General features: G+C 47.5%; 8 protein-coding genes, 2 long non-coding RNA genes, 1 other non-coding gene and 1 pseudogene across 23 annotated transcripts; 7 read left to right on the top strand and 5 right to left on the bottom strand.

Moving 5' to 3' along the window:
• Positions 1-7,090: 7,090 nt before the first annotated feature.
• On the top strand, positions 7,091-7,401 carry LOC132348987 (ATP synthase subunit g, mitochondrial-like; annotated as a pseudogene).
• Positions 7,402-61,979: 54,578 nt separating this feature from the next.
• CSF3R (colony stimulating factor 3 receptor) lies at positions 61,980-74,333 on the top strand. Its single transcript, XM_059897038.1, has 16 exons — positions 61,980-62,062; positions 63,987-64,070; positions 66,308-66,604; positions 67,531-67,654; positions 67,810-67,997; positions 68,820-68,989; positions 69,105-69,258; positions 69,351-69,430; positions 69,825-70,038; positions 70,920-71,108; positions 71,509-71,610; positions 72,223-72,369; positions 72,480-72,620; positions 72,827-72,920; positions 73,170-73,248; positions 73,632-74,333. The coding sequence occupies exons 2-16, from the start codon at positions 64,007-64,009 to the stop codon at positions 74,109-74,111; spliced, it is 2,523 nt and encodes an 840-aa protein (XP_059753021.1). The 5' UTR covers positions 61,980-62,062; positions 63,987-64,006; the 3' UTR covers positions 74,112-74,333.
• A 1,902-nt stretch (positions 74,334-76,235) lies between these two features.
• MRPS15 (mitochondrial ribosomal protein S15) lies at positions 76,236-82,750 on the top strand. Its single transcript, XM_059919205.1, has 8 exons — positions 76,236-76,463; positions 76,766-76,810; positions 77,706-77,781; positions 78,610-78,658; positions 79,140-79,224; positions 80,834-80,892; positions 82,157-82,348; positions 82,601-82,750. The coding sequence occupies exons 1-8, from the start codon at positions 76,328-76,330 to the stop codon at positions 82,736-82,738; spliced, it is 780 nt and encodes a 259-aa protein (XP_059775188.1). The 5' UTR covers positions 76,236-76,327; the 3' UTR covers positions 82,739-82,750.
• Positions 82,751-87,451: 4,701 nt separating this feature from the next.
• Positions 87,452-115,632, top strand: OSCP1 (organic solute carrier partner 1). 2 transcript variants are annotated; one of them, XM_059919135.1, is made up of 10 exons: positions 87,452-87,660; positions 96,728-96,882; positions 101,545-101,712; positions 102,224-102,304; positions 109,722-109,825; positions 110,291-110,419; positions 110,956-111,025; positions 112,876-113,015; positions 113,937-114,000; positions 114,241-115,632. In XM_059919135.1, the coding sequence occupies exons 1-10, from the start codon at positions 87,549-87,551 to the stop codon at positions 114,355-114,357; spliced, it is 1,140 nt and encodes a 379-aa protein (XP_059775118.1). In that variant the 5' UTR covers positions 87,452-87,548; the 3' UTR covers positions 114,358-115,632. The 2 variants fall into 2 exon arrangements, with proteins under 2 accessions (XP_059775118.1, XP_059775112.1); XM_059919129.1 differs by having other exon boundaries at positions 87,459-87,660; positions 101,605-101,712.
• On the bottom strand, positions 89,898-98,209 carry LOC132363442 (uncharacterized). The gene is made up of 5 exons (XR_009502583.1): positions 98,137-98,209; positions 97,778-97,887; positions 96,695-96,972; positions 93,491-93,596; positions 89,898-90,124 (listed from the first exon to the last, which is right to left on the bottom strand). It is a non-coding gene; the product is annotated as an uncharacterized LOC132363442 (long non-coding RNA).
• On the bottom strand, positions 101,100-116,941 carry LOC132363450 (uncharacterized). Its single transcript, XR_009502584.1, has 4 exons — positions 116,798-116,941; positions 109,535-109,674; positions 102,230-102,346; positions 101,100-101,786 (listed from the first exon to the last, which is right to left on the bottom strand). It is a non-coding gene; the product is annotated as an uncharacterized LOC132363450 (long non-coding RNA).
• Positions 116,942-124,332: 7,391 nt separating this feature from the next.
• On the top strand, positions 124,333-126,859 carry LSM10 (LSM10, U7 small nuclear RNA associated). 2 transcript variants are annotated; one of them, XM_059897028.1, is made up of 3 exons: positions 124,333-124,628; positions 125,759-125,894; positions 126,112-126,859. In XM_059897028.1, the coding sequence occupies exon 3, from the start codon at positions 126,136-126,138 to the stop codon at positions 126,505-126,507; it is 372 nt and encodes a 123-aa protein (XP_059753011.1). In that variant the 5' UTR covers positions 124,333-124,628; positions 125,759-125,894; positions 126,112-126,135; the 3' UTR covers positions 126,508-126,859. The 2 variants fall into 2 exon arrangements, with proteins under 2 accessions (XP_059753011.1, XP_059753001.1); XM_059897018.1 differs by lacking the exon at positions 125,759-125,894.
• A 6,617-nt stretch (positions 126,860-133,476) lies between these two features.
• STK40 (serine/threonine kinase 40) lies at positions 133,477-171,136 on the top strand. 5 transcript variants are annotated; one of them, XR_009502582.1, is made up of 12 exons: positions 133,477-133,658; positions 152,119-152,238; positions 154,138-154,223; positions 154,537-154,680; positions 156,775-157,002; positions 157,792-157,844; positions 163,471-163,586; positions 166,264-166,408; positions 166,546-166,665; positions 167,233-167,317; positions 168,746-169,127; positions 169,560-171,136. XR_009502582.1 is itself a non-coding variant. In XM_059919110.1 (12 exons), the coding sequence occupies exons 3-12, from the start codon at positions 152,127-152,129 to the stop codon at positions 168,962-168,964; spliced, it is 1,308 nt and encodes a 435-aa protein (XP_059775093.1). In that variant the 5' UTR covers positions 133,477-133,658; positions 142,890-143,020; positions 152,119-152,126; the 3' UTR covers positions 168,965-171,136. The 5 variants fall into 5 exon arrangements, 4 of the variants coding, with proteins under 4 accessions (XP_059775093.1, XP_059775087.1, XP_059775103.1 ...); XM_059919110.1 differs by adding an exon at positions 142,890-143,020 and having other exon boundaries at positions 168,746-171,136; XM_059919104.1 differs by having other exon boundaries at positions 168,746-171,136.
• A 6,910-nt stretch (positions 171,137-178,046) lies between these two features.
• EVA1B (eva-1 homolog B) lies at positions 178,047-179,721 on the top strand. The gene is made up of 3 exons (XM_059897006.1): positions 178,047-178,231; positions 178,640-178,737; positions 179,020-179,721. The coding sequence occupies exons 2-3, from the start codon at positions 178,671-178,673 to the stop codon at positions 179,457-179,459; spliced, it is 507 nt and encodes a 168-aa protein (XP_059752989.1). The 5' UTR covers positions 178,047-178,231; positions 178,640-178,670; the 3' UTR covers positions 179,460-179,721.
• An 807-nt stretch (positions 179,722-180,528) lies between these two features.
• SH3D21 (SH3 domain containing 21) lies at positions 180,529-201,859 on the bottom strand. 5 transcript variants are annotated; one of them, XM_059896958.1, is made up of 18 exons: positions 201,673-201,859; positions 201,258-201,325; positions 200,923-201,080; positions 200,759-200,822; positions 200,388-200,506; positions 200,048-200,138; positions 199,816-199,871; positions 199,670-199,715; positions 199,422-199,522; positions 199,217-199,303; positions 199,009-199,051; positions 183,232-183,300; positions 182,388-182,481; positions 182,241-182,293; positions 182,027-182,121; positions 180,955-181,877; positions 180,800-180,863; positions 180,529-180,710 (listed from the first exon to the last, which is right to left on the bottom strand). In XM_059896958.1, exons 1-18 carry the CDS (start codon positions 201,852-201,854, stop codon positions 180,645-180,647), a joined length of 2,379 nt encoding a protein of 792 aa, XP_059752941.1. In that variant the 5' UTR covers positions 201,855-201,859; the 3' UTR covers positions 180,529-180,644. The 5 variants fall into 5 exon arrangements, with proteins under 5 accessions (XP_059752941.1, XP_059752949.1, XP_059752960.1 ...); XM_059896966.1 differs by having other exon boundaries at positions 200,759-200,819; XM_059896977.1 differs by lacking the exon at positions 183,232-183,300 and having other exon boundaries at positions 201,673-201,858.
• On the bottom strand, positions 192,232-192,304 carry TRNAE-CUC (transfer RNA glutamic acid (anticodon CUC)). Its single transcript has one exon. It is a non-coding gene; the product is annotated as a tRNA-Glu (tRNA).
• A 684-nt stretch (positions 201,860-202,543) lies between the features above and the next one.
• Positions 202,544-274,586, bottom strand: THRAP3 (thyroid hormone receptor associated protein 3). 3 transcript variants are annotated; one of them, XM_059919089.1, is made up of 12 exons: positions 274,478-274,586; positions 247,150-247,258; positions 222,796-222,963; positions 217,536-218,441; positions 215,287-216,000; positions 214,171-214,343; positions 213,322-213,433; positions 211,825-211,909; positions 209,511-209,698; positions 206,533-206,728; positions 205,919-206,062; positions 202,544-204,132 (listed from the first exon to the last, which is right to left on the bottom strand). In XM_059919089.1, exons 3-12 carry the CDS (start codon positions 222,930-222,932, stop codon positions 203,911-203,913), a joined length of 2,877 nt encoding a protein of 958 aa, XP_059775072.1. In that variant the 5' UTR covers positions 222,933-222,963; positions 247,150-247,258; positions 274,478-274,586; the 3' UTR covers positions 202,544-203,910. The 3 variants fall into 3 exon arrangements, with proteins under 3 accessions (XP_059775072.1, XP_059775074.1, XP_059775077.1); XM_059919091.1 differs by lacking the exon at positions 247,150-247,258 and having other exon boundaries at positions 274,478-274,568; XM_059919094.1 differs by lacking the exons at positions 247,150-247,258; positions 274,478-274,586 and adding an exon at positions 238,980-239,139.
• Between the last annotated feature and the right edge of the window lie 9,868 nt (positions 274,587-284,454).

The following is a 284,454-nucleotide window of genomic DNA, read 5'->3' as shown; positions in this document are numbered from 1 at the left end:
GGCCTGGGTTGGAATCCCAGCTTTGCCCCGTGGTGTACTGAAGCTGGCTCATCCCCGCTCACAAGAGCCAGTTGTGAACATCTCTTCCCAACCTCATGTTCAGTGATGCATATTGGTAGCTTGAAATTCCGTGGGTGTGTCTACACCATAGAAATCGACAAATACAACAGACTGAGGCTTTTTTTTTGTTTGGAGAGCATATTGACCAGCACACCACCAGCTTTGCCACTTGTGTGCCGTGTGACTTCAAGCAAGTCACTTTACCTCTCTGAGCCTGTTTGTTCATGTCTAAAATGGGTAAGAAATAGTTATCATATCTGTGGTGTGCTTGTCCCGACGCTGGGCATGAGGGATCCAGAAATGAATCAAGTCCCAGGCCTGCCCACAGGGGGCTCTGGTCTAATGGGAAGGGGACAGAGATCTATACGGACAATGCCATCACGCTATAGAAATAGGCAGAACAGGGTGACTCCAGGACAAGAAGAACCTGAGTCCCCAGGTGGGGGTGGGGTGGCTTCGCAGAAGAGGTACCCTTTTAGGCTGGGCGTTGAAAGATGGCCAGATATACGTATACAGTGGAATATTACTCAGCCATAAAAAAGAATGAAATAATGCCATTTGCAGCAACATGGATGCACCTAGAGAATGTCATACTAAAAAAAGTCAGACAGAGGAAGACAAGTATTATATGATATCACTTATATGTGGAATCTAAAAAATAATACAAATGAATCTATATACAAAACAGAAACAGACTTACAGACATAGAAAACAAACTTATGGTTACCAAAGGGGGAAGGGATGGAGAAAGGGATAAATTAGGAGTATGAGATCAACAGATACACACTACTATACATAAAATAGATAAGCAACAAGGATTTACTGTATAGCACAGGGAAAAATATTCGATACCTTGTATTAAACTATAATGGGAAATAGCCTGAAGAAAAATATATATATGTACAACTGAATCACTTTACTGTACACCTGAAACTAACACAATATTGTAAATCAACTAAAATTCAATTAAAAAAAAGAAAGAAAGAAAGAAAGATAGATGGCCAGGAAACCCAGACACAAAAGCCTGGGCCTGGATGGTAGAGTTCCAGAGCCAGTCCCAGAAAGCAGCCTTCATTTCTTCCTAGCTCAGAGAGAGGAAGTTGCTTACCCAAGGTCGCACAGCATGGAAGTGACTGATCCAGAACTCTAATTCAGATCTTCTTGGCCCAAAGCATGACGCGATCTCCAGCTGCATCGTCTTCTCTCCACCCAGTCACCAAGCCATCTTGCAAGACAGCTCACGGCACTGGGAGGGCTCTCAGGGGCACCTCAGACTCGCACAGTAAAGGAGGTGCCCTCTGCAGCCTCCTGACAGAGAACACACACTGTGACACAGGGCAGTCAGCATGGTCGGAAACCTATCCACACACTTAGCCTGAGTTTGGAAAAGCAAAGGTATCCAGCATCTCTGTCATTCCTGGGTTCCCCTCCCCAGAACACCAGGGGCTGGACCCCACTAGGGGTCCACTGCTCCCTTCCTTCCTCCTGCCCTTTCTTGGCTTTGATTCTTAAATCAAACACTATATTACTTCCTGTCTGAGGAGCATGCTCACTCAAGGAGGAGCAGATGGGGAAGTAAGACGCCCAGAGAAGAATGGGCACATCAGCCCCAGAGTGTCGCAGAGCCTGGGACCTCCAGGGAGGGGTCAGCGTGACTCTGCACTATTGTCTGGAGACCTGTGTGACTGACAGGCAACTCTCCACCCTCCTTGTTCACTCATTCAGTAATGCCGATAGGGCACCTCCTGCTGTGTGCCATGTGAGAGACGGGGCCCATCAGGGAACAAGTCAGGCAAGGTCCCTGCTCTGGTGGCACTTTCATTCTGACAGGGGAGACGGAGTGCAAACCATAAACCAGGAAATTGTCTAATTTCAGAAGGTCATAAGTGCTCTAGGAGAAACAAAACAAGCGGGTGAGATAGAGAGGGACCAGGTGTGGTCCGGGAAGTCCTCTCTGAGGATGTGACATCTGGCCTGTCACCTGAATGACAGGAAGGAACCAGCCCCATGAAAATCTGAGGGTAAGACATGCCAGGCAGAGGGAACAGCAAGTGCAAAGGCTCGGAGGCTGTGTTTGAGCTGGAGGAGAGAACTCTTGGGAAAGGGAATGGCCCGAGGCGGCATTGGGCGCACCCAAAAAAGAGGGTGCAGTATAACCAAGCATACCACATGCTGATGTGTGACTTCAAACTGTCTTTCCTACTCTCTGAGCCTCAGGAGTCTGAGGGACAATCTGGAGTCCAGGGCGGGGCCTTCCCCAACCTGAGGAGGGGCAGCAAAGGGCTCAGCCCTGGAGGAGGCCAAGGGCTAAGACAGGTTTGCCAGGTTTCTGACTCCTTGGAGTGACCCCAAGAATAATAGGGTCACCCTGCTCAGTGATGCCAAAGGGTTGACTTGTCCAAAGCCACAGGGTGATTTGGGGTCCAGGATATGTGAGAAGCCACTGAACGCCCCCACCCAGTTTCCATCCTAGTGAGCCCACTTCTTTCTTTCCTTCCCAGGAAGACACAGGTGAATCATTTCCTGGGGTCTGTCTCTATCTAGGTGGGAGCCATGAGAGGGTGAGCAGCACGAGTTGACTGCATACCCTGAGCCCCCGGAGTCAGGGCTCCTAGAAGTACCTTCCCACTCCCCACACACACTTACCCCACCTACATACAAGGGTCATAAATGATGGTCAATCACAATGACTTCTGCCGACCCAAACAGGAGCTACAGAGCCCCTGGTCCACAATCTCAGCATCGAGCGCCCCCTGGTGGTGATCATGGCAATCCAAAGCTTGGAGCCATCAAACTCGGATGGAGAACACCTGGCCCAGCCCCCTCCAGTCGGGTGCGGAATTGAAGGGCAAAGCCCAGGACTCATCTGGCATAGTGCACAGTGAGGGGCTGGGTGGCTGACTTTCAGTCAGTGGGCCCGTGCCAACTAGAAAAGGACATGCCCTGAGATGGTAAAGGCTTGTCCACAGTCACACAGCAAGTAGGTTGTACCTAGTGGCCAAGAAGAGCACTCATTCATTCAATCTGCTTCATTGAGCATCTACCATATTCCAGGCACTCTTCTAGGCATAGATAACCCAAGAGTGACCAGGATATAGTTCCTGCCCTTGTGAAGCCTGCATTCTACTGAGGGAAAAGGATGATAAGCACATGAACAAATAAATATGCAGGGTGTCAGGTGGGAATAAGTTCTATGATGGAAAATAAAGCAGAATAAGAGAAGAAGCAGCAGGGGTGCTGTCTTAGATCAGATAGTTGTGAAAGGGCTCTATGAGGAGGTGATATTTGAGCTGAGACCCATGAAGAGATTGACAGGGAACTATCCAGGGGAAAGCATTCCAGGCAAAGGAAAAAGGAAGTATTCTCTAAAGGAGGGGGGGTCCTTGGCATGTTCCAGTAACAGTGAGAAGATGGGTGGCCAAAGTGGACTGAGCAAGGAAGAGAGGGGAGATGAGTTGGGAGAGGTGGTGGAGGTCATATCCTAGAGGGTCCTGTGCACCGTGATTAGGACTTTGGGCTTTATCCTAAGTAGTGTTAGGAAGACACTGGAGAGTTTTGAACGATCATGATGGGGCTAGCATCTTTAAGGGCTCACTGGCTGCTGAAGGAAAAATAGACTGTAAGAAGTTAAGAAATGAAAGCAGCTAGTTTGGAGTTGGGAGCCTAATGCAAGATTCTAGATGAGTAATGACAGTGGCTTTAATCAGTAGTAGGGGTAATGAAAGGGTCTCAGATTTGAGATACATTTTGGAGGTCAAGGCTAAATGAGTTTCTGAGGTACTGATATAGGATGTGAGGGAAAGAGAAGAAAAGAGGACGAGACCAAGGTTTTTTGCCTGAACATCTGGGTGAATATTTCCTGGGATGAGGAAGACAGAAAGGAGAGATTTGTGAGAGGAGAATCAAGAGTTCCATTTTGGACATGGTGAGTTTGAGGTGCTAGCCGTGACTATTCCAAGTTGGATATAAGACTCTGAAGTTCAGGGGTGAATGTGGGAGACATTAGCATATAGATGGTGTTGAAAGGCATGGAGACACTTCTGCTTCCATCCAAGATGAGGAAATAGAGACCAGTTTACCCTTCCACCTGAAACAGCAAAAATAAATGTTACAAAACAGATGGAACAATAGTTTTCAAGACACTGGACATCAGAAAACACAGTATCCCTAAAAGACAGGAAGCAAACAAGGTGAGCCTTAAAATCATCTTAGCTTACTGCCTTGAGAAAGTTTCCAGGCTGCAGCAGAAAAAAAAGGGGACTGGAGGTGATGCCTGGAAAGCCCTGTGAATTGAGGAGGCGGAGCGAGAGACCAGGGAGACGAAGATAACCAGAATTTGCAGGACAGAGTACTCAAGAGGAGAGACACACATAGAGAGAGAACCCTGGAGATCTGGAGAGGGCCCCCTTAAGTCTTCATCAGAGTACTGATCAGCAGGTGTGTGTAAGGAAAATACCTAGGGTCAGGCCAATAACAGTCCAAAGGTATTAGAGGGAATGGCATCCAGGACTCCTACAGGACCTGGAATAACATCTATGCTCACCAAAACCAGAAAACCTCAAAATTCATGCAGCACTGGGTAGAATACTCAAAAGAACCTTGCCTCAGCAGTGAGGAATAATTATCCCTAGACTAAATGCTACTCTGTTCCCACCTGACAAATATTAAAAGCAAAATCCAAAAGGATCAAACTCTTCCTGCAAATAAATTGCATTCCAGAACAGAGTTCAGAACACTTATAAGAATACAAAAATAACCAGGAATACAAAAACACCTAATGTGTGTGTAATTGGAGTACCCAAAGGGATGTGAAAATACCCAAAAAGGTAAAAATCACAATGTCTGGCACCTAATCAAAGATTACCAAACATGCAAAGGAGCAGGAAAATATGATCCATAATGAAGAGAAAAATTGATCAATTGAAACTGACCCAGAACTCACACAGATGTTACAATTAGCAGACAATGACATTAAAACCATTATTATAGCTGTAGTCTATATATTTAAATTGTTAAGTGGCAGCATTTAAGATATTAAAAAGACCCAAATCAAACTTATAAAGATGAAAACCACAATCTGAAGTGAAAAATACACTGAGTGGGATTAATGGCAGATTAGACATTGCAGAAGAAAAAAATGAAAGAACTTGAAGACATAACAATAGAAACTACCCAAAATGAAACACAGAAAGAAAAACAAAAAGAATTTAAAGGGGGTATCGATGACCTGTGAAACAACTTTAAGCAGCCTAATATATGTGTAATTGGAGTGTCCAAAAGAAGAGAGTGGGGTTAATCTGTAATTCTAAACCAAGCAAAAATATCTTTCAAAACAAAGACAAAATAAAGACTATTTCAGACATACAAGAGCTTAAAGATTTCATTAATAATAGTCTTTCATTATAAGAAATATTAAAAGAAGTCCTTCAGTCAGAAGAAAATGATACCAGATAGAAATATGGATTCAATGAATGAAAAACACCAGAAGTAGTAACTACACAGGGAAATATATGAGTTTTAACATTATTTAAACCACTTTTTAAAATAATTGATTATTTAAACAAAAACAACAACAATGTACATTGTGGGGTTTATTATATATATATATATTGAATAAGTTAAATGTATGACAACAATAAGATAATGGCTGAGAGATAGGAAATGGAAGCACACTCTTGTAAGAGTCTTACACTCTACATAAGTGGTACTTTGAAAGTCGACTGTTATAAATTAAAGATATATATTATAAACCCTAAAATAATGACTAAAATAACAAAACTAAAAATTTTAGCTAACAATAGAGATAAATTAGAATCATAAAAAAAATCCAAAAGAAGAAAGAAAAATATTTAAAAAGAAACAAAGAACTGGTGGGACAAATATAAAACAAATAACAAGATGACAGACTTAAGCTTAACAACATAAATAATCACATTAAATGTAAGTGACCCAGACACTCCAATTAAAAGGCAGAGACTGTCAGATTGGATAAAAAAGCAAGAGCCAACTAAAGGCTGTCTCAAAAAAGACACGTTCAATATAAAGACGTGAAAAAGTTGAAAGTAAAAGGATATAAAAAGTATGCCATGCTGACACTTAAAAAAAAGAAAGCTGGCATAGCTGTGTTAATATCAGACAAAGTAGATTATCAGATCAAAAATAGTACCAGAGATAAAGTTCATTCCATAACAATAAAGGGGTCAATTCATACAGAGGACATAAAAATCTAAAATGTTTATGCACCTAATAACAGAGCTTCAAAATACATGATGCAAAAAGGGATAGAACTGCAAGGAGAAACAGACAAATCCACAATTATAGTTGGAGATTTCAACATTCTTCTCTCAACATTTGCTAGAACAAGTAGAGAGAAAATCACTAAGGATATAGAAGACTTGAATAACACTATAAACAACTTTGACCTAATTGACATTTATAGAAAACTCCACTCAGCAACATCAGATTGTGCATTAGTTTCAAGTACCCATGGAAATTTTAAAAGATGGAGTCATAAAACAAGTCTGTATAAATTTAAAAGGATTCAAGTCATACAAAGAATGTTCTCTGACCACAATGGAATTAAATTAGAAATCAATAACAGAAAGATATGAGAAAAATCACCAAATACTTGGAAACTAAATAGCACACTTTTAATAACCCATGAGTCAAAGAAGAAATCAAAAGGGAAATTATGAAGTATTTTGAACCAAATGAAAATGAAAACACAACACAAAAGAAAAACACAAAATTAGTGGTATGCCACTATAACAGTACTTAGGAGGAACTTTATAGCATTAAATGCTGATACTAGAAAAGAAGAAAGGTCTCAGATCATTGACTTTCTACCTTAAGAAACTGAGGGGTAGAGGGGGAAATGGGTGAAGAGAATGAAAAAGGACAAATTTCCAGCCATAAAATAAATAAGTCCTGGGGATGTAATGTACAGCATGGTGACTATAATTAATAATACTGTGTTATGGGGTGACATTCAGCCAGCCAGTGAGGGCAATGGACTTTCTGTCCTAGAACCATGGCCCAGTTTGTCCGTAACTTCACAGAGAAGGCCCTAGCACTGGTCAACGCTGCTGTGACTTACTTGAAGCTCGAGTGGCCACATTTTGGCACTATGTCAAAGTTGAGCTGGTTCCTCCAATCCCTGCTGAGATCCCTACAGCTACTCAGAGCTTGAAAAAATTTGTCAGTAGTGCTCCAACCAGTAGCTTCAAACAGCTCACAGTTAAGGAAGCTCTACTGAATGGTTTGGCGGCCACTGAGGTGTGGATATGGGTTTATGTTGGTGAGATCATAGGCAAGCGTGGCATCGTTGGCTATGATGTTTGAAGACCAATCTTTAACATGTGATTATATTTGCTTTATTATTTGGGTGTTCTTGGACCATGTATGAGCATGCTGGTATTTGAATAAAATAAGACAATGTGTCAAAAATCAGTGTTTTCTCTATCAAACACTACATGGAAGGTCACAACTTCTCTTGATATTAAGTTGGGTTGTCATTTGCTTTAATACATTAATACACCTCTAAATGCATGTCTTTGCTTAGCCTGCAATTGGATAGGATATATATGAATATACCAACCTGGTACATGTATATATGAGGATAACATTTTATTTTGAAGGCTTGAAATAAATGATATTTAAGCTTTATTTCTAGAAAAGTTGGGGGAAAGGCTTTGAGAAAGCAGGATCTTACTCCAGTAGGAGAATAATAATACCACATGCCAAACAAGATGTAGTTAAGCACACAGTATAAAGAATACAATTTGGACTGTTTTTCTTTGCTAAAGTCAGAGAAAGACCCCTTTGACAACACCTGTGTCTGTAAATGTAGGGGTACTTTTTGTCAACTTGAATATAGCTTCCCCAAAAGAGAACAGCAAGGCCATATTCTGTGTATCTTTGTAACATCTTTAACACTAGGACAGAGTGAATGAGAGCAATGACCTATATTTTTAATCTAATTTTGATATGTGTTATATTATTATGATGTCAGGTATTTTTTAAGGACCTGTCTTTGCAAAAATAAAATATCCTATAGATGTTTAACAGGGTTATAATTTAGTATCATCCTGAAATAAATACTAGTGATTGGTATCAAAATAATAATAATAATAATAATAATAATACTGTGTTGCATATTTGAAAATAAGAGAGTAAATCTTAAAAGTTCTTATCACAAAAAAATTTGTAACTATATAAGGTGACAGACGTTAACTAGACTTATTGTGGTGATCATTTTGGAATATATACAAAAATCTAATCATTATGCTGCACCCCTGAAACTAATATAATGTTATATGTCAATTATACCTCAATTTTTACAAAGAAATAGGGGGGAGCAAATTAAACCCAAAGTAAGCATTAGAAAGGAAATAATAAAGATTAGAGCAGAAATCAACAAAAAAGAAAGCAAAAAAAAAAAAGAGAGAGAGAATATCAATAAAGCCCAAAAGAGATTCTTTAGAGAAATTAATAAAGTTGATAAAATCTCTAGCTAGACTGACAAGGAAAAAAGAGAAAAGACACAAAATACCAATATCAGGAATGAGAGAAATGACATCACTACAGATTCTACCAATATTAAAAGGAATAAGGGAATATTATGAACAGTTTTCTGCAAATAAACTTGACAACTTAGATGAAATGGACAAATTCCTTGAAACACAAGCTACCAAAGCTCACTCGAAAAGAAACAGATAACCTGAAGAGCCCTATATCTGTTAAATAAATAGAATTTATGGTTAAAAACCCTCCAACAAAAAGACTACAGGATCAAATGATTTCAGTGGAGAATTCTAGCAAGTATTTAAGGAAGCCATAATATCAATTCAACAAAAACTCTTCCAGAAAATTAAAGGAAAAAATACTTTCCAACTCATTCTAAGTGGCCAGCATTACTCTGATTGATAACAAAGCCAAAGACATTATAAGAAAGAAAACTACAAAACAACAACCCTCATGAGCATAGATATGAAATTCTAAACAAAATTTTAGCAAATCCAACCTGACAATATTTTAAATGGCTAATATATCATGACCAAATGAGGTTTAGCCCAGGAATACAAGTTGGTTTAACATTAAAAAATAAACAAATGTGGGACTTCCCTGGTGGTCCAGTGGGTAAGACTCTGTGCTCCCAATGCAGGGGGCCTGGGTTCGATCCCTGGTCGGGGAACTAGATCCTGCATTCATGCCACAACAAAGATCCCACATGCTGCAACTAAGACCCAGCGCAGCCTAAATTTTTTTAATCCAGTATCGGTGGGAAATAACTTATAAAAAAATAAAAATAAACAAATGTATGGCATCATATTAACCGAAAGTATTAATGTCCTATTGCTGCTATAACAAATCACCACAACCTTAGTGACTTAAAACAACACAAACTTACTATCTTACAGTTCTGAAGGTCAGAAGTCCAAAGCTGTTTCACTAGACTAAAATCAAGATGACAGCAGGATTGCATTATTCTGGAGGCTCTAGGAAGAAAACATTTCCTTGCCTTCGATGGCTTCTGGAGGCTGCCTGCATTCCTCGCCCCCTTCTTCCTCCATCTTCAAAGTCAAAGGCAACATCTCTCTCCCTCCCTCCCTCTCTCTCTCTCTTCCCCTTCCTCCCTCCCTCCCTCCCTCTCTCTCTCTCTCTCTCTCTCCTGTTTCTGTCATCACATCTCTGACTCTTCCACCTTTTAAGGACCCTGATGATTACATTGGGCTCACCTAGATAATCTAGGATAATCTTATCCTTGTCTGTGAAGTCCTTTTTTTCATGCAAGGCAACGTTCACAAGTTTCAAGTAGTAATGCAGCTTTGAGGGTGAGCTCGCTGCCCCAGGAAAACCCTGGTGGAAGGTCAGACCAGCAGATCTCAGAAACCAGCACAAAGCCCCTGCTTCTGGAGGCTCAAACTATTGGGAGTCATAGGAGTGTTAAGTGTTTCCCTGCCCCAGAAGAGACCCGGTCACCCAACCACCACTCAGGGGCTACTGTCCCCCACCCAGCCTCATCCACACTTACTCTCTGGTGGAGCAGTAGATTCCCCTTTAGAACTTGTCCACCAGGGACAGTGGGCTCCCAGAGTGGAGGCAGCTGGTGCAGAGAGAACTCCAGCTTCAGAGTCAACAGGCCTGGGCTCAAGTATCAGCTCCATTCTCACAGTAGCACCCTGGGTAAGTCCCATTAGCTACCCTCAGCCTCCATTTCCTCTTCTGTAAAGTGGGGGGACTAACTCCATCCCCCCAGCATGGTGGTGAGGCTGGCAGGAGATAACACACGTGCAGCTCCAGGCACAGAGCGGGGCCCAAGTCACGGGCGGTGGGTGATGGAGCATTAGTCCTTTTCCCTCCAGCCTGCTCTCCGCTGTTCTCCTCCCCTAGCTTACTCCCATCTTGGGTCCCCATTTGACCCCAGGGATCTCCAGGCCATCCCCTGCCGCTGCCCTGATATGAAAGTGTCCCGTGGCTGGGCCCAGCAAACCCAAACAGCAACCCCTGCCTAGGGTGGGCCTGAGAGAGGAAGTCTTCCACCTCCCCAATGTCTCCAGGACCCCTGTGAGGACAGGTGGGAGATGCAGGAGCCCCACCCCAGGGGACATTTAGCAGAGTGGTTAAGACTCTCGCTCAGGACCTTTGTTTAGATCTAGGCTTCCCACTTACTTGGCCCTGGCCCTCACCACCCCCAGAGCCTCAATTTCCTGTTTTGTAAAACAGTATCCATTTCAGAACTATCATGAGGATTAAGTGAGATCATGCATGAACGTGCTTCACCCAATGCCTGGCCCACAGTGAGCACAGTACCTACGGGCCATCACTGTGGTTATTTGCTCCCACCCAGCTCACCAGGAAGGCTGGTGTCCCCCACCCACCTGCAGTCTGAGTTTCCTGTGAGCCTGAGTTCAAAGAGCCAGGCGGGGCACCAGGGTCCAGTGATGTCCCCTCCCCTAACACAGTCACACTTCCATCCCTCCGCTCACCCAGGAGCTTCACAATAATAGAAATCCTCTCATCCTGCTTGTCATCTCTCTAGTGTCTAGATTAGTTCTGAGATCTCTGGCCCGGGGCTGCTCCTCTCCCAGCAGGGACCCTCCCTCCTTGGCCCCGATGTGCCCGCCTTGAGAGCAAAGTGGGACTGAGCAGAGGAGTGGTGAAGTCTAGGGGCTGAGTGTGGACTCTGGAGCCCGACTGCCTGGCTCTGTGTCCTCCCAACTTGGTGACTTTAGATAGGTCACTTGACCTCTCTGTGCCTTATAAAACAGAGCTAAGAATGGTACCCTCTCATAGGGTTATGGTGTAGATTAAATGCTTGCAGTGGTGCCTGGCCCCACTAAGTGCCATGTAAGTATTTGCTATTCTTATCATCACTGTTATCTTTTTCCAGCACGTCGCCACACGCACAGTGGGTTTCAGGTCATGCTTACTGAATGAATGGATAGATGGATGGATTAATTAATGAACCAACCCACCTCTACGGGTCCTTAGCTCAGGGATAACTGGTAACAGTGGTTATGGGTTTTGAGGGCCTGGCAGGTGCCAGGTGCTTCATAACATGTGATCTAACTGAATCCTCACAACAACCCAAGGAAGTGGGTACCCTCCTGCCTGTTTCACAGATAAGGAAATCATGACCCTTAGAGGTTAATGTGTCCAAGATCACACAGTCACTTTTTTCTCGCCTTTAGTTTTTAATTATACATGATACAAAATCACTGAGGAAAACATTTAAATAGAGAGGCAAAATAAACACAATAAAGGTTAAATCACCTGAGATTCCATACCCAGAAATTTCCATTGCTAAGTGCTTGCAGACTATCACATAGACTTTCTTCATGCAAGTATACATAACTTTTTTAACAAAGATGGGCTCACATTATGCATCCCCTGCACTACAGCAGAACGTAGCTCTCTTTCTATGTCAATAAATCCGTGCCACTGGCAGCAGATAGCGCTCTATTGTAGAGCCGAATCACAATTTATTTAACCAATTTGCTGTTGTGGGATATTTAGGCTGATCCAATTTCTCACCATTTTATGTGATGAATATCCTCTTTATCCATACAACTTTCTGAACTTGTCCAATTATTTCCTTAGGATAAATTTCTAGAAGTGAAATTTCTGAGTCAAAGACAATACACTTATTTAGGGCTTTTCATATATACACACTGCCAAATTGTCTCCCAGAAAAGTTGTATTAATTTACGCTCCCACTAGTGGCAAATGAGATATCGGCCACAATACTGAAGATATACAAAACAGATCAGAAATGGTGCATTAGTCAGGAAAGGCTAGGCCAAGCTGTAGTAACAAGTTAACCCCAAATCTCAGTGGTATAACACAACAAAGATTTATTGGTGACCAGCACTGCAGGCTCAGTCTGGGTCAGCAGAAGGAGGGTCTCTGCTTGCACAGTGAAATTCAGGGCCCCAGGCTGATGGAGAGAGGACCCTCTCCCCCACACCATCTTGTAGCTGTACCGTTTGCAACACAAGACCTCCACGGTTGCCCCAGAATTGGAAGAGTGATTAGCCAGGTTCTTAAATGCCTTGGCTCAGAAGTGATACACATCATCTCCACTCATAGAACTGTCACGCGGCCCTGTGCAACTGCACAGAGGCTGGAAAGGATGGTCTTCCATGGGTCCAGGAAAGAGAGGTAAACCTGATCCGCATAAACACTAGTAACGTCTGCTACAGATCAGAGGGGTAAAAGTCATGGAAGGTGTCCTCTGGCAAGAGGAATCTGAATTGAATCCTATTGTGGTTTGCCATAGGTCCAATTTCACCGCTCTGGTGTGGCTTTTCTTAAGAAAGAAATGTTTTGTCCCACCATAATGAAGAGAGGGGGAAGGGCCCAGCTAGGGAGCTGGACGGTGGGCTGGTGACAATTCCCCTCATACCTGCAAGGCAGTCCACCTCCAGCTTGTCCTGGGGTCCTCGCCCAGAGCCGTGTGGACCCCAAGAAGGCTGGGGTCAGGTTCCCTCCTTGTGCAAAGTCTATGGGAGTCGGGTCCATGGGAAATTCTGCCCTCTGTAACCCACTCAGCCACTCCCTGACTTGTCAGCAAGAGCAAGCAGCATGGGGTCAGCCCACCCCCATAAGTCAGACGCAAACAGGAAATCAGGGGACAAAGGCAGTAAAAATGAGTTTTCTGGAGTGAGACTGCCTGGGTTTGTAAACCAGCTGAGCCACTTACCATTTCTGTGACCTTAAGTAAGTTACTTAACTTCTCTGTGCCTCTGTTTCCCTAACTCTAAATGGGGATAATAAACTATGCAAGAAGGAGGGGTTATGGGGATATACGTATGCATATAGCTGATTCACTTTGTTATACAGCAGAAACTAACACAACATTGCAAAGCAATTATACTCCAATAAAGATGTTAAAAAAAAAAAAAGACAAAATCATTTAAAAAAAAAAAAACAGTAACTACCTCCTAGGGCTTAAAGAAGCCAATATTCATTCCTTCATTTAACAAGCACACAACAGACACCCTTATAGACCCTGGGGATACAGAGGTGAACAAAGCAAAGCCCCTTCCTTCAAGGAGTTTATATTCTCTTAAGGAGACAGGAAACAAATACACCAACAACAAATAACATTGTTTTTCAGGTGGTAGTAAGTGCTGTGAAGAAAACTTAAGCAGGGTAGGGGGAGAGACAGTGATGGGGAATGCTGTTTTATCCAGAGTACGTACCTCCGTAAAGCGACATCTGAGCAGAGATCTAAATGGAGTAAAAGAGGGAGCCGTGTGGATATCAAGGGAGAAATGTTCAGACGACAGGAAAGGCAAGAGCAAAGGCCCTGAGGTGGGAGCATGCCAGCGAAAAGGCGAGTATGGCTGGAGCAAGTGAGCAAGAGGCCAGGAGATTAAACCAGAGAGGTGCGCATGGCCATGATAAGGACTTCTGATGACCATGATGATGTTAATGATGGTGACCAAGGGCATGTGGGGTTGAGGGCAGAGAGTGAGTCCATACATGCTGTAGAGATAGAGCCAGGGATCTGGGAAAATATAAATATATAAATGTTTCCATGAAATCAGTCTCTCTCCTTTTCATCCTACCCCCACCCCCATACTGTCCCCCCTCCTAATCTCACTCCCCAAAAGTAAGCCTCAGGACGGAAGGAAAATAAAACTATCTTCCAGCTACTAAAAGCTATTTGCAGTAGTGGGAGTAGAGGCAGCCTCGGTCAACCCGGACTTCAGGCAAGATGGAAGTTGCTGGCAGCTCCAGATGCCAGTTTCCCTTTGCCTTATTTGGGGATTTGAGGTGGGGGAGAAAGGAGAAGAGGTAGAGGAGTGGGAGGCTGTAGAGGCAGAGAGGGAGGGTGGAGGTGAGCAGCGGTCCGCGGGGGGACCCCAAGGGCCCAGGCGGCTGGCATTCTCCAGTCACCTAGACAGCACCCAGGGCCAGTGGGGCCAAGGCTGCGTGACCTTGTCCAAGGTCATCCCAGTGATCTGGGCAGTCTCCTCCCCACCCCCACCCCAGTTGTAGATATGTCTTGGGCGAGGGAGGGGGAGGGCCGTTTCCTTCCATCTGCTCCTCCCCAACACCTGGATGGAGAGCAGACCTTGGGGGACTGGGACTGGGGTAGGGGTGTCTGTTCCCTAATAAGTGTTCCTGCCCCTCCCCTCTACCAGCTTCCTTTGAGCTGCACGGGCGCGTGTGCAAGCGTGAGGCGCACACAGACACGCTTCCACCTAAGAGACAATGGAGTCTGCTAGTGAAAAGCAAAGCTTCTGAAGCCAGACTGCCTGGGTTCAAATCCCAGCTCTGCCTCTCCCTGCTGTGTGAGCCTGGGCTAGTGACTTCTCCTCGCTGAGCATCAGTTCCCTTGTCCTGGGTTGTTGGGAGGATTAAATGAGTTCATCTGTATAGCAGCACCTAGAACTGTACCCAGCACATCATAAGCAGCGTGAGCTGCTAGTATCACACGTATTTATGCGGGCTTGCAGAGGGGAGCAAAAATCCCACCCCTTCGCTCTCACAGGTCTGCAGACGTGCCCATGACACACAGATGCAGTGCACCTGCACACTCCAAAGCAAGAAGGCAGAGGGAGGCGCTCCTCCTGGGCCCAGCAGCAATTTGCCTACCCAGGTTCCCTTCCACTGGCAGAATGGCTCCCACACACAGGTGAAGCAGCAAGGGTGAGTTTCCTCTCAGCCAACCCCCGGGACCTCTATTCCAACCTTGAGACCCTAGATCAAACTCTCCTCCAGTCCACCTCCATCCTTCCCAAAGCACAGATCTGGCTTCTTTGATCTCACTGCAACCCCATCACCTGTCTGCTCAAATGCCTGCAGGGTCTCCCCATCAAGTGGGGCATACAGCCAAAATCTTTAACCTGGTATTGAAGGCCCTTCAGATCTGATCCCAACCCACCTCGCCAGCATCGGTGTCTTGGTGTGCATCATCACGGCTGAAGAAGTCCAACACCCACCACCGCTCCCCTCCTGTTCTGTCTGCCTGGAGTCACCTGTCATGTCTCCTCCCACCTTGACCTAGCCAATCTCTTAAGCTCAGGTTCAAAATCTGCTTACTCTGTGGAGTTCTCTGTAAACACCGCAGGCAGAAGTCACCTTCCAATTCTCCACCCCTTAGGCACCTGCCTCTGTGCTCTGACCACACAGCACAGCACTTATTCCTCCCCAGCCCACCGTCTGTCGTGGGTTTGTGATTCTGTGAGGACAGGGACCTGGTTCCCTTCATCCCAGGACGTCCAGCTGGCAACAGAGAAAAGGTCCAGAATCATCACTATTGTATGAGGAAGGGAAGAAGGAAAAAACAGGAGGAAAGAAGACAGTCTGGACATGGTCAGACCCGTGCCTGAGCCTCGGGATTGATAACTGACGCTTACTGAGAACTTACCTGCCAGGCACTCTTCAAACTGCCAGTCCTACAAAGTGGGTGCTGTTATTCTCCCCACTATACAGAGGAGGAAACTGAGACGCAGAGAGGTTGACTTGTCTGAAATCACACAGCTGGGAAGAGACAGGGCAGGATTCAAACGGGAAATCTGGCGGGAGCCTGGGCTTTTATCATTGCTCTTGACTGCCTCTGGAAAGGCAGATTTCTTTTAAAAAGTTAGAGAACTGAGATCTCCCCGCCCCTCAGGCAACAGGTCAGTTCACTGGGGAGCCGCTCTGGGCTGAGCTCGTCTCCCAGAGGGCTGCATGGATGAATGAGGGGCCTGATCACAGAGGTGGAGACTACGGCCTCCCACCAGGCCCAGGAACATGGCTGTGCTCTGGGCTGGACCTGTCCCTTCTCCCCCACAGAGTAAAAGCCACTCGGTCTCTGTCTGGCTCGCAGCTGTCCGATCTACAAGTGGGCAGACAGGGCAGAACCAACGTGGCCAGGAGGGAGGGGAGATGGGAGCACAGACAGGAGGTGCAGCTGGAGATGAGTGGTTGTCCCCGGGGCCAGACCCATGCAGCCCCAGGGTGTATGCACGCTCGTGTGTGTGTGTGTGTGTGTGTGTGTGTGTGTGTGTGTGTGCTGTCAGCAACGGGAGGCCTCGAGCCTGAAACAGGCAGTGGCGTCCATGTGTGGGGCAGCGAGTGCAGCTCCCCCTGTCCCAAAAGGACATGGATTCTAGAAACCACAGGCCAGGGGCTCGCAGCCCTCAGCCCCATAGCCACTACCAAGCCCCCTGCACATTTGCCACCTGGCGTAGACCCAGACCTTGCCTAGACCCACAGAGCGTGCTGGGGGCTTCAGGAGAGGAGAGCCCACGTGTGTGATAGGGACCTAGAGGCAGTGCTGATGGCCCTGGGGACCGTCAACCAGGACAAACCAAATCCAAACAAGGATATAGCCAAGGCTGTAGACCAGGCCTGGTGGGGAAACTACAGAATGAGAGCTTGCCTTTAGAAGCTTTCAAGATAGTGAGCTGGGCTGGTGAACGGGTCACCTCTGCCATCTGGCTGGGAGTAGGGAGGGTCTCTCCCAATATGTAGGTACTCAGCTAAAGAATCCCTAGCTGCAGCGAGCCAGCAGCCATCATCTCGTCCTCCCAGCTCCAGGCCGGGGGTGGACTTCAGAGTTGATGGAAAAAGAGCAGAGAATAAAATAAGCAGTAATAGATGTTCCCCCGGAGCCCTGTGGGGGCCTGGAAGAGAGAGAAGTTAATCCTGCAAAGCCCTAGCAGACTCCAGGGTGGATTATCAAAGCGCTAGACTGTGAGGACTCAGAGAAATTGTGATCACATCTCAATCGGCGACCCCCATTCGCTATTTTGGAGTGACCCAACCAGTAGAGAAGGCTACAATCTCCAAGTGTGTGGATTGCAGAGAGCTTTTTACACGAAACCTCGTGCTCTCCTATGGGAAGTGGATACACAAAGCAGAGGTGATGGGGAAAGGGGACCTTTGGTGACTGTCTGTCTAGTGAAGTGCCCTGTGCTTGGGTCAGGCCGTATGGGTCAGCACATGTGGCTGTGGCTTGGATACAGCCAAAGGAGGTACCCTGATTCTATCTCCAGTGGAGAGAAAAAAGATGCAGAGAACAATGCAGACTGGCAGTGGTCTGAGAATCACTGTTGGCTACGATCGCCATGTCCCAGGTGGGACCGCCAGCATAGGACTCACAGAAGTCCCAGTGGGCCACGTTATCCAGTACAGTAGGTTGAATTGTGGCCCCCAAAGGGTATGTCCACCTAGGTCCTCAAGATGTGACCCTACTTGAAATAAGGGTCTTTGCAGATATAATTAAAGTAAGGATCTCAAGATGAGATCATCCTGGATTAGTGGGCCCTAAATTCAATGACAAATATCCTCAGAAGAGGATGACAGTCCTAAGAAATGAATATATTTGGTGACTGTGCCAGTTATCTACTGTTGCATAACAAACTACCCCCAAACCTAGTGGTTTAAAACAACAACAATTTACTATTGCTGTAATTCTGTGGGCGGGAATTGGGACAGGAGTCAGCTGCATGGTTTTTCTGCTCTGTATGGGTTCAGCTGGGGTCCTGTACTGGCTGCGTTCAGCTGGCAAGTGGATCCGGCTGGAAAGTCCAAGATCTCACTCCCATGTCTGGTGCCTAAACACTGCTCCACATGGCCTCTCTCCTCCACCCCCGGACACCTGCCCCCTGTGGCTAGCTTGGGCTTCCTCACAGTATGGTGGTCTCAGGGTAGTCAGCCTTTACATGGCAGCCTGCTTCCAAGAGGGAGTATTATAAGCAACAGAAGTGGAAGTTGCAGGTCTCTTTAACATTTGGCCTTGGAAGTTAGTCTCGCTTTTGATGTTGGTAAAAGCTGTCAGGGGCCAGCATAAATTCAAGGGGAGAGAAAACATACACCAACTCTCAGTGGGAGGAGTAGCAAAGAATGTGTGGCGTGGCCATGTTTAACCGCCATAGAGACCAAGACACTTGATGGGGCCACATTCTAAGCCCCGAGTGGTTATTCAAAACCTCAGTCAGGGGCTTCCCTGGTGGCGCAGTGGTTAAGAATCTGCCTGCTAATGCAAGGGACACGGGTTCGAGCCCTGGTCCGGGAAGATCCCACATGCCATGGAGCAACTGGGCCCATGAGCCACAAGTAATGAGCCTTCACTCTGGAGCCTGAGAGCCAAAACTACTGAGCCCACGTGCCACAACTACTGAAGCCCACGCGCCTAGAGCCCCTGCTCCACAACAAGAGAAGCCACCGCAATGAGAAGCCCGTGCACCGCAACGAAGAGTAGCCCCCGCTCGCTGCAACTAGAGAAAGCCCACGCACAGCAATGAAGACCCAACGCAGTCAAAAATAAAATAAATAAAATAAATAAATTTTAAAAAAAACCTCAGTCAGGGCTCTGGCAGGAGAGACACTGCTCGTTCAAAGGGCTCCAAGAGAAGGTTTAATGACTGGACTGTGTGCAGGGGTGGGTGCAGGGTCAAAGGGACCAACAGGCTGCCACCCGACAGAATTCTCCCATTGGCCAGACCCACCGGAAGCCAGAGGGGGCGGGCAGGTGATGCCCTCCGTAGAGGTTCTGCCTCCTGGCGGACTGAGGAAGGTGGAGGGGGTTGGAGGCAGGGTGGGGGTGGGCAAACACCAGGAGGATCTAGAGGACCTCTGTTTACAGAGCCCTCCTACACTCACCCTGCTCTGTGCACTTTTTGTATGTTGCGGCCTCCTCCTGCGCTTTCCTGGACGAGAGACTGAGGCGGGGCAGGGGTGGGCAGGCCTGGGCTGGGCCAGGCTGGGGGCTGCGGGGTGAAGGAGTGCAGGAGTCTGCCCAGGCTGAAGGGGGCCGTCAAGCACTGAGGCTGGGGAGGCTCCAGACCCTGATGCCTGGAGGAGCAGGTGGGATCCCTGCAGGCCTGTGCCCCTGCCCCCACTCCTCTGATGGGGCCCCTGGTCCTAGGACTCAGGGCAGGGCACCCCAAGCCCGGCATCCCTCCCCCGGCCATGCCCCACCCTCCCCGCCTTAATGAAGTTCCCTGCCTGACACCTCCTAATTCCCCAGTGATTAACTTCCAGCAGATTAGAACCAGGACAGCTATTTAATTAACACGCATGTCTGAGATTACTCAAGACTCATTAAGACTCCATGATTGACTTGTTAACATGCAGGAATTCAATTACTTGCCTGGCACTGAACTCCTGGCCAGGCGGTGAGGGCGGGCAGCAGCAGAGGCTACAGTGCCCAGCCCAAGTGCCCTAGTCTGAGGGAAGAGTCAGGCCCGTCCCAGAAGAGCCCCAGCTTGAGGGGAAGAGACACAACTTGACCCCAGGGGAGCCCCAATCTGAGCAAGAAATCACAACCCTTGTCCCCGGAGAGCCCCAGACTGAGAGGGAAGAGACAGGCTCTATCTCTGAGCATCTCCCAGGTGAGGGGAGACATACATTTCTGACCCCCAGGGAGCTTCCTGAGGCGGAAGACCCAACTCATGTTCCCAGAGGACCCTGGTCTGGAGAGGCACAACCTCTCTCTTTGGGTACCCCTATTCTGAGAGGGACAAGGCAGCAATCAGAGCAGGGCAGCCTCGCCCCTGTTCTGGGGGCCTCAGCAGAAGAGAAGGACACACACCCATCATTGGAGGCCCCAGGCTGAAGGGAGAGATGTAGCCAAGGCCATGGGGAGCCTGGTCTGAGGGACGACAAGTGGTCCCTTCCCAGGAAAGCCCCTGATCCACGCAGGGAGACAGGGCACAAGGCCAGTGTCTCCATAGGAGTGCGTCTATGAACCACCCTCCCTCAGGAGGGACCAGGGAACTGGTATTTCCTCGGAGGCCGATGGAAAGGAGTGGGCAGAGTGGCAGAGAGGACACAGAGCCAGTCCCACGTTCCCTCTGCCCGGTCCTGGCTGCCCCATTGCACCCCACACTGGGAGCCTCAAGGATGGGGACCAAGACTGTTGATCTCTACAGCCGAGGCACCACCCTGCCCAGCCTAGGACTTAAACTGCTCCATTGGAGGAGAACTAATGGAGGAAACTGAGGAGAGAGAGGAGGGCCTGGGGAACCGAAGTCTGACAATGAGGTTAGAATGGCCACGATAATGAGGATGGTAAATTTCCTGAGCACCTCCTGGACACTGAGCATTCCACACATTGTCTCATTTATTCTTCCCACTTTACAGGTGTGAAGACTGAGGTCCAGAGAGGTTAAGTAACTTGTCCAAGGCAACACAGCAGGAAGAGGTGGAACCTGGCTGAAATTCGAGTGGTCTCACCCCTAAACCTCTGCCCTTAATCATTACCCTTTACTACACTCCACCCAAGTCCTCATAAGCCCTGGTGGTCCTGTGGGATGGCCAGCTCACACCTGCTGCTGCAGTTCCTGTGAATTCACACTCCACAAAGCTGCATTAAGGAAATTCACAAGGGCAGAGAAGCGTGGGTCACCTCTGGAGTCCCCTCTGGAGCCGGTGAAGAAGAGGCCCCACGAAGGAGCCTGGACCACTGTGCCAAGCGGGCTCAACAGGATGGCGGCAATACAGGGACAGAAGCTTGGTGCCAGTCCCCAGTGAAATTCCTCAGCACATCATTCAGCGGACACAATAGCACTGGCAGCAGAGTGGGAAGCCGAGAGGGGGGCCCTGGAAGCCAGCAGACCTGGGGTCCAGGCAGGGGCTCTGCCCCCTATAAGCTGTGTGGCCTCAGGCAAGTTACTTCACCTCTCAGAGACTGCTTCCTTACCTGTAAGTCGGAGGTGGTTAATAGTACCTTCCTTATAAGGTTATTTGGGGGAGTAAACGTCATCATGTATATATAGAGTCCATAACCATACCTGGCAGGTAAAGAGGGCTCACCGTGGTTTGTGGTCACAGGCATTTGTGAACGTTTCGGGAAGAAAAGAGAAGGGCCCAGGAGCCAACAATGGTTCCCTTAAAAAAATTGCATCCTGCAAACCTCCCCTTTGAACAGCAGTCCTGGGATGAGGAGTGCAAGAGAGAACACTTTAGATATTTCAGAAACGCGTGTGATGCTCTCCTGGGAGAGCCACATTGATTTCTGTAAAATGTGGACTGGGTAAAATACTGTCATATGTTGATTGAAGCTTGCTGAGTGTTGATTAAATGGTTCGGAGGCCATGTCATTGGAGAGGGTCATTTCAAATACATCTGAAGATGACAAGATGTCATAAAGCTAGAAGGGCCAACAGAAGAATGTCGAATGACTCCTAAAGTCCAAAACAGTGTATTCGGGCCAAGAAGACGAAGTGTAACAGGAAAAGGTAAAAGATCTGCTCTTTGAAAACAGATAGGAAAAGAGTTCCACTGTGTGCTGTTTAGCAAGCAAAGCAGTAAACAGAAATGAGGGTGAGGAGGAAAAAGTGTGTGTGTGTGTGTGTGTGTATCCTTATAGAGCTTAAAATATCCTTTAAAATAGCCTGATAATACCTTAAAACATCTTAAAATAGCCTTATATACCTTAAAACATCTCTAGAAACATACATAAGAAATTAATAACTATTTTTTAGTCTGTGGGGAGGAGGACTAAGGCTAGAGGACAGGGGTGTGGGAGGGAAATTTTTCCCTGAAGAATACCCTTTTATAATTTTTTAAATTTTGAACCCTGTGAATGTATTGCCTATTCAAAATTAAGGTAAAGAATGTTAACACTGGTTATATCTCTGGTTGCTGGGGTGATGGATGGTTTTACTTTCTTCTTCATATTTTTCTGTATTGTCTGAATTTTTCTAATGACCGTGTTTTACATTTTTAAATCAAGAAAAATAATAGAGCTATTAACATATTCTTTAAAAGTCTGCCTCAGTTGCATAGGCTGAGGACATGGCTGGGCCACAACTTAGGTAACAAAAGAAATATTGCAGGCTTGCTGTTCCAGAGAAACCATTTAGAAATGGGTGTAGGCTTGCCAAGTGGCCACAGAGGGCAGAAGGAGGAAGCATGGGCAGAATGACACACTGCTACTCAGGGCAGCAGTCAGAAAGAACTTCCTATCCAGGTTGCTCTGGTAGGAAATGAGCTCCCCATCACCAGAGGTATGCAAACAAAACCTGCCAAGTGTAGGCACACTCTTTCAAGCCATTGGTACTAAGCAGGGAACCCACCTCAGAGGTCTGGGCCTGGATCACAGCCTCTGGCTGCCTGGACCTACTATTCATTACACGTATAGCATCACCTATAATGCAGCAAATGTAAAACTCGATAATATATACTAAGAAATGATCACAAAACAGCTAATACCTATTGAGCACTTACTGTGTGCCAGGAACCACCCTAAGCACTTCTGTAGATTAACTGATTAATTTTCACAACAACTCTATATGGTAGGCACGGTTATTATCCCCATTTTACAGATGAGGAAATGGAAGCAGGATTGGTTCAAGGGGTTTTCTAGAGAGAACACCATGCTGGAGGGTTTCTCTCTCCCAGTGTTATGGGCTGAACTGTGTCCCCCGAAATTTCTAAATTGAAATTCTAATTCCCAGTACCTCAGAATGTGACTGTCTTTGAGAGTCTTTAAAGAAGTAATGAAGGTAAAATGAGGTCTTTAGGGTAGGCCCTAATCCGATATGACTGGTGTCCTCGAAAGAATAGGCGATTAGGACACAGACACACACAGAGACAAGAGCATGTGAGGACACAGGGAGATGAGCCTACAAGCCAAGGAGAGAGGCCGCAGACGAAACCAAACCTGCCAACACCTTGATCTCAGACTTCTAGCCCCCAGAATTGTGAGAAAATTACTTTCTGTTAAGCCACCCAGTGTGTGGTACTTTGTTATAGCAGCAGCCCTAGCAAACTAACACATCAGTTAGTTATGAACAGGCACCCAGGGATAGGACGTGGCTTAGCCCCTGCCAATTATGGGGGCGGGGAGTGCCTGGGCTAGTGCGCAGGTGTGAGTGAGTGTGTGGATGGGGCAGGGCCAGTGTGGGGGGGTGTGGGTAAGTGTGCACTGACTTGGGTGTGTGTGTGTGAAACCACATTTGTGGCCATGCCGGTGGTGTGTGTGTACAGGCGCGTGGAGTTGTCTGTACACAGGTGTGTGTTCATTCAGCCTGGCCTGGAAACAGATTCAGAGAGAGACATTGCTGCGCACACACACTCACTCACGCATGTACATCCCCAAGGACCTCCGCTCCCGAGTGCCCCGGACACCTTGGTTGGGAAAGCACTTCGGTACCACCCTTGAGGCTAATGCCAGCACTGGGAGGTGGCCGGGCCCAGGTTCATTATCCCAGCACACAGTGAGCACTCGTTAAACATTGACCATGATTACCATTATCATTTTAGCACAATTTTACAGATGAGGAAACAGGTAAAATGGCCTGCTCAAGGTCACCCATAATAAGCATATGGTAGAAACAGCAATCAAACTCACAGAACCCAATTCCCAGCCAAGTGTTTGTTTCCTCCAATTGGCTCTTTCATACACAGACCTCAACATGCCCGGGGGCCATCACACACAGACACGCATACAGGTGCCCATCACATACACACCCATGCACAGGTGTCCATCACAACACACACACACACACAGTGTCTGTCACGCGCACACACACACACACACACACACACACACAGGTGTCCATCACATACACACATACAGGGGTGTTGGTCACACACATAAATGCATGCAGACACCTGAGTATAACAAGAAAATAATAGCTAATATTTAGCTCCACAACAGACTTAGCACTTTGTGTGCATAATCCCATTTCATACTCACAAAATCCCTGCAACGTAAGTGTCATCTGATCTTACAGACAAAGAAACTGAGGCACAGAGTGGCTCAGGAACTTATGCGAGGTCACCTCACTGTCAGCAAAGAAGCCAAACCCAGCGCTTTCAACCCTCTGAGCTCTGCCTCCCCACGTGCACCTCCCATCTCTTGAGAGCTCTGCAGAGGGATGTAATTATTCATCATACAATGGCCTAATATTAAAATGAAATTAGCAGCGACCTAGGCGTGAGCAGACAGGGCTCCTTCCCTGTGCTCCTCCCAGGGAAAGGCAGAGTGGTGTTAAATGATCATACATCTGCATAATGGCTTCCTTTGTTCTTTTTCTTCCCGACTAAATTGGCCAGAATTCACACCTCTGTTAAACCCAGAGGCCTCCCCACCAGGGTCTAATTACTGCCACCCATAAACAGGGGCGTGATCCGGAAAGGCAGAGCGTCCCTTTCCCTGTGTCTGGGCTGCACAGTCTAGAATTTGGGAATTTTCAAGTTTGGCTGAGGGCACCAAGGGGTCGACTGATGGCCCATTTGGAAGATTAAAGGTTGGGCTAAGAGCCTGCAGGATGAAGAGCAAAAGTCATGGGGGCCAGGTTGCCTGGTTGAGATGGAGATGAAATTGGTAGAAGGAGATATGGAAGTTATGGTCCCTTCGGGGCTTATAAAGCCTGTACGAAACCCTTCTCTCTGGGTCAGGCTGGACCCAGGTCTTTGCTACCCCTCACCCTGTGGAACACGCTACCTGTCACTAAAACCCCCAGAACGTTCTGCCAGCCAAGCAGTCTTGGTCTTAACTTTTGTCACACCATCCGCAGCGCTGAAGCCACAGCTATGGGAGGGTGGGTCCTGGTGTCCAAACACACTCATGAAACGAATACTGAGCAGCTATTTATGTGCCAGGAGCTGAGGATGTCTCGGGGAAGAAGCCACGATCCAGGCCCTCGTGGGGTTTGTGGTCTTGCCACGTGGTCTTGCCTCTGAGCAGGAGGAGCCCCACTCCCCAGGGACAGGGCAGGAGCAGAGAGGGCCCTCCCCGGCCACAGCCCCTCCTAGGACTCGCTCTGGGAGAGGCAGGACGGAGGGCAAGAGTCTCCCCCTGTGCGCGGCCTGGACTCACAACTCACGGCCTGGAATCCCTTGTGCACAGAGAGAGATGCAGGCACGTTCCCAGAAAGGGCAGTGGAAACCCCAGCGATGTCCGTGCAGGGGATGGAGAGGACCCAGCATGAGGGAAAGGGAAGCGTCTCCCTCTCACGCCCCTGTCTACTTTTCCCAGCGCTTCCTCTCTCTGTCTCTCTGTCTCTCTCTCACCTACACACACACACACACACACACACACACACACACATACGACCTCTGGCTCTAAAGACAGATGGTCACCCCAAAATAAAGAAAAACAAAGAAACCAAAGTGTCCCCCATGCAGCTTTCAAACCGACACACCCTGTCCCTCACTGCCAACCATCCGAGGTGATGTTGGTGCCCATGGGTGCTCCCACGGGCCAGGCAATGAGCAAGTGCTTCACACGCCTGTCTCACTGGTTCTCCCTGTACCCAGGTACCCATGGCCACTGCAGCCTGTGCTGGTGTTGGGGGGTGAATTTTAACCAGGTGCCCCCTTGGGCTAAGGGATTAGAACAAAGGTGCTGCCTGGGACGGCACAGGGCATAGTGAACAGAGGCATCTTTGTGACTTAAAAAAGGCATCTCATCCAGCCCACTGGCCAGAGCCTTAAGCAACGGCCTGGCTTTGTGGAAGCTGTTACTCCCTCCGCCTTCCCAGAGGGATGAGGTGGAAGGGGGACCCTTGCTGAGGTCACAGCTAGTCACTTACCAGATGTGGGATTTGAACCAAGGTCTCCAAAGACAAGGCCCAACAAACTTTGCTCTTCAGCTTGCAAACGTGCACGCACGCCTGTGTGCATACAACCAGATGTGCATTTACAGTGTGCGAGCTGGACGGTGCCTGGGGCATGCTGAGGGACACTTGACACTCTCTTGAGGGGTCTCCCCATCTCAGAAGAAACGTCTCTACCTTCAAGGGAGCCCCTGTCAGAGACGGAGGCAGAGCTGTGCCCTCTGGCCCTCCGGCCTGAGGAGGGAGATATAGCCCACCACAGGGAGCCCAGTCTGAGGGGGGAGACATGGCCTGTCCTCAGGGAGTCCAGTCTGAGGGGAGAGACACGGCCTGTCCTCAGGGAGTCCAGTCTGAGGGGGCGACATGGCCTGTCCTCAGGGAGTCCAGTCTGAGGGGGAGACATGGCCTGTCTTCAGGGAGTCCAGTCTGAGGGGGGAGACACGGCCTGTCCTCAGGGGTCCAGTCTGAGAGGGAGACATGGCCTGTCCTCAGGGAGTCCAGTCTGAGGGGGCGACATGGTCTGTCCTCAGAGAGTCCAGTCTGAGGGGGGAGACGTGGCCTGTCCTCAGGGAGTCCAGTCTGAGGGGGGAGACGTGGCCTGTCCTCAAGGAGTCCAGTTTGAGGGGGAAGACACGGCCTGTCCTCAGGGGTCCAGTCTGAGGGGGGAGACATGGCCTGTCCTCAGGGAGCCCAGTCTGAGGCGGGAGACACGGCCTGTCCTCAGGGAGCCCAGTCTGGGGGGGGAGACGTGGCCTGTCCTCAGGGAGCCCAGTCTGAGGGGGGAGACGTGGCCTGTCCTCAGGGAGTCCAGTCTGAGGCGGGAGACACGGCCTGTCCTCAGGGAGTCCGGTCTGAGTGGGGAGACACGGCCTGTCTTCAGGGAGTCCGGTCTGAGGGGGGAGACATGGCCTGTCCTCAGGGAGTCCGGTCTGAGGGGGGAGACATGGCCTGTCCTCAGGGAGTCCAGTCTGAGGGGGGAGACACGGCCTGTCCTCAGGGAGTCCAGTCTGAGGGCGCAGCTTGGGGGACTGGACATACTCTGGACACATTCAACAGGGACATGGAGCCCTTTTCTGGGGCTCTCCGTTCTGAAGAGGGTGACAAGACAAACCGAGCGAAGAAGCTCTGGCAGATCAATTCTGCCCTTCTCCCTCCAATCAGGCCCTGGACATGGGGCCCCCGGTCCTCCTGCCTGTGGGCCAGGATGAGCCCTGGCGCCACACGGGGACCGGGCGGGCAGGGAGGTGGGAGCAGGGACAGGCTTTCACTCGGCCACCGCAGCTCCCCGGGGAACATTTTACCACTTCGCCTATTCCGAGCCGCCTGCTTGATAGAGCATCCACAGCAATTCCAGGACTATATTTCATTGTCACATTTATTTGCCAGGGGCGTCAGTCAGGCGGGGAAGGGGGCTGTCCTGCTGCTCCTCGCTCTTTGTTACACACACAGAGGCACACACCTCCTGAGCACAAACTCACACTCAGGTACCCCTCAAGACACACAGAAGACACCCAGAAACACACCATCAGGCACATGTCATGGTCACATAAACTTGGGGTCCACGAATCAGGGCTACACTGCACAATCCCAGGACACACCGTTCATGTCATTGTTGCTCATATACGGTCATTTATACGCACACAGCAAGGCACACGGGTTAGTGTCCTTGGTGTACACAGGCCCATGCGCGCACACACACACACACACACACAAGCACACCCTCAGTCACACACAGACACCCAGAGAGCCAAAGAACTCAGGCCAAGGGTACCACAACCAGGCCCTTCCTAGGCAGGTGGACGGGAGACACACCACACTCCCAGCCTTCTGGAGCCCCCAGATCAGGAGACATGGAGGGTGAGAAGAGCAGGGAGCTCCAAAGCCCGCCTCCTTTCCCCATGAGCTGTGAGAGCTGAGAAGGCCCTGCTACACACACACCACACCCCACCACCACACACATGCACACACACACGCACACGCACACAGCGGGAACCTCTTCAGCTGCCGAGTTGAAGCCCCACCATTAGCACTAATTACCACACTTGTTGGGAAAGGGATTTAATTAACTCTTCCCTGGGGCTCAAAGGGGAGCCAGGGCCCAGGGCAGGCTTGCTGAGGCTAGGCCTCTCTCTCCTCTCCCTCACGTGGCTTTTCAGGTGTGGGGAAGGGTCTCCGGTGAGGGAGTGGAGGGGGTCACATGTCTGGACACCTGAATGTATACTGACATCTATCAGACACATTCAGATGTGCACATGTCTGGTATACACAGACATACTTGGAAGTATCCCGACATACATGTGACCCCACACTTAAAAAGAGATGACAGATAGATAGGTAGATAATGAATGGATGGATGGCAGGATAGATAGTAGATGAAGAGAGAGACAATAGGTGGATGGATGGTGGATGGATAGATAATAGATGGGTGGGTGGGGGAGGGGAAGGAGGAGGGAAAGAGATGAGTGGGTAGGTGGGTGGTGGAGGGATGGATGAATGAACAGGTACACTTACACACAATCAGGTACACAAGGAACACACAGAGCCATGTCTAGACACTGTCCTACACTGGGACCTACATTATCATCACTCACATACTCACCAGGTACACGGTCTCTCTCCCTCTCCCTTCTTCCCTCTTTCCAATGAAAGAAGGCTTTATAGCTTAGGGTTGAGAAGTGGATTTGGGTGGCTCTGCCATTTTCTAGGTACATGCACATGAACAAGTTTCTTAAGCTCTCTGGGTCTATTCTTCCTCATCTATCAGATGTGTCGGTGTGAGGAATAAAGAAGATGAAAAGTCCTTAGAATACATGAAAAGTGCTTGGAAGAGTACCTAGTACGTAGGAAAGGCTCAATACACCCTAGTTATTAGCGCTCAAGTGGGTATTTCTCCCACAGGGAACAATCTTAGGGTCCCAGAAATATCCAGAAGAGGTCCATGTCCCCAGGGAAAGAAGTTGAGCGCCTGTGGCTTCTCCCTTCCCCAGGAGGGCTCCCCAAATACACACCCAGGAGACCAAGTCTTGGACGGAGTCCCAGGGGCAGGAGGGAGACCCCCCCTGGGGGTCCCATGGGGCGGCCATCAGGCAGAGAATCCGCATGTGCCCATATGGGCTGAGCCAGGCCCGAGCGATCAGCCAAGGAGAACCAGGTTCCAGGGCCTCAGAGCCCCTGGCCCCAAACAATGATATATATTTTCAATTTTCTCAAAGATTATATTTTTCTTCCTCCAGATGTTCATCTTGTGCTTTTTGACCAGGATAAACTGAAAAATAATAGAATCCAGATGGGAAAGTGGTAGTCATTCATCCTGCCTGCACAGATTGTGATGCCAACATCAGCCCCCCACCCCATCACTGGGGGCCGCTAGGGACCAAGAGGTCAGGCCAGAGCAAGATGGGGGATCGGCTGGGGGCGGCTTGCAGGCCCAGGGACATCGCGGCCACAGGTGGCCTCCTCACAGCCTGGGGCATGAAAGAGCCAGGGTGTGGAACTGGGACACTAGGGTGTGACCTTAACTAACTCACTCACCTCTTAGAGACTCATTTTCCTCATCTGCAAAATGAGGACAATAATTCCTCATTTGCTACCCAAAGAGAGGCTGGGAAATTTAAATGAGTTGCACATGGAAGGGTTTCATGCTACCCCCACCCACATAGGTAGCATCTGCAACCTGAAGGGCCCTGGCTTCTCCCACCCACACTCCCAGGCCTCTGTGCCCCAGGGCTGGGTCTAACAAATGGGCCTCCTTATCTCTTCTGCAATTTGCCCTGTCAAGTCTCCCAGACGCTGGCACATCCCACCCCCGGGACCCTCAACCTCCACTGGACAGATTTCCATAACTCCAGCACCTTGTCTAGCTTAGAAAGACTGCCAAGATGGTCCCTCTTGTTCTGAAAGAACATCAAGGAAGGCAAAACCACAGACTTGAGAGTCTCTGTTAGTGCCCGCTCCTTTGGGAAGTCCTTCCCAGTGTGTAACTCGAATCCACTTTGCTGCAATATAATTGCTTACTCTTATCATGGTGTCAATAGGATCAAAGCCTGGTTGACCAAGGTCTGTCATTTTCCGCCAAACAAAATCTTTCTTTTCCAAAGTTCCATTCATGGTAACGAGGTTGACTAATGAATAAAAAAGACATTGGAGTTGGGAGTTCAAGTACTAACTCTGCCACTTACTGGCTGTGTGACCTTAGACAAGTTACCTAACTTCTCTGAGCCCTGATCTCCATAGGGCTCAGAATCGTGCCTTGCCTGCCTCCAAGGCCGCTGTAAGGAGATGTGGAAGCCCTGGGTAAACGGAAATAATCCCCGTAGATGTGAGGGATGCTGGCTCCCGGGGACTTGGTCCTTCCTCCCCCACACGCCAGCTCCATCCTCCCTGCCAAGGGTGAGACTTTATCTCCCCAGAGCAGGAGGGAGGTGATTTGAAGGAGAGAAGCAGAGCTGCTCCCTCTCCGCCCAGAGTAATTGGTGGTAATCCCGCAGCCAGCCTATCGCCTCACTTCCAGCTGCAGGGAAGCTGTGGCCTCATCATCCGTCATTAACCGGGGCGCTTCTGGCGGCTCAATTGTAGAACATGATTTTAATAACCCTGGCAGGAGGGGATCATTTTTTTCTTGTCACTTAACTCCAATTCTGTTGGAGAGAGACAGAGACACGAAAAGAGAGAAAGACAAGCTAACTGAGCAGCAGAGACAGAGTAAAAGGAAGAACTAAGAGCAGAAAGTCGGGAGGGAGAGGCATCCAGAGAGCTGAGAACAGGAACGCAGTCGGGGAGAGGGAGAGGGGCGGGCAGGGAGAAGCAGGTGAGGGAGCAGCAGACTGGGAGAGCACCCTTTCTGCCCTGCGGTTCCCATGGCTGCTCCCTGGCCTGACCCCCACCCTTTGCACCCACAGCAGTCATGGGGTGGTCAGGATAGGACACCCCCAACCAGGCAGGCCCGGACTGCTCTCTTGGGATCTCCCTTCTCACTCAGCTTAGGGCTTCACATGGATGGGCAAAGCGCCCCAGGGTTGGGGTGGAGGAGGATGTGAGGAGTGTCCTAGATTTGGGTCCCTTTGCCTAAGATCAGTAATTCCTCCAGGACATGGCTACAGTCCAGTGCAAGAACACAGGAGTGGGTCAGACAGATGCCAGGCTGCAGGCCCAGCTCTGCCACTTGCTAGTTGAGTACTCTTTCCTGACCTTGATGTTCTCATCTATACAGTGGGTACATACTTCACACAGTTGTGTGATGAATACATGAGCTGATGTGTGTGCTGCATCCCATGTAGTGCACAGCACATAGAAATAGGTGGGAAATGAAGCCCAAGCCACAGAGAACAGACAGCTTGGGCAACCAAGAGGCCTCTCAGGATAGCAAGGAGCTGGAGCAAGGGGCATGCCATGAACTCGTGTTCAGACTGACTCTGCCAGCCCTGGGAGACGTTCCACTCCACCAGAAACCACCAGCAGAGGCAGGAAGAGAGCCACAAAGGGGCCTTGGCAGGATTCATGGGACCCTCCTGGGCTGCAGCCCTGCCCCCAGCATAGAGGAGAATTACAAAGCCACATGAGGTGGGCAAAGCTGGGGTTATGGTGTCACCTGCTGGCCATTATGGGAAAGACACAAGAGATGTGCTGGAGAGAGGAGAGGGGCTTCTGCAGCCCTCTTGGGCACCAGCTTTGGAGAACTGACCCAGACTGGGTCCCTGGGTTCTTCTTCCTGCCTCAGGGCCCACCCAGATCTCCTGGCAGGCTGAGAAGAAGGTGGTGACCAGGGCACAGCTCTCCAAGTTGGGCGTTACAGCAGAGACAGCTCCAACGTCTAAATGGCACATTTCCCTCCAAGCCCCAGCAGCTGGGCCCAGCCCTGGGAAAGGAATATTCTTCAAGTTTGCAAGGCTTTGCTGTGGACTTGGGTCTCAGGGAAGAGGGAATCCAGTTCCCGCCTTGGGGGAGCCACAGTCTCATTGGTGTGAAGTGGCTGAAAGCAGAATCTGCAGTGGGGTGGGCTTGGGAGGCAGGCTAGACAGGGACGCACAAGCCAAGGTCTGCAGGTGAGAAAGAGCCTGGGGAGCTTGGGGTGCAGCTGGGGGCTCTGGAAGTGAGGGGAACCCCATCATGACTCTCATTAACCTGGTGAGACTCATTTCCTCCAAGGACCAGGCAAGTAGACAGGCTTATTCCCAGCTCTGCCCAGTGACTGTAAATGTCATCCCCTCTCTGGGCCTCTGTGTTTCCCAGTCTGTGAAATGGGATGAGGAGGGGGCACCCAGGTCTGTATCCTGAGCTTAGGGCTCACAGCCCAACGGTGCCACTTCTGATTTCTGCTTTCTCATGTCCAGGAGGAAGCCGTGCTGTTTTGAGACCTGCTGGTAATTCCTCTTTCCCAGGAATGGCAGGCAAGCCCAGCAGTGAACTCCGAAGCTGGGCAGGAAGAGGGGGCACCGATGCCCATCAGACCAGGGTTTGAGCGAGGGCAGGAGTAAGTGACCAGCATATCCTCCGGCCAGGAAGCAGAGGCTCACAGCTGTCAGACCAGCAGGTCTGGTCTCTGTGACCGAGGAGCCTGGGTCAGGGTGTCCCAGGACCCTGGAGAGCTTCCAGGACTGGCCTGATGGACAGGCCTGTGGCCTGCTGAAGCCTCTGTCCTTAGGCTAGGACTTGAGTGGGAGACCTTGCCCTTAGCAGACTGGGGCCCCAGAGCTCCCAGGACTCCCTCACACCCTCCCACCTGGTGTGGGGCTCCTCTGGGCACCCCAACATGCCCCCTGACTCCAGGGATCTGGCAGCCTGAAAGAGGGCAGGGGGCAGCCTCCACGGCCCCACTGACCTCCAGCAGAGCCTGTTCATTCCTTGCCTCTCCCTGGATGCCTTCTCTGAACCAAGGCATGGTCTGCAGTGTGGGGACTTGCCCTCAGAAAGCCCCCATAGGGTGTGGCCGCTCGCGTCACGCTTGGGATCATCGTTATTTCCTCCTCCCATTGGAAAGAAAATGTGTCCTGTGTCACATGTCCCTGGTCACATCCAATCAGTGTCCAAGTCCTCTTAATTCTCCCTCCTTGAAATCTCTCAAGTCCATGCTTTTCTCTTATCCCAATGGCCTGGGCCACCTGTGACAGCCTCTGCACGCCCCCGGGTCCTCAACTGTGTGGAAAGATGCCAGTTCCCTCATTTTCCCCAAGCCCCTCGGTGAGTAATTCTCAAAGAGGGCCAGAATCAGATGCCCCGCCTGAGAAGTCACCACCCCCAAAGCACACCTGACTCTTGCTGGCCTGTCCTCACCTCTCGCTCCCTAGGGGCTTGGGGTCACGGTCCTCAGATTTAATCTATGGGTTCCCCCGTTGTCTGCCGTGATGGTCCTCACCCACCTTGAGCTGCACAGGGGAACTTTCTCATCCTCGGGGCAGTCTGTCGCTTTTTCTGTGGCTCGCCCCGACCTGCCCCTTGAACAATGGCAAAATCTGGCCTCCCCGCCGTGGGATTAGAGGCAGCTTCCAGCGCTGGGCTGATTTATGCTTCCAGCCCCAGGTTTGAGCTGAGGCAATGCTGAGTGCTGAGGAGGGCCCGGCATCACCCAGGGCTTGTCCTGTTTAGGATGCAGCAAACAGTACCTGCAGCCAGCTTGCTCCAACCTTTAACTTACCCCTGAGGCTGGTGGCCCTGCTAAGCCACCCCACCCCCAAGTGAAGGGCAGCAGGAGGGGAATCCCATGGCAGCAGCCCCATGCCGGTGACAGACAGAATAGCACAGGAGCTGAGAGCACGAACTTTAAAGCTAGGCTGCCTGGGTTCTCATCCTGGCTCAGCCACTTTCTGGGTAACCCCAAGCTGGTTACTTAACCTCTGTTGTTCATCTATAAAACAAGGATATTGCTAGTAGCTGCCTCATCAATTCTCGTAAAGACTAAACGAGTTAGTACGTGTAAAACAGTTAGAATAGTGACTGGAACATAGCAAGCCATATATGAACATGACATGAATCAAAAATACTATCAATTGGTTCCACTGTCCTTTTTCTCAAGTTGAGATGTCTCCACATACGTATACAGGTTCCATTAACCACCACCTCCGGTTGACACATGTCCCTTCCCCCGCAAAATAAAACCCACATGTCCCAGCCTCCCTTGCAGGTAGGTCTGGCGTGTCACTATGCCCATGCTCTGAAGTGTGGTGTGGCAGCTTCTGGGACTTTCCTTGAAAGAAAGCTGGAGCTTGCCCTTTGCAGCCCATCACCCCATCCTCCAATCTGTTTCCTAAAACATGGATCTGCCATCTTGGACCATGAGGGAAAGAGCCGCTCCCTGGGGATGGGGAGCAATAAGGTGTAAGACTCGTGTTCCATGAACACCCCAGAGCCCCTCACCAGCCCTGCACCTCTACATGACAGAGAAAGTTCTCTCGTGTTTAAGCCCCCAAAACAAACAAATACGCTTTCCCAGTTGCCATGTAGATGGAAATAGGGGCCCTGGACTTCGGTATTCCAGCTGGAAAAGCATTTCTCACAGTCAGCAGCCTTCAAAAATCTCCCAGTTCAAGTCAGTTCCAGCAGGGAACCCACATGCTGACGGATGCCTCGCTCACACCCCTGAGGCCACTGGGGTGCCTTCTGATCCCCACCCAGAAGGACAAGCCCAGGTGTTGTAGGAAATTGATCAGTCCCAGCCGAGAGGTTTTAACTCTCACAGGCAAGAAATGTAAGTACATTAACTTCTGAGGTTCAGCTCCTGGAAGGATCTCTGATGAGCTTCTCATGCAGGCTTCCTCCAGCAGAAGTCAGGTTTCCCGTTGGTCCTTGACATCCTCTGCCTTCTTGGACCGGAAAAACCAAGCCCTACTAACTAAAGTTCTGTCCCTCTTCAGGTGGTCAAAACCATCCTGCGGGACTCAGAAGGGCAAACGGCAGTATTTGCAGGCAACCAGGTCTTTCTGATGGTTCCCACTGCCCGTGGCAGTTTCTCATTAGTGAGTCTGCCTACCCCAGGCCCCACTACAACACAGAGGAGCCTTGGGGAGGGCCCTGCTCCATCCAGCCAGGCCCCCTGTTCTTCCCTTTGACCCTCACTCTCAGCCAGGGGCCTGATCAGCCCACTGTTCCTTCCTCCCCCTAGAAGGAAGGTGCAGACAAGGGCCTGGGCACCACGTGGTGAAAAGCTGCTGTTCCTCACCACCTCTGAAACTCCCACTCTTTCAAGGGTCCCATTCACCCTGGGGCTCACTTCTGTGGCCTGTAAACAAGTCCCTCAGGACAAAGCATCCTCATTCCTGAACCTGTTTCAACATGTTTGAAAGCCCAGAACTTGCTGGACATAGAACTGACCTCGGTCTCAGGCTGCCCATCACGTGAGTGGGCCCATCACCCTTCCATGTTTTGAGACCTCACCCACCCATCGCTCTAGACCTCACCTGAGTGGAATCCACGGTTGTCACATCTCTGCTTCTTAAGCTCTTTGGCCTCCCTAGAGGACACCCTGTGGTACTCCTCGGGCGCTCATAACCTTAAGGGTATCAGCGGCCACTTGGCAGGATGGTTATGGGGGAGGTTCCCCTGGATCCATCACTGGCCCCAGACTTCAGCTGTTAGTACACCTGAGCCAGGTGAGAGGCTGGATGCCTCTGGTACCTGGACCCATGCAAATTACCATGAACATGAAGATCTTGCTGCAAACCCTTATCCTGCCCATTAGCATCCCCAGCAGAGACCCAGTCGCAGCTCTCCCGTCCTCCTTGCCTCCTGCAAGCTAGGAGACTGGGGCAGGAAATGGGGGTGGCGCCATTCATGTTCTGCTGGTGGTGGGGAACCGACTGGTTAGGATCAGGGCTGGGGGAGGAGACAGACAGCTCAAAACCTCAACTAGAACTAGGGAAGCTTGTGTGGTTCGTGGCATGGGGCCTCATGTGAGGTGTGTCAGGCTACTGGCCCACCCACGAATCTATTTAATGGGCCGTGAAAATGAACTACAAACTCTTCCCTTTCGATGCAGTCCTCTTAGAAAGGGTGATCTCATCTCTGGCTGATAAAATTTTGTCAGAGTCAAGCCCACTGGGTAGACACCAGCACCAAGACCCAGCCTCAGAGAAATCATTCCTCCTGCCTTCCCTCCTAATACTGAGATGTTTGGAGGGAATGTTGAGACTATTTTCTTTTTTCCCCTTCAACTCTCAGTCTGTTGCTTATCTTTTAATTTTGTTGATGATGTCATTTGTTTTATAGGAGATTTTTACTTTTATGAGGTAAAAACCTCACGGTGTTTTCCTTTACAGCTTCTGAGCTGTGTGCCTTGCTTAGGAAGGCCTTCTCTGTGCCAAGGAGACACTTTTCAAGATCCAGGTCCAGAGGAGGGACTTGAACCCCGTCTGGGGCAGACAGGCTACCAAGATACTACAGGGGAGTTGCCCCCAGGACACTCTGGAGGCTGATGGAAGGTCTCGGGGCCCAGCAATAACACCTTAGTGATTGTAGCCAAATGACTGTGCACTTCTTCTTTCCAAAAAGCTTTATATTATGGAAAATTCCAACCAGAAGGGTAACAGCTCTTATGGTATCCCTGCCCCCATATTTCTCTGGGCAAGTCCCAGGGCTGAAGTTCCCCTCTTGTTCTACCCCCTTTCCCAGATTCCGCCTCATACCCTTTGTGCAGGGTAGTGGCTCACAGTGGCCTTCCTGCTCAGCTCCACTCTGACACCAGCTCGTTTCCTTCTCCCCTTTTGGCCAGCCCTGGAGCATCCAATCTCTGCCCCAGGCAATGACCTCTATGATTGTTTCGTTCCCCACGTCACCTGTTGGAAAAATTCTGCGTCTTAAGTACCGGGGTTGGGCCCAAAGGGACTCCTGATCCTAAGCTGGATTTCTCAGGCCCCATACTACCAGTCACAGCAGTGGCTGGTGCTGGATTTCCTGGACCCCATCTGGCCATCAGACCACAGGAGCCATGGGAAAGTTTGGGGCCTAGTAGTGAACACCTCTAGCTGTCCCAGTGCTGCAGGGACATCAGCAGTATGGTGGAGCTGGGGACTAATGAAGCACAAGCAGAAAGGCAGGGGTCCGACCCTCTCTATCAGCCTTCAGCTCCCCCTCCTCACTGCCAGCGATCCTTCTAATAAACCAGCTCCTGGGGGTCCCCATCCTCCATCTCAGCACTCAGCCAGGTTTGCCGGGGGCCTACTCTGGGCCACACACATAGGGGGGAGCGGGGAGCCCTGTACTGGGGCCACATCCCAAACTGCCCTTGAAACAAGTCAGCTGTCCCCATCACCCACAGCTTCTCTGTCCCCTCTGAGCCTGGCATGGACCACTCGTCTTCATCCTACTCTCCCATGTCCTTTCCCACCTCTGAAATCACCTCCACTGGAAGGCTTCCTGGAGAAAACCAGCTCTGCCCAGCTGCTTCCTCTCCCCCAAACCCCCTGGACACTTAGGGACTCAGCCTATGGCACCTGAGGCTTGCTCCTCCTGTGACTGCGTGTCTGGCCCAGTAAGATCGCCCAGTAGTTGCCCTCAAGGGCAATGACTATCTTTCCACCTTTCTACATACCTGCTCTCCCAGATCCATCCCCTTCACCCTCACCTCCACATATCTCGGAAACACTGCTGAACAAGCTGTTGGTGCCGCCACCGGAAGACCAGACCCAGGACAAGACGAGGGGTGTGACTCTGGTGGAGCCTCCATCAATAGGACTCCCCCACAGAGAGAGAGAGAGAGAGAGACCCAGCCACAAAGTGCAGTTCATTCCCAGGACCCACCCTCCCCTCTGCCCCACCCAGCAGGAGTTCTGGACTTTTCTCTTCCCCCTCCTCTCCCCTTCCTCCCACACCCCGGAGGTCAGCCCGGTGACCTAGGATTCCTCTTCTCTTCCATGCCTGGAAACAGCCCTTGTCTTTATTCTCCTATGCTTGTCTTCAGAATTCTATGCACTTATTTTACAGATGTAATAGCTGAGGCCCAGAGAGAGCTACAACTAGTCGTGGACCCCCTGGTTCATTAGCTAAAGAGCTGGGGTCCCCCGGACACTTGCACAGCCCCAACAGCTTTATCCATCAGGTGAGACAACGTGACCGCCTCCTGTTCCTCCAAATTCTCTCCTCCCTTGGCCTCTGCCGGTCAGTGCTCCCTTGGTGTCCCCCACCTCCCCAGCAGCTACTGCTCTGTCTCCTTCACAGACTTTTCCTTGGGTCTTGCCCAGGGATCATGGATCCACACTCTGCTCCTCTCTCTCCCACGGATTTCATCCACTTCCTTCCCTTCAGCCCCTCCCTCTGGGCAAAGGGTCCCCAAAGCTCAACTCCAGTCCTTTACTCTCCCTGACCTTGGGTCGTTCCCGAAGTCACCTCTTCCTGACCTTGAGGTTGTTAGTGGTAACCAACGCTAGCTTATGTCTGAGCTCAGTCCTCCTCTGGGGCTCGGATGCATCTGAGGGTTCCCAAGGGGAGAGGGAGGGGGCAGCCGCCCTGAGACACGTGCGCGGAGCAGGAGGCTGGGCTGCAGGAGAGAGGGGCCTCAGGGGGGTGTGGTGCTGAGCCTGCCCGTCCCCAGGTCTGTCCCAGGGACTCACATCAGAGCTGAGAGCGGCCGCAAGGGTTACTAACAGAGCAACTTTCTCCAGGATTTCTGTGATACGCGGGGACAGAAGCAACCTGGCTTTAGCACCCATGCAACAAGGTGTGACCCAGACCCAGGGCGAGGGCCAGGCTCCTTACTTCTTCAAGGAGCCAATATAACTTTGATGCCTTGAAGTCTGCAGGAATGTCAATGCCACTCTGGCTTTGGGGAGTGTCCAGGGCAAGCACCCATGGCACGGCAGGCATAGGTGCCCCTCAGAGGGCCCTGGCAGCTGTGAGCGATGAGGCAGTCTCAGGCCACCTCACAGATGGTGGACATCGAGGGGGCAGGAAGCAGAAGCAGGAGCCGGAGGACACAGTGGAGGCCACAAGGTAACTCACATTGGTTGGCTCTTTTATGAACACCATGCAAACTCCCCTGGAGGCTTCCAGAAATAACTGGACAAGAACTGCAGGCTTCCAGAAATCCCGGTGAACAGATGGGAATAGAAGTCAGCCAAGGACAGGTCATGTCTATTAAAGTGACTCCACTGATACCTTCCCAGGCTGGTGAGGCCTTGAAGGAGACTCTACACAAAGTTCCCAGCCACCGCCAACATCACGAGTCCCTTAAAACCAAATCATTCTTTCAATGAGGCTCTTGTCTCTTTGACCAGCCACCCAGGCTCAGGGCTATTTTCAAAACAGCTCACATGTGGATGGACCTAGAAACTGTCATACAGAGCAAAGTAAGTCAGGAAGAGAAAAACAAATACCGTATATTAACGCATATATGTGGAATCTGAAAAAAAAAACTGGTATAGACGATCTTATTTACAAAGCAGAAATAGAGACACAGACGTAAGAGAACAAAAGTATGGATACCAAGGGGGAAAGGGGGGGTGGGGTGAATTGGGAGATTGGGATTGACATATATACACTATTGATACTATGTATAAAATAGATAACTACAGAGCCCGCGTGCTACAACTACTGAAGCCCACGGCGCGCCTAGAGCCCGTGCTCTGCAACAAGAGAAGCCACTGCAATGAGAAGCCCCCGCACCGCAACGAAGAGTAGCCCCCGCTCGCCGCAACTAGAGAAAGCCCATGCGCAGCAACGAAGACCCGACGCAGCCAAAAATAAAAATGAATTAAATAAATAAATTTGTTTTTTAAAAAATAGATAACTAATGAGAACCTATCGTACAGCACAGGGAACTCTACTCAATGCTCTGTGGTGACCTAAATGGGAAGGAAATCCAAAAAAGAGGGGATAGATGTATGCATATAGCTGATTCAGTAGAAACTAACACAACATTGTAAAGCAACTATACTGCAATAAAAATTTTTAAAAAACACAGCTCACATGTATTGAACATTTACTCTGGGGCAGACCCCACGCAACGGAGTTTACAGGAATTGTGTTCATTAATCCTTATGGTGACCTTTTAAAGTAGATACAGTGAAGATCCTTATTCACAGCTGAGGAAATTCAGAAAAGTTATGTAATTTGTACCAGAGTCCTGAGCGGGTGATAAGGAGAGCTAAGGTTTGTATGGAGGCAGTCTGGCCCCAGAACCCCCGCTCCACACCAGCATCCTACACGGCTCCACTGATGGCCAGTTCTTCCCCTGCCCCCCCACATCCTCTTGCTGTTGTTGCTACTGCTGCTGCCATAGTTTTGAAACTCACGTGTGCTTCATCTTTTTCCCAAAAGGACATGAGATGGCTTTATAACAGGAAAGATTAATTCACTTAACAGATTCATATTGCTCAAGAAACAACAACAACAACAACAATCTTAAGGGTTGTCATAGGTGCTGTGATTGATCCTGAAATTCGGCTTTGAGCTTCCTGGCAGCCAGGGCAAAAAAACGAAACACTGAGTTCCGACACTCTTATTATCGGAAAGGAGGAAGCAGATCGGTTCCTCCACAGGGACAGATATTTCCAGGAAGTAATTCTGAAAGAGGCTTCTCATATGGGGCCTCATGTCGGGTACATGGTGTGACATAATAAAAAAGCAATCTTCTAAACGATGCAAGAGCAGATGGAGGACTTTTAGTATGAACAGAGAGGGCATCATGCAATCTTGGAAACGACAGACTTAGGGGCTCCAGCATGTGGATTGACTGTAGGCTAGAGCTCAGAAAAGCTAGAATTTCCCCCCACGTGTCTCAGCTATTGTTGGGTTTTGTCTTTTGAGAACTGAAAGCTGCATTTGATTTTCTGAAAGGTCCCAAAGTACTATGGAGTGAGGGTGGGGCAGAGCCACAGGCTATGGAAACCAGAGATGCCCAAGAAGGGTAGTTCTTCTCTGAAAGTTGAGGCTTCAGGCACGTATTCATTTATCAGATACTTATTGTGTCCTTTTTGTGCCAGGTTTTGCCCTCGGTGGAGTGAGAACCAATGAAATAAATATGCAAGTTTCCTAACCTCAAGGAATTCAATCATTAACGGGAAAAAGAACATTTTCTTTTAATACCTACTATATGTCAAACACTGAGATGGGTGCTTTGCATATAGCATCTCATTTAATATTTCTAACAAACCTATACAATAAGTATTATTATTGCCAAGCCCAAAGTACTGGACTCCACACAATGGCACGTGCCCAAACAAGGAGGCCAAAGACCCATCAGCCTCTGCATGTCCAAAAGACCTCATCTGGTTGAAGGAACTTTCTTATTCTGAGCCCTGATGGAGAGCACCACATCAACAACACTAAATGATGTCTTCACGTATAAAAATGCTCCAAATCAACAAGTAATTTCAGGCATGAGAAATTTCAGGATGGGAAAAAGGGCCTCTGTTCAATGAAACAAACATCTATGGACCAACTTCTCCAAGCCAGGACTTGTACCAAGCAGTGTGAATACCCAAACAGTGAGAAGCCATCCCTGACCTCCAGAAGTACCCCCAGTCTAGTGGAGAAGGAAATATACAAACAGTAACTTTCAACATGGTTTGACGAATGCTAAGAGTGAGGTAAGCCCAGGGGTTTTGGGAAGACAGAGGAGTCTTCCCTGGAGGACAGAAGAGTCCTCCAACCTGGAAGAGGATCAGGGAAGGCTTCTGGAAGAAGGCAGCACATGAGATGAGTCTTATAGGATGAGTAAGGTGTATCCAGGTGGGAAAAAATAGTGGTGGGGAGAAAGGGAATTTCAGGCAGTAGAAAGAGCTTGGGCTAAGGCAAGGAAATAGGCAAATAACATGGAAAAGGACTCAGAGTGAGAGGGTAGGAGCCACAGAGAAGTTACTAGAGCATGCAGTTTGAGGCTAGAAGCCATGAAGATGAGATTGGAAAGACTTGAGGAGCTTGGTCTTTATCCTGAGGTCAGTGGGGATAGCTGGAAGGCTTTAACCAGGGAAGCGACTTGATCATATTTTTGCTCTGGGAACTACTCTCTAGCATCAATACAGAGGAAGGTTTAATAACCTGGAGACAGGAAGAACATGCAAGTCATAGAGAGAGAGTAGGGAGTTGCACAAAAAGGAGAAAATCTCTTCCAGCAACGTTGTGGATATTGGGCCCTCGCACTACATATAACCAGCTCCTTGAAAGAAAGTGGCTTTTAAAGCATTGCTAGGCTGTTTAACTGAATCACTGTGCTGTACACCTAAAACTAACACGACATTATAAATCAACTATACTTCAATAAAATGAAAAAAAAAATTTTTTTAAGCATTGCTAGGTATGTGGGAACAAGGGACTGCTCTAAGCCCACCAGCACCATCAGCAGAGAGTAGAAAAAAACTGAGTTTTTCCCATCTGGATGGGAAGGGAGCTGTAAGAAAACAAAGGAGTGAGAGCAAATTCTACTGTCAGGAGACCAAGACTGGGATAGATTCAAAATGGGGGCCATTGCCTCAACATTAACCCAGGACCTTCAACAGAGGCTAAAGTGATCCCAGGTCAGTGGTGTCCCTTGACCCCAGACAAAAGCAAAAATCCTCTCTGGAGGACAGCATCCTCAACTTAGACACTCAGAATTCCCAAGGAATATACATATAAACCCACAATTAAAAAAATAAAAATCAAATACACAAGGTGAGAGTGAGCAGAAAAAGCAAACAATAGATTTGGATCCCTAAGGATGTCAGAAATTGTCATTGTTATAGTATATGAAATAAGGGATTAAAATTTTTAGAGAAATAAAGATGAAGTTAAAAGAGTAATTAAGTAAGAAGAGACAATTTTTAAAAATGACTAGTCAGATCTGGAAAAGAACAAAATGGAACTTTTAGAAATGTAAATGATAACTGTTGAAACAGAAAACTCAACGAATGAGTTCAACAGCATATTAGACACGACCAAAGAGACAAGGAGTGAGCTAGAAGGTAGATCTGAAGAAATTACACAGATTTCAGCACAAAGACATGCAAATAGAAAATCTAAAAGAGACTGAAAAGTTATGGTGGATTGAGTGAAAGTCTCAGAGAGAAAAGGGGAGGTGAGGCAATATTTGAAGAGACGATGGCTGAGAATTTTCCAGAACTGATGAAAGGCATGACTTCACAGATATGGAGAGCATAACATGTATCTAACAAGCTCAATAAAAAGAAATCCACATCTAGGCACAGTGTGTTGAAACTGCATTAACGCCATAGACAAAGATCTTAAAAGCAGCTATGTAGAAAAGACATACCACCTACAAAGGAAGGATAATTAGACAACACACCTCAACAGCAACCGTGAAAACCAGAAGACAGGGAATAGCTTCAAAGCACTGAGAGAAAATAACTGTCAACCTAGAATTGTGAACTTAGAAAAACTATCTTTCAAGGCTGAGGGTGAAATGGAGATTTTTTTTACAGATAAGCAAAAAGAGTTTGCCATCAGCAAGTTTTTACTGAAGGAACCTCTGAAGGATGTGCTATAAGAAAAAGAGAAATTATCCCAGAAGGAAGGTCTGTGTGGAAGAAAGAATGGTGGGTAAAGAAATTGATAAACATGTAGATAAGTCTACAGAAACATTGTATAAAATAATGACAACATAAGGGAAAGGAAAGGAAAGAACCAAAATATTGCACAGAAATAGTATGTAAACCCGTTGTAGGAGATCAAAGTTGAAGGTTTCAAAGCTCTTTGTAAGGTTTGGAAAGAGGTTTAGAAATACTAATAATCTTAGACTTCATTAGGTATGTGGGATAGAATTTCAAAAGCAACCACTAGAAATATGGTAGAGTGTATAAATTCCAAATCAATAAAGGGCATAGAAAAGGATAGAATAAGACAATAAACAAACTCAATCAATCCAAAGCGGGGAGAAGCAAGAAAGGAAGCGGAGAAAGCATAGGGGAAATAACAGGATAAGTAGGAAAACAAAAGTAAGTGCAACGATATCAATAATCACAATAAATTTTAAAGGATTAAATGTGCCATTTAAAAGACAAAGTGTTAGATTGGATTTTAATTCAGCTCTTTGCTGTTTACAGTGACACATCTAAAACATAAGGAGATGGGTTGAAAGAGCATACAAACACTAATCAAAAGAAAGCTGGGACAGCTGCACTAAAATCAGAAGAAGAAAACAAACTTAAGATGACAAACCGTATTAGGGATAGAAAAGGTCAGTACATAAAGCTTAAAAGTTCACTTTTCCTGGAAGACACAGCAATTCTAAATCTGCATGTACCTCATAAAATACCCTCAAAAAATAGAAAGCAAAATTGACAGAACTGCAGGGCAAAATAGAAAAACCCACTATCATGGGGGTAGATTTGAATACTCACCTCTCCATTATTGGTAGGTCAAATACATATTACTGGTAAGTCAAAGAGAATTTGAGCAATATAACAAGTGGGGTTTAATGGAAGTTTACGGAACTCTGCATCCAACTACACTTCTCAAGCACAAATTTTTAAAAATTATTTTAATTGGCCACGTACTAGGTTATAAAGCAAGTCTCAATTCCAAAGAATCAACATCACACAGATCATGTTTTCTAAGGGCAATACCTTTAAATTGGAATTCAATAACTAACTAATCTGTGGGTTCATTCTTTGGCACACTGTGAAAATACTGTTTCCAAACAAATTACTTAGTAATTGCAAAGGGGGGAATATATTTCAACATGGAGCAATCTGATCCTCGCTTTTCTAACCAAGTGATCAAATTTGGCATCAGCAATGGTGAGACACATGGACCTTTTATGACCTTTTATTGACGCTTTAAGCCTTGTGTTGTTATCCAATATAAGGTAGCAAACATCTCCTGTGACATAGTCTTGCTTCCAATGATTAACTCAAATTCAATCAGGCCTCTAGATCTAATGTTGGGTTTACAGAAAGACAATACTGTATGTAAACAAATTAAAAGCAATCAAGAAGAACAAGTCAGGGACTTTTCTGGTGGCACAGTGGATAAGACTCCACGTTTCCAATGCAGTGGGCCCTGGGTTCGATCCTTGGTCAGGGAACTAGATCCCACATGCATGCCGCAACTAAGAGTTTGCATGCCACAACTAAGAAGCCTGTAAGCCCCAACTAAGGAGCCTGCAAGCCGCAACTAAGGAGCCCGCCTCCTGCAACTAAGGAGCCTGCCTGCCACAACTAAGAGACCCAGCGCAACCAAATAAATAAATAAATAAATGAGAGACACCTAGTTCTCAAAAAAAAAGAACAAGTCAGACAAATCCCAAATGTGAGACACCTGTAACATACCTGGCCTGGATTCTTCAAAAAGGTCAGTGTTAGAATAACAAAAAAGTGGGAGGGTCTGTTGTTTAATCAGTTAAAAGTGATTAAACTCCATAAAAAACACATGGAATTCACTAACCTTGATAGGCTCTTGGATCAGTAACAGAGACAGGAAGAAAGAGAGGGGGTCGGGAGAGAAAGAGGGGAAGGAGGGGGAAAATAGCCATAAAAGACATTCTTGGGGCTTCCCTGGTGGCGCAGTGCTTGAGAATCTGCCTGCTAATGCAGGGGACACGGGTTCGAGCCCTGGTCTGGGAAGATCCCACATGCTGCGGAGCAACTGGGCCCGTGAGCCACAACTACTGAGCCTGCGCGTCTGGAGCCTGTGCTCCGCAGCAAGAGAGGCCGCGATAGTGAGAGGCCCGCGCACCGCGATGAAGAGTGGCCCCCGCTCGCCGCAACTAGAGAAAGCCCTCGCACAGAGACGAAGACCCAACACAGCCATAAATTAATTAATTAATTAATTAATTTTTAAAAAAAAAAAAAGACATTCTTGGGACAATTGGGGATTTTTGTATATGGACTGAATATTAAATTATACATGCCTTAAAAAAAATTATACATACCTAAAAAAAGAATTCAATAAGAAACAAAAATTTTTAATCCCCGTACATTTGGAAATTTTAAACTTTTCTTCTAAGTATAATAATTCATAAGTCAAAGAAGAAATCATAATAGAAATTTTAAAACACTTAGAACAGAATGTTAGTGAAAACAGTGCCTATCAAAATTGTGGGACAGAGCCAAAGAAATATTTCTAGTAAAATGGAGATTCTTGAAAGTTTCTGTTAGAAAAGATGAAAAGACAAAAAATTAATGGACTAAACACCCAACTTAAGAAGTTATAAAAAGAATCATAGAATAAACCCAAGAAAACAAAACCCCCAAAAAAGTAATGATAAAGCTAAGAAGAGAAATTAATTAAATCAAAGTAAAGAAAATAGAATTAGTGCAAAGCAAAAAAAAATAAAAAATAAAAACTTGGTATCTTGGGCTTCCCTGGTGGCACAGTGGTTGAGAATCTGCCTGCCAATGCAGGGGACACGGGTTCGAGCCCTGATCTGGGAAGATCCCACATGCCACAACTAAGAGTTCGCATGCCACAACTAAGGATCCCGCATGCCGCAACTAACACCCAGCACAGCCAAATAAATAAATAAATAAATATTTAAAAAATAATTTTAAAAAAAAGACCCAACACAGCCATAAATAAATAAATAAATAAATTTTTTTAAAAAATTAAAAAATAAAGCAAGTAATTTAAAACAAAAACCAAAAACCAAAAACTTGGTATCTTGAAAAGACTAATAAGGAGACAAATCTCGGGACTTCCCTGGTGGTGCAGTGGTTAACAATCCGCCTGCCAATGCAGGGGATACAGGATCCATCCCTGGTCCGGGAAGATCCTACATGCCGTGGAACAACTAAGCCTGAGAGCCACAACTACTGAGCCCGCATACCACAACTACTGAAGCCTGCGCCTAGAGCCCATGCTCCGGAACAGAGAAGCCACCACAGTGAGAAGCCTGCGCACCACAACGAAGAGTAGCCCCTGCTCGCCAGAGCTAGAGAAAGCCCACGTGCAGCAATGAAGACCCAGTGCAGCCAAAAAAAGAAACAGAAAAAGAAATAAAAAAAGAAGAAGACAAATCTCTGGCAATATTGATCAATAATAAAAGACAGAGGTCACCAAAATTTTGTATTAAAAAAAATTTTAAGGAACATATTACAAATCCAGAAGAGATTAGAAAGACAGAAAGTGAACATTATGAACAATTCTGTATCAGGAAACAGATCATTCCAACTTATACAAACTCTTACAGAGAACTGAAGAAGACAGAGCACTTCCCAGCTCATTCTATGGGGACAGTAGAGCCTTGAGTCCAAAACCTAACAAGGAGGGTATGAGAAAGGAATTCACTCAAGAGCACAGATGCAAAACAATCCTTAAAAAGGGTATAACAACCTAAATCTAGCAGTGCATAAAAATGATAATATATTATGGCCAATTTGAGTTTATCCTAGAATTGCAAATATATTTAATATTATAAATCTATAAATGTTATTCATCACATTAACAAATTAATCAAGAAAAACTACATTATCTTTTCAATAGATGCAGTAGGAAACATTGGATATGATAAGTTATTCATGATTTTTTAAAACTCTTAAACTAGGGCTATAAGGGAGACTTCTTTTTTTCCAGTTTTATTAAAAAATAATTGACATACATCACTGTATAAGTTTAAGGCATACAGCATGACAGTTTAATTTACATATATTGTGAAATAATTACCACAATAGGTTCAGATAATTTTATCTTCTCATATAGATACAATAAAAAGAAAAGAAAGAAAAAAGAAAAGTTTTCTTCTTGTGATAAGAATTCTTAGCGTTTACTCTCAACAACTTTCCTATGTATTTCCTATATATATAGCTACAGTCATCATGTGTTGTACATTACACCCCTAGTACTTATTTATCTTATAACTGGAAGTTTGTACCTTTTGACCGTCTTCCTCCATTTCCCTTGGAAAATTTTTAAATAATAAAGGTTATCTACCCAAAACCTTTAGAAAACTTTATTCTTAATGGGAAACATTACTATTTCCTTTAAAATAATAAATAAGACAAAGATGCTCACTATCACTGCTTCTCTTCAAAGCCAAACTGGTAGTCCTAGCCAGTGTAGTAAGACAAGAAAATGAAATAAAACACACAAAGATCAGAAGGAAAGAAATGTGTATCATGCACAGATTACATGTTTATTTACAAAGAAAACCCAAAAATCTACAAATGACGTGTTAGAAAAAGAGATTTAACACCATTCCTAAATTTTTAAGCAATGTATAAGAAGGAGGGCTTCCCTGGTGGCGCAGGGGTTAAGAATCTGCCTGCCAATGCAGGGGACACGGGTTTGAGCCCTGGTCCGGGAAGATCCCACATGCCACGGAGCAACTAAGTCCGTGCACCATAACTACTGAGCCTGCACTCTAGAGCCCGCAAGCCACAACTACTGAGCCCGCGAGCCGCAACTACTGAGCCCGCGTGCCACAACTACTGAAGCCCATGCGCCTAGAGCCGGTGCTCCACAACAAGAGAAGCCACCACAATGAGAAGCCCGCGCAACGCAACGAAGAGTAGCCCCCGCTCACCACAACTAGAGAAAGCCTGCGTGCAGCAACGAAGACTCAATGCAGCCAAAAATAAATAAATTAAATTAATTAATTAAAAACAAAAAAAAGAAGGAAAGAGAAAGATATCTTTTCCTATGGGGGAATAATCAATTGCATTTAGGAGATGTAATTTTAAAATATGTATCATTTGCAATTGCAACAAAAACATAAGGAAACAGGAATAAATCTAATGAAAGATGTGTAAGACCTAGATGGAAAGAATTGTAAAACTTAAAGAGAGTAAATAAAAAAATTTTAAATCTGTTATGGATAAGGAAGCTCAATATTTAAAGATAACAATTCCTTCTAAATTGATCTATAAAATCAATGCAACTCCAATCAAAATTACAACAGTATTTTTGTGGATCTAGACAAGCTAATTCTAAAATACCCTAGAAGTGCAAAAGCAAGAATAGACACTGCTGGCAAAGAAAAATAAGGTGAGGGGACTTTACCAAATATCAAGACTTACAAAGGTAAAGTAATTGGAATGGGATGGCATTGACATAAGGCTGGTCTAATAGACCAATGGAACAGACTAGAGAGCCTCAAACCAAAAACACATGGAAATTTAATACACGACATAGGTAGAAGTAACATTGCAAATGACTGGGGAAAGGAAGAGCTATTCAATATGTGAGTAATTGGATATCCACACAGAAAAAAATGAAACTGGATCCTTTTCTCAAACCATAAATGATATCAGTCCCAAGAGAATTAAAGTCTTAAATCTGAAAGGCAAAACCTTTCAACTCATAGAAGAAAATACAAGAGAATATCTTTATGACCTCAGAACAGGATAGGCTTTCTTCAATGAGGTAAAAAGCAACAACCATAATAGAAAATATTCATAAATTCAATTACATTAAAATTAAGAAATTTCATCCATCAAGACATCACAAAGAAAATGAAAAGACAAGCCACCAACTGGGGGAAATTATTTGCAGCATACACAACTGACAACCCAGTTAAAAACATGAGCAAAAGACATGAACAGGCATTTCTCAGAAGTGTAACATGAAAGACTAATCAACGTATGAAAAGAAGATCAACCTTATTAATAATCAGTAAAGGGCTTCCCTGGTGGCGCAGTGGTTGAGAATCTGCCTGCCAATGCAGGGGACACGGGTTCGAGCCCTGGTCTGGGAAGATCCCACATGCCGCGGAGCAACTCGGCCCATGAGCCACAACTACTGAGCCTGCGCGTCTGGAGCCTGTGCTCCGCAAGAGAGGCCGCGATAAGGAGAGGCCCGCGCACCGCGATGAAGAGTGGCCCCCACTTGCCGCAACTAGAGAAAGCCCTCGCACAGAAACGAAGACCCAACACAGCCATAAATAAATTAATTAATTAATTAATTTAAAAAAAATAATCAGTAAAATGCAAATTAAGACAACATGAGCTACAATTTTACACCATGCTGGCAAAAATGAAGAAGTCTGACACCACCGAGTGCTGGTAAGGCTCTGGATCAACAGGAACTTTTACACTCGGCTGGTGGGAATGTAACTTAGTACAAGCATGTTGGAAAACAAGATTGTGCCAATTGTAAGTTTGAATGTTTATATATCCTACTTGCCCAGCAATTCTTCTAAAGAAACTCATGAACTTATGCCTCAAGAGAGATATATAAGAATATCCCTAGTAGGAAAAAAATGGAAACTACCTTAACATCTAATAAGAAATGGGTAAAACTAATATTTGGTATAGCTACATACTAAAAAAATGAAAACACTTCAATCACCCATAGCAACATGGCAGAAACATAATGTTGAGAGAAAAAAATCAAGTTGCAGAAGACTGCATTCAGTATAATAGCATTGTTATAAAGTTCAAAAACAATCAAATCAAATAATATATTGTTTATAGAAACATACATATGTGATAACTATATTTTTAAATAGAAAGGAAATAATAGAAACAAAACTCAAGATAGTGGTTACCTCTGGGGGCTGAGGAGACAGGGAGGTAGAATAGGAAGAAATTTACAAGTGGATGAAAAGACATGGGTGATGTCCTAGATCTGTGCAGTGATACAGTAACCATATCCAATCTGTGCAGTAATACAGTAACCATAAACCACACATGGTTATTTTGATTTGTATTTAAATTAATTAAAATTAAATAAAATTTAAAATTCAGTTCCTCAAGTCATGCCAGCCAAATTTCAAGTGCTAAAGAGCCACATGTGGCCAGTGGCTACTCTACTGGACAGCACAGATTTACAGAACATTTCCATCAACATAGAAAGTTCTATTGGACACCTCTGTTCTAGACCAGAGTTTGGCAAACTTTTTTGTAAAGGGCCAGATGGTAAACTTTTTGGCTTTGCAGAACATAGGGCTCTATCACAACTACTCAACTCTGCTGTTATACTTCAAAGGCAGCCACAGACCATATGTAAATAAATGGATGTGACTGTGAGCCAATAAATCCTTACTTACCAAAACAGGCTGGGCCAAATTGGGTTTGTTGACCCCTGTTCTAGACCCCTGTTCTAGTTGGGTGATTGATGGGTAGATGATTATTTTATTATTACATAATTTTCAAGCATTCTTACATATCAAATATTACATAATACATTTTAAAGTACATATCTAGGGACGATTGGTGAAATCTGAATAAGAGCTATAGATTGGATAATATTATTGTAACAATGTTAATTTCCTGATTTTCATCATCATACTGTGACCAGGCAAGAGAATGTCCTTGTTTTTAGGAAATACACAGTGGGACACACTTATGGGTAATGCAGGATCATGTGCCATTTACTCTCAAATGGTTCAGAAAAAAATCGCATGTGTATATGCATGTATATATCAAAATACCCCAGATCAAGTAGCTTAAACAATAGAAATTTACTTTCTCATAGTTGTAGAGGCTGGAAGTCTAAGATCAAGGTTTTGGCAGAGCTGGTTCCTTCTGAGGCCTCTCCCCTTGTCTTGCAGATGGCCGCCTTCTCCCTGTGTCCTCACATGGTCTTTTCACTGTATGTGAGCATCCCTGGTGTCTCTTCCTCTTCTTATAAGGACACCAGTCATATTGGATTAGGGCCCCCTAATAATGGCCTCATATTAACTCAATCACCTCTTTAAAGCCCCTATCTCCAAATATAGTCACTCTCTGCTAGGGGTTGAAACTTCAAAATATGAATTTTGGGGGACACAATTCAGCCCATAATAGATAGCTAGATAGATGATAAATTTGGTAAAATGTTAAGGATTTGGATGAAGGGGAGACAGAAGTTTTCTGTACTATTCTTGCAACTTTTCTACAAACCTGAAATGATCTCAAAATTAAGAACTTAAAAACACATACATATATAATTATATACACTTTCAATAAGGCTAAAAGTTACAATTACAATTTTGCAATGGTATATATGTTATTCTTCAATTAAAATTTTACTTTAAAAAATCCATTGGGGCTTCCCTGGTGGCGCAGTGGTTAAGAGTCCGCCTGCCAATGCAGGAGACACGGGTTCGAGCCGTGGTCTGGGAAGATCCCACATACCACGGAGCAACTAAACCCGTGCGCCACAACTACTGAGCCTGCGCTCTAGAGCCCGTGAGCCGCAACTACTGAGCCCACATGCCGCAACTACTGAAGACTGTGTGCCTAGGGCCCATGCTCCACAACAAGAGAAGCCACCGCAATGAGAAGCCCGCACACTGCAACGAAGAGTAGCCCCCGCTCGCCACAACTAGAGAAAGCCCACGCGCAGCAACAAAGACCCAACACAGCCAAAAATAATAAATAAATTAAATAAATTTATTAAAACTTTAATTAATTAATTAATTAAAAATCCGTTAAGTCAAAAGGAATAGGAGGCTGATGTTGGCAAATCCAGCAGCGCAGCTGAGTCAGGAGAGGACTGGGAAGAATCTGGTGATCAGAAGGTTGTGGGTGATCTGGAGATAGACGTTCCTATGGGGTGACGGGTTGGAAGCTGGGTTCAGCTGGGCAGTAAGGAAGTGGAAATAGCAAATGCTGACAACTCTTTACAATCATTTGGCTGTGAATGGGAGGAGAAAGATAGGGTAGTACCAAAAAGGAAATTATGTTGAAGGAATGGAAGAAACTGGATCATGGTGCAGTGCTGCTGGCAGAGCCACGCAGCAAGAAAAGCCCAGAAGCAGCATAGCATAGGCATAGTGGGCATGCATACAGGATCTGGAGTCAAGCTTCCAGGGCTCAGAACCAGATCTTAGCTCTGCCATTTGCCAGCTGTCTCTCAGTTTTCCCATCTTTGGTATGGGCGATAGTGATAACAAACTCTACCCCATAGAACAGCCATAAAGATTAGCTATGTTAATGAATGCAAAGTGTTTAAAGCAGAGCACAGCACCCAGGAAGCACTCAGTAGAGGAAGTTATGGTAGTTATTATTAGTACAAAAGCTGGGGGAGAAATGGTGGTGACCGCTGCGGAAGTGAAAGGAACTTGGAAGAAGGGTGGAAGGAGAAGTTGGTTTTGGACCATGGGAGAGATTCCTCATTTTGGAAAAGGCCAGGATAGGCATGTTTGGGGGTCAGAAAATCAAAGTTAGACTCTCTTACTGGCCAGTTGAGAATTGGTGGGGGGAACTCTTGCAAAGGGACCAAAAACATCGAAGGGAGAGTTTGGGGACAGAGGACAAGAACAGAGCTTGAGGGATGGTTGAGGGCCCAGGAGAAACTGGAGCCAGGACCAGGCTCCTGCCTGATCTTCCATGCGCGTCTTCCCAGGCCCACCACCAGGACAGGGCGGGCTGGGGAGGGGGAGACAGCCAATGGCAGCACGATCCACGGGGTTCTTCTGACCAGGGAGGAGGGAGGACAGGGCTGCAAAGGCACTGAGGGTACAGGTCAGAGAGTCATCAGTGAGTTATTGCTTGGCTGCTGAGGGAGAAGGAAAGGAAGAAAGGCGAGGAGGAGGCAGGAGCTGTGGGGGAGTGGTGAGAGCTAGATGGAGGGAGAGCTGTGGGCAAAGAGACAGGTGACGGAGTGTGAGGTTTTAGAGGTTGAGCAGTTCCAGGTGACACTGAGGTCCGTGGTGTGACCACAGCATTGGTGGCTAAAAGGGAAAAGCCACGAGGTGACTGGTCAAGGAACTGAAGAACCCAGGTGTGGGTGCATCATCCATGTGGCTGATAAGGCGCCCCCAGGTGGTGGCAGGGTGGCCGTGGAGAGGAAGACCATGAGGCAGGCACCCAAGTCAAGAGTGAGTGGAGGTCAGTAGAAGAGAGGAATGGGGAAAGGTAGAGGGTGAAACGGCTCCACGGGCAAGGGCTTCAAATGAGGGCCCAGGAGCCACGTCTGGATGCAACCCTGGGATCAAGAGGAAATCCCACCATATTCCTGGCCCCTGTCATACCTGGAGCTTGGGAGAAGGAGCTGCCTCCTTTCATAAGGGCCACAGGGAGGTAGTGTGGGAGGAATGGGAGGCGGGCAGAGGTTCTGTGAAGAGTCTAAGGGTGTGGAAGTTTTGCTTCTACAAAAAATATTTGCTGGATTGATGAGCGGGTGGGCAGATGGGTGAATGAATGGGTGGGTGTGATGGATAGACGGTGGATGGATGGATGAGGGGGTGGATAGATGAGTGAGGGGGTAGATAAATGAGTGAGCGGATGGATAGATGGATGGATGGATGGACCAGTGAGTGAGAGGATGAATGGAAAGAAGAGTGAGATGGTGGGACGTGCGTGGTGGTGGCGGGGGGATGTGAATAAATAAGTGAATGAATTGAATGACCTGGACATTCCAGGAAACATAGCAGAACAGCCTGGGAGATCAGAGAGGTGACAGAGCTAATAGGCCAGGCCTTGCCCCAGGAGTCTACACCACTCATTAGAACAGCTATAACCACAGGAGGTTGCAAAAGTCACCATCCCTCTACTCCCTGGGGGCTCCCAGCCCAAAGGCTCACCCAGGGGCAAAAGCCCCCATCTGTGGCCCCGGAGTCTACACTGGAGGGACAGAGGACACAGGAGTAAGGGAACAGACTGGCTACATCTGATGACCCCTCTTCCCTCTCAGGATCCAGGCCAGGTACCCCAGGAAGCAGCAGAAGAATGCAGACCCTAGGTTCTCATCACAGAAGTTATGGACCTGCCTTCACTTCTCTCTTGCCTTAACCATGTTATTTGACTTCTCCTGGCTACTCTTCCTGGCAAGATTTTGAGCAAAAATGTCCCTGTCTTCTCCCTTCCACCTGCCCACCCCAATGCATGGGGACATGAACCAGCTGCCTGGATCCAGCTACCTCATTTAAGGAAGCCCACGATCAGGGCAGAAGCTGGCCCTGCCTGGGGACTCTCTGCCAGACACAGGGTTGCAGAACAGATAGGTTTCCTCCAAGCCAAGATAAGCATCTGAGCTTTATCTCACCTCAGCCTCTGATTCCACCACCACCACCAGGACCATACCCCCCACCCAGACACACCATGGCAGGCCAAGGCCGGGAGAGCAGAGATAAGGCCCTCCTGGCCAGCAGACCACAAGCGGCAGATGGGGCCGGGGAGGAAGGGGGGGTCTTCCCTTTTGCCCACCCGAAGCTAGAATTCTGCTTCCTTCCCTAGAAGCAGACCCTCCAGGAGAGCATCTGGGCAGCCATCGCAGCCTCTTCGCAGGTTGGGGCCCTGCATACGGCCCTCCAGCATTCAGCATTGATTACGTCCTAATTGATTTATCTGTCATTTGGGCCGCCAATCAAAGGCAGAAAATCCTGCCAATCTGAGCACCAGGGAAGCAGGAGAGTGCAGTATGGTCTGCCACTGGGTGGAAAAGACTCTTCCAGATCCCTTGGCAGGTAAACTGATGGCCACTGGTGATCCGTCCGGCCTGAAGACCCAGGTCCAACATCCAAACTGCTCAGCACCCTTTCACAGACACCTCCTCCATGCCAGGCCCATGCTGGATACTGGGGTCACTGATCCAGTCCCGGGCTTCACAGAGCACCTGGGAACCTGGATGAGCAGCACCTAACCCAGCCTGGGAAATCCAGGGAGGCTTCACAGAGGAGGTGACATTTCAGCTGGATTTTAAAGGATGAAAGGGATTTCTTCAGACACAAAAATAAGGGCGATGGACATTCTGAGCAGAGGGAAGAGTGTTGGAAAGCCCTGGAGCCTCAAAAAAGCAGCACATGATTGGACAGTGATGGTAAATGGAATGGCTGGGGTTTCAGGCCCCTAAGGGGAGGAGGAGGTTGGGAAAGGGAGTATGAAGAGATGAGGCTCCAGCATCGGGGAGGATTAGGGGCTGGCGACAAAGGGACTCAAAGGTCATGAGGATGACTTGGAACTTTATCCCATGGGCAGCGAGGAACCAATGGAGGATTTTCAGTTGGTCAGTGACATGCTGGGACTTGTGTTTTGGAAGAAGTCCTCCAGCTGAGTATAAGAAGGGTGGTATCCCAGGAACGAAGGCAGAGAGACCAGGAGGAAGTCGTTGCCATCATTCTGAAGAGTATTGATGGTGGCCTGACTCCTGCCATGGCAGTGAGGTGGGAGAGAAGGGGCAGAACCCACAGGAAAGGGTGACAGGCCAGATGTGGGGCTTAAGGAGCAGGGAGGAGTCCAGGCCGAGTCCAGGTTTCCAGATGCCTGGACAGAAAAGCAGGTTTTCAGGAGAAAAAGTGGAGGAGCTCAGGTGGGGGCATGTTTAGTTGGGGCATCTGTGGAGTATCAGGGGGAGATGGGGGTCCGAGAGGCAGGACCGTGAGATGCTGCCCAAGGTGGTGCAGAGTCAATGTCATCTCCAGATCTAGGATGCAGCCCTGACCCCACCACCATCTCCCACCATTCCCAGGCACGTGCTGCCTCTTCCTACCTCTTTAACAGCCTTCATACACACCCTTCCCATTCCAGCCTCCATGCCTTTGTTCTTGCTGTTCCGCTGCCCTGAATACCCTTCCCTCCTCTGTACATATCCCACTCATCCCTTAAGTTCCAGCTGGAGTTCCACCACAACCCAGGGACTGGAGAAAAGATCCAGGGTCAGAGGTGGGGTGGGGGTCGAAAGAGAGGTAGTGAGTGTGGCAGAAAATGCAGAGACCTGATTTAGAGCCCAGCTCTGCAGAGAGCTGGCTGTGTGACATGGGGCCGGTCACTTTCTCTCTCTGGGCCTCAGTTTCCTAACCTTTCAGAGGAGAATAAGGAAAAGTCCTTGCCCTCAGGGAGCTCAGAGTCTAGAAAGGGCCGTAAGGTAAAACATGACCTGTGAATTTCGAGGTCTATCAAATGCCCAGAGTATGCAAATGAAGGAAAAGTTTATGGAGAAAGACTTAGTGGCATTTTCTCTCAGCCTTGAAGAATGGGTAAAATTTCAACAAGTAGAGATGGAGGTGGAGGAGGGCACTCCAGGCAGGGAGGACAGCCTGAGCCAAGGCTGGGAGGCAGAAAGTTCAGGGTGTGTTCAAGGAAGAATGAGTGTCCAGATTCTGGTTCCTTCTGAGTCAACAGCTCAGGCGCTTTTTGTAAGCGGGCAGCCCAAGCTGGGCAGCCTCCAGTAAACACCTGTTTGCACAATCGAGGTCACACACGGGGGCGTGTTTGCACAATGACCTGTTTGCACAATCTCAGCCGACTGCTGTATTCCAGCCAAACCAGCCCCTGGCGGAGGAGCAGAGCCTCCGCCTCTGGACACTCACCCTGGCTGGCCCACCTGGCCTCTGCCCGCAGAAACAAAAACCACCCCACCCACAGTAGGGCTGCTGAGCATGGGGTTCCCCATCCACTGCAGAACCCCCAGACTGGGATTTCCAGTCCCCAGAGGCCACCCAGTCTGAGGGAGGAGGGGGCGGGGCAGGAGAGCTGGAGGAGGAAGTATCCACAAAGCGGACACTAGGTGTGAGGGAGGGGTTGACTTCACAGCTGTCTCCTGCTTTCCAGCTCACCAGAGTAAACATTTATTGAGCATTTACTGTGAGCCTGGCTCTGTCCCATGAGTCTCATACGCATTAGTTCACTGATTTCTCTCAAGGATCCCCTGAAGTAAATACTAACATTATCCCCATTTTAAAGATGATGAAACGGAGGCTCAGAGAGGTCAAACAATTTGCCCAGGGCCACACGGCATTAAGTGGGAAGTCGAACCAGTCTACTCCTCAACCTCTGCTCTTAGCCTCTCTATCTGCTAATGCTTCTTACCTAAGGAAAGTTTTTCCTTAAGTCTAATTTTCATTTCAGCTGCGGCAGCTCCACTGCCTGGTGCAGGTCCTCAGTGGAGAATGGAGCACAGATGAGATCAGTAGAGTCTTGCTCTGACATACTGAACTCTGCAGAGCAGAAAGAAAGGAATTTTCTTGAACACCTACCACGTGCTTGTTACCATGCTAGGCTCCGTACCTCCCATAGCTCATTTAATCCTCACAAAACCCCTGGGAGGAGTTATTACCCCTGTGGCAGGTAAGGAAACTGAGGCTTGGAGAGGGTAATCAACTTCTCCAAAGTCCGCAGTCCAGTAGATCTGCACTGAGAATTCTGGGTGCCCTGTGCTGAGGCTGCAGGCAGAGAAGAGAATGTGGTCTCTGCCCTCAAGGAGCGCACAGTCTAATGAAGGAAGCAGACAGCCAACAGCCGCTGCAGCATTACAGCATCACCAAGGAGGGAGGGCACCCGACCCAGCCCAGAGAGATGCTCAGGGCAGGCAAGGTGCCCAAGAGGGGGCAGGGCCAGGACTTGGCCAGCCGGAGGTGACAGGGGCTCAGCCCCCGAGGGAGGCAGCAATGTGTCCAGGTGAGGGGTGGGGAGACCTGACAAAGGCAGAGAGAGGAGATGAATTTCTGAGTTCTTGATAAGCCTGAGAGCTCCATCAAGGCAGAAACTAAGGCTGCTTTTGCTCACCATCATGGCCCTGCAACCTACTTGAGGAACAAGTTTTCTGAATGTTGAACAAAAGCCCCATTCTCCTTCATTAGGAACTGACTGGATGTGACAGTGTGGGGGAGGGGCGTGAAGAATGACTCCTGGGTCCCTGGGTTGGGGGACTTGGGGGTGATATAATTTACCAAGATGAGGTTTGCAGGGACTGGAGACAGGTTTGGTGAAGTGGAGGGAAGATGCATCCATTCAATCGTTCACTCAACGAATATTATGTATTGAGGGCTCCCTATGTGACAGACAGTGTTGAAGACCCTGGAGATAAAGTTGGTTTTGTTTTTGTTTTTTAATTTTATTTATTTTTTTATTTTTTTATTTTTTGGCTGCGTTGGGTCTTCGTTGCTGCACGTGGGCTTTCTCTAGTTGCGGTGAACAGGAGCTACTCTTAGTCACGGTGTGCGGGTTTCTCATTGCAGTGGCTTCTCTTGTTGTGGAGCACAGGCTCTAGGCACGCAGGCTCAGTAGTTGTGGCTTGCGGGCTCTAGAGCGCAGGCTCAGTAGTTGTGGCGCACGGGCTTAGTTGCTCTGTGGCATGTGGGATCTTCCCGAACCAGGGCTCGAACCCGTGTCCCCTGCATTGGCAGGCGGGTTCTTAACCACTGCACCACCAAAGAAGTCCCTGGAGATAAAGTTCTAAACAAAACAGACTAAAACCCTTGCCCTCATGGAGCTTCCATTCTAGTGGGAGGTGGGGCTGGGGGCAGCCAGTGTCAGATGGTGAAAAGGGTAATATTAGGGGGGAAAGAGAGCTAGAGAGTGAGGGGTGGTTGCAATTTTTTTAAAGGGTGGTCAGAGAAAGCCTCAATGAGAAAGTGACATTTGAGCAAAAAACCCAAAGAAGGGGAGGGAGTGACCCATAGAGTGATTTGGGGGAAAAGAGTCCAGGCAGAGGAAACAGCAAGTGCAAAGGCCCAGAGGCAGGAGGGAGCCTAACAAGTCCAAGAAATAACAAGGCAACAGAGTGGCTAGAGCACAGCAGCAAGGGGGAGAGTAATCACAGGAGAGGGGCCAGGGAGGGAACGGGCCCCGGGTTGAGCAGGGCTTTGTAGGTCATTGAAAGGACTTTGACTTTGAGTGAGATGAGAGCCCTTGGGAGTTTGGGGCAGAGGATGACATGAATTGACTTCTGTTTGATCAGTACCACACTGGCTGCTGAAGGAACAATAGACAGGTCGGGGGGATGAGGATGAATGGAAGTGGGAGACCAGGGAGGGGGCCACTGCAACGATCCAGGTAAGAGAAAGGATGGCTTAGAGCTGGCTGGTATTGGATTAAGTGATATTTATATTTTCCAATTTTTCATCAGGAAAATATCCAAACATATGGCCAAGTTGAACTTTACAGTGAATACCTATCTACCCAGGATTCTGGTTATATTTTGAAAGAGGAGTCAGTGGGATTTGTTGAGCATGTGAGGCTTCTGGGACACCTCGGGGAGGTTGCTGCAGACAGTTGGATATTTCGTACTGGAACGAGAACTGGAGCCCAGGTCTGCCCCATCACAACAGACTCAGAAACCCACTTTCTCTAAAAAGGATCGTATGTTATAGACACTCTGCTAGTCTGTTGGTACCTAATCTTTATTGCATCATAAACCCAATAAACTGTGAACAGTCTGAACCCTCTTTAGAAAAATGCACAGAAAATTTTTTGTAAACAATTGCAGAGGAATTGTGAAAGACATAAAATGTAGTCTGTTTCACTCAATGAAAAAATATTCAGTTTGGCAGAATCACTGTGAGTTGACATTACTAATCTCTAGTGAGCCTGTGAAGACCGGAGCCTCACAGGTAATCCCCTGTCTTGTCGCCAGAGTCCGCATTCCTCTGTGTGGCCTTTGGGCCACAGTAAGGAACATGCCATGCAGAGGGAGTCGGGAGGAAGGTACTGTGTAACAGAGTTCCCTGTAACCTGGAGGACACCCCTCTGAATATTGGGAGGATCAGGGCCCCAAGTCTAGTGCTAAAAAGGGGCTTAGGGCCGAGCGAGCCTTCGAGCCAGGGTCTGTCTCCAAGTGATGTTCCCCCAGGGCAGCGGGGTGAGGGGGCATGGGAATGGCACCCAGGCGGGTTAGAGCCTGGGCCCTGCCGGCCTCCGAGCTTTGAGGTCAGGAAATCCGGAGGCAGAGGAGGGGGATAACGTTGCCACATCCCTCTGCCCCTTTAAGACCCCCGAGGCAGGAAGGCTGCCCGGGCCCCACCAGCTTCCCTCCTAGGCTCCTTCCTGGGAGGAAGGGGCTGCCCGTGCCAGCTTCGACAATGCAAGGGCGGGAAGGAGGCTGGGCAGGTGTTGCAATCCGCAGCCCCTGCGCCTGTCAGAGGCCGAGCCATTAACGACAGGGCTGGGGAGAGCAGCCAGGCTGTGGCTGTTTTCAGGAACTTGCCTTGAAGAGGAGAGCAGAGACCAGAGAGGCCAGGCGGGTGCCCGGCCGCGGGCTCCAGCGTGAGTAGGGGAGCCCCAGGGAGGGCTGGGCCTTGGGCTCGAGGGGACCCTGGAGTCCCAGTTACGCTCCCCCAGCCTGTCAAGGGTGTCCGTATGCAGGGGGCCTGGGAGCAGAGCTCCTGCCTTTAGGATTTGTCCCTTGGAACCAAGAGCCCCGGATGCTGAGTTACTTTTCCCAGGGTGCCCCTACTTTTCTTTGCGTTGGGGAAGTCACAAACAGACAAATATCTCTTTGAGGACAGATCTGGGCTCAAGAAAGGGCTGGACTCAGGGAAGGGCGTACTCATTGTCTCTCTCTCTGAACCTATGTCTTAGCTGCTCCCGGGCTCCATCCCTGTCTATTTCACTCTCCATCTCTCTTTCCTCCTCAGCCCCTCTCTGGCTCGCCATGCCTCTGAGCTTCTCTCTGTCCGTCTCAGAGTCTCTCTGTGCCTCTCTTTTTGTCTCTCACAGTTCCCTTGGTCTCTTGAATCTTAAAATCTCGAGTATCTCTTGCTTCTCAGCCTCTGAGTGCCTCGGTCTCTGTGTATCAGCATTCTTGTCTCCGGCTCTTTTCTCTCTCCTGCCTCAGTCTTTATCTCTGTGAGTCTCTCTCCATCGTTTTGGTCTGTGTATCTCACTTTCCTACTTTTTCCGCCTGTCTCTCTCTGTCTGAACCACATCTGGGAAGTCCTCTCCCTTTGTTCATTCCCAGCCTCCTCCTCCCCCCAACCCTCTTCCCATGGAAAGAATCTCCACGTGAAGGGGAGTAGAAAGAGCAGGCGAGAGAGGGGTGTGAACTGGAGAAGGTTGAGTGTGATGGGAGGGAAAGGAGCGGAAAACAGAAAGGAGGGGGGGTGATGCAGTGAGCCCAGGGGACAGCGTGGTGTGCTGGGACTCAGAGAGAGGCCAGAGAGTGAGCCGAGATGGCTGGAGCAAGAGGGGAGACTGGGGGGCCAAGGAGCAGGGGACTCAGAAATGGGGCTTTGAAATGTGCGGTGTGACACAGACAAAAGCAAGGTGGCAGTCCTAGGAGGCTGTGACCACGCAGCCTGTAAGCAGGGGAGGGAGGCACTAAACCATGCTGATTCCACGAGGCGGTGTCCCGCTTTATGGCGCGTGAAAATAACATGGTTATTGAGTACTTCCTCTATGCAGGCTCCATATTAAGTGCTTTTATCACGGACCATCTCATTTCATCCTCACCACAACCCTGAGAAGTGGGTGCTATTGTTATCCCTCTTTCACAGATGGGGTAACTGAGGCTCAGAAAAGTGAAGTAACTTGTCCAAGGTCACCAAGCTGGTAAGTGGCGGAGCCGGGGTTCAGACCAGGTGGTCTGACTCAGGGCTGGGCCCCCAGAGAGTGAGACCATGCTCTACCTGGCCCCAGATCCCACTCAGCTGGGGTAGGGAGCACCCAGGGCTGCCGTGGGGGACCAGGGACTGATGCCAAATGTGCCAACCCTTGGCAACCCTGGGAAAGGATGCCTGGGCCCCTGGGGGTTTGGGGTTGCATTGCCCACTCTGGACAGGAGCCAATGGAGAGGGATGAAGTGGTACTTCACTGGGCAGGAGGGCTGGGATATGATCAAAAATACATGGAGATGGTCACCAGTGTCCCAAAATCTGGGCCAAGGAGGTTAAATCTTCCCCAACAAGTGGGCATGGTGGATAATCATACTGGCATGCTGTAAGAAGAAAGTTGCCAACCACTGATTGGTAGACTGGGGTGCTCTGAACAGTTGTGCAGGTTTCTCACTGCACAAAACTGCCCAGCAAGCGCAGGTTGAAATTCAGCCTGTTCTCTAGTTGCCAGGTCCTAGTGTGGGGCTGCATTTGTCCAGAGGAAGGGGCGCTTTTTTCGTGATTTGCAAAAAGGTGACTTATGGGCTAGCATTCACCTGGTATCCTGATACTGCAACACGTAAGGATAGACCAGGGGTTTAAGTAAGACCCAGGCAGGCAGGAATAGCCTTGGGTATCTGGGCATTTCTTATTCACACCTCTCTCTTGGAGGGAGAGAAAAGGGAGAGGAGTTTAATTCTTTCTGAGCACAGGGGATCAGCTGAGACACCACCTACATGTATGTGTTCATGTATGTACAGGCTGGTGATTCCCACTGACCTGCCACCAAGAGCGTCAATTAGTGCTGGAGGATCAGGTGTCTGGCCCCAAGACCCCAATGGGAGCAGAGTGGAAAGGCTGGAAGCCCACCCCAGCAGTAGAAACCTATGCATACTTCCTGAGACTAATGAACTAATTAGAGGGAACTAATGCACCCTCCATCTGGGCACTGTCGCCATGACCACAGGATGCCTGGTCCCAGAAGGCCTCCAGAGGTCTGTGCCCAGAATTGGGGGTATCCTCCAGCCCACCTTCCCTTTAGCCATCTCTGCGGCAGCCGGCTTCCCGAGGTGTAACCTGTCCTCAGCTACTCTGTGGAGTTGTCCCTTTCTGCCAGGGAGCGTCTCTGACGCTCACCAGCGTCAGAGGAAAGGACTTTGAGCATGGCTCACCCAGGAGGACCTGTCTGGTACTCATGCATGTGCAACATGGACATGCCAGAGAATTAATACCCCAAGGGACAGCCCTTGACCAACGGGGGGCAGGAATTGGTGAATAAATGTTCCCATTCTCTCAGCCAGCCAAGGGATGAATTGTCCCTTGGGTGGACAGTTCTGAAGCGTGTTCTACATGGCTCCTTGGAAGGTTCCAGCGGGATTGAGTCCCAGTTGTCCATAAATGTGACTGGCTTGATGACGAACCCTTGTGTTGGCTTTCCCTCCTTGCCCATTTCATTCTCCCCACTCCCTCACTCTGTTCCTGGAATCTTCCCAAAATAAACTCCCTGCATGCAAGCCTTCATCTCAGGCTCTGCTTTGTGGGGGGCAACCCAGGTAAGACAGAACGGAAGTGGAGAAGAATACTGTTCCCTGTGGCTCCTTTCCCTGCTCTCTCCTGGAAGGCAAATAGAATCATAACAGCGGCTGTCACTTACAGAGTCGTCTCCTATGTGCCAGGCACTGTGTGAAGCCCTTGACTTGTATCATTTTGGGTCTTCCTCCCAAAACCCTATGCAGTATAGGCTGTTGTTACCTCCATTTTGCAATGAAACTAGTCTCAGAGAGATCAAGTAACCTGGCCGAAGCCACACTGTGGCAGAGTAAGGACTAAGCTCAGCTCTGACTGCAAAGCCCATGACCTTAACCATCGTCCTCTACCTCCAGGTGAGCACCAAGCCGGCACTATGGCGGGGCTGGGAGCCTGGAACCTAGCGGGAGCTGCTCTGATCATCCTGCTGTTCCCCAGAAGTGAGTGTGGCCAGGAGCGAGGGCGCCGAGGGGAGAGGGGAGCACAGGGAGAGATGCTGGGGGTGGAGGAGGGAGGCCTTTCCCAGCACTGCCACAGTGCTCCTGGGATTCCCAGAGAATCCCGAAAGAATCAACTGGGCCACAGATGTGGGGTAGCCAGATTCCCATGCATAGACCTCTGTAGGCAAACCACCACCTCTGAGGAAAAGTGAGAGGACCTGGGCTGGCCAGCCTGGAGAAGGTGGGGAAGACCCAGGTCTTGTCTGCAAATCTCTGCCGTGTTGTCAGAAGGAACCCCTGAGTCCTGTGCAGCCTTCATGGGCAGCAAAGGGATCAGGGTGGAAGCCGTAAGGAGGCAGCTTTAATCCTGAAATATAGAATCCCAGGGAATTCCCTGGCGGTCCAGTGGTTAGGACTCTATGCTTCCATTGCCGGAGGCACGGGTTTGATCCCTCGTCATGAAAATAAGATCCCGCATGCCACGTGGCACGGCCAAAAAATAAATAAATAAAATAAAATAAAAAGAATCCCAGGCAGAGCTCTCCAGACTATGGAAACTCTATCTTGATAGGTGGAGAGCCTCCCATCTCTGGGGGTATGCAAGCCAAGGCACAGCAGGGGTCGGCAAACTTTGATGTAATGTTCAGCTTTGCAGGCCACATACAGTCTCTGTTGCATGTTCTTGTTTGTTTTTTGTTTGGTTTGGTTTTTAACCCTTCAGACATATAAAAAATGTTCTTAGCTGGCAGGCCATACAAAAACAGGCCATCCTAGCCCTGCTGTGGAGGACTCAGTATCAGGTGGAGTTTTGAAGTAAACAGTTGGCAAGTTTCCTTCTAGTCTGAAATTCTGAGTCTGTGGAGTAGTAGAAGCCTCCAAGAACTTGCTCTGTGACCCTAAACAAATTGCTCCTCCTCTTAAGGGCTCAGCATCCCCATCAGCAAAATGGGCTGAAGAACACCTGGGAGAGGAGAGAAGACATCGTGGGCAAACTGCAGTGCTTACTCGTTTATTCCATACATATCCACCAAGGGCCTGCTCTGTGCTAGGTGCTGGGAATGCAGCAATGAGTGAAACAGCCAAGGTCTCTGGCCTCACAAAACCCATGGTCTAGTTTGGGGGACAAACAAGCAAATAATCACACGACTACATAATTATGAAGGATAATAAGAGCTTTGGGAATGTTCAAGGGGCTTGGCCTGGTCTGGTTGGTCAGAACCTGGTCTGGTTCCCCGCAAGACACCTAAATGTTAACCAGGTGAAGGAGGGGTGGGAGAGAAGAAAAGGAGCCCCTCCAAAAGGATCAGCAGGTACAAAGATCTGGAGATTGGAGGGAGCATGGTGTTTTCAAGAAATAGCAAGAAGGCCAGAGTGATGGGAGCTGGAAAAGGATGGTCTGAGCTGGAACCAGGAGGGTTAGGCAGGGGCCAGGCCACAAGGGCTGTGAGAAGGATCTGAGTCTTTATCCTAATCATGGCAGCAAATATTTACATGCCAGGCACTGTTTTAAGTGCCTTACACGTGTTCTCACATCTAATCCTTCCAACAAAACTAAGGTAGGGACTTTTTATCCCCATTTTACAGATGAGAAAACTGAGGCACAGAAAGTCTCAGTGACACATCAAGGTCACATAATTAATAAGCAATAGAACCAGGCTCTAAACCTAGGCAGTCTAGTTCCAACATCCATGCTCTTATCCATCATACCATACTGCCTTTCAGAGGAATAACGTGCCATTGAAGTGCTATGATCAAGATGGGGTAACAATCAGATTTGAAATCTGAAAAGATTGCAGTGGCTGTGGGGTTCCTATCATTCTAACCATTGTTTCACCACTGCTGGGGAGGGGACTAGTCTCCCATCTGGTGGTGTGCTGGGGTTGGCTTGCAAGCGCTGATTGTCTACATCTCTTCCCAGGTTCACATTCAGTGATGTCACACTGGTAGCTTGAAATCAGCCACGGTGGGAATATTTACACCAGGGAAAGCAGCCCAGGCTACAAACCAGGATCTGTTTCTCTCTGTATAGCCAGCTGATAAACATTTACCCACACACCGCTATCTTGATCTCACCCCCAGAGCCTCTCACAGTCCCCATACACACCCTCCCCATTCCAGCGACACGTCTTGGGAGGTAAAGCATGAAGGTAAAGGCACAGAGTCTAGGGGTACTGAATCTAGGAGCCCAGCTCTGCCAGGCAGAGGAGTCACTTATGGCCCCTTCTCTTCCACCCCAGGCCTGGAGCAGTGCGGGCACATCAGCCTCTCAGCCCCCATCGTCCGCCTGGGGGATCCCATCACAGCCTCCTGCATCATCAGCCAGAACTGCAGCCACCTGGGCTCGGAATCGCACATTGTATGGAAGTTGGAAGCAGAGCTTCAGCCCGGGGAGAGGCAGCAGTACCTGCCGAATGGGACCCTGCAGTCCACCATCACCTTGCCCCACCTCAACCGCTCTCGGGCCCTTCTCTCCTGCTGCCTGCACTGGGGCAACAGCCTGCAGATCCTGGACCAGGCTGAGCTACAGGCAGGCTGTGAGTCCCTGCAGCCATCCACCCACTCTGCCTCCAATGCCCTCCTGCCAATACTAATAAGAACTATTCTTTCTTGAGCTCTTGCTCAATAAGCACTTTAAAGGCACAATATCATGTCATCTTCCCTACCAGTGGGTAGTGTTATTTAGCCCCATTTTGCAGATGAGGAAACTGAGGTTCGGGGAGGGTAAGTGACATGCTAAAGGTCACAAACTAATAAGGATGGAGCCAAGATTTATAACAGGCAGTGTGTCTCGAAAGCCAGTATAGTAACCACTACTCCATATGGCTGCCGAGTAAGACCAAGCCCCCAGCCACAGGAGGGTGTCTCCAGGGAGAACATTCTCTATGAGCTGGGCTTGCTCCCAGCTTCTCCCCTACCCCAGTCTCAGCCTTCTATTCAAACTGAGAAGGATGGATTTGTGCCAAGCCAATGTATAACTAAAAACAAAGAAAGACCAAGGTTCTCGTTTAAGAATCAACAACAGTGAAAGCTAACACTACAGAGCGCTCACTATATGCCAGGCACTGCTCTGAGCGCTGTATACATAGTAAGTCACTCAGCCCTCACAAGAACCCTAGGGGGTAGGTATATTACCATTACCCCCATTTTTCAGATGAGGAAACTGAGGCACAGAGCCGTTAGGTGACTTCAAGATCACACAGCTAATGAATGGCAGAACCAGGATGAAAACCAGATGCTACACTGTTACTGTCAAAGGGGGCAGAGTTGAGAGGGTTGGAGACTGTGGTACTTATCCCTGTACGTGCCTGTAACTTAGCTTCCCCCAGGGCTGCCTCTCTGGGGTCACCCTGCATGGAGACAAGGGACTGACCCAGGGCAAGGAAACGAGGCCAAGTGGTCCCAGTAGGAGCTTTCTGAGTGGTCTTACCTGAAGCCCTCACTCTCCCCACCCCATACACAGACCCTCCCGCCACACCCCACAACCTGTCCTGCCTCATGAACCTCACAACCAACAGCCTCTCCTGCCAGTGGGAGCCAGGCCCCAACACCCATCTGTCCACGAACTTCACCCTGAAGAGCTTCAAGTGAGTATGGGTCTCTACACCAGCCCCCGTTCCTTTGGGTCCTGGGACAGAGCATGGGTAGGACTGTAGGGGTGGGGAGCCAGAGGCAAAGATGGGAGCAGAAGGGAGCCTCGCTTTCTTCCACCGCTTGACACCCAAGCCTGGCTTGTTGGCAGGAGCCGGGGCAACTGCCAGAGCCAGGAGGACCCCATCCCCGACTGCGTGCCTGAGGACAGGCAGAGCCACTGCTCCATCCCCCGCAAACACCTACAGCTGTACCAGAATATGGGCATCTGGGTGCAGGCCAAGAACGCGCTGGGAACCAGCGTGTCCCCGAAGCTGTGCCTTGTCCCCATGGACGTCGGTGGGTGACACTGAGTGTGGGGGAGGGGAGCGACCCCACCATGAGCAGACACAGAGAGGCACGGGGAGGGAAACACAGACTCAGCGGCAGACAATGAGACGCTAGAAGACCTAGAGGTGGAGGAAGAGGAGAGAGAAAAACAAAGTGGATGCAGTCGTAGACAGAGCTATGGAGACCCAGACAAGGACGTGGAAGAAACACAGAGGCAAAGAGATACACTCATTAATTCTTTCAGCAAATTTCTTGAAGTGCCCACTCTGAGCTAGGCACTGTTCTAGGTGCTGGGGATACGGCAGTAAACAAAATGGCAAAAATCTTGCCCCTGAAATGTTACATTCCAGTGGGCAAAATAAACAAAATAGAATGTCGGGTAATGGCAAGCATGATGAGGAAATTGAGCAGGGGGACGCGATGGGGAGAGGGGGCTGCGATGGGGAGAAGGGGCTATTGCTATTTCAGGAAGGTGGTCAGGGAAGGCCTCACTGAGAAGGTGACATTTGAGAAGATCCTTGGAGGAAATGAGGGAGCAATCCACTGGATATCCGGAAGGTAAGTGCTCCAGGCAGAGAGAACAACCAATGCAAAGGCCCTGGGGCAAGAGTATGAAACAGAGAGAGAAACAGACACATATACAAAGACAGACCTGCAGAAACAGGATGACACAGAGATGAAGAGACACAGAGAGAGACAGAAAGACACACAGATCCCGTAAATGGAGACCCAGAGAAGAAATGGAACCACAGACAGGGAGACAAGTGGAAGCTAGGATAGAGCCCAACAGGACTGATCAGAGAAAGGGTCTGACGACCCCTCTCTTGGCAGTGAAACTGGAGCCCCCCACACTGTGGGCCCTGGGGCCCAGCCCTGAGGTGGCCCCGCCCCAGCCAGGCTGCCTGAGGTTGCGCTGGGAGACCTGGAAGCCAAGCCTACACATAGATCAGAAGTGTGAGCTGCGCCACCAGCCTCGGCTTGGAGAAGCCAGCTGGGACCTGGTGAGGTGGAGGGCAACCTCAGGAGTCTGGGGTGGGGCTGGCTGAGGGCAGGGTAAGTTGAGCTGGCACCGAAGGGCACAGAGATCCAGGCTCAGAGCCACGCCCCCCCCACCAGGTGGGCGCCTTGCCCTCCAGGACCCTCCAGTATGAGCTATGCGGGCTCCTCCCATCCACAGCCTACGCCCTGCAGATGCGCTGCACCCGCTGGCGCCTGCCTGGCCACTGGAGCAACTGGAGCCCCAGCCTGGAGCTGACCACCACACAACGGGGTAAGTGGGTGGTAACAGGCTGGGAGCAGCCATCAGGACCCAGTCTGGCCTCCAGGGCCCTCCCTGACCCTCTCTTTCTGCTCTATCCACAGCCCCCATTGTCAGACTGGACACATGGTGGCGGCAGAGGCAGCTGGACCCCAGGACGGTGGACGTGCAGCTGTTCTGGCAGGTAACCCCCTCTGAAGGCCATCCCTCCACCTCTTTCAACCCAAACAGACCCCTGCAAGCTGGGGCTCAGGACTCCAACAGGTCTGGGAGGCTTGGATGCATTTGTAGGTGATTTGCATGCACTTTGCATGTGCCTAGGAAGCTGGGTAGTGCCCTTCTGGAGAGACTACAGTGGAGGACTCATCTAGTTTGGTGCCTGCTGCATACACCGACTTGCTTTTTCCTTCCCTCCCTCCTAGGACCTGGCGCAGAGGGAAGAAGGGAGAGAGGGAGGAGGGCTGGCTCCCAGCCTGGGGGGCTCAGTTCTTGGGACATGGCCACCCCATCTAGAAGCTCTCCTCCACTCCAGATGAGCTGGGCATCCCCTTATCTTTTCCCCCCTATGCCCACTGCAGCCAGTTCCCCTGGAGGAAGAGAGTGGGCAGATCCAAGGGTACCTGGTCTCCTGGAGACCCTCAGACCAGGCTGGGGCAGACCCAATGCTCTGCAACACCACGGAGCTAAACTGTACCTTCCAACTGCCTTCAGAAGCTCGGGAGGTGATCCTTGAGGCCTATAACACAGCTGGGACCTCTCATCCCACCCCAGTGGTCTTCTTGGAGAGCGGAGGTAAAGGGGGCCAGCAGCTAGTAGAGCATGATGGTTAAGCATGTAAATTCGGAGGCTAGACTGCCTGGGTTCAAATCTAGCCCTGTCACTTGCTAGCAATGTGATCTGGGCAAGTTACTTACCCTCCCTGGTCTCAGTTTACTCATCTAGCAAATGGGGATGATACAGTGCCTAACTCAAAGCATCACTGTGAAGATTACGAGTTAAGACATGTGCCTGGCACAAAGTAACTGTTCCATATGTGTTAGCTATTATTATTATCATTAGCCAGAACCAGGTTAAGCCGGTGGTGGTGCCTACACACACACAGTCTATTCTGCCAAGGAAATGGGAAAGAAAGCCCTAAGTTTTTCCAGCTAGAACACAGTCCCTGAGTTAACTGCTCATTCTCAGGGGATCAGCCACTACCAACCCCAGGTGCCCCTGAACATGGGTCCTCATGAAGTGAGACTCACAATAACAATAGCTAATATTCCCATTTCCCAGCCATGTGACCCTAGGCAAGTTACTTACCCTCCCTGTCTCAGTTTTCTCATTGCTAAGATGGGGACCGTAGTTGTGCCCCACAATGGGACTGTTAGCAGACTCCGTGAATTAATGCATACCGAGAACCACACAGCGTTAGCTTTCATCATCACCAAGCACAACTCCATGCCAGGCCTGTTTCATGTACCACCTCATTTAATCTGCACCATGACCCTACGAGGTAGAAACTTTTATCATCGTTTCCACCTTACAGATGAGGAAACTGAGGCTCAGATGTTGACTTACCCAAGGTCACCCAGCTTGTAAGTAGCAAAGGCCAGATTGAACCCAGGCATCTGGCTCCAGGGCCTGCATTCTTTTCATCTTCATGTCATCATCTCCTACTCTGTCTCCAGGCCCACCCCTGGGCAGACTCCACACCATGGCTCGAGACCCTCACAGCCTCTGGGTGGGCTGGGAGCCCCCCAGCCCTCAGCCTCGGGGCTATGTCATTGAGTGGGGCCTCGGTCCCCCCAGCCCCAGCGGCAGCCCTAAGACCTGGAGGATGGAGCATAATGGAAGCATTGCAGGGACCCTGCTGCAGGGTGAGGCAGGCCTGGGGGGCTGGGCAGGTGGGCAGGGCCTGGGAGAGGGGGGGACATTTTACCTGCCTGACAGTAGGAAAGGGGCGAGCTGAACCACCCTAAAGAAGCAGATTCCCCAGTCTTTCCTGTTCTTTCACTGTTCTCATCTCACATCCTCAGAATCAGGAAGTCCCTCCTGCAGTCTAACTGGATCCTCTGTTTCCAGCCCTGACTCTGCCACCTTCCTAGCTCTCTCTTCCACTCTTTGCCCCTTACCCGCACCAAATGGTCTGAAGAAGAGACTGCAGAGGCCAGCCCTGCAGAATGAGGTCCAGGTTATCCCTGAAGTCTGAGGTTAGCCCCCGACCATCATCAGAGGCTAGCCCCTAACCAGGGTGCCAACCTTATTTTCTCTCTACAGAGAACATCAGGCCCTTTCAGCTCTACGAGATCACTGTGACCCCCCTGTACCAGGACACCAAAGGACCCTCCCAGCACATCTATGCCTACTCCCAAGAGATGGGTTCGTCAGCCACCAAGCCTTTTCTCAGAATCCCCTCCTCTCTCTCAAGGCCTGTCTAGGCCCCCAAAATCAGGAATACGAGGGAACATTTTCTTCCTCCCCTACCTCTGGCCCAGAAGAGGGTCTCTCCCAATCCTAAGGTTACCTCTGGCTTACACTGGACCCCTGTAGCTGGAAAGAAGTCAGGTGGTGGGGTAATAGAAATTGGGCAGTGAGCACGGCAGAATTCAGGGAGCAAGTTTGGCAAAAACTGATCAGGTGTCACGTGTGAAAAAAATTAAACTGAGGACCTGGCATAAGCTTAGAGAGTCAGTGGCAGAAATCAAATAATGAACCAGACAAAATCAGGCCTGGCAGAAATCAGGTAGCGAGGCTTTGGAGTCAAAGAAGAGCAGGTTCAAATCCCAGCTCCACCACTTATTAGCAGTCGGTGGGATGCAGGGAAAGTTCCTGGGAAAATGAGGCTTGGACATGAGTCCCCCTGGACTCTCTTCTATCACCCACCCCCACAAAGTGTCCCAGTTCTGGGGTCTGGGGATCCACAACAAGTCCAACTGGGCTCTCCCCGCTGCCCCGCTCCCTGTCAGCCCCTGTACCTCTCTCTTCTGGCAGCCCCCTCCCATGGCCCAGAGCTGCATCTAAGGCACGTTGGCAAGACTTGGGCCCAGTTGGAGTGGGTACCCGAGGCCCCTGAGCTGGGGAAGAGCCCACTTACCCACTACACTATCTTCTGGACCAATGCTCAGGACCAGTCCTTCTGTGAGTCTATCCTCAGTGCCCCACAGCCCCAGAAGGCCAGGGAGGGCGGGTTCAGAAGCCCTGGGGAGGCTCAGCAGCCAGCCCAGACTCACCATTCTCCTCTCCTCCAGACACTGTCCTGAACGCCTCCTCCCATAGCTTTGTCCTCCGTGGCCTGGAGCCTTCCACCTTGTACCATGTCCACCTCATGGCTGCCAGCCAGGCGTGGGCCACCAACAGTACAAGCCTCACCCTGATGACCTTGGCCCTAGGTAAGGGGAGAAGGGGGCTGGCAGGACAAGGCTGTTGGGAGGGTGCCTCACCCAAAGGATCTCCATTTTGAAAGTAGATAAGCCTTGCGTGGATCCCCTGATTTGAGGGAGGAGACCCAGCCCTGCCCTTGGATCCCAGTCTGAAGGAGGAGACCCAGCCTTACCTACGTGCACTCTTGCCTCTTCTGGCTTTCCCCTCACTCTAGAGGAGTCTGAGCTGCACATCCTCCTGGGCCTCTTCAGCCTCCTGGTCTTGCTCATCTGCCTCTGTGGGGCTGCCCAGCTCTGCTGCAGACCCAGGTGAGTCCTTTTGAGAGACCTGACACCCAACGAACCCTGCGTACAGGGAAGCGCAGGCCTGAGTGAGCCAGTCTAGGCTCCTCTCAGCCTTGCCAGGCCTCAGGACCCAGGTCTGGGAGTCAGGCCCTCCACCTTCTCCTCTCTACATGAAGGGGTCGTCCCTTCAGCTGCTGGGAGTAGGTGGGAGAAAGGATGGAAAGATGGGAGGGCATGCCTGACCTAGCCTTCACCCGCCCCCTTCTCCAGCAGGAAGAATCCCCTCTGGCCAAGTGTTCCAGACCCAGCCCACAGCAGCCTGGGTTCCTGGGTGCCTACCATCACAACGGAGGTGAGAAACCGCAGGGAAAGGGAAATGGGGCTGGGGGTTAGGCTCCCACCCCAGGCTCAAAGTGAAGGGGTACCCCTCTGAGGATGAGTACTCGGGCCTTCCCATCACTTCACCTCTTTGGAGCAAAGCAGACCTGAGTGCGAATCCCTGCTCTACCCATTCAAAGCCTCAGTCACCTCACTGTGAAATGGGACTAATCCCATGCAGAAGCGCTGGGGAGATTCACCAGACTAAGTCTGAACAGCACATAACACGTGTCAGGAACATATGAGATGCTTTGCATCCTTTGAGTAACCCTTTGAGTTTCAGCAAAGAGCAGCAGGAAGTGGCTGGGGCAGATATCTGAAATGAACCAGGCTCTCACCCCACATCTTTATGTCCAGGATACCTTCCAGCTGCCCAGCCTTCGGGACTCCAGCATGCCGCCCATCACCAGGATCACGGTGCTGGAGGAGGAAGAGAAGAAGCCAGGACCCTGGGAGTCCAATGACAGCTCAGGGACCTGTGGCCTCCCCAGCCTGGTCCAGGCCTATGTGCTCCAGGGGGACCCAAGAGTACCTTGTACCCAGCCCCAGCCCCAGTCTGGCACCAGTGACCAGGTCCTTTACGTGCAGGTGCTGGGCAGCCCCACAGGCCCAGGGCCTGGGCACTACCTCCGCTGCGACTCCACTCAGCCTCTCTTGGGGGGCCTCACCCCCAGCCCCAAGTCCTATGAGAACCTCTGGTTCCAGACCAGCCCCCTGGGGACCCCAGAGCCCCTAGTCCCAAACCCAGAGGATGACTGTATCTTTGAGCCACTGCTTGACTTCCCTCTCCTGCAGGGGCTCCGGGTCAGTGGGGTGGAAGGTCTTGGGGGCTTCTAGGGCTTCCTAGAACTCCCCACCTGGGCCTGCTTCTTGATAAGCCTGGGCTATCCAGAGAAGAGGAGGTCAGTAAGCCCTCCACTAAAAAACCCCCAGCCCCAGGAAAGGCAGAAAGGCTCCCAGTCTCCCCCTATCTCTGGCCCCTAGCATCCCTCCCCCATCCCCCCAATTTCCATGGGCTGGGCCTCCCACTTCAAAGGCCAGAGAATGCTTTTTCAAGCCCTGCCCACTAGGCTTTTGTACATGTTTCCTATAATTTCAGTCTCTTAAACTGGTTTATGGTCTGATTTGGTTTGGCCTGGTTTTGAGAAACTCTTGAGTGTGCCTGAATCTCTGTTCCTTTTCTTTTCAGAGCCCTAGAAATCGGGGGGAGGGGGGTTACTCCTTAGAATCATTCATTTATTTATTCTTTCCTTAATTCCTTCATTCAGCCAGCCCTCACCTAGCATCTAGGCCCTGTGCTGGCAGAGGGGGTTCCAAAATGACTAGGCTCAGTCCATCCTCAATGAGTTCCCATTCTAGGAACTTCCCTGGCGGTCCAGTGGTTGGGACACCGCGCTTCCACTGCAGGGGGCACAGGTTCGATCCCTGGTGGGGGAAGTAAGATCCCGCATGCTGCACAGTGAGGCCAGAAAAAAAAAAAAAAAGAGTTCCCATTCTAGTGATGGAGACTTGAGAAATGACCATTAGGGTATGGTGGCCAGGGTTACCGAGGGAGTCACAGAGAACTGTGGGACATGGGGAACAGACCTCAGAAAAGAGTAACCCCTGTTGCAGAAATGTAATTTAAAACAAAATCTCCTGCCAACATAGAAAACCTCTCCACAAGGGTAAAAGAGGAAGAAAACTTTTTTTTAATTGGATGAGAATTAAACCAGAATGTCACAGGCAATCAGCTCCAGAGTTTGCAAAGATGAAGAGAAATTGTATCTGTTTACACAGCCAAGCGGATACAACTCATTGCATACATTTTCTCAAGATAATCACTAGTCCTCAAGCAAGAGGATGTGACAGCACTATTTGTCACACAGGGGTCATCCTAAATTCAGCTGGGAAATGGGGTAGCCACCTGGGTCTGCTAATTGCCATTAACCAAAGGAAAAATAAATTTCTCATATCTTTATGAGAGGAGGGAGGTTTGCAACTTGGAGCTGGGCACCAGCTGAAGTTAGGCTCCCACCCTCCAGCAGAAACTGGGAGACAGGGGCTCTATCTTTCTTAATGATATTTCAAAGAGATGGCTCCCAGGTCCTTGAGACACACATTCCTGGGTTGTAAAACTGGCAAGAGGCTTATTTAGCTTTTAAAAAGATTTACATACATCTCAAAAGGGCAGAGAAAGAACTCACAGTTACACGTATTCTAAAGTAAATGCTCTAAGAAAAGCAAGGGGGAGAAGAGTCTTTCCCTTTTTTGCACCGGGGAAAATTAAGATTTATTTTTCCTACTTTTAATTGGCATTTGTCCTTACACCCCCTCATTTCACAAGTATCAAAGCTGGTATTTCTTGAATACTTATTCCGGGTGCTTTGCACACAACTGCCTCAGTTAATCCTCTAACAACCTAAAAGGTAGATACTGTTATTACCACTCCCATTTCATGGTTGAGTAAGCACACTGTGGCCCAGAAAGGTTGAGTGACTTGCACACAGAATCACACAGCCAGTAAACGGCTGAGCTAGGATTCCAGCCCAGGGCTGTCCAAAATCACCGACCTTAATCACCACGCTACAACACTGCCAGAGAAGAGGGCTGAAACCTAGTTGTTCTTACAGGGGTCCATCCTGCACTCTGGAGGGAGACGGGGTGGAAATACTAGGTTGGGGGAAGAAGACACGACAGGCCCCAGGGAAGCCCCCAAGATAATCGGGGCCCAAGGTCAGGAACATGGAGTAGGATTAAGGGCGGGAGGCATGCTCAAGAAAACGTGGCATCTTAGAGTTTATACAGCACCTCACGCCACTAACGATGTCAGGCAACGACCAAGCTCCCTCAAACTCGCGCTACTGCTAACCAGACCTCTCCCCTCGACCCAACTTCGCGACATCACTGAGTCCCGCCTGCCAATCCATCATCTCGGTCCTCATCTGCTCCGGTCTCGCAACTGCACTCGATTGGTCGAGCCTGAGCCAACATGGCGGCGCCCGTATAACCAAGGCCGTACCGCGAAGGCGACGGCGGCCGTGGGGCGGGTCCCTTGGGGGTCAGAAGCCAGCATGCTGAGGGTGGCGTGGAGGGCGCTGAGTTCGATTCGGACCCAGGCAGTGACCCAGGCCCCAGTCCTCGGGCTGCCGGGCGGAGGGTGCGCCAAGCTTCTCTCCGTCCAGCGGGACCTTCCCTCACGTCCTGGAGGTGAGGAGCTGAGAAGCCGCACAGCGGAAGTAGGGAAGTGGGGTTCGGCGGAGATAGAGGATACGCGGGAAGAGGTTAGGGGGGAGGGGGGCGGCGTGTAGCGGCAGGAGAAAGAGTGGTGAGTGGGGAAAAAGTAAGGCGCGGTGGGAGAGGCATGGGGTATTCGGGGTGCGGAAGAAATGGGACTGTGGTTCTCGCAGAGGGGCCGAGACCTTGGAAGAAGGGTAACGCGAGGGCCGTAGACGAGAATCGAGTCTGGACTGTTGAAGGAGAATGTCCTCAGCCCCCTCTTTTTTGTATAGGTCTCATCCTTCGGGCCGCCCGCGGATATGCCACCCAGAAACCAGGTAGGGGCTCTTGGGTGGGATTTGGGGCGGAAGAGAGATTAGATTGCCTGGAAGGCTTGGGGTGGCCAAGGGGACAGAGATGTCTACGTGGAGCCACTGGGGGAGAGGGGGGTGCGGGGGACAGGGGTGGGCCGGAGGTCCTGCGAAGAAGCCCACGTCCACCTTATGACAAAGCCGTGGGCCTGGAGGCTGCATGAAGGGCAAGAGGAGGGAAGGTGGAGGGTGGGATATAGCGCTTCGTGTCCGCCCTTCCGAGGGGGAGGGTCTGGTTTCCCATTCCCAGGCAGTCTGCATAGCTGTTCAGATCTCTTACTAAATCTTAGTATTATTTAGTTAGTACTATTTGCATAGTGGCAGAGCGGAGGCTGACTGGAGAAGGCAAATTGATCTCTCCCATGCCTCTCCCTCACCTGCAAGCACACACCAAGGCTGAGGGTTTCCTGTGATCTCTATTTGGTGTCTACAATTCAGGCATCTTAAAGTTCAGGGTCCCTCCTCAAGCCCTTTATTTCATTCATGCAGTCAGCCAGCGAGCATTAGTTGGGTGTCTATTCTGTGCTGGGCCACAGACCAGACGTGGGGGATTCACAGGGAGTCGACCTCAGTCCGTCCACAGGAGCACCCATCTTAGCGGGACGTCTGATAACTGTAGAGCCAGACAGGTGTGTGAGAAGTGCAGGCACAGTACAGGGTCTTGGGAAAGGCTACCTACTCCCAGCATGAAATATCAAGGCAGATGCCCACAGGATTTGCAGAGGAGAAACTGAGCCCGGAGTTACCCAGTGCCTTGCTTGAGACCCTGGATGTCTCTGACAAAGTTGGTGAGAAAAGCCAAGTCCGGGAGGATGGGCAGTGAGAGTTGACTCTGGGTGTTTTCCATCCCTCCACTTGACAGTCCAGCCCAGCCATGAAGATGACCCTCTCCCTTCTATGCTGCTCAAGGACTACCAGGACATCCCTGGAATTGAGAAGTAAGCAGGAAGAAATCTCCTTGATGAGGCAGGGGGCCCTGGGAGGATTGGCAAGGAGGGGCCTTCGAGGTAGATGCCTGATATATCTGCAGCTTGAATATGGAACAGGGCAGAGAACTCCAGAAGCCCAGGCATGGTGAGGATGAGTGGGCAGCAGGGGCAGATGGAGCACACCTGCTTGCCGTTTTTGTGCTCTGGGTAAAGACCCTCTACCATGAGATACCAAGGAGGCACCATGCCTCACGGGTGTTTGTAGAAATCTTTCATCTCTTGATCCTGTGAGGGAAGAAATAGTGTCCCCATTTTGTAGATTATCAGACTGCCCAGTGTCATACAGCTCCTAAGGAGCAGAGCTGGAGTTTGAATCCAGGGCTGAAAGATACCAAAACCAGGATCCTCTGCTCAGCCCCTGTCCTGTGCAGTGGGAGCTGGGCAGCCCCTCCCGTCCCTCCCGCTGTGCAGTGTGACATGAGAAAGAAACAATGATTGTAGAACTGAAGTGTCTCAAGACAGATAGAACCATATTCCAGCTAAAATGGAAATCCTCTTTTTGCTCTCCCTGTGACAAGCCTGAAACACTTGAGCTGACAGCCCCAATTTTCTGTAGTTATCACATCATTCCATGTTCTCAGCCCAGCAAATCAGATCCGTGCTGACTTTGAATCCCTGGGAAATGGCACCCCACTTCCAGAGAGACTCATGTTGTAAAAGGAATTTTCACTCATCCTTGCTTTTCAAACTAAAATGAAAACAGCATTGCTCCCCTTCCTTCTTCCCACCCACCACCCCCGCTGACACCTGTCTCTCATTGCTGTGGTTTTTCCACAGGGTTGATGATGTCGTGAAAAAAATCTTATCTTTGGAAATGGCCAACCAGGTGAGTGGCCTTTGCCAAGCCTTGGCCTCTCTCAGTCCTCTCCTCTGAGACTCCCTCCTACCCTGGTAACACCTCCCAGCCCATGCTTCTCAAGTCACAGCACTTATCCCACTCTCATTCTATATCCACTTGTCAATACCCCCAGACTGAGCACCTCCAAGGCCAGGACAGTCTTGTTTCCCATTGTACCCTTAGCACCTGACAAACAGTAGGTACTCGATAAAGATCTAATGCCTGAATGAGTGAGCACGGTTTGGGGACATTCATCCAACATTCTCCTGTCAGTGGCATTGGCCTTGGGCTCACCTAGATGTGAACAGCCATGTGGTTGGCCAGAGACCATACCCTGAGGAGCAGAGTAAAGTCACGCCCTGAGCCTTGTGGCCTAGTTGCTACGACTGTGGCCCTGGCCCTGGAGGTATGAGGGCTAGTTCTTACAGGGTGGCAGACCTCACAGATTCTCGGTCTCTCTCTTCAACAGAAAGAGAAGCTAAAAATCAAGAAAGAGCAGTTGATGAACAAGGTCGTGGAAAACCCTAAGGACACCGGCTCCCTGGAGGCTCGAAGTTGGTCGGGGGGCCCTTGGGGAGTGGGGGTGCAGGGGAGTCTGCTAGCTGGTACTTGATCCAGGCCCCTCACCTGCAGATACGCGGGTATTAGATGTGGCTTGGTAAAGGGAGAGACGGGAAGGACCAAGGACAGTGAAAACTGGACTCTATCCATGATGCTGTAGTCAGCGCCCAGGTCCTGCCTCGTACCTCTGTATGAGCTCAGGCCAAGCTCCTCAGGAACCAGAGCTTGTCTCTGTCTCCACTCTGCAGTTAAGGTGGTGTGAAAGGGCATGGGGTCAGGGCCAGCGTTGCCACTGCACTCTCTACGGTGCTCCCAGAGCTCAGTGTGTGTACGGTAAGGGCCTGCTGTAGTGACAGCCTCTCCCTTGGGGCCACCTTCTGCTTTTGCCTTTGCAATATAGGTTTGAGTTAAACAGGAGGATAGCTGAGAGAAGGATATTCTGGGGCTTTAGGAGATGAGTGGGAGCTGATAATTCGGAAAACTCATTAATGAAAACACAGAGATAAGGATGGCAGCTGGAAGGGAAGAGGCAAGGAGGAGACCCTTGACAGTTTTGGGATCTTAAATTATTGCATTGGTGAGGACCTCCAGGGCAGTATTGAATCATAAACCATGATAGCAGCCATCCCAGACTAATTCCTGAATTTAACAGGAATGCTCTGAAGTTTTACCATTAAGAATGCTAATTTGGGGGCTTCCCTGGTGGCGCAGTGGTTGAGAGTCTGCCTGCCAGTGCAGGGGACACGGGTTCGAGCCCTGGTCTGGGAAGATCCCACATGCCACGGAGCAACTGGGCCCGTGAGCCACAATTACTGAGCCTGCGCGTCTGGAGCCTGTGCTCCGCAACAAGAGAGGCCGCGATGGTGAGAGGCCCACGCACCGCGATGAAGAGTGGTCCCCACTTGCCGCAACTAGAGAAAGCCCTCGCACAGAAACGAAGACTCAACACAGTCATAAATAAATAAATAAAAGAACGTGAATTTCTTAAAAAAAAAAAAGAATGCTAATTTGGGATTTGGGGTTTGGGGATGATACCTTTATAAGATTAAGGAGCTTCCCTTCCTTATGCTTTGCTTTCTAAAGGAAAGATAATCCAAAGTCTTTTGAGATCTTGAAGTTCAGAGTGCTCTGGGAGTGATAGAGAGGTGTACAAGAGCTTTGGCGATTGTTATTCCTTGAGGTCTTCTTTTTTTTTAAATTTATTTATTTTATTTTATTTATTTTATTCTTGGCTGTGTTGGGTCTTCGTTGCTGCGCGTGGGCTTTTCTCTGGTTGTGGTGAGTGGGGGCTACTCTTCACTGCGGTGCGCGGGCTTCTCATTGTGGTGGCTTCCCTCTGTTGCAGAGCACGGGTTCTAGGCACGCGGGCTTCAGTAGTTGTGGCAGACAGGCTCAGTAGTTGTGGTGCTTGGGCTTAGTTGGTCCGCGGCATGTGGGATCTTCCCGGACCAGGGCTCGAACCCGTGTCCCCTGCATTGGCAGGCGGATTCTCAACCACTGTGCCACCAGGGAAGCCCTTCCTTGAGGTCTTAAAACATAACCAAGGTCTGGCTTTTCCTTCCTCTGTGCCCAGCTCTCATCCTGTGTGGTTTGTGGTTTCAGTTGTTGCCTTGACTGTCAAGATCCACAGTTATGAAGAACACATGCAGAAACATCGAAAGGTAACCCTTGGGCCTCACTCACAGCTAGCTGGGGGAGAGGAGCTTGAGTACTGATGGCCTCTGGGTCCAGAGAAACAGCTTGAGAAGCCAGGTGGCTAGAGCAGCAGAGCACCCACCCCTCAGCTGCGGTGGGAAACGCACTTCCCTCCCACCTCCAGGGGTGAAATGGGAGCCTTACAGGGCAGTGCTGAGTGTCACCAATGGTCAAGAACACAAACTTCAGAGCAAGGGCACAGCGTGTGGCACACAGTGGGCGCTCAATAAATAGTTGTTGAATGCGTGCATGGAGTCAGATTGCCCCAAGTTCAAATCCCAGCTCTGCCACTGCCACTTAACTGGCTGTGTGGCCCTGGGGAAGTTACATGTCCAAGCCTCAATTCTCCTGTCTGTCAAATGGGGATCATACTAGTACCCGCCGACAGGATTGCAAGGACTGTATGAAGTAATGGCAGCCAACATGACGCGTATAAAGTATTCAGGCCTCATGCTAAATACTTTACATGCATCAGTTCATTTAACCCTTATACTTGTCTTTGTATCCCATTGTACAGAAGAATGAGCTAGGCTGGCGTAATTAAGTTATCCCTCCAGGCACAGGCACACCACTAGGAAATGATGTGCTAGGACTTGAAACTTGGTGATCTTGCTCCAGGGCCCACATTCCTAACCATTCTGCTGGATCTCAGCACAGTGTCGGACACAGAGCTGCTATAATTAGGCAATTGCTGGTATTTTTAATAAACACACGGTTGTGAACACAGACTGGCCCAGCTCCACACCTAGCACCTCAGTGTTCCCTGAAGCTAGTTGAGCTGTTCCTTGGAGATCAGAGTTGGAGTATGGAATGCCAGCCCCACTGAGGGAGCAGTGCCTGGCTGAGGGCAGGGGTTTTCCTAAGCCTTCCCTCCTCTCCACCCCAGCTGACAGTTTGCTGAGCTGTGCAGAGGCTGAGTGGGTGGTACAGGGGAAAGAGCGTGAGATGTGGAGTCAGACCACTAGACCTGGATTCAAGACCTGACCTAACACAAGGTCCCGACCTAGCAGTTCTAGAACCTTTGATGAATCAGTTAACATCTTTGAGCCTTTATTTTCCCATCTGTAAAATGGGAATAACAGTAACACTACCTACCTCAGAGTTGCACTAATATTTGCCTAAGATTGTGGGGAAGTTTCATTGCCAGGGTAAAATGAACATCCTTTGTTACTGTGAAGTGGCACACCACTTACTTACATAATACTCAAAGTAATACCAACTCTCGTACAGGACAAAGCCCACAAGCGCTATCTGCTGATGAGCATTGACCAGAGGAAAAAGATGCTCAAAAACCTCCGCAAGACCAACTATGCTGTCTTTGAGAAGACATGCAGGGAGCTGGGGATTGAGTACACCTTTCCCCCTCTGTACTCCCGAAAACCCCACCGCCGCTGGGTGACCAAGAAGGCTCTGTGCATTCGGGTACGAGTCAAAACTGCTGCTTTGGTTGGCCCCACTCCAGGACCGTGGTGGGGAGAGCAGAAAGGAGGGGTCATCTGTTCCTGAGCAATGCGTGGAGCTGGCCCCGAGGCTTTGAGGTGGCTCCCAGGGCACGAAGCCCATAGAGAAAAGCTAGGGCGACCATCTGAGGGAGTCATTTCCCACCCCAGGTGCTCGAAGTCAGAGGTTTTGCATAGCGTTACAAAGTTTTTTCCTGCCCTCTCTCATCCCCAGGTTTTCCAAGAGGCTCAAAAGCTGAAGAAGCAAAAAAGGGCCTTAAAAGCTGCAGCTGCAGCAGCCCGGAAACAAGGCCAGAAGAACCCAGAGAGCCCTTCCAAAACTGGACCAGAGGCAATCAGAGAAAACCAATAAATGTTAAAATTATGTCTTGCTGCCTTAAAGAATAACAGTAGAGAAGGTGGGGCTCTTAGTGGCCTGAGGACGAGGAAGAATTCATTCCATCATGCAACTCTGGGGTCCCGGGAGTATCTGAGGCAGAGTCCCTGCCCTCACACGCCACAGGACGCATTCTCATAACACACCTCACACACACTCACAGAAACAACCCCCTGTCCTCCAGGGGCCGTTCAGTGGAGGCAAGACTGAGGACACAGCAGCACAGGGAAGCGTGGCTGGCTGGCTGCTGCGTGAGGAGGCCAGCATAGGAACTGCCTTCTAGATGGGGCCGTATAGGATGAGTGGAAGTTCACCAGGCAGAAATGGGGAGCGAGGGCATCCCGGGCAGAAGGAATTGCAGGTGCAGGGGCAAAGAAGTGTACAGGTGCATGCTGCATTCAGAGAGCAGCAGAACTGGACGTACAGCCTGACGGGTAAGCTGAAGCTGGGATGTGAGAGGTTTCATATGCTGGCTGAGGAGACTACACGGTCCTCTACGGAGAGGGGAGACGGTTACGGTTTGAAAACCAAAGGCGTGATGATGGCAACAAGGCTGTTTGATAGTTAAGCAGCACAAGTGTGGAGGTGGATGGGAGGGGGAGAGGAGAGATCAGAGCAATTGACTGATTGGGGGGCAGGGGTTTTGGTGTTCAGATTGAGAATCTGGTAAAAGCTACAGGTCCTGTCCCTAAAACTGCACATGTATATAACATTGCTTATAAATTCTGGGGTGTCATGGATAAGCCCTTCCCCACAAAGCCCACCCACTTACACCAAGTTAAGTGCCAAGGCCTTGAAGCCTGAGTATGCTTAGCATGTTTGAAGAACCCAAAGAAGACTGTGTGTCTAAAGCTGAGTGAGCAGAGAAGAGTAGGAGGTCCGAGAAGCAAGCAGAAACCAGGTAATATGGAGCTTGTGGGGTGTATTAGTCTGTTCAGGCTGCCATTTTAAAATACCATAAACTGGGACTTCCCTGGTGGTCCAGTGGTTAAGACTCTGCACTCCCCATGCAGGGGGCCTGGGTTCAATCCCTGGTCAGGGAACTAGATCCTGCGTGCTGCAACTAGGAGCCCGCATGCCACAACTAAAAGATCCAGTGTGCCACAACTAAGATACGGTGCAGTCAAATAAATAAATAAATAAAATACCATAAACCGAGCGGCTTAAACAACAAATTTATTTTCTCACAGTTCTGGAGGCTAGGAATTCCAAGATCAAGGTGCTGGTCTATTTGGTTTCTGATGAGGAATCTTCCTGGCTTGCAGATGGCTGCCTCCTGACTATGTCCTCACATGTGGAAGGAGGGAGGGACAGGGAGAGAGAGTGAATCTCTTCCTCTTATAAGGGCATTAATCCCATGATGAGGGCTCTACCCTCGCGACCTAATTCTCATGATCTCCTGAAGACCCCCAAATACCATCATATGAGGGTTAGGGCTTCAACATTTGAATTTGGGAAGGACAAATATTCAGTCCATATCACTGTGGGGAAGACTTTAGACTTCATTCTGAGAAGGGAAGCCAGAATTTATAAGCAATGTTTTGTACGTGTGCAGTTTTCGGAACAGGACTTGTAGCTTTTATCAGATTCTCAATTTGAACACCAATACCCCTGCCATTGAGGAAAGCCGGAAAGGAAGGCAGGTGTGTTAAAGTGATGTCCAAAGAGCAGCTGGAGACAGGTTTGGGAGTTACGTTTAAAGAGACCCAAGCCATGGGTGTGAGTGAAATTGCCCAGGGAGGGAATGTAAACAAAGAAGAAAGGACCATGTCTGGATGGGAAGAATGATCTCTGAGGGCATAGCCTGAGTCAGGAGGAGCAGCGGAGGTTAAGGAGAAGGGGAAGTGAGGGTGGAACAGAGGGCCTGGGATCCTGCAGAATCAGAAGTGAGATGAGAAGGTCAGAACTGAAGATGAGCTGCTCAAATACCACCTCCAGGAGCAAGAGGGAAGGCCTTTTATGGGGCAGGACTCTAGTATACACAGCTACTTAAGAGAGATTGTGTGGAGGGCCAGGTTCCGACATGTAAGGGGGCTAGTGGAAAGAAGGCAAGAAAAGGAACACATTCACACATTCGTGGAACAGGCCCCTCGGGAAAGGCATTGTTTTAAGTGCTGCGTTAGGCACGTTAACTCATTTAATCTTTAAAGCCACCTTTACCTATTGGCCCCCCCTCACCATATTGGCATAAATTACCCTCATTTTACCATGAGAGAATTAAGGCTCAGAGAGGGTAGGTAATTTGTCCAAATTCACACAGCTGGTTAGAGGCAGGCAAGGATTCAAACCCACATCTGTCTTGACTCCAAAGCCCATGTTCTGTTCATTATTATCACACAACCTAGGGCAAAAAGTGGTCTGAGAAGCTCTGGTAATTACACTGTAGCAAACTCAAAAGCCTTTAGCAACCAGGCAGATAGCATAATGCATGAAGGCCAGGTGTAAGATAATGATGCTAAGCTGCTTGTTACCTTCCCATCCTAGTTCTATTCCCTTTTGTGCACAGACCAGGCAAGATCAAAGCTTTGGGCTGCTGGCTTTCAACTACTGTGTAGTATCCAATGCTGAGATGTCAGTTAAGGACCAAAAAGTCTTCATGGTGAAGCAGTTTCAGTAGAGTGGAGGGAGCTGAATCCAGTGGTAGTGAGGTGGGGAATGAGGATGTTATGGAAACTCAGGTAGTGAGTGTAGACTACTCTTTTTTTTTTTGGCTGGGTTGGGTCTTCATTGCTGCGTGCGTGCAGGCTTTCTCTAGTTGCGGAGAGTGGGGGCTACTCTTCGTTGCGGTGCACGGGCTTCTCATTGCGGTGGCTTCTCGTTGCGGAGCACGGGCTCTAGGCACACGGGCTTCCGTAGTTGCGGCACGCGGGCTCTAGAGCGCAGGCTCAGTAGTTGCAGCGCACGGGCTCTAGAGCGCAGGCTCAGTAGTTGTGGCGCACGGGCTTAGTTGCTCCGTGGCATGTGGGATCTTCCTGGACCAGGGCTCGAACCCGTGTCTCCTGCATTGACAGGCGGATTCTTAACCACTGCACCACCAGGGACGCCCAAAGCCGAATTTTAAAAAGAGTAGTCTAGGGCCTTCCCTGGTGGCGCAGTGGTTAAGAATCCGCCCGTCAATGCAGGAGACACGGGTTCGAGCCCTGGTCCAGGAAGATCCCACATGCCACGGAGCAACTAAGCCCGTGCGCCACAACTACTGAGCCTGCGCTCTAGAGCCCGCGTGCCACAACTGCTGAAGCCCGTGCGCCTAGAGCCCGTGCACCGCAACTAGAGAAAAGCCTGCGCGCAGCAACGAAGACCCAATGCAGCCAAAAATAATTAATTTTTTTTTAAAAACTCGGCTTTAAAAGGAAGGAACGTAGACTTGGAAGGTGTGGGAAGGACTTGAGCTTGGTATATGTTAAGGGAAGACCTTCCAGTGGTGGATGTGGTTATGAGGAAGAGGAGGTGATGCTCCAAACGGGACTACGCTAATGAGCTGACTTCAGCTGGATTGGGGGGTTATTAAGGGAGTGCAGAAGAAGTCTCTGGAAAGGCAGTTAGAGCCAGAGTGGACAGCCTTGAATGCCATGCGAAGGCATTTCACCTGTGATCTGCCAAACAGTAGAGAGCCACTGAAGGGATGTCATACTGAAAGTGGTGTCTTCTGAAATTTAGCCCAGCAGCCAGGCCCGTGGAGAAGAGAAGAGAGCAATTAATATGGAGAAACAGTAATGCAGATAGAAAGAAATGAAGAGGTAAATTTGAGAAAGATTTTGGTGGAAAAAGCAGAATTGGTGACATAAGAGGACCAGGGGGAGGGAGTTGGAAACCAAGGCTAAGGTTTCAAGTCTGATTGGCTGGAGGGGAAGATGATGAGTAGGTCATAGAAGTATTGAAATTTACAGAAATGGTTGCTCATCAAAGTAAAAATGTGCAACAGGTGATGAGAAGGTGATCCTGGAGCTCAAGATGGGGGTGAAGTATGTGGTCACTGCCCTCAAAGCAGAGAATTGGATGCCAGGCCTGCTTAACAGCATAGGGGGTAGCTTCGGAGAGCCCCCAGCACGCGTCTTCCGAGAGCGGGACAGACGTGAACAGGACTGGTTTGCTTCCCGGTGTATGAAACAGGAGGGGCTACACTCCAAGTAGCTTTTAGGGAGGAAATGCAGATAATTCAACGACTTCTGGTCCTTCCCCCACCTAAAAGTCAGTTACCATTTTATTGAGTGCTTTCGTGGCATTTTGTGATAGCAATGACTCCTCTCTGCAACCCTGGGAGGTGGGTGTCCCCTCCATTTTCCTATGAGGAAGCCCAGGCTCAAAACACGTGCCCCAGGTCACACAGCGAGGAAACTGCAGAGCTGGCATTCAAACCCAGGTCTGTGTGCCCGGAGTCTGCTCTAAAGGAGTTTTGCTTGGGTTTTCCTCGTTCAGGGGCACGTGGGCACGTGAGCACGCGGCCCGGCGGGGTGAGGGTGACCGCGTGAACGAAGCCGGGCCGCGAGGCCTGCCGAGTCCTCACCCATCCGCCGGGGCTCAAGAAACTCAAAACCGGCGCTCCAAGCCGAAGGCCCACGCCGCTCCCTCCTCCGGCTCGGACCAATCTACTCTGTAGGTCTTCGCCGCCCCGCCCAATACGTGTCCGCCCCCGGGCGCCTCCCAACAAGCGGCCTGTTGATTGGCTCTTCTTTGCCGTCCGCCGTGTTGCCTAGCAACCGGGCTTCAGGGACGCGTCAGACGGGCCTCCAGGCCTCTGGCTACCAAACCTCCCGGCTCTGTACCAGCTGCGCTCGCTTCCGGCACCATGTCGGTGCGGACGCTACCGCTGCTCTTCTTGAACCTGGGTGGGGAGATGCTTTACATCCTGGATCAGCGGCTGCGGGCCCAGAACATCCCGGGAGACAAGGCCCGAAAAGGTGAGAGGGACCAGGCCCGCACAGCCAGCCCCCGCCCCCGCTCTCGCAGCCAGAGCTCCCCAGCCAGACCCCTTTACAGACTGACCAACACCCCTGCACCCTGCTCCGTCGTAGCCAGGGACCTTTTTCACAACCCACAGCCCCATCCAGGCAGAGCCCCTCATGAGCAAAGTCCCCAAAAGATCGTTTCACCGCGGAGGGATTTAATACGCCCGTTGGATATTATTAGAGAACCTGACCCCCCTGCCATTTACTCATCCCCTTAAATTGGAGATGATTTCCCAATCTCTCTTGACAACCGGTCCCTCCCAAATGTGGGAGTCCCAGTGGCCCACCACCTGGCGACACGCTGCTAATCCGAGCATCCTCTTTTCCCCCAGGGAAGCTTCTGAGCCTCCATTCCTCTGTGTGGTATCCTCCTTCATAAACTGGAGGCCAGTCTTGCTAAGTTCAGAAGCTATTTCTCGAAAGGCGAGGTTCTGAAGTAACATAGATAAATAAGAAAATAGAAGACAAGTTGTAAATCTTTTCCCTTCACAATTGTTTGAAGAGAATGCAGTTGTGGAAGTAATGATATGAGAGCTTCTAAAGTGCAAAATGTGCCTCCCATGCACAGCACATCTAACCCCAGAGGAATGGCCACCCAGAACTCTCTGCCACCCTTTTTCTCTCCCTTTTTCCCCCTCTTCTCAACCAACAACTGTTTTCACCAAGTTTCCTGGATTAACTATGAAGGAGATATTATATTTCAAGGTAGAGGAAGAAAAGTTTATAAAGGTAACTAACATAGCTGCTGGTTAAAACATTTATTCTCTCCAACAGTCTCTGTATGCTCTATTGATGTTCAACATACAAATTCAGATGTTAAGCGTACATATTCAGATATTCACTACTGTATCTGTGCAACTGAGTCCAAGTCCATGCATAAAGAGATAAAAGAACTCCCTATAGCATACCTCCTCCATTCATTCTGTACACTGCTGCCAGTGAGCTTTCTAAACTGCAAATCCGTCCACACCTCCTGCTACTTGAAACCCTTTGTCAGCTTTCCACTGCTGTCTGGATGAAGGCCAAGTCCTTGGCAGGACATTTCAGGGCCCTTCCTGATCTGACCTCTGTCCACCTCTGCAGTCCCACCTTTCACCACTGCGTGCCTCCTACTGTGCATCTTAATACCAAACTGCTTGTAGGTCTCCATTTAAAGCATGTTCATTCGTGTTTCCATGCTAGTAATTCCCATTCTACCCCACACCTCCCATTTCCATGCTAGTTATCCCCTTGCATCCTGCATTATTCAGCTTAAGAACCATCTCCTTCTCACCTCCGCATGGGAAAGGGCCTGCGTATACTCCCATAGCACCCCAGTGTGTCCCTCTCCACCTTATCGCTGGCCACATTATACTGAAATGGTCTGTATATGCGTCTGTCTCCCCCATGTGATTGTCGTATTCATCTTTGTATTCCAGCACCTAGATTATGCCTGCAACAGAATAAATCAGTGCTCAGTAAATGTTTGTTGAACTGCTGTTTTGTATGACATTGCCATTTCTTCCTTAAGGGGGTTCTGTTTTCCTTGGCGCTATGTTATGTGATTTCATCTGGGCTATTGGCACTAGTGAGCTGACAGGTAGTTCTTGGACTGGTAGTCTGCATCTTGGAAGGCAGTGTAAATTAGCAATTAAGAGCATCTTCTCTGGAGTCATGCAGATATGGGTCCCAGTTCCAGTTTTGCCATTTAACTAGTTGTGTGACCTTGGAGTGTAACATCTATAAGCCTGTTTCTTTCTCCATAAAAGGGGAATAATAATATGCACCTTACAATGAAGTTGTAACGATCGAATGAGGTCATGTATTTAACACATTTAACCCAATGAGTAGCAGGTGTGGTCTTTCAGGAGGCGGTCTGGGCAAGACCCTGTGAATACTAGGGGACTGGCTTCCTTTGTGTTCAGGAGCTGCAGTCCTTCTGGGTTGCTAGATACAGCTTCAGAGAGTTTCAGCCACCTTTCGTAATTCACCTTCACACACTCATTCCTTCCACAGTTGGGTTGAGTGTCAGATGCCATGTGAGATGCTGGGTGGAGCCTGATGCAGCCCTTCTGCACATTCACTGGAGGTAGGGCTTTTGATCAGTCTGTCCAGTAACTGATTCTAAACCTGGGGGATATGTCTTCCTAATACAACAACAACAACAAACATTTTTTCTTCATTTATTTATTTTATTTTTTTGACTGCATTGGGGCTTCGTTGCTGCACGCGGGCTTTCTCTAGTTGCGGCGAGCGGGGGCTACTCTTCATTGCAGTGCGCGGGCTTCTCATTGCGGTGGCTTCTCCTTGCGGAGCACGGGCTCTAGGTGCGTGGGCTCAGTAGTTGTGGCACACGGGCTCAGTAGTTGTGGCACACAGGCTTAGTTGCTCTGTGGCATGTGGGATCTTCCCGGACCAGGGCTCGAACCGGTGTCCCCTGCATTGGCAGGCAGATTCTTAACCACTGCGCCACCAGGGAAGCCCCAACAAACATTAAGCACTTACCATGTACCATAGACGTCTCTGAACACCTTAATCCCCACAACTATCTTATCATATAGGTAATACTCCTGTCCCCATTTTACAGATGGAGAAAGTAGGCTAATTTGCCCAGGGTTACATAGCTGGTAAGAGGAAGAGTAAAGGATTTGAACTCAGGTCATCAGACTCCAGAGCTCATACTCTTCACCCGTATCCTTAACTGCTGCCCTGTACTTCCATACCCGAGGGGACTGTGTCAGAACCTTTGTGGGGGGAGTGGGGTGGGGAGGGGACTGGAAGATTGGGAGGAGGGGGAGAGGTTTGAAAAAAAACCCAGTATAACCACTGATTTCATAAAAGAAATGACAGAAAGTAGCTGGTTGATGAGGACCTGCAGAAGACAGAGCGAGAAAGCAGGGCAGAGGGTGCGGGATTCAAAACATCGAGAAACACTCATCTCTTCCACCACTTAGAGTTGGTGTAGCTGCAGGAGCAGGGCCTCTGTGACAAATGCCCCTGCACAGAGGCCTATAAAACACCGGACACAGTAAACTAGTCCTCACTGAAGCTTTGAATGGAAATCGTATTTCTTCTAGATGTTTTCACTGCCTTATACAACTAATTGGTCTCCTGGAGGTCATCCTGCTCCCACGAGGCCAGTGCAGATCTTGCAGTTTTTCCCCACAGTGCAGCCTCTAGTTTAGCATTCAACAGAAAGGAAGTGCTCTCTCTGTGGGGCAACTTTTGAGTGTTGCATATTGAATGCGGTCCCATGTTTAAGTAATTGCGAGAATAATAAAAGCTGCCTTTGCCTCACTCCCACCCTCTTAAAGATACTCATAAGTAAGACCCTCTTACATTTTGTTTACATTCCTCAGTTGACAAGGGGAAACTGAGGCATGGGGCCATTAAGTGATTTTCCCAAGATGCGCAGATCACAGCGTAGTACTGAGCAACCAAATGCTGTGAGGTTCTGTTTTTATTTTTCTAGTTCCAATTTAACAGGCAGCTCTGGATATCCTTGGGCCTACCTCCCACTCCAAATATAAGTAAAGTGGAATTGTCACAAACAAGTCATCTGGAGAAATAATAGAAAAACAGGGCATCCTTTACCTTCCCCGGATCCTCAGGAGGAAGGGGGCCAGGAGCACACAGCACGACAGAGACCTCTGCTGGAGCTGATTGTCACTGCCTGCAGGGGTGCCTGGTAGCCCTGGGCATGCGTTCACCAGCTCGGTTTTGTCAGCAGCAGGTAATCACTGTCCCTTAGGGTGGGTGAGCCCCTGGCAGCCCCTCTGTTCCCAAACACACCTTCAAGGGGGTTGCAGTTCTATCTCTCTGAATTCCCACAAGCCTATCAGGCAAGACCGCCTGTAAAATAAATGCCATGAAATGATAGAAGATGCGGACATTATGCCAAAGAAGCCAGCATCTGCTTTAAGAAGGCCAGACTCTTGGTGCTGCTTCCCCAGTGTTTTCTCTCCTAAACCCTGTGACTCTTGTGGGAGAAAGATGATGAATTTTCCCAGAGGAGTCTGACATTGCAGTGGGAACCCTTTGCAGTTAGTTAGGACATGGCACTGGCTGTGCTTTCAGGCCAATCTCTTCGAAGCTGTTGGTATTGTGTACTGAAAGGACATATATGCTTTGCTTATAACCTCAGAAATCACCTCTCAAACAATCTAGTGCAAATGTTTCCAAACTACACCAAAATACAAAATGTTTTTGAAATGTGGATGTGCGTTGAATTCTGTTTATCTGTGGGTGGTTTTTCTAGACTGAAATCTCTCCCAAAAAATTAAGGAAAAAAAAATCACCATCCTTTATGGGTGGTGTCCAAAGTTCTGCAGTAGAGAAAGCAGAATTAGGAGAGAAGCCAGCTAAGTGCCTGATGTGTCTGTTTCATCCCCACAACAACCCTACAAGGTAGGTGCAGCTATCATCCCCCTTTCACAAATGAAGAAACTGAGGTTAAACAAGCTGCCTGAAGTTATCTAGCTAGTAAGTGGTAGAGCCAGGTCTCAACCCATAAAGGGTCTTGATTCTCACAGATTTCTCTAGCCAAGTACATTTTTCCTTATTTGGTCTCTTCTTGGCATCTCCCTGACTACCTTTGTCCTCAGGAGCTTTCTGTACAGTGGTCCCATTGTTATTTCCCTCTTTTTACATGGAAGTCATGCCTCTCTCTATAAAAAGTAAACCAGAAACAAATAGACTTTTTTCCCTATTAATTCATGTTTCAAGTTTTTTGAGAGGTTCTGTCTGTACTCTAGAAAGCGAAATCTTACAGTAATAAGAAAATCTGGTTGTGAAGAAAGAAAATCCTTTCTCTCCCTGTTCTGGGGATTCTTCTTCCTGGTGGAAGTTAGTGTTTTTAAAAGCCTTGTATTGAATGATGTGTACTTTCAGAGTGTTAGAGCGGATGACTTCTTGAGCCTTTCAAGATAAACCCCAGGGTAGCTAGTCCTCCTGAGTTTCCTCTCCTCCTAAGCCACCCTCTGTAAGATACAGCCTCCCTAGGGCTTTTTTGGAACTTGTTATTTAACCATCATCCTTTTAAGAGTTTCAAATGGAAGGCAGAGCATTTGCATTAAACATTAATGCAAACATGAAAAATAAAGTTTCATAAGCCAGGTAATTGGAATTGGTATTTTTAAAGCCTCATTGAAAATAACGTTCTTGCTTCATGAACTGGTGTTTTCTTTTTATATGCTTCATGTAGATGAATGGACAGAGGTGGACAGAAAACGAGGTATGCTATTTCGGGGCTGCATGTATTCAGTCTGCATCCACAGATTCACCCAGTCCTTCATCAGCGGGGCTTAAAGTGGGACCACTCTAAATATTTCCAAATAAAAGAATAGGTGTGAGTTTCTCTTTAGCTGAGACATCGGTTATACATTTGAATCTTTTACTTAAATAAGTACAGAGTGGAAGATGAAAACCAAGGAAACATTGGCCAAAGGACCATATTGCACCTGAGGTATTTGTCCCTTTTCATCAGTTCCAAGCTTTGCAAGGATAGCTGGAGCAGTAGCTATATTTCTGGGTAGGCTGTCCTATTTAGTCATCCTTAAAACAACTCTGTGATAGCATCGTGTAGCTTAAGAGCTGTTCTGCTTAGCACACGGAGATATCTGTTGAACAACCGAGAAAAATGGAAGCCTATGGCTGCATGGCCGCCAGGATTGCGTGCGGAAGGCATGACACGCATGCACTATGGCCTTATCATGCCAAGTCTTCAGTTTCCTCTTCACCTACAACTAGCAGCAAACCTGAAAAAGTTGTCGATTCCTCAGAATAAAACCTTAGCCTTTCTCACCTTTAACTGTCACGAATATCTTCCATCATTTGACATCTGGGTATAGTTTATGCATGTCATAGCCAATGTCCTCGATATTTTAAGTGCTCTCCCCACACCAAGTATGCTGAGGAGATAATGTATACAATATTTAAGAGCACAAGCATTAAAATCAAACAACCCCATTCTAATTTCAAGTCCACCGTCCGCTGTGTGATCTTGGACTTTAACCTTTCTAAGGCTCAGTTTTCCCCCTTGACAGAATTGGATAATAATTCAGAGTTGTCCTGGGGTTTAAATGAGATAATGCATGGAAAGTTCTAAGCCCAGTACTTGGAACATAATAAGGCTTCAAAACATGCTAATCATCCTGAAGTAGTAGCTTCTCTGTTTTACCCTTGGTTCCAAGTTGTATGTTCCCATAAACAATAAAATTACAGCAGAGGTAGTTGATAAAAACTCAGTTGCTTTCACCCAGAGAATTATTTCATCAGGCCAGGCTCGATGAAAAGCCCAATCGAAGTGGTTGATACTCTTTTATAATATTTCACAACCATCTTTCACCACTTCTCTTGAGCAATTTTTGGCCCACCTCTTGACGCACGGCAGAACTTCAGGTGAGAAGTATGGATTTTGAAGACTCTTCGTGTAAGTAATTGAATCACTGGAATTTATCTTAACTTAAGCGTCCAAAAATAATAAGCAGAAACTGACTTCATAATCTGAACCCGGGATTAGAAGCCTGATATGTTAAGAACTCAGTTATTGACCCTTCCAGTGCACCTGTGAAAAACCACCCCACTCCCTGCCTTTAGTCTCCTGATGAAATCTGGCTGCTAGCACATTCCTGCCTCATGAAAGTATGCAGAGCTCATGAGAGTGCCAGAAACTAACACCAACACCAACTGACAGATCAGGTTAAAACTATTTCTCAGGTTTAACTTGAATACGGTGTGGGCTGCTACTCTTGGGCAAGGACAAAGTTTACTTCCTCTTTGTGCCCTGATGTTTATCTCAGTGTCTGGTACTCAGCAGGCCTACCTCAACCAAGTGCCAGGTGAAGCACACTGTGAGGTATAAGCATGTTAATTTGTGCCCCCAAGCTCTTTCCAAAGAATTAAGTGAAAGGTGGGCGCTCTGGGTGCCAGGGCCCAACCGTAAAACTGCCATTTCCTCTTGGGGGCATTTGTGTTCACTGCTCTGCCCACAGGGACAGGGCCTGTCGTACTCTCTTTCCAGCAGGAGAACTTTCTGGAAGTTCTCGTGCAAGGAGCCATGGTGATACATAGCTTATTCACTTCCCGGGGGAAAGGCTTCATTTTGCTTTTTACTTTGCCAGAGTGGCTAACAATCACCTTGGGATTTTCTTTCTTTTAGAGCTGATTTATTTGAGTCTAAGCTATTTTCCTAGATTCTGCTAAAGGCTCAAAGACCTTAGGGACATATTTCAGCCCCTAGGTGAATGGGAGCTCTTTGTAAGCGTGAACATAATCAGAGCTGATGTGATTCTTTAACTTGAATTCTTCCTCTTTGGCACTCCTCCCTGGCCTACATACACCTATGGAAAATACTTAAAGTTCTCTCTTCTGAGGCTTTATATGTGTCTTTCCATTTGTAGCTAGTTCCTTGCAAATTCTACATGTTATATAGGCTGTGGTAAGAAAAATGTCAGAAAGCCCAATTTATTGCAGGTCCTTGCTTGGTTAGGTCAAAGGCAAAAGGCTGTGCTTGAGGCAAACCCAGAAGAGTTCATCTGTCTCTAGGGAGACAATGGGGAAATGTTAGTGCACATCGAGGGTAAGCTGCCCTGGGTTGGAACTGTCCAGTGTGAGGGATGCCCTGTGTTGGTAATGGATCTGATTCTTCCTCACTAATGGGATGGAGTATAGAATAAAATCCAAAGGTCAAGTGTGAGTTCAATACTTCTGGAAGGAGTCACAGTCAGTTCGTTCTTTTGTGTCTGGGTTGGGGGGAGTGGGGAGGGAGGTGTTTCCCTTCCCCCTCTCCCCTCTCTCTGTAGCCCTTCCATTTAAGATTTAAGTACGACTAGCCCTCAGCTCCCCGCTTCTCCCCAAAACTGCTCTTTGAGATACTTTAAAATGCTGGCCTGAGCCCTCAGTGTACGTCTATCAGTTACTTACAGGTTGAGAGGGTGCCCGAAATCATGACCTTGCCTTCACTCTCTAAGATACAAGGCCACAGCCAGTCACCTGGTGTGTCCTCTGTGGCAAGAGAAAGAGGCATCTGTATCTTTCAGCAATAATCACCCACGTTTGATAATTGATTTTGTATAATTATGTTAAGTAACCAGTTTTCTTTCAAATTTTAATTACTATGAATGTATAGTCTCAGCATTCATATACACTCACCTTTAGGCAGGAATATATCTGGCTTAATTAAGAATAATCTGTGTTCAACGATACCTGTTCTTATTTCTTGTACCAAAGGGTTTTCCTAGCCCTCAACTAATGTTATTTGAGCAGCACAAAATATCTAAATGAATGAGTGAATGAAAAACTAGAATTATAGAAACTTTGGTTTGCACACACCTTAGGACCTTTTAGTCTCACTGCATGGACATTTTCCATCTGAACAACAGTATGAGACATATCACTACAGTATAATATCAATATTATAGATCATATATAGAAATTAAGGCATCCTAAAATAGTGTTTATCTGAAGTACACATCTTATAGATACATTAGAAAAGTTTTAATCTCTAACCAGTGGGTAGACTTGTCTATTTTTGTAAACTGTTGTGCAAAAAAAAAAGAGTCAATTACCATTATAGGTCCCATTTTTATAAAATCTAATTTTAAGTAAAAATGTTATAGACTTGCTAAACAAACAAACAAAACAGCATGATGCTGCTTCTCATTTTAAGGTAGAGCTCTAATTGAAAATAATCTTTTTTAAAGATTCTAATAGGAATCTATTTTAAAGAAAGAAGAAACTTATCCCCTATCACCAAGTGAGATAATGTATGTAAAAGTGGTTTGTAACCTTTGAAGCACAGCATATTTGTACATTGTCACATGTATGTTTGCCCTGAGATGGTCTCATAAAGCACTCCTGACCCTGCTTTCTACTGGGACACCTGTGTGGTTTCTCCCCAGGGAGCAGATCTCACCAAACACATCCACATCCCCACTCTACATAGGCCCAGCTCCTCCATTCCATTCGTACACAGGGAGCATTTCCTGAGTAAAGCTTCCGCCAGTACCTTGCTCAGCTGCATCTTCTCTTGTCTCTACAGTTCTGAATGACATCATCTCAACCATGTTCAATCGAAAGTTTATGGAGGAATTGTTCAAACCCCAAGAGCTCTACTCCAAAAAGGCCCTGAGGACAGTGTACGACCGCCTGGCTCACGCCTCCATCATGAGACTAAACCAGGCCAGCATGGATAAGGTGAGCAGACAGCTGCCTCTGTGCCCTGGGCTGCATTTCTTGTGGATGATCACAGACTGGAGTCAAATGAGATGACGTATGCAGTGGTGCCTGGCAAAAGACAGGCACATGTAAACATGGGCTGTTCTTGAGTTTCAAGTTGGGAAGGACCTCAGAAGTCATCTGCACCAACCCCTGTGTTGTTTATTCCATTATGTCACCCAAAGAGTGTGCTGATTTGCATGTCCATGTTTAGGAACACCTTAACCCAATACAAGCACCCAACCCTAAAAGCTTCAATTCTGCTTCTTCCTTAACAGAGCTCAGCTCTGCAAACCAGGCATTTTTTTTTTTTAAAGCAAATTCAAAACTGCTCAGTCTTTATTGGGTTGGCCAAAAAGTTTGTTTGGGTTTTTCCGTAAGATGTTACGGAAAAACCCAAACGAACTTTTTGGCCAACCCAATATTTATAATATATACATATCTGTTTCTTTGCAAAACCGATTTTTAGGGTACTCTGATTTTAAAAGGAATAATTCCAAATAAATAATGGCAGAGAATAGATAAATCTCCTGTTCATAAGAATTCCAAACACTTATATAGATACTCTGCCCTCAGGGATAGAGAGCATAACTCCCCACTGCTTGAATGTGGCTGCACTTGGTGACTTCCTTCCAAAGAAGACAGTATGGAAAGGAAGGGGAAAACAGCTAACTTCTCAGTGGAAAAACATGACAAATATTACCTCAACCAGGTGATAACATCAACAGTGATAAGCCATGTGGTGGTACCCTGATATGATGTGATAACGATAACACTTTGCCTCTGTGATCTTCCTCCCAAAAACCCACAACCCCAGGCTGATCATGAAAAAAACATCAGACAAATACCATTCAGGGGTAATGTTACAAAATACCTGACCAGTCGTCAAAGCTGTCAAGGCCACCAAAAACAAGGAAAGCCAGAGAAACTGTCACAGCCAAAAGGAGCCTAAGGAGACATGATGACTAAATATAATGTGCTATCCTGGAACAGAAATAAGACATTAGGGTAAACTAATACAATCTGAATAATACATGGACTTCAGTTAGTTTTTAAAATAATGATAATAATAATTCCTTTTCAAGTCCCTTCATTATGTGAATTTTTATAAATCATGAGGACTGACAGTGGGTGCCAGGTGTGCAAAAATCAACACTGTCTCATTGCTGGTACCTGGAAACCTCAGAGAGACAGACTGCCTTTAACTATGCCCTCTTACCTTCTGCCACTTACCTTTAGAAAGTTACTTTCTTTCCCTGAGCCTCCGTTTTCTCATCTATAAAATGGGGATAATAACAGCTACTTCATCTGTTAGTGGAAAGATTAAGTGAGAAACATAGATATAATGACACAAGAAGGCCTGGCACATAGATGTTCGATAAATGTTCGATATCTTCTCTTCTCTGCTTGTTCCTCTCCCTCTGCCTTTAAGAAAGTTTAGGTTTCCACTGAGAAAGGACACAGAACTTGGAATAAAAAAACCTGGGTTCAAGTCTTCTTTCTACCAATAGCTCTGAGATGCAATTGACTGAATAACTCTTTCACCTGAACTTTCATTTCTTCATCCTATACCTGTTTTTATCCTTTATTCCTAGCACAGTGCCCTGTACACAACAGGTACTTAATGTTTTTTGTTTTTTATAAATTTATTTATTTATTTATTTGTTTGTTTATGGCTGCATTGGGTCTTCGTTGCTGCGTGCGGGCTTTCTCTAGATGCGGCGAGCGGGGGCTCCTCTTCGTTGCAGTGTGCAGGCTTCTCACTGCGGTGGCTTCTCTTGTTGCAGAGCATGGGCTCTAGGCACACAGGCTTCAGTAGTTGTGGCCCACGGTCTTAGCTGGTCCGCGGCATGTGGGATCTTCCTGGACCAGGGATCGAACCCATGTCCCCTGCATTGGCAGGTGGATTCTTAACCAGTGCACCACCAGGGGTGTCCCAGGTACTTAATGTTTGATGATGATGGTGGAGAGTCTTAAATCTACATCTTTAGTATCAGACACACCTGCATGTGTGCACACACACACACACACACACACACCAGGCTGCTCCTGCTGTATGCCACTTTCTAAGCGAGATGTTTATCTGCATGTTGGAGAAAGGGGATCGTGTAGAGGGTTCTAGCACGTGCTTCAGGATCTGACCGTCTTTAGTTTCAAATCTCACCCTACTACTAAGTACCAGCTATGTGAAATTAGGCAAGCTTCTTCATTTTTAAACTTGGGATAATACGTACCTCATAGAGTTCTTGTGAAATTAAAGGGGATCAGTTGAGGCCATGCATATCCACGTGCTCGCACAGCACTCAGGTGGCTGTAGATTAATTCCCAAGCCCACCTCAGGTGTGTCCACGCCTTCTCTCCCAAACTCCCCTGCCTCCATCGTAGCATCATGTATCTCGCAGGCACTAAGTTGGAAATGCTGTGGTCCTTTTGGACAGCCCTCAGATCGTCTCCCGAATCCAGTCAGGCAGGCACCATGTACTGACAGCTTTCCTCCGGAGTGTCACGTGCTCTTCTTTTCCCTTCCTTATCCATCCCCACCATCTTTATTCCAGGCCTTCCGTCTGGGTCACTCCAACAAAATTTCTTTCACTCCTACAATCAGTCGATGTCACTGCCACCCTCTTAGGAGCCAGGCACCAGCTAATCCTCCCCACTCCAGTCTCTCCCTTCTCTCGCATCTCATCATGGCCAGAGTCACCAATCTCACTTAATCACTACTTTTATCACATCAGCACAGAGCATTTCAGTAGCCCCCTAATTCCTACCACATCTAGTCTAAATTATCTTGTCCATCTTTCTAAAACCTCTAATACTCCAACCTTGCCGTACCCACCTTCATTTCCCACCACCCCGAACACAAACCATCCCCTCCAGTCAGGCTGCTCTACTCTTTCTCCCAGGAAAAGAGCACGGCTATGGCTGCCTCCAGACCCTCACACATGCTGTTCCCCTCCACTAGAATGCCTTTCCCCTCCCTCAGCCAGCTGGAACCTTGCCTTGAGTCTGTAGCAGGCCCAGTTCTTCCACAAAGCCTATCGTGACCACTTTGGTCCTCACCAGTGTCTCATCTCTGATCTTCATGGGTGGTCATACCATACTTGGGGCTTGTTGATCTCTTACTAAGTTTCATTTTTCATCTCATACAGTCGTGGAACTTCATTCTTGCCACTTTCACATGTGTTTTCTCATTTACTCCTCTCAGCCATTCTGCAATGTTGGGAAATTAGGGAGTATTTTTTTTTTAAGATTTATTTATTTATTTGGCTGTGTCGGGTCTTAGTCGCGGCATGTAGGATCTTCGTTGCAGCACGCGGGCTTCTCTCTAGTTGTGGCACTCGGGCTCTAGAGCACACGAGCTCAGCAGTTGCGGTGCGCAGGCTCCAGAGCGTGCAGGCTCAGTAGTTGCAGCACATGGGCTCTCTAGTTGTGACGCACGGGCTCCAGAGCGCACGGGCTCAGTAGTTGCAGCACATGGGCTCTCTAGTTGTGACGCACGGGCTCCAGAGCGCACGGGCTCAGTAGTTGCAGTGCCCGGGCTCTCTGGTTGTGACGTGCAGGCTCCAGAGCACACGGGCTCAGTAGTTGCAGCACATGGGCTCTCTGGTTGTGGCGTGCAGGCTCCAGAGCACACGGGCTCAGTAGTTGCAGCACATGGGCTCTCTAGTTGTGACGCACGGGCTCCAGAGCGCACGGGCTCAGTAGTTGCAGCACATGGGCTCTCTAGTTGTGACGCACGGGCTCCAGAGCGCACGGGCTCAGTAGTTGCAGTGCCCGGGCTCTCTAGTTGTGACGCACGGGCTCCAGAGCCCACGGGCTCAGTAGTTGCAGCACATGGGCTCTCTAGTTGTGATGCACGGGCTCCAGAGCACACGGGCTCAGTAGTTGCAGCACATGGGCTCTCTAGTTGTGACGCACGGGCTCCAGAGCACACGGGCTCAGTAGTTGCAGCACACAGGCTCAGTAGTTGCGGCGCACGGGCTCTCTAGTTGTGACGTGTGGGCTCCAGAGCATGCAGGCTCAATAGTTGTGGCACACGGGCTCTCTAGTTGTGGCACATGGGCTCTAGAGTGCACAGACTCAGTAGATTTGGCGTGCAGGCTTAGTTGCCCCGTGGCATGTGGGATCTTAGTTCCCCAACCAGGGATCAAACCGATGTCCCCTGCATTGGAAGGAGGATTCTTAATCACTGGACCACCAGGGGAGTCCCAGGAATATTTTTTACGCATGAAAAAACTCAGGCTCAGAGAGGCGAAGAGACTTGGCCAGGGCCATCCAACAAGTCAGCAGCAAGGAGGGCTTGAATTTGAGTTTTCATTCTCCACATCCAGCACCCTGTCCAGGGCCCCCCAGCTGCCCGTACTGTTTCATGTGTATTCCATCAACAATACATGTAAGCTGGCCAGAAATCCTGGTTTGCCCAGGAATATCCTGGTTTACTCCTTTTGTCCCAGCTTAATTATTACTATCACCCCCTTTTACTCTCAACAGTGTCTTGGTTTGAGTGATGACTAGATATGGTCACTGAGCTGCATGATAAGCCCAGAATTGGTTTCCGGTAAGTGCCGACTGAATCATTGTTTGAGGTTCTGATGTCTGCCTTTATGGTCCTATTTCTTTTATTCATGTATGGGTTGGCAGCTCTATGACCTGATGACAATGGCTTTCAAATATCAAGTATTGCTGTGTCCTCGTCCCAAGGATGTGTTGCTGGTCACTTTCAATCATTTGGATGCCATCAAGGGATTCATCCAAGACTCCCCAACCATCCTGCATCAAGTGGATGAGACTTTCCAGCAGCTGACTGAAGTAAGCGTATCGTCAGTTTATCACCTCTCAGCCCCAATACTCGTTCTCATTCCTCTGTTAAGAACAGGCAGATTCTATGACAAAGAGAACAGGGTGAGGAATGACAAAACCTGCCTCTCCCAGAAAACTCTCAAAATCTCCAGGTATCCGTTTTGGAAACACAAGAGACATTAGCATCTTATACCCTCTCACTGTTGCCTTCATAACTGGGGAAGCAATGATACAGAGCATAGCTGTTCTCTCCTAACTTTTCTGAAAGGGAGTTGGTGGTGGATGTCCTATAGAATCGCTGGGAACAGGGCAGGTAAAGTGCACCCCGCTCGGTGTGCCACCGTGGGGCTTGTCCCTCAGGCGAGGGTGCAGTGCTGGCCCTCTTGCCCCTCCTGCCCAGCAGCTGAGTCCTCTCCTTGCTCTCTGGCTCCCATCCCTGGGCACCCACCCACCCCTGCCTGTCTGCACCTTCCATCTCACTTCTGAAAGTGGAACGCCTCTATCTGCTTTGCCTCCGCAGACATACGGGGGTCTCTCTGCGGGGGAGTTCCAGCTGATCCGGCAGACGCTCCTCATCTTCTTCCAGGACCTGCACATCAGGGTGAGTCAGTGGGCGGCCCGGGGGCACCCTGCCGCTGCTGTCCTGGGGAGACAGGGTGCAAGTGTTCAGGGCAGACAAGGCTGGGATTCTGCCCTGTTAGCAATATCCTCGGTGTTTGGCTCCATGATGATAAATTTTCTCATAACAAATCTCAGCAGTTTTTCAATGGACCAAGGAAGACGGTGATGCCACCATTCCCTCCCAGTTACCTCGTGTGTTTCTTTAAAATATGGCTTCTTCCCTTGCTTTTCCAGGCCACCAGCCTGATCTCAATTCCAAAACCTTTTCTCAAGCCTTTATCATCTTGACTTCTCCAGTGTCTGAGCTGTCAGGAGGCTGCCCTCCTGCTCCCTGAAACTGTCGCCTTCCATGGAGTTTCCTGGCACCATACCGTCCTGGCCTTCCCTTACCTCTCCCATCTCTTTGCCTTTCACTCTTTCCTCCCCCTCCTCCTGTCTCCAAACCTTCCCCCTTCTGCCTCTACCCAACCCCTGCTCATGAGGAATCGCTTTCCTCCCCACTTTGGCTGCCGACTGACCCTTCCACCTATGACTCCTGCATCTAACCTCTACCCAACCCTTGTCCCAGCCCTGCCTTCCAGACCCACATCTCCACCTGCTTGCTGAGACACTCCCCCACGCCCACAACCTAACGTCTGCAGCTAAACTAGTCTCCACAATTCAAGTCCTGCCCAACTTCCTGGTTTCTTTTCAGGGCGCCACCATCCCTCGGCCACTCGGCTCAGAACCAGAGCGTCACACCTTTGATTTCCCTTCTCTGACCTTCTAATTGCTTCTAAGGCCCATCGAGTCTGCCTTTTCACTCTCCACACCCTCCTTTCCGTTCCTGTCGCCACCAGCCCGGCTCAGGCCTTCATACTTCTTGTTGGCTCTTGCCTCCCAGTGGACCCTGCCTCCTCCAGACAGCTCTACACCCTAACTTTGAAAAACACATTTCTGAGCTTCTGAATTTGGGGCCTGTCTCTCTTGCACAGGACTTTGTTCCTTCCCAGAATTTAACACACTGGTATGGGAGGGTGGGTGATACAGCAAAATGAGCCCAGGCTCTGGAGTCAGGCACTCCTGTGCTTGAATCCCACCTACAGCACAGCTCCGTGACCTTGGGCAAATTACTTCCCTGGCACCTTAGTTTCGTCATCTGAAAAATGGAAATGACAGTACCTAATTTAGGGTTTTTCAGGAGGATTAAGTGAACCATCACATGTAACATATATGTATTTGCTTGTATCTATATGTATACGCTATAGAATGCTTCTGGAAGGATGTACAGGAAACTGGTCACAGTGGTTGGCTCCTGGGAGTGGGGAACTGCATGGAGGATAGGGATACAAGAGGGACTGACTTTCCCTTGTGTACCCTTTGAACCTTTTTTCTTTTTTTTTTTTGGCCGTGCCACACGGCTTGTGGGATCTTAGTTCCCCGACCAGGAAACGAACCTGTGCCCCCTGCATTGGAAGCACAGAGTTCTAACCACTGGACCGCCAGGGAATTCCCACCCTTTGAACCTTATAAATTGTGTACATGTGCATGTGTAACATATTCACAAAATAAAATTCAAACAAAAAAAGAAATAGAATATGCTTAGGACCTGATTGTTATTTCCCTCCTATGGACAGGGAAAGACAAATAGATTTCAACGCTGAGGCTAATTTTATTTTTAACCCCTATGAATAATTTCATTTGCTATGGATGGAGCAATAATAACATCAATATAAATTAAGATCTCTAATAGTCATCAATTAAAATTAAAAATATGAAAGTACAAATAAGATTAAGTTTTGCATTGCTTTAAAATATTGAAAACTCTGCATCATATGGTTGTCAAGACTGCATATTTGGACATTATTTTATGGATTGTAGTAATATAAGCAGCCATATTGATTTCTTAATTCTGGCAAGATAAAATTCATTATGATAAAAAGACTTTCCTAATAATAAGTCTATAACAAAATCATTAAAATATATTAAACCACAAAATATATTAAGCTTTAATTGCTAAATGGGCAGGCAGTGAAACATCAGAATGTTCATCAAGAGAAATAGGAATCACATATCCTGACATTACTCAGCCACCGATCTGTAACAGCTGGCTGCTTTTCCAAATCTGGTCTTTAATGGTATTTTTGCTCAGCTGCAATTTATGATTGCCTATACAGATTCTCTCCATGTTCAAAACAATCTTCATGGATTTTAGATTTGTTAGCAAAACTAACCAAATCAAGAAAACACAGCTCTGAAAACTCCCTTGCTCATTGTTTAACCAAAGCAAATGCAAGACTCCTCATCCTAATGTCCAAAGCTTTCCGTGATATCACAAAACAACGTGAAGTGGCCTTAGTATGGTCAAGGCCTGACCTGTGCCCCAGGCTCCAGAGGCTGCACGAAGACTGATTCCATCTGGAGTCCTGAGCAGTTATGTACAACCATCTCAAGTCCCAACCCCCTTCAGCTCTCCAGAGCCCCTCCAGAGTTGCCTCCTAAAAGGTGGGCCCTCTTCCGAATGCTCCTTCCCACACGTGCGTCTTCTATCAGGGACTTTCTTCCTGTGCTCCCGCTGTTCCAGCTGTTGGAAAACATAACCTCCATCTTCGCCTCTTCACAGCATGGTCCTTACACCTCCACTCCATTATCCACTCCACTGGGAAATAGTTCATCCCTGGGAAACTAGTCAGTCTAACAAATATGTATTGAGTGCCTACTCTACACCAGGCAGTTTTCAGTCCTGAGATATAGAAGTGAACAAGGCAGAGGCCCTGCCCTGAGGAGGTTCCGTGCTAGTAGGGAGAGACAAGGAGGACACGTAAGTCGTGTTATGGCTCTGATAACCCTTAGGAAGGTGGCCATATACAGTAAAGTTATAGAAGGCAACTGGGACAGGATGTTGCCTTAGACCAGCACTGTCCAACAGAGCTTCCTGTCGGTGATGGAAATGTTCTGTATCTGCGTTGTCCAATATGAGAGCCACTAGCCACATGTGGTTGTTGAGAACTTGAAATATGGCTAGTTCGACAGAGAAACTGAATTATAGATTTAATTTAAATAGTCATGCTTAACTGGTAGCTACCATACCGGACAGTACATCCTTAGACGATAGAGGCAAGGACAGCCTTTCTGAGGACAGATATTTCAGTTGAGAGTGTAATAACAAAGATCTCAGGGGAGAGCATCTAACCTGAAGGGACAGCTAGTTCAAACGCCATTAGGTAGGAAAAAGCATGATGTGCTCCTTGGACAGAGCGAAAGCCAGTGAGGATGGAGCATATCTAGGCAGGGGTGATATTTAAAATAAAGTTAACCACCTGTGCAGCATGGGCACTAACTAATCAGAAGAGATGCCAGTCATGAATAAACTGGTACCTACCTACCAGTTGACTTAGCTTTAGACCCTAGTAAAGGAGTTTATTCTAAGAGTAAAGCAAAGATCTGGAGCATCTTAAGGTGAGTGGCAACATGATTTGTGTCTGGAAGATGAATTAAATGGGACACGGGTAGAGGTAGGATAGCAGTTACAAAATCTAGGTAAAAATGAAAGCACTTGGATTAGGTGCTAGCAGTGGAGACACATATGGAATATACCTTCAGGGCAGGGCCAGTAAGATTTACTAAGAGACTGGATGTGGGGAATGAGGGAAAGAAGAAGAAAGAAAAACTCCTAAGTGGCTGGTGCCATTTTCTGAGTGGGGGAAGGACTGAAGGGAAGTGTATTTGAGTAGAAAAAATAATCAATTCTATTTAAATTGGATTTGCTCTCCAAGTAGCAGAGTCAAGTAGGTAGTTGAATACCTAATCCTGGAGCTCAGAGGAGAGCGCCAAGCTGGAGACGTAAATGTGGGAATCCTCAGCATACAGCAGAGAGACGGTATGCGAAGTCTTCTGGCCACCTGAAGGAGGCCGGTCATTCTCCCTCATCCACAGGCAAGATGTGAGAAGCAGAGTCAGCATTCCGCCAGCTTCCCCCTCACCTTCCGATCATTATTTTCCTGCCCTCACAAACTTAGCCCTCCTCTTGTAAGGCCAGTCCAGCAACCATTACACCATCCAAAGCCCTGCACTCATCCCTCACTGCTGAAACCGACTGCCAAGTCACTCACCCACATTCACCAAGCATTTACGTCCCTGGCTCACTTCCTCCGGGCCACCTGATTCCTACCATCATCCTGTGGAATGTGGGTGCTCATGGAGATGTCTCATCCAGCACTCCAGCCCCACAGCTCCGTGACCTTCATTCCCTCTTTCCATGGGAAACGTGGCTCCTGCCTTCAGGACCTCATCAGAGAAGGGAAAGTGCACTAAGTACCTTATGTATGTTTGGTTCTGACCCAGAAGAGTGTGAAGAGAGAGGACACAACGTGGGCCATGGCCACCTCTACCCAAGAGCATCAGGGAGTCTTCATAGAGGATCCAACAGCTTTTAAAAGAAATAGGTTTGGGGGCCCTGGCGGTCCAATGGTTAGGACTCCATGCTTCCACTGCAGGGGGCCCGGGTTTGAACCCTGGTCGAGGAACTAAGATCCCACAAGCCATGTGGTGCAGCCAAAAAAAAGAAAGAAAGAAAGAAAAGAAATAGGTTTTCACCAGGACCATGGGAAAACAGGAGGAGGGTTTAAGAGGACACCATCTCAGTAAAGGCACAGGCATGTAACCACCTGGTGTAATTGGTGCAGGGGGCCAGAAGGCTGCACGCAATCGAGTATGGCGAGAACACCGGGTTCAGGGAGGAACGTGGCTGCAGAGAGGAACAAGGGCCAACGGGACATTGTCTGCCAGCAGCAGAGAGCCAGTGAAGCAGGAGAGGGACATGGTCAGATAGGAGTTTAGAAGAGTCTCTCTAACAGCAAAGTGGAGGATGGATGAAACACAGATGCGAGCGGAGGCAGGGAGACCAGTGCGGAGGCTCTGCAGTGGCCAGGCTAGAGGTGATGAAGGTCTGCACTAGGGAGCAGGGTAGAGAGGAGGGGCCAGACACAGAAGTGATCACCAGGTGGGCAGGGCTTGGCGACTGAAGGGCCAGGGGAAGGTGGTGGGCAGGGGACTCAGACTGCTGACTTGGTGACCTGATGCTGTCATTCACTGGGATCAGGTTAGGGAAGACAGCTTGAGCCCTGTTCTGAGCAGGGTGAATTGGAGGTGCATCCCATGGAACCCATAGGTGGACACGTTTAACAGGCAACGGGGTAGAGGGGTCCGATGCCCAGGGAGGAAGACTGAGTGGAAGCCCCAGGTCTGGGAGCCATCAGCGCAGAGGTGAATACTGGCGTGTGGGTGTAGAAGAGATCGCCTCGGAATAAAGAGGGTGGAGTGAGAGGAACAGGGCACGGGAGAGTCACACCTACAGCTGAGGGCCAGCAGAGGGGCTGGGCAAGCAGGCAGACCCAAAAGTCCCATCCAGCCAAGGACAGATTCTCAGGTCAAACACACACTTGACTTAAATTTGTACATTTCACATCTATGGCATAGTCAACCCTGTTAGAATTAGCTAACAGAGAATCCAGTACCTACATATGGTCTCACTTCTCTCTCAAAATTTTCTTTCTCCATGCTTATATTCATATCCCTTGGTCACAGAATCTCAAGGTTAAAAATTTCTTAAAGCCAAACCCTCCAACCAACCCAGTGTGCACATTTTCCCCGAAACATGCCTTGTGCCTGCCCATCTCGGCTTCTGAAGTGTCTTCACACCCACCTTCCTCCTCCAGGCCCAGCTCCAAACCCGCAGTCGCACCTACCCACCCCCTCTGCCTGTGCTCATTCTCCTCAGTGGGCTCATCTGCATATTCCATTCAGCATATCGTGTTTTATAGTGTCGTCATTTTTCCATTCTATGCTGTGTCCTGTGCCCAATTAGACTGTGATACTGAGAATATTAGTTATCTCTTATTGAGCACTTACTATGTGTCAGGCTCTGTGATAAGCGCTTTTTGTTCATTATCTGACATAGTGGTCAACTACCCCATTGAATAGGTTCTGTTTTTGTCCCCAGTTTACCAAAGAGAAAGGTGGCGTAACTTAACAAAAACCCCAGAGCCAAGGAGAGGCCCAGCTGAGGTGTGAGCCTGGGCAGTCTAACTTCGGCAGGCCAAACTGCCAGCATACAAATACTTACCACTTGGCACCTTCACTGCCTTGCATGCAACAGATGCTTACTCTTGATGATATTACTAATGTAATCTTGTAGAATTTTAGAGTTTCAAGGGACCTTCAAATGAATCTCACTTGGGCTTCCCTGGTGGCGCAGTGGTTGAGAATCTGCCTGCCAATGCAGGGGACACGGGTTCGAGCCCTGGTCTGGGAAGATCCCACATGCCGCGGAGCAACTAGGCCCGTGAGCCACAACTACTGAGCCTGCGCGTCTGGAGCCTGTGCTCCGCAACAAGAGAGGCGGCGATGGTGAGAGGCCCGCGCACCGCGATGAAGAGTGGCCCCCGCTCGCCGCAACTGGAGAAAGCCCTCGCACAGAAATGAAGACCCAACACAGCCAAAAATAAATAATAAATAAATAATACATAAAAATTTTTTTTTAAAAAAGGGCCACAGTATGAAAAAAAAAAAAATGTATCTCACTTTACAGATGAGGAAGCTAAGCTCCAATAAAACTGATTTTATTTTATTTTATTTTATTTTTGGTGGTGCTGCGCAGCTTGCGGGATCTTAGTTCCCCGACCAGGGATTGAACCCAGGCCACAGCAGTGAAAGCACCGAGTCCTAACCACTGGACAGCCAGGGAACTCCCCAATAAAATTGATTAACTGCTACAATCTTGATGGGATTTAACCTGCCCAAGACCTGAATACAGAGCGCACGAAGGAAGGAGTAGAAGTAAGCATCATGTAGGGTTTTCAGGCACAGAGAAGACCTTCAGACTCTAATGCCAGCTTGGATCCACCAGTCCAGCACATAGCTGAGAGCTTGGAGTCAGAAACACAAGGGTTTGAATCCTCAGCCCTGCCCCTTATGAGCTGGCTGGCCTAGAGGAAGTGTCTTAACCTCTGAGCCACCAATTCCTCATCTGTAAAACGGAGATAATGAGGTTCTTATAGCTCAAGCCTCACAGCTGTATGGAAAGCTTGCAAGGAACCAAGGAATGGGTGTGGAATTTGGAGTCAACCTTGGCTTTGAATCCTGGTCCTGTCTCTTCCTGTTCTCTTTGGGCAAGTCATTTCCCTCTGTGAAACTCAGCCTCCTCCTTTAAGGCAGGGGTAGCACTACTCACCTGGAAGATTTGATGTGTGGCGCCAAAGAAGTTCCGTGTAAAAACACTACACCCCTGCAGGTGTTAGTTATGGTGAATTTTTCTCTCTTAGGTAGCATTCTTAAGCCATTACACACTTTCCATCCTCAGAATGCATATGTCTATGGAAATAGACCAAGAAAAATGACAATAAGTATTTTTTTTCCAGGTGTCCATATTTCTAAAGGACAAAGTTCAGAATTCCAACGGTCGCTTTGTGTTGCCAGTGTCTGGGCCTCTTCCCTGGGGAACCAAAGTTCCCGGACTCATCAGGTGAATTCTCAACAGTAATTGTCAGACCAATGTTTGGGGTGCTGGGAAACCAGTATGTGGGCTACCACGTAGAGTGCAGCCCTGCTGGGGCCCCTCCTTTTCTTCAGTTAAGCACAGCAGTGAGGAGGGGAGGTTTAATCCCAGCTTGTCACCTCGAAGACACTTGAAGCAAACCACCCAGTTCTCCAGGATTTATCTCCTCATCTATTGAATGTTTACTGTGAGGATGAATAAGATAATACTGTAATGCTCCAAAGTGCTACACAGCACCCGGCACATAACGTGTACTCAATTAATATTATTATTATTATTATTATTATTATATTACTATCATTACATCAACCAGCATCTTTATCTTGAAGCAGTGCATGAATTCCCTTTGGTCCCATAGTACCAAGAATAAAGAAGCCTCCGGGACTCTCCAAACTTGGAGAACACGTCATCACGTCCTACTTTGTATTGTAGAACATTCAACCACAAAGGCGAAGAAGTGAGGAAGGCAGAATTCAAGCACGGCGGGAGCTATGTCGCTGCCCCCAAAGAAGGGTCTTTTGAACTCTATGGAGACCGAGTCCTGAAACTGGGAACTAATATGTAAGCAAATTCTTCCTTCCCCAAATGAATTCAAGTCCAACGGGGGTCCCTTCACTTAAAAAACCAGCTTGACTTCTGCTATGAAAAATCCCTGCTGACAATTGGAGGAATTTCCCCTTAGATACACGGCATGCAGAGCCCCGACGTTTCCAAAGGGCACATCAGATTTCCCAACATAAGGTAACTTAGCAAGTTGAAAAGATAAATAATTTTAAATAGCCATGCAAGAGAACTAGCCAAAACCTTTGTTGCAGTGGCGATCCAACAGTGCCTGGCCTTCATGTACCTATCACGTTTTTTTCAGCGACACACATTACTTTGCCAGAGAAAAAATTTCCACACAGCTTCCCAGATATTTTGTTTGGGGAAGAAGCAAAATTTGAGTGGTTGACACCCACTTAGTTGTATTCTGTATTCCCAGCACCTTTCTGGACACTTTTCAATGCCTCAAAATAAAAACTATGCACTAATTGAGTTAGAAGGAAGTCAGGGTAAAAGGCCTGGACAATGTTTTCATGGTTTTCTGTTGCCACCAGGTACAGTGTGAACCGGCCCGTGGAAACCCATATGTCTGGAGCATCAGAGAACTTAGCTGCACAGACACAGGTGAGCTTCTGCCTCCCTTGTTTATCTTCATAGCTTATTTCTAGATACAAGAGTCTGGACGGGGAGAGGGAGGGATCTCTAGATTTCAGAGCTGGCCAACATTTCCCTCATTGTTTGCAATCTTCTCCATTCCGCCTTACCAGCGCACAGGTTTTTTGGTTTTTAATTTTATTTATTTATTTATTTATTTTTGGCTGCGTTGGGTCTTCGTTGCTGTGCGCGAGCTTTCTCTAGTTGCAGCGAGCGGGGGCTATTCTTCATTGAGGCGCACGGGCTTCTCATTGCGGTGGCTTCTCTTGTTATGGAGCACGGGCTCTAGGCACGCGGGCTTCAGTAGTTGCGGCATGTGGGCTCAGTAGTTGCGGCTCGCGGGCTCTAGAGCGCAGGCTCAGTAGTTGTGGTGCATGGGCTTAGTTGCTCTGTGGCATGTGGGATCTTCCCGGACCAGGGCTCGAACCCGTGTCCCCTGCATTGGCAGGCGGATTCTTAACCACTGTGCCACCAGGGAAGTCCCCATCACACAGGTTTTTAATTACAGTTTCTCATGGAGACTTCCAGTGATCTGACTAATTAGGTAATTTTAAGCTTGGCTCCACCACCATAATTAAGCAGGAACCACACACCAGGACATGTGAAATAGCATCGTACCAGTGCTACGAGGTCCGTGGTTGCTAGTTTAGCACTTGTGTGTATTCTGGTCCTTCAAACATCCCTTTTCAATGCTTCCCTGTGTAATGATGTGGAAGCTAAGTTCAAAATGGGGTTTTTGGTCCTCTGAATTCTGCTGTACAAATTTTCACTGAACTAGCTACCAGCTAGCTATAGGACAAATCATGGAATATTCAGTTATTCTGTAAACATTTACTGAACTACGTCTATGGGCTGGGTTCCCAGGACAGAGCTGGCTTAGATGTGGTCCCATCCTGAAGGGGCTTATAAAGACAGTGATGGAACAAATAACTACAACACGGCGGAAGACACTCGCTGAGCATTCTGAGTAAAGAGCTGTGTCAGAACGCATGTCCTGTCCAGGGGGGTGGGAGCGGGGGACAGGGAACAAGAAGGCTTTTCAGCAGAGGCGACATTCAAGCGAGGCTGTAGAGTGAAGAAGATACTAAATAGCCCAAAGGGAGAAATAGGCATACAAACCCAGGTGACAGTATGAGCAAAGGCACCCAGAGGCATAGTGTTGGGGGAAGCAGCAGGGAGGCAGCGTCTCTCCCACATAGCTAGATCATAACACGATAGCAGCAGAGGCCAGGGATTCTCCTGGGCAGGGACATGGGGCCTGATTCAAGAGGCAAAGCAGGGGAAGGCTGGGTTAGAGAGAGCCGGTTAGGAGGAGGGGGGAAGGCTGCAGTGGGACCAGGCAGTGAGAGTGGGGGCCACAGGACGGAAGGGATTCGGTGGGGGGACGGGGGGAGGGGCTGTTCACGGTCACCACCTGAGCGCAGAGTGGTCGCTCCCATGGAATGAGTGCCCTTGGACCTGGAGCCTCCAGCCAGGCTACTTGTAAAGGCTGGGGGAACTAGATTGCCTGAAGGAGAAGCAACGGTTCTTCTCCTTCAAGGAGGAAGGTAGTTTGAGGAGAATGGGGATCCCTGGGGCCCTCCCCTCATCTTGAGAATCTCTGGTTTGTGCCTTGTTAGAGGCCCTCTGCTTCTGACAGAGGTTATTTCTCTCTTGGTTAAGCCTGTTTTCTATGTTTCATTTGGACCCGGTCCTTCCCAGAAGTAATTTAAACTGTTATCGTTTTGTCTTGTTTTATAATACCACCCCGGGGCTCTGGGGTCTCAGCAGAAAATGTGATCACCTTCATGTGGCTAAAAATCATGAAACTGTTCCTGCAGGAAAGCATTGCTCCAAACCCTCTTGCTAAAGAAGAGCTGAATCTCTTGGCCAGGCTGATAGGAGGCATGGAGATTAAGAAACCCAGTGGCCCTGAGCCAGGATTCCGGTTGAATCTCTTCACCACTGATGAAGAGGAAGAGTACGTTTTCAGCCTGTTTCTTTAGAGACGTATATAAAAACCCTAAGTGTGATAAGAACCGAAAAAGGACTGTTATAAACCAATGACACTTATAAACACAGATGTAAAGATCACAAATGAAATACCAGCAAACTCAATAACCTAGTTAAAGAAGAATCCACCAGTACTAAATAGCCTGAATTTTGTGGATTCATTCAAAAAAATAGTTCTAATGTTTCATTTGGCAAAGCACAACTCAATGAGAGAATTGGAAGTCAAGATAATCATGTTAACAAAAGACTGTTAAGAAACCAGAAGGAGGTCGGAGCATGATATCTTTGGGATCAGTCTCCCCCAGAACCAATAGTGGTGGCAATTCACTGAGACTGACACAGCACTTCACAGTTTACAGAGCACCTCTGCCTTCATTATCTCATGTGATGCTCCTCGCAGCTAAATATTTGGGATGGCGGTTGCCTTCTATTCCCCTCCCCACTGAAGTGGCAGGTACTGTGGTACGTGTGGGGACCCACAGATGGAGCAGAAAACCTGGGACCTGTCCTCAGGCACTGCCAGTGTCATAGGAGCATGAACACGTGCACAAGTCACTCGAGCGCCAAGTCATAAACACTCCAGTGGAGGACATGGCGACTGACTTTGTACCCGCGGATTGAAGGAGCTGGCAACTGAGCTGGGTCTTGGAGTTTGCCAAGCAGAGGAAGGGGGAAAACGTTCTTGGCAGTAGTATGTGCAAAGGCACAGAGACATAAAAGGACTTCTTGGAGTTTAGGGTGCACTGGTTGGGGACAGGGTAGAAAGTTGAATGGAAAGGGCAGAAGGTGAGGCAGAAAAAATAGGTTGCCAAATTATCAAGGGCCAGTTTGCCACACTAGCAGGGAGAAAACCCTAACCTTTGACCCATTTCTCTACCGTCTTGTACAGACAGGCAGCGCTAACCAGGCCAGAAGAGTTATCCTATGAAGTTATCAACATCCAAGCTACTCAGGTGTGTGCAGGGGATTACACAAGTCAAATCTTATTACCCTCCTCATCTTATAATAACACTGAACTTCAAAGGCCCTCCCTTCTCCTCTCTAATCGGCACGTAATGTAGTCCCTATTCTGACAAACAGGTGAGGAACTGAAATGCATCACAGTGGTGGGAAAATTAACTACCAACTGCACAAAGAGGCCATGGTGCCCACACATCCTCCTCATTCCCTTCCACCTCTCATTTCTCTCACAGGACCAGCAGACGAACGAAGAGCTGGCTCGGATCATGGAGGAGTTTGAGATCTTGGACCAGCCAAGGCGGAGTGCCAGCAAGGGCGATGATTTGCTTGCCATGATGGATGAGTTATAGCTGTGCTGACCAGGCACGCCCCTCCCCCTACAGAGAGGCTGCTTGATGAGGACCCCGGGGGATGCCCCAGGGAGCCAAACGATGCTGCTAGTTTTCTACTAAGTGAAGCCCTTCCTTACCTCTTGTTCCTGTTTATGTCCTAACGAACTGTGCGGGTCTCCCTCAGGGAGCACAGTCTCTGGAAGGCACACACATATTCATATTTTCAGCAAAATATATTCTGGCTTTTAAATTGGACCTTTCCCATGTTCTTGCTAGTTTTATGGCAATCAAAGCATCTGGAGCCACAGGTTCAAGCCTGAGAGTCAGTAAGAGGGTGCTCCTGTTGCCGTTTTCATTACAGCTTTGCTCAGGGGACCTACTGCTCACAGATGCCTGTGAATCATCACAAAACTTCAGCGCTTTCTGGGATGTATTCTGCCTTGTGAGTTTGACATAAGTGGAAAAGGCAGTTGCCTCAAACAGTCGGGGCCCAGTTTATACAGCCCTCCTCTCCCTGGCACGCTGGGAACTGTCACCTCAGAGGCAGAGGAAGCAAGGCCGTGACAGGGAATCCTCAGGCAGGCCCCGCGCAGAGCGTGTGGGTGTCTGTGGTTCTCCGCACATCTCTCTATCCATATGTAGTGTGGGCTTATCCCATATGGAAATGTGTACCAAGGAAACAGTTTGCTTTTTAAGAATGATACGTCCTCCTTACCCCCAGAGTCTTCCTCTGCCACTTAGTGTTCTTGCCTTCTAAAGACACCCAGCATGATGTGCCATGACATCTGTCTCCTCTGCTTCGCCATTAGTGGCCAAGCAGAGCCTTAAGTTGGATGTACGGGAGGTGCACATGGTGTACCACTTTCCCTTCCGTGCACCAGATGAGTGACTTCCCTTGGCAGGATGCCAAGTCTAATTGGGATCCATGAGAACTATCTCAGGCCAGGGCTGCCCAATTGGTTCAGGAAGGGGGGTCAGCCCTCCACCTCATAGTCATCCCGAATTGAGTAACTGGCGGGCCCAGGATCAGCCAATATCCAGAGGTCAAGGTACACTCAATTCCTTGGAAGCAATATCCAGAACGGCAGAGGGTAGGAGAGAAACTGAGCTGAGCTGATCATTGCCTGAGATTGAGCCAGCCACCAGGACCACTCAGGACCCTTGCACCCTAGCCAGAGTTGAGGCGAACATATTTCTGGAATGCAAGGGTGCCTGTCCTTTAGCTTACCCAAGGCATAGGGTTTGGATACAGAAGGGTAAATCACCCAATAAAGTTGCTTCCTACCCATGAAAGTGACTCTTTCTTACCCACCAAAGCCCCCAAAAGGTCCGCTGAGGAGGAGAAGCACACCGTGCTGTGTAAACTGCTTCTTACAGGCTCACAAAGTGCCTTCTGTTTTAGTCTCTTTTAAGCAATCTGGCCACCAGTTGGGGTGGCCTGACCGGATGACAAGTGAAGGGGAAGCCTCTGTCCTAGGTCTGGCTGCCACCGCACTGCCACAAACCTGAACTCCACTGTCTGCTCCGAGCTTGTCCTGGGGCCTTGGAGGTGCGCCACGGGCTGCTGAGAAGCCGCCTCCTCCCTCCACCTATCCCAGAGCCGCGCTGATGATTTCCAACCTATCTGTTCTCTCAGTGAATAAACAAGATACAGATCTCTGGTAAGGCAGCCTGGTGACGAGGCAGTCTTTGCGTTTCATGTCTCTAGACTTGCACAAATGTTGAGAAAAACAAGTTTATTTGCATGGTGGTTCAGGGTACCCAAAGAAAGCAGGGGAGTCGGGAGGGAGCAAAGGAAAAAGAAGGCAAGGATTACTCTGGCTAGAATGTGGACTGAGTACTGACAAGGCATCATTGTTCATTTAACACCAGGCCACGGGGTCTGAGGGTGTCATACAACAGTGCCCAGTGTGCTCCAAGGGAAGGCACACCATGGTCCCCATCCCTTCCCCAAATTCACCACGGCATCTTAGGCAGTTACCCTCACTGAGCCTCAGTTCTCTCATCTGTAAGAAAGGAAAAGAACTAGTTCACTGACTCAAAGCCAGCTTGCCCCAGCTAAGTTGCCGAGTTTACAGATTCTTAGGCCCTGCCCCAGGTGGGGTCTGAGAACTGGAATTTTACCCACGCCGCACTCCCCCGCCCCACTCCATGCTTTGGGAGTATATCTGCTCTCTTTCAGCAATTCTGTGACTTACCTCTTCTCAACTAAGTTTTAAACTGTCCTGCTCTTGTCCTTATCATAGTGTTGGAAGGCCCTGTAGAACATGCAAGGCAAAGCTCTAGAAAAGCCTTCTGAACAGAAGTACTTTAATGGCTCCCAGAAGAAAGATGTAATAAAAATTGAGAGTGAAGGGGAAGAAAAAAAGGAGGAAATGTATTTAGCCCTTAGTTCTAGGATGAAAGTCATCCCATGCAGTCCACATAAGTATGTAACAATTTTAAAAGATAAACTCACTTTTTTCCTTAGATCCAGATCCTGGTAGGCGAGAAACAAATCCAAGCATCATAACCAGATCCTGGAGATCCCCAAGTCTGAACAGGATCAGATTCCCTCATCCTCTTCCACCTGGTTTGTCACTCTGGTTTACATCCATGGAGACCAACTCAAGCCACAGGAAACCACAGAAAGACAAATGCAAATTTTAGGGGGGAAAAAAAAAAAAATATATATATATATATAAATATATATATATTTGCATAATATCGAATTGTAAAGACCCAAATTAAAATCCAAAAACTGATACACTGTTTACCTCCCCCTTCCTCCCTTTGAATTATGCCCTGGAAAACTCCTCTTCAGCTGCCAAATTCCTGGACAGCTGGCACAGAGGGAGTGAAAAGAAGTGTTTTCAAGGGACTGGGCTGGAGAACCCTCTTCACAGTTGAATCTTCCCTGCCCAGTTTCATGATCCAACGTGAAGTAAATTCTCAGATCATAGCCACCTCTTTCCAGATGAGAATGTCAAGATGCGTTCCAAGGGCCGATGGAGATTATTCTGGATTACTTGATCCCCTTAACACCCCCCACCACCCCACATACACACCCTGTGTTCTTTTTGTTTCTGGCCAGTCACTCCTCTGATGTCAAAAATAACATTACTTTCTCTGTTAGTTCCCAGAACCACAGGAAACCCCAGCTGCATTAGCCTTAGCGAGGCCACACCACTAGGTGTGGCCCTTTTTTTTTTCCAATTTCATTATGAAGTTGAAGGACCTGCCAGGGTGGGTCATTAACACTAGTCCCGTATCCTGGGAGAAAAATAAGAGGAAAAAAATAAAAGTGACTTCTTGAAAGTCACAGAGGGCTTCCCTGGTGGCACAGTGGTTAAGAATCCGCCTGCCAATGCAGGGGACACGGGTTCGAGCCCTGGTCCGGGAAGATCCCACATGCCTGGAAGCAACTAGGCCCGTGCGCCATAACTACTGAGCCTGTGCTCTAGAGCCCATGAGCCACAACTACTGAAGCCTGCGTGCCTGGAGCCCGTGCTCCACAACAAGAGAAGCCACGACAATGAGAAGCCTGTGCACCACAACAAAGAGTAGCCCCTGCTCACCGCAACTAGAGAAAGCCCACACGCAGCCAAAAATAAATAAATAAAATAAACAAATTAAAAAAAAAAAAGAAAGTCACAGAGACAGCTGAAATTACAACAAAGGAAGTTGTTTAAATTCCCATCTCTTACATAATTCATCCAAAACCACTGTCTATAAACTTCATATATTGTTTCTCTTTATTTTAGGGTTACTTGATACATACAACTTTAAAACGCACAAAGGATAAAATAAGTATTATAAAGAAAGCTTTATAGAGCTGGGGGCAGACCCAAGACTCCTAAATCCTAGATGTGCACATTGGCTTCAGATCACTCCACCCTCCTGCTCTTTATAAAGTTCCCCAGGGGCTGACTTTTTTTTCAGGTATTCAAGGGGAAGGTCAAGGATGCTTGACTTGGGTTTTCTGGATATCCAGAAGGCCTCTCAGCTTCCATTACAACTGAGAAGATAATACCCGTGTCAGATGCCCTCCCTCGCCTCTCCTCTCTACCTCACCACATCTTTTATCTCTTTTTCCCTACCCAGACCCCTTTCTGCACCTCAGAAGTTCACCGGGGACTTCCCTGGTGGTGCGGTGGTTAAGAATCCACCTGCCACTGCAGGGGATACAGGTTCCATCCCTGGTCCGGGAAGATCCCACATGCCTCTGACCAACTAAGCCTGTGCGCCACAGTTACTGAGCCTGCGCGCTAGAGCCCACGAGCCACAACTACTGAGCCCGCGAGCCACAACTACTGAAGCCCATGTGCCTAGAGCCTGTGCTCCGCAACAAGAGAAGCCACTGCGATGAGAAGCCTGCGCACCGCAAAGAAGAGTAGCCCCCGCTCGCTGCAACTAGAGAAAGCCCGCGCGCAGCAACGAAGACCCAACGCAGTCAAAAATTAATTAATTAATTAACTAATTAAATGTTTTTAAAAGTGCACCAAGTGGCAGCTGGGGAGCTCCTCGGTCCAACCCGCTCCCACGCAGCGCAGCACGGCCTCTGCTCCTCCAGGGCCTCCTCAGCTCACTCACCAGCTCTAAGGGCTTCCGAGCCGCCTCGCCTTCCTCCCTCCTGCTCCCCATATAGCTCCTGTCACTACACAGGTAGGTCCCTTCTCAAGTCTCCAGGCCTCAACTCTGCTGGACCCCACCACCTTCTCTGCTCCCCATTCTCCGTGGCCCTGCTCAAGACCCTTTTCTTCCTAAAACTCTCTCACCCTTGTCCTTGGGGGCTCCAATCCTACTAATTTCTTTTCTTTCTCCCACCCCACCAGCCACGCCAGGCCCACTTGCAGGATCTTAGTTCCCTGACCAGGGATCGAACCCGTGCCCCCTGCACTGGAAGTGCGGAGTCTTAATCACTGGACCACCAGGAAAGTCCCAAATCCTACTGATTTCTGACCACACTTCCCCTCTCTCCCTCGGTGGCTTCTGATTGAGGATGGCCGTCTGATGCAGGCATTAACGTAGCCGTTTCTAAGTCTGTCAGAACGGCCAGGGCAACTGCTGGAGGATCCTTATTTCATCCCTGGCGTTTTCCCCCACCCCCATCCTCACTCTCACCTCATCTCTCTCTCACACTCCATTTCTCACCCTCACCCTATCCGTTACCCTCACCCCAGCGCTCTTGCCCCAGTGCTGACCAAATGTTTTATGTGCCCTGCAGTGCTTAGTTTGCATTCTTCTGCAAATTGTTTTGCATCCCTTTTTTCAGAGAGGCCATAATTTTCAACCAGTACTATTAACTCACAAATCTCTGTATCCGCCCCCCCTCACCTGGACTGCAGACTCACTTTCCCTGAGATGCTCCATCACCCTAAGCTTAGTGTCTAACACTGACGTCATTTTTATTTATTCAGGACATTTATTTCACTTTTGAAAGGCATGAAGAAACTTCTTAAATATAATACGAAATAAGACAGTTCTCCATAGAAAAGAACCAGAAGTGATGGGTAGAAGTTACCCAAAACCTCTCAACAATGGAGTAAAACAGCTGGCACAGGAGTGAGTTGCTGGTCACTGGAGTCTCGGGCAGTGGTTACGGGAGGATCTGTGGGGGGGTGGAGTGGGGATGTGGACCCTGGGTGGTAAGTTGGAGCAGGTGACCTGGGAATCACCCTAACTCTCAGGATTCTGTGATTCTCTGACAACTGGATACAGAACCACAACAGAGCTCATCTAAAGGGAACAGGGAAATTCAAGGCTCTTGAAGTCAATTCAAGTGGACCCTTGTCTGGGTTTCAGGTTGCAAAAAAACCTGGAACTAATTCTGGCTACTTAGGTAGAGAAGGACTCTACTGAAAGGGCTTCAGGCAACTCACAGTTGTCAGGAAGACTGAAGGACCATGGGAAATGGCCAGGAACCGAGGAAGGGAAGGCAGCATAGGAAAGCACTCCAGCACCAGCAGCACCCCCAGGAATGAGGCACTGGATGACACAGACACCAGGACGGAGCCTAAACAGTTCCTGCTGGTTCGTGTCACTTGCTCCAGATTTAGAATCTGATAATGCCTGAGTTTATGTCACAAGCCCATGCCATACCTGACAAGGCCTTTAAATCATCTGGAGTGGGAAGCAGAACCTCACCTCCCACTGAAATTCATAGAATGTCAGATTTCCCCAAATGGGAAAGGAGTTCGGTGTCTGAGTAGCCAAAAAATGAGATACCCTCCACAGGCATGACCCCCCAACCCTCTTATTCCTATCAATGGACCACCTCTCCGGATACCCAGTGTTAAAATTTCAGTCATTGATTCCCCCTCTGCAAACCACACTCCAGATTTAATCAGCCCCCAAGGATTCTGATTAGCTCTCTTCAGAGTCTTTAACACTCATCCCTTCTTTCCACCCTACTGCCACCAATTCATTCAGATCCCCATCACCTTCTCACCACATTCATAAAACCAGTCCCTCCTGCAACTGCTGTTTGTAGGGTGAAGCATTTGGGCCTCCTAGGACCTTCTCCCTGTCTCAACACCCAAGAGACGAGCAGGAGAAGCAAGATTTACGTAATAACTATGGTGAATCTGCATGCAACAAGCAAACATATACTAAGCAATACGCTATCAGCATCACTCCCAATTGGGGTAGTCAGGGAAGACTTCAGAAAGGTACAGCAATGGAGCCAGCCTTTGAAGGAGGGATTGGACTTAACATCTATAGATAAAAAGAGAAGATCCCAGGCAGATGGAGCAGTATAGCAAAGGCAGAGACAAGAGTGCAGGGCTTGTCTAGGGGTTGCTGAGTCTGACTAGAAAGGAGGGCAGCAGGTCTCCAATTGTAGTGTACACTGCTAGATGGGCAGATCCCCGGACTCCACTCCTGAGTCTGTAGGTGTGGGGTTGGGTTTAACAAGCATTCCAGATAACTTTAAGGCAACTGGTTCCCAGACCACACTTTAAGAAACACTGGTTGGAGAGTTTGGGTAGAGAACCTGAAGGAGATTCAGCTGGAAGGTAAGTTGGAATCAAATCAATGTCAGCACTGGAAACTTTCTTCTGCTAGTGAACTGATTATTTTCTTAGCAGGTAAATAAGATCATAACTGTACTTTGAATCTGTTCGCAAAGGATCATGGGACACAAAGACCAGTAAGATGGCTTTTATAAGGAATTAGATGAGAAAAAGAGGGTCTCAACTAGAATGGTGGCAGTCAGAATAAAAAGGCAAGTGAAGGCTGGGAGACAAATTCCATAGAATCTTCAGAGTTCACTGACTGTGACAGGTGTGGGTGAATCCAGAAATGATAGAAGTTGTCAAGCTTATTCAAGGTGCCCACTTGGGTAGTTGAAAAATGGTGGTAGCAACCACAGAAATAGAAAAATTCAGAGTAGCAATTCATTTGGGAAAGACTTGATGAACTTGTCCTATAGACACGCTGAGCTCCAAGTACCAGTGACACATGTGAGAATAAGCAACGGACAGTTGGGAAATGGAGGTCTTCTGTGGAGTAGTCTGGGCTAGAGATGTAGACAAGAAATTCAGCATGTAGTAGTAGGTGGCAAAGAGATACTCGACCAAGAAGATAGCTGGGCCCGGAATACAGCCCCAGAAAAAGCACACATGTTTAGGGAGCAGAATCAAGTGGGGTTAAAAAAAGAGAGATGGAGAAGAAACAATCAGAGAAATGGGTGAAACCAAGTGATACAAAGCCCCAGGGGGAAAAAAAATTACCAAGGAGGACGATGGTCAATATGGTCAATCACTGAGAAGGATCATGGAAGTAAGGACTAAGAAAGAGATAGAGGTTCTCTTAAGAACAAGGAAATCATTAGTAACCTTCTTCAGAAAAGTTAATGGGAGTAGAACTCAAAATACTCGAGAAGAAGTCAGATTACAGTGAGTTGAGTGAGTAGGTGAAAGCCTTCAGGACAGAGCAGCAGTTCTCAAACTTTCAGTCTCAGGACACTTTTGTACTCTTAAAAATTATTGAAGGGACTTCCGTGGTGGTGCAGTGGTTAAGAATCTGCCTGCAAATGCAGGGGACACGGGTTCGAGCCCTGTTCCAGGAAGATCCCACATGCCGCAGAGCAGTTAGGCCCGTGCGCCACAACTGCTGAGGCTGTGCTCTAGAGCCCATGAGCCACAACTACTGAGCCCACGTGCCACAACTACTGAAGCCCACGCGCCTAGAGCCCGTGCTCTGCAACAAGAGAAGCCCGCAATGAGAAGCCCACGCACCACAACGAAGAGTAGCCCCCGCTCGCTGCAACTAGAGAAAGCCCACGCGCAGCAACGGAGACCCAACGCAACCAAAAATAAATAAATAAATTTATAAAAAAAAAATTATTGAAAACCCCCAAACGTGTTTGTTAATGTGGGGGATATATATGTGTGTGTGTGTGTGTATGTGTATGTGTATATATATATATATATATATATATGGCAATCACATATATATGAAATTAAAATTTTAATATTAATTCTCTTTTAAATAACAACAGACCCATTAACATATTTTTATTTAAAAATAACTATATTTTCCAAAAGAAAAAATATGGTGAGAAGAGTGACACTGCTTTATAGTTTTGCAAATCTCTTTAATGTCTATCACAACAGAAGGATATTGGATTCTCATATCTGCTTCTGCATTCAGCCCATTGTGCTATGTTGTTTTGGCTGAAGTACATGAAGAAAATCCAGTCTCACACAGAAATGAGGTTGGAAAAGGGACTGCAACTGGAGAACCACTGATATAGAGGCCTCTCCTGAGAAGTTCTACTGTGGAAGGTAGGAAAACAAGAATAGCATGCATGGAGGAGAAAGACAATTTCAATTTTTAGGATAAGAGACCAGCTGTGATGACTGGTAAAAAGAGGAGGCTCCTGGGGAAGGTGGAAACCAGTGAATGAGAGGATAAAGGAATGACACAAGCCTAACTCTTATTGAGCTTCTCCTGTGTGCCAGGTGCTTTCACAGATTAATGAAGGTCACTCAAACCTTAAAACAATTCTCTGAGTTAGTCATTATGTTTTGTTTTTTTCTAATGAAATTGAGGCTGAAGGAAGATAAGCAGCTTTTCCAAGGCTATACAGAATGACCTTTTAAACTGTAAATTAGATCCTGTCACTCTCCTTTGATGGCCTATTGTTGCACTTCCAGTAACAGATAAGGAAACCTGAGGCACAAAGAGGATAATTAACTTGTCTAAAGTCACACAGTTAACAAGGGGCAGATTTAAACCCAGGCACAGCCTCCAGAGCCTGCACTCCTAATCCAGAAATCCAAACGCCTTACCTTGGCTTGCAAAATCCTAAATACCCTGGCTGTTGCCTTCCTCTCCGACTTCTTCTCACACTACTCTTCCCAGTCTTACTGGCCTTTCCGTTTTTCCAAATTGTCAGGCTCATTTGCACCAGGTCCTTTGCACAAACTGTTCCCTCTAATTGCAATGCTCTTCTCCTAGTGTTCACAAGCTTGGCTTCATGTAATCCATCTCAACTCAGATGTCAAATGTCACCTTCTCAGGACATCCCTGACCGTCCAATAACAGGTCACCCAGTCACTATAACATCGACCCGTTTTAATTCTCTGAAGAAATTTTATCATAATTTTCTTTTTCTCATAGGCGACTCCTCCGCCTCCCCCCGACCCCCAGTAGATTTAAGGGTCGGGTCATCAGATCACGGAGCTTGTCTCCTTGGTCACCCCTACGACCAGCGCCTGGGAAAGTGTCCGAAACACGGTGAAGGTTCAATGAATACAGCCGGCCCTCCGTATCCGCGAATGAGGAACCCTCCTATACGACGCCACTTCATAGAAGGGACTTGAGCAGCCCTGGTTTCGGTATTCGCGGGGGTTCTGGAACTAACTGCCCCACGGAGGAGGGACGACCGGATTCGCTGAACGGAAGCATGACTCCAAAATAGGAGAGAAGCCAATGACGTAGGCCGCGGCTGCAGGAGCGCGAGTCACGCACCCGCGAGGCCTTCTGGGGATTGTAGTTCTGGGCCTGCCGCGGGGTCGTGGGCCCTGCGCGCTGCCGCGCTCTCGATAGTCCGGGAGGGCAGAGCGGCCCCTCGGTTGCCATGGCTTCTCACTTCGGCCGCGGGAGAGGAGCAGGCCGGCTAGGCGCGCGCTAGTTTCGGCGGCGACGCGCAGCGGGACAGCGGAAGGAACGCGCGCGTTGTGTCCGGGAGCCAGGGGCGGAACGCTGGGGAGCCAGGAGCCGCGGAGGCGGAGGGAGCGGGGCCAGCGTTTTCCTCCCGATTGCTGAGCGTAGCTCCTCACCCAAGCCCACTCCCACGCTCTGTGAGTAAAGGGTGATCACCATCCCCCTTTTAGGGATTGGCTAACAGGCTTGAAGAAGCCAAGTGGCTTACTCGAGGTCGCCCTCCTAGGAAGTGGCCGAGCCCGTCCTCGAGACCAGACCTGCCTCTTTGCAGTCAGTGTGCTGCCCCAAACCCTTGCTTGGGCGCGTACTCCTGGTGAAGCCTGGGTGGGGTCGTTAGAGTCGGCCGGCCCAGCTCCTAGCCTCTTGTCAGTGGTATGGGTAGCTTGCCACACTTAATGCCACCCTGCACAGCCCTGTCGGTATCCTGAGTGAGGTCTTAAGGAAAGAAAAGAAAGTTCCACCAACTTGCACTCAGGGTCTGAAAATGGGGGATAGATAAGACAAAGTTACATTAATACAGCATCAGGGCATAATCGAAAGCAAAGGAAAATACATTCAGTGTGGTGAGAGCTTGTTAGCCTCATTTAGCCTACGGTTTAATAGACGTGGAAACAGGTTCAGAGACATTAAGTAACTGTCCTACGTTTACAGAGTGTGGGTGGAGTGGGGAGTCGAACCTCCATTTCTCTACCTTCAAAACGTATGTGCTGTATATGCTACCATTTCCTTTTTTCAAGCAATTATCTAAATTTCTGGTTACGTGGTGGCAGCATCCTGTAGACCAGTCGTTCTCAGTGCGCCCCAGGCCGGTAACATCAGCATCAACTGAGAATATTTTAGAAGTGCCCAAGCTTGGGCCCCACCTCAGACCGACTGAGTTAGAAACTGAAAGGGGGGCCCAGCAATCTGTGTTTTAACACGTTCTCCAGGTGATTCTGATGCAGGCGATTGTTTGAGAACTGGTGGTTCACCTAGGGGTCACGTTAAAATGCATATTCTCTAAGTAGTTCTGGGGAAAGCCTGGAGAGTCTGCATTTCTAACAGGTGCCTGGCTGATACTGAAACTGCTGGTTCACAGATCGTACTTTGAGTAGCAAGGGTGTAAACTACACTTTAGAGCAGTGGTTCTCAAACTCGGATGCACATTGGAATTACCTGGGGAGCTTTTAAAAAATAGGATACCTGGGCCCCACCCCTGACCAAATGAATCAGAACCTCTGGGGTGTGGCAGCCAGGTAAAAACTCAGCGGATGATTCTAACATACAGTGAGGGTTCAGAACCACTGGTGTGGGGTTTGGAGTCAGGCAGCGATGGATTTGAATCCCAGCACCTCCGCTTATCACCTGTGTGACCTTGGGCAAGTGACTTAACCTCTCCCGGCCATATTTTCATCATTTATAAAGTGAGTATAAGTGATCCTTGGCTTGCAAGGTGTTGTGAGGATTCTATGAGATGTGTACATGAAGCACCTAAGGGTGCTCCGTAGACACAGAAATTGGGGAGGTGGGCAGACTTGGGGATGTCTGGGCTGGGGATTTTGTGCTAAAAAACCTGGTGGAGGTGAGTTAGCAACCGCACCCGCTAGCCTGCCACAGCTCCCCTCTGTGTGCCCCTCCCAGAGCGAGCAGCCGCAGTGTGGAAGAATGGCAGTGAGCCACTCAGTGAAGGAGCGGACCATCTCCGAGAACAGCCTGATCATCCTGCTGCAGGGCCTCCAGGGCCAGGTCACCACCGTGGACCTGCGGGATGAGAGCATGGCCCGCGGACGCATAGACAACGTTGATGCTTTCATGAACATCCGCCTGGCCCAGGTCACCTACACGGACCGTTGGGGGCATCAGGTCGAGCTGGATGACCTCTTTGTGACAGGCCGGAATGTCCGTTACGTCCACATCCCCGATGATGTGAACATCACTGCGACCATCGAGCAGCAGCTGCAGGTCATCCATCGGGTGCGCAACTTTGGCAGCAAGGGGAAAGGCCGGCGGGAATTTCCCTCCAAAAACTATAAGTGAGCCTGTCCCCTCAGCCAGCCCTGGTCCCCACTCAGGTTCCTCCAGAGTTCTACTGAGCCAAAGCCTGCTCTCCCTCCCCGCCCAGAACCTGGGAAGGGAGCAGGGCCAGCCCAGAAGCTGGTGTCTGACAGACATCACCTGTCACAGCTGCCTTTCACAGGGTCCCACCTCCCAGACTCACCCTGGGACCCAGAATTCTAGTTATCTGTCTGTGGCCTTGGGGTAGATGACAGTCCCCCCTTTGGATCATTATTTATCTGAATCTCTGATTTACTGGTTTAGGGAATGTGTCAAATAGTTTTCAACCCTCTCCCAGTGAGGATTATTAAATGTGCTTGGCCTGAGCATCCCATTTCTCTTGTAATTGTGGTTTTTTTCTCACAAAACTAAACGGGATGCGAACAAGTCTGTGCCTCATGCTTTCCCCTCCGCGCTGGGCTCCCTGTCGGTCCTGTGTCGTAGGGTGCTGGGTCGCAAGCGTGGCTGCACGTTGGAATCACCTATCTCACCCTCACCTATTTGGATTTACTTGGTATGAGGTGTGGCCTGGGCAGTGGGAGTTTTTTAAGTTTCCCAGGTGATACGAATATGCAGCAAAGTTGGAGAATGTAGGCGAGGACTTCAGGCTGGTCAGGGGGAAAGCGGCTCTTCTGTTCCGATTCCCTGTTGAAGAGGTTGTTAGTCTCATTGCTCTTTCCTGAGGTGGAGAGGCTGGAGTAATCCTGGGCCCTCCCCTCAAGTGTGGGAGCTCATCCCACAGCAAGAAATCAGGCTCCGATTCTGAGAGTCATTGGGTCCTCAGGGAAGAAGGCGTTCTCAGGGTTAGAACCCCAGCCTTTGTTGTAGCTGCCTTGCAGCCGTACCAGCCCTGCCACCATCTCAGTAAAAGCTGCTCTGTCCTATGGAACCGGAGAGTTTGTCTTCATCAAACAAACGTCCACAGAGCAGCTGCCATGTGCCAGGCCTTCTGCTGAGCACACATTGTCCAGTAAGCTTTGGTCCCTTCTGGAGAGGGGCTTAGAATCTAGCAGAGGAGGTAATCATTTCCTGAGGGAGACTGGAGAGGAGTGTTCATTCGGGTGCTGGCAGCCCACGGTCACTGCATTCACATTCTAGCCCAGTCTGTCCAAGTGTTGTCCCTGGACCACCTCGTCAGAACCAACTGAGATGTGTCTAGAAGAGCCACCTTCCTGGCTCCCCAGATTTGAAACAGAACCTGGAACCCGAGAATCTGCATTATCAACACCCACCCACCCACCATGAATCTTCTGCCTATTGTATTTACTTCATTGCCCAGAGGCCCCAGAAGGCACTTAGACTCTGCCCTTTGCCTTCCGGAGAGAACACTGGGTCCTAGCAGGGAGAAAACCACTTCTCTGAGTTTCCAGGCCCCTTTGACAGCTAGAGTTAAGGGGAGCAGCACAAGAAGAAGACAGCTGGTAAGAGAAACCAGAGGGCAGGCACAGAAAGGGGTTCCTCACTGTGGAAATGTCCATGTTCTCAAAGCCAGTGGGGAGAGAGCCACCCCTTCCAGTACGATGAACCGGAGGGAAGTCTGCACGCAGCCTCCCTTGCAGACATTTCCCACGTGTCTGCAGATGCCCCCAAACTTGAGGAGGTCTCATGCTGGGAGTCTGGCCTAAGGATGGAGGAGAGGTCTAGGTCTGAGGCTTTTAAATGGTGTGCTTTTACATGGGGAGCAGAGCAAGGAAGAGACCCCAGGCCAGGGAGCAAAGAGGTAGGGCTAGCACGGGTTGCTGGGAAGAGGGGCTCTGGACATGTTCCATAAGCGTTGTGCACAGATGCCAGCGGGTCTGTATGGTTCTGAGGCAAGGCGCTGGGAGGACAGGTGGGAGGGAGGGAACCAGGGTCCACTGAGACACACTCATGCCGAGTCCCTGGGGTAGAGCACAGCTAAGTGTTCAAGCCCCAAGGTTATGGGTCTTGGCATCTGGTCCTGGATTGCTGGGAAAGGCTGGCGGGGGCCCAGGTGTAGGGGTGGAGGGAGCTCAGTGCCCGCCAAGCTATGGCAAGCCACGGGTCATTCATTCCACAAGTAATCTGAGTCACAGTGCTAGCTACTGAGGGAACATCAAGAGAGACAGGGGTCCTGCTCTCAGGGAGCTGATGTTCTGGAGGGGGAGACTAACAAAAGTAAACATATAGGCATCATGAAGGAAATAAACAGGGCCCTTTGAGAGAAAATAGGTGGTTTTATTTCAGAAAGTGTGGACTGAAGAAGTTAAACTGAGAAGGGGGGGTGGGATGAATTGGGAGATTGGGATTGACATATATACACTACAATGTATAAAATAGATAACTAATGAGAACCTACTGTATAGCACAGGGAACTCTACTCAGTGCTCTGTGGTGACCTAAATAGGAAGGAAATCCAAAAAAGAGGGGATATATGTATACATATAGCTGATTGACTTTGGTATACAGCAGAAACTAACACAACATTGTAAAGCAACTATACTCCAATAAAAATTAATAAAAAGAGAAAGAAAGAAGAAAAACAAAATACTGAGAAGGAGCCTACCATTTAAAGAGCCAAGGGAAGGCAGAGGAAATCACCAGTGCAAAGGTCCCGAGGTGAGAAAGCTTGGGGGTTGGGGGCAATAACAGAATACCCTTGTGACTGTTGACAGAGGGGAGGGAGGCAGGAGAAATGGGAAGGGGGTGAGGCAAATGATACAGGGCCTTGTGGATAAGGAGTATAGCTGGTTCCAATTTCAGGTGTGTAATATAACTTGAATTTTCTCTAACTCAACTGAATTCATATTTGGCTTCACTCAGCCAGAGTGGCAGAAACTTAATTGCAGTCAATTCAGAGTTCCCCATCACTTTCCTCAGAATTGGTTGAATTCTAGGGCACTTCCTTTGAAGATGCCAAAGCTTGGGCAGGGTAGTCTGATCTGATGGTGTCTGGTCCAGTCACACTAGCATCCCCTGAGATGTCCTAGTTTTGTACCGGTTTTCTGTCTTCAGCCTGTTCAGGATGCTGCTGAGTTGCTCCTTCCTGACCCATCCCCCTCTGAGTGTTCAGATTCTTACTCTACTTTTTCCAGGCCACTCCGGCCCAGGAAATTCCTAGGGTCTTGGGTTAGTTAGGCCCCGCTGTTTGCCCCAGTGCAGCGCACAGCTGTTTCTTCAGAGGGTTTTATTACTTCTCGGTGCTCCACCAAGAAAAGGAACACAACTCTTCCTGCTTCCCGGGCCCTGATGCCCTCCAGCTCAGAGGCTGAGGAGAAGCTTCTCTATTCTCAGGGGCCACCCCCTAAAGTCTCAGTCTCCCAGATCCCCCTTGTTACAGTTTTCTAAATTTGGATCCGCACAGATATTCTTTCCATTCCTCCCTGAAGGCAAGCCTCTTGGAATTCAGAAGCAAAAAATGAACTCTGCATTCTGTCGTATCATTTGTTTCCTGGCGTAATGTATGCAGAGTAACCTAACTACATGCACAAGGGAAGGGTGGAGGGACACCAAGGGAAAGATGAAAAACATATTTCAAAATGTCATCGTCCCATCGGTGTTTGGGTTTTGTGCTCATTGCTGCAGCCTTTGTTCAAGCCCGCACATACCCCGATGTGGGGAATCCCAGTTGCTGACTGAACCCCCCGGAATTCTGAGTGCTCAGGTGGGATGGCGTGCCCCCTCCTCTCCCTCCCCTCCAGGCCCTGGAGAGAAGAGTACAGGATGCTCTCTCATTTGGGGGAGGAGACTCCCAGGGCTCTGAAGAGAGCTGGGTGGCCTATGGCTTGAAGTTCAGATCTCCTTGGGGGCCACACGAGTGATGTGACATCTCCAGCTCTCAGCTGGATGGGACTTGCAGGAGAGCATCCAGTTCAGTGAGTTCCAGTCTGGCATCACCAACTGAAGGGTCCCTGAGGGCAGCAGGAGTCCCTTGAGTTCTTATCAGTGTTCCAGAGGGATCCAGAGAAACAGCACATAGTATGTGCAGGTTACCCAAGCTAGCTTGGTCTCTGCTTCGGGCTGGAGTTATACCAACAGCGTGGTGGCCACACTGGCTTGCTCCTCCTGATCACAAGCTCTTATGGCTGTAATACGAGGCTGTAATGAATAAAAAGGAAGAAATGACTTGATGCAGGTTGGTTGTACGGGAGACAAAATCTTACCAGATATGAGGCTCATGTGGATGGAAGATACTAAAAGAAGCTTTCAAGGTGAGAAGGTTGGGAATCACTGATCCAATCCAACTCTGTCATTTTACAGTTGAGGAAACTGAGGTCCACTTTCCTCAGGGGGAAGGTGGAGGCATCTGCCAGGTCCTGTGATTAAGGTAATGGCAGAATGCCAAGATGGTCATCACAGATAGCTACTGCTTGTTGAATCTCACTGTGTGCCAGACCCTGTGCCAGGGGCTCTACGTGCTCCAGGAGGGCAGAACTGTGGTCTGTTTGGTCCCACTGGATCTCTAGCATCCAGCTCAGTGCTCTGCACATAGCAGGCACTCCATAAATCTTTGTGGAATGAATGAATCATCTCATGTCATCATTACAACAACCCTGGAGGTTTATATTAGTAGCCCCATTTTAAAGATGAACAAACAGGCCCAGAGAGGTGAGGTGACTTGCTCAAGGTCAAAGAGCCAGTGAAGAGGAGGGTGGGGATTTGAACTCAGGTCTGTATGCCTAAAACTCCATGATCTTTACTACTGCACTACACTATTCTGCCGCCCAGCCCTCCTGATGCTGGTAACCGGGTAAGATAAGCGGTGCCTCTGCTCACAGTGGTGGTACCCAGCCACCAGGTGTGGGCCTGGCACTCGGAACTTGCCATACCTTGGGTCTAGGGGCTTGGTCACAAAGAGAAGTCAGAAGTCAGCCAGTAGGAAGGGTTTGCTGGGTTCCAGAAGCCTGAGGAAGCTCCCCGGGGTTGAAGGTCTCCTCCTCTCCTTCTGTAATAGGCAGATCTGCTGGTACATCCTCAAGCAACCATCTCATGCTGTTGTGACAGGCGTCACTTTGTTATGGCAGCGCCGTCTGCCAGCATGCCTAGAGTTGGAGAGCCAGCAGGAGAGTATGTCACCGTGTGTGTGTGTGTATGTGTGTGAGTGTGTGTGCGTGCGTGCACACACACATGTGTGTGATGCAGCGGTCTCCTCCTGTTGGTGTCCTGGTGACAGTTTTTCATTTCCTCTGGCTGGCACCTTTCCTTTCTATTCATTACCTCTCCTACTCCTCTCTTTCTCTTCCCCCTCCTCCTCTTCGTTAAAATTCTATATTTTGAATTGGCTGAGAGCCTCCTGGGGGTGGGGATGGTGGTGTCAGCTCTAAGTGATTCATCTAGCTGATAATTAGAGCTCTGGAAAACCCAACACTCATTCCTGTCAGAGTCAGGGCTTCCGGAATCCCTAGGCTTTTCACTTTGTCAGACAGAGGAGCTTGGGGGGCTGGGCCCCGCTTCTTTGTGCCTGACTTTCGGTCCCCCACTGCACTGAAGCTCGGTAACTGAGAGGGGTATGAGCACTCTTATTCGCCAGGCCCCATGAAAAGCCCTTTCCACACTCACTGGATCCTCACAGTGATCCCACGAAGTGTTATCCCTATGTTGACAGATGGGGATAACTTGCACATAGTCACTCAGCTTGTAAAGGACACAGCAAGTACTCAAATCCAGCCTTTTTGGAATCTGCCAGACTTGGTTCAAATCACAGCCCTGCCATTATTAGCTGTATATGTCTTTGGACAGTTTACTTCCCCTCTCAGAGCTCTAGCTGCTTCATCCGTGAACAGACTCCTTAACGTTGATGTCTCTAAAGTGCTTAACACAGTGTGTGACATAATACTGGAGCTGTTTCGATTACTACTGTTATTCAGGCCCATCAGCTCAGTGTGCACTAGGCATTCAGAGACAAAGAGATGGACACAGGAGGAAGCAGCCCGACTCACTCACACCAACTCTCACGTCCTGGCACTGCCTGTGTAGAGATGACAAATGCGTGCATACACGTAAGTGCCTGGCCACACACCCTAGGAAAATCCAGCAGTGTGCACACAGGCTTGGACACGTGTGCCCACATGGATACAGAATGACACAGCTGGAAAGACACCCGGGAGTTAGACAGTCATATGCAGCAAGCACACTGGCTCACACCTGGGAGACAAAGGAGTGGGTCCATGGTGGCTGGTGCTGCCACCACGGAGCCCTTCTAGCTGCTTCTGCATGCCAGCGGAGGGAAGCCAGGCTCTCAGAGGGCCCCAGTGAGTCACCAGCCTGATGCAATCCCTTTAAAGGGCTCATCTGCTGGTGCAAGAAGCTGATTCATGGAGGGCGTGGTTGCTGGAGGAGGAGGAGGAGGAGAAAGGGACCGAAACTGCGGCAGGAGGGGCTGAGGTTAGGTGGCTGGAATCGCTAACAGGAACTCTTCACTGTTAACCTCCCTGGTCGAGACTCTAGGGATCTTCAGATTGAAGCGTGGTTTCTACAAAAGCGAGGGGCCCAGAGGGAAATGAATTGTGAGGGCTATGACAGGAATTCCTATCATTGATTGAGCCTCACGGCAGCGCTCGCCGCACAAAGCTCCAGAAACAGAGAAATGGGGGTCAAGGAAGAGCCACTTTTCCGACAAATACACTACAACTAGCCGACCTCTCAACTGCTGCAGACGTCTCCAGACCCGGGAGGGCGAGTGTAGGGCACGCGAGGCTCAGTGGAGTAGGGGCGGGGGCGGTGCCTCCGGCCCCACCTCACCGCAGACATAGCTAAGCAGTAAGTACCGCCCCTTAGGGTCTCGGTGTCCAATCGTTTCCCAGGTTTCGGCTCGGACCCCACCCTGAACCAATCCTCAATCGGATTCTGGCCTGTTGCCTGAAGGCTTCCGCCCATTGTCAAGATGGCGCCCAATCCCTGCGCCGTGGGCTGTAGATACGGGCAAGGGGCGGGGATGCGGCTGGTCCGGGAGGAGAGGGCGGGGCGGTGCGTCACTTCCGTTGTCAGGTGGCGGCGCCGCAGCCATGGAGGGAGGCGGCGGCAGCGGCGGCGGCGGCTCGGGCGGCTGCGCCGGGAGGCGACGGTGAGCGGCTCCCACGCCCCTGGACCGGCCCCGGCCCCCCGGGACGGAGCGCCGAGCAGCCCCGGCTCCGGGCTACGGACTATGGGCGAGCAGCGCTGAGCACCGGGGGAAGGTGAGGGCAGGGGTCCGGGAGCGGGGAGCCGGGCCGGGGGTGCGGGTTGGTGGGGCGGGCCTCAGCGGCCGTAGCGCGGGGACCGGGGTGACAGCCTGAGGCCGTCCGGCTGCGACAGAAACGGCAACAGCGATTGTGCCGTCCTCCGCTGTGGTCTGCCCTTCCCGGGCGGCGGGGGCGGGGGCTCCTGCGCTCCGGGTACCCGGTGGCTGCGGGGAGTCTCGGTCCCGCCGCAGCCCTGGGAGGTGGCACTGCCAGCCTTGCCGGGAGTCACTCGGTCAGTCAGTGAAGGCGCCGGATTTGAACCAGCCAGGTTTTTCCCAAGAGACATCCTCTGCCTCTCCACGCTGCCCTCCTGATCCCGAGAGTGACATGAAAGTTGAAACAAGTCCCCAGATAGGACCAGCCCGGGCTTCCTCCAGGAGCCCTCACCCGTTGGCACGGGCACCATCGCTGCTGGGGAAGTTTCGAATCCCGGGAGGTGTTCAGGTGCGGGTCAGAGCTATCTGCTTGCCGGTGCTACGTCTGGCCGCCCTTTTCCAAGGAGAGAGCCTGCTGCTATGGTCACTGTTTCACCTGCTGTGCCCTCTCAGGCCCGCCCATTCCCACGCCGCTTGGCACCACCTTCCAGCCAGTAGATGAGGGCATCAGGATTCCCGACGCCGAGTACTCTGCCACCCCCACTTCCTAGGTTTGATCCCCGTTTGTTGGCGGAAGGAAGAGATGACAGCCGCCTTCGCTGTCGGGATAGACTTTGCTCTGTATTAAGTCACTGGAGGAAACCGGTTGGCTTTGCTTGGTTTTGAGAGCAGTGAAGAAGAGGGTAGTCACTCTGGGTTGGGCGCCTTCCCTCTTGGCTTAGCTTTGCATGAGATAAGGAAGAGCAGGATATGTAATTGTCAGGCCAAAAGAACCCCTGTTTGTAAACAGTGCTTGTGAACTGGGCCAGTGCTCCTTGGTGGCCCTGCTGTGCCAGTTGTTTGTCCCTTAGATCTAGACAGTGTGGAGATAGCCCTTGTTCGTTCATTCATTCATTCATTCATTCCCCACATGACAACAGCAATGTCTTTGCCTGGAGAGGCAAGTACCCTATATTATAGAGGTTAAGAGTGGGCTTTGGAGCCAGAATTCCTGAGTTCAAATTCTAGCTCTGCAGCTTTGTAGCTGTGTGACCTTGGGCACATTGTTTAACCTCTCTGTGCCTCAGTGTTCTCAGCTATAAAACAGGGGTGATAACATAGAGTTGTTGTGAAGATTTTAAAAGTTAACACATGTAAAACATGTAGAACCATGTCTGCCACGTAATAAGAGTTCAATAAATGTTAGCTATTCTTATTCTTATTTCAAGAAGCTCACAGTCCGGTTAAGGGAGACTGACCTGTAAATAAATAGTTGAAACGTAGTCTTGAAAAACTAGTAACAGCAAGAACAGAGGGCTGTGGGAGCCCAGGGAAGGAAGCTTCTAGCTCAGCCTGAGTTGGGCAGGGTGGGGGGAGGTTTTGGGGAGGCTTGGAAGAAGTGACGATGCTGGAGCTGCGTCTAGAAGAATGGGAAAGATCAGCCAGGTGAGAACAAAGGGGCAAGGTACTCCACTTAGACATGTCAACTCAGAGTTTTTCCAGAAACCTCAGATTGTTCAGTATGGTGGTATGAAAGGCAACGTGGTGCCAGGTAAAGCAGTACAGGTTGACAAGGGAATGCCACATTAACAATTTGGGACTTTGTACCAAGGGCGGTGGGGAGCAAGTGAAGAGGTTTTAAGCAGAGGAGTGTCGTGATTAGATCGTGTTTTCGAAGGCTCTCCCTGGAGCCTCAGCAGGAGGGAAGGGAGGAGAGAGGAGAGACTAAAGCACTGGAGACCTCTTCAGAGGCTACCGCAGGCCTCCGAGAGAAGAGAGATGGCGTGGGGTGGGGGATCTTTGCCGAGACAGCGCTGTATGCAACTGGTGGCGGGTGACAAGCTCCCTGCATTGCTCTGGGCGGCTCTGCCTGCCCCAGAAGTGCCTGGCACATGTGCCCCTCTCTTCCTGAGATTGCAGGTCACTCGAGCAGCTGGGCTGGTGAGGCTGTCCTCTCAGAAGGTTAGTTGTAAGGTCAGTTGCTCCCTGGGGCCTTTAATTTGGCCTTTTGGGAAGGCAGCAGACTGTAGTGGTTAAGAGCCTATTTGCTTCTGCTGTCAGACAGAATCTCAGTTCACATCCCAGCCCTGCCAGTCAGTAGAGGTGACTTATTCTTCCCGTGCCCAGCTTTCTCATCTGGGGAAAATGTGGGCAGTAAGAGCCCTTCCCTTGTAGGGCAGTTGTGAGGATTCAGTAAGATGTGGCAGGTTGGGCATTTAGCACACACTGAGTAAGAAATGTTTGGTAAGTGTTAGCTGCTGTTACAGGCTGCAGGAAAGGACTTCCAAGAATTAGTTGAAGCAGTTAGTGGCAACTAAAACTGTGTCCCATTGAGCTGTCGGAAATGTCCTGAGGGATCACAAGACCACAGAATTTTATTATATTCTCTCCAAAAAAGAAATCTGTGGGGAATTTACCGAGTTTGTATGGGAGCCATGCAGATGATTCAGCTCAGCTCTTTAAAAGAACCATTTTTTAAAATAGAAGTAGGACTGCTGAGAAAAAAAAAAAATCATGTTTTAAAGTATACTAGGAGAAAAAGTATTTAGAGTTTGTTTCATGTGTGTCCCTGTTAGTGACCCTAGTCTGGTATCTGAATTAGTACCATCAGGAAGCACACATTGACGTATGTGGTGACTTAAAATCCGGAACCCCTGTTCCACACACGTGAGCTCCCAAGCATGGCCGAGGATGTGCTGGGAGCCAGGCGCAGAATGAGAATGGCGAGGCACGCCCTGCCCTGGCGGAGCTTGTGGTCTAACAGGGGCCAGGCAGGCTCCTAACCAACTGACATTTGCATAAAGTTTGGTGAGTGTCTCACAGGAGTCTGTGCAGCATGTAGTGGGAGTGAGATGAAGGAGTGATTCTCCTGGGGGATGGGGAGGTGACTGGGGAGAACTTTGGAGAGCCCTTAGAACTTGAGCTGGATCTTGATGAAAATTGAATCTTGAAGGGTGAATAGAGCTTTCTGAGGGTTCATGAAGCACTCCAGGCAGGGGAGCAGCAAGGCACAGGCATGGATGCAGGCTGGTGTGTGTGCACACTGTAGGAACCACAAGAGGTTCTGGCACAGGGTGAGAAGGGACCTGGCTTTAGGACATGCTGGAGAGGTAAGCATCAGTGCTAAGATGCTTGAACTTCTTATTCTGTTGGTGATGGGATGCTTTGGTTTAAGGGAGGAAACACCGTTAGACCTGCATCTTGCCAGGAGCCCTCCGGCTGCCGGTGGGGGATGGACTGGGGATAGAACAAGTCTGGAGTCTCTGTAGGAGGCTTTTGCAGTAATCAAAGTAAGGGCTGGTGGGGGCCTGGATCAGGGTAGAGGCAGTTGGGATGCGGAGGAAGGGCATAGATCAGAGCTGTTTTGGGGGAAATCAACTGGACTCTGGGAGTGTTTGGCCGTGATGATTGAGGGAGGAGCAATGATGGCAGGTGACCTTGAGCTTCCCGATTTGGCTGACAGAGTGAATGATAGTGCGGATATAGAGACGGCAGAAGATGATGGCCAGTGAAATCCGCCAGCTCCATTCAGTAAGCCCTCTCATGGGAGAGGGTCAGTTGCAAAGTCTGTGGCACTCTGTCCAGCTTCGGGCCAGGCTTCTCGCTGGTTTTGCCTGCGTCAGCGCCTGGGAAAAGGGCAGCTTCCCTTCCTTCATCTTCCCCCTGCCCAGATTTGCCCAGGGAGGTGAACTTCTTCAGTATTTCAGAAACTCAAGTGGCTGAGTCTGCAAAACTTCTGTGACTTCCTCAGCCTTCAGATGGCCCTAAAGGGCAGCCCTTCAGTCAGGTGCCATCCACACTGATTGAGCAAGTGATGGGTCCTGGACAGCAGCACGCCCTCAGGGGAGAGATGGCCGTTCCCAGTGCTCCCGGGGAGATCTTATCTAGAAAGAGACCTTGAGGTTGGATTTACTTCAGAGGCTGGGTCAGCCAACTCAGTCCCTCTTCTCCGGAAGGAGAGATGTCTGCCTCAGGCCACCTGGGACTCACTCAGAACCATCAGGGAAGTGAGAGGGAGCTGCCTTTGTGCCCTTATCCCCCTGAGCTCTACGGGAGTACAGAGCTAGGCCTGAATCAGACTGGGCTGCAGAGAGGGATGTGCTGGTAGATGGGGCTTCAAACAGACCCTTTGGAATTGGGGAGATTTTTGCAGGATTTGTCCTTGCATTTGTGGTGTAAAGAAGGTAGAAGAGAAAGTGGCCTGAGACAAGGGCATTTCTTCCTCCTCCACCTGCTCAGGTGAGACTGTGGCCTTGAAGGTGGCCCTGGGCCCATAGCAGCCCTGCATCTCCTCTCGGGATCTGTAATCAAGATCCGAGAAGGGAAAGGATGGTGTTGCTTGCTTTGATTTACTTACTATCTTAGAGATGTTTCCACTTTGTCTCATGCACGTCTGGGTCATTTTTGGCAATATTGTGTCATCATTGTTTGTGTAATTTATTCAACAGACTCTCTGCTGATGAACTTAGGTTATTTTCGGCCTTTTGCTCTCCACACAAAGCTGAAGTGACTATCTGCATATGTGTGGTTTTTCCCACCTTAGGTATCCGCAGGATAAATTCCAAGAGGAGTTGCTGCTTCAAAGAGTATCCTTCATGTTCATTATTTTTAAAGTAATTTCTTGGCCCCCTTTTAATGAACTGGAGCAGCCTGATTTTCCCTCAGCAAGCAAAGATACTCTTTTGGGTTGACATCCCTCTTTCCAAGGGGCACTGAGAACCCCAGTGGCGGTCACCCTTTTCTGGCTCTTGGCGGTCTGTCTTGGTGTGAGTTGGGGTTCCCTAGAGCTTACGCAGTCCAGCAGTCTACAGGTCTGATGGTTTCAAAGAAACTCGAGTTTCTGGAAAGCACCAGAGAAACTGAGAAGGGCTCTTGTCATTTAGGATGAAGCTGTCCCCTCTACATCTGTTTACAGACCATCACCTACTTGGCAAAAGAGACCAAGGATCTTTTGGCTTTAGGGTGTCTGTGACCCAAGGGTCCAGAAGGAAGAGAAAGTAGCCTGGACGTGGTAGAGGGAACTGGCAAGAGCAGGACTGGTGTGCCTGTCACCTGTCTTTGGGTTTAGGGCAGAGCTGCTTTGAGGTGTGATCAGGGGATAGCAGGTGCCTCTAAGGAGAGGCTTGGTTCAGCCTCTTGGGAGACCTTGGGACTGGCATAGCCCAAAATTCTCTGGGTCTTTTGGAGCCCCACTGCTGTCATTGCCACCTTTGGAGAGCAGGAATCCTGCCCCTTTTTGTAGTAGACGTGGAGCCCCTGGCATTACCATGTTTGTGTGACTTCCATGGCTGTGTTCTCCTCCAACTCCGCTCCCAAGGTGGTCCCTCCTGAAGGAACAGGAAGGAAACCAGCCACAAAAGAAGGATCCCCACCACCTTCCAGGTCCTTTGCTAAGTACTCTGCAATATGTATTGAGGCCTTCTCACAATCTAAGGAAGGAGGGCTTGACTCTGTTTTACAGAGAACCCTCAGACACTGAGGGGTTAAGGAACCCTCAGCCAGCAAGGGCAGAGCCGGATTTCCAGCCCATACTCGCGTGACCCTAGAGCCCATGCCATCCCGTTCCCCCGTCCTGGCCAGGCTCTGGCCCCAGGGAGCCCAGGCCACATGGAATAAAGCCGTAGAGCTGGAAGGGACCTTGACAAAGCTGAAGCAGTCCCTTCTTCTTTCCTAGAAGAATGGAAACTGCCACTGCCTGGAGACAAGTCCTTCCCCTCCTGCCCTGTGAGTAGTGGGTAAGGAGACCTTCAACCGTGTCACCCAGCATTTAAGGCTTAGATCAGACCTGGCTTCAGAAGCCAGTTCTGCCACTTGCTAGCTGAGTGACCTTGAAGAAATCACTTCCTATCTCCAAACCCAGTTTCCTCCAAAGTAGTAATGAGGATTAAACACAAGGTGTTATTGTCTGTGGCAGGTTCCGCCTGGTGCCTGGCCCGCAGTCAGGACCCAGGGGCTGGCTCCGGTGAGGCCTAGGTGAGCTCTTTGCTGGTGGGCCTGAGTGTCCCGAAAGAGGCGTTATGAATGAGCTTCCAGGTCTCCAGTTTGAACGGTTTGGTGGTCTTCCCAGCCTTTATAGAAACCGGGTGGTGAACAGGAAGTTCCTTATAGGCAAGTTTACAAGTTACCTGAGAGAGTTTCAGTGTACCCGGAGTGGTGGTTTGTCCCTTCTGTCCCCCACTCTCCTGATGCAGCCTTGCATCAACATGCAGGCCCACACGTTCGGGGCATTCGCATGCCATACTCCCTCAAGTGTGCCTTCCCTAAAACCCAGCCTCCCCTGGTTCCATTACCGCTCTTAATAATTCTAATGGGCTCAGAAATTTTTTTAGATTTTTCAACATTATTATAGTAGCCTACAATGAAACAGGTAAACAATATAGAAGAATATAAAATAAAACTCTCCATCTCCTTCAGGCCCCTAGTTCTATTACCTGGAGGTATCCACTGTTAAGTTTCTTCTAGAAATTTCCTATGCATATTCAAGGGTGTGTATAATCATCTTTTTTCTTATTTTTTTTTTACCCAAATGGGATCATCTTATACAAATAGTACTGCAGTTTGCTTTTTCTTTTTCATAAATTTACTTATTTATTTATGGCTGCGTTGGGTCTTCATTGCTGCGCGCAGGCTTTCTCTAGTTGCGGCGAGTAGGGGCTACTCTTCGTTGCAGTGCGCGGGCTTCTCATTGCGGTGGCTTCTCTTGTGGAGCACGGGTTCTGGGCGCGTGGGCTCAGTGGTGGTTGTGGCTTGCGGGCTCTAGAGCACAGGGTCAGTAGTTGTGGTGCACGGACTCAGTTGCTCTGCGGCTTGTGGGATCTTCCTGGACCAGGGCTCGAACCCGTGTCCCCTGCATTGGCAGGCGGTTTCTTAACCACTACGCCACCAGGGAAGTCCCCTGCAGTTTGCTCTTTTTAGTGTAACGTATCCTAAACATCTTCATCTACCAGCAGGTGTGGGCCTAGTCTTAAAGGCTGCGTAGTATTCCCCTGTGTGGACGTACCACGATGGAGTGAACCAGTCCTCTCTTGGCGGACATTTAGATTGTTTCCTGTCTGGGGGAGATGTGTGTGCATTTTGATATCTGTGGTTTTGTCTTTGTGTTTTTTCCTGCTACCCAGGGCTCTCCAGGGACCCTTGTTGAGCACATTCATCTTGGTGAACTTGTGTGAGTGAACCTGGAGGGTAAATCCCTAGAACTGGATGTGCTGGGCCCGGGGCAAATGCATTTTCTTCTGCTTTGCTGGCTGTGGTTTCACCTTGTTTTCTGCACACCTGTGGGGCCTGTGCAGGGGATTCTGAAGCGGTCAAGGCCCCAGGCCCTGCCCCCAGGAGCTCGCCCTCTGGAGAGACACAGGCAAGCATGCTCTCACCCACTCATGAGCAGAGTATGTGTCAGGCGTGGCTCGTGGCTGGCCTCAGCGACTCGGAGCAGGTGAGGCCCTCGTGTGGGTCCACTTGTCTGAACGGCCCACTGAGGGCCACTCTGATGGCAAAGCCTGCTGTCTGCCTCTGTAATCTTGCCCACCAAGCAGCCACAGCCAGCAGCATTCAGTAAAACTGCAGAAAGTGAACTGTATTGTTCATTCGCAAGGCTGTGAAATTTAATTGAATTTCATTTTTGATAGAGGCAGTTAAAGAAAGGCAGTTTGCTGGCCCCAATCCAAATTACCTTTCTCACGGGATGATAGTAGTGACTTTTGCTGTTAAAAACCATATGAAGAAAGAGAATCACATGAACCTGGCCCTGGCCCTGGCCCAGGCTTTCCCCTCTGTCGCTCTGGAAATCTGAGATGGAAGGAAGGAAACGTAACATTTACCTAGTGCCTCCCACACGCTGGCTCCCCGCAGTCCTCAGGGACCCTGGGCAGGTACAACACTGTCCCTGTCCTCTGGGTGAGGACCCCGTGGAGCAGAGAAACGCATGTCTAGGACACAAAGGTGCTCTCAGACTCAGCCAGCCCTTCTTTAGTCACTTGCTGCTTTCTCCTTGCCTGACTTGGGCCATCTTGGGTGTCAAGAACCTGAATTTGGGACTTCCCTGGTGGTCCAGTGGCTAACGCTCCATGCTCCCAATGCAGGGGGCCCAGCTTCGATCGCTGGTCAGGGAACTAGATCCCACAAGCCGCAACTAAAGTTCCCGCATACCACAACTTAAAAAAAAAAAAAAGATCCCGCGTGCTGCAACTAAGACCCGGTGCAGCCAAATAAATAAGTAAATATTAAAAACAAAAAGAACCTGAATTCCACGAGGGACCTGTGGCGGGCCTCGTTCCCACTGAGCAAAGCAATAACAGAGCAATAACTGATGGTTTGAGCTGAGGAGGGGTCCCCTTTGTTGCAGGGCAGGCTGCAGTGACCGGGGAGGGCTGTCAGTGACTCAGTCTCCCGTCACTGCACATGGCAGAAGGCCCCCCCCAACAGAGCCGAGGGACCACCGGGAAGGTCTCCCAGCCAGGGTATTGGCCGCTTCCCCTGGATACTTCTCTAGATAGGAGATACCAGGGCAGCGCAGCCTGAGAAAGAGCTATTAAGTCTGTCCCTTCCTCTTCCAACACCCACACACAGTGACGGATTATTTGTTGTCACATCAGCTGCTTCCGGAGGCCCTTGGGAGGGGTGAGCTGGTGGCAGGGCTGGCGACGCTGCCCTGGATTCTCTCTGTGGCTCTCAGAAAAGCTGCTGCTGAAGCCCTTTACCCGTCCCAGGGATTGCTTTCTTACTCTGTTTATCTTTTCCCCAGAGGGGCCTCCAGGTCCACCTCTGTGTGCACAGCCCTGGGGTCTCTTCTCCCAGGATCACTCCGGGATACATCCTCCCAGCCCGGGGCCTTCAGGCCCACTCCCCTCCCCGTCTCTCCCCTCAGCCTTCATGGAGGCCACGGAGGAGCCCAGTGGGGCTTGCTCAGGGCAGGGGGTGAAGAGGGACATCACCGATTATGTAATCTCCTTGTGTGTGAATCTTGCCTTCTGGAGGAGACTAGAGTTGGACCTCCGAGCTCTAGATGGGTCTGGTGCGGATGTGCTGAGGGGGAGCAGGCTGGCCACTGGGCCCTCATTCTGGCCGCCCCTCCCACTTCCCACTGGGCTGAGTCACTTCCTCTCTGGCGCTGCAGGTACTCTCCCACACGCCCAGCACAGCAGCCTTCCGGGGGTGAGGTTCATCCCGTGCAAGAGAGGAGCTCCGGTTAGTAGCAGCCAGTTCACCTGTCACCCCCAAGGCAAGCGTTTAGAGAAGGATGTGATGGTATGTATTCCTGACAAATTGGAGCTATACATATCCTGCATTTTAAAATGAACAAAATCATCACTCTGTTTTGGAACAGTGGAGATGACAGCACGTGCATGAATCTTTGTCATCAGGGAGTCCTAGCTAAAGCTGAGGGATTACTAATCCACCTCCCCATCCCCCCAGCATCCATCCTGAGCACGGAAGTATATGGCTTCCAGTGAGTTCCTAGGGAGATTGCTTGTGGCCTTCAGGCTCCCAGGGAGAGGGTCCATGCCTGCTTCAGGGATGGCTGTCATTCAAACTCAAAGGAAAAGCCCTTAAACAGAGCCCCCTTCTAGCCAGCCAGCAGGAGTAGAAGAGAACAGGCCACAGGCAGCCTCCTCTGGCCCAGTCAGCTGGGCTAGGGCCTCTAGGCTTTGGTTTGTCAGCAAACCAAAAAAGGGGGGAAATCTTTACTTTATAAAGTTGTGAGAATTAAAGAAAATCTAGGAAACACTAAGAATGAACGGTTGCTGGCAAGCAGTAGGTGTCCATCAAATGCTAGTTTAAAAGGTATGCACCTGGAGAGACTTGTCACCAGGGAGGTTACTTCAGCAAGGAGTGGGGAACGCTCACCTTTCATCCAGCAGAGACCTCGAGACACCCCTCTTTTACAGATGATGAAACTGAGGCCCACGGAGAGTAAATGCCTCTCACAGAGGGTAGGTGACTAGTTCAGGGTCATAAAGCTAGTGAGTGATGGAAGCTGAAGTTTGAACCCAGGCCTACCTGACCCCAGAATCCATCTTGCGCTCCCAACTGGCATTTGGGTAACTGGTCCATGGTTTGAAACACCTGGTTCCATGGGCTGCGAATTTCTCTTGGTTCCCTGGGTTGACGTGTGGATGAAGAGCAAGTCTGTAGGGAAGCTGGGCCACTAGTAGCAGCACATACCTGTGAATATTGAAGTGCAGTGAGAGTGGCTCCCCGAGTGCTTGGGTCAGGGAGGGGTGGAGGACACTGCCTTGTGGTCTGGTGGGAGGGGGTCTCAGTAACCCAGCCTCTGCGGCTCCACAGATCGTCTTGGCTGCATCATGTGTTGAGATTTCACACCTCCGGTCCCGTTGTTTCTTTCCAGGTGTAGTCAGCTAAATGCATAGCTGGGCCAGAAGGTCTGAGGGAAAGGAGTGGTAGGAATTTTTCTGACCAGCAGAAGGACCTTCACACTACAAACCTAGAGTGGCCCAGAGGACCTGTCCCTGGTGTGAGGGGCAGGCCAGGCTGTCACTCACACATTCCCACACTTTGCTGCAGGAAAGCAGATTTTTTTGCTGGACTCAGCAGAAAGGGGGCTGGTCTGTCCCTTCGCCAGTGAGGGGTTGGTCCGAGGCTACAGGCGTGCTGTGAATGGGTTTCATTCCTCGGGGAGGCTGCCCTCCAGCAGCCAACACTGTCTACGCACAACCCCTGGCTATCAGCCCAGAACCGCCCTGCCCCGGGCATCCAGGCACTTCTGACCGGGGACTTTTCCTGGACAGACTATTCCCAGCACCGCTGCAGCCCAGTTACCTACAGCTGTGACCCCTTGTCTCTCTGGTCTTGGAGTCTGGCTCCTGTCACAAGCTGGTGGACCATCCGTACTTTCTTCTGGGTCCCAATCCAGCGCCTGGCTTCTCGTTGGGTCCTCTCTGTCCCCTGCCCCAATGTGGGCTTTAGTGCCTTCTGGGTGCATAACAGACCGTTCTGCACTCCCTGTTTTCTCATTCAGCAGTTTGCCAGGCACTGAGTGGGTGCAGGGAAGTGGAGATGAACTGGGGTTGCTCAGCCTGGAGAGTGGTGGGGACGGGGAGTCAGACAATGGCTACGGCACGGTAGGAGTGGACAGAGTGTGCTCTGGGAGCCGGAGGAGAAAAGGACCTGCTGCAGAAGGTGACACCAGTGAGGACTGAGGGAGAAGGACCAGCCAACCAGGGAGAGGAGGTCAGGGCAAGCGTGTTTATGGCACACTCAGAGAACTGTGAGTCATTTGGTGTGGCTGGATTTATGGGGCATATAAGGGCAGTGAAGCCGGATAGGTAGCCTGGGTCTGGCCAGGCTCACTGAGGAGTTTGGGTTTCTTCTTAAAGACCACAGGAAGCATTGGAGGACCCCCACAGCAGAGACAGATGGAGATACTGCAGGCCCAGGTCCCCGAGCAGAGGAGAAAGAGTAGCCTGCTGGCATCTGTTTGTCCAGCCCCAGTTCCACAGGCAGCTGAGGTGGGAGTCTGCTGATGGAGTTGCTCCTGCATCCTTCCTGACCAGCCTGGTGAAGAGCAGTGCCCCACCATCTTGCAGCGGGTGCAGAGAGAAACCCTGTGAAGAAGATGCGCTATAGAAAGACGCCACCAGGTGGCAGACCTGGAGATTGCACAGAGACCTCATTCCCCCCATTCCTTCAGCACATTGTTCGGCCTGGAGAAAGGGGCACATTCAAAACTGAACTCCTGTTCACGCCAGGCTGGCTCCGCCCAACAAGTATGAGATTCCAAATTCTGCCACTGTGAGCTGTGTACCCACAAGAAATCCCTTTGAACCTGTAAATCTGGACATCAGATTCTTCCAGGGTCTTGGGAGCTGTTCCAGCAGGTTGCACCTTCTCTTCTGTCTCCGGGCACCTGAGAGTAAATTGCAAACATCATGACCCTTCACCTCTAAGCACTTTAGCATCTGTCACCTAAGAACAAGGACATTCTCCTGTATAACCACGATGTAGTTTTCAAATTCAGGAAATTTAACGTCGTATTATCTAATATACAGTCCATATTCAGATTCTGCCAGTTGTCCAGTCGTGTTCTATATAACTTCTTCCTGCCAGCATCACCCATTTCATTTACTCGTCCCATCTTCAGTCTCCTTTAAGTGAGACTAGTTCTTCAGCCTTTCTTTAACTATCTGACATTGATGTTTTTGAAGCATACAGGCCTGTTCTGTTGAATGTCCCTCAATTTTAGTTTGTCTCAGGATCAGATTGAGGTTATGCATTTTTGACAAAAAACAAATAAATAACTTAAATGAGGTTGCATCATATCAGGAGTAACATGATGTCAGTTTGTTCTGTTATTAGTGATATAACTTTGATTATTTGGTTAAGGTTGCAGCTTGTGTTTTTTTTTTTTTAATTGAGGTATATTTACACATGGTGAATTTCACAGGTCCTTTAACAGTTCAGTCATTTTGACAAATGCACATACCCAGAGTTATATCCTTTGACAGTAGAAGTTTTACAGCCCAGTATGTGTGCTCTGTCCCCCTCCCACAATCCTCTGCAAGAGATCCTGGACTAGAGGCACTAGGTCTTACTTGCAGACTCCTCGGTGCCCCCCAACTTGATCATGATGAAGGACCCATGTGGTATGGCCCCATCATCCTGGACCGTCCCTTACTGCGCCTTGCGTTGATAATTGCCAGCTGGTGCTCCAGCCTCTGCTCCCCCATAAACCGGTGAACAGAACAAGAGGATGAGATGCCGTGTGCCTCTGCCTGAAAGAACAGGCCCTCCCCTTGACCCGCAAAACAACTGTACTCTGCCCTCTACTGCAGAACTATACCTGGTACTGCCCAGCACCCCTCTTCCTCCTCAGCAGCTCAGCCAACCCCCAGGCCTCCTGTCCTCCCCACACCCAGTTGAACATGTCACTCGGGCTGGCCATCAGGCCACCCACCCCCACCCCCACCCCGCCTGTAGTCTCAGGCCAGCAGACAGATGGCAGGTTCAAGGTCTCTTAAGCCTTTAGTCTGGTTACCATCCTTCTTCTGCCCCACACCCCAAGTCAGTGCCTAACTATCCCTTTCTCCTTGGGCAGGAGGAAAAATTCAAAGCTACTGTGTTTAGGCTAATAAAAGCACAATTTATCAAATGCTTATGATATGCCAGTAGGTACTCTTGCTAATTACCCTTTTGCATGGGTTATCTCACTTAATCCTTAGACCAACCTTGTAAGGTGGATGCTGTACTCTGGGTTGTGTAGGTACAGAATAAGTATCTCATCTGAGATCTCATCATTGTTAAGTGATGGTGCTGGGCTTGCAACCAGGTTTGGCTTACTCCAGAGGCCTTGCTCTGACTCCGAGCTTCCCAGCCAGTATGGGTTATGTAGGTCAAGATGGTGATCCCTTTAGCCCAGGAGTGACTGGGCTAAGCAGAGGACAACTGGTGTCCCCAGGCCTTTCACCCCCAAGTGCTGTACAGATGTTTCTGTCTGTACTGTGGCATGAGAAAGACCGAGACGCATTGCTCTGACCACATTGTTCTGCTGCCTGAGTGTCCTGTGGACAGAGGCCCCTTTCTACCTCCCTCCTGGGGCCTGGTGCGGGTCTGGCCACACAGACCCTTAACTCATGCGTGACAAATAGGACTGAGGCCAGGGATGGGTGGGAGCATCTGTGCTCATTTCCACGTGCCAGGTGGGCTGGACAGAGGGACAAGGTCCCTGCCTTCAGTAGACATTACCAGAGATAAAGTCCAGAAGACAGAGGCCTACACATCTCAGGACCTTTTTGTTTGTTTTGTTTGCACAGAGCCAGGAAACATGGGGGTGGGGATAGGGACTGCTGACAGGGACAGCTTGAATCCTGACACCATCGGCTCAGCCTGACCCTGCAGTGTAGACAAGTCCTTAGGCTCCTAGCAGGCATTAGAAGCTGCTGACAAATCGTGGCTACCAGCTGTGGTGTCATCACACACATACACAGAAGTAGTGCACTGGGCCAGGGTCTGTTGCTTGCTCCTTGCAGGGGCCGCCCTTGCACTCTGCCTGCACTTGTTCGGTTTGCAAGGTCACCCATCTCTTCAGGGACCCCGAGGTTGCAGCAAGAAGCCTACAGCGAGAATGAATGCAGAACTCTGCGCGTGTGTGCGGGCCCCGTGCTGCCCCTCGTGTTTGGGGGCTGGGGGCTCACGCTGGCTCTGCGCTTGTGAGTGTCCGCCGCCTGGGCCCGCGCGTCTCCTCCTGTGTGGAGGCCTGTGGGCATGCTTCTGGGTGCGAGTAATGGGCCCCTTCTTGCCTTGACCAGGCTTCAGATCGAGCCTTCAGTCAGGCTACAGCCAGGCTTTCAGACTGAGCCGGGAACGCCTCAGTACCCTCTCTCTTTGCAGCCCACCTCCTTTGGGGGTTGGTGGTATGTCTACCGTATTGAACCATGCCCTGCTATAGGGTGCCCTGCCTGGCTCTGCCCTGCCCAACTGTCCTGTACCCTGTCACACTACAGCACTGGACTGGGCATGATGGGCCTTAGGACCTTATGTGGTGCTGACGGCCCAGCCTTCGTTTCCTTCTGGGAGAGCTGGGCTCACATCGCCCATCCGCTTTGGGGTAGGATGACCTTAACAGCAAACTGACAGGTTAGGGCCGGCATCCCCTCCTCTGGGCGTGCTGTGATGGCGGACACAGAGCTGAGGCCCACAACTTGCTCCCCAGGTTGGGCCAAGCAAAGGGAATCCCCTGCTTTCAGGGTGGAGGAGCGCAGCCTGCGGGCGGGGATGCCTCCCTCCAGGCCTCACCCCTCACACCCATTGTTGCCTCACTGAGCTTCCTGTTGAATCCAGGTTCTAAAGAAACTGGCGTTGACTTGGGAGGACAGCACGTGGAATAGTAGACAGATTTAAAGTTCCAGAGACTTCTGAACCAGGCCTGCTGAGTTCCTGGCAAGCTGAGCTGTGGGCCCAGGAGACACCAGGCAGATGGCTCCCCCTTAGCCAGGCTGGGCCAGGGCCCTTCACCCCAGCCTGAGGACCAGCATCTCTGGAGCGGCCTGGCCCCAAGGCCTTCTGAAACCAGGGTAGCCAGAGTTTCCACATCACAGATCTCCCTGGGAAGCCAGGATCCCTCAGAGCGGCCTCCCCGTGGGAGCATCTGTGGGCCATTTGAAGGTGTGTCTCTGGAGGGGGACACATCAGGATGATTTGTGGGGGCAGGAGGGGCTTGTCTTTGCTCATCCCACCCGCGAGCCCGCAGCAGCTTCCAGTTGCCCAGACCTGCCTCCTCACACTGCTTGCATCGCCTTCACCAGCTCTGGCGGCGTGAAGGGATGTTCGGGAAGGGAGACAGCCTTGCTGCCACTTCGCCTGCCAGCATCTTTTCCCTCTCCCTGCCCATCTGCTCTCATCCTTCTGTCTGCCTACATTTTGGAGCAACTCCCATGCCATTTGCTTGCGTTGAATCCTTAGTGGGGTGGGTGGGGTCAGGCTGAGCCCACTCATGTCTGTGCTGCAGCTGCTCCCGGCAAACTGCTGTCTAGACCATGCCTGTGCGTGGGCACCTAGGCAGCGTCTACACAGGTACGGTGACACCACGTGGTGCTCTCCTAGGAACCGGGAAGAGAGGGGAGTCTTAGCGCTCCAGGGAAGGCAGAGAACAGCGCCAGAATGGTAATGAAATCAACTCATCTGCCAGGGCAGGGCATCTCCAGCACACGGCTGCTGACCCAATAGGAACCATCAGCAACTGGAGGGAAGGCGTCCAGCCATTCATAGAGTATCTGCTGGGCCAGGCACTGGGGGTAATGGTTTTATGTAATTTTTTTCTTTTTTTCTAGTTCTGAGGGATTTTTAGTCTAGTGGTGGGGAAAAGACATTAAGCATATAAGCACACAAATAAATACATAATCACAAAATATGGAAAGTGCTATGAATGAAAATTACAGGATACCGAGTGAGGCTATGACCCGTTGGTGTTGGGGATGTCAAGGAGGCTTCTCTGAGGAAGTGATGTTCACATTGAGAAGGATGCATAGAAGTTAGCCAGGCAAAGAGTGGGAACACTGTTCTAGACACATTACTGCTGAGCTTTTTAGGATTTTTCTAGAAACAGTTGTGTTCTTCCCTGCTTTTGTGTGAATGACTGAATCTACTTCCAGCATTAGCCTCTTTGGCAGAAGTCACAGCTGAGCCTAACCATGGCTTCTGCTCTGTCTGGGGACTGTCAGGGCCTACCGAGTTACCTGATCCTAGTTACTCTTGGGATGAAATCATGGGGCTGCTCCTCGGTGGCACAGCTCTGAAGACAAATTAGGGCTTGATGGGAGTCAAACCTGGTAGATTGGACTAGAAGGGCATCAGGCCATCTCTCCTACCTTCCAGTTCACTGCGTGGAGTCAGTCTCCTGGGGTTTAGAATAAGGGCCAGAATGGCAGCATATGAAGTTATAAGCTAACTAGTGAATACGCACCTGTTATCAGAGTAGGGGCACCTTCTAGGCATAAGAGCAAAAACAAACTAAAGGAAAAGAAGTCTATTTGACTACATAGACATTTAGTCTTTTTTTAATTAAAAAGAAGTTAAAAGATTAAGAAAAACTACATCCTATGTCAGTTATAGCCTTAATATATAAAGAGCTCCTAAAAAATCACTAAGACTAATACACACAAAGCAGTAAAAAAAATAGAAAAAGAATGTGAACTGGAAATTCATAAAAGAAATAATACATATAGCCAGTAAGCGTGTAAAACAAGTCCAACTTCATGAATAATTAAAGAATTATGAAATTAAACAATGATATACTTTTTATTACTCATCAAATCGGCAGCTTTTTAAAATACTCATTCCTGGTGCAGGTTCTGGGACTTACTCTCCCACACTGCTGATGGTATCAATATATAAATTGGCACAGCCTTCCTGAGAGCAACCTGGCAGTGTATGTCACACACCTTTAAAAATGTGTGCCCCATTTGACCCTGTAGTTGCATTTCTTGGAGTTTATCCTGAGGGAGAGAGGCAAGTATGCCAAGATGTGTGTGCATAACTGCTAATAAAAAATATAAAAAGTGGGAAGAATCTAGATGTCCATGAATAGGGGTGTGGTCTGATAAATCATGCTATATTCTTACCAAGGAGACTGTAACTATTTCAAGTGACGCTACAAAAGAAAATTGTCATGCAAGGACGTTAATAATGTTTTTTTGTTTTGTTTTTTTACGGCTTAATTGAGATATGTTTCACATACCATAAAATTCACCCTCATAATATATTTTAGGTGGGAGAAAAGGAGGCTTAGAAATGGTATCATAGCGTGGTCTGAATTTTTGTAATAACGAGAACTGTAAGCATATACACACACACACAAACAGACACACAGGAAAGTCTGCTTGAATATTAAGATTATGGGTACCTTATTTGCTTATTTTTGCATGTCTGTGTTTTCTAATGTTTCTGCAGGAAATGCCAATTACTTTTATAAAAAGAAAAAATTATAGAAGCTTAGGGTTCAGTGTTCCCAAGCCCCCTGTGCAAGGGTAAAGTCTACACTCCTAACGTGGCCTTCAGGTCCCCTAGATCTAGCCTTTGCTCCCTTCTGTGGGTCACCTGTCACCACTCCTTGTACACTCCAGCGACACAGACTACTTGGAGTTTGTTGCTTACGTGCCGTTTCTTACTATGTACGTTTGCTCACGCAGGCCCCTCTGCCTGGAATGACCTTGCCTGTTGCCCGGCCCACTCCAGTATCACCTCCTCAGGGAAGTTTTCCCTGAGCCCCTGCACCCACTCTGGGCCAGAGGCCTCGGGATTGGGCAGCTGGGCTTCCCTGGGCATCCCTGTGACCCTCTGCCCTCCGTGTGTGGAGCTCCTCTGTGTACGTGTCTTTCCTCGCCCGGCCTCCAGCGCACTGCCTTCCCGAGGCGTGAACTGTAGAGAGCTGAAAGGAGCAACTCCTTTCTGTTTTGTTTAAATCCAGGTCTAGAGGTCAACGTCTTCTAGAATCTGGCTCCTGTGTCCCCTTTCCTTTTAGGGGAAAGGGGTATTTGGGGAGAAGGCCTCACTTTGGGAACAGTCGCTCCAGGGCCAGCTGTCTGTCGCAGGGGACCCCAGTTGGCATCTGCACAAAACTCTGTGTCCTTCTCTCTGCATTTGACTGGTCCCTTTGAGGTGGGCCAGCTGCCCACCTCTGTAGCCAGTGCATCCAGCTTGAGCCCCTAATTAATCCCCAGTAAAGGAGCCGTGGTCCTTTGTTATGGAGAACCTTCCACGCTCCTCTGGGAGGGGGAGGAGGTGGCAGTGGCAGCTGTGTGATGCGTCCTCAAGGCAGACTCGCAGGCTGGGTTAGCGTAAGGAAACTCGCTGACTTGCTCAGTGAGAAGGCTCTTTTCTGTCTCGTCTAGAGCTGAGAATGAAGCGGAGAGCATCAGACAGAGGAGCTGGGGAAACGTCGGCCAGGGCGAAGGCTCTAGGAAGTGGGATTTCTGGAAATAATGCAAAGAGAGCTGGACCGTTCATCCTGGGTAAGCCTCTGATGGCCGGGTGAGTGGGGGGCCGGGGCAGCACAGTCTGACCTGCAGACACGCAGGGTGCAGCGCCGCGCCCACCCCAGCGTGGGAGCCTGACCAACCCTCGGCCACTTTAAACGGAGTCTATTGATGAGAGTGGAAGGTCGCTCTGCACCAGGAGTTGTTGTTTCTGTTGTAGCCGCACCAGTCTTAGATTAGTGTCAGCTGAGAGATAGACCGTCTCTTCCCCCAGAGAATCCTATATGTGCCCCCAGGACATCACCCACGGGAAGCAGACAAGCTGCCTTAGAACCCAAGGTACCTCATCCACGGCACTTCTTTGACCATTCTTGGAGGGCACAACTAAGTTCACAAAGTGTTTGGTACAGCTGCAAACTTCTTACAAAATTGGCACCGAAATCCTGTAGAACTGGGTGTTCCCAGTGGTCTGGAGGAGCAGCGGGGCCTTTCTACATGATGTTGGAAGCCCAGCAAGTCTAGACTGCATGTGTAGGGTTGCAGGTGGTTTGCGCTCTGAGGACCCCAACTCTCCTAGCAGCCAGAGACTGGGTGTGAATTTTGCTTTGGGACAGCATCTTGGACTTAGGAGTACAGGATAGTTCCAGTTCCATTTCCAGCCACGCAGCAAACAGTTCACGGAGCCTGCTACCTGCTGGGCCTGTGCTGTTTGTCAGGGACACAGCCGTGATAAAGACAGACAAGTTCCTGGGGAGTTCCCTGGCGGTCCAGTGGTTGGGACTTGGCGCTTCCACTTCAGAGGGCGTGGGTTTGATCCCTGGTCGGGGAACTAAGATCCTGCATGCTGCGGGGTGCGGCCAAAAAAAAGAAAAAAAAGAATTGGGCATTGGGCAGGACAGTTGGATGGAGACACAGAGAGACACACTCTAAAGCTAAAAATAAAGACCATTAAGTTTAAAAAAAAAAAAAAAAAAAGACAAGTTCCTGCCCTCACGGAACTTAACATTCTAGTTAGAAAAAGAAACCGAGAGTAAACAACACACGAGATCATCATGGGGATGGGGAGGAAGGGTAAGGGCTTTGAAGGAAGTAAACAAGATGGTGTGAGAGTAAGAAGGGTCTAGAGAGAGTATAGACGAGGAAGGTTCTGTATGAGGAAGTGACAGTTGCTCTGACAGCCAAGGATAAGGAGGAGAAGCCATGTGAAAAGCAGGGGAAAAGCATTCCAGGCAGAAGGAACAGCAGGTGCACAAAGGCCCAGAAGCAGGGAATGGCTTCACATCTCAGGAATGAGGAGTCCAGCGTAGCTGGGGTGTGGTGAGGAGGGGTGGGGAGACGTGATCAGTTGAACGCTGGACAGGAACCAAATCATGCAAGACCTTGGAGGCCAAAAAAAGGAATGTTGATTGCATGTTAAAAGCAGTGGAGTGCTGTTAAGGTTTTTTAGCAGTGCCTCGACACTGTGACATTACCTGATTTATGCTCTGAAAGCTCAGGGTGCTGTCACAGGACATCAAGCCGTGTACATCTCTGAAAGTACAGAAGTTCCCAAAAGCTGATACGTGGCTGTATCAGACCGCCAGGGGAACCTGTTAAAGGGACAGTTTCCTGGCTCCTCAGCCTGGAGTTGCTGATTCAGAGGGCCCAGGTTGCAGCTGGGATCTCTGTTTTAACACATACTCCTCGGAGATTCCAGCATGCACCCCGTGTTGAGAGCCCTTCTTGAGAAATGTGCCTGTAAAAGCCAGGTGTACTCAGGCAGATGCACACATACTGCTCCAGTTGTGGAGGGGAGACCATGAGTTCAGTGGATGTGAACGTGGTGCCCTCCAGGAGAGAAGATCTAGCCAAAAGCCCACGTGGTGGCACAGTGCCCCACGGTGCCATGGTAGACAAGGCTCCTGAGAAGTAAGCCAGCGGCTGTCTGTGCCATAGGTCCCCGTCTGGGCAACTCACCAGTGCCAAGCATCGTGCAGTGTTTGGCGAGGAAAGATGGCACGGATGACTTCTATCAGCTGAAGGTAAGTGAGGCACCAGGCGTGGGGGGCTGGGGACCCCCGGGACATCCTACCAGCCCGGCTCCTCCCTCCTCCCACCTTCTTCTGCACCACTTGTGAACGAGAGCAGTGCACTTCTTCCCGGGGAGCTCTGTCTGTGCTTGTATCACTTTGCTGTCACATTGGGAAAGACCGTTTCACTTCGTCCACACACGTGTGGGTGCGTGTGCCAGGGTTGCATGGGAGGATGTGAAACCCTGCTCCTCCTGTTCTGGTCACTCTGCTTGGAAAAGTAAGGGTTGTGGGGTTTTGTTTTTGTGTGTGTGCCTTCCTAAAGATCCTTACACTTGAGGAGAGGGGCGACCAAGGAATAGAAAGCCAAGAGGAGAGGCAAGGCAAGATGCTGTTACACACCGAGTACTCCCTGCTCTCCCTCCTCCACACGCAGGATGGGGTGGTTCACCACCACGGGCTCTTCCAGGTGAGTGGCACCTCTCCCGTCCCCACCCCGGCTGGCACTGCAGGGGCCACATCACAGGACCCCCCAGTCTACCCACATGCAGAACAGCGGGACTTCCTGGCGGGTGGCCTGGAGGTCTGGCTGGGCCAGCGAGCTCCTGCTCTGATGGTGGCAGCCTAGTGGGAATGCACCCGGTTTGCAGCTTGCAGGCTTTCTTTGAAGAGCCGCTTTTCCGAGAAAAGAGGAAAGTATGAAGTTATTTAAAGACACGGGCTCTTTCTAGCTGTGTTGTCAGGAATCAGCCAGGCCAGGGTGGAAGGGAGGGCAGTGAGGAAGGACGGGCGCCGGGGCACTGTGGATCTCCGCAGTTGCTTTTGGTACCAGTCCTGCTGCCTGCCCAGGCATTTCAGCTTCTGCGGCAAGGGTCCCTGAACCCCATACTCAGATGTTCCAGGTCCGTTAGGAAAGGTACTAATTGGCAACTGGCACCCTGAAAAGAGCCCTCCCCGGGGCAGAACTGAAATTGCGTCTCCAGAAATGAAGAACCAGGTTCAGAATGCTGGAGGGTGGGGGAGGGTTCCTGCTGAGGCCCCCGTGGAGCTTCTGCACCACCCTCAGCCAGATGCGCTGGCCAGGCCCACTCATGCTTGGATGGACCTGGTACGCTAGAGGCAGCCTGGTGTCAGGGAAGGCACACAGGTTTTGGAGCGGGCAGTCCTGGATTCAGGTGGTGTGACCTCGAACGAGTCACTTCCTAAGCCTCAGATTCCTCATCTGCAAAATGAGAATAATGATAACCGTGCCTAGCATGTGTGGTGGTGGGAAGATGAGTGAGAGGGTATAAAGCACCGAGCTGTCCCGGGACATACGTGCTCATCACCGTTGTTATATCAGGCAATAAGAACTCCTTGTCGGCTTGATTTCTTGAGGGAAAATAAGGGGAAAATGCCTCCCAGCCCCACACATAGATCCCACCGAGGTCTTTATTCTTAGATGTGCAATGAGAGGCACCTCTGAAATGTAGAGTGTCCCTTAAACATGAAATCAAATTGGGGGTGATTATGATTTCTTAGTATTTCATCGCTGGTAGCTTCCAGAGCTTGGCCCTGGTGTGTGTCATTTTGGATAAGAGAACCAGAGCGATTAGAGGTATGTCTACAGTCCTCTGTGTGCCAGACAGTGTGCTGGGCCTCTGGGGAAGAGGGGATGAGAGGTGTGATCCTGCTCGTGAGGAGAAACGTGGCGTTCAGTCCCCAGGTGTCCCCCAGTCGGCTGGGGCTGGCACCAAGGGCCTCCTCAAGCTGGGAGGGTCAAAGTCCTCATGTTGCACCTGTGTTTTCTCTTACTCGAAATACCTTTTCAGCAAGGAAAATGGGTCCAGAACTACCAACCTTGGGGTTGGTAGTGGTGCCCGCTTACCGAGCCCTGGCTTACCGATACCGAGTCCAGGTGCTTACTAAGCACTTGGCATGGTTGTCTTTTCTCTCAGCAACCTGTGAGGTAGGGGTTGCTGGCTCCCTTTCGCACACGAGGTACCAGGGTTGGAGAGCTTAGGTGAGCCGCCCCAGATCCCACAGCTAGGACAAGGTGGAGCCAGGGCCTGAACTCAGCCGTCAGGGGCCAGAGCCGTACTCTTAACCACCATTACACGGCTGCCCAGAAGTCCTGCGTCCACGTGACAGCAGTTGTCTTGGACACGCACAACACTTAGCTTCCCCCGTCTTGGACACAGGAAGGAAGTTTACATCGGTCATTGCTAGCATCCCTGGGAGTGCCAGGAGGGGAGGATGCCCCAGAGCCCTGAGTGTGCTGCCTGCACACTGAGCTCAGAGGGCCCTTTGGCTTTCAGTGCCCAGCCCTGATCCAAACGCTTTGCAGTAGGATCAAAGCATGAAGTCTGAACCTGAGCTGCTTCAACCTGAGCCACTGGCTGGGCCTGGCACGGGGGGAAGCAGGGCAGTGCTGAGCGGCCCATGGGCCACGCTGCCCAGATCTCAGGCCTCTGCCGCTCTCACACATGCAGGCTTGTTCCAGGCTCCAGAGGAGAGCCCCAAGCCCCTGGCCCTGGCCCTGGTGGGCCCACAGCCAAGCCCTGGTCTGCCCCCTTCCTCCCAGGACCGCACCTGTGAAATTGTCGAGGACGCAGAATCCAGCCGAATGGTTAAGAAAATGAAGAAGCGCATCTGCCTCGTCCTCGACTGCCTCTGCGCACACGACTTCAGTGACAAGACCGCCGACCTGATCAACCTGCAGCACTACGTCATCAAGGAGAAGAGGCTCAGCGAGCGGGAGACCGTGGTCATCTTCTACGACGTGGTGCGCGTGGTGGAGGCCCTGCACCAGGTGAGGCTCCGCCCCTGCGGCTCCCACCTTCTCTCCATGGAAAGCCGCCCTTCTTGCTGCTGCTCAGAGGAAGCAGCTCTGTCCCGCCCTCACCCAGGTGTGCTTTGCAGCTGGGAACATCCAGAAGGAAAGTGGCCGGAGGACACGCACACCTGAGGACACGGTGCTGCAGGCCTCAGCCCACGGCCCTGGGGAGGTGCGGACAGCCCAGCAGAGCCCCGTGCAGAAATGCCTCAGCAGTCGAGAGGCTAAGCGGGAGATACCCACTGGGTGCAGCCACAGCCCGTCTCTGAGCGTTTCCTAGGGCTGGGCGTGTCGGGAACCCCGAGGCACAGGTTAGGAGAGCCTGGGCCTCCTCCAGACACACAGCTTCTGTGGGCCAAGCCTGCAGTACTTGGTCATCAGAACCATGAGAATTCATCTCTGACCCCAGATCTAGGCAGGTGCTTGGGATTTTTTGGTTGCTTTTTTGGTTCTTGGTTTTTTGGTGGGATGTTTGGTAGAGGCAGAGAGAGGAGTGGTTTTCTCCATTGGCTGCTGCCCTAAGGGGAGAAAGAACTGGGGTAAACACCCTGTGTGGGGCAGAGACTGCCTGGGCTCGCACGTTACCTAGTTCATCCGCGTGGTTAACGAGGCCCTAAGCGGTCCGGATCTGTCTGGCTTGCAAGTCAAGGCCCAAGCCTAAAGAGACATGTCTTCCCCAACACCTGGAGAGCCCACCTCTTACAGGCTGGGCCCGACCTTGGCTCTCATCTTCACAGTGCAAACCATGTGCCTGTTGTTTTCCAGAAAAACATTGTGCACAGAGACCTGAAGCTTGGGAACATGGTGCTTAATAAGAGGTAAGCTTCGCTTTTCTTCTTTCGTGATGTAACCTCGGGGTTGGGACAGGCTACGTGCTGCAACTACCCAGAGCCCTGCAGCGTCCCCATGGGGATTCTGACTCATGGGGCCAGGGGCTGGGATGCTTGCTTCTGTCTTTTGCCACATGGGAATATGGTGCTTGCTAAGAAGGGGAGCCTTAAAGGCCACAGAAGGGGAGCTCTGGGAAGGACTTCAGCAGTCCCCCTGGTCCATTCATTTGTCATGCCCAGTGGGTGCACAGTAAATGACTATAAAAAATAGACCAATAGGTGACAGAATGACAGATGAGCAAAACAAGGCTTTGTCATGGATCAGGTTCCCAGGAAACAGACTGAGATGTACGTGCAGGAAGTTTACTGAGGCGCGTTCTCAGGGAGAAGGGGGCAGGATTGGGCTGAGGGAGAAGTTAAACTCTGGGCAGTCACGACAGGGCCTCAGCCTGGAAAGCCAGGTGGCCCTTCAGGTGCCCCAAATCAAGTCCGGGGGCACACGGCCCTGTATCCCGACTGTGACCAGCCACTGAATGCAGGCTGCTCCCGGGGGCATAGCTTTGGGCAAGGCAGCTTCCTTTGGCTGAGAGGACTTCCTGGAAAAGGACACAGCTGTGAGTGGTCAGAAGCCGACATTCCCAGCAGCAGGGAGAGAGCACCTTGATATTGGAGGGGATCTGGGCAGCTCACCCCAGCACCCTCGGTGAGCCAGTGGCAGAGGGAGATCACATGAGGCTCCTGCCTCAGGCTGTCACCCCACTCAGGCAGAGGGTCTGGGCCCCTTCTGAGTGATCTGGGGCAATGGTAGAGGGACACCAACATGCAGGGTCCCAGGACCGATGGGAGGAGAGCCCACCCTGTGTGTCACCAAGATACTAGAAATGCAGGGCCGGGAAGGGCACACCTCCCTCACCCGCTCTCCCTGAGCCTCTCACCCTCACCTCTCTCTCACCTCCCGGTGTTAAAGTGGGTCGGAGGGCTTGCGAATGGCAGGCAGCACATGCCTCATGGCAGAAGTGGTGTGGTGGGGGATTTGTTCCATAACGTGGTTGCCCGCGCTGGAGGGGCCTGGGCCCACTATCCCTGTGAAGTGGCCAAAGCCACACTGGTCACAGGAAAAGGAGCTCTGGGGAGGGGCATGGGGCACCAGACCCTGCAGTGCCAGCCCGAGATGCCACTGGGAGGACGCTGCCGCCCCTCCGCACTCGGCCTGTCCCCAGCCCCGCCCGGCACTGGAGCCGCAGACAGCCTCCCGGAGCTTGCCGCCTGGGGCGACCGGAGGGCAGCTGTCACTGTACGAGGGCCAACGTGCAGAGGGCGGAGCGGGCAGAGACTCTGGCCATCTCAGTCAGTTCGTGAAGGATGAGTAAAGATTTGCCTGCCTGAGAAAAGTGAAGTGGTTAAAACCTGGTCCTGTCGTGCTGTATGGGGAGGAGGGCAGGAAACTGGAGTTCCAGGGCTGCTTGAACGCTTGACCGGCCAAGAGAGAGTTAGGAAAGCCAGGGAGGAGTGGGCCCTGGGGGTCGGACCTGGCTGACAGCACCAGCACTGCCTCTTAATTACCCTTGAGACCGTGAGCACGCGTTCCTTTGATTATTCACCTGTTGATTAAGCCGTTCACGTATTGAGAAGCTGCTGCGGTACCAAGCACTCCTCTGAGCTTCCGTGTCCTCATCTGTGAAAGCAGAGATGATTATGCCTTCCTGCAGAGACTGGCCCTCATAAGCGCACCCTGTGCTAGCCAGCCGGGCCTGCAGGGCCTGTATGCTCGCTCCCTCTGGAGATGAGGCCTGCTGTGTGGTGAGTGGCCGACGAGGATGCCAGTGGCCAGGTCCCGAGGCACCCCAGCCCCAGCTCTGAACTGCACAAGGAGAGGTGTCAGAAGGTGCAGACCATCCTGGCCCTGAGAGCGTATTGTCTTCATGTCAGGAGGCTCGGGCCCTGGCCTTCCGTGGGATGTTGGGCCAGTCACCATCCCACTCTGGGCCGCAGGCTCACTGTTCACAAAGTCCGTCTGGCTGCAGAGCCCGTGGTCCCCCAGGCTTCCGTGCAGCCATTCATTGGCTCTAAGTGAGCGTCCCGAGGGTGCTTATGGGCATGCACCATCAGGGGCTCCTGCGCCGCTAATCAGGCCAGCACCCCAGGCCTCTTTGTCTCTGTGGTGGCTTAGCTTCTGGCTCCCACTTCTCCAGCCCCCCCTAGGTTCTGGGAATGTAGTCGGAAGGTGACACCTTCTTGAGTAACGCCAGTGTAGCTATGGCAGCTCTTCTGGGAGTGTCCATGCGTGTGTGTGTCTGTGTCTGTGTCTGTGTCTGTGTGCGTGCATGTGAACGCATGGGTGTGTTTCCCTGGGATTGCAGAGCACCCACACCTCATTCAGACCCTGGGTCTTGGCTGCACATCCTTTAACTCTATAATCCCCTGTCTGTCTTGGGCAGACAGAGGTTCTGGCCACCTCTCACTTGAGTCACGGGTGCCAGGAAGGCGCCAGGGGTGCTGCAGGGACCCACGCTGGCCGCCCAGTGCCTGCTCCCATGTGTCCACGCGCGCACCCCTCCCCTCTTGGGGCCTCGCTTTCATCCTTGCGAAGTCAAGGGTGGACCTGGAGGAGCTCCAGCCCCTTCCTGCCCATCAGGCCAGGCCCTAAGTCCAGCTGGAGAGGCAGCAGACGAGCTGGAGACTCCCAGCAGGACGGAGCGCTCCCAGGGAGGGAAACAGGGAGAAGGGTTTGCAAGGCAGCTGCTACAGCAAGTTCCCCTGCCGTGGATAAAGGGCAAGGGTTGCCATCTGAAATTCCCTTTTGAGGTTGGCTGTGGGTTCTTTCTCCGTCCTTTCTTTTCCGCGTGGGCACGTTGCACGCCCAGTTCCTAGAAAAGGAGACACACTGTGGTAGCCCAGAGGGCCATAGCTAAAGAGTGACTCACTGAGCGGGCCCTCCTGACGCGGAGCTCCCTCCTTGCACCCCTGCTGCCCTTGCCTCTCCTGCCAGGACCAGCCTGGGGGGTCTGGACTCCCAGGGATCTGTGCGCCGCGCCGACTGGGGCAATGGTGGCGGGCAGGGAGCATCGCCAGGCTTCTGGAGGGCTGGGAACTGACCGTGTGGTTTCCTGTGGGAGAGGCTCCAACCCGGCCATGCCGCCCACCCTGCAGAGTCTCGGCCGAGCTTTTCTCGAGCCCCACGGGCAGAGGGCTGGCAGGTCCTGCCGGAAGAGTGGAGTGGAAGGCCAGCGCGCGGGCACGTGTGCTCCAGGGCCTGTCGTCACAGTGTGGCTCCTCTCACCCGCGACCTCAGCACGCTGTGTTCCCTGGGGTCTCCAACGGTAACCTCCACCAGCTGTGCCCACCGTCTGAGGATGAGATATCATCCGAGCTGGCCCTTAGTAATCAGTCACTATTTGCCAGGCCCTGGATTCAGTGCTTTCCATGGGATTATCTTCTTATCTTGTAAAGTCCTAACACAGCCCTGGGAGTTAGGTGCTAATGTTTTCCCTGTTTTACAGATGAGGAAACTGAGGTTTAACAGAGATTAAATAGCATGACCGAGATCACACAGCCAGGAAGTGGCAGAGCCAGGCCTAGAACCCGGGAATCTGACTCCCAAGCCCACCAGACTCTCCCCTGAGCGGTCCTCCTCCCAGCGTCTCAGGCCTCCAGCTGCCGTGGCCAGCTCTGACGAGGGGAGAAAACGCAGTGCGTCTGCTGTGTGGGGCCCTCGTGGACAAGAGGCCCGAGCAGGCCGTATTCAGTGACGTGGGCGGTTCTGAGCGGGAGCAGCCCACTTCTTGACGTGATCCTTGCCCGAGACCCTTCTCCTGCCCTCTCAGACTCTAGCTGCCTTGGGGGCCACCAGGCAGGTTTCCGTGGCATCTGCCAGGGCAGGCCTGTACGGAGGGCGAGGGCCAGCGTTTCCATTTGGAACACCGGGGGCAGACTGGCCTTTGTTGTGCACCAAGCCCTTGCCCGCAGAATTCCCCAGGAAAGCTGAAGGGCTCGCGGAGCCTCGTGAGCGCAGCCGCACACACCTGTGCCTCTGAGCCAACCTCTTCTCCCCCTGGAGGCTCTTCTACGGAGAGGCCGCCCGAGGCCCCTGGTGGGGATTCCCTTCCTGCCGTCCTCCCAGGCTTCTCCGCCCAGCCAGCCGGCTGTCACAGCAGAGGGGCCCTTCCTCCCTGTGCCCCCCGACACAGGCCGAGGAAGCTCTGCACCCTCACCCCGCGTCCCCAGGGGTGGCGTACGGCGTCCTCTCCGGGCCGGTTTTTGTTCTCGTTGTGAGCCTCCTAGAAAGGACCGGAGCCCAAAGCTGCTCTCACCATGGCTCTCTCAGATGGGGAATCTGTGGTTTTCTAGCAGTACAGAGTCTGCTGTACAAGACAAGGGGTGAGTCACCTTGGATGGAACGGAAGGGAAAGTCAGGTGCTGGGCATTGTCCCGGGACCCAGTGGGCACCCCACTGGTGTCACTCAAAAGTGCGGAGTCCGAGGTCAGACAGACCTGGGTTGGATCCTGCTCCACTCCTCACTAGCTGTGTGACCCTGGGCAAGTCTCTCCACTTCTCTGTGTCCTGATTGCATCATCTGTGAAGTGGGCGGTGAGAAAGTCTCCCTTGTAGGCTGTTGTGAGGGGTGAAAGAAAACAGTCCCCATCGGGCACTTAAGCCAGGGTCTGCGCTTACTAAGCATTAGTTTTTTTGTTTAAACTTTCTTCCCTGTTCCTTTTTTTTTTTTTTAATTTATTTTTATTTTATTTATTTTTTTGGCTGCGTTGGGTCTTCGTTGCTGCACGCGGGCTTTCTCTAGTTGCGGCAAGTGGGGACTACTCTTCGCTGCGGTGCGCGGGCTTCTCATTGCAGTGGCTTCTCTTGTTGCGGAGCTCGGGCTCTAAGCACGCGGACTTCAGTAGTGGTGGCTCACGGGCTCTAGAGCGCAGGCTCGGTAGTTGTGGCGCACGGGCTCTAGAGCGCAGGCTCGGTAGTTGTGGCGCACGGGCTTTGTTGCTCCGCGGCATGTGGGATCTTCCCGGACCAGGGCTCGAACCCGTGTCCCCTGCATTGGCAGGCAGATTCTTAACCACTGTGCCAGCAGGGAAGACCCAGCATTAGTTTTTAGTACTGTTGGTGATGCCGTGATAATAATAAAAGTGAGGACCCAAGGGATCAGCACTGGGGGACTGAAGGAAGGCCTCCAAGACTCTGCTGGACTTCCTCTTCCTCCTGTGCAAATGAGGGAACCAGACTGGGTCTCCAGTTCCTCCCAGTCTACTGATAGATACTGTGTGTGTGGAGATTGCAGAAATCTCTGCAGTTCTTCCAAGCCCTAAGCTGTAGCCCCAAGACTCAGCCAGGGCGCAGGTTCAGGGGAGCACCCTGAAGCTCCCCTGGTCAGAGTGACTCAGCTCCCTGCGGGGACAGCTCGGCAGGTGGCAACCAAGGGTGACTGGCCTGTGTCAGCACCCCCAGTGGCACTCCCCACGCAGCTCTGGGGAGGCCGGGAGGGCCAATGGAGCAGAAAAGGACATGGGTGTGATTCCTCTGCTCCTTGGACGAGAGGCGGGGACAGCTGGGGCGCCCGTGGGTACAGACACCGAGGTTTGTTCACTCTCTGCCTCCCGCCCCCAGGACTCATCGGATAACCATCACCAACTTCTGCCTCGGGAAGCATCTCGTGAGCGAGGGGGACCTGCTGAAGGACCAGAGGGGGAGCCCCGCCTACATCAGTCCAGACGTGCTCAGCGGTATGTGCAGGGTGCCAGGCAGCAGGCCCTGGGACCTCACGCAGCCAGGCTCTGCAGCCGTTCATTCGGTCAACAAACTATCTATGGGTGTGCCCCGGGCTAAGTGTTGGGGCTTCACTGGTGGCCCAAACCAGTACTGTTCCTCCAGGTACAAAATTTGGGGTCCCATGGAGGAAGAAGATGGTAATCATTACACTAGTTACTCTCTGAGATTAGTGCTTGGAAGGAAAGAAACGTGATTTCTGTGAGTATGAAGAATGGGTGCTTGAAGGCCCTCCCCGGGGAAGTGGCGTTCGAGCTGAGGTTGTGAGGGTAAATAGGAACCCACGAGGGGTGTGACTGGGCGGAGGTGGCGCCACATAGTTGAGGAACCACAGAGGCCCCTGAGGCTGCCACTCAGAAAGTTCAGGGGGAGGCCAGAGAGGTGGATGGGGGTCCAGCCGCGCAAGGCCTAATGGAGGCCCTGTTGAGAAACGCCATCCTTTAACTCAAGCGCGAGAGGACGCCGCTGAAGAGGTCTTCACTGAGGCTACCGTGATGAGACTTGCATTTCAAAGATAATACTCCCTTTGTTTGTTTATTTATTCATTCATTCATTCATTCTGCTGGTATTTACCGAGGGCCTGCCACATACGAGGCTCTGTTCTAGACACTTTGGTTACAGCAGTGAACAGTCAGACAAACATCCTGCCTCCATGGATGGTGAGCTGACTTTCTAGTGGGGCTGAGACAGGTAATACACAAAATAAGTCAATTATGTAGCTATCACCTTCTGATAAACTGTTAGTGTTGGGTGCTGTACGGAGCATATGACAGGCATCATCTGTATAAAACCACACAACTACCCTGTGAGGTAAAATTTTTACAGATGAGAAAATTGAGGCTCAGAGAGATCAGACCTCTTGTTCAAAGTCACAGCTAATAGTAAACCAGAAAACTGAGGCTCGATCCCAGGGCTGCCTCCTGCCCAAGGCCACGCTTCTGTTTCACCGTAGGCTTTCTTTCCTTTCTTGCTTGTCCTTTGCCAGATCGGGGTCCCTCTCTCTGTCCTGGTCCCTCCGGGGACCAAGGGCTCACATCCGCTCCCATCCCTGCGATGCGAAGGTTTCAGGGTTGTCTACAGGGCCCATTATCCCCAGCACTCACACATGTGCCTCCCTCCCCACAGTGGCAGAAGCAGCCTCTTCCCGAGTTGTCACGTGTCTTCCTGTGGAGCAGGCTGCTCTAACTTGCCACGAGCATTTGCGATCTCCTTGGAGGCCTTCTCCCAGCTGAGGGTTCTGCTGGAGCATCAGGCCCCTCCCAGGGCTACCTCTGCAGAGGGCAGTGGTGCCACTCTCCAGGCCTGGGGATTTTGGGTGGAGTCCCTGTGGCCTCTGCTAGAAGATCTGGGTGCCAGGGGTGCCTCCCAACTCCCTGAGCACCCCTCCCCCACCAGCCCAGCCCAGCCTGGATACCCTCCCTGAGAGTCCCGAAAGCATCCCTGTAGTTGACAGAGCCAGAGCTGTGTCAGAGGTGGGGTCTGTGACTGTATGCAGGCCTGGGGGTGGAGGGGCTGCCTCTGGTCAGGCCTCCTCAGCAGTGCCAGGCTGGGGTGGCCTCCACGTGCAGTCACTCCCACCTGCTGCCCTCGGCCTCTGGCTCTGGCTCTTCCAGACTCATGCCACTCTTGAAGGGTGAAACAGAGGAACCCCCTGCATCAGAAAGAGACCTGGACTGGGAGACCAGAGACCCAGACTCTGGGACTGGCCTTGTTAATACCCAGCTGTGTGACTTTGGCCCTCAACCCCCCTCTCTGAGCCTCAGTCTCCTTGTGGGTTAAAAGCTGAAAATAGTCCTGCCTCCCTACATTGTTAAGAGGATGAAGTGGGGTGACTCAAGTGGGTTTTGATCCCAGGTCTGCCTTTCATTGACTCTGTGTGCCAAGCACAGACCTCAGCACCGGGCATGAAGCTGTGAAATGGCAGTCATGGCCTTGCCCTCACAGTTCATAGTCTGGTTAATACCTGTGTGACCTTGGGAAAGGTACAGACGTCTCTGGGCCTCTATTTTCTCATCTATAAAATCAGGATGATATTAGCCCCTACTTCATTAGGTCCCTGTGGGATTAAATAAGGCCATAACCCAGTGTCTGGCGCAATAAACCATAGCTGGCATTGTCATTACCAAAAGGAAAGCTTGAAGTTCACTGTTCCTTCAAAAGTCAAAGCTCAGGGAAAAGTCGCCTGACGGTTAGAGCTCCTGGGAGAGCTTGTCTGCTGCAGGGGCCGGACCAGCGCCCGAGAGCTCGCAGTCAGTAGAGCAGGGCCGGTGCTGTGAGGAGGAGGCGTGAAACGTGCCCAGGAGGGCGGGCTGCACAAGGCCAGGTGTGACCCCTTCCCCTCAGGGGTCACGCCAAGGCGGGGCACCCCCCTGGGGAGCCGGGGCTCCAGAGCACGAGTGGGAACCAGCCTGCGGAGCGGAGGAGGAACGAGCATGGCAGAAGCTCAAGGACTGGGCCCGTGCGGCTTGCTCTGGGAGGAAGCATGGCGGGGCGGGGGTGACTGGAAGTGAGGGTGCCAAGGCGGAGGGGCCCTGTGGGTAGGACTTCAGGCGCGAAGCCAGTAAGCCGAGGGAGCGCCAGGGCCGTTCTTCACCAGCCCTGGGCTGAGTGTGCGTGTGTCCATGTGCCCTGCAGGCCGGCCGTACCGGGGCAAGCCGAGCGACATGTGGGCCCTGGGCGTGGTGCTCTTCACCATGCTCTACGGCCAGTTCCCCTTCTACGACAGCATCCCGCAGGAGCTCTTCCGCAAGATCAAGGCCGCCGAGTACACCATCCCCGAGTGAGTCCTCCCTCCCTGGAGTCCAGCCCTTCAGGCTTGAGGGCTGGAAACAACACAGTGAGGCTTAGAGTCCTGGGTCCGAGACCCAGCACCAGCCCACCCCGCCTGAGCCTCTCCCTCTCTCTCTCCTGCATCAGGGACGGGCGGGTTTCTGAGAACACCGTGTGTCTCATCCGGAAACTGCTGGTCCTCGACCCCCAGCAGCGCCTGGCTGCTGCCGATGTCCTGGAGGCCCTCAGTACCATCATTGCGTCGTGGTGAGTGGGCAGGGGCAAGCCTGGGTTCTGCCCACCTGTAGGCACTGTCCTGCCTCCGCAGAAAAGTAGCCTGAGGTTGGGCCCGTTTCTCCTCCAGGCAGAGTCAGACCTCCAGATTCTCCTGATGGGCAGGGTTGGGAGGGTGCAGGCAGAACTCAGGGTTGAGCATCTCCTGCGTGCCAGTCCATGCCAACTATGGGATGGGTATTATCTCACTGAGTTCTCACCACAGCCTGCGAGGTGGAAATTGTCCCCCATTTATTGGGTGAGGGAATTCCTGGGCAGTCCAGTGGTTAGGACTCTGTGCTTTCACTGCCGAGGGCCTGGGTTCAATCCCTCATCAGGGAACTAAGATCCCACAAGCCTCACGGCCAAAATATATGGAGAGAGAGAGAGAGAAAACTGAGGCCCAGAGAAGCAGAGGCAGTCATGTCAGGAAGGGGCTGAGCTGGGACCTATCCCAGGTCTGTTGATTCCAGCCAAGTCTCCGAGCAGCGGGGACCTGGCCGTCGGGGGAGCAGGGCCCGGGCTGCCTGGACCAGCCTGACTTCCCGGCCTCCCCCGCAGGCAGTCCCTGTCCTCTCTGAGCGGGCCTTTGCAGGTGGTTCCTGACATCGACGACCAAATGAGCAACGCAGACAGCTCCCAGGAGGTGAGTTGGGGAGGGCAGGCTGGGCAGGGCTGCAGGGGCCCCTCGGTCCCTTTCCCAGCCAGGGCCTCCTTGGCCTCTCCCCAGCCCTTGGAGCTGGGAAAGAGAGACCTAAGTCCTCGGCCTGAGCTGCCTGGGGCCTGCCTCGGGTCTGGCTCAGCTGGCCATTCCGTGGCCTGACAGAGGGGCTGTGACGCAGTCGGGGAGGAGGCCCCACGGTGGGGAGGCCTCACGGCAGCTCAGCCTGGCCCTCCCTCAGCTTCCTCTTCCTGCCCAGGCCCTGGCTCTGCCATATGCCGGCCCTTTAAACGGTCACACTGGTCTGCCCCTCTGACTCACAGGGTTCTCTCTTGCCCTTCCTGCTTTTAGTTTTTCAGATGATTCATTTTCTCCCAGTTTTCTCTCCTCCCCTGTTGCCTGCACTGGAGAAAGTGCTGGGCCCGGGGTCGGGGCGGAGACCAGGGCGCAAGGCAGCTAGCGGGTGATCTTAGGGTGCGTCCTGGAGGGCAGGGCTTGGCCGAGCCCGGGGAGGGAAGCTGTAAGGACCCTCCCTCTCTGGGCCCCCCTGGAGTCCCACAGCAAGCACTGGCAGGGAGGACCGGACGGAGCCAGCCTGGGACTACAGCAGAGCCTCCTGGCCCTCGAAGAGAGAGTTCCAGGCCCTGCCCCCCAGCTCCCACCCGCTCCCAGGGCTGTCTAGCAGCTAAAAATAATCATCACTGGCATGTAGTGAGTGCCCCCCCAGTACGCCTCATTCAGTCCACACTACAGGCCTATGTGTCCTGTGTTCTTATCTCATTTCACTAAAGAGGAAACGGGTTCAGAGAGGTAAAGTAATTTTCCCAAAGTCGCACAGCTTGGAAGTAGTGGCTGAGCCTTGAACCCAAGTCTGATTCCACAGCCCTGCTCTCCCCCTCTGATGATTAGCACAGGGACCGCCCACTTCAGTCCCTGTGACTGTGCCTGGGCTGTCCCAGGGAGCTCAGCCTGGGGCAAGACGGAGAAACAGGGTTGCCCAGGTGCTGGCACCCCAGCCCCAGGCCGCTCTCTTACCACTTGACCTGCCCCAGTCCCTCGAGAGCCTCTGTGAGGGGAGACTACTGCCCCATTTCACGGGGGCGGGTGGGACGCTAAGCCTTCTGAGGGAATGTGACCTCTTCCAAGGTCAGTGAGTTACGGGAGATCACAGGTCTGAGTGACACCCAGGGTGGCCAGCAAGGTGAGGTCCAAGTTGGCTGGAGGGCTTCCGGGACCCACACTCTGGGCCACTAGATCGGGCCTGAGGGTGTGGTGCGTGGGGAGGGAGGCCCCTGAGGCGGGCCAGCTGACACTGCCCTGCTCTTCCCTCTTGCGTTTCCGCCTCTCTCGCTCCCTCTCTCTGCTGGGCTCCCTCTCTCTGCCGGGCTCTGTGGGTCTGTCTCTGCCGCGCAGGCGAAGGTGACGGAGGAGTGCTCCCAGTACGAGTTTGAGAACTACATGCGGCAGCAGCTGCTGCTGGCCGAGGAGAAGAGCTCCGTGCACGAGGCCCGCAGCTGGGGGCCCAGGCGGCAGCTGGGCAGCGTGCCGCCCGTGCGACGGCTGGGCCACGACGCGCAGCCCGTGAACCCCTTGGACGCAGCCATCCTGGCGCAGCGCTACCTGCGGAAATAGCAGCCTCGGGCAGGGGCACTGGCACCGGCACCACCCACCACCTCTTCCCGGCCCCCAGCCGACAGCCCGGCTCCCCGGCTGGGCCCTGTAGCGCTGAACTCTCTCCCGGGCCGCACCGGGGACGGGGCAGGGACAGCCCAGGTCACACATGGGGTCAGCAGAGGTACCATGAAGCTACCTTTTGGAATGATTGCTTGATTGTTTGGTTTTTTAATCTGAGAAGCCTAGATAACTAATCTGCTTTTAATCATGACGTTTTAATCTACCTCTGTCTCTTTAACCATGCTGTCTCTGGACTGAGTGAGAGGGAGGAGGAGGGAGCCCGCCCGCCCGGGGCCGACCGCCACCGACCCACTGACCCCCGGGGGCAGCTGCCCCCCACAGTCCACATAAGCTGAAAGTGCAGCTCGCTGCTGGCTCCCAACATGAATGCCCGCTCCCCACTGCCCTCCCAGGCCCCTCGCAGTCTGTTTTCCTCCCTCCCCTTCTGACCCCAAGCCCCTCAGTCCAAGCTTTGGAAAACTGTCACCTCATCTTAAGCGGAATTCAAATGTATTTATTTTTGTACTGAAACCAACTTCTCTCCCATCTCTAGGTGGCTCGGCCCATGGCCACTCCCTGCCCCCAGCCTGGCTGGACAGCAGGGAGTCCACAGCCCCCGATGGGCCCCCTCCTCGCCCCCAGGCTCAGAAGCCCCTTCTGGCCGGTCCCCTTCCACCTCCAGCCCACCAGTCCCTTCTTGTTTCTGGTGATGCGGAGGCCTTTCTACACTTGGTTCTCTCTCTCCCATCTCAGCTTCTCTGAGGTGCTGTACACCCGCATCGGCCCTGGTTTCCTCTTCCACCCCTCACCGTGGTACCGAGGTGACGCCGACATGGATGGGAAGGGTGCCTGGTGGGGGGCTGGTGAGAGGTGCTCTGGGCCAGCTGTGAACAGGCGGCCCTGCTTGCACGTCGTCTCACTCCCCTCACTCCTCTGTGTTCAGAGAACCGTGGGGGCATCTCCTCTCCCGCCGCTGCCTCGTAATAGAGGTGGTGTCTCTCCCAGCAGACCACCAGGGGCGCCAGGGTCCTTCCTGGGGGCTGCAGGGCTCGTGGGGAGAATCGTAGGGACTGGGGGGCCCAGCCTGGCTTGAGAACAGCCCTGCTGCCCTTTTTGAGCCGAGATTTTGAAGTGGATGCCCGTCTTGCCAGAAACGCTGTTCTCACCAGAATGCCCTCCTTCCCGCTCTCCCACACTGGACTTGGCCCTGCCCAGTGCCAAGCAAAGACCTTCCCCTGGCCTACCCTCCCCAGGCCCCTCAGAGCAGCGGAGCGTTCCCCTCCAGGCAGCCCTGGGCCCTCGGGCCCTTCCTGCCTGCCTTCTCCCCAGTGGGGAGGTGACAGAGGCCTGCGTGACCTTGTTTCCCAGGGTGTGAGCTGCCCCCTCCCCAAAAGCTGACTCACTGTGAGTGACTTGGGCAAGGTCCCAAACCTCCTTGTGCCTCAGTTTCCCCATCTGGAAAAAATGGGGCCACCTCTTGCCAGCAGTAGCAGGGCCGCCCACGCCCCTTCCTCCCCATGCCCCCATCCCAGCACGTGGGCGCCTCGTGCCTCTGCCTCAGTGGGTCCGTGGGAGCCCGCCTGAGCCCAGCACTTACCCCCCTGAGCACCGGCTCAGCCTGCCTCAGCCGTCCAGCTGCTGAGAGCCAGGGTCTCGTGCTGGGGTGGGGAGGGGCGGGGGCGGGGGGGCGGGATGCCCTCTTTTCTATATTTATTTCAAAAAGAAGTCTCCTAAAGGAGTAGAAATGCAGTCCGGCCCGGGGCTCGCAGCCCCTGTGACTGTCCTCCCGTGAGGGCCTCACCCGAGCCCCTCGTCCGGCAGCCTGCCCAGACCCTCCGGGCCTGCTTGCCTGGTGGTCTTTCTCCTCCTTTTCAAAGCAATATCCTCCAGGTCTGCAAAGCCTGTCAGACAGACTGGTCCCTTCCAAGGTCAGCCCATGTGTCTGAGTAATTTCTGGCAAAGCAAATGAGAGGAGTTTGGGTCTGCCCTCACTGGGTGTCACACGCTGAGAGAAGTCCTATTGTAAAAAAACAAAACGGGAAAAGTCACAAAAAAGTTTGTATAAAGTCATATTTTTGTACTACATGGGGACTCTTCCTGCATGTCAGCAATAAAACTTCCTGATCTGGAGCCAGCGTGGCCTGTGTCGTCTCTTACCCTCCTCGCCGCGTCTCCATCTCTCCCACCCAGCCACGCAGCGCAGGATTCCTGTAGCTCTTGGCTCTGCCACCAGGTGCCCTGGACGGGCGCTCCCTCACCCTAGCAGCCGTCACTGTCTTGAATGGGGGAGGGGGCCAGAACCTCCTAGCAGTCTCCCAGCCCCGTTGGTCCAGCCTCCCGCCAAGTGCCCAAGGGGGAACTCCCCGCTTGGCTTGGCTCAGCCCAGACCTGCGCAGGAAGGAGGCGTCCCAGAGCAGCTGCCACCATCAGGGTATTGATCCTCTCTCCCCTCCAAACCTCCATCTGGGATGGGGGAACCCTAGCCAGACAGACTGCACGTGTGCCCACGTGCCCATCCAGGGCAGCTGCGGTAAGAAGCGCCAGGCCAGGCCTTTTCCTGTACCACCCTCCTCTCCATAGGAAACCAAGGGGGGGGTTCCTTCCTTCCTTTCTTCTTTCCTTCCTTCCTTGGCCTAAATTTAGACTTTGCAGATTGAGCACTGGAGCAGTGAAGCTAGAGGTGGGCTGGCCCTGTCCCCAGCACACCACAGCGCACAGGCAGACCCACTTTTGTGCTGGAACCCACACAGGCCCAGGTCACGAAAGGAGCAGAGATCCGTGCCAGAGGAGCCCCTCTGGCAGGTGTCCACACAGCAAGAGGGGGTGGCGCCTCCCCAAGGTGTGGGAAGGCCCTGATTCTTTGCAAATTCTTCAGGGCGGGCCCCGGGGCCCCCATCCCTCCCTGTTCCCACAGCTACCGCAGCAGCCAGGTGGCCCCTATCTTCCTGGCCACTCCCGAGTCTGTACAAATGTTGCCTGTTACCTTATCTGTGGCACTGTCCCGGATGCAGCGCCAGAAGCTGCCCCACTGCCAGCCCACCCGGGCCACACTCCGCTCCACCAGCCACGCCCCCTGGGCCTCATCTCCATCTCGGCCTCCCTCTTGTGCCCCCGACCCGATCAGCCTCTGTTCTGCACACAGGTTATCACCTGGGCACCTATGTGTCGGGCTTAACTTCAGCAACACCCAAGACAGCAAGTCGCATGGGGCCAGGGACTTTTTGTTTTGCTCATTGTGTCCTCAGCCCCTAGAACTGGCTGGGTGCGCAGCTGTCACGCCAGAACTGTTGCTTCATTGATCTAAACTTCTTAGATTGCCCTTTACCGGTTTTTCTTGTGAGCCCTGGCAGCAAAGCAAGGGGAAAGTACCAGAAAGGCGGCTGTGATCAACAGCCTCCTATGCTCCTGAGGAGTCAAACAAGAACTGAGATGTTTCCAGCAGTGTTAGTCACCGCCTGGTCCCCAGCGCCCTCAGGCAGAGCAGCTTCAGAGAGAAGCCAGCCTGGAGCTGTGGCGCTGTCTCTGGAGCTGTGGCGCTGTCTCCCGTGGGAAAGGAAGTGAGGCGACGGAGGCTCGGAGGCTGAGCTGTGCAACCTCCAAAGCCAGGTTAGCCTTGACTTCTTGCCTCTTTCCCTCTCGTACCCCACGTCCAACCCTCTGTTGAGCCTGCCGGCCAGCCAGGCAAAACCTGACCACTCCTCACAGCTCCTGCGACCACCCCGTCTGAGCCCCCTTTCCTCCCTGCTCCCATTCTTCCCCTGCAGCAGCCCAGTGGCCACAGGGCAGCCAGAGCGAGCCTTTTAAAAGTCCGATGTTGTCCCTCTCCTGCTTAACAGCCCCCCCATGGCTTCTGTACACACAGTGTAACATCCAGAGGCCTGTGTGTGGCTTAGAAAGCACTCTCCACCAGGCCCCATCTGACTTCCCAGCCCTCCCCTCCCTCACTGTCCCAAGGAGCCAAGCAGCTTCTACCTCAAAGCTTTTCTTTCTGGGAGGCTCTTCCCCCAGATATGTGCAGGGCTCACTTCCCTTGGCTCAAAAATCTCACCTTCTCGGAGAGGTTGTCCCTGGCCACGTCCACTGGGTCTTCCCTAGCCCCTTCCCCTGCTTTATTTCCCTTCATTGTGCTTATCACAGCCTGACACTACAAGGTATGTGTGATTGTCGATTATATCCGTCTCCCCTACTCGGATGTTGAGCTCCACGAGGGCGGGAGGATTTTCTGTGTGTCCATGTTGCGGGGGTGGGGAATTGGGGGCTGGTCGTCACAATGACAGAGGTCGGGTGGTGCTGCTGGCATTTGGGGGGCGGGGGACCAAGGCTCCAGACAACCCCAGAAGGGGGACAGATTCTACATCCTGCTCGACATGAGTGAAAAACGTGTTTATAATTACCAGAGCCAAGACTCTAACTCCATTTTATACATAAACACAGAGGACTTGTGTATACATAATATACACTGAATTTTCTGGGAAGGCAACTACTGTGTAAAGTGAAGGAAATTTGTACTTTGTTTTGTTCAGAACTTTACCAAGAGTTCAGAGTTTCAGACACTGACACAATATCCCAGCATCGGTCTGCACTCGTAGCTGTCACCTTCCTGGCAATTAATTACTTCACAAATACACAGCATTGCCCTTTATTTCTTATATATTACAGGACAAAAAGATATGTACATTTTTAAATTATATTATCTATATTAATTTAATTATATAATTATTCGATTTAATTATATATTAATTTTAATTAGAGGTGGGTCTATTAGCCATAAATTTCATTTCAGGAGCATACAAGAAGCAATTAGAAAATATCATGAAGGGAATTCCCTGGCGGTCCAGTGGTTAGGACTCCACGCTTCCACTGCAGGGGGCACAGGTTCAATCCCTGGTCAGGGAACTAAGATCCTGCATGCCTCACGGCGCAGCCAAAAAAAAAAAAAAAAAGGAGAGAAAGAAAATATCGTGAAAAGGCAGCTTTGGGTCTGACAGGATGGAGAACGATGGCCTAGAGCTGCCCAGTGGAAGACTGTTAGGGAACATGGCTCTGAAGTTCAAATCCAGGCCCTCCCACTTACATCCATGTGACTGCACACAGGCTACTTGACCACTCTGAGCCTCACCCTCCTCCTCTGTAAAATGGGAGTCATGCTACAAACTACACAGGGTTAGTGGGAGGATTTGAAGCGTTGAGACGAGCACGGCGTTTAGCAAAGTGCCAGGTACCTAGAGGATACTCAGTATCCATAACCGTTATTTACTCGTTTTGCAGACTTTCACAGTGCCTCTTCCCAGCAGCTGTCCCAGGTGCTGAGGGGGCATTCAGAGGACTGCGAGGCCTTAGGAGGCCTTGAGTGAGTCCCCTTCCTCCTCCACCCAAGACCTAGGCAGCCCCTGACCTCCAGGTGGGGTGAGGCCCCAGTGTCAGGAGCAGAGCAGCCAGGGCCAGCCCCGACCTGGGCCACTGGGGAAGGGGGCAGAGTGAGGCTTTGCCTTGAGCCCTGAATGTGCCAGGCCTCCCGAGGGCCCTCCCAGAGGCTCTGGATCTCTCAGCCTTCCGACCACCCATTAATACCTGTCTTTCCTGTATGTCATCTTAGGAACACTCTGCACCTCCCAAGGTGACAAATCTTTAGTCTCACAGGCAGACAGGAAGACAGAAAGGCAGCCAACAAATGGGCAGGTGGGCAGGCAGCAGGTCAGCCACAGGCCGACAGACAAGGAGGAAATCAGCAGGTGGACATGTGGGATGCAAGCCAGGCAGGCAGGTGACATATATGCCGAGAGATCCCAGCCAGCATGACCAGAAAGCAGGTGGCTGGGCAGACCTACAGACAGGCTGGTGGGCAGGCAGAGGCAGACAGAAAAGCAGATAGGCAGGTGGCCAGGAGGGCAAGGGGATGGGGGTGTGAGGGGGGATGGCCCACATGGACCAAAGGCTTTGGGCCCTCTCCCAGGGCCTCGAGGAGCAGCCCCCAGCTTCTTTGAACCCTCCAGGGCAAGGCTGCCACTTCTCCCACCTGGCCTGGCTTGGCCACGTGCATCCCCCTGGAGAAGGCAGCCCTCTGGGTAGCTCTCTCTGAGGGACCAGCAACCATCTCAAGCCCCACCCTGCTCCAACATAGCCATCTGCTTCACCAGGGTTGAGTCACACCTGACCCACTCCAAACACACGAGTCACACGCCAACCCAAACACAGACACACCCTTGTCCATAGGTAGCGATACCCAGAGATCTGCATAGCACAGATGTGCGGAAACAGCTTAACACAAACACATCCAATATCTTAGAGCCCCTACTCAGAGAGGCGTGCACGTGGACCCACACGGAGACACAGGTATGTGCCATACAAACCGACGCACGGCATCCTCACACTCAGGGTCAGTCATACACGCACGGCCGCAGCACACACTGATATCCACGCGGACGGGCAGGCATCCAACATGTCAGTGCAACCCATGGAAACCCACAGCCAGTGGTCAGATTCCAGCCTCAGCTTCCCCTTGCAGTCCTGGCCAGGTCTTCCTCCCAACTCCCCGGTCTCTCCCGGCTGACGCCTCCTGCAGGAGACCTGCAGTGCAGCATCCAGAACTCTCTTCTCTCCCGTCCCCTGGGTGACCTCAGCCACTCCCCGGTTGTTCAATCCACCTTGTGTTGAGGACTCGCAAACACACTCCCAAGGCCAGACTCCTCCGGACTGCGCCTGCGTGTCTGACAGCTCCACCCAGATACTTATGGACCTCTCAAATCTAACCACCTGAAATGAAACTTGGATCCCTAAATCCTGCTCCCCAGCTGAGCTTGCCTCAGGTGCTCAGGCCAATACCAAGCAGCTGTCCTACATTCCTGCTTCCCTCACATCCTCATGCAATCCAGGGAGTCCTGCTGCCACTCCCTTCAGAACCTCAGCCTGGCTCACCTCCTCCACTGGCCATCCTGGTCCAAGCCCTCGGCCACTGCTGGCCTGGATGGCTGCCAGCCTGCTCACTGTTCTCCCGGCTTCCATTCTTCCCCTGCGGCCCCATCCTACCCTGAGCCCCCAGGGGGACCTCTCCGAAGTGCATCACGGAATGGGCCTCGTTTGGGGAACCCACCAGGGGACGGAGCCTCCTGCGGCTCACTCCCCCGACCCTCAGGTGCTGGGGCGTCCGCGCCCAGGGGAAGGGCCCCCCAGCCAGGGCCCAGGTTGGCAACAAAGTTAGGAAGCCGCTCTCTCCAGGGTGGAGCCTGGCTTGGGCTGCCCTTCCAGGGAGCAGAGCTGCCCCGAGGAGAAAGCGGGGTCAGGGTCGGCTCCAGAGGGGGAGAAGGGTCTGACCTTGCTGACCTCGCAGGCTGACAGGGGAGCATGACACTCTCCTGATGGAAACTCTCCAGGGGCTCCCACCACACTTGCGATAACATCCAAGCTCCTCCGCAGGCCCACCGGCCCCTTCACAATCACCCCACCACCCGTCCCCGTGCCTCGCTGCCCCTGGGAGAGAGGTGCCCACAGACGCTCCTACCTCAGGGCCCTCGGCCTCTTTCCTGCCCTGACACTCTCCTCCAGATCCTGGCACAGCTGCCCGCTCTTCTGGATTCAAGTCTCTGCCCCGTGTCACCTGTGAGGGCTGCCCCAGCTGTTCTTCATCACCCTTCCCCACTCCATCGCCCTCTGAGCACTTAGGAGCACCCAAGACCATCTTCTTCACGTACTGTCTCTCCGCCTTAGCGTCAGTTCCAAGAGGGCAAAGATTTGTGTCTGTTCTGTTTACTGCTGAACCCCATTACCAGGAAGTGCTAAGCAGACCAGTTAGCATTTGTTGACTAGTGGCTGAATGGATTTATACACAGACATACCCACCCCACAAAAATGCTCAAGCAGATACAACACGAAAACAGACACACAAATATACGAATATGGGCAGAAATACCTCCACACATGCTCACAAAACAGACTAAACAGTCACAGAGACATCAAGAGTCCCTTCCCCTCCCTGTGGGAGTCATCCTAGTCGTTTCCCTAACCAGATCTGCCCTCTGCTTGAACCCAGTCTCAGGACTGGGAGTGGGGGTCTCCAGCCTGGACAGAGAAGGGGGTCACTGGCCCACAGGCCTCAGGCTGTGCCTTCAGCTATGTCTGCAATTTCCTCTCCCCCTTCCTTCCCTCCTCCTCTCTAAGGCTCCTGCCAAGAAGGCCTCCCCCTCACCCCATCCCAGCACAGGAAGGGGGGCCCAAAAGCGGGGGCCTGGGAGTCTGGGCAGGAAGAAGACCCGGCCGCATGCTGATCACACACACACTGCAGGCACAAGCCCTGAGCCTGCGTGGAAATGCGTGCACGTGCACCAGCAGGTTTAGCCCAGAGCCAAACACACCTCTGCCCCGCTGCAGAAGAGCACAGGGGCCAGCGGAGGCCCCGGGCTCGGTTCTGCAAGGCTGGCCTGGGCCTGGCTTGAAGCCAGAGTCCAACATTCATTAACCCTGAGTGACCAGAGCTGGGCCAGCTGGCCACACTCACTGCCTGGGCCCTGGGAGGAGGGGACGAGAGCTCTGGCCCTGGATTGTGGCTGAGGGTCTGGGGGGGGGGGGGGGTTGGTATCTGAGCTAGGGAAAGGGGCAGTCTTCCCGGGGTGAAGGGGCCTCCTGGGAGGAAGAGCAAGGTTTAGGGAAGGGGTTAAGAGCTCAGGGTCAGAGAACAGTGGATTCAAATCCTGACCGTCTGGGTTAAGTTATTCAATCCTTCTGTGACTCAGTTGACTCATCTGTCAAGTGGGGATAATTGCCTCCACGTTATAGGGTTGTTAGGATTCAATGAAAAAATATTGTAAAGGATTTAACACTGCCTGGCACCTACTGAGAACTCCATCCTCATTATTATTGTTGTTATTAGCAGCCTGGGGGCGGGTTCCTGCAACCGGCCTCCCCAGCGGTTTCCTGCCGGGGAGCAGACGGCCCCTCAGGCCTCGGCCCCACCCCACCCCTCCTCCCTGCAGCCCTCCTCTCCCCTTCCTCTCCCGGCCCTTTTCCTCCCCGCCTCCCCCGCCCCGCCCCGCCCCGTCCCTCCTCTTTCCTCGGAGGAAACTTTCCGCCGGCTGGTCCATCGGCCCTTGTCCGGCCCGCGCTGCCGCGGCCTGGGATCCGAGCCGGGCGGGCAGGTGACCGGGACCGGACGGGGCGGGAGCGGCCGGGCCCCGGGTGTCTGCGGCCGCCGGACGCGCCGGGGCCGGGCAGCGGGGAAGCGGGGCGCTGACGGTGAGTGAGCCCGGGCCTCCGGGCCCGGGGGTCCCCGCGGGGCGGGCGGGATGGGAGAGGGAGGCGGCTTCCCTGCCCGGAGCCCGCCCAGGGAGTAAGGAAGGCGCCCACGTCTCTCTCCTTCATCCCGATTCCCGGACGGCGAAAGCGGGCCTCGTTTGGGGAACCCACCAGGGGACGGAGCCTCCTGCGGCTCACTCCCCCGACCCTCAGGTGTTGGGGCGTCCGCGCCCAGGGGAAGGGCCCCCCAGCCAGGGCCCAGGTCGGCAACGAAGTTAGGAAGCCGCTCTCTCCAGGGTGGAGCCTGGCTGGGGCTGCCCTTCCAGGGAGCAGAGCTGCCCCGAGGAGAAAGCGGGGTCAGGGTCGGCTCCAGAGGGGAAGAAGGGTCTGACCTTGCTGACCTCGCAGGCTGACAGGGGAGCTGCGCCCCCAGAGAAGCATGGATGCCCCCCGAAGGGACATGGAGTTGCTCAGCAACAGCCTGGCGGCCTACGCACACATCCGCGGTGAGGGCAGACCCCCGGACCTGGACCCCTCCCTGCCTCCTCAGGCCCCACTCCACCCCTTCCCTCCCCTCCTCCCGGCCCCTGCCACTGTAACCCCCCTTAGCCAGTCACTTACTCCCAAACCGCCCCCCACTCCCCCGACTGCCCGATGGCGGCTACCTAAGGTCCCTCAAATAGAGGGTACTGTCCTTGCCCCCCAAACTTAGAACCTGGAGTCTTTTAGAGATGGGATGACTCCCACGTGCCAGGCCCCCTCCGTGACTTCTGCCCTCTGACCCCCAGCTAACCCCGAGAGCTTCGGCCTCTACTTCGTGCTGGGTGTCTGCTTTGGCCTGCTGCTCACCCTGTGCCTCCTGGTCATCAGCATCTCCTGCGCACCCCGCCCGCGGCCCCGAGGCCCCACTCCGCGCCGGGACCCCCGCAGCAGCACCCTGGAGGCCGACGATGACGACGACGACGACGACGACGAGGAGGACACGGTGACTCGGCTGGGCCCCGACGACACGCTGCCGGGCCCCGAGGTGTCCGCGGAGCCCGACGGGCCCCTGAGCGTCAACGTCTTCACTTCGGCGGAGGAGCTGGAGCGGGCGCAGCGGCTAGAGGAGCGGGAACGGATCCTGCGGGAGATCTGGCGCACTGGACAGCCAGACCTGCTGGGCACCGGCACGCTGGGGCCCAGCCCCACAGGCACGGGCACCCTGGGCCGCATGCACTATTACTGACCGGCCCCCAGAGCGTACTGGATATGCACAGGGGCTTCGAGCTGCCCCAGGACCTTTGGACTGCCCCTGCCCACGGTGCTATGGAGGCCCCGCCCCCACGGCTCCCCTGGTGCTGTTGGGCCTGGATTCCCGTCCCCTGGGAGACACCCTTCCCCCGTCCAGCCAGAAGGCCCTGGGGGTAGGGCAGGACGCAGGGTCCCCATCCCGTCTCTGGGGGACGGTTAAGAGGTGACGTGACCAATGAAAGCTGCATTCTCAGTGACTCAGTCTCCCTCTGTTATCCTTCCCCCTAATGACTCCCAAGCTCTTGCCATGCAGGGGGCCCCAGGGCTGAGACCCCTTTACCAGGCTGACCACCTCCTTCCACCCACCCGACGCCTCAGCACACATGCTTGCGTTCAATTCACACATGGCAAAAACACACACTCCTGCACCCACACTCCACCGCCTCACCACAGACGCACACACAAAAATCAACCGCATTCCTTTCAAATGCATTCCTTACCGGTAAACGCCCGGGTACACGTTGCCCCTGTCCCTACAAATGCCCTAAGTTTATGCATCACTGCAATCACACACACGCGCGCGCGCACACAAGGCCTCGGAACCCTAACCTTGACGCTAAGGCGCTATTAGCCCCAATGTAACCAGGGGTGCCTGAGCTGGGCTGTGGAGTTCTTGTGTCACTGCGTTCCCGTGAGTCCCTCACAGCGGACAGTGGAGGCAACTGGGAGGGGTCCGGGCTGGAGAGCCGGCCCGCCCGGCCCCTCCCCTGGCGCACAGCTGGATTCTGGAATCCGGCCCCCGGGCAGAGGCCCGACCCCTCCTGGGCCCCTCCTGCCGGCCATTTCTCCAGCGCGGGGACTAGCGTCCGAAGGAGACACCCTCCCCCCTCGCCATCCGGTGGATAAAAATAGCCGTGCGCAGGCCTTGGGAACGGTAATGGAAGCCACATGTTGGCCAGATGTGCCCGGGAGCCACTGCCAGGAAAGCGGAGGGCCGGGAGCGCAGAACGCCAGCCCCGCCCCGCCGCGCAGACCCCGCCCTGCACCGACCAGGGAGGCGTGGCGCGCGTACATGGCAGAGTTTACTTTCTTGCGTTTCCCGAAATCGTGTGCAAGGACGTGGGTGGCCGGAGCCCGACTTCGCTCCAGGTCCCGCCGTAGTCCCTCCCGGGCCCACCCCTCAGTGCGTCTGCGTCTGCGCGTGGATGGAGCCCAGGTTCCGGGACTCCTGGGTCCTCCGCGTCATCTGAACCGAGTGGAGAGAGGGCGTCAGGGGAGTGCCAGCCGCCCACCCCCACACACCCCCGCCCCGCCTGGGACCCGCACCCCACCCACCTCCAGCAACGTGCGCTTCTCCCTCTCGCTCTTCAGCTCCTCCCAGATGTCAGTTAGCTTCTTTCTGCGGACGCGAGACCGAGGGGAAGGGGTGGGCCGGGCAGGCCTAGAGTCCGCACCCCTCTCCTCCCCGCCCCGCACCCCTACCCACTTACTCCAGCTGCACCCCCATCAGCTCCAGCGACCTCCTTAAAGCCTCCACCTCGTCCTTTATCCTCACCATGTCGTCTCTGTCACTTTTGCTATCTGTGAGATTTTGCGGGACCAAGGAGTGGAGGGTGGGAGTCATTTGGGGCTCTGGAGTCAGCATGATAGGATGTGGATTCTTCTGAGCAGGGGATACCTCTTCGGGGGGCACCTCCTCTTTGGGGGTGGCCTCATCCTTCGCTGGTGCCTCCTCCAGGAGAGTGGTAGCCTCTTCCTGGGGGTCGGCCTTCTCAAGGGCAGGCATGGACCCTGACTTGGACTTGGGCTCGGACTGGAGAGGGGAGCTGTCCCTCTTATCCAGGGGACGTTTCGCCATGCAGAGGGGGTGCTCCCCTGGCATGTGAACCTCCTCTTGGGACTGAGCCTCACTGGCCTCAAGAGACCTGGCGTTTAGCAGGGCTTCCTCCGGAGAGAAGTGATGGAACTGAGTGTTGTCTCGGGTGGAGGCCTCTTCAGAGAGCACCTGTTTGGTGGTCAAGACCTTTCCTAGGGTGTGGGCCTCGTCCCCAGGAGGGGCCATCTTTGGACCAGGTGGGACTTCTGGGACCGGTGCCTCATGCACAGAAAAGACCCTGTCTGGTCTGGGGGCTTTGTCCTCCAGAGTTGGGGTCTCCTCTAGGATAGGGACCTTATCTGGAGTTAGGGATTCCTCTGGAGTGGGGGCCTTATCTGGAGACAAGGTCTTCTCTGGGCTGCGGGCATTGTCCAGAGATGAGGTCTTCTCTGGGCTGCCGGCCTTATCCAGAGACGGGGTCTTCTCTGGACTGGGGGCCTTATCTGGAGATGGGGTCTTCTCTAGGCTGGGGGTCTTGTCCAGAGTTGGGGTTTTATTCACACGAGGGGCCTTTGTAAGGCTGCTCCGCTCTTCGCCCTGTGGTGATGGGGGTGAGGTCTCAGCCGAGGGCTGGGTACCTTGACAGTTTGAGTCTGGTTCCCCTTGGCCTGGGATCCTTCACACCACACCCCTGAGAACCAGACTCTGCCCAGGATCCCCACTCTCCCCAGTCTTGGGCCTCTCACCCGACTGGCTGCAGAGCGTTGCTGTGAAGGCTGGGTTTTGGCTCGCTTTCTGCCACTCTGGCCTGGACACCCACCGAGGAAACTGCTGCTGGAGCCTGTGAGAGCAGACCCTCAGGGGCCCGGGCCTACTTGGACCCCAAGCCTCTCCCCATCTCTGTCCCTCAGCACAACCACCCCAGGCCTCACCCCACTGCAGGGAGGCATCGACACTTACTGGAGTTTCGGGAAGGGCGCTTCTGACTGTCTCCGCTGGGTGTCCAAGATGGCCTGAAACATGTCCCCATCAGAACCGGGGATGGGGGCAGGGAGCAGCATTTCTTCTGTACCTTCCTCTTTCCCCCTCTGCCACCCTGCTCCTTACTTGGCTTTGCTTGGCCCAGTCGGGGCTGTCACCAGCTTCTTGACCGTAGGGAGGGCTGTTCTGGGCATCATCTTTTTGGGTTCCTTAATAGGAGCTGGGAGGGGAGAGGGGAGTGGGGCATTTGTTCACTCATCCATTCATCTAAAAGTCACTGTGCTGTGCACAGGGGACTAGTGACAGGAGATGAATCATATTTGACTCTGCCTCCTGGGAGCTCTGGGGACACTGACCATGGGAGCACCCCCAAAGAGCTGTCAGGGAAGGCTTCGTGGGGAGATGGCTCCAAATCCTGCCAGTTTTTAATCCATGCTTTTCAAAGACTTGTACTCGGCTTAGTGCCCATGGCTGGTTCAGACTCTTCTCCTTCCTGGACCAAGGCAACATCCTTCCCCCTTCCAGTCCGCACTCCCTTCTCTGTCTTCTCTATCACATCTACTCCCTAAGAGATCTCACCCAGCCTTATGGGTTTTATTATCATCAATAAGCCAACAACTCCTAAATTTTCATCTCTAGCCCCTTCCTCTTCCCTGAACTCCAGACTCATACCCGACAGCTCTCTCAATATTTCCACTTAACTTAGCATCACACACTTACCATAGCCAGAACTAAACTCTTGCTTCCCAACCTCCTTGCCCTCAGAATCTTCCCCTTTCCCACTGCTCCCCATCTTGCCCACTCACTCAGACGACAAAGTGAGGAGTCCTCCTTGATGCCTTTATTTCCATATGCTGCACATGCAAACCATCAGTAAGTCCTGTCTGCTCTAAACACATCCTGAATCCAGCCACTCATCCTCACCTCCACCACTAAGCACTCTAGATTGAGTCACACCGTCTTCACTAACCTGGGCTTGGGCTGCACCCACCCTGCCTAGGGTGTGCTCTCCCCACAGCAGCCAGAATGAGCTCATGTTCTATTGGGGAAGCAGACATAAACAAAAGGAGTAAACCATGTAGTGTGTTAGAGATTTATTAGTAGTACAGAGGAAGAATAAGCAGGGGAGTGTATGATTTTAAATGAGATGGTCCTGAGAAGGCCACACTGAGAAGGTGACATCAGAGTGAGCATCTGAAGGCAGTCACACAAGTGACATTCATATCCACGGACACAGGAACAGCTACTCTGGCACATGCACACATGCTGAAATTGACTTACACACACAATATCACACACAGATACAAACAAAATCCCCTGACTGTGGCTCGCAGTGGGCGAGAGCATGGATCCTAGAGCCAGACAGCAGACTTGGAATTCCTGCTCTATTACTCGCCAGTTGTGTGAGAACTTGGTTGGTAATTTAACCTTTCTGTGCCCCCATGTCCTCATCCATAAAACATGGAAAACAAGAACACACATCCTGTAGGGTTGTTGTGAGGTTTGAGTGACTTAATCCATGTGAGGTGCTTAGTGTCTGCCATATAGTCAAAGCTCAGTAAATGTTAACTATGAGGCCTGCTTCTTGTAGTGTGGCTGATTAGGTGCTCTGTGGAGCCCTCCCACTAGAGAGCAATTACATTCTGCTTAGAATACAATTTTAAGGCACTGTTGGACATAAAAGAGGTAGGAGAAGTCCACAAAAAAGGTAGGAACTGGGGCCAGAAAGGAAGTGAGAGGGCAGCACGACTTTGTGGCTACAGAGCCTGGGGCCAGTGATGAGGAGCAGGTGCCCCATGTTCTGCTCCTTTGGCTCGTCACAGGCCCAGAGCTCGGTAGCCAGACAGCAGCGAGAGTCTTGCACCACTTTCTTCTGCAGGGCTGAAGTGGTCTCCGGTGGTTGGTGCCCTCTGGCTACTGGCAGAAGTAAAAGCAAGTCCTCGCTGGAAAAAGTTTTCCCCTACAGAGGTGTACAGAACTCCCACACACTGAGATCATACACAAAGATCCTAAAACACACGAGAGGGCAGGCCACTGAGAGCAGGAGTCAGCAGACGCTACACACAGCAGATACTGGAAGTGTCAGGAAAAGAACACAGCATAGCTACATATAGTATATTTGAAGAAATAAAGGATGAGCATGCAACAAAAGGACCATTAGGTCCTGTTAGGTCCAGGAAGATTTTGCAGGGAAGAAAAAAAAAAAAAAAAGAATTCTGTACTACTAGAGATGATAAATAGCATATATGAAATAAAATGCAACGTGTAGGTTAAACAGCAGATTAAACCTAGATAAAGGGACTTTCCTGGTGGCGCAGTGGTTAAGAATCTGCCTGCCAGTGCAGGGGACACGGGTTCAAGCCCCGGTCAGGGAAGATCCCACATGCCGCAGAGCAACTAAGCCCGTGTGCCACAACTACTGAGCCTGCGCTCTAGAGCCTGTGAGCCACAACTACTGAGCCCGCGCGCCACAACTACTGAAGCCCACGCGCCTAGAGCCCGTGCCCGCAACAAGAGAAGCCACCACAATGAGAAGCCCACTCACCACAACGAAGAGTAGCCCCCGCTCGCCAGAGTAGCCCCCGCTCGCCGCAACTAGAGAAAAGCCCGCGCGCAGCAACGAAGACCCAACTCAGCCAAAAATAAATAAATAAATAGATAGATTTTAAAAAAAAAAAAAACCTAGATAAAATCTAGAGAGAGAATTAGTAAACTAGAAGTAGAATGAGACGAGTGAAAATTTGAAAGCAGTGTTCAAAGGAAGAGGTAATAGAAGCAGGGTCTGACTATGGCTGAGTGAGGTAGGTGGTGGTTAAATACTCTCTCCACACAGCAACTATAAAGCTGGATAAAAATGGCAAAACAACCATTTCAGTGCTTGGATACTGACCAAAGACATAAAATAATTGGAGAAGCACTTGTGCTTGATGGTGTTCTTGCCTGCTCCCATCCCTCCCCCACCCCCTACTGCCTTGGTCCATGTGGACATTCTGCAGGGTGGGATAGGTGGAGGATGAGCAGCTTTACTGCCATGGTTGAAGAGAACGCAATCAATATGGGGTGCAATCTTGGATTTGGCATTGGTTTCATTGATATGACACCAAAAGCACAAGCAACCAAAGAAAAAATAGGTCAGTGGGACTTCATCAAAATTTTAAACTTTTGAGCACAAAGGACACCATCAAGAAAGTGAAAAGACAACACAAAGAACAGGGGAAAATATTTGCAAATCATATGTATGATAAGGGCCTATTATCTAGAAAATATAAAGAACTCCGACAACTCAACAGTAAAAAGTCAACCCAATTAAAAAATGGGCAAAGGACTCAGATAGATTTTTTCAACATCATTAGCTGTCAAAGAAATGCAAAGCAAAACCACAATGAGATAGCACTTCATACTCACTAGGATGGTTACAATCAAAAGACAGATAATAACAAGTACTGGTGTGAATGTGGAGAAACTGGAACCCTCATACACTGTTGGCGGGAATATAAAATGGTGCAAACACTTTGGAAAACAGTCTGCCAGTTCTTCCCAAAGTTAAACCAGAGTTATCATATCACCTAGCAATTCCTTTCATAAGTATATACCCAAGAGAAATGCAAACACGTCCACATAAAATCTTGTACACTAATAAAGTTCATAGCCAAAAAGTAGAAACAACCCAAATATCCATCAACAAATGAATGGAAAAAAGTGATACAATAGAATATTACTGGGCAATAAAAAGGAATGAAGTACAACACATACTACAAAATGGATAAACCTTGAAAACATTATTCGATGTGAAAGAAGCCCATTAAGAAGACCATATATTGTATGATATCACGTATATGAAATGTAGGCAGATCTATCAAGACAAAGTAGATTAGTGGTTGTCTTGGGATGAGGAGGGGAGAATGGGGAGACTGGTGGGGTAATGGCTAAAGAGTACAGTGAGTGACAAAAACATTCTAAAATTGATTGTGGTGGTGTTGCACAACTATGACTCTACTAAACACCACCGAATTGTACATTTAAATGAGTGAATTGTATGGTATGTGAATATATCTCAATAAAGCTGTTAACCCCCGTTCCCCAAAAAAGGTGGCAGGCCAGATTTGGCCCACAGACCATAATTTGCTAACTCTTAACCTAAACACCCCAATAAAAGGCAGAGATTGTCAGACTGAATTAAAAAAGCAAGATCCAGCTATATACTGTGGACAACAGATTCAAAGACACAAATAGGTTGACAGTAAAAGATTGGAGGAAGATATATCACATAAATAGTAACTATAATAGTAACCATATATTAATATCAGACAAACTTCAAGATGAGAAAAATTACTAAAGAAAAAGAGGGAGAGGTTATAATGATAAACAGGTAAGTACATCAGGAAGAGATAACAATGACAAATGTACATGTGCCTAACAACAAAGCCTCAAAATATATAAAGCAAACACTGACAGAATTGAAAGGAGAAATAATTCAAAAATAATAGTTGGAGATTTTGTTCAGGAGAAAGGTTAAGACTTTGAATTCAGACTTGTAAAGTTAAATATACATGGTAAATTTCAAGAGCAACCACTAAAATAATAACAATAAAGTGTACTAATTCTAAATTAATGAAAAAAGTGAGATAAGAAAAAAAGGAGAAAATAAACATTTAAAAATGTTGTAAAATAATATGATTAATATAGTCTAAACTCATCAATTTATCACCAAAGAAAAAGACTGACAAACTAGAGTTAAAAAACAAAGGTGAGAGGGCAGACAGCAGAAGCAAGAACTACAATCCTGCAGCCTGTGGAACAAAAACCACATTCACAGAAAGATAGACAAGATGAAAAGGCAGAGGGCTATGTACCAGATGAAGGAACAAGATAAAACCCTAGAAAAACAACTAAATGAAGTGGAGATAGGCAACCTTCCAGAAAAAGAATTCAGAATAATGATAGTGAAGATGATCCAGGACCTCGGAAAAAGAATGGAGGCAAAGATCGAGAAGATGCAAGAAATGTTTAACAAAGACCTAGAAGAATTAAAGAACAAACAAACAGAGATGAACAACACAATAACTGAAATGAAAACTACACTAGAAGGAATCAATAGCAGAATAACTGAGGCAGAAGAACGGATAAGTGACCTGGAAGACAGAATGGTGGAATTCACTGCTGCAGAACAGACTAAAGAAAAAAGGATGAAAAGAAATGAAGACAGCCTCAGACACCTCTGGGACAACATTGAACACAACAACATTTGCATTATAGGGGTCCCAGAAGGAGAAGAGAGAGAGAAAGGACCAGAGAAAATATCTGAAGAGATTATAGTCAAAAACTTCCCTAACATGGGAAAGGAAATAGCCACCCAAGTCCAGGAAGCCCAGTGAGTCCCATACAGGAGAAACCCAAGGAGATACATGCCGAGACACATAGTAATCAAATTGGCAAAAATTAAAGACAAAGAAAAATTATTGAAAGCAGCAAGGGAAAAACGACAAATAACATACAAGGGAACTCCCATAAGGTTAACAGCTGATTTCTCAGCAGAAACTCTACAAGCCAGAAGGGAGTGGCATGATATACTTAAAGTGATGAAAGGGAAGAACCTGCAACCAAGATTACTCTACCCGGCAAGGATCTCATTCAGATTCGACGGAGAAATCAAAAGATTTACAGACAAGCAAAAGCTAAGAGAATTCAGCACCACCAAACCAGCTCTACAACAAATGCTAAAGGAACTTCTCTAAGTGGGAAACACAAGAGAAGAAAATGACCTACAAAAACAAACCCAAAACAATTAAGAAAATGGTCATAGGAACATACATATCAATAATTACCTTAAACGTGAATGGATTAAATGCTCCAACCAAAAGACACAGGCTTGCTGAATGGATACAAAAACAAGACCCATCTATATGCTGTCTACAAGAGACCCACTTCAGACCTAGGGACACATACAGACTGAAAGTGAGGGGATGGAAAAAGATAAATGGAAATCAGAAGAAAGCTGGAGTAGCAATACTCATATCAGATAAAATAGACTTTAAAGTAAAGAATGTTACAAGAGACAAGGAACGACACTACATAATGATCAAGGGATCAATCCAAGAAGAAGATATAACAATTATAAATATATATGCACCCAACATAGGAGCACCTCAATACATAAGGCAACTGCCAACACCTATAAAACAGGAAATCGACAGTACACAGTAATAGTGGGGGACTTTAACACCTCACTTACACCAATGGACAGATCATCCAAAAGGAAAATAAATAAGGAAACAGAAGCATTAAATGACACAATAGACCAGACAGATTTAATTGATATTTATAGGACATTCCATCCAAAACCAGCAGATTACACTTTCTTCTCAAGTGCACATGGAACATTCTCCAGGATAGATCACATCTTGGGCCACAAATCAAACCTCAGTAAATTTAAGAAAACTGAAATCATATCAAGCATCTTTTCTGACCACAACGCTATGAGATTAGAAATGAACTACAGGGGAAAAAACGTAAAAAACACAAACACATGGAGGCTAAACAATACATTACTAAATAACCAAGAGATCACTGAAGAAATCAAAGAGGAAATCAAAAAGTACCTAGAGACAAATGACAATGAAAACACGACTATCCAAAACCTATGGGATGCAGCAAAAGCAGTTCTAAGAGGGAAGTTTATAGCTATACAAGCCTACCTCAAGAAACAAGAAAAATCTCAAATAAACAATCTAACCTTACACCTAAAGGAACTAGAGAAAGAAGAACAAACAAAACCCAAAGTTAGAAGAAGGAAAGAAATCATAAAGATCAGAGCAGAAATAAATGAAACAGAAACAAAGAAAACAATAGCAAAGATCAATAAAACTAAAAGCTGGTTCTTCGAGAAGATAAACAAAGTTGATAAACCATTAGCCAGACTCATCAAGAAAAAGAAGGAGAGGACTCAAATCAATAAAATTAGAAATGAAAAAGGAGAAGTTACAACAGACACCACAGAAATACAAAGCATCCTAAGAGACTACTACAAGCAACTCTATGCAAATAAAATGGACAACCTGGAAGAAATGGACAAATTCTTAGAAATGTATAACCTTCCAAGACTGAACCAGGAAGAAGTAGAAAACATGAACAGACCAATCACAAGTAATGAAATTGAAACTGTGGTTAAAAATCTTCCAACAAACAAAAGTCCAGGACTAGATGGCTTCACAGGCGAATTCTATCAAACATTTAGAGAAGAGCTAACACCCATCCTTCTCAAACTCTTCCAAAAAATTGCAGAGGAAGGAACACTCCCAAACTCTTTCTATGAGGCCACCATCACCCAGATACCAAAACCAGACAAAGATACTACAAAAAAAGAAAATTACAGACCAATATCACTGATGAATATAGATGCAAAAATCCTCAACAAAATACTAGCAAACAGAATCCAACAACACATTAAAAGGATCATACACCATGATCAAGTGGGATTTATCCCAGGGATGCAAGGATTCTTCAATATATGCAAATCAATCAATGTGATATGCCATATTAACAAAATTGAAGAATAAAATCATATGATCATCTCAATAGATGTAGAAAAAGCTTTTGACAAAATTCAACACCCATTTATGATAAAAACTCTGCAGAAAATGGGCATAGAGGGAACCTACCTCAACATAATAAAGGCCATGTATGACAAACCCACAGCAAACATCATTCTCAATGGTGAAAAACTGAAAGCATTTGCTCTAAGACCAGGAACAAGACAAGGATGTCCACTCTCACCACTATTATTCAACATAGTTTTGGAAGTCCTAGCCACGGCAATCAGAGAAGAAAAAGAAATAAAAGGAATACAAATTGGAAAAGAAGAAGTAAAACTGTCACTGTTTGCAGATGACATGATACTATACATAGAGAATCCTAAAAATGCCACCAGAAAACTACTAGAGCTAATCAATGAATTTGGTAAAGTTGCAGGATACAAAATTAATGCACAGAAATCTCTTGCATTCCTATACACTAATGATGAAAAATCTGAAAGAGAAATTAAGGAAACACTCCCATTTACCATTTCAACAAAAAGAATAAAATACCTAGGAATAAACCTACCTAAGGAGACAAAAGACCTGTATGCAGAAAACTATAAGACACTGATGAGAGAAATTAAAGATGATACCAACAGATGGAGAGATATACCATGTTCTTGGATTGGAAGAATCAATATTTTGAAAATGACTATACTACCCAAATCAATCTACAGATTCAATGCAATCCCTATCAAAGGACCAATGGCATTTTTTACGGAACTAGAACAAAAAATCTTAAAATTTGTATGGAGACACAAAGGACCCCAAATAACCAAAGCAGTCTTGAGGGAAAAAAACGGAGCTGGAGAAATCAGACTCCCTGACTTCAGACTATACTACAAAGCCACAGTAATCAAGACAATATGGTACTGGCACAAAAACAGAAACATAGATCAATGGAACAAGATAGAAAGCCCAGAGATAAACCCACGCACCTATGGTCAACTAATCTATGACAAAGGAGGCAAGGATATACAATGGAGAAAAGACAGTCTCTTCAATAAGTGGTGCTGGGAAAACTGGACAGCTACATGTAAAAGAATGAAATTAGAACACTCCCTAACACCATACACAAAAATAAACTCAAAATGGATTCGAGACCTAAACGTAAGACCGGACACTATAAAACTCTTAGAGGAAAACATAGGAACAACATTCTTTGACATAAATCACAGCAAGATCTTTTTTGATCCACTTCCTAGAGTAATGGAAATAAAAACAAAAATAAACAAATGGGACCTAATGAAACTTTAAAGCTTTTGCACAGCAAAAGAAATGAAAAACAAGACGAAAAGACAACCCTCAGAACTGGAGAAAATATTTGCAAACAAATCAACAGACAAAGGATTAATCTCCAGAATATATAAACAGCTCATGCAGCTCAATATGAAAGAAACAAACAACCCAATCCAAAAATGGGCAGAAGACCTAAATAGACATTTCTCCAAAGAAGACATACAGATGGCCAAGAAGCACATGAAAAGCTGCTCAACATCATTAATTATTAGAGAAATGGAAATCAAAACTACAATGAGGTATCACCTCACACCGGTTAGGATGGGCATCATCAGAAAATCTACAAACAACAAATGCTGGAGAGGGTGTGGAGAAAAGGGAACCCTCTTGCACTGTTGGTGGGAATGTAAATTGATACAGCCACTATGGAGAACAGTATGGAGGTTCCTTAAAAAACTAAAAATAGAATTACCATATGATCCAGCAATCCCACTACTGGGCATATACCCAGAGAAAACCATAATTCAAAAAGACACATGCACCCCAATGTTCATTGCAGCACTATTTACAATAGCCAGATCATGGAAGCAAGCTAAATGCTCATCGACAGATGAATGGATAAAGATGTGGCACATATATACAATGGAATATTACTCAGCCATAAAAAGGTACGAAATTGGGTCACTTGTTAAGACATGGATGGATCTAGAGACTGTCATACAGAGTGAAGTAAGTCAGAAAGAGAAAGACAAATATCACATATTAACGCATATATGTGGAACCTAGAAAAATGGTACAGATGAACCAGTTTGCAGGGCAGAAGTTGAGACACAGATGTAGAGAACAAACGTATGGACACCAAGAGGGGAAAGCTGCGGGGAGGTGGGGATGGTGGTGTGATGAATTGGGCGATTGGGATTGACATGTATACACTGATGTGTATAAAGTTGATGACTAATAAGAACCTGCTGTATAAAAAAATAAAATAAAATTCAAAAATTAAAAGAAAACAAAGTTACTTTCTAGAGATCTTTTGCAAAATAACGTGCATATAGTTAACACTATTGTACACTTAAAAATGGTTAGGATGGTAAATCTTATATATTTCCTACCACAATTTTTTTAATTTTTCTGTGCCGCAGCTTACGGGATCTTAGTTCCCCAGCCAGGGATCGAACCTGGGCCCTTGGCATTGAGAGCACAGAGTCCTAACCACTGGACCACCAGGGAAATCCCTTACCACAGTTTTTTTTAAAGGTACAATAGAGAAGTTTTTTTTTAAAGTATGTGAATATAGTAACAAGAGACTGAATAAGAATATAGTAACAAGACTTTGAACAAGCATATAGTAACAAGAGATTGAACAAGAAAAAACAGTTGAAAAAATAAATATTAGAAATGAAAAGGACTATAACTGCAGATACAGATGAAATTTAAAAGATTATAAGAGGGGACTTCCCTGGTGGCGCAGTGGTTAAGAATCCGCCTGCCAATGCAGGGGACAAGCGTTCGAGCCCTGGTGCGGGAAGATCCCAAATGCTGTGGAGCAACTAAGCCCGTGCACCACAACTACTGAGCTTGCGCTCTAGAGCCCGGAAGCCACAACTACTGAGCCCACGTGCCACAGCTACTGAGCCTATGCACCTAGAGCCCATGCTCTGCAACAAGAGAAGCCACTGCAATTAGAAGCCTGAGCAGAGCAATTAAGAGTAGCCCCCGCTCGCCACAACTAGAGAAAGCCTGCACACAGCAACAAAGACCCAATGCAGCCAAAAATAAATAAATAAAATAAATTAAAAAAAAACATTATGAGAATATTATGAACAACTTTATATAAATAGTCAGAAAACATCGATTAAACAGATAATTAAAAAATATAACTCACTAAAACTGATTGAAGAATTTTAGTGAGATTTTTGGCCAGCCATGGTTACCCAGGGACCAGGAGACAGAATGCTGTTTGTGCCAGTCTCCTGAGGTGTAAGGTTTCCTCTCCCTCTGAATTCCAAGGTGAAGCCCTTTAAAGAGCAGTTGTAAAGGGGTCTTTGCAGATGTAATCAAGTTAAGAGGAGCTCATACTGGATTAGGGTGGACCCTAACCCAGTGACTGGGTTAGGTATCCTTATTAGAAGAGGGAAATTTGGACACAGACACAGAGGGCAGAAGACCTTGTAAATACAGAGGCAGAGAATGGAGTGATGCAACTGCAAGCCAAAGATTGCCAGAAGCTAAGAAGAAGCAAAGAAATATTCTTCCCCTAGAACCTTCACAAAGAACATGGCCATGCCAACATCCAGAATTTGGATTTCCAGGTTCCAAAAATGTGAGATATTTGTGTTGTTTTAAGCCAGGAGAAGGCAGGCAGGCAGGCAGGCAGGCAGGCAGGAAGAAAGGAAGGAAGGAAGGAAGGAAGGAAGGAAGGAAGGAAGGAAGGGAAGAAGGGAAGGAGGAGGGGAAGGAAGGAGAGAGAGAGAAAGAAAGAGAGAAAGAGAGAGAGAGAAGGAGGGAGGGAGGAAGGGAAAGAAAGAAAGAAAGAAAGAAAGGAAGGAAGGAAGGAAGGAAGAAAGGGAGGGAGGGAGGAAGGAAGAAAGGAAGGAAGGAAGAAAGAAAGAAAAGAAAGAAAGAAAGGAAGGAAGGAAAGAAAGAGAGAGAGGCAGAGAGGGAGGGAGGGAGGGAAAGAAGGAAGGAAGGAAGGAAGGAAGGAAGGAAGGAAGGAAGAAAGAAAGAAAGAAAGAAAGAAAGAAAGGGAAAGAAAGAAAGAGAAAGAAAGAAAGAAAAAGAAAGGGAAATGGTACAGGGAAAACTGGACAGCTACCAGTAAAAGAATGAAATTAGAACACTCCCTAACACCATACCCAAAAATAAACTCAAAATGGATTACAGACCTAAATGTAAGACTGGACACTATAAAACTCTTAGAGGAAAACATAGGAAGAACACTCTTGAACATAAATCATAGCAAGATCTTTTTTGACCCATCTACTAGAGTAATGGACATAAAAACAAAAATAAACAAATGGGACCTAATGAAACTTAAAAGCTTTTGCACAGCAAAGAAAACCATAAACAAGACGAAAAGACAACCCTCAGAATGGGAGAAAATATTTGCAAACGAATCAACAAAGGATTAATCTCCAAAATATACAAACAGCTCATGCAGCTCAATATCAAAACAACCCAATCAAATGGGTGGAAGACCTAAATAGACATTTCTCCAAAGAAGACATACAGATGGGCAAGAAGCACATGAAAAGATTGCTCAATATTACTAATCATTAGAGAAATGCAAATCAAAACTACAATGAGGTATCACCTCACACCAGTTAGAATGGGCATCATCAGAAAGTCTACAAACAACAAATGTTGGAGAGGGTGTGGAGAAAGGGAACCCTCTTGCACTGTTGGTGGGAATGTAAATTGATACAGCCACTATGGAGAACAGTATGGAGGTTCCTTAAAAACTAAAAATAGAATTACCATATGACCCAGCAATCCCTCTACTAGGCATATACCCAGAGAAAACCATAATTCAAAAAGACACATGCACCGCAATGTTCATTGCAGCACTATTTACAATAGCCAGGTCATGGAAGCAACCTATATGCCCATCGACAGACGAATGGATAAAAAAGACGTGGTACATATATACAATGGAATATTACTCAGCCGTAAAAAGGAATGAAATTGGGTCATCTGTAGAGACATGGATGAGTCTAGAGACTGTCATACAGAGTGAAGTAAGTCAGAAAGAGAAAAACAAATATCGTATATTAACGCATATTTGTGGAATCTAGAAAAATGGTACAGATGAACTAGTTTGCAAGGCAGAGAAAGAGACAAAGATGTAGAGAACAAACGTATGGACACCAAGGGGGGAAAGGAGGGCGTGGGATGAATTGGGAGATTGGGATTAACATATATACACTAATATGTATAAAATAGATAACTAATGAGAACCTGCTGTATAGCACAGGGAACTCTAGTTCACTTCATTGTACAGTAGAAACTAACACAACATTGTAAAACAACTATACCCCAATTAAAAAATATATATATATTAAAAACACTATGCACTTAAAAAAAAAAAGGGAGAAAGAGAGAGAGAGAGGGAGAGAGAGAGAGGGAGAGAGGGAGGGAGGGAGAGAAGGAAGGAAGGGAGGGAGGGAGGAAGGAAGGAAGAAAGAAAAAATTTTAGCCAGAAGCCAGATGTGCTTATAACTATAAAGAAATTGAAGTAGTTTAAAATCTTCCCATAATGGAAGAAAACAGGACCAGATGAATGTACAAGCAAGTTTTACCAGCTTTCAAGGAAAGATGATTCCCATCTTATGTAAGCTCTAAAAGATATTTTAAAAACAAAAAAACATATTCCTTAACTCATTCATGAGGCCAGTATAATACTGATAATCAGATGAGGACAGTAAAAACAAGTGCAAAAATCTGAAGGAAAAGAAAAAAAACTGGGAAGGTATCCCAACAGTATATGAAAAAATAATAAACCATGACCAATTTGAATTTATCCCAGGAATACAAGGGTGGCTTAATATTAGAAAATTCTCCAAATATCTTTATTACATTGACAGATTAAAGAAGAAAACCCATATAATCATTTCAAAAGATTCATATAAACAATTAGAAAATTCGACACCCACTCTTGATAAAAATTCTAAGCAAAAGAAATAGAAAGACCTTCCTTAACCAGACAAAAATATACCTACAAAAGATCTAAGCAAACATCATTGTTAAAGGGAAAAAGTTTGAAGCATTCCATTTAAAATCAGGAACATGGTAATGATGTTCAGCATCACTATTTCTATTCAATATTGTATTGCGATCCTAGCCACTAGAGTAAAACAAGAAAATGAAATTAAAAGATATAAGATGTGGAAAGGAGAGAGCCAAACTGTCATTACTCACAGAATAAATGACTGTCTTCATAGAAAACCTATTAAGGATTTACAGATAAATACTGAAATTATCAGCACCATGGCTGGCTATAAAATCAATATACAAAAATCAGTGCATTTTTATAGTCCTGTAATAAATAATAAAAAGGATATCTAATTTTTAAAATGACACAATAAAACTACATGCAGAAATAATAAATGGTGCTAGAACAAGTGATTGTCCATATGGAAAAATGTATAATTAGAGCACTCATTAAAATCAATGCTACATAGATAAAAGCATTTAAAAATGAAAAGCAACACTTTAAAAGTTTAAAAGAAAATATAAATGGATGGTTTTTCTGAATTTGGGGCAGGAAGGATTACTTAAACAAGAAAAAACCTGCTAACTATTAAAGATAAGATTGATATGTTTGCATTAAAATTAACTCCTAGATAAATATTGTATGTTATCACATATATGTGCTTATCACTTATATGTAGAATCTAAAAAACAAAACAAACAAATGAATATAACAAAATAGAAACAGACTCATAGACATAGAGAACAAACTAGTGGTTACCTGTGGGGAGAGGGAAGGGGAGAGGGGCAAGATAGTGGTAGGGATTAAAAGGTACAAACTACTCTGTATAAAATAATTAATGGGAATTCCCTGGTGGTCCAGTGGTTAGGACTTGGTGCTTTCACTGCCATGGTCCTGGGTTCAATCCCTGGTCAGGGATCCCACATAAAAATAAATTTAAAAAAATAAACAAACAAATAAGCTACATGGTGGGAATATAAATTGGTACAACCGCTATGGAGGACAGTATGGAGGTTCCTTAAAAAACTAAAAATAGAACTACCATATAATCCACCAATCCCACTCCTGGGCATATATCTGGAGAAAACCATAATTTGAAAAGATACCTGCACCCCAATGTTCATTGCAGCACTATTTACAATAGCCAGGACACGGAGACAACCTAAATGTCCATCGACAGAGGAACAGATAGAGAAGATGTGGTACATATATACAATGGAATATTACTCAGCCATAAAAAAGAACGAAATAATGCCATTTGCAGCAACATGGGTGGACCTAGAGATTATCACACTAAATGAAGTAAGTCAAACAGAGAAAGACAAATATCATATGGTATCACTCATATGTGGAATCTAATCTTTTTTAATGATATATAAATAAATAAATAAGCTACAAGGATTTATTGTACAGCACAGGGAATATAGCCAATATTTTGCAATAACTTTAAATGGAGTATAAGCTGTAAAAATTTTGAATCACTATGTTGTACACCTGAAACTAATATAATATTGTAAATCAACTATACTTCAAAAATTTTTTTTTTAATTTAGAACTCCTGTTCATCAAAAACCTCACTAAAAAAAAGAAAAGCCACAAACTGAAAGTATCTATAACATGTATAACACATAATTCAGAATATATAAAGGACTCCAACAATTATTACTAACCAGGGAAATACAAATGAAGTCCACAATGAGATGCTATTTTGTGTTAGATTCACGAAAATAATGAAATCTGGTAATACCAAGTGTTGAAGAGAATTTGGATCAGTATGATCTCTTATACACTGATGGTGGAGTGGTAAAAGTGTACAATCCCTTTGGAAACCAATGTGACTTGACCTCATAAAAGCTGAACATTTACATACCCTACACTCTAGCAGTGCCACTCCTAGGACTATATCCTAGAGAAACATTATACCTGCACACCAGAAGACAGACACATGATAGTGCTTATGGCAGCACTATTTGTAATAATAAATACTAGAGCCCTGCTGCTTCTGGTTCCAGCCCTGCAACCTCATCACAGCCCTCCTAGCCCCTCTTGTCTTTACTACTCAGCTCCTGCAACAGGAGTCCTGCTGCCAGAGGCTGGGCAAGTCCCTGAAAACACACACCATATCCAGAGAGCAGCTCCCAGGGGACTGAAGGCTTGAGGCAGACCTGGGGCCAGCAGTGGCTACTGGTTTATATTGGAAAGATAAAGGAGATTTTCTGTTTCCTGTTTTATAAATGTACATTTTTCACTTGGTGTCTTATCAAATGTTTGTGTTTAAAACATATAAACATCTACTATTGCCGTTTTCTACTTGGCTTTAGCAAACAACAATAAATGAATAAAAAAATAAAATAAAAATAAAAACTAGAAACAACGAAAATGTCCAACATCAGGAATAGACCAGATACATAAATTGCATTCAGTTCCACAAGGAATAGTATACAGCAGATAAAAAGAAATGAACTGCATCTACACACAACATGGATGAATCTTAGAAACATAATGTTGATTGGAAACAGCAAGTCCCAGAAGACCATAAACATATGATACCATTTTTATAGACCTCAAAAACAAACAAAAATAAATTAATTGATACATTGTTTAGGCACATACCAAAGTGAGTACATTTAAAAACTCAAGGGAATTATTCAAAATTCAGGGTAGTGGTCAGGGTTACCTTTGATGTTGGGGAAGTAGCGGAAGGGAAAGAGAGGAGCACACAAACCACTAGCAATTTCTAGTTCTCGGGTTTGGGTGACAGACCATGGGTGCTCATTATTAAGTTTTAAAACACATATATTATGTATATTTTTTGATTATGTGAAATATTACATTAAAACATAAATTAAAGACACATCCCACGAATACAGTGATGCATAAACAGAACTATTCACTGACACACTTAATAGATACATGAACACACAGTCTCAAAGACCCAGATACACTGATCCATACATTTCCTTACAAAATGAAACAAACCTAAACACATTCGTTCATGAGAATGACAGCCACATTCTCTGGAGAGAAGAACAGGAACATACTAACACACACAAAGTGACACATTCCTAACACTGACCACATACATTCCTACCAGTCCCATGGGGAGGTACCTCCTAAGGGGGTGTACTGGACCACTGGGAGACTATGGGTGTTTATGAGCCACTGGACTGGTGGATCGTCTCCCAGAGATCACCCCCCAATCCCAGGCTTCCCGGGCACCCACCTGATTCCCGGGATGCCACTTTCCGTGCGACCAGCTTCTTGATCTATGCAGAAAAGAAGTGTCAGAATCTGAAGAGGAGCCCTCACATTTCTAGGTTCCACCCTCATTTGTGGGTGGCCCTCCAGCTGTGTCCCATGAGAGCCACAACCCCCAACTTTGTCCAGAGTAGCCTGCCCCTTGCCACCTGAGTGCCTGGCTTCGTACTCACCGGGGGTGGTGGGAGCACAAAGTTATCTGGGAAAAGTCCTCTTCTGCCTTGAGACTCTCCTTCCCACCAGCCCTTATCCTCTGTGGTCTGGGAGAGCAAGATGCCACGGGGTGGTGAGCCAGATCCCCACGCTCCTTCCTTCCCCAAGCCCACCCTTCTCAACACCCCCGTCCCTGTGCCCTCCCCTGCCCTGTGCCTTTCCCACCTTCCTCAGTACTTTCACCTCGTCCCCCCTCCGCAGCGCCAACTCGTCTGGGGCCTCGGGATGGTAGTCAAACAGGACCCTGTAGGTCTCAGGGTGGGAGACTGAGGGGAGGTCAGTTCACTGAAGCCAAACCCCCTCCCCAAACCATTCATCGGCTCCCTCTTCCATCAGTCTAGCTGGGTCCCCCCCCCCCAAGTCAGAGTGGCTTGAGGGGGAGGATTTGAAGGACCCTTTGGCTGGGTGCTCACCTGTCCGCAGGTAGTCTGGAGGGCTGTCATAGTTCATGCTGCTCAGCTAGTGGGGCAGGGGGAGGAACAAGCTGAGCCCCCCAACCCCCCGCCCCCCCCCAGCCAAGAGGAACTCACCACCTCTTTGCCCACTCCACCCAATTTACCTTGGGAGGCCGCTGGGGACCAAGGCTGATTGAAGGCATGTCTGGGTTACCAAGGCCTGGTGGGGGATAGTGAGGTTAGGGGCGGGTGCTAATTCAGTTTAGGTCATGGGAGAGGTCAAAGGGGTGATGGGGCAAGATGTGTGGATCACAGGCTCAGGCCACTGGGGAGGGTCACTGAAGATTGTAGAGTCTGGTCACAGGGGTTCACGGGGTCACAGGGTCCAGGTCTCACTTGGGGGTCCACTGTCCAGCAACTCCACAAAGTTGGACGGGAAGGCTCCCAGCTGCCCGTTCTTCTTCCCCAGCCACCAGCCGTCCTCAATCTGGGGAGGGGGGAGGACGAAGGGGCATCTGGTTCTGCCCCAAGGGGCTCCCTAGGCATCTTAAACCCTGGTTCACCCCCCTCTCCCGATTCTGCCCGATGACCCCTCTCCTCCCTTGCTCCCCCACTTTCCCATTTCTGTGCCCCTCATCAGTCCCATCACCCACACCCTCACTGCACCCATGTCCCCTCATCCGGAGACGTACTCCATCATCTCCCCCCAAACCCTCTCATCACCTCATCCCCTCACCTCCTTTATCACTTCCACAATCTCCCCAGCTTGCAGTTTCAGCTCGTCCGCCTGCTCCGGGCTGTAGCTGAAGTTCACTTTGCACCATCTTTGGGGGCCTGGAGATTCGACGGGGTGACCTGGGGTCGGACGAGAGTGAGGCCGCTGGAGCCTCGGGCCCCAGTCAGCTGAGCTGGGGGACGGGCGGGCCGCGAGCGCCCCCTTGGTACTTCCAGGCCCCGCCCCAGGGCGGAGCATTGTACTCGAGAACCAATCACGGGCCGCCCAGAGGCCACGCAGTCCCGCCCAGAGCCGCGCCCGTCTCGGCGAGCTGGGACGACCTGGGGGGCGGGGGTGGGCTGCGCGCGCCCGCCCACCGCCCTGGCTCTCACCTCGGCGGCGCGCACAGCGCGGTCTCGGCGCCTCCCCCGAACCGCGGAGAGTCTCAGGGATCTGCTACGAATGAGCGCACGGGCAGGGGGGCTCTCAGCTCCCGAGGGCGCGCGCTGAGAGCCACGCCACCCCACCCCCCGCCCGACCTCCGGCCCGGCCTCACCTGCACCAGGCACTCGGGGAAGAGGCCACAACGGCCCCCAAGCTCTCCACGCAGCCAGCCCCGTGCGGGCCCCTTGCACACCTGCCGGACCACGTCCCCGGGCGCCAGGCTCAGCTCGTCCTCTTTCTGCGCGCTGTATCCGGCCAGGACCAGCGCCTCTGCGGGCGGAGAATGGCGCGGGCACGCGGCTCAGAAGAGCCCATTCAGGGCCGACTGGCCATGGCGCGAGTCCCAGGCCCCGTGTGGACAGCGGGAGAGCGGGGTGGTGGTATAGGCTTTTATCGCTATTTCCACGCAGTTGCATAGAAGAGCTACCCCAAACCCTCTGCACATACCCATGGCTTCCGGGGCGCCTTCCGGAGCCGAGCAAGAAGGATGGTGCAGTCGCGTTCGCAGCCGAGAACTGGGTCCAGGTAGGGTGGGACAAGCAGCGAGATTGTGAAGCCAAGGAGGCGGAGACACGAGCCGATAGGTCGGGCTCCAGGTGCAAGGAGTGGGTATGGGAGAGGGGGTGGCCCAGCTCGGCAGGTTCGGTCCCCAAACCAGGAGTGAGGACTCCGGGATCTCTGGCCAGTGCTGGGGTCACAGCTCCCCGACATGATCTTGTCTGCCTAGCCACCTAAGTTTCAGTCTAGCCACCTTCCCTCCTTCTCAGCCTTGGCCCTGAGGCTCCCACCCACCATTACTGGCCTACCCTCTCTCCGGGCTGACAAGCTTTTAGCTGCAGGGGAGGTGGGAAGAGGCACATACCAGCAGGTAGCAACCGCTCTCGGACGGGTCCTGGGTAGACGGGGTGGTTGCTCTGTGCGCACAAAGCTATTGCTGCTTTCCCTGGGAAGCATATTCCTCCCTGGACCCCCTTCAAGGGAAGAGGAAGAGCACAAAAACCCTTTCTTCAGGCCAAGGGGGCCTCGTCTGGTTTCAGAAAACATCCCCGGATTCTCCCAGGGGGAAGACAGGAAGGGAACTTCAGGAGCTTTCAAGGCTCCTGCTCTCCTGCAGCCAAGGCCAACGCTGGCAAAGGCTGAAGGTTAGTGCCAGTCCCACGTGGGCTAGGCTAATTTTCAGGTCATCTTCCTGCTTAGTGGCGAACGTAGAAAGCCAAGCCTGAGCCCTGCAACCACTTCATCTGTTGCTACCCCGGGGTTAATGGAGACTCTTCATTGCAGCATGGAGCCCATTTTTGTGCTGCACTGAACAGCAGCTGGAGTGACTTAAGTAGCTTTATGAAAAGATTATTTTTCAAAAAATCTGTGAGCCTCAAAAAAAAAAAAAGAAAGCCGAGCCTGTTATCCACACCCTTTGACCCCTGCCCCACCACTCTGGAAGCCAAAGTCCTTGCTTATGACACCAGAGTGAAAAAAATCTGGTTCTCCTAGGGTGTCCAAGGTACAGGATACGAAGCAAAATCACTGGAAAGGGAAAGAGGAGCTATTACCCAACGCAGGATCGGCTGAAGTCCTCCTAGAACAACTGAATGCGGGGCTGGAGAGGATGGAGCCAAGCAACAGTCTGGGCCCAGCCCCCCACAGACACCTGGTTTTTCAGGTTCCCTGAAGCTGCTATGGGAGACACCCCCCCCCCCAACACACACACTCAGGGTGACAATGACCAGAGCCCATTTACATCTGCCACTTTATTTTTTTATTTGCAGGAGGAGTTGAAACAAATTTTAAGGGTATTTTCATTTTTTTTTCCCTAAACATGAATCATTCAAGTAAAACCAACTTAACTATAGAAATGTAGCAAAGTAAGGGGAAAGTAGCATAACAACCCAAGAGGCAAAGGTTGAAGGGGGGGGAAGAGGTGGGTGCAGTCCGCATATAACATATGCATAAATGCCATATGATTCACCTGCTCAGGACCGCCTCCCCAGAAGGCAAGCACAAGGACCCATTTTAAGAGGATGTTTTCCCCCCAAACATCTGAGAATGTTTCAACTTAAAGCTTAAGGTTATAAAAAGAAAGAAAAAGAAAAAAACAAAACAAAAAACCCCCACAAACCACCCAGCCATAACCACCTTCCTTAATCGATCATAGGAGTTTCTTTTCATTTTATAAAAAGATTAATAAAAAATATTGAAAAAATTATTTTCTCATCTTATATTTGTAAAGATAATAGAAGTCAGAAGTTTCTTAGAAAACAGACCAGAAACTGCCACATCCAGTTTCCACCCCTGTTGCTGAGAGGATCAGCAGGACTAGGAAGTTTGGGATACTGGAGCTGCTGGTGGAGAAGGGGAAGCCCAGCCCAGAAGAAATCAGAAAATATTGGGGGGGAGGGGAGGTGCGCACATGGGGTGTGGTCAGGAGCAACACCATGTGATACATGGCTGCGCAGAAAAGGGGAACACAAGGTGGTCAGAAAGGCCTTGAACTCCTCCTCGACATACAAAACCAACTTTTACAAAGATCCAAGCAGTTTGGTCCCAAACTGAGGTGAACACTTCAATGTTTATTCACATGCTTTGTTTTCTCTTTTTAAGAATCAAAGTTGCCCAAATTAAATCTTTCCGCTAATGTTACTATATATGCCTAAAAAAAAAAGGGGGGGGGGGGCTTTTAAAATCAGGATAAGGGAGAAGAGATCGAAAATCATCAAATTAGTCCTCTTAGCTCCAAATGAAATGAAATGAAGAATAAAACTGTTGGTTTCTAATAGGGAACAAACCAAAATCCAAGTATCGCTCTGCCCTCCCTACCCCAGCCCCACCCCACACAGCAACAAATGAGAACCACACAGCTAAAGCCCAACGTGGTGTGTTCTGCTCAAGAGCTGGGCCTGACCCCAGGCCCCACAGCCGGCTGCCTCTGTCCAGCGGGACACAGCGCCAGGGATGCTTTCGGCTGTAGTAGGAGTTCTGCATGGCTGGTGGGGGGTAGGGGTGGGATTTTCAGAATCTTCTCGAGGCTCCTCTGTTTAGCTCCTCACCAGCCATCTTCCCAGCGCCTCTCTCCCTTGGGCAGGGGCTCCCATCAAGGTGGCCTCTACTCAGCTGTAGGCTGTAAATTGTCCTTCTCGTCTCGGTTCTCTGTCCCACTCTCGTCGTCTTCAATCTCCCCTTCCTCCCCACTGAACTTGTCGTGGGCCCATTTGGGGCTGGTGCTGGATTTGCGGAACATGAACCGGCCCCGACCCCGAGGAAAGGCTCCCCGGCCCCGGCCCCGGCTCACCCACTTCTCACTGCCTTCACCTTCACGGTCATCGTGCTGAAAGGAAAGAAGACTGCCATCAATGCCAGAGTGAACAAGAGCAGCCAGGACCCTCTCCTCTGAACCCATCCAAATGTGACTTTCTCAAATGAACCTATGCCCTGTCCCCCACTCTAAAAATGCTACTGATTCAGATCTAAGAGAATATTCAGTTGGGTTCCTTGAATTCTAAGGCAGTAGCTTAGGCATTATAATAATGATGATGATGATAAAATCTTCAAAGACCTTTTCCTGCATTATCTCATTTAATCCTCACATCTACCCTACCCTATCATTATCACCCTCCACTACACAAATGGGAAAACAGGCAGAGGAACTTTAAGTAACTCCATATTATTTAGAACACTGTCTCTCAAAGGGTGGGTTTGAGAAAGCAAATCACCCCTAAATGTGAAACTATGATCTGAGTTGTCAGGAAGCTAAGAGATGAAGCAACACAGAACACACACATAGTTAGGACTCTAGCTCTCCCCAACCCTCCCCCTCAGCCAAGAACAGGCCGTGAGACCAAGGGAAAATGATCTGCTCATGGTCTCAGACCAGTTATTGGCAAAGGCAGGACCAGAACCCAGCCTCCTGTCTTGTATCCCTCCCCTCTTTAGTTTTATGCAAGGAGGCAGTGTGGCAGAGTAGAAAAAACAAAACCTAGAACTCAAACAATCCCTGGTCTGATGATCACATGAGAAGAGAAGAAGGGATCCAATGAAAAAGAACGACTGACAAAGCATTTTGAAAAGTCACTGTTACCTCATCAGCCCCATGGCTTCAAAGAGTCTAAACCCTCCACCCACACAAGTAGTGCCTTAGGCCCCTGAGGGGTTAGCTCAGCTAAAGGGCCAGCTGCTTATTCGCTAGCCTAAATGTATCAGGCTGGCAATGCTCCTTCAGGGGACAGATGGGGTAGGGAAAGGGGCTTTGTGTGGCCTTTAATCCTTCCCTTAAGCAGCCCCACTCCAGTACCTATTCTGGGCCCAGGCAACATTTCCCTAGATATAGGTTCAAGGGTCCTCTAGGAGTCCCAAAGTAGCTACCAGCAGCCCTAGAAAAGTGAAGTTGGCTATGCACAGTGATTTACACAGCAACCTGTTTCCTAGCTTCCTGTTTCCATGCCAGTCCTCAGGGGTGATGAAGAGACTCAGCTGCAAGTTGACCTTGGTCACAACACTCAAGAGTCACGTCTGCTTGGATCTGAGCCTGCTGTTGAGCAAAGCCAAAAGAGCTCTCTCACTGGCCAGGTAATTCAGCTTAGAAGAGCCCTAACCTGAGAGGCAGAGAGGCTCAGATGGTGCCTGGTGCCTGACAATGACCAACAGCTTAGAAGAGAGAAGCCCCAGTAGCGTTTCATTTTGGAGGCAGGTCCCCTTCCTCAAAAAGAGATCCTGAGCTGTCTTTCCTGTCAATCTTGTGCTGGGGAGCAATAGGGTGGAACTGCAGCCTCAGGGGAAGGTTATGGTTCTATCCCTTGCATAAAGGCTGGAGGGAGGCTTAGGTTAGGGTGGGTGAGCAGTAAAACAATTTCACAGACTAAAAAGGCAAGAGCAACCTTTCCCGCTTACCCTGGAATCCATAAACGTCTTAGATAGCGCTCTCAAGGTCAGGACTACCTCTCTAGAGAAAACTCATCTTGCCAGCACTACGCCATCCCACAAGTACGCATGTACCCAGTGCAGCGCCTGCACACATATTTAATCACAGTTCTGGAAAGACCAATTAAGGCCTCGTTATCAGCTACTGTGTGTGCCAAAGGCCCCCTGGCCCTTCCTGGTTGTCCCCAGACACATACCAAGTAATACTTCTTGCTTTTGGGTGTGTACTCGGGGTCCCATTCCTCCTCCCGGTTTCTCTTCTGAAAATCGTTGTTGCTGCTGCTGCTGTTGTTACCAGAGTAGTTGCCTCTGCCCCAGCCTCTTCCTCTGGCTCGAAATTGCTGTGGCAATAAACGGGGGAAAGGAACAAAGGGGCCATGTAAGGAATGGAGAAAAACAATTCCTTGCCTTCTATTCAAACACTTTTCTGGCACAAAACAGACAACTGTCCTCCAGTCAATATGCTGGTCAACTGGTTTCTAGTCATTCCCTTTCCATTCATCTCAAGTCTACAGTCTAGACAGAGGACAAAACGGCATAAGGGCCTCCCTACATACAACAGGAGTCAAGACAAGTGAGGAAGTTCGGAAGAGAAGCCCTAAGAGACTTTCTGGCTAAGTGATTATGAACAGGAAAAAAACAAACAAAAACACTAAAAATGGAAAGCCTGGGGATTGGGAAACCACAGATTCTAGGGTCTTTAGACTGAATTACTTGTATCAAGGGCAACAAACTAAGTATTCTGATAAGAACATAATTAGAATTGGTGGGAGTAAGGGCTTAGAGAAAGGGAGAGGGGGCAGGGTCTTACAAAGGTCCCTCGAGCTCTGCCTCCTCTGTCACTTGGACCCACGAAGTCTTTGGTCCCCAGTCTTGATTTGTCAAATCCCGTGGTACTCTCCTCTCTCTCCTCGGTCTCTTCAGTGTACTCTTCCGCTTTGTAGGAGTGGGATGACTGGGAGGAAGAGGATGATGACCTGGACCGGTCTCGTGCTCTCCGGTGCTTCCTTTGAAAACAGAAGAGGCAGGGAGATCAGTAAGCCTCTAGGGTACAGCCTTTGGCTGGGGGCTCATGGATAAGCAGCACAGGGCAATCAGGAGTGTGTCTGTGATGAAAACACTGAAGGCTAGTAACCTGAAAAACGAACTCACCCCCAACATACACACCCAGGGAACCTGGGGAGCTTCCTCCCAATTCTGTCAGTCATGCTGAGTGACACATTATGTCCGAGCCTGTGATGAACATGGGACATACACAGAAGGAGGAACAAAAGATAGTCTGTGGCCTCTGGCAGCTCAGTCTAATACATGTGCACGAATCAGAAAGGCAGAAGGACCCTAACACTGTATTGAAAGTCACGGAGTATCTGGTACCAGGACAGGCTTTATATATTACCATCTGTTTCGGCTTTACATTAGTTTTATTTCTCATAAGAAGAACACTACCTGTCTTGGGACAGTGCTCTAAAGACTGAAAAAACAGTGTGCTTAAAAACTCTACACTGGGGGTTTCCTTGGTGGCGCAGTGGTTGAGAATCTGCCTGCCAACGCAGGGGACACGGGTTCGAGCCCTGGTCTGGGAAGATCCCACATGCCGCGGAGCAACTAGGCCCGTGAGCCACAATTACTGAGCCTGCGCGTCTGGAGCCTGTGCTCCGCAACAAGAGAGGCCCGCACACCGCGATGAAGAGTGGCCCCCACTTGCCGCAACTAGAGAAAGCCCTCGCACAGAAACGAAGACCCAACACAGCCATAGATGGATGAATAAATAAATAAATAAACCCAAAAAGTTAAAAAAAAAGAAAAGGAAACAATGTTTAAAAAAAAAAAAAAAAAAAAAAAAACACAAAACTCTACACTGACACAGCAGGCATATAGTAAATGGCAATTATGATCATTCAGTATTATTTCCCTCATTTTATAGATAGGAAGTTCAGGTGACAGAGCTGAGTAGACCTGGATTCAAACCTGGCTCCGACTAATTATACCACTACTCCACAAACCACCTCCCACTTTCCAGTGAGCTCAAACAGCTTTTATTATTAAGCATAGGATCTGTCGAACTCTTCCCAGAGTTATTTCCCATCCTTCCCTTCATCTGGAGGAAATTACAGACTAGGGTAAATCAGACTAATATGATGAGTCACGGTCTGTGTACTAGAGGTCGGGGCCAGTCCTGCCATGTGGTGCTGGAGAAGGGCACCAACCACGTCTAAGGTGGCAGAAAGGCTGGCTCCCAGGAGTAGAGGAGGACTTACAGGGAGAAGCCAGCCTGTGTCAGTAACCGATCACTGCCCTCCTCCACTATGGAAAGTACCTTGCAACCCCCCAGCCCACCCCCAAACATTCGAGAAGATCAAAGACTTACATGTTTGAATCCTACTAGCGCCTTCCAGCATTTACTCTTAAAAAGGGGGAAATCTAAGTTATTGTCATAGGATTCTTATAACTCAAATGTTTGACTCCTAGAAATCAGTGTCATTTCAAGAGGTTTTCAAACATAAGACTCCAGAAAGCCCCATATTTGAGTCCCAACACTGCCATTTATTAGTTGTGTGATCTTGGGTGAGCCATTCTTCAGTCATATGAGAAAAAGTTCTTCTAAACTGAAGTGTGATATACAATGAAAAGTGACATAATTATCATTTTTCTTCTTTCCCCAGTCACAAGATACTACGGTTGCAAGAGACTTGGTCAAGGTTACACAACAAGTCAGAGGTAGAGGCATGTGTCCCAGGGAAAGAAATCAGGATCAGTCATCCAAGTCCAACCCTGAAATGCTTGAGGGGTTCTTTCTGCTCCCTTTCCACCAGTGACAGTGTTGAAGACTACTCTACCCCCACCTAGATTCCCTGTTGAGGATTATCAGATTTTTATCTGTGGGCAGCCCTGAAAGCTGCTAAGGCTCATAATGTGTAAGTAACTGAGTGGAAGGGTAGACAAAGTGGAACAGAAGATCTGAGTTTTGATGTCAGTTGTTACTGTGTGATCTTAGACAAATCGTTCTGAGCTTACTTCTTTATCTTTCAAATGGGCAAAACAGGTAGCTACTAACTGTCCAACTTATCTCAAAGGATTGTTACCAGAAAATGGATATGAAAGTGCTTGCCAGCTAAAGTTCAAAAACACAGAAGTGGTGTAGGTTCTTACAGGAAGGTGTGGGGTTTCAATTGTGCTACCTTTAACGAGACATGATTGAAAAGTCATGGAACATTCAAAAATGTAAACAGAGACAAAACCTTGGCATAAATGCTGCCTTATGAAGTTCAACAATGCTTACCTTTGTTTAAAGAATATTTGTAACACCTCTCTTGGAAGTGTCTGTGAAACCAGTTTAAAAGGCATTTAAGATCAACAATCTTGTCCTATCTAGTTCCACCCTGTTTCTCTGACCAAACAGTATTATTACCTGACAACAACTTTGAGCCATTTCTAAAACATAACCTTCCCAAGAAGATTTGTGATGAGAAAGGGCATGTCAAAGAACGTGGCCAAAACAAATGCAAAAGGAATTCCCCTATGATTTTCCACACTGTCCCTAGAGCCAAATTAACTGCCCATCTCCCAGGAGGTCTCCTTTAGACAAGGATCATGCCTACTTTCATGCTAAAGTTCTATTTTCAATCTAGGGACCTTAATTGACCGTTAAAAAAAAGAAACTGTACAAGTGGTCATCGTTCCTAACCCCAAGTTCTCTGATTTAGAGGGTCTGCCATATAGCCTAATGGTGGGCAGACAAAGAAATCCACTCAGGAGTCTGAATGAGGTGACAGACAGGGGCTTACGTACTTCTGCTTCTTTGATCCTTTATGAGTTTTCTCTGTTTTCTCAGCTGATCTTTCCCTCGAGTGGCTTGAGTCTCGGGAATCCACTGATTCTCTTGATTTACCTCGTTTAAGATCTCTCTCTTTATGTTTTTTACGACGTTCAATATCAAGGCGGAGATCAACAGGATCATCTTTGTATTTTCCCTCAGCCTGCCAAAAGAGAAATCAAAATTAAGGTTTTGGGGATTCAGGGCTACCAACTCAACCACCCCACAAACTGTGGCTTCTACTCCAATGGAGTGGTGCAGAGGAAGCGCTGGGAATGTGAGGCACCTCGCCCAAGCTCAGGAGGGATACAGGATGTTCCACAGAAGTCGCTTCATGAGGATCCCTACAGAGCCCAAACCAGTTCTCTAAAATAATGATGACGACCTTCTGCATATGCTACACACACACGTACACGCACCTCACTTTGCTGTTTCCCTCTGTGGCCCAGTAAAGACTCTGGCTAGCCGACAAGTTGAGAAGGCCAAAATCAACTCTGGAAGGTGTTGGTTAGGCTGGCTCAGGCTTAGTCACCACCAAGAATGGAAATGCTGTTATCTTCCCCTACCTACACTGTGGCAGCTGCCCTGGGCCTATCCTCTACTTGGAATTCTCTCTCAGTACTGAGTCCAATGACAGACAGTGGGAGACTCAAGCAGCCTTCCAAAATGTTTAGTTGTATTAAATTTCTCTAGAAAAGGCATATCAAAAACCATAATGAATTCATAATGTGGCAATACCAAGTCAAAGTTTATTTAAAAAAAAGGAAGGGAGGGAGGAAGGAAAGAAGAAAAGAGAAAAAGAAAACCTTTTTTGCTAACTTTCTAGGAAGTGTAACCTATCAGGGTATGTATGTTGCAGATACAGCATGAGCCCAGCAACAACAGCAGCCTTCTACCCCAAACTATCATGCCAAGGGCTTTCGACAGCTCTTTAGAATCTCAGTGAGCAGAGGTGCAATGTGGTTTCAGGCACATTATACACTAAGATTTGTCTCATGGAAGTAAAACCTCCCTAGGGACTTCCCTGGAGGTCTAGTGGTTAAGACTCCATGCTTTCGCTGCTGAGGGCCCAGGTTCAATCCCTGGGTCCAGGAACTAAGATCCCACAAGCTACGCAGTGCAGCCAAAAAAAAAAAACCGCAACAAAAAACTCCCTAAAAAGAGGAAGTGATGAGTAGTTCACTTAGCATTAACATTTTACTTATACAAACAACTAAGCTTTTTGTTGAAATAATTTAATTAACAGGAGTGGTAGGTAGTAAGTTGGTTTATTTTATCACATGGTTTTCTTTTGACAGAGGGAATGGGGCCTCTGTACCCTCCAAAGACAAAAAGAGAAGAAAAACACAGCTGCAGCTCCCTTAGGCAGTGCCCACAGGACCTCTAATGAGTAGGCTATGTGGGGCAGAGAGGACGGAATCTCTTCTGATGTTTCAAAACCTTGCATTTCACATGGTTAGTGCCAAGCCGGTGGGTACTTGGAGAAAAAGAAAAGGGGGATGGGAGAGAAGAGAGATTGTGCAAGAGTGCCTCTCATTACATTCAACCAACAAGACAAATTTACTTGGAAAACTTGAAAATTACTATTTTTAGAAAAGGTTTCAGCAGCATCGGAAGAGCCATCTCTAATTTTAAGTTACAACTCTATATGGGAATGGTGGTCAAGAAATACTAAGATTTTTAAGAATCCAAATCTAGTACCTCATAGTAAAAGACTGCACACAAGCTTTAACCTCTTAATAACAGTGTTTACGTGCACATCATTACAAATGTAGCTGGGCTATCAAAGCAATGTTTAGCTTTAAAGTAACAGTAATCGACAGATGATAGATATGGTACAATGTTAGAAAAAAATCTGGACTAGCTGCTTAAAACAGTCTACTAAGTTAAGATATGAATATTTCACTCTTCTCTGACATGCATGTCTTTTTGAAATCATGGTTGGAAATAGTGCATGTATATAGTTGATTTGATAATACTTACAAGCAGAAAAATATCACAAAAAGTTTCTTCTCTCATCATGGGCACTTGTTCCAAAACTCCTCTCTTTTTTTTCTCAAGCTCACCTCAATAGACTTTGGGGTCATTTACCATATTCTAACCACTTCACAAAGGTTGTTGATACATTTAATAAAAATTAACCCTTTGTAGTTCATTTTTAGAATTATGCCCATCCTTAAAAGAAAAACACAAACTTAAGTAGAGAGTAATTTAAACAAACACATTTCTGTCAAGTTCATGCCCAACGCACTCATTTTGTTGGAATTACTGATCAAAGCAACAGTTCACCTTGTAGCCAGGTTCCCGGGGACTTTTCATTTCGTCATGAGCCAAACCATGTTTTCTGAATGTACTGGGGGAAATGTCTATCCTCCTAAAATTGAAAACACAAAAATTGTTTAACATTCCATAGTGTGAATATAGCACCTCAGTTCGTAAGTAGAGTGGTGCAAATCATAGGCATTCCTTTTTATTTTACACTTATGTTGTTTGCTTATATACTTACACTCTCCCCCATAGATGTGCATGCGCGTGTGTGCATGCACAACACATACACACACACACACTCTCTCTCTCCCAACTTTCCAAACTCAAACAGAAAAAACATCTTATTCCACCCAGTACCATTACAGCCAGGAAAACAGACTCACCTACAGCCGTGCCTATAATTTCAAATTCACATCAAGATTATCTATGCCCTGCTAACTTCAAAAAGCAGTTTTCATCTTGGGAATTAAAATATAATGGCCCTTGGGACTTCCCTGGTGGCGCAGTGGATAAGAATCCACCTGCCAACGCAGGGGACACGGGTTCGATCCCTGGTCCGGGAAGATGCCACGAAGCAACTAAGCCCATGCGCCACAACTACTGAGCCTGCGCTCTAGAGCCCATGAGCCACAACTACTGAAGCCTGCGTGCTTAGAGCCCATGAGCCACAACTACTGAAGCCCGTGTGCTTAGAGCCCGTGCTCCACAACAAGAGAAACCACTGCAAGGAGAAGCCTGCGCACTGAAGTGAAGAGTAGCCCCCGCTCGCCACAAGTAGAGAAAGCCCACGCGCAGCAATGAAGACCCAACGCAGCCAAAAAAATAAAATTTAATCTTTAAAAAAAATACAATAAAAATAAATACAATAAAATAAAATATAATGGCCCATTATTCACCAATAGGATGAGGTCTAAGTGAGAAACAACTGCCTGGCATGACATAAATCCCAAAAGACCCTAAATCCAAGACTGTTGTGCAAACATCGCCCTCCTACCTACTGCAAAGGTTCAAGAGCTGACTATTAAATAATTAAAGACCAACTTTGCTTCTAGACAAAGTCCCTATTTGCTGAATGAATAGACTCCCACAACCGAATGTTTAAACCTCTGGGCTTTTAAAACACTTTGACATAATCCTATAAGCTCTCCCACCTCCAGCCCTACCTGCTGCAAATTCTTCCAAAGGAAGGACTAATGTATGAAATACATGGGTTGCTTAAAGAAACAACATCTACGCTATGTAAAGAAAGCTCACAGTGATCTTGGGTTACTGTCTGCCAGCTCCCAATACAAGGGTTCATTTATACCAAAAGGGCTGTTTTCCTCAGGCCCAAAGTGAGAAACTTACAGTCATCAAAGCATACCCTTTCCACTACAAACCACCACTATCCTAGAGTCTGGAGGGTGTTACCTTAAATTCTGCTGATAATGCAACTAACAAGTTGCAAAAACAAGACGAGTTTATTATCTGATGAGCAGACTTTTATGATCGCCTCTAGTGTAAGGCTGAGGTCCTCACCTGTGAATCTCTGGGCTTTTCTTGTTTTTAGCTGCCTCCTGCTCGCTTCCTCTCTTTAGGTATTTAGTAAAGCGTTCATGCAATGTCATTCCCGAGGACCCAAAGTGATGCTCTGTGGGGAGTCAAAGAAAAACATATCAGGCTATCAAAGGCACACCCAACATTCAACTCGTGTGCTTGGACCTGCAACCACAGAGATGTGATGAAAGTAGTCAAGTCCATATAAAAAACATATTAGAAAGAAGAAGGAAAAATGGCTGGTTCAGACAAAATCCAATGTCTGATTTCCACTGTAGGACATGGATACAAAGAGAGAAGCTAGAGCTTACTATCCTTTGATTCAGAGCACCAGCTCCTGCTTGAGTTCCAATTTCAGATGGAACCTGTAACTGGCCCAAACCCAGCTTCTACATCACATTCCCCAGCCTGTCCACCTCCATTTGCCCAGGAGATGGCAAAATAATGTGGGGAAGATATCCATATCCCAAGATCTACAAGAAGCCTCCAGAGGACTCTACCTACTAGACAGGAAAAGACAGAGGGGCTGGGAAAGCCAACTTTCATACCTCCTTTTCAAGCAATTTAAACCTTCACATGAAGGATTTTACCTATTCTCATGATCACAGGTTACCACTAGCATTTCATAATGTTCAGCTCTGTAATTAAAAAATGGAAACTTCTCCCTGGAAGAAATTTCCTTCAAGCTAGCCCCTAGCTTCAAAGGCCCCTATCAATGAGATAAAGATCCCTGATAGACTCCCCCTCATGCCCCCACTCATCCTTCTGCTTGTTAGAGAGGAAGCTAAGCACGTGGAAAGGGAGCCTGAGCAGGCTGGGGTCTGGACTCACCTTTAACATGGTGAACGATGGTCACTATATGCTGGGCAAACAGTTCTGAAGGGCTCCGCTGAGACTGAGCTGACTGTATGTGCTGGAAAATGGATCGAAATTCCTGTTCCTTTTTGTTGCTATGAACTAGATCCCGACAAAGCTTTCGTTCCTGAGCCAGTAAGCCACTGGGTCTGAAAAAGAAACACAGGGAGGCCCAATGTAACAAGATACACAGAAAGTCAGAACATTTAAATCCTAAAAATGAAAAGCGTGCTTTAAAAGAGTTAAATTTATCTGTAAAGTTCCTTTTTTAATTCCTACCAAAGTAAAAAGTAACCTCAATGCACCATAACTATGGAAAAAGGCATCCAAGATCTCTCTCTTCCCTTTTCCCCATTGGAATCTAATAGGAACAAATGGGTAGGATGAAGCATTAAACCTCAGTGATTCTGTTCTGGGGGTCTCTGCTGGTTTTAACAGATGACAAACAGGAAGGTGTTTTAAAAGACCAACTAGTTTGGCCATCCAGGGCCACTCAGTGAAGCAACACAATGCAGCAAGAGTGGGATGTGGCTAGAATGCTGTCCAGGAGACTTCCAATTGGCTTTGCAGTTTTTACACCAGGTAAAAAGCAGCCTGGGCCTCATCACTCGTTCCTGAAGTTCTCCTGCCCCCAGCCCCAACTTTAAAACTGTTACATTATTTCATGAAGGCCTGCAATAATAGATATCGTGACTTAGCTAAGAATGGAAAAATGGATCCTGCATGGCTCCACAGGCAAAAGACATCTCAAGCATATTAAGGAAGGCAACAGGACGAGGGTGGAATGGGGCCGGCGGTGGGGCTTACAATGTGATGAATAGAGTGCAAGAGAGAAGCAGAGGGGACCCAGGATCAAAAAAGCCAGTCACTATAGCCTAAAAAGACGCTTCACCACTGCTATGATACTGCCCCCAACATATAACTGCTCAGTGATGCACACTTCTCCACTGAAAACAGAGAGACACGAGGGTATCCACACTGAAAATGAGACAGCGGGGAAATACATGAGGGGCCTGTCCTCGTTCCAGAATGACCTCAGGGAGAGAGGTTAGGCTACTAAAGCCCTGAGGGTCAAGCTGGACTGCAGCTCACCTTGCAAGGTCCTCATCAAAAGAGTCCATCCGGACATTGACCTGGGCCTCTCGAGTAATGGAAAAGGAAGACTTCCCCGTGGAAAAGTCTCCTTTGGCTCCTAGCTTCTCTCGGCTCTCAGAGGTCTTTCTCGGGGGAGGTGATGAGCTTTTCTCCTGGACTGCTTTGTAAGCAGTCACTCGGAAATTTTTTTCAGGCACAAATCCCCTGTGCCCACTTTCGGTTCTCTTGGGTCCTCCCCGATCCTCCTTTTTGGATCTCTCTGAGAAAGACTCCTCCTCCAACTCCTCCGTTTTTCTTTGCTTTTCCTTCCCTGGAGGTGCGTACATCAGGCCCTCCCATTTGCCTGACTTTTCCTCATCCTGGTTTTTGTTTGCACCTGCTACAACTTTCGACATGAATTTGGGTTCATCATCAAACTCAGATTCCTTCCTTCCTTTAGCCTTGTCTTTATCTTGATCATCCATCTCCTCCTTGTGGAAGTCAGCCATCTTCTTCTCAAAGTCATCTCGGAGCTTATACCTTTTAGGAGACTGGCTACCCCGAAAAGGCTTCTCAGTATCAGTTTTGGGAGCAAATGGATCAGATTTCATTTTTGTATCACCCAAGCCCGCATCAGAGAAGCTCCCTTTCTCTTTCATTTTCTCTTTATCAGTATTTGTTTGTTTCTGTTCCTTATCCTTTCCATTCTCTGTCTTCTGCTCATCTAGATACCTAGTTATGAAAACACAAGGGAGACACACAAGAGGCTTCTTAAGCAACTTGATCTAAAATAAACTAGCACCATGTGCGAACGGTCTTAGGTTTTTGCTTCTCTAACAAGCATGTCTTGTGGATTCCAGTGTTACGACAGGAGTCTTGGTTACTTTCTATTAATTTCTAAAAAACTGCTCTTCACAGATCTATGAACTTGGCATTTAAGAGAAAACTATATGGTCTACGGAGTTGTGTATTACAAAAACAAAAAGAAAATAGCAAAGGCAATTTTTAGGATACTGAAAAACAAAAACCTACTTACCTGTAAGTGGTCTAGGAAAAAAAAAATTTAAGGTCTTATCCAACCTTCACTCAGTCACTTAAAATCTGCTTTCAGCAAAGTTAACATAGAATGTTCAACCTTGGACTGTTCTGCTTTTATACAACTCACATTTGGAAATACAAGTCTCAAAAGAGACTTCAAATTTGCTTCAAGTCACCTAGAAGACCTAAGTATGAAATATACTGCAAACACAAATAAAAACAGAATACATGTTAATTGGGGGAGGGGGTGAAAATCATCCTACTCATTCTTATGGAAAAGCAGAGCTCATGCCCAAGTGTTCTAATTAGATTCACAGTCCTGGCAAGGAACAAAACTTGTATTTCAAAGCAGACTTACTGAAAGCTGCAAAGTACAGATTCTGAACGTCTCATTTGTACCATGAATGGAAAAAGTCTGATCATGTTACAGTTGCATTAATATGGCAAAAAAGAACCAAAGGACAGCAGGGCAGCAAAGAATATACTAATAAAAGGAAAAGGTGGGGGCAGGAGGGGAACCACCTGCTCTGTAAGGCCCTCTTAACAACCTGGTCCCAGTACAAATTCCCTGTTATGTCTCTGCCACCCCCATCCATCCAACCAAATAAAAAAGATTCCAGTTCCAACTCACCGTGTCCCCCAGGGTAGAAAGACAGAGACACTGTTATGTCCTCTCCTAACACACAGCCTGGTTGGCTTCTACTGGGACATACACCCACTTTGTGATTTTAAAACAAGGTCTTCCTGGACTAAGCCTTGGACTTTCCCATTCTGCCCAGTCTCCTCAACTGGAGGGTGTGAGGGCGGGAGGGTGCAGCTCTTCACCATGATGGACTGACGCAGATCGATCACAGGAGATGGTGGGTCCTAGAGGGTCTAACAGCTCCAACAGCCACTCATTTTGGTAAAGACCACATTTTTTGATGGCTGATCCACAAATCTCTACTGTTCTCTAGCTTATACTGGTAGAATCCAAGGCAAACTTTAAATGTGAAAACATCACTGCAGAGTAGTCTAAAGAAACTTTATGCTGCAATACAAATTCAGGAAGGCAGGAAAACTAGAGTTAAGCTAAAGGTTTCCTTGGGTGATGCTTTAAAGTTTGCTAAATGAAAAGTTGAGGAAATGGGATTATCTTATTACCATTAATCAGAGCTCTAAAGATCACATTACAACTAAGCTGCCACCTGGTGAGATAAAAACAAGCAGACGGGAAACAAGACACTTGCCTCTTTGTATAGGCTGCTCCGCCTGGAGCAGCAGCCTCCTCTTTCTGAGATGAGCCATATGTGGAGCCAGTGGCCGGTGGACTCTTACCCATGGGGCTCTTTTTGGATGGACTCAAGGACCCCGAGCCATGGTCAAACTGACCTTGGTGTGTCCCAGCCTGGTACCCAGCACCACTCTGCAGAGTTGAGCCCATCTGGGATGTGCTGGAAAGCGGAGGGCTAGGTTTGGGCACAGGGCTAGGACGAGGTGACCGTCTCCTCACCACCACAGACTGGAGGGGGCTTTTGAGAGCCGGGCTTCGCTCCCGAGGACTCAGCTCAGACACGGCTGAGGCCCGTGATGCAGAACCAGCACTGTATGTGGTGGCATCTGGCCACGGCTTTGAGCTCTCAGACGCTTTTGTGTCTTGAGAGGTGCCTCCAGAGAATGGCTGCTCCTTGGCCTCATCTCCCTGGTTATCCCCGGCAGCCTGAGACGGCCGGCTATCCTTGGAAGAAGACTTTTTCTCCTTTGCAGACTTGCGCTTAGAAGATTCAACTCGGCTGTGGTTGGAGGAAGAACGAGAGGATGAGGAACGCCTTGACCTGTCAGAGGAAGACTTATCGGAGTTTCTAGAATGGCTCCTGGACCTTGGTGAAGGGGACCTTCTCTTTGGGGACCGGGATCGGGAACGGCCCCGACGAGGACTGTATGCTTGCCGGTAATTCTGCCAATTTGAGCGGTAGTTTCCATAGCCTCCTCGGTTGTACTGGCCCCATGGATAAAAGCCTCTGTTGCGCCCACGGAAATAATAGGGCCTTCTATAGCCTCTGTTGTGACCTCGGAAATCCCGGTTCTGATATACTCTTGGGTGATTTCTCTCTCTGTTATGAGCTGGAGAATATGATCTGGAACGAGACCTAGAACTGAAAGAGGGGCAGGGGAGGGAAGAAATGTTTGAATTTTTGACACAAGCATTTTTACTCAAGAAAAACCTGCCAACAAAGAGGTAAATCCCTCTTCTTATGTATCATAATTAATTAATTTCAGTTGTTTTCAAACGAAAGGTACAAACTTAAATATTTAATTCTACTCTTATAGCCACATTAAGTACAAAAATAAAGAATCACTTTAACAAATGAGACAATGAGATGCTTCATTAATACTGTAGCACATTCTAAATGGAGATGTATTTCTACAGTGACTGAGAGAATATAAAAATGTTCTTAATGTAGTAAACTAAACAAACACCATTTTAATATAGTATACTAATTACTTAGAGTTTCACAGGCACAGAGGATTTTACAGGTAGGTCCCTGGGTCACTGGAAGTGATCCCTGCATGCTGTGGTACCCAGACAGGTAACTATTCAGATCCTCTGGCCCCACACTGCTTACTCCCCATCCTTTCCACCTCTCTTTGTCTGTGCAGGGCTAATTTCTCAGCTTCCACTGAGACTTGGGGTTGTAAAAAAAAAAGTTACAACAGGTCTAAACCAAAGAATACTTAAATAGGGACTTAGAGAACTCATCTGTTCAAAGCTTAAAAGAATTTTAACTGAAATCAGATCAGCAAAGCATATAAATATTGTTGTTTTTTTTTAAACTGGGAATCTGGAAATGGTCTCATTATCTAGAAGGTCAAGTTTCTGTGGCTGAACTACAAGGTCTTACCCAGGTGCCACAAGAGGGCACCATCTGACCATAAGACACCGAAACACACAAGAGGGTAGCAAAGAGGAACTACAAAAACAGCCCCACACTTGCACATCTTTAAGGTCAACCTAAAGCCTAGTGTTGTGTTCTTCTTAACAATACAGAACTCTAATTTAGCAAAGGTACATTTCCAGACCCGTGGGGATTCAACAGTAACCTAACTCTGTAAAAATTACATGTTCACAAATGCCAGGTTTGTCAATGACAGGGAGCTTTGTTTCCATCAAAAAGCCAAAAACTGTATTTGTTGGTGTAGAAAATCCAGTGGGGTTCTTTGATACCACTTGTCGTGTCAACTATGATACAGAGCATTAATTAGTCACTACTCCTAAGTAGTTAACTAGAAATACGTAAAATTACTAGAAAACTCCAAAAATATTTTCTTTACATATAGAATAAAAACCCTTCAGTTCATAAGCAGGGTTTCTCATATCAGACCTAACTGGAAACAGATGCAAATGTGACAGGTTTTAACAACTAAACAGAATGTTATTTTTAGAAAGAAACTTACACTTAGAAGATAAAGTGGGATTGGTTTCCCACTACTTACTACCCACCATGCTCAGGTCTTTATCTACCCCAAGAACAACAGGAACTAGTGAAGATGCAGCATACTGATGGCTGTTAATGGTTGCTATTTAAGTACAATTTTAAAAAACAAACTTACCTTTCACACTTTTCATTCAAAAATAGTAACAATATAAGAAAGAAGGGAGAGGCAGATGCAGCTATGAAACTGAATATGACCCAATTTAATGGCTGTACTTGAGGGAGGTGATGCACCACCAGCACTAAGGAGGGTTTAATTCATGTTCCCATCCTCAGAGGCTACTGCTGCTTCTGTCACCAATTACTAGTGAGGGCCCTGCGGCATACTGCATCCAAAACCCGCAGTCACTGCACAGATGCAGGAATATGAGTCTCTGCAGATTGCAAATTTATTTATGAGAAGTCACTTAAAAGGATACAACAGTCTGAGAAATACAAGGAAACAACCAATTTTCTCCAATTCTGTAGAACTCAGCAGTTAAGTTAATTTAAAGGCATGGTTTCTCAAACTCTCTGGACAGTATACTTTCCTTGTAGGAGAGGGAAAAACAAAAGAAAAAAATCATGAAACAGATAAGCCAGAATTAAAAATTGAACATCCAGTGGCAAATTTATCTGTTTCTAAAAAACAGAGAAGTCAGACTAGAATCAAATATAAAAACATGTTTTCTAGTGGAGATATTCCTCCAAAATAATCTTCCAGGTATTAGGACAGCACATGGAGTGTCTCTAGACCTACCCCAGCACATATTGCCTGCGTAAGATATCTTTCCCTCATTTGCCAAGTTGATGACCATGCCAAACGATCTGTAGAATAAGGAGAAGCAATCTGTCCAGACAGATCCGCCCAGAACTCCAGCTATCACAAATACTTCAGAGCTGGTTAACACTTTTCAATTTGGGTTATGTCAGTTCAATTTTCTCTCTGTTTTGGTTGTACAGCCTCTTCTTTTTGAACCAATTATTTAGTTTCCATTTACTAGATTAAGTTTTAAAGAACCAAATTAGCTGAAACTGAGATTTAAGCAAACCAGATCAAAAGACTCTGGGCGCAAGGTAGGAGTTTACTAAGAGTCTCTGCTCGGTCCTATGGCCTTGATAGCAACTTCCTGAGGTAGATGTATTTAAGTGGACTTTCCCTCATTTTTGGGGGGTGGGGGTGGGGTTTGAGAAGATAAAACAGAATTTTACTTACATACAGACTCTGACACAATTGGGCAACAGAGAGACTTTATCTAGCACAGGCCTCAAACAAAGTTTGGTATAAAAATGTGTGCCCAAGAAACATGGGAGAGAAAAATAAAGTTAGGATTGCTTACCCTCAAGGTGTAATGTTATCTTAAAAAAGAAAAAAAAAACATGGAGTGTTTCTTTTGAGTGAGAGACTCAAAGTTTATAACTTCCTGTTCTACACTATATGGAAGTCATTAACATTTATGCACACCTATTTTTTGTTCAATCTCTGCTCTGAAATTAATTTTCAGACAGGCTTCTCACAGATTCCATTTAAGAATTAACTTATTCTTGGGCTTCCCTGGTGGCACAGTGGTTAAGAATCCACCTGCCAATGCAGGGGGCATGGGTTCAAGCCCTGGCCCAGGAAGATCCCACATGCCGTGGAGCAACTAAGCCCGTGCGCCACAACTACTGAGCCTGCGCTCTAGAGGCGGCGAGCCACAACTACCGAGCCCACATGCCACAACTACTGAAGCCCGCACGCCTAGAGCCTGTGCTGCACAACAAGAGAAGCCACCGCAATGAGAAGCCCGTGCACCGCAACGAAGAGTAGCCCCTGCTCGCTGCAACTAGAGAAAGCCCGCACACAGCAATGAAGACCCAACACAGCCAAAAATAATAAATAAATAAAAATAAATAAATGTATTTTAAAAAAAGCATTAACTTATTCTTGTTGGGAGGGTGGGGGTGGGGGGGGGAAGCCTACCAACCATTTGTTTATAGACTCTTTTAGAAGTAGGACTATGGAAACCATCAAGAATAAAGATAAATAACAACTATTCCTGAGTTTATTTTAAACTGCATAATTCATTTAAGAGAAGGGCTCTAGATACTCATCTAAAATAATCAGCAGGGGCGCCAAGTGGTAAAACTGAGAAATTGTCTCCTTGCCTACTGCAGCTCTGACAAAAAGAATGAAATTGTACAAAGATCCCCTTTTGGTATTTAAACATTTAGATACATCAATATTTCTCTAATACACATACAGAAACTTATATTTACTAACAGGTTCTTATCTACTCACAAAAGAAAGTTTTAAAGAATGAAAAACCGAACTCATAACACAACAAAAGAGGAAAGATGCCGGAAGTTTGGCATTATATTCCAAGACATAGCTGAAACAGGAAATAATCCAACTAAAGGTGTAGAAACTGACTAAATTAAAGAATACTGGCAATAAATTCAAAAGAATTATTTGCACATTTACTAAGGCAAAGTGATGTCTACAATAGTGATTTTTAGGCAGTTGCAAGATGTGTTTTACTAAATAGATGGAGCTTGTTAGTAGTTGGCATATCAGGTATATATATACAAAGGACTCCTGATTAAGTTTTCTAAGGTTTAATTATTTTAGTGAGTTAAGGTTTCTTTTCCTTGCAATGTTGATCATACTATTAATCCTCTTAGCTATCCTTTCTTTGCTGATGATGCAAATAAACCTTGGTCCAAGCCTCCAAAAATACTTCAGTGAAAAATAATCAGGTGTAGAGATTTGAAGCAAGTAGCTTAAATAAAAATAAAATGCTCTTTCTTCCACAGTGGATGAAAAACAGTATGTGCTGGCGGGAAAGAAAAGGAATTAGGCCAACAGCATGGCAATCAAAGTTGATTTGGATTTGTAACATTTGAAGAGACCTGGAATATCTTACAGCCCAACACGCCACCTCAAGCCAACCCCGCACCTCCATTTGACACTCACAGAAAGGGTCTAACAAAAGATCTTCAGAGACCTATACTGACCGATCAATGATTACCTCATTATACAATCACACCCCCTTACCTCAGCCTGCGTTTCCTTGAACGAGAGACAGACCGACTTCTGGACCGAGACTTCGAAAACGAACGAGAACGAGATCTTGATGCAGATCTTGATCGAGAAGAGCGAGATCCAGATTTAGATTTGTTTGTTTTTGACATCTCTAAAGAGAGGGTCGCTTTTCAATTACACCTAATGTAAGAAAATAGAATCAAACAGATGAGTGAGCCCCTTTGCAAATGAGTGAGTCCCTTGAACTTCTATGGACACTTAGAAACAACCAAAAAAGATGAAATGACTGTTAAAACCAAACAAAACAAAACACTCTTTGCCCTTTTACCAAGGGGCATTTCTAAGCAGTACAATTCCGAACATACCAACCCACAGCAGCAAATGGAAAACCTGACCTGTAACTCTAACTGGGGGACACCATGAAACACAGACAAAAATGAGGAGAGCTAACGATAACCTGGGGCACACAGTCTTTTCTCAATAAGCAGACAAGTTTTGCAAACTAAGTTAACTGTTAATAAAAGTACTGAGATGACCTGAGACAGGCTTCCCAGTCCTCACAGAAGAAACCCTATGCAATGACATCTTGGTTATAGAGTATGTGGCACATCTTACCATTTCCCTACTTCCTGGACCCTGAATCCATGAGGCATATCCTTAATATTTACTTCAAAGGAAAAGGTTTAAAGTGTGACAGATTCTGTAATCTCCTTTACACTTACAATTATGTATTATACCTATAATTATAATCATACATCTGCTCATTACATCTATAGTTATATCTTTCCATTTTGTATTTTTCTAACTTTTATCTTTTTTATCAGTATTACCAAGTACCTATGTATATTATTTATCTTATCAAAGAATTAAAATCTGTTTATTTGTGCTCAAAAAAAAAAGTGTGACAGAATATTCTCAAATATTGTAATACCACAACAGGATGTACTACATCCTGTAAAATACAGGATTTTTTTTTTTTGGCTGCGTTGGGTCTTTGTTGCTGCGCACTGGCTTTCTCTAGTTGTGGCGAGCAGGGGCTACTCTTTGTTGCAGTGCGCGGGCTTCTCATTGCGGTGGCTTCTCTTGTTGTGGAGCACGGGCTCTAGGCGCACGTGCTTCAGTAGTTGTGGCTCGCGGGCTCTAGAGCGCAGGCTCAGAAGTTGTGGCGCACAGGCTTAGCTGCTCTGCGGCATGTGGGATCTTCCTGGACCAGGGCTCGAACCCACGTCCCCTGCATTGGCAGGCAGATTCTTAACCACTGCGCCACCAGAAAAGTCCCAAAATACAGGATATTAATCCATAAACATAGGACTAAAGTAATTTATAAGGAGAAGAACCTCTACTTTCTTCTAGCCCATCACTAGCTTCAAGAGTCAACCTTCTTTCAGAGTCATTTTCCCATGAAAAAAACAAAATTGTTTTTTCCTTTTTTTTCAAAGATCAGAAAGCTAGTTAATACCCAAACCAGACCAGAACTCCAGGACTTATCCTATCACACCTCATTGCCTCACTGCTTAACAAAAGATTCTTTTATGTAATGTTGCGCCTGGCTTGTGAAGGGAAAACAATAATCAATGAACATTTCACCCTCCCCTACCTCTCAGATTTTCTTGTTATTCAGATCCCAACTAGAAAGCTATCTCCCCAGAGGTTTGCCCTGGCCACCCAATCAAAAGCAGCCACCCATTCTCTAAGGTCTAGTCCAGTACCTTGTTTTCTTCTTAGGAGCACTCAATCCAGTACTTGAAACTTGTTTACTTTGTACTTGTTTACTTTGTTTTTCCTCCTCTACCCAAGTAGGATGTAAGCTCCCACCAGCAGAAATCTCATTTTTCTTATTTACTGCTGTATCCTCAATGCCCAGAACAGCAAACACTTAAACAGTATTTTTATTAACTTATCCTCAAGGAGGATATTATTACATCCCTTTTTACAGATGTGGATACTGAGACATAAAGAAGGTAACTAACTTGCCGAAGGGCACTCAGCTTTAAGTGGCAGGGCTAGGATTTGAACCAGGTGACCTGGCTCTAAACCAGTGCTCTTAACTACCATTATACAGCCTCGCCAGAGCAGTGTCTGGCACACAGAAGGCATGCTGAGACTTGTGGGATGAATAAATGAATGCAAGTCTCCACTCCTACTGAGTTTAGGATCTGGTAAAAAGGGCAAGACAGAGACAAACTGAAAGGTGGTATCTGTTTATAATTACTATATTCAAGTTTTAGATTTGAATTTTAAGAACTTTTGGAAAGGCAAAGAAGTCCAAGAAGCTGCTTTGGCTCCAGCTCATAAGGGAAATAACCATAATCTCAGAGACATAAATTTAGAAGAAGAATGAGAAATTGCTAGGAAGCCAGAGACAAACAGTGATGAGTAAGAGATTGCTAAATGAGGATACCAAAGACCTACAGTCTAGATCTTGCCAAAAGGATCAAATTGTTACATGCTTTAGCAAGGTCAAAGATGTTTCAGTTTGGAACCAATTTTTGGAAGTAGTGTCATTATACAAAGCCAGGGTAGAGGAATAAGTTATTTGGAGATATGAGGTGGAGGTGTAAATAAGCAATTTACAGAAACTGAATATTGAAAATACATTGTTTTTCTGGTTGGCCTTCAGCATATTTGGGGATTCTCTAGGTTCATTCTTGCTAAATGGCTTTTTTCTGTTACAAGTCTAGGGGTATCTTTGCCTAGCAACTTCTCTGTCCAGTCTTCAATTTAGTTTAGGCTAGAAATAAATACCCTTTTAGATCAGTTACACAATGGGTGGACAATATCAGACTTTAAAAGAAAAGGGGAGGGAATTCCCTGGTGGTCCAGTGGTTCGGAGTCCTCACTTTCACTCCGGGGGGCACAAGTTCAATCTCTGGTCGGGAAACTAAGATCCTGAAAGCCTGTGCTGCCCGGCGGGAAAAAGGGAAAAAAGAAAAAGAAAAAGAAAAAAGGAGAAGGGAGAACAAGTCAGTAGAAAAGGAAATACTCATTTCAACTTCAAGTCACTGGAAAATTAAGAACCTAATTTTCATGAAGAGGAAGAAAAAGTTGTCATCTAAATACAGATAGAGAGACTTCCCTGGTGGTCCAGTGGCTAAGACTCTGCGCTCCCAATGCAGGAAGCCTGGGTTCAATCCCTGGTCAGGGAACTAGATCCCACATGCATGCCGCAACTAAAGGAGTCTGCAAGCCACAACTAAGGAGCACATGTGCCACAACTAAGGAGCACACGTGCCACAACTAAGGAGCACACGTGCCACAACCAAGGAGCCCACTGGTAGCAATTAAGACCCGACACAACCAAATGAACAAATAGAAAGAAGGCAAAGTATTTTTTAAAAATACAGATAGAGCCAAATTTAACACTTCTACCTATATTAAATTTACTAGAATTGACAAATGTACTCAAGAGTCACAATACTGTGACACCACCCTCACTCCTAGAACTTCTTTAATGTGAACTGAAACTAATTTTAAAACATCACTATTCCCTGAGAGTTAAGAGGAATAACTTTGGATGATACAAAACCAGAGCTGGAAATAAATCAATGAATATCTTAACTCATTCAAGAGAACTCTAGAGAGTGGACAAACAATGGTAAATTAAAGTAGACTTGGTCTTTGCCTCCATGGAGCTTATAATCTAGAGTTACAGATAGATAATAACCAAGTGAGCAAGCAAAAATGTAATTTCAAATTCTGGTAAGTACTAGGAAGAAGGCAAAGAGCGCATAATGTTGGCAAATTTATGAAGTGTGGTAGTGGGTTATTTAGATAGGATGGTCCAGAGGTGGCATTTAAGCTGTCACCTGAAGACTATGAAAGAGCAAGTCACACAAAAAAGGAAAAGGTCCAAAACACCGAGAAGTCTCTTCTCCTGATATACATAAATAGATTTCATGTATATAAGCATTTTATACAAACATTTTAGTGTAAGGTAGGGACAACCATAACTAAAGCTATCTGATTAAATTACCAAAATTCATTCAAAACAACTCTCAGTTCTACTTTGAAGACCTTTAAAACTTCATTGTGTTTACACATAGCTTTTCCCATTTCTAACATTTCTTCCATGTCCATGCTCTAAAAATAGTATGGAAAGTACGACAGACAAATATCACCTTGAAAATCAACTTAGCACGTTTTACATGTTACAAGTATTGGGTTGGCCAAAGAGTTCGTTTCGGTTTTTCTTTCAGAAGTTTGGTTTCTGTTCAAATTAAAATTTCCCCCAAAGGAAGTTTTGTTTCTTCAGCAATGACTACTCTTCCTGGACATGCTGTTTCATTCAGAATAAAATAGCCATGTTCCTACACCAGCAATATAAAAGAATCCACCTATTGAACAAGTAGTACTCAGCATGTTAGCAGGCAGAAATATAGGATCCAGTTCCTAAACTCCTAGTTAAGGGCTGGTAAGATCCAAATACCCTCAACTTTCCAACATCCTTCAGATGGCATGGTTTCATATCCACATTATCACCCTGTTTGCCACTGAATCAATTCCAGTTTGTCCTCCTTCACTGGGATACTCAGAACTAAATGTAATTCTCCAAACTTGGCCTATTATAAAACTATTTAGATACTACTAATGCATCCTAAGATTTCTCTTTCTGGCAGCCACACCACATGTTGATTCAGAGTGAGATGAGTCACTAGGCCCTCAAATCCTTTCTCATAAACCCTTCTTCAGCTGCAAGATATCCTCCTCCTCCATCTTGTATTTATACCACTGTTGTTCTACCCTCCCCCCTTTCTATTTAAAACCCAAGTGTAGAATTTCAAACAGCCTTCTGAAATGGTTTCAGGTATAATTCTGTCACTTGGAGGAAGGGTTCACCTTTAAACTGTTCTGCAGAGCCAAGTGAGAGGGTAATTTCCAGACCCACCACCCTTTTTAAAGCCCAAGCCTTCTCCACCAAGCCACTCGTCCTTGGAAGAGCAGATACATTTTAACTTAAAAGAAAACAAAGGCCTTAAGGTATATAATTACATGGCTTTTATGTCATTAAAAATCCAGATCTTATTTTTCAACTCCAAGCAACAAGAATAATATTGGCAGCAAGGGCCAAAGCAAGCTTCTCTAAATCAAAGACTCTCAAAGGTAAGAAAGAATTCGATTACTCCTCTCCCCTTCTCACTCCAGATTAAGTTTCTTCTTAGTGTCCCTAGTGACTACGCCAGCATTGCGCTTGGCACATGGTAGGTGTCTTGCTGAATTCACCAGAAGGAACACTTCGGTAGTTAAATTTAATACTGTTTGCCCCATGTTTGGAACGCTGTGGATAGGTTACATTTGGCAGGAGACTGAGTTCCTAAAACTAAGTAGTGCCAAATACAGCTTCTCAATGGGCTGCCCTGGGGCTCCAACCTTGGCAGCCCTAAATGGTCAAGCTACTGGGTTGGCCAAAAAGTTCGTTTGGATCTTCCGTAAGATGTTACTGTTTCTTTCATAGAAAGAGGATTTACTACTAATCAAGCAAATAAAACTTTAAGGAAAACATATTACAACCTGAAAACAAAACAACAACATAAAACACACCCACAGCCTTCCTAATATGTAAAACCAATTCAAAACTAAGTCCTTTAAAGCTCTCTGAACCCATGAAAGGACACAGGAATTGAGTTGGGCCAGGGAACTATTGCGTATGGTGAACAGTCTGATCTCTGGATAGCTAGCTACACCTAACTGTTTTGAATGACTCCACTGCTGTAACTTAATATCTGTGAGCAAACCATTTGTTTTTCCTTTTCTCATTTCCATTAATATCAAACTTACTATCTCACAGGATATTCAATTTCCTCAAGAATCTTATGCACCTTAAAGAGCATAATCACAGCATTTCTCATGGTTTTAACTCTCACTTCAATATCCACATTACAACCAATTTAAAAAGCAAACAAAGTACTAGGTTTAGTACTAGGTTTTAAGCACCAACCTCTTTCTCTAGCACCACCTGCTTCCCTGCAGCAATGAAGCATACAGAGTTGTCTCTCTTTTTTTTTTAAATAGATCTTTATTGGAGTATAATTGCTTCACGATACTGTGTTAGTTTCTGTTGTACACCAAAGTGAATCAGCCACATGCATACATATATCCCCATATCCCCTCCCCCCTGAGCCTCCCTCCCCACCTCCCTATCCCACCCCACTAGGTCATCGAAAAGCACTGAGCTGATCTCCCTGTGCTATGCTGCTGCTTCCCACTAGCTAACTATTTTACATTCGGTAGTGTATATAAGAGTTGCCTCTATCTTATTTTCTTACGTTATTAGAATATATTAGAATATATTAACATCATGAAACTTTCATCACTAATTCTTACTCAAAGGACTCATGACTAATTCAAGGAAGAAGGAGTGTTACAAAGGAACAACAGTTATTTTAATCTGTTTAATTTGGGTTACAGGACCCAAATAAGATCTAAGCCTAGAGAATTTCAGGACAGGATCACTAAACACCACCCTCTAAAAGTTAACTAAATGGTGACCTAAATGGGAAGGAAATCTAAAAAAGAGTGGATATATGTATACGTATAACTGATTCAGTTTGCTGCACAGCAGAAACTAACACAACAGTGTAAAGCAACTATACTCCAATAAAAATTAATTTAAAAAAAATGAAAAATAAAAAAAAGTAAACTAATAGTCAAAACAATGGATAAGAACAATCAACTATGGAAATCTTCCCAAGAAATAGCCTTCCAAAAAGAAATGCAAAAATCTCACCATAAGACTTAGAATCCTTTTAGGCAAGTCCCTAATTTAAGACGTAAAATTCCATAAGATACACTGACATACTGAAATGTATAACATCTATGACATGATTTTATAAACACACAAATTTTAGTAATGAATGAATACTGACGGGGAAAATGAAGCATGGGAATTTGCATCTTCTTGTAGTTCAGAGGAAAAAAAGGCTATGATTTAATGACTAAAACATACATTCATACATATATTTATTTATTTAGGCCACACCTCGCAGCTCGTGGGATCTTAGTTCCCTGACCAGGGATTGAATCCGGGCCCTCGACAGTGAAAGCATGGAGTCCTAACCACTGGACCGCCAGAGAATTCCCCGTAACAATTATTCAAAGAAAAAATATCCACCTACAAGTAGGGGGACCAGAGAGTTCAAACCTAAAAGTTAACATACAGTATATAGTCCAATAAAAGATTATTGCCCTGCTCTGGCTGAGACAGGCTAGGGGTGGGGGTGTGACATTTGTATCTATCAATTTAGGGTTTCCAGGATATTTGGGTTGACATGGGGAAAAGGACTTTATCAATAAATTGGGACTATCCTGAAAAACCAGGACTCATCATTTCTTCAAGGAGGACAACTCAGCTACCCTGATTTGATGGACTTACTATTTAAGAATGTCTAGCTTCTCTTGCTCTGTATTTAGAATACATTCATCAAAGATCCTTCTATTGGGTTAGCCAAAAAGTTTGTTCGGTTTTTTTCCGTAAGATGGCTCTAGTAGCACGTAGTTCTCTTTAACTTCATTCAAGACAATTCTGTTAGACTGCATGTGACAGCTGTCATATCAGCGTGCATTAAAAAAAAAAAAATTATCAAAATTGGTGAACTTTTGTGTAGCCATTTTAATATTGAAGATGGAAGAAAAAAAGCAATATTTTCGGCATCTTATGCTTTATTATTTCAAGAAAGGTAAAAACGTAACTGAAACGCAAAAAAGATTTGCACAGTGTATGGAAAGGGTGCTGTGACTAATCGAACATGTCAAAAGTGGTTTGCGAAGTTTTGTGCTGGACATTTCCTCCTGGATGATGCTCCACAGTGGGGTAAGACCAGTTGAAGTTGATAGCAATCAAATCGAGGCAATCAAATCGAGACTTTAACTGAGAACAATCAACACTATACCACGAGGGAGACAGGTGACATACTCAAAATATCCAAATCAAGTGCTGAAAATCATCTGCACCAGCTTGCTTATGTTAATCACTTTGATGTTTGGGTTCCACGTAAGTTAAGCGAAAAAAACCTTCTTAACAGTATTTCCTCATGCAACTCGCTACTTAAACATAACGAAAACAGTCCATTTTTAAAACAAATTGTGACGGGTGATGAAAAGTGGATACTGTACAATAATGTGGAATGGAAGAGATTGTGGGGCAAGTGAAATGAACCACCACCAACCACACCAAAGGCCAGTCTTCATCCAAAGAAGGTGATGTTGTGTATATGGTCGGATTGGAAGGGAATCCTCTATTATGAGCTCCTTCCGGAACACCAAACGATTTTTTTTAAACACTTTTTTGAGGACTTCCCTGGTGGTCCAGTGGTAAAGAATCTGCCTTCCAATGCAGGGTACATGGGTTCGATCCCTGGTCAGGGATCTAAGATCCCACATGCCGCGGGGCAACTGAGCCCACGTGCCACAACTACCTGAGCCCGCACCAGAACTAGAGAGAAGCCCGCGCACCGCAACAAGAGACCCGATGCAGCCAAAAATTTAAAAATAAAGTAAATAAATAAATACTTTTTTTGGATGCACCTCACGGCATGTGGGATCTTAGTTCCCCAACCAGGAACTGAACCCGTGCCCCTTGCATTCTTAACCACTGGACCGCCAGGGAAGTCCCAGAAAACTAAATGATTAATTCCAACAAGTACTGCTCCCAATTAGACTGACTGAAAGTAGCACTCAACAAAAAGCATCCAGAATTAGTCAACAGAAAACGCATAATCTTCCATCAGGACAACGCAAGGCTGAATGTTTCTTTGAAAACTGTTACAGCTTGGCTGGGAAGTTCTTTTGTTTTCTTTTAAATAATAACAGTAGATCCAACCACCTTCTTCTTCTTTTTTTAAAAAATATTTATTCACTTTACTTATTCTTATTTCTCTTGGGTACATACCTAGGAGTGGTATTGCTCAGTCACATGGTAACTCTATGCTTAACTTTGTGGGGTACTGCCAGACTATATTCCAAAGCAGCTACACCATTTTACTTTCCCACCAGCAGTGTATGAGGGTTCCAATTTCTCTCCATCTCTAACACTTTATTATTGTCTTTTTTATTATAGCCATCCTAGTGGGTGTGAAGTGGTATCTCATTATGGTTTCTTTGTTTAGTATTTATTTGGCTGCACCGGGTCTTAGTTGCAGCATGAGGGCTGTTAGTTGCGGCATGCGGGATGGATCTAGCTCCCCGACCAGGGATGGAACCTGGGCCCCCTGCACTGGGAGCGCAGGGTCTTAACCACTGGACCACCAGGGAAGTCCCTCATGGTTTTGATTTGTAATTCCCTAATGACTAACCATGTTGACAATCTTTTCATATGTTTATTGGCTATTTGTGTATCTTAGAGAAATATCAATTCAGATCCTTTGTCCATTTTTAAGTTGAATTATTTGTCTTTTTATTATTGAGTCGTAAGGCTTTCTAAATTATGGATATAGATCCCTTATTAGACATATACTTTGCAAGAAGTTTCTCCCAATTTGTAGATTGTTCTTCCATTTTCTTGATTCTGATCTTTAAAGAAAAAGGGATTTTGTTAGTTTTTTTTTATAAAGTCTGATTTATCTTATTCTTTTGTTCCTTGTGCTTTTGGTGTCATATCTAACTAAGGGTTTGCCCAAGGTCACAAAGATTTATTCCTAGGTTTTCTTCTAAGAATTTTATAGCTTTAGCTCTTGCATTTAGGTCCATGATCCGTTTTGATTTAAATTTTATGTTATAGTGTGAGGTAAGGGTCCAACTCCATTCTTTTGCATGTGGCTATCCAGATGTCCTAGTACCATTTGTTGAGAAGACCAGTCTTATCCTACTGAAATGTCTTGGCATCTTGGTCAAAAAAAAAAAAAAAAAAAAAATCAACTGATCATAAATGTGAGGGTTTATTTCTGTATTCTCAATTTTATTCCATTGATCTGTATGTCTATGCTTATGCCAAAACCAATTTGATTACTGTAGCCTTGTAGTACATTCTGAAATCAGAAAGCGTAGGTTTTTCAACTTCCTCCTGCTCAAAGACAATTTTGGCTATTCTGAGTCCCCGACATTTTCATATGAATTTTATTTTATTTTTTTAATTTATTTATTTATGGTTGCATTGAGTCTTTGTTGCTGCACGCAGGCTTTCTCTAGTTGCGGCAAGCAGGGGCTACTCTTCCTTGCGGTGCGCGGGCTTCTCATTGTGGTGGCTTCTCTTGTTGCACAGCACGGGCTCTAGGCGCGCGGGCTTCAGTAGTTGTGGCACAAGGGCTCAGTAGTTGTGGCTTGCGGGCTCTAGAGCGCAGGCTCAGTAGTTGTGGCACACAGGCTTAGTTGCTCCGCGGCATGTGAGATCTTCCTGGACCAGGGCTCGAACCCATGTCCCCTGCATTGGCAGGAGGACTCTTATTAACCACTGCGCCACCAGGGAAGTCCCTCATATGAATTTTAGATTCAGTACATCAATTTCTGCAAAAAAGCCAGCTGGGATTTTGACAAAAATTGTTTTGAATCTGTAGATCAATTTGGAGAGAACTGCCATCTTAACAACATGAAGTCTTCCAAACCATGAACATGTGACATCTTTCCACAGTTTTGTAGTTTTCAGAGTACAAATTTTGTGCTCACTTTGTTAAATCTATTCCTAAGTATTTTGCTCTTTTTGATGCTACTGGAAATGAACTGTTTTTCTATGTCATTTTGATTGCTCACTGCTAGTGTACAGAAATACAATTCATTCTTTTTTTAAAATAATTTTATTTATTTTTGGCTGCGTCGGGTCTCTTGCTGCACGCAGGCTTTCTCTAGTTGCGGCAAGCAGGAGCTTCTCTTGTTGCGGAGCATGGGCCCTAGGCACGCAGGTTTCAGTAGGTGTGGCACGCGGGTTCAGTAGTTGTAGCACGCAGGCTCCAGGGCACGCAAGCTTCAGTAGTTGTGGTACATGGGCTCAGTAGTTGTGGCGCACAGGCTCAGTTGCTCCGCAGCATGTGGGATCTTCCCGGACCAGGGATCGAGCCCATGTCCCCTGCATTGGCAGGCAGATTCTTAACCACTGCACCACAAGGAAGGCCCAGAGAAATACAATTCATTCTTGTATACTCATCCTGTATCCTGTAACATTACTGAATTCATTTAATAGTTCTAATAGTTTTCAGTGGATTCCTTAAGATTTTCTACATAAGATCATATCACCTGCAAAAGAGATAGTTTTACTTCTTCCTTGCCAAGTTAGATGGCTTTTATTTCATTTTCTTGCCTAACTGCCCTGGTTAGAACATCTGGTACAATGTTGAATAGAAATGACAAAAGTGAACATTCTTCTCTTGTCCCTGAACTTAGGGTGAAAACATTCAGTCTTCCGTCCACCTTTAAGTACAATGATACCTGTAGGTTTTTCACAGATGTCTAATGTCAGATTGAGGAAGTTCCCTTCTATTCCTAGTTGGTTTAATATTTTTATTATGAAAATATGTTGGTTTTTTTTTTTACTGTATTTATTGAGATGATCAAGTAGTTTTGGTCCTTTATTCTACTGTATTACATTATTTGATTTTCAACAGTTACCATTTAACACCTGTTTTTAAAATAGGTCTTAAAATTAGTCTTTTCCCTGTTTATGGATCTCTAACATAACCTTAATAGAAGAGGAAGAGTCTCTGAGGACTGACCCCATGTAGGCCTGCACTCCCTATCCCTTGCCCAGGCCCCAGGACTGTTGTCTCTGCTCTGCCAAGAGGACAGCATACTTTTCCAGATCAGATGGCACTATATTTGGTAACTGTTACGTAACACAAGAGTGCTAACCAAATAAATTTAACAATTCAGGATACCAAACCCAGGAAGCCACAAAATTACCTGGTAAGAGATCACGTCTGATTTGTTCTCCATTTTATGCACAGTGCTTAGCCACAGAGTGGACACTTGGTATGTGCTAATGAACAGGCTCTTTCACACTTCCTCTTCATCACACAAGCAGGAATAATAAAAGATTGGTTCACCAAATATTAACAATACAATCCAAGAATAAAATTAAGTATGTATCACAGTCCTAATCACTACAGCTAAACTAAAAGTTGAGCTCATTTGTATGCCTTGTGCATTTTCCTCAAAGGCAGAGAAGGCCAAACTGATCTCAATGTTAGGGAGACACACTTCATTTAGTAGTGCCAGGTTAGAGTGAAACTCCACCGCCAACAAGTCCAGTCAAGACAGCCCTGCTCTCAACAGTCACTAAAGGCAAGAAGCAGAAAATTCTTGGTGAACAAAATGACTGAAATAAAGAAGAGACAGATCCAAAAATCAGCCAAGAAAGAAATTCACCATTCATAAAGGGTTGTAGGCAAAGGAGGGGGCCTGATTGTGTGCTCTGTGTGCCTCTGGATAGTTAGGGGCAGGAAAGCAGAACTCAGGTGAAATATTAAACATGTTTACTATTTTATGCTTTCCTCTGGAGATTATCCTCTCCTGAGCAAAAGAGGGAGGGAAAGGGAAACAGAATCAAGAGCAGCTGTAGGTATCTCCAGGGAAACACTTTTCCAAGACTTCACACCACCCCCCCAACATCCCCGAAGAAATCAAATCAGAGACCCCTTCCTGACAGTTACTCTATTAAGCAGCTCTCTTAAACTGTTAAATAAATCCATAAATATAACACTAATTTCTGAGGTCTTAAAATTCACAGAGGCAAATACCTACATGTGCGCTGAGCACCCTCCTAAAAGGAGAGGAAGGTCCTTTGGGGAGAATGGCAATTTTATTGCTTAAACAACTTAAGGATATAATAAAAGTTTGCCCTTGCCTATGTTACAAAATCATAGCTATTCTGGAGTTTAGTACTAAAATTCTTAAACTTTAAACATTGTATTCTATGTAATTTGGTAGAACTTGTTTTTAAAATGAGTAATATGTAGGTACAGATGTACATATAAGACATATCTACATAAGCACATGCAGCAAACTATTAATAGTGGTTACCTCTGTGGAGCAGAAAGGAAGACATGAAGAGGAAGGGGGCAGGAGAAGGGAAAGACATGAAATGGGGCAGACAGGATAAGAGCATGTGCTTCTTACTTTACATATAAATTTTTTTAGCTAGTGAGTTTACAGGTAACTTCCCCCTAACAGTCTTTTACAAAGTTGTTGACATTCATAGCGTTAATGGTGTTAATTCTTTTAATGTGGAATCAAACATCTACCTACTTTCTTCTGAGATATTTTAAAAATCTAGACTAGTAATTTCCACAAGACCCTAAATAAATAAAACTGTACTTTATTCAAAGTCCATTTCAGGAAAACTTTATTACAATGGAATTTTTTCCCTCTTTTATGACTTTAAAGAAGGTTAAGAAAGGCCAGGCCAGCCTTATAGCCAGCTGGGCTCTTTTTTTTTTTTTTTTTTTTTTAGTGTTTTTATTATGGAGGCATTGATTCAAACATACACAAAAGTAGAAAAGAACAGTGTAAGGAACCCAAGTACATCCGTCATCCAGCTTAAAAAATTATCAACTCTTTGCAGGTGGGCTCAATTCATGGTCAAAATCCTAATAAGTCTGGGTGGACAGAGCCAGTCTCTGCAGCTATTTCCCCATACCTTTTCCATAAAAAAATATTAGAGAATCCTTCCATTAAAAAATCCAGACGTGCGAGAGTTCCCTGGTGGTCTAGCAGTGAGGATTTGGCGCTTTCACTGCGGAGGACTGGGTTCAATCCCTGGTCGGGGAACTGAGATCCCGCAAGCCGAGCAGTGAAAAAAACAAAAAACAAAAAAAAAAAACCAGACATGAAATGAGGGGACCCAAAAGGCTCACCTCTACATGCTTCTCCATGTGTGCTCTGCAAATAAGTCTAAAAGGAGAATCAATTATCAGCAAATAACAATGACTCTGATTTCAGTTCAAACACATTTAAAGTAAATTCCAAAGTGCAACCTTAAACTACCTCCTAATTACAGGACATGAGTAGTCCAAAATACCATTCCCATTGTGGGTTGTTTCAGCAACTTGTTTTTAGAAGTGTGACTACTTCATAACAACTGAGAAATTATTATAAGAGGGGAGAAAATACACATTAATAAACTACATTTTGGGGTTAGCAAGCTAAAAACAGCTAAAGCTTCTAATTCTGTGGAGTCCAAAAGCCACTGTAAAAATTGTGAGCTCAGTTCAACTGTTTATTTGGCATTTGGGGGATTATCTGACATTGTAATTTTTTTACCAGTGTGCTTTTATCCTAGCCTTACTATCAACTTCCCTGAAAATAACATTTTTATTAATGACAGCGTATATTTTAGTTAACTTATGCTAATAATGGACATGTTTACAAAACAAATTCTCAATTGTTCTTCCTATTGGTTATTGTCAGGCTGGAAAGAATTCAGAGCAACCAGCTCCGAAAACTTCACAGAAACAATTCAGCACAGGGACCCCTGTGTTCAGAAACTGGAGAGTGAAGGGAAGCAAATAAAGCCCACACCCTCAGGGAAACAGTACCTGGCCTTCGGTTCTTGAGTCAAGTAACTACAGCAACAAAAGGCCCAACTCTGTATACTGTTTTCACTACGTAAAAAAAACTAACTCATGTTAGTTATCCATTGACACACAGATAATTTTTCTAAGTGAGTATTAAGAAGCTTCCCTGAGGGTAAGCTCTGAAGCATTTATTGGGCTGGCCAAAAAATTCGTTCAGTTAATGAATAAACTGTTCGATAAAGTTGGTGGTGAAAATGAAAAATGTACTTAAAACCGAATGAAATTTTTGGCCAACCCAATAGATTAAAAGTACATCAATTAAGGAATGGCAAGCCTCACAAAAAAATATACATGGATAATTTATAATAATAAAAGAGCTTTTTTCCCCTAGGTCAAGAACACTGCCAGTGTGGGAAGTACTGGCCAGCTGGATAAGCCAGCTCTTATCCACAAAGGTTCAATTCCAAGTCCTCCAAAAGTCAATCTCTGTCCTTCCTTTGCCAGCCCTGATTTCTTTGGACAGCAAACAGGAGCACTGTGTTATTTGTCTCTTAGAAAATTCATAATAAACTGCACAGCAAAAACAGGAAAAAAAATGAGGACTCTTTGCCATCACTTCAAACTTGAGGAAAATAAGTAATTCCTTTCTAACAGTATTGCTACTTATGTTGGATGCTTTGGGCTCCCAAATGCAAAACAGACCTGTTCTGACAGAGTTCTTTTCCAAAAGCCACCAGATACCTGTATTCTGTGGGTGGGCGTGGGGACTGTGGGCTCCTGTCTAACCAGCAGGGTGCCCATCCTACCTCAGAGTCTTCTTGACTTCCCTCCTTTCCAGCCCAAGCACCAATCATCAACTAATAAATAACAGATGTTATTCTAGCCTCCTGTTTGGCTGATGCAATCTGCTTTCTTCCCTCTCTTATCAGGACCTCTGATCAGGGCAGAACTGATCTTCATTGCCACTGGTGAGCAATGAAACGCTAAAAATAAGTAAATAAATAACGGGCACCTTAAATGAGAGAAATTTACCAAAACTAAACTCATGCTCCTAATAAACGCAAAACCCCTTATTTGAAGGAGGTGTTTTTAACCTCTCTGTGCCTATTTTTCGTCAATAAAATGAGGATTTGGAACAGCTCTACCAATGGCAAAAAGAACTTAGAACGTTTACACAAACTGAGAAGGACATTCTTCATCGTTACTTCAGCCATATCCTAAAAATGGAATTAAGTGGTGAGGGTTAAACTTTTTGCTTTTAGGGCTTCCCTGGTGGCGCAGTGGTTAAGAATCCGCCTGCCAATGCAGGGGACACGGGTTTGAGCCCTGGTCTGGGGAAAATCCCACATGCCGCGGAGCAACTAAGCCCGTGCACCCAACTACTGAGCCTGCGCTCTAGAGCCCACGAACCACAACTATTGAGCCTGCATGCCACAAATGCTGAAGCCCGCGTGCCTAGAGCCCGTGCTCCACAACACGAGAAGCCACAGCAATAAGAAGCCTGCGCACCACAATGAAGAGTAGCCCCTGCTCGCCACAACTAAAGAAAGCCCGTGCGCAGCAACGAAGACCTGACACAGCCAAAAATAAATTTATTTTAAAAAAATTTTTTTGCTCTTAAAAAAGAATCATCCTCCACTTCCATCCTATCAACTCTGAAATTTACTGTAGAAGAAATCATTTAAGATTCATAACATATTCTACCGCTTTATAAAAACCAGTGCATCTGCCCGAAAATAGCTGACCAGGGACTTGATTACTTACCTTCTGACTATACTTAAACTATCACTTGCATGGGGGCAATTCACCTACACCAAATTCAGGCAGCACCAACCTCACTTGGGAAAGAGAAGTTTCCAGAGCGAGTCAGGGCTCTGCAAGACTCCTGTCAGGCTGAGAGACACTGCCGCTAGCTTCTTTCCATCACACAGCCAGCAAGAGGTCACATTTCCTTCCTGCTCTTCAGAGACTGAATTAGTTTCTCTGTCCCAAAGACATGGCAAACTCCACCGCTTCCATCTTTCATTTTTTAAAGGAACAGGACCACTATTTCTCAGTAACTTGGAAAGGTAGGAAAAATTCAGTGAGATAGCTATTTTCCATATGGCACAGAATACAGCATGCCACTAATTATTTCAGGCCTGATTTCCACAAAGGAATAAGAGTTTCATAAATGTTTCTCTTTCTTTGTGTTTTGTTTTTTTTAAAAAACACCAGAGAAAAGATTGAATAATTTAAGATCAAAATGACAAACCTTTGCTGGGAAACCCCTTTATTCATTCTTTCCATCAAACTGCTGTTTCTCCCCCAATCAGAAATAAAAACATAGGAAAATCTTAAGATAGCTGGGATATTATGTAATAGTCATAGAAAGCAACATAATTTAATCAATCAATGCTGGAAAATTCTGAAAAATACACACAAGTAATAAACTTAGGTCTCAAGCCACCAGTCTGAAAAAAGCTAGTAAAAGAAAATATATGCAAGCAATTTTACACACCAATTTCTTCTATTATAAGTATGCCTCCTACAAGGTGGTAAACTCAACTTCATCTGCCTGCACTGTGTTTTAAATATACGGTTTATCTAATAGCAAAAGGAAGTGACTTGGAATAAGAGAGGCATTCTGGGGGACTTTAAGAATTAACAGTCTTTGTAGATTTCAGTTTATTCATTTGTTAAAAGTGGTTAATACTGAACATACAACTTAACTTCTAAAGTTTCAGGGGACTTCCCTGGTTGTCCAGTGGCTACGACTCCGCACCCCCAATGCAGGGGGCCTGGGTTCAATCCCTAGTCAGGGAACTAGATCCCACATGCCGCAACTAAAAGTTCACAAGCCACAACTAAAAAAGAAAAGATCCTGCATGCCGCAACTAAAAGATCCCGTGTGCCACAACGAAGACCTGGTGCAGCCAAATAAATAAATAAATAAAGTTTCAGCTTAGTAGATTGGGCTTCATAAACATAAATAGGACTTCGCACCAAGTGCTGGTTACTGGAAAGGTAAATACACAATCATTTCACAATTTTTTAAATAGTTTTGCTTTCTCATTAAAGCAGGTTTCACAATCTCTGTACTTTACTTTGCTAAGATTATTGTGAGTATACTCTCCCAAAAAATACCATGGCCCAACAAGTACCGAGAGCATGTTTCTGTTCATTCTATCAGATTTTATTGAACACTTACTCCATGCTAAGCACTCTGCTGGATGCAGAAAACAAGAAAATCCTCTTGTAATTATAGGTAGAAAATATCTTTTCAGGCTCATAATGTGACTTGGGAAGTTTTCTTTTGCTTGTACTAAAGTCAGAAAGGAGGTCACTAGTTTTGAAATCTTTTCCAAGTCATATCCCCTCCCCGAACGGAAGTTTTCTTATGTGTTAAAAATAGGGCTTACACTTTAGTTAATAATAGTGTATCAATACTGGTTCATTAACTGTGACAAATGTACCATTCTAATGTAAGATGTTAATAATAGAAGAAATTGGGCATAGGAAATATCAGGACTGTTACAGGTTAAACTGTGTCTCCCTAACCCTAAAATGTACATACTGAAGTCCTAACACCAAGCACCTCAGAACGTGACCTCATTTGGAGACAGGGTCTTTACAGATATGACTGGTATCCTTATAAAAGGGGAAATCTGGACACAGAGATACGTGGCGAGAAGACGATATGAAGAGAAATAGGGAGAAGACAGCCATCTAATACAAGCCGACGAGAGAGACCTTGGAAGAGACCCTTCCCTCACAGGTCTCAGAAGGAACCAATCCTGCCAACCTCTTTTTTTTTTTTAATATAAATTTTTTTTTTTTGGCTGCGTTGGGTCTTCATTGCTGTGCGCGGGCTTTCTCTAGTTGTGGCGAGCGGGGGCTACTCTTAGTTGTGGTGCGCAGGCTTCTCACTGCAGTGGCTTCTCTTGTTGCGGAGCATGGGTTCTAGGCGCACGGACTTCAGTAGTTGTGGCACATGGGCTCAGTAGTTGTGGCTCACGGACTTAGTTGCTCCGCGGCATGTGGGATCTTCCTGGACCAGGGCTCGAACCCGTGTCCCCTGCATTGGCAGGCAGATTCTTAACCACTGTGCCACCAGGGAAGCCCCTGCCAACCTCTTGATTTTTGTACTTCTAGCCTTCAGATCTGTGGGACGATATATTGCTGTTGCTTAAGCCGCCCAGTTTGTGATACTTTGTTATGGCAGCCCTAGCAAACTAATACAGGAATTCTGTACAATCCTTGCAATTTTCTGTAAATCTTAAACTATTCTCAAACAAAAAGTTTATTAAAAAAAAAAAAAAGGACAGGGGTAATGGTGCCCACATCTCACAATTATGAGAAGACCAAAGTAGACAGATAATTGGGAAATCCCTGCTCAGTGGAAGGAGAATCCATAATCCCAATACACAGTAAGCAAACAGCTAGGACTAGAATCCAGGTTTCATTTAGTGTTTTCCATAATATAATGTTATTTCAAGATGGGCATATAAAGGTGGGTGTAAGTGAGGGAATATGACAAAGCAAATTATCAATCTGAAATGCCCTGTCCCAAATGAACAGAACCTCAGAGAGTCACTTTATAATACTGGGCTAGGTTCTGCAGTGAGTAGTGGCTTTGGCACCAAAAAAATAACTGGGTTCAAATCTTGGCTCCTCCACCCATTAGCTGGACAAGATACTTACTCTCTCAATCTTCCAAACATGACCTACACCTCACAAGACTGCCACGGGAATTAAAAAGTGTACGTAAACGCCTGCCATTCAACATGTGACTTCACACCTTAAGCTATGTTTAGCTACAACCCTAGAGTGGTGAGAGGGAGATATTTAGCAACTTCTCTGAGAGCAAACAGATTTCACCACTGATTCTATTTTCCTGCTATTAGTAAGCAATCAGATATCTTCCTACACAGAACAATAATGTGTTTTATAACTTTATTAGCTAAACTGGCATGTGTTGCACTGAAGAGGTGCAGAGAAGCAAAAAAAGGTCAAATTCTAGGGTCCTGACCTTTGTAGAATAAATCCGTTTGCTGCTGGATGGTAGCAGGGAAAAATCAACAGCAAACTGAGGGGCCTTTCATTTGGAACTTACTCATCTAATATTCCCAATGTAGGCAACTTGTGGTATCTTCTCCTGAGAATTTGCTCAATGGGTGTCTATTAGGCTCAGGATCATCTATGCAATTAACCTTTCATCATTAGAGAAATAGAATGAACAGCACAGACAGCAACTTAAATAATCTTCGATTCACCCCAGAGGCTCCTCTCCTATATCCCTAGGGTAGGCTGACAGCAATTTTAGTTACTGTTTTAAATGTGTTCCATTGGGGAATATATCCTTCCCATTTTTCAAAGGAACTCTCAGCTTTCCTGACTTAATAAAGATACTACAGGGCTTCCCTGGTGGCGCAGTGGTTGAGAATCTGCCTGCCAATGCAGGGGACACGGGTTCGAGCCCTGGTCTGGGAAGATCCCACATGCCGCGGAGAAACTGGGCCCGTGAGCCACAACTACTGAGCCTGTGCGTCTGGAGCTTGTGCTCTGCAACAAGAGAGGCTGCAACAGTTAGAGGCCCGTGCAACGCGATGAGGAGTGGCCCCCACTCACCGCAACTAGAGAAAGCCCTCGCACAGAAACGAAGACCCAGCACAGCCAAAAATAAAATAAATAAATAAAATTAAAAAAAAAAAAGATACTACAGGCTATGTTAACTAATCACCTATGGCCTCCTTCCAGCTCTCATTATGATAAACCTTTTTAAAAACTAAGTTTAACAGCCAATCATGACACAACTATTTTTTTAATTAAGTTATTATTACTAAGACCTTGGGCTGAACCAGTGGTACATATTGCAATCACCTACAGAGCTTTTTAAAAAGTCCATCTATCAAGATTCTTATTCAGGAAACCAGGACAGGAATTCCAATCCACTGGTTTACGGACATTCTTTACAGATTCCAAGGACTAGGACTGTGTTCTCTCTTCATCCCACCATCGATACACAGAAAGCCACTGCTTACACGGAGTTGTACATAAAGCTTGTTCTACATAAAGTCTGTTTACAACTCTCTTAGGAGATAAGCTGTTTGACATCTTTTACAGACGTTAGCCTTTTGGGGATAATATCAGCTTCCCCAAACAAGTCTATCACACAGAGGTTTAGAGGAGGGAAAAATGTATGTTTTTAAATTTATTTCCTTATATGTTAAACCATCACTGCTTTGAATGATGTTCACAACATGGCAGGGTATCTTTCAATAACTAGATCATATCAATTTATCCATTCCTTCAGAAGTATGAACCCTAAGAGCTGCAGTGTCCCATACACATGTAGCTACCGTGCAACTGAAATGTGGCTGGCCTGAACTGGGATGAGCTATAGGTATAAAATACAGGATTTCAAAGACTTAGTACAAAACCCAGAATGTAAAATACTTCATTAAGGATTTCTTATATTAATTACATGTTGAAATGAGAATGTGTTGGATATATTAAATTACATAAAATATATCATTAAAATTAATTTCATCTGCTTCTTTTTATTTATTTTCTTAATATGGATGCTAGGAAATTTGAAATTACATGTGGCACACTGGACTTCTCTTGGATGGCACTGTCGTAAAGGACAACAATGACTGTCTTTTCAAATGCTCAAGTTTTGAACCTTATCCAATATTAGTCACTTTTTTTTTTAAATTAATTAATTAATTTATTTATGGCTGTGTTGGGTCTTCATTTCTGTGCGAGGGCTTTCTCTAGTTGTGGCAAGCGGGGGCCACTCTTCATTGCGGTGCACGGGCCTCTCACTATCGCGGCCTCTCTTGTTGCGGAGCACAGGCTCCAGACACGCAGGCTCAGTAATTGTGGCTCACAGGCCCAGTTTCTCCGCGGCATGTGGGATCTTCCCAGACCAGGGCTCGAACCCGTGTCCCCTGCATTGGCAGGCAGATTCTCGACCACTGCGCCACCAGGAAAGCCCTATTAGTCACTTTTAAATTCATCATTTATTTTTGCAGTTTCTAGTCTTCATCCACTAAGACTTTCCTGTTGAGATATAACCACCTGATGTCTTTCCATTTATATCTACACTTTACCAGATAAGTTGAGGGGGAAAAAAAGAGATGTCTTAAATACACACACAACTCTACATAAGAAACCAAAAATAATTTCAAGATCTGCTATCATTCTGGACCTTACCAGTCACCTGAGTCTACAAAAGAAATCAAGAACCCAACCTGCTGCTTCTAAATCTAAAACGAATTCATTAAGGCACTATTCAAAGCTATCTAAATTTAGAGACCACTCAACTATCCCAACCGCAGATAGATCCAGACACTGAACCAGAACTCAGTTCAGATACATATGATCAGTGCAACTCCCCTCCTCTGGCTCATAAGGAACAGCATATTAACTATATAGACAAATAGGTCTAATTATTTTCTGGAACATCTTGTATTTGTTTTGTTTTTTTTTTTTAAAGGAACAAAATTGAATTCATCAGATTTATATATGAAAGCTCCAGCTTGCCATAATTTCAAGATTCTAAATGATCTGACTCTTGCCTACTCCAACATCATCTCAAACCACTCTCTCCTGATTCAATCCCTCTACCGGAGTCACAAAGGCCTTCTTTCTGTTCCTTGAACACTTACAAGCACTTATAGTCTCAGCACCTTTATACTTGCAGTTCTCGCTACATGAACACCCTTCTGCAGTCTAAAGCATGGTTGGCTCCTTTCTCATCCTTCAGATCTCAGCTTGTCACCTAACTCGAAAAGGTATTCCTTAGCATTCTACCTAATGACACCTCACTGTTATCTTGCAGTCGTATTTCTTTCCTACACTTACGAAATCTGAAACTACAGTATCTGCCTTCCCAAACTAGAATGTAAGCTCCCCAAGAATGGGGGTCCTGTTTGTCTTGCTCATTGCCGGTTATCCCTAGCAACAGAGAACAGGCACAGTAACAAGCACTCAAGCATCTACTGACTGAATTAATCAAAAGCAGCTTTAAAAGACAAAGGATCTTAGAGGGGAAAATCCAGTATACTTATTTTTTAAATTATGCAACTGGCTTCCTATGTACATGTCCTTCTAGTCTTTGTTTTCTAGTTTCCAATACTTAAGTCTCTTGAAGAACTGTCATAGTTCCACGTGGTGAAAAATAAGAAGTATGGAAATATCAATTATATTTTGCTTGCTGAGTCTGGAGAGAGAAGAAACGCTTGTATCACTAAGTATTTAAAGATGAAATAAGGCAACAATAATAAAAACACTGAGTATTAGTGAATAGTTGGGACAACTGATTAATGACTTAATACAAAATGTTAGATTCCTTCTTCTTACCATAAACAAAACCAAAAAAAGGTAGGAAAAATCATCAGGATGATGATGCTGTGATAACAACACCCCAGCTGCCTAGAGCACACGTTCAGAATGAAGCAGATTAGAAAATACCTCTAAGGGGACTTCCCTGGTGGCGCAGTGGTTAGGACTCCGCGGTCCCAATGCGAGGGGCCTGGGTTCAATCCCTGGTTGGGGAACTAGATCCCACATGCATGCTGCAACTAAGTGTTCGCATGCCACAACTAAGGAGCTGGTGAGCCACAACTAAAAGGAGCCCTCAAGCCGCAACTAAGGAGCCCGCCTGCCACAAGACCAGGTGCAACCAAATAAATAAATAAATATTTTTTTTAAAAAAAGAAAATATCTCTAAGATAAAATTTATAATATAACCAAAATGCTTAAAGTATTGAGGAAGAATTTACACTTCTGGGTAGAGTTTAGAAAGAAATTACTGATAAGAACATAGAAACTAAACAAAACAGACCAGAAAAAGATAATTATTAACAATAGAAAAAACAAAAAGTTGTACAGAAAAAAGGAAATTAACCATAACATACGACATTTGTCTGTGAACAAGCTATACATAACCTTAATATTGTTAACAGTGAATACTGCTCTAACCAAAATTCAATTATAACCAGAGTGACAATAAATGTGGACATGTGAGGTGGTCAGAGAATTCTACCACTATCCAAAGTAGAAAGTTAATAGATAATACCCAAAACTGGAAAATCCGTAAGTAACAAAATAAGCTTATTATTTTAGAGGTAATACCAAAAGAAACAGTAAAGAGTTGGAAATGATTGCTTCTAGGGACTGAAAAAGGGGTGGGAGGGACTGTTTTTCATAAAAAGCCCTGTGGAGCTGATGGTCTGACATGACTACGTACATGGTTTTTGTACATGTATTAATAAAAAGTAAAACAAAAAATGTTTAAATAAATATATAAAATGTTTTTTAAAATTTAAGAGAAGAAACTGTACTATGGGGGGAAATCAACTGTATGCATAAATTTATTCATGTCCATCACACAGTTACCTAACACACGGAAAAATGAAACAAAAGCCTAAATGTTTACCAAAAAGGAACTAGTTAGATAAATTATATGCCACATCCAATGATGAAATGCCATGAGTCATTTAAAAATGCAAACAGAGAAAACTTTTCTTGTTAACAAGAACCAAGTGACAAAAAAGCACAACTCCAATATTGATTATATACACACATATCAGAGTAACATATGCACGACAAGGGACTGTTCACCAAACTATTAACAGTGACTATATATGTGTCAAGTTTATGGCTGATATTTTTCAGTATGTCCAAGTGAATAAACATGTGTCATTTAAAAATTCAGAAGTTAGTTAAAATAAGAAAGTAACTGCTGATTCTACAACTTGGGATGGAATCAGAGAGGAAAGCAAGGCTACTTTATTAGCCTGTTTCAGTTTTTTAAACTGAAAGATAAATATTGCTTAATAAGAACCCAGAACTTCCATTAAGGAATCTTCTGGATAAACAACATAAGACTGGCTTTATAAGCCAGTGAAGTTATTATTAGTTCCTTTTACCACCATGCATTTACCTTATTTGAACAATGATTCGACTTGCACCAGACCCCAAACAGACACTACCTCAAAGAATACTGGCAGTGCCGCACTGGCTTCTCCAATTTACAAAGTCAGGATACAACTCTGGAATGAGAAGAAATAAGCAGTGATAAAATAGCTACCCAAACCTTGCAGATTGCATCTTGAAATACAGATGCTTGGAATCTGTAAGCAGAAACTCTCCTCTAGCCCTCAACTTAACTCCAAGTGGACACAGGATTCTCTCCCAAAGTATACTGGCCTGAGGGTCTCTCGTACTCATTTTCATCCACCCAACCTCCTACAGTAAGGTTGGAAAGTATGGAAAGCTAAAACCTTCCTCTTGTAACCTGATACTTCCACTGGCAATATTTCAGGTGCTATGGTCTGCATTATACAAGTTTAACTTGCAAACTCCATAATTCAACCTGGAGAATAACTTCAGAAGAATTAGATGCTTGAAACAAAAAACTTTCAAGTATGCTGAACTAAATTTAACAAATACATTTCAAGTTAAAGTAACTCCCCACACTCATCCCTCAAAGCACAAAAAAACCCTTCAGATCCAGTTGTTTAAATATTCCCAGATCCAAATACTACTAACATGGCCATATAGCAAAGCAATGTAGTATTATCCCAAACAAACAGGAAAACAAAGTTCCAAGATCAGCAAGCTCAGTATGTAATTAACATCCTCACATCTAGATTAAAGTTTTTTTGTTCATTCATAAATACTGTAAAGTAGGAAGGCACCTAGGAATTAAATAATCTGAAGATGCAGTCTTGACATTAATCTTCTTTTTTCACTTATTCATTGACTCAATCAAGGATACCCACCTTAGCTTTCTCTGAAACCTGTGGTTTGCACATAGCTGAATCCTTGCCTATCTAGCCAGGAGAGAAAAGAATGCATTTCCTTAAGCTATAGTCTCTCAGTAGTGGGGAGCCCTCAACTCCCCTCTCAGCAAATTCCTACTCATTCTTACGAGGGTCTCCTTCCCCAGCAAGCTGTCCCTGGCTCACCCAGGCTGGGTTAGGTATTGCTTCTCTGTTACCCTAGACACGGTTCTCCTTACACGCGTATCATCATGTCTGTTAATATGTCAACTTACCTCACAAGGCTGCAAACTCTATATACCTAACACTGATATGTGTCCACTGAATAAACTGAATACACAAGCAATAAACTCTTGACCTATACCAAAGGTTATCAGGTAATTAACATTACAAAGAGGCAAAAAAAACCTACTGTTAAAACTAAGACTTATCCAGATGAAATTACTATTCAGTCAGACCATTTGGCAAATTAATGACAATGCTGGTATATATTCGTTTAGTTGATAAATAGCAAAAATATAGCACTTACAAAAACTCATTCTTCCACAATACTTTTGCATATATTCTTGCAAGTCATTCTGGGAACTCATCCTAGGTTTCATCAACCGAAACTTCTTTCCCTGTTTGTAACTGCAGAGGCACAGGGGCTCACATCGGTCAGCTTGAGGGAACCCCCGATGACTGCTACAAAACTGGGAACCGCTTACTCTACAATGCACTAATTAAAGAACTATTCCAATACATCCACCTTTAAAATTCTAGCCAGTTAACAAACACACACACACAATCTTCCTTTTTCTACCCCATCATGTTTCTTCCCTATTAACTAACCTCTTCTCCGACACTGGCAAGAATTTTCTCATCACAACAAATCTTCAATTTTCCATCGTTGCAATGGGTGGAGAAGCAAATCTGAGGCTCTGGCCCTTAGTTATTCTATGACAGCAAGGAGACACCTGAAGCCCTAAGTCACCTGCCACCAGTTTTTATGCACCCCCAAACTTGTCCTGCTTGAGTCATTGGGACAGTGATAGGCATGCTTTTCAGCCTCATTCTCCTGACCCGTCTTTCGTCAGATACCAGTATATTAGCAAGGACACCACAGCACTACCGACAATATATCTTTTCCCCTTCTACACAATTTCCATTTTAACTGTCCACTTACTTCAACAAAAAATTTATGAAGTACCTACTACATTGCCAGGTACTGTTTTAGGCAACAGAGATTCAGCAATTAAAAATCTCCTCAGGGACTTCCCTGGTGGCCCAGTGGTTAAGAATCCGCCTGCCAATGCAGGAGATACGGGTTTCATCCCTGGTCCGGGAAGATCCCACATGCCTTGGAACAACTAAGCCCGCGAGCCACACCTACTGAAGCCCGCACGCCTAGAGCCTGTGCTCCACGAGAGAAGCCACCTCGATGAGAAGCCCGCGCACCGCAACGAAGAGTAGCCCCCGCTCACTGCAACTAGAGAAAGCTGGCGCACAGCAACGAAGACCCAACACAGGCAAAAATAAATAAATTTTAAAAATATCTCTTCATTCCTGGAGCTTACATTCTAAGGGGCAGATGGGAGCACAGGAGGAATAAGAGTTACTCTTTTATGTAATGTGGTCAGAGAAGGCAAAGACGAACAGAAACAGTATGCTGTACTTTATCTGAAGGCAAAAGGGACCAAATAGAGGAAAGAACAAGTGCAAAGACCCTGCGGAGGGAACATGCCTGGTGTATCTGACGAAGACAGAAAAACAGAGTAGCTGCGATGCCAACAGTTGCCAGGCAACAGATGGAAGATCAGGTCAGAGACATGGGTGAATGGAAAGGGCCTTGCAAGCCATCGTAAGGACTTTGGTTTTCCTACAGGTTATGTAGGCAGCCACGGCACTGTTTTGAGCAGAGGAGCAAGGACCAGAATCACGTTCTAAAAGGATCTTGGCTGCTGAGTGTAGAACAGACCTTAACAGGGCAAGAGCAGAACAAATTGTTAGATATTGCCTACAATTATCCAGGAAAAGGACAGCAGTGGCTTAGACTAGAGTGCAGCTCAGAATGCCCCCACGTTCCATACACTATACCTTACGTAACAACATAGTTCCTAAATCCAAACAGAGAGCACTAATATTCTAAGTTTTTACTTCCTACAGTTAAAGCGTTTTTACTTCCTACAGTTAAAGAAGATTTGAAATGTTTTTTCTTATCTCACCTCAAGCACCCCTGATAATCTTTTATTGAGAAATACAGAAGATAAGGAAGCACAAAGATGACCTTGTCTGCTATGAACCTGAGGTCAAAGCTAGTCCTTTAAACCACCATGCAGGGACTTCCCTGGAGGTCCAGTGGTTAAGAATCCGCCTTCCAATGCAGGGGACGCAGGTTCAATCCCTGGCCGGGGAACTAAGATCCCACATGCCGCGTGGCAACTAAGCCCGTGCGCCACAATTAGAGGGCCCACACACCGCAACTAGAGAGAAGCCCACACACCGCAATGAAAGATCCTGTGTGCCACAACTAAGACCCTATGCAGCCGCATAAATAAATAATTAATTAATAATTTTTTAAAAAAAGACTCCACACTCTCAATGCAGTGGGCATGGGTTTCATCCCTGGTCAGGGAACTAAGATCTCGCATGCCGCGCTGCACAGCCAAAAAAAGAAAAAGACCACCAGGCACATGTTGCTTCTACAATACTTAAGGACTAATGTGTCTACTTTCAAAATCAAGTTGAATAAAAGTGAACAAAAGGGCTTCCCTGGTGGCGCAGTGGTTAGGAATCCGCCTTCCAATGCAGGGGACATGGGTTCGAGCAATGGTCCGGAAGATCCCACATGCTGCGGAGCAACAAAGCCCATATGCCACAACTACTGAGCCTGCGCTCTAGAGCCCGTGAGCCACAACTACTGAAGCCCGCGTGCCTAGAGCCCGTGCTCCGCAACAAGAGAAGCCACCGCAATGAGAAGTCTGCGCACTGCAACGAAGAGTAGCCTCCGCCGCAACTAGAGAAAAGCCCGCAGGCAGCAACAAAGACATGATGCAGCCAAAAATGAATGAATGAATGAATGAATGAATAAATAAATAAATAGGAACAAAAGAGGACAGTGTCTTCTATTCAAGTTAACCCAAAGTAGCCAATGACAAAATTTAATCTTATCCACTCCCCATTGAAAAAAATACTAGGAATTGATAAGATTATGACAGCTAGGCAAATAAACCTTTAGTGTTTTACCACAGAAAACTGTGCAATGTCTTGCTCCAAGCAGCTTCCCTGGTATGAACCAGGGACCAATACTGAATCTAAGACTGGTGAAATTACTATGAATGGTTTTGGAGAGAAAGACAGATACTCCCAAATGTGTCCAGTATACAGGGCCTTCTTCGCTTGGGGGGGTGAGCAAATGATGTCACACAGCCCGACCTGTTTTTGTACCACCTATGAACCACCTAACAGTTTCTACATTTTTTTTTGGCTACCCGCTCAGTTTGCAGGATCTCGGTTCCCCGACCAGGGATCAAACCCAGGCCCCCCTGCAGTGGAAGTGCGGAGTCCTAACCACCGGACCATCAGGGAATTCCCCAATTTCTACATTTTTTTTTTTTTTAATGGTAGAAAAATATCAAAAGTATTTAATGACGTGTGAAAATTCTATGAAATTCCAATTTCAGTATCCGTGAAGTTTTACTGCAACACAGCCAGGTTCATTTGTTTATAGATAACTGCTTTCACACTACAACAGCAAAGTAGTTGCAAAAGCGACTACAAGCAGTGGTCTCACCACTTTGCGCTGCTACAAATTGTGGTGAAGCAATTGTAACTAAAAAGCATTTCAGGGACTTCCCTGGTGGCGCAGTGGTTACGAATCCGCCTGCCAATGCGGGGGACACGGGTTCGAGCCCTGGTCCAGCAAGATCTCACATGCCGCAGAGCAACTAAGCCCGTGTGCCACAACTACTGAGCCTGCGCTCTACAGCCCGCGAGCCACAACTACTGAGCCCATGAGCCACAACTACTGAAGCCCGTGCACTTAGAGCCCGTGCTCCACAACAAGAGAAGCCACTGCAATGAGAAGCCCGTGCACCCCAACGAAGAGTAGCCCCCGCCTGCTGCAACTAGAGAAAGCCCACGTGCAGCAATGAAGACCCAAAACAGCCATAAATAAATAAATAAAAATAAAAAGCATTTCAAGTACCATGGATTCTGTCATATCACACATGGAGTGTGGGTGCTTTTTTTTAATCCAATTAGATGGCAACACATTGTGTTTATTATGAAATGATGCCATAGCTGTGCCAAGAACACAATATGTGTCAACATTACCAAACTAAGCACTCACACAATATTCCCAACTCACAGGAAACCAACTGCTGGAAATTTTTTAAAAATTTAAAAGAGTATCTTATCATAACAGAAAATCTTCATAAAAACAAAATAAAAATAAACAAAAATAAAGCTACAACCGAAGTAAGTTTGAGTGTTGTATCTGTTAACGTAAGGAGGAAAGTCGTTTATCTATAGTGAGTTAATTAAGTTATGTTTGACTGCAAGAGCCTAAAACATGTGTCTCGAGAGAATGAACTTGTTTAAGACTATTAGCTTTTTGGTTTGAAGGGTTGAGGACAATGGGAGCAATATAAGTAGTCAATTCAAAAATAGGGCAGGGCAAGTGGAGAGGAAAGGTGCTAACCTAAGTTAACTATGAAAATAAGTGAAATGAGAAGATAAAAAGCAAAAGGAACTGCATATAACCACTGTATTCTACTTGTTAAAGTTTTCTAGTTGTAAAGTTGTTAAAGGGTACAGGTTAACAATCCTGAAACCACTACACCACATACATACTGGAACTAATGAGTAAATGGATGGCAAATGGTGAGAGCCAAGTTTCTCACTGTTGGGAGTGGGAGGTTATAGATAAAAAAGGAAAAGACTAGAATGATCAATGAGGTACTGGATTAGAATTGGAGATATCACTAATTCATGTCTAGCTTAATACAGATACAAATGAAGATATGCAGAAATATGAAATACTTACAAATATTTCTGTAAGTATATGGAATATATGTTAGTATACAGATGTATTTCCTTGCTTTGTCAGCTGAGAAGACCTGGAAGCAATACCTTCCAGTAGCAATGTGCACACCTAGCACCCAGATCTTGATTTCTAATACCATTCTCCAATAAAAGAAACCAGGGCCCCTTCGAGAAATGGCTGAATCTAGGGCTGGGGGAGGGGATTCACAGTATGAGCTTGGGAGTATCTTATAGTGCCAGAAAGTAAGGAAGTGCTAAACAACAACAACAAAAAAACAGCACCACACACAATAAAGGGCATATGTCAAAAGGACACTCCTGTCAAACTGAAAGAGCTCTCAATAGTAAAAATCAGAAAAATTAGAACAAAATAAAGTACTGGATTATAACAAAAATACCCATGAGTCCATACTGATACAAATAAGTAACTGAATAAATAAATAAATGGATGAGAAAAGACCAATCTCCCATGCAGAAGAATTACAAATAATTTATGTATATACGCCACCCTCAAGGAGGTGGACTACAACTCTCCACTCCTTAAGTGGAGGTGAGTATGCCTAGCGATTTTCTTCCAAAGAGTACACTGTGGCAGGAAGGGGAGGGAGTAATTTTTTGGAGAAACCTAGCCAGATAATCACAGTTAACAAGAAGTCACACTGACAGCATGTATTCCTTGATATGATATGGCACTTTACCTCTGTGTTCTTTCTCCCCCAAATCCATAACACTAGTATAATCATAAGAAAAATATTAGGCAAATCCCAATTGAGGGACGTTCTACAATACAGCTAACCAGTACTCCTCAAAACTGTCAAGGTCACCAAAAATAAGTGTGAGAAATTGTCACAGCCAAGAGAAGCCTAAGGAGACACAACAACTTCATGTATATCCTAGATGAGATCCTGGAACAGAAAAAGGACATTAGGTAAAAACTAGGGAAATCTGGGGACTTCCCTGGTGGTCCAGTGGTTTAGACTCTGTGCTTCCACTGCAGGGAACATGGGTTCGATCCCTGGTCAGGGAACTAAAGATCCCGCATGCCACACTGTACGGCCAAAAAATTTTAAAAAATTAAAAAAAAAAAAAATACCTAAGGAAATCTGAATAAAGTATGAATTTCAGTTAGTAAGAATATACCAATGTACCAATACTGGTACATTAGTTGTGACTACTGTACCACACTAATGCAAGGTGTTAACAGAGGAAATGGATATGGGGTATACATAGGAACACCCTGTACTATTTTCTGAGACTGTCTGTAAATCAAACTGTTCAAAAATAAATTTATTTTTAAAAGAAGGCAAATGATTGTGGGTGGTGTTCCACGGCTCTTGATGATTCAACAAATATTACTGATACTGCTCAGTTGTTTAGTGATGTCAATGCTAAGTCTGAAGTGACTGAACACTATGAACAAAACAGTCTGTGTGGAACAACCACTGGCAAGAATCTTTTCACAAAGGTTGAGAGAACATTAATTCAATACAATCTGAACTTGAATCTGCTAAGATGTGCACAAATAATGGCGGTAAAAACGTGTGGAGAAGAAAGGGCTTAGTTGGACAAATTTACAAAGCCTGTGAAAAATGTAAAGTATTTCAAGCAAATGGTTTATTCACTGTACTGTTCATCAGCAAGCATTCTGCAAAAAAAATCTATCACATGCTATTGAACCAGTATTGTCAAGAGTGACCTTCATTTGCTCTCAATCCACTTCTGTAGCGGATTCATCAGTTCTATGAATTTCTGTCAGAAACAGAAGGTGAATCTTGACTTGCTTACTAAACAGCAGTTAAATGGCTTAGCAGCCATAAAATTTTATTGGTTTTTTTTTTTTTTAAGCTCAAGGCTGAATTTGAGGGATTTCCCTGGTGGTCCAGTGGGTAAGACTCCGTTTTCCCAATGCAGGGGGTCCGGGTTCAATCCCTGGTCAGGGAACTAGATCCCACATGCATGCTGCAACTAAGAGTCTGCATGCCACAACTAAGAGTCCACATGCCACAACTAAAGATCCCGCATGCTGCAACGAAGACCCGGCGCAGCCTAAATAAATACTTTAAAAAAAAAAAAAAAGACTGAATTTGAAATTTTTCTGAAGACGAATCATCCTTAAACACTATTACTGAATACTTAATGGCTTTGGAAATTAGCTTTTGCTGCACAGTTAATAACGTTTCTTAATAAATCCATTTGAAAATTAACAAGACAAAACAGCACTTCTATGGGAAACATACTACAGCAAATTAAAATGAACATACATTGTTTGAATCACAAGTAACGTTGTTACTTTTTTCATTTCCTGTACTGTCGAAAGTTAAAACAAGCAATGAGATACCCAGTCCCACACAAATTTGAAGCAGACATATTTTCTTAGCTCAAACTACAGTTTTACCGTATTTCCCCAATGCAAGTGCAAAGGAAATCTCCATATTTCAAAATCCATCTAAACACAACTGAGGAAGAACTTCCATCTAATCTTCAATTGGAAATGATTAATGTGCAGTGTAAGAGCATGCTAAAAAGCAAGTATCGAGAAAAGAATCTAACAGAATTCTATAAAGGCTTCCAAGTGATAAATATGCTCAATTAAAATCATATGCTCCAAAAAAAATCATACGCTCATGGATTAGTATTAGTATTTGGCAGGACCTGTGTGAAAAGATGTTTTCAAAGATGACATATGGGGACCTCCCTGGTGGCCCAGTGGTTAAGAATCCGCCTGCCGATGCCAGGGACACGGGTTTGAGCCCTGGTCCGGAATAGATCCCACATGCCTCAGAGCAACTAAGCCTGTCCGCCACAACTACTGAGCCCACGCACCTCAACTACTGAAGCCCGCGAGCCTAGAGCCCGTGCTCCGCAACAGGAGAAGCCACCGCAATGAGAAGCCCACACACCGCAATGAAGAGTAGCCCCCACTCGCCACAACTAGAGAAAGCCTGCGCACAGCAATGAAGACCCAACGCAGACAAAAATAATCAATTAATTTTTTAAAAAAGATGACATTTGTAAAATCTCACTACAAATTTCATCATTAACAGATGAACATTTGCCATCAATTGCTATAGACCCCAATTAAAAGTGTTATTCCCCCCAAAAGAATCCCATTCTTCTCACTAACACACCTGTATTTCAAAAACTGTATTCAATTTACATAATTTGCCTAACAAAGTCATTTAGTGCAAATGGCCAAACAAGAATAAACCCTTAATGAACAGTAATTCTCAAAACTGTAGGATCTCAAATGGTAGAAAATGTCATTTTTAAATACTTATGCCCAGCAACTTACAGTAAAGCAAATAAAATTAGTAATCCATCATCCCAAAGCAATCTGCAAAGCACTTACCAATAAATAATAGAAAAGAACACATGCTCTAAAACTAGACTGCCTAAATTTGATTGATTCCCACTCCACCAACTAACTTAGACCTGTGATAAATTTTTTTTTTAATTTATTTATTCATTATATTTATTTTTGGCTGTGTTGGGTCTTCATTTCTGTGCGAGGGCTTTCTCCAGTTGCGGCGAGCGGGGGCCACTCTTCATCGCGGTACGCAGGCCTCTCAGTGTCGCGGCCTCTCCCGTTGCGAAGCACAGGCTCCAGACGCGCAGGCTCAGTAGTTGTGGCTCACGGGCTTAGTTGCTCCGCACAGGCTCCAGACGCGCAGGCTCAGTAGTTGTGGCTCACGGGCTTAGTTGCTCCGCGGCATGTGGGATCTTCCCAGACCAGGGCTCGAACCTGTGTCCCCTGCATTGGCAGGCAGATTCTTAACCACTCCGCCACCAGTGAAGCCCTAAATTTCTTTACACTTTTATTATTTATTTATTTATTGGCTGTGGCCTCTCGTTGCGGAGCACAGGCTCCAGACGCGCAGGCTCAGTAGTTGTGGCTCATGGGCCTAGTTGCTCCACGGCATGTGGGATCTTCCCAGACCAGGGCTCGAACCCGTGTCCCCTGCATTGGCAGGCAGATTCTCAACCACTGCGCCACCAGGGAAGCCCTAAATTTCTTAATTAAATCTCACTATCTCTGTTTCTTTACCTGTAAAACTGGTTCCTACTACAAAGGGTTATGAAAATTGAATAAATTAATATGCATAAAGTTACTGAAAGTGCTTAGCACACCATTAGTACTCAATAATAATAATTATGAATCAGGCCAATGTCAAAATGACAGAGTTAAAAGACAAGACTTCAACTAGCTGCTATAGGTAGTCACAAGGTCATTAAACAATTATGTTCTCTCTCTTGATAATTCAGAATCTGGATTTATGGCAGACTCAGAATATAAGACACTACATCTTCGAAATCTCTTAAAGAAGCAGAACACTCTGGCAACAAACCCAAACCTATACTTGATTCCAGGCTGAATGAGCTTGACCCCTAAATGGCACCATTATTCTGTGCCCCAGGTTCTCAATTTACAACAGAGAGAGACGGATCAACATGCCATCTGTGTACCTGACAGTTCCTACCTAGACAGGTGATTTTTAAAATCTTGCTCTTAGGCTATGCAGAGGTGCCTCGGGGCAAAATTATAACCTCATCTGAATCCTCTGGCCTATTCAGCATACAAGACTGTCAGGAAATCCTAACAGCTACTTTTCCAGAATTTATTTTATCACATTACAACTTTTTATAAGCTATCACCATTTCCTTACAACTTAAGCCTCTATTTCCTTGAAAAATACTAATCATGCCATATTACTAGACTATTTTGCTCCTTGAGGGCAAGTACCAGATGAAACTCCTTTTTTTGGATTCCCCGGTGTTGAATAACAAAACGAGTAAATACTAGCTAAATAATATATATATTTTTTACTATGGTAAAACATACATAACACAAGATACATACCATTTTAACCATTTTTAGGCGTACAGTGCAGATCAGTGGCATTCAGCCCATTCCCACTGGTATGCAACCATCACCACCATCCATCTGCAGAACTCTTCCATCTCCCCAACACAAACCGCGCACCCATTAAACAGTAACACCCCCACCACCGCAACCACCACTCTACTTTGTCTCCATGAAGTTGACTAATCTAGGTATCTCACGCAAGTGGAATCATAGTGTTGTCCTTTTATGTCTAACTTATGTCACCTAGCATGTCTTCAAGGTTCAGCCATATTGTGGCACATGTACACAGTTTTTAAAATGGTAAAAACATGTACAGAATCACAGAACTTGAAATATTAACTTAAACTGTTTCATTTGCCTTAGCAAACTTAAAATGTTTAATTCTTCTTTTTACCTAGTTTTTTCATTTTAGTAATACATACACAGTAAAAATTTCAAACTGTACAAGAGTACATAATGAAAAGAGGTCTCCTTCCTAATTTCTACCCTCCCTATCCTCAACTTCCAGGTCCCCTCTCAGGTTTAATTTTTTACTTTGGAACACAACTGCCAACCACATGTTGCCTTGTCTTAAGGATGTCCTATTAGTAAGATACTCAGTTGGGGGACTTCCCTGGTGGTCCAGTGGTTAAGAATCCATCTTGCAATGCAGGGGATCCCTGGTCGGGGAACTAAGATCCCACATGCTGCAGGACAACGAAGCCAGCACGCTGCAACTACCGAGCCCGCATGCCACAACTAGAGAGAAGGCCGCACGCCACAACAAAAGATCCACATGCCACAACTAAGACCCAACGCAGCCCTAAATAAATAAATAAATACTTAAAAAAAAAAAAAGATCCAAAACAATGAACATAAAACATTTCACAAGTATTTCAATGAGTTAACATTCACTGAGTGCACCCCATGAATAATGTCTTTGCTAGGCAGCATATTGAGGCAATAAAGAGAACAGACTCTGGCGTCACATAAAAACTAGTTTAAAAAAAAAAAAAAAAAACTAGTTTAAAGCATTTTGACTCCTTTAAGTCTCAGTTTCCTGATCTATAAGATAAGGGCAACACTATCTCATAAGCTACTGAAACAATTAAATGAGGAAAACATCTAAATCATAGTACAGTGCACAGTAATATAGCAAGGACTCAAATAATAGTAATAAACAATTGTTAATTTCCTTCACTGGGCACTATGGAAAGCACAAAGATGAATCAAAAAATCTGTGCCCTTTTAAGGTTCTTATAAATCAACAGAGCAGTTTATCTCTGCTCAGTATTATCATTATCTGCCAACACCCTGGTATTAATACAACTTCCAACCTACGTTTGTAACTTTTATGGCTCTGTTTCTACACCTCACTGAAATAGTTACTTGCAAATAACTATTTGTTATTTCTCCTAGCACTAGGAGAATAAAGAGAAAGTTCATTATCATCAGATCATGTATAGGGTGTGCAGCCCTGAGTCAGTCTACAGCTAGCTTTAATCAAAGAGCAGAGAGTCGTGTGATTAAGAGACCATGATCCACTCCAATCTGACCCAGGAGCGTATCAGAGTTATGGACAAATCTCACTAGAATTAGAGTCACAAAGCATTAGGAACTGGAAGCACTCTTAGAGATCATTATCTAATACAACCCTAGTTTTTACAGAAGGAAAACTGAACCCAGATAAAGGAAGAGATTTGCCCAAGAAGATGAGGCAAAACTAGAGCTAAAGGCCTTTAGCTCTCAGTGTGTCCCAGTTCTTTCCACATCATCATGCTACCTTTTACCTGTTAAAGAACCTTAAACCACAAACTTCATCCACTCTGCTCTAATTTCTCACTTTTCTTCCCAATTACTTATTATCTAACAGGAAAAAAATTTTTAAATGTGCTTTATGAAATCTGTCTTCCCTAAATAATCTATTATTTGCCTTAAATTTACACTACTGGAAGCTACAGGGAGATGCTAAATAAAAATAAATCTAATTCACTAAAGGCCTATTTGAAAGGAAATTTCAATCCACAAAAAAACTCTTAATTTTATTTTATTTATTTATTTTTTGGCCGTGCTATGTGGCTTACGGATCTTAGTTCCCTGACCAGGGATTGAACCTAGGCCACGGCAGTGAAAGCAGCAAGTGCTAACCACTGGACCACGAGGGAATTCCCAAAAAACTTAATTTCAGAGTTGGAAAAGTGGATGGTACATTCAGAGTATTATCTTCCACAACTGCTTACTTTCACTAAAAAAATTTATGCAAAATAGTAATTTGATTAACCCATTTAACCCAGAGCATCAGACCAGGATAACCAACTTCTAAATGAGTCACATTTCCTCTCATCTGTAAACAAGCAACAGGAAAGAGACTAAATTTGATGCCAAAATGATCTGTTACAAATATTTGTGACATTATTCTAGCAACAAATTTGGATATGATCATGTCATGCTGGAGAACCTGCTAAAGTACATTCACCTTCAGAGATTTTTTTCTTTCTTATTTTTCCTTTTTAAATTACAGATTGGAAGAAGCTACTAGGTTTGACACAAAGGTCAAAACTACTTCCCAGAGTACTGCCAAATTAAAACTTATTTTCAAACAAAGTAAGAAACAGTCTTATCAGCAATTTTGGAACTCTACCCAAAATGTCCACATGTATTCTGGTTCTGCTAATTCTAGAAATAAATTTGCAACTGCTTTGTAAATTTGCTGATGTTAACCCAACATCAATTTACAAACACCTTTAGGGATGCAAACCTCTTCTTCCCAGAAAATGCCAAAATCCCTAGGCCACCTCGCCACTCCTAAGTACAGAGTTTCTCACAAAATGCATCTTATTTCCAAAACATTTATAAGCAAAGTAACTGCTCACCACTGACCCCTACCTCACATCACAAAAAATAAACTCCAAGTGGACTTAAAAGAAAAAAAAAGCATATAAACAAACATTAAATGTGAAAAGCTTTAAAACATTTAGAAGAAAATATAGGAGAATATTTGTACAAATTCCGGATAGAGGATTTGAAACAAGTTGTAAGTATAAACCATAGACGTAAAGATTGATAAATATGTCTATATGCTTTAGAAAATCAAAACGAAACCACATACTAGGAGAGTATATTTGCAATACATATTAACAAAGGATTAGAGTTCAGACTCTATATAAAGAACTTCTACAAATCAATAAAAAAGGCAAAAAACTCAATTGTTCAGATAAAAAAAGATTAATTTATTAAATACTTATTAAACACTTACGTATGCCAGGCACTGTCCTTGGCACTAGAGACACAACACTGACAAAAGGAGAAAGTCTCTCATCTTGTGGTTGGTGGGGCAAGACATACACTCAAGTAACTATATGTTATGTCAAGTGATGATAAATGCTAAAAATAAAGTGGGCTAAGGGGATGATCAATTAAAAAAAGAAGAAAACTATATGGCTAATATACATATGCAAAGATATTCATTTTCACTACTAATCAGAGAAATACAATTTAAAACTATAATAAAATATTTCATACTCACAAGAATGGCAAAAAATTTTAAAGTCTAACGACATCATGTGCCATTAAGATGTACAGCAACAGAAATGCATGTATTGGGAGTACAAACTGGTATAATTCCTCTGGAGAATAATGTGATAGTTAAAGATGTGCATATACCGTGAACCAGAAATTCCAGTTTTAGGTATAAACCCTAGAGAAATTCTCTCAAGTCAGCAGAAAATATATACAAGAATATTCTTGGCAGCACTCTCTGAGTACAAACAGGATACAGTACAAACTGGATAAATAAAAACTGGCACTTTCATACAATGAATACTATAAAAGAGTGAAAATGAAGAACACATATACCATGAATGAATCCCACAAACAGAAGCCTGAGCAGAAAAACAAGTTACAAAAACAAATTCTTGGTATCAAGAATCAAGAGCTAGGGACTTCCCTGGTGGTCCGGTGGTTAAGAATCTGCCTTCCAATGCAGGGGACGCGGGTTCAATCCCTGGTCAGGGAACTAGGATCCCACAGGCTGAAGGGAAACTAAGCCCCCGTGCCGCAGCTACAGAGCCCACACACTCGGGAGCCTGCACACCACAACTAGAGGGAAGCCCACACGCCGCAACGAAAACCCGACGCAGCCAAAAATAAATAAATAAACATTAAAAAAAAAAAAAGCTACAAAAAAGCAACAAAAAAAGGAAAAAGAACGCTAAAAAAAAAAAGAAACAAGAACTTCTTGGTATCAGTTGGTATTGAACAATTTACATGAAGTTTAAAAACACAAAAATACTATATTTTGTTTACAAAAGCATACATTTTTAATAGAAGTGTAGAAAAATGCATAGGTATCATAAACACCAAGTTAGAAGAGAGTTGGGGGAGAAGGGGAGAACAATTCTAGAAGACTTAGCTATGGTGGTAAAGCTTTATTTCTTAAATTTATTAAATTGATCTCTTAAACAGTCAATACATGGGCACCAGTTATACAGTATTATTCTTTGTACTTCCTACATGTCTTCAGATTGCATACTTTAAAACCATGAAAAAAAATGCTGTACAACGCTGAACACTGTTGTTGTGCTCACTTGAGACTTCATTTCTCAGTCCCTCTCTAGAGGAAAAAAGGATTAATATAACTCTCTATAATAGTGACAGAAAAGTACAAGCATTCCCATGTACCTCATAAGCTTCTTGGCCACACACATTTAAACTTTTGCAAACAACTTCCAAAGATTGAAATAGGACTCATCAAGCAATGCTCTTAAGGTTAAATCAAAGAAACAACTCCACATTGAAGGACAAGCATATGAAAGTGTATGTTGAGGGGAATTCCCTGGCAGTCCAATGGTTAGGACTCTGCGCTTCCATTGCAGGAGGCACGGGTTCCATCCCTGGCTGGGGAACTAAGATTCCGCAAGCTGTGCAGCACAGCCAAAAATAAAATAAAATAATCCTTTCTTAAAAAAAAAAAAAAGAAAGAAACAAAGAAAAGAAAGTATATGTTGAATACAGGCAGACTGATTAAGAGTAAGAATTTTGCAAATGTGACCGACATGGATTAGAATCCTGACTCCACTACTGTGCAGGCCTGAACAAGGTGTGTAATCTTACTAAGTTTCTCATATCAAAAAACAGATACACTGATCTTATAAAATTATCATAGGATTAAACGAATCAATGTATGTAAAGCACATAGCACACTGTATTCTAAAAGAGCAGTTTGAAAAATAAAAACAAGAAAGTTGGAAGGGAAAGGATAACGGTGGATAGCCTCAACAATGAGAATTTTATTTTCCCAAATTGTTTCAGTAGTGAATCAAGATTTTATACTTACATTAAGGCTTTTTCCCCCAGTAACATGCTTACATAACCACCAAACAACAAATTAAATCCTTAAAGATATTTCCATTTCCAGAATCACCTTTAAAAAAACTTAGCTGATACTCAAATACCTGTCCAATGCAAAGTAGAGATCCGGCTAAATCCCTAGCATTTTGTTTAATTCCACATTGGCTCCAATTCACGTGCTGACTACTCAGGGAGAAAACAAAATTACACTAAATGCTATATAACTTGTATCAAGAAATACAGTCAAGGGACTTCCTGGCGGTCCAGTGGTTAAGACTCCGCGCTCTCAATGCCGAGCGCACGGGTTTGATCCCTGATCAGGGAACTAAGATCCCACATGCCGCACAGCGCAGCCAAAAAAAGAAAAAAAGAAACATAGTCAAGAAAAAGTTGTGAATATTTTCTACAGAAAACTAGATTATTCATGAGTTACTATACAAAAGGCTGAGTTTTGTACACATAATGCATCCAAAAAGTGTATCCAGAAAAAAAAAAAAAAAGTGTATCCAGGACGTACAATTTTTATTTGAACAATGTTTTCCTACACAGTAAAAGGAGTAAAGGCAGGAGGATGAACGATACAGAAGACAAAGCCTGTATTCCTACAGCTCTGCAATGATATTTAATACAGAACAAGGAAACCAAAGATCCTCTCCTCAGAAAGCACCTCCTATTTCTTGTTCACAGCTCTAGGATTAGTTACCAGAATAAGATCAGGTGAGAAGGGAAAGCTCAAGATTCCAGATGGAATAACACACTGTTTTAATATTATATATACATATTATATCTGGAACTTAAGTTACAGCTTATGTATACTTTTGACCAGCACATAAAATCTTAGTTTCCTAAAAACCCCAGCAATGCTAGTTGACAACTTCAAAATTAAACAGTTAACCTTTGATTTACATTCATGGATCATGTATGAAAATACCTCAACACATTAATGGTCAGGGCAGGTACCAGATTTTATCAGGAAGCTGCTCTTTGGGCTAACCATGTTAAAATTTTTTTCATTAAGCTGCCTTCTCTCAAAGAGAAGATGTTTCAAAAATATTAAAAAATGATAATAAATGATATGACAAAGCATTTGCAATAATTAAATGACACTCTATGTATCGTTCTTTCAATGAATTTTGGATCCACTGCTTCTGAACCAAGAGTCCAACAATTTGTTGAAGAGATGGTTCACTGCAGTGGCTAAACTCAAAAGACATTCAAAACAATTACATCTGAGAATTTCTAGTGCTCAACTAACACTGTTCATTCAACTGTCAAAACAGCACAAGGAAAAAAAAAAAACAGCCCTAGACTAATTCTATTTGTGCCTAAACTTACGTGAGATAGGATTTTCATCACTTTTACATATCCAAACCATTTAATAACCATTTAGTAATAAAAGAAATGATGGCATGTGACTATGCTAAGTTGCATAAGATACTGAACTATACAATTTTTCATGTATTCTTTATTATTAGTGTCAAAATATATATACTGTAATTCTCTCAAAATAAGGAAGGTAGGAAAGAAGGCGTATTTTCATTTTAAAGATGGAAAGACACAAAAAGCTAGGCAAGGGAATTCCCTGGGGGTCCAGTGGTTAGGACTCTGCACTCTCACTGCTGAGGGCCCGGGTTCAATCCTTGGTCAGGGAACTAAAATCCCACAAGCCGTGCTGAGCGGCCAAAAAAAAAAAAAAAAGCTAGGCAAATATTATTGATTCTGAAATACATCTTCTGTCATTCTATTTGCAGCAAGGCGAATCAAAAAGCCTCTGCAGTCGGCTGGTAGATTCAAGTCCATTTATTCTTGAAGAGAAATTTAAATAATTTAACTCTGGATCTAATAAGCATGACAATAACAAAATGGGATGTTCTGTTATGTGAGGACTCTCCTAATTTACTGGTCAATCCACTCCTTGGACCCTTACTCTGAGCAATATAGCAGATGCTAAGAGTGGAAGTTTAGAGTCAGACCTAGGTTCAAATCTTATCTCTTCCTAAATTAATCTCTTATGCCTCAACTTTATCATTTGTAAAACAAGAAACTCTTCACTTACCCTGTAAAATACAGGATTAAATGAGATAATGCATGTAAAGTGCTTAAATAAGCATTTACTTTGAAAAAAATCTCAATCTATAAAAGTTCTTCTTTAATATTTAGGTTGACCTTATATCCAGGTTTGCTCAAGATAGTCAGTTTACACTTGCTGTCCCAGTGTATTAATAGCATCCCCTCTCTCAATAGTGTCCTGGTTCAAAAAGATAAATTATATGGTCACAATATTAATTTGACAAAAGTAAATCTAACTTGAGACAAACATCATTAAATCAGAGGAAAGGGAACTATTCCAGCTAAGAACTGGCACTCAAAATCTCTCTATCCAAGCACGTATAAATTAAAGAAATGATGGTCACATTTAGGTGTGTAAATTGTACCTCCCTGTCCTCCCCCAAAGAGACTCATAAGAGTTCAATCATAAATATTGAACTCTAGCTAATGATATGCATGTTGAAGCGTTTAAATATAAAATGTACTGATTTCTGCAACTTACTTTAAAATGCTTCAAAAAAAATAAGGAAATGGGCAAAGGACTTGAACAAATATTTCTCAAAAGAAGATATACAAATGGTCCACAGCATATGAAAAGAGGACATCACTAATCAATAGGGAAATGCTAACCAAAGCTACCCCACACCCATTAGAATGGCTACTATTTAAAAAAAAAAGAAAAGAGGAAGGAAGGAACGGAGGGAAGGAGGGAGGGAGGGAGGGAGGAAATGCTGGTGAGGATGTGGAAAAATTGGAGCTGTAGCTGGGAATGTAAATGGTGCAGCCACTGTGGAAAACAGCAGAGAATGGCAGTTCCTCAAAAAACTAAACACAGAATTACCATATGATCCAGCAATTCCACTTCTGGGTATATACTCAAAAGGACTGAAAGCGAGGTCTTGAAGAGATATTTGTACACCTAGGTTAACAGCAGCATTATTAACAATAGCTAAAACGTGGAAACAACCCAAGTGTCTGACTAATGGATAAATGGATAAGCAAAATGTGGTATATACCTACATACAATGGAATATTATGAAGGGAAATTCTGACATGTTACAACATGGATGAACCTTGAGGACGTTATGCTAACTGAAGTGACCTAGTCACAAAAAGACAAATACTCTTTGATTCCCCTTATATGAGGTACTTAGAGCAGTCTAAACCTAAGAGACAAAGTAGAATGATGGTTGTCAGAGGCTGGGGATGGAAGGGAGAATGGGGACTGACTATTTAATGGGGTATAAAGTATCGATTTTGCAAGATGAAACATTCTGTAGATGAACAGTGATGATGGCTGCACAACAGTGAATGTACTTAATACCACTGAACTGCACACTTAAAAATTATTATCATGGTAAGTTTTATGTTCTGTATATTTAGCCACAACAAAAAAACCTGGAAAAAAAATACGGTGGAGTGATGAGTATAAAGATATGTGATAAAGTAAACATAGCAAAATGCTAACAAATGTAGAATCTAGGTGGCAGGCATATGGGTACTCACTGTACAATTCTTTCAACTTTCCTGCATGCTTGAAATCTTTCATAATAAAACACTGGAGGAAAAAAAAAATCAAAGAAATTTTCATCCCTACGAAAAACACTTGATGCAGAGCAACTAACCTACCCAGTATAAGAGAAACACGAGCCTAAAGAGATGAGAGAATGTAAAAGCCAACTTACACTAAATCTTCTAAAAGTTCATTTTAGCCACATTCAATGGGATCATCACAACTGTAATAACACTAACACAGTGGGAATATATTTGCCTACCCTAGCCCCAAAATAACAAATTAAGATTTAGCTCATCCAACATAAATAACCAATATTCTGAAGGCAATATTTGAAGCCCTGATTTAAGCAATAAATCCATCCACTTCTAAAAAATAACTAACCTGGACAGAAATTAAATCCCAAAAGTACATCAATTAGTAAAGATCTGTAAACCACATTATTTTCATTTTAGTAAATGCCTAGCACTTAGTAGACATTTAATAAGTATTTAATGCCTTCTTTCCCCAAAAAACGAAAAGCCAAACAATGTCAAAAACAATCCATGCATGAATCTCAATTCCAGTTCCTGCTCAGTTGTTTTTAAAGTGAAGAACAGAAACTCTAATAGTAAACTTTAAAAAAATTCTAATCCAGAACTAGGAGGTTTAGCAAAATTGTCCCCATGTTTTCCCCTTTGGCCACATAGGTAGCATTCTCTCTGCATTCTGAACAAACCCATTGTGGGCTAAGAGGTAAAAAGAGTTTAAATATTATGAAAATGGTGATGCATAAATGATAGCCAAAGGAAAGTCCAAAATTCTTTTGTAAAGGGGAGAAAACTGCAACTACTATGAGGCCCCACCTATCATATGCAGAAGCAATGCTGACAAAAACATGAAAAGACAATCTAGATCCACGCTAACAGAACTTTCTGAGATAAGGAAAATGTTCCAAATCTATGCTACTCAAAATAGCAGCCACCATTCACATGTTGCTGCTACTGACCACCTGAAGTATGGCTAGTGTGAAAACCATACTAAGTAAATATACTAAGTATTTAATTTTAATTAACTCAAAGTGAGCTAGCCACATTTGGCTAGTGGCCACCAAAATGAACTGTGCAGATCTAGACCACAGACCACATATTTAAGGTAATTTTTCCCCAACAGAATCTAAAGCTCAGTACATGCTTAATAAACACTGACTAAGGTGGAAATGGAGAGTCAGAAAGGCTTTTGAACAGAACAAAAGGATCAATTCTGGGCATTTTTCTACACATTGTATTGTGTCAACAAATATGGTGCTCCAATCTACATCTCTTTTCTACCTAGCATTCCACTGTACACACATGCTATAACATAAGCAGTTCCCTAGTGTTGTACATTTAGGTTGCCTTTAATTTTTCACTTAACATAACACTGTAATGATTATCCTTATCTTTAAGGACCTGTGCAATTATTTCCTTATGGTATATTCCTAAAAGCACAGGTACATTGTGTTGTTCTCCGGAACAGCTACAGCACCTTATATTGCTACCAGGAGTACTTGAGAATGTCCATTTCCCCACACCCTCACCAACAATAGCCGTCATATTGTTTTTTTTATCATGATGGAGATCTGAGGGAAAAAATGGTACTTCATTTTTGATTTAATCTGTATCTCTCATTTTCACGTGATTTATTCTTTCAAGTTAACGTAATTTTCAAAAAGGTTAGCCAACTGTTCCAGAGCTGTTTATTGAATAATTAAGTCATCCTTCCCTCACAATCTTGAAATACCAACTTAATCATGTACTCAGCACTTTCCATATGCTATCAGTTGAGGGCTCTGGGTGTTTCTCACTGTCCTTTCAGATTTAGTGCCATATAACTACTTCCCTTTCCCAAGTAGCTAACAAGCAATCCATCTTCCATATATAATAAAACTAATTTGTTGAATCCCTACTATGTGCCCTGGCACTGGGCTAATCATCTAGCCATCACAATAACCCTTGTTGGAGGTAGGTAAGAGATTTCCATCTCCATCTGAAATTGAACAGATACACTGAAGGGTTAAGCAACTTGCCCCAAGGTCCCAGTTTAATTAAAAACAACAAAAAACTGGTAAGAAACAAGGACTTCCATTTCTCATCTCATTCCAAGGTCTCTAGGTACCACAGATCATATAACTCTATGACCATGCCCTATTAAATGAACACTGCAGCTGAAAATATTCTGCTAAAAGTGGAACAGAAAATATCCCCTACCAAACCCCAAAGTACAAAATATCAATGCAGCACCTCAGACTGAAATGGGGGTGGGCTATTCAGAGCCTGGCCAGCTTAGCCTCCTTCCCTCATAATGCCTGAGGCACCTCCTCACTCCAGAGTGTTTTAAAACCTCCTGTCCCACCTATACTTGGCTAAACTTACCAAAAATTCAAGGAAAACAATCATTACCACAGCCTACCTACAGAGTTACCTCAGTTTTACAGAACAGCCTTTAGAGAATGAGTTTTGAATACAAATTTTTATAAATTATTATAACTCATATATAATAGATGTACACATTTTAAAGATACAGTTCAGTAAGTTTTGACAAAATATACTACGTAAACACCAACCCAACAATAGAATACTTTTATCACTCCAGTAAGTACCCTCTTGCCCCTTGGCAATCTCCTCACCAACCGCCATACAAATTATTTTCAACAGGTAGCTTAACAGAATCTGAGTAAGCTAGAACTCGATAGTGGGAGCACTTCCAGAGACTGCCACCCAGTCAGCCATCTATTTATTCCCATATTAATTCATCCTTTCTCTCAATATTTACTAAGCCTCTTCTATTTAACAGAGAATGTCCTAAGTGTAGGGATTCAGCAGTGAATCAAACAAATCCCTGCTTCACTCTCTAAAGAGGTGAAGACACAATAGATGAAAAATAAATAATGTAATGTCCCATAGTAATAACGCGGGGTTGGGGAGGGGTATTGGCTAATGATCAGAGTACCATTATAGAGAAGGTCGTCAAGGAAAGCCTCTCTCAGAACACTTTCCAATGTGATACATGCATACAAAGGGACATCAAAACTGCCAGAGTGGGACTTCTCTGGAGGTCCAGTGCTTAGGACTCTGCGTTTCCACTGCAGGGGGCGCGGGGTTTGATCCCTGGTCTCCCTGGTCGGGAAACTAAGATCCCACATTCCGCGTGCTGTGCAGCCAAAAAAAAGGCTTTGTAAAGGATAACTTTATTACACCTGAAACAAGAATTTTTTTTACATTAAAAAATTTACCCAATTCTTTTTCTTTATTGGGCAACCCCACTCTGGCGCCTGACCAACTTCCTCAATCTCCTTCATTTTTAAAGTTTTTTTCTGATAGCCCATAGTCTGGTAGCCAAAGGTTTTAGTCAAGACTCTAGAACACATAGGACACATCCTTTAGATACAATGGGATCATCTTCCGGGAAACCCTGATACAGTGGAGGGTCCTGGAGTGAAGAAATCTCTACGGTAACTTCAGAAAGCAGTCTCACCTCTATGACTTCCTCTATCAGTCCTTTCTGTAGGGACTTCCCCGGTGGTCCAGTGGCTAAGACTCCATGCTCCCAATGCAGGGGGTCCGGGTTCAATCCCTAGTCAGGGAACTAGATCCCACATGCCTCTACTAAAAGCAATGAAGATCCTGCATGCCGCAACTAAGACCCAGCACAGCCAAATAATTTTTTTTTTAAATCCTTTATGTATCCTGCCCTTTTTATTAAAATAGACAAAAATAAAATTGAGTTATGAACCTCTCCAAAAAACACACAGGATTTCTGAAAGCAAAGCGATGGACTTCACAAACGCATACATTAAACACACACACACACACACACACACACATATACACACTTTTGCCTCAGGACAGGCACCAAAAGTCTTCTAATTAGACATTCAGCAACTTCTTTTGCTTGGCCTTCTATCTTCTGAAACAAGCCAAGCTGTGCAGTTACTGCATTCCAGATGCTACAAAGCAAATCAGGCAGAACAAAAATGAGGACACTACACGTGTGCCAGCTAAAAAGGCATGGGCAGGGGTCAGATCAATGCCTTTTGCTTTCTAAAAGCCCTTGGGTTTCTATAGTGTGGAAACAAAATAATTCAATGTTTTGGGCCCTCCCCTCCCCACTGCACTGCTCCATCTCCCTCTTCTGAAGTTATCTAAAATTTCCTTTTTTATTTTAAAGAAGAAACAAAAGAAAGAAATAAAGCACCAAAGCAGAAAAAAAAATTTTTAGTGGTGATATAAGGACGTGCCCAACTATAAAAGATTGCTGCTGCAAGCAGAAACACAGGTCCATGGCTGCCAGATCTGATTTTTCAAAACAGCCTGAATCCACATTTTTACATGAAATCTCCCTGTTTTTCACTGTTGACAACTAATTCAAATTTACAACACTGTGTGAGCCAAACAAAACACATCTGCCGACTGGATTTAGTCCATGAGCCTTCAGTCTTCAACCTCTGCCATAAAAAGAAAAATACATGGTTCTTTCAGTGGTAGAGCTCTAACTCTGTGGAAAAAAGCACACCCTATGCTTCCAGTAACACACTATCATCTGAAAACTACACTACAAAATATATAAACATACATATGAAACCCCTGTTAGAAGGAAAGCAAGAAGAAAACAATCTCACTCTTCACACACTAAGGTACTCCACTTCTACCACTAAAATAGGAACTGTAAACAAAACCCAATGGAAGAAAACAGTAGGAATGGATAGGATTTTCGTGAAACTGATCTCACTAATGTTTAGCTTCCTCAGTATGTGCATCGGCCCATAACTCCTAGAGAAAAAGAAACTAAAAGGTGATTTTCCTGTGGCACAGCATTTAACTTTGGTTTAAAACATACAAAATACGATTCCCTAAAGAAAGGCAAACTTGGGCTTCCCTGGTGGCGCAGTGGTTGAGAATCCGCCTGCCAATGCAAGGGACACGGGTTCGAGCCCTGGTCCGGGAAGATCCCACATGCCACGGAGCAACTACGCCTCTGTGCCACAACTACTGAGCCTGTGCTCTAGAGCCCATGAGCCACAACTACTGAGCCCGTGTGCCACAACTACTGAAGCCCTTGTGCCTAGAGCCCGTGCTCCGCAACAGTAGAAGGCACTGCAATGAAAAGCCCACTCGCCACAACTAGAGAAAGCCCGCACGCAGCAATGAAGACCCAACGCAGCCAAAAATAAATAAATAAAATAAATTTATTTTTAAAAAAAGGCAATCTTTTAGGAAGGGTACCCATGACTCTTAACTCTCCTGGTAAGCCACGGGCAATTACTTTTTTATGGGTTATAAACCTGTACAAAGAGCCCATGTGCAGCAACTAAGACCTGGCGCAGCCAAAAAAAAAAAAAAAAAAACCTGCATTACAAACCCTACAGCACTGGTTCTTAAATTTTGAGATTCCAATGAATGATGGAAGGTAATGACCCTTTGAGAAAATGCACTTCCCTCACAAAAATTTTAGAGTTCATGAGCTCCCTGTAGTCCATGGACCGTACTAAGAACGTCTTGCTCTAGAGAATATTAAAACTACCTGATCTCAAAACCCTCCGCTTCTTCCCACCAACGCATCTCCACTCCATCTCCCTACTTCAGGCAACTATCATCTCCAGGCTACACCAGTACAATAGCCTCTTAACTGATAGCCCCACAATCCATTTTCTACACCCTTGGCAAAAGCGATTTTAAAATGTGAATCTGGGGACTCCCCTGGTGGCGCAGTGGTTAAGAATCCGCCTGACAACGCAGGGGACGCGGGTTTGATCCCTGGTCCGGGAAGATCCCACATGCCGCGGAGCAACTAAGCCCGTGCGCCACAACTACTGAGCCTGCGCTCTAGAGCCCGCGAGCCACACCTACTGAGCCCGTGTGCCACAACTACTGAGGCCCGCGTGCCTAGAGCCCATGCTCCGCAACAAGAGAAGCCACCACGCGATGAGAAGCCTGCGCACCACAACGAAGAGTAGCCCCCGCTCACCACAACTAGAGAAAGCCCGCACGCAGCAATGAAGACCCAATGCAGCCAAAAATAAAAAATAAATTAATAAAAAAAAAATACCTGTACTAGTTATGCTATTAAACTAATATGCTAAAGAACTACTACTACTGCTGCTGCTATGACTACTATTACCACCACCACCGCTAGAATTGGACTGTACCTAGTCTGCAGACTAAAAACACCAGTCTCCAAAACCGGAGATCTTTCACTAGTGCTAAGAGATGTAAAAAGCAGAGATGGAACTGTATTGAACGTAAAGGCTTTTAGTTAAACAGTTCCTAACAGAAACTTCAATCCACTCTTCTACAAAATACAATCAAGCTTAAATGGCTGCAGAAAAAAACTGCTTTTGATATTGCTAGAGTGTGTATACTAATTCACAAAACAAATTTCCCAGTAGAGAACAAACTAAGCCCAGTTTGTTCCACAAGTTGTTCATGGCAGCAGCCAGCTTTGGCTCTTTAACAGGCTTGATACACACATCAGTCTGTCTAGATAACAGGAAAAACTACAACAAACAGTACTGCCACAAACAAGAAAAGGGAGGGCCATCTGAAAGGGGAAGAAAAGGATGGTGTGATACGTGCCTTTCCACTCTGGGCCTACAACCTATAAATTCTAAAAGCGACTATAATGATAATAGTGCTTAATATATGGTAGGTAATGAGCTAAGCGGTTTTCAATTTACTTCATTTAACCTTCACAGTTACCCTATAAAATAACCAGTGTTGCCGCTATTTTGCAGATAAGGAAACTGAAGGACCTGGAAGTGAAGCTCCTCGACCTGAAACCAAAAGCTAGCAGAGCCAAAACTTGAACCCAGGCAGCTGGCTCCAGGATCCTTCCGTTACGCTGCCACCAGAAGCTTCATCGGCTCTCTCCCGCCAGGCTCTACCACGCTCTGAGGCTTTTCCTTCAATCCAATGAATAACCTCCCCGTAAACACTCAACTACCACTGACGGCTCCAACTGCTGGGCACCAGCGCTACTCGCCAGCTTCTGCCGCCATACTCCATCCCTAAGACTTAGAAAGGCAAAGAGAATAACTGATTAAAGTTGCTTAGGTGCTAAAGGAGATGAAGGAAATTACCTTATTCAGGCAGAACACACGCCAATTACTACTGGAACGCAAGTCGGCCTCACCTCCAGCGTAAGAGAAATGAAAGTGGGCTCACCAATGTTCCCGTGCGTGATAAATGTGGACTATACCTCCTCTGGCCACAAGGCAGAAAAGAACGGAAGAGGTACCAACATTTACTGAGTGCCAGCCACATGCGCCCTAGAAGAAGACAGATCCAGGCCAATGGAGATTAGGCTGGGGGGAAGGGCACTCAAGAGTTCCGGGAAAAGGAGAAATCCAAATAATAGGATTCACCCGCCTAAGCGGGGAGACAGAGGAGGTGGAGGCCCCTCCCTGGCAGCTTGCAAGCAAGAAAAAGAAAGATAGGGGGTGCTCCGGAGAAAACGCGGCCCTGAGCGTCGGGAGCTAGGCCGGAGCGAGGGGAAGCCCTGAAGGGCGGGGAGGGGGAGGAGCCGGAGCGAGCAGGGCCCGCTCAGAAGAAGCCGAGGAGCAGGCGAGGGGGAGCGGCTCCGCGCCAGGCCTGCCGGGCGCCCTGAGCCAGCGGCCGCGGAGAAAAGATAAAAGACGAAACGAGTGGAGCAGACTGAGCTGCCCTAATTCCTATCAAAGGCCCTCACTCACCTGAGTCCACCTCAGCGATCGCAGCAGCAGCCTCGCAACGGCACAACCGGCCCGAACCTGCCCCCCGCCCGACAGCGCGCCCCGCGTCCCCGCTCTCCGATGGCGTCAGCTGCGGCGTCGCCCCGCGGCCTCCTGGGAAATGTAGTCCTAGGTCCCGCCTTCCTGGCCAGCTTGACGGTCTACGGAACTACGTTTCCCACAAGGCAAGGCGAGCGCCGGGCCCGCCGCTCTGCGTCACGCGCCAGGTTGTCGGCAGTCACGTGGGCTGATTCGTTCCATCCCCTCCCCCCGCCTGGGTGGCCTGGGGAAGAAGCAGGGAGGTGGACGGAAGGGGCGGGGGCGTTGCTGACGCCAAGGCCCCCACCATTTTGGAAGCAGTCTGGAGCAAGGGCCTGAGCCCCACCCACTCGCGGCCTCCCTTCGTAGTCGGAAAGTCTCTGAGCTGGGAATCTGCTAGCCTGGCTTTCGGTCTCTGCCCTGCCACCTTTCGCTTCGTGACCTTGAGCAAATCTCCCCTCTCTGAGCCTCAGTTTCCTCCCCTATGAAATGAGACTCTTAATTTCTACCCCACAGAGTTGTTGCGGGACTCCGACAAAGTACGGCACACGAAAGCATCTACTACCCTGAAAGCGCGACTCAAAATGAATTTGTTTTTATTGTGACAGTGTGCGCCTATGGAGACCCAGAAGCCCGGGTGGGCAAAGCTCTCTCCACCCTCATCTCCCGCCACCGCTGCCCCCCACCTCCAACGACAATGGGAGCACATAAAGAGGTTTTAAAGAGTGTGGTCCTGTAAAGCTTATTAAAGTGGATGCCCTCACCTATAGAACCAGAAATTTCCCGGGAGGTATAGCCTTGGAATCTGCATTATAAATAGACTTCTCCAGTGATTCTTAACGCACATAGAAGTCTGACAACCACGGCATTTATCAAGGTTTCTGCACAGACTGGTTTGCGCTAGAATTCCTACCCTACTGAACGCCAAGCTTTAAGACTGAGCTCCAATGTCACCTCTTCTGTGAAGCCTTCCAAGTTTACTAGCTCTTCCTCATCTCTGTCCTCCCACAGTACATTTCCATCTTATATATCAAGGACTGTGTTTGTCTTCCCCACCAGACTGTGAGCTCTTTAGAACAAAGATCAGTTTTGATGGATTTCTGCATCCCCAGGACAAAGTAAACAAAGTAAAGGTGAAAAAAAATATTGAATCTATTCTTCCTGCGAGAAAAACTCACTAGGCTCAACTCAAATCTCACATGGTGCCACATCAGCTCTCACCCTTACTGGCCTCAGCAGCATTCCTTCCACACTGTTTTCTTTCTTTGAGCATTTCCTGTAGGCTGCATGCTGTGTAGTGCTTCTTGAGAGGTTCTGTTTCAATTTCATTTTCAATTCACAGATTTTCTGAGTGTCTACTATAGGCTATGCCTAGTGCAAGATACTAGGAACACGGTGGTAAACTAGGTAGATACAAAAATACATAGTCATTACTCTTTATTTCCAAAACACCTCTGTGTTCGATCTCTTACCTTTCTCCTACCTCTGCCCCTTCCCTAGCCCATAAACTTACCCCATAGTTCCAGCCTCCTCTCTCTCTTCTCATTCAACCTCTCTCCCTGAGTGACCTCTCTCCTTAAGTGATTGTCACACTCAGGTAGCTTTTGCAGCTCTTCTGTGAATTTTACTCCCTTATCTATGTCTTAGCATCAACTCAGTTCCAGATGTTTGTCACCATACCCTGATTTCCCACTGGTATCTCAAACTGAACCTGCAGAAAACTGAACTCTTTTCTCCAATAAGCATTACCTAATTAATTGTGCATACGTCTGTATTCTCCACTAAGCTTGGAGTGCCTCTCAAGGAAAAGAACACCTTATCACTCCATTCATTTGTTGAGCACCTACTATGGTCCAGGCCCTGTGCTAGAAGCTCAGGAGGAAAATGGTAAACAAAATAAATGTGGTCCCTGTCTTCACAGAGCTTAATTCTAACTGCAGAGACAACATTAAGGAGTCTGTCACATGCATAATTAATTACTACTTGTGATAAGGGCAACACAGGAAATTATATGAGACATATATATATAAAACAACACAGAATAAGGGTTGGCAAACTGTGGCCTACGGGCCAATGCTAGCCCGCCTCCAGTTTTTTTATGGCCAGAAGCTAAGAATTGTTTTTTCATTTTTAAATGGTTGAAAAAAATCAAAAGAATACTAATATTTCATGACACATGAGAAGTATATATGAAATTCAAAGTTCAGCATCCATAAATTTGTTTATGTATTTTCAATGGCTGCTATGACCCTGAATTGAATAGTTGCGATGCTCTATGACCTGCAAAACCTGAAGTATTTATTATGTGCCCCTTATAGAAAAAGTTTGCTGATTCTTGACAGAGAATCCCGAGGTCCTGACCTAGACTTGAAGGTCAGAGGAGGCTTCCCTGAGGAACTGACCGATAAACTTACAGTTAACTAGGTTGAGAATTGGGGAAGAGCATTCATTCCAGACAGAAGAAACAACACACGGGAAAGCCCTGTGGCCTGAAGGAATTTGGCACATCCTAAATATTGTTAGGCCTACTATTGACTCTGGAGTGTAACATGAACTAAAGCACAGTGAGCTTAGTGAGGTCAGGTCCTGCTGGGTTGGGTAGTCCACGTTGAGGATATTGGATTTTACTCTCAGAGCAATGGGAAGCCATTGAAAGGTGTATAAGCAGGGGAGGGATTCAGATTTCCTTTTTTAAAGGATTAAATAGGGGGACTTCCCTGGCGATCCAGTGGTTAAGACTCCGTGCTTCCACTGCAGGGGGCACGGGTTCAATCCCTGGTCAGGGAACTAAGATCCCGCATGCTGCACAGCATGGCCAAAAAAAAAAAAAAAAGGATTAAATAAATTTCCTAAACAATTAAATGAAATTCCTATTTTAAAGGCTTATTCAGTGTGAGAATAGATTAGGGCAAACTAGAATGAAAGTGAAGAGACCAATTTAGGAGGTATATCACAATAGTTCAAATGAGAAGACACAGTGGCTTGATCCACTGTGTTTTCAGTGGGGATGAAAAAAAGTTAGCAGATTCAAAAGATACTTAGGGGGACTTCCCTGGTGGTGCAGTGGTTAAGAATCCACCTGCCAATGCAGGGGACACGGATTTGAGCCCTGGTCCGGGAAGATCCCACACGCTGCAGGGCAACTAAGCCCATGCGCCACAACCACTGAGCCTGTGCTCTAGAGCCTGCGAGCCACAACTACTGAGCCTGCGCACCACAACAAGAGAAGCCACCGCAATGAGAAGCCCACACACCGCAACAAAGAGTAGCCCCCGCTCGCCCCAACTAGAGAAAGCCCACACGCAGCAACAAAGACCCACAAAACATAGCCAAAAAAAAAATTTTTTTTTTTAAATAAAGATACTTAGGAGATCAAATCTACTGGTCTTGGTGATTGGATGAAAGAGGGAGAGAAGGAGTCAAGGCTGACCCCTAGGTTTCTGGCATGAGCAGCTGTGTGGATGGATGTGCTATTACTGCCTCCCTACCCCACTCTGCTTGTACAAGTCTCCCCACACTCATCACGATGTATTGAAATCATCCGTTACATGCCTGTGTCTCCCACAGACAGCCATCTCCTGGAAGGCAACAATGAGCTTGTTCTTTGTCTTCCTAGGGCCTGGCAGTGAGCTAGGCATAGAATTGGCAGCAGTAAATGTGTATGAACTTTTCTTCAGTTCTTATTTCTGTTTCTTACAGGAGCTCTCTATCCTTCTGACTGCTCAGGTTCAAAATCTCAGAGGAATCCTGGCTTCCTCTTTCTACCTCATCTACCATATGGCATCAGTCACAAAGTCCCATGTATTCTGTCCCCAGAACATCTGGTGAATCTCCTAGTACCCTGTTTCAGGCCTTCACATGTCTTAACACATGCAAAGTGATTAGAACAGGGCCTGGGCCAGAGTAAAGGGTATATAAGTGTTGGCTATGATTAAGGACTCTTCCTCAGTCTCCCTGCCTCCTGCTTCTTTCCATTCAGGCCATCCTCCAGAAGGTAGTCCGAGTGCTATCTCTCAAATACAACTCTGATCTGAAGCCCTGGCTCCAGTGCTCTCAAGACCAAATCCTAAATCCTCAGTGTGGTCTACAAGGTCCCATGTGGCCTAACCTCTGATTATCTTCCCAGCTTCACCTTCACCTTCAAAGGCATTCCATTGCCACTGGGATGAAGGGCAAACTCAAGGCCTTCCAGCGTCTAGACTCCATGTCCTCACCAGCCTCAGCTCTTTCATACACAATGCTTCAGTTGTGTGTACTTGTCTTGACCATACTCTGGGTTTCCTGCCTCCTCATGCCAGCTCATGCCCTTCCTCCCCAATGACCCCATCTATCAAAGGCTTATCTTGTCAGTTCAGGGTCCCCCTCCATCAGGAGTACCCCAACATCTACTCTGTATTTGTCAGATCCTACCTTATATTGTGGTTTCTGCACATCTCATCCCTCCACTACGTGGGAGCAAATGGATCGGCCATCTGTTGCTGTGCCTGCTCAGGATCTTTCCAATCCTCCTCCTCTGGTAACAGCACTCTGATAATCCTTTGAGATGACTTCATTCCCCCACTCTGGCTGATGAGCACATTTCATTCCTTCGGCCACAGTGATTGGTAGGTGGCTCAAACCAGGCTAGCAGAGAGAGTGAACATCAGCCTGAGACCTATGCTGGAACACTGAGAAAAGAGCCCTCTCTTTCTTCTAGGGTTGCTAAACTAGAAGAGTAGCAACCTGGACTTTTTTTTTTTTTTTTTTTTGGCTGTGTTGGGTCTTCATTGCTGCGCGCGGGCTTTCTCTAGTTGCGGCGAGCGGGGGCTACTCTTCGTTGCGCTGCACGGGCTTCTCATTGCTGTGGCTTCTCTTGTTGTTGAGCACGGGCTCTAGGCGCACGGGCTTCAGTAGTTGTGGCACGCGGGCTCAGTAGTTGTGGCACACGGGCTCAGTAGTTGTGGCTCGCGGGCTCTAGAGCGCAGGCTCAGCAGTTGTGGCTCATGGACTTAGTTGCTCCGCGGCATGTGGGATCTTCCCAGACCAGGGCTCGAACCCGTGTCCCCTGCATTGGTAGGCGGATTCTTAACCACTGCACCACCAGGGAAGTCCCCAACCTGGACTTGTTAATGGTCATCTTTGCCATTATTTGGAGAGAGCCTTCTTGAGAATGAAGCCAACAGAGTTGGAAAGCAGAGCCATGAGTTGAGAAAGACAAATTCTCAGCTATACCATTTTGAGCCCTTGGATTCGGCCATGCCTGAAATTAGTAGCACCTTGACTTTTCCATGCATGAGCCAATAAATGCGTTCATTTGAAATGAGTATCTGTATCTGTCACTTCTGTGCTGGAGTCATGAGTAGCAGACTGAAGCTCCTGGGGCTATCTGTTGTGTACAAGAGACTTTCAGAGAAGGAAGGTGGGAGCGGAAATCAGAAGAGACTGGCACTAGCACCAGTGTGTGACCCTCTAAGCTTGAAGGTCCACCCGTGGAAAAGAGGAGCAGTTACCTTTGCTGTTGCTCAGACCAACCAAAGTGCCTTCACCTCCATCTCTGCTTTGCAGGAGAACCAAACCCAACATTCTGGTCAAGGTAACAGTTGCTTGTTTTGCTGATGATCATTGGGAAGAGGAGGCTTTTAATGGCTGAGCTTAAGCAGGAGGTGGTTACTCCTTAGCCAATTGGCTAGCATCTACCATCAGAGAATACTCTAGTCCAGTGGTTCCTAAACTTGTCTGCACATTGGAGTCATCTTGGGATATTTTAAAAATTCCGACACCCAGACCACATCCCAGACCAAGTAAATCACAATCTCTGGGGCTGGGACACAGGCATGGCTATTTTTTTTTTTTTTTTTTTTTTGCCATGCGGGTTCTTAGTTCCCCTACAGGGGATCGAACCCATGCCCCCCGCAGTCCTGCAGTGGAAGCATGGAGTCCTAACCACTGAAACGCCAGGGAATTCCCACTATTTTTGAAGTTTCCAACATGAGACACGTTTGGGAACCACTGCCAAAGGTCCCATCTTCCTGTTCCCAAGGCTTACACTTCTATAAAGCAGAGATTCTCCACCAAGTTGACATTAGATCACCTGGGGACTTTTTTTTTTAATATTTATTTATTTATTTATTATTTTGGCTGCACAGGGTCTTAGTTGTGGCATGCAGGATCTTTAGTTGCGGCATGCAGACTTCTTAGTTGTGGCATGCGAACTCTTAGCTGTGTCATGCATGTGGGATCTAGTTCCCTGACCAGGGATCGAACCCAGGCCCCTTGCATTGGGAGCACAGGGTCTTACCCACTGGACCACCAGGGAAGTCCCCGGGATTTTTTTTTTTAATGTCCATGTCTGGGCCCCACCTTCAGAAATTCTGATTCAGTTGGTTTGGGGTGAGACCCCAATACTGGCTGCTATAGACTGAATGTTTGTGCTCATCCCAAATTCATGTTGAAACCTAACCCCCAAGGTGCTGGTATCTGGCAGTGGAATCTCTGGGAGGTGATTAAGTCATAAAGGTGGAGCCCTCATGAATGGGATTAGTGCCCTTATAAAAGAGACCCCAGGGGAATTCCCCGGTGGTCCAGTGGTTAGGAGTCCACATTTCCACTGCAAGGGGCACGGGTTTGATCCCTGGTTGGGGAACTAAGATCCTGCAAGCTGTGCAGTGCAGCCAAAAAATAAAGAACCATTGTAGTTATAAAGAAAAAAGAGAGAGAGAGAGACCCCAGAGAATTCCTACCCCCACCCCCACTCCCATTCCCTTTCTCATTTGCTTGCTCTTCCCCTAAGGCGAAAGAATGTTTTGTGGGAAGGATGAGGCTGAGAGAAGCTTCAACAAGCAAATAAGACTCTGGCTCCCCTCCCTTTTCAGATCCTCCTCCTCCTGCCTTCCATGTGGTGAACACATGGCCAGGGCACCATCAGATTTCTAGAGGCAAGTCTGGAGATCTACCTCTCTGATCCCACTCTCAGGGTTGGCCCAAGGATTGGGTAGGTTTCTCTGTCCTGCCCAGACTGTCCCTTAGGTGGGTCTTGCCAAGGTCTAGACATGGGAGGGGAAAGTTATTGAGTTTAGGTCCAAATATAAGCAATTAGCAATAAAACTGATTTGGCTCTCCATCCTACTGCCTTGACTGGCTGGTCTGAACTCAGGGTTTGGGGCGGGGTGGTGTATGTAAGTATCACTCTCACACCCCAGCACTAGCATTTGTACCAGCTTCCATTCATTGGTTTTCTCACTGAACTGGACTGCACTGTGTCCTGTGTCCTCTGTATATTCCCCAAGCACAGAGACTGCCACAGAAGTTCTCAATATATATAAATTGACTCAGGCCTTGGGAATTCCCTGGCCGTCCAGCGGTTAAGACTCCACGCTTCCACTGCAGGGGGGCACGGGTTCTATCCCTGGTCAGGGAACTAAGATCCCGAATGGTGCACGGCAGGGCCAAAAAGTAAAAAAAAAAATTAAGTCAGGTCTTCACTGAATTCCTACCCCATTTAGGAGATAGGAAGGGATACAAAATATACAAATGGGACATAGTATGATCCCTGCTCTCGGGGTCTCCAGTGACCAACAGCCTCGGAGGGGCAGGGAAGACTTCCCAAAGAGGAGGCACTCAGCTGATTCCTGAAAGATGGAGGGGTGTCACAGGAAAAGTGGGAAGGTGCGGAGGTATGAAAGGTTCATCTAAGGGAATATTGTGCTCCCTCAAGGGCACTTGGAAGGGCTGTTCTCGATGATAGCCCCATCCCCACCCCCCCATCCACACGAACAGCTTCACTACGGTTCTCCTCAATCCACTCGTGTGGGCAGATCAAGAGACTGAGACAGACACTTAGGGAAGGAACCAGTACCAGACACAGAAGGAAAAGAGACTCCTAGAATAGGGCCTGTGGACAAGCAGGATGTGAAACCAACCACCAGTTGCTGCTCTTTTTTTTTTTTTTCCTGTATAATGTATTTTTTATTATACTTAATTTCTAGTTCAACAATCATTCTATCAAACATCTAAAATGCATCCTTTGGTTTATGCATTTTACAATCCACTTAGAGAAAAAAAAGTAAACATCTTTTTCAGTTGACTCATGTGTAAAACTGGAGAGGAGTTGCTGCTCTTTTCCCACCTTGGCTCTGAGCAAGTTCCTCTTGCAGTTGGGGCATCCCCTTTGGGGATGGCAGTAAATATAACATCACTGACCCCTCCTGGACTCTGATTCGATAGAGCCGGGTACCGGTAAAGCCAGTTATTCCCAGGGAAGTCGGCGGCGTCAGGCCTCAGAGGATCACCACAGGCCCGGCTCCTGACTGGGATTCAGGCCTCAGAAGCTTCCTCCCCAGCGCCCTCTTGCATCAGAAGCAGAAGCCTAAACCTCAGTGATCTATCTCCCCCAAGCTACTTCAGAAGAGGGGACTTATTCCTCCCTGGCACATTTTATTTATAAGACCTGCTTTTTTGAAACAGCTGCTGTTTTATCTTTTGTCGAACTCAGTGGTTCTCAACTGGCGTGGATTTTGTCCCCCCAGTGAACATTTGGCAATGACTGGACACACTTTTGGTTGTCACAACCTGGGGGCGGGGCTGGGGGGTGGGGCATGGTACTACGGACATCTGGTGAGTAGAGGCCAGGGATGCTGCTAAACGTCCTACAATGCACAGGACAGCCCCTGACAACAAAGAATTATCCTGCCCAAAATATCAATAGTGCTGAGGCTGAGAAACTCTTCATCTTGCTTAGGGAGAAAAATGTTTAGTAACACTAGCTTTAAAATATCCCCGTTGTCTGGTCAGCAATAACTAACACAAGGCTGTCGTCTTGCAATTCATCCATAGATTCGTGCTTGCTCTCCTTTCCCTGTGTCCTGAATGGGGAGGGGTGGAGGTTGTGGTATGGGGGATGCTGCAGAAGTAGATGAGGGTCAGGTGGGGATGAGAGATGGGGGTCACACAGGGCAAAGAACACAGGCTTTAGAGTCAGACCTGAGTTCATATTCCAGCCTTGACTACTTTTTATTTATTTATTTATTTATTTTTTAGTATTTACTTATTTGGCTGTGCCGGTCTTAGTTGCGGCACGCGGGATCTTCATTGCCGCGTATGGGATCTTTAGTTGCAGCATGCGGGAACTTTAGTTGCGGCACGTGGGATCTAGTTCCCTGACCAGGGATCGAACCCCAGGCCCCCTGCATTGGGAGCACGGAGCCTTAGCTGCTGGACCACTAGGGAAGTCGCTTGACTACTTCTTTAGCTGTGTGCCTTTAGGAAAGTGACTTTCCCTCTCTGGGCCTCAGTTTTCTCCTCTGTAAAATAGGACAACTCCTACCTTACAAGGTCCAGGCACTCAGCTATCGCTATGACTTCATCCTGAGGTAGTCACGAGCCATCAGAAGAAGCCTGTGAGCCAGGGGGAGACAAATCGGCTCTGAGTGGCCGCTGGGGCAGCCTGGAGGTGAAATTACTTACCCTCACAGTGTCTGCATTTAGTTCCCTCCAGGCAGGTCCAGAAGTCTCAGTCTAGCTGTAATCTCTCCTTGCATGGCCTATACTCTTCCTTTTGTTTAGTTCAGTGCCTCAGAGGGTTGTTGCCACCACAGTAGTCTGACTATACAGCAGAGAAGTACATTGAGGTTGTAATTTGCATTTTGGTCTCCTTGCTGTGGGTGAGTTTCCTCCTTTTTGCCTGGGGGTGGGGACTGAGGCTGTCAAAGGTTGCCAGGCATCAAAAGACATCCCCCAGGCAGGGCTTTTGTTTACTAAGGCCCCGCTCTAGGAGACTGGAAGCTGGGTTATTCCAGAGTACAGGGCTCCCAGCCTCCAGGCTGGGGAGGGGAGGAAGTGGCCCCATCCAAAAAGGTTTGAAGGTTTTCCCAAGCCTGAGAAAGTGAACAGGGGTCTGCGTGTCTTGACTGTGGTTGTTGTCTTTCCTTGAGTAATAGGGACTT

This window comes from Balaenoptera ricei, chromosome 1, assembly GCF_028023285.1.
Source record: "Balaenoptera ricei isolate mBalRic1 chromosome 1, mBalRic1.hap2, whole genome shotgun sequence".
NCBI lineage: Eukaryota > Metazoa > Chordata > Mammalia > Artiodactyla > Balaenopteridae > Balaenoptera > Balaenoptera ricei.
This window is presented reverse-complemented; position numbering and strand designations above follow the sequence as displayed.

Bases quoted from the DNA above. Each gene is read 5' to 3' on its own strand.
- THRAP3 (XM_059919089.1), bottom strand. From the start codon at position 222,932: ATGTCAAAAACAAACAAATCTAAATCTGGATCTCGCTCTTCTCGATCA. The intron at 218,442-222,795 runs GTAAGGGGGTGT...CCCCTCTTTCAG, and splicing joins TCAAGGAAACGCAGGCTGAG to TTCTAGGTCTCGTTCCAGAT. The intron at 206,063-206,532 runs GTAAGACCCTGC...TTATTGCCACAG, and splicing joins GCAGAGCTCGAGGGACCTTT to CAATTTCGAGCCAGAGGAAG.
- EVA1B (XM_059897006.1), top strand. From the start codon at position 178,671: ATGGATGCCCCCCGAAGGGACATGGAGTTGCTCAGCAACAGCCTGGCG. The intron at 178,738-179,019 runs GTGAGGGCAGAC...TCTGACCCCCAG, and splicing joins GGCCTACGCACACATCCGCG to CTAACCCCGAGAGCTTCGGC.
- STK40 (XM_059919104.1), top strand. From the start codon at position 152,127: ATGAAGCGGAGAGCATCAGACAGAGGAGCTGGGGAAACGTCGGCCAGG. The intron at 166,409-166,545 runs GTGAGTCCTCCC...CTCCTGCATCAG, and splicing joins GCCGAGTACACCATCCCCGA to GGACGGGCGGGTTTCTGAGA. The intron at 167,318-168,745 runs GTGAGTTGGGGA...TCTGCCGCGCAG, and splicing joins ACGCAGACAGCTCCCAGGAG to GCGAAGGTGACGGAGGAGTG.
- OSCP1 (XM_059919135.1), top strand. From the start codon at position 87,549: ATGTCGGTGCGGACGCTACCGCTGCTCTTCTTGAACCTGGGTGGGGAG. The intron at 109,826-110,290 runs GTGAATTCTCAA...TTTGTATTGTAG, and splicing joins AAAGTTCCCGGACTCATCAG to AACATTCAACCACAAAGGCG. The intron at 113,016-113,936 runs GTACGTTTTCAG...CGTCTTGTACAG, and splicing joins ACCACTGATGAAGAGGAAGA to ACAGGCAGCGCTAACCAGGC.
- MRPS15 (XM_059919205.1), top strand. From the start codon at position 76,328: ATGCTGAGGGTGGCGTGGAGGGCGCTGAGTTCGATTCGGACCCAGGCA. The intron at 77,782-78,609 runs GTAAGCAGGAAG...GTTTTTCCACAG, and splicing joins GACATCCCTGGAATTGAGAA to GGTTGATGATGTCGTGAAAA. The intron at 80,893-82,156 runs GTAACCCTTGGG...ACTCTCGTACAG, and splicing joins ACATGCAGAAACATCGAAAG to GACAAAGCCCACAAGCGCTA.
- SH3D21 (XM_059896958.1), bottom strand. From the start codon at position 201,854: ATGTTTTCTGAAACCAGACGAGGCCCCCTTGGCCTGAAGAAAGGGTTT. The intron at 199,872-200,047 runs GTGAGACCTGGA...ATCCCCCACCAG, and splicing joins GCTGGACAGTGGACCCCCAA to GCCTTGGTAACCCAGACATG. The intron at 182,122-182,240 runs GTAAGTGTCGAT...CTGCTCTCACAG, and splicing joins GCGCCCTTCCCGAAACTCCA to GCTCCAGCAGCAGTTTCCTC.
- CSF3R (XM_059897038.1), top strand. From the start codon at position 64,007: ATGGCGGGGCTGGGAGCCTGGAACCTAGCGGGAGCTGCTCTGATCATC. The intron at 68,990-69,104 runs GTGAGGTGGAGG...CCCCCCCACCAG, and splicing joins GAGAAGCCAGCTGGGACCTG to GTGGGCGCCTTGCCCTCCAG. The intron at 71,611-72,222 runs GTTCGTCAGCCA...CTCTTCTGGCAG, and splicing joins TGCCTACTCCCAAGAGATGG to CCCCCTCCCATGGCCCAGAG.
- LSM10 (XM_059897018.1), top strand. From the start codon at position 126,136: ATGGCAGTGAGCCACTCAGTGAAGGAGCGGACCATCTCCGAGAACAGC.